Source organism: Leucopleurus acutus, assembly GCF_964270905.1.
Source record: "Leucopleurus acutus genome assembly, chromosome: 11".
Classification (NCBI taxonomy): Eukaryota; Metazoa; Chordata; class Mammalia; order Artiodactyla; family Delphinidae; genus Leucopleurus; species Leucopleurus acutus.
The window spans coordinates 92,485,316-92,770,205 of NC_139152.1; the positions used below are offsets into that span (position 1 = coordinate 92,485,316).

Genomic DNA, 284,890 nt, shown 5'->3' on the forward strand with positions numbered 1-284,890 from the left:
GCCTCCCTCCCGCTCCACTCAGGCAGCCTGTGCAGGCTCCCGGGGCTCAGGAGGGAGGATCTCACTTTTGAGGGGCTCTGAGGACCGCCTTTCCCAGGAGCGTGGAGAGCAGGGATCTGGGCTGGGGCCGGGGGAGGAGGGGAGGAGAAGCCCAAGTTCACTGAGCACCTCCTGGGTGTTGGCACTGCATCAGGGCCTGGGGGCGGGGTGAGCATCAATGGCTACAGTCCCTTTCCAGGAAGACAGAAGGACCCATAAGGGCAAGGAACTGGGGGGCGGGGTGGCACAAACCAAAGCTTGGGGGCAAAGAGCGGTCTCTGCAGAGCTGGGGCTTCCGGGCCATCCAGCAGGGGCGGGGGGAGAACTACCCGCATGGATTTGCGCTGCTCTTAATATATTTTTACATCCGCTGGATGACCCTTAGGAGAGGCGGTGTGGTGGTTAGAAAACGTCCAGGGGTCAGAGTCAGAGGTCTGGCTTCCGATTCAATTTCCACCTTGCTGCCTGCATGACCTTGGACATGTCCCATGACCTCTCCCAGCCTGTTTCTTCATGTATGAAGTAGGTGCAAAAGACCTGCTCACTGCAGTGTTACAGAGTAGATGGGGGGATTAAAGGAGGGGTTATTGGAGAGAGCTCAGAGCCCTGACCCTTGAACCTCGGCCCCGTAGCCACCTCTTCTTTGCCTCCTGGGTACCCTCTGTCCAACTGTGGTGACGGGGCGTGAAATCCCTGCAAAATGTCAAGTGTATATTTAGTGTCTTTTATAGGCTCTGCTCTGCACCTGCCCCCCTTCCTGATCTCCTAGTTTCATAGAGATCGTTTTTAAAAATTTATTTTATTGAAGTACAGTGATTTACAATGTTGTGTTAATTTCTGCTGTACAGCAAAGTGACTGTTTTATATATGTAGATATTCATACATATATTCTTTTTCGTACTCTTTTCCATTATGGTTTATCACAGGATAGTGAACACAGTTCTCTGTGCTGTACAGTAGGACCTTGTTCTTTATCCGTTCTCTGTATCACAGTTTGTATCTGCTAATCCCAACCTCCCCTTCCATCCCTCCCCACCCACCTCCCCCTCCCCTTGACAACCACAAGTCTGTTCTCATAGAGATCTTTTGTAGAGGAGTGGTCCCAGCACAAGCAGCACCAGAACCACCTGGGAACTTGTTAGGGCACTTGTTAGTTAGTTAGTTAGTTAGGCCCCTCCCCAGACTAACTAAAGCAGAAACTCTGGGGTGGGGACCCTAGGTTCTAAGGAGCCCTGCAGGGGTTTCCAATGTTCAGTCAATTTGAGAACCCTGGGATGGAGCATCTTCTCGAGGACCCCCACCTGCAAGGTAGATACGCTAATAGTATCCCCGTGGCACAGGTGAGGTTGTGAGGCTCAGGGAGGTGACTGGCTCACCCAAGGCCACGCAGGTAAGAGGTGGTAGAGCTCAGGTTGGAACCCGAGAAAAGTCAGTGCTCTTTCCACGTCGCCCTGCACCTCCAGCCCTGGACACTTCACAGGGCCCAGGGCACAGGTGCTTCCAGGGAAGTTCCACCCAGCCACTCCCAAAGCACAGCCCTGCCCAGGGACCTCTCCCTCTTCACCTGGCATGTGTCACTTGGTGCAGGGCCCTGCATTCGGCTCCAGTCTCAGGGTCTGATAACTAACTTACACTCAAGTAGAAATGGCTGATAATTCCTTCAGGGGTGCCTGCTGCTTTTTAGGGGCTGTTCATGGTAACCAGGAAGAAAGAGAGCTCATGGCAGGGTTCCAGGCTCCTTGTCAGGAACGCGTGTGTGTTTTTGTGGGAGGGCTGTGGACCTCCAAGCACAGGCAGAATGGTGTCAATGGTGTCGTGGAAACAGTACAGGCCCTGCCACAGCTGGGTCATCCCTGCCTAGGAGCCTGGGGCAAGCCACTTCATTTCCCTAAACCTTCATTTGCTTACCTGTAAACAGGCAGGATTCCTATCTGGTTCCCTTAGGAGGGTCCATGAGATAGGCTTTATCAGGTGGCCCTCCCCTCCCCGGATTGCCCTGGCAGGCTGCTGTGAGCAGAGCCCAATCAGGGCAGAGTCACCCCATGTTATAAAGTAGGCAGGTCCCTTTCTGGGACAGCACTTAGTGCCACCCATCTGTGCCACCTGCCAAAGGACTGCCCAGGGTCTGAGTGCCTGGCAATCCCTGCTTCTGGAAGCCTTTTGTGTTGCTGGTCTGAGCTCCAGGCGAGCCCTGGGCTGGGAGTCGGCCCTTAATGTCTGCAGGGAGAAGTCATCAGGGAAGGCTTCCTGGAGGAGGTGGTACCGCAAAAGAAAAGTACTCAGAAGTACCTCCCTGCAGACATACATATAGAATGACCTCCCCACCCCACCCCCACACTTCTTTCCTTGCTCTAGTAATCCCCCCCTTTCAGATCTGTCGGGAGGTTTTCATTGCTCCTAGCACAGTGCCTGGCACACCCAATAAATGGGGGTTGAATTCATTTGAATTCCAGTCAATCAGGAGAGGTAAGAGAAAGAGAGATGAAAGGGGTACCAGCGGCTTTCCAGAGATGGGGGCCACAGCTGGAAGGGGCTCTTTTCCAGGAAGGCCTGCAGATGGCAAACAGCTGGCCGAGGGTGTCTGTGACTCACCCCACTCCCACAGGCTGGTGGATGCTGCAGTCAGGCTGAGACAGGAGTCAAAGGCCTAAAGGAATTTTGATAAGGACAACACAAGCCCTGGAGTATTTCCAGAATGCAGGAGGTTAAGCGTGCGGGGAGCTGGGTCAGGACAAAGCTGGGTCAGGGCAAAACTGCCTGATTATGTTACTTATTTAATTTGTTTGCCTGGATAAAATATTCACGTGGTACAAAATTCAAAAGGTACAAAGAAGGCACCATGAAAAGTCTCCCACTCTCCCATTCCTGTCACCCAGGCCCGCTCCCCAGAGGCAGCCTGTGTTTCCAGTTGCTTCTACAGACATCCTTCCTCTCCTTTTCTCCACTTTTTTTTTTTTTTTTTTTTGCTGTACGCGGGCCTCTCACTGTTGTGGCCTCTCCCGTTGCAGAGCACAGGCTCCAGACGCGCAGGCTCAGCGGCCAGGGCTCACGGGCCCAGCCACTCTGCGGCATGTGGGATCTTCCCGGACCGGGGCCCGAACCCGTGTCCCCTGCATCGGCAGGCGGACTCCCAACCACTGCGCCACCAGGGAAGCCCCCATCTCCCCTTTTTAATACAGGATGCATGTTACCCCATACTGTCCTTTACTTTCCTTTTTCCCTTAACATGTCTTTGCAAGCATTTCATATTGGCCCATAAAGAACTATTTTAACCTGCTGAATCTAGCCCCCCTCGCGCTATTACAGGAACTCCTTATAATCAAGTCCTTGGGGGCTTCACGAATTGGGCACCTGAACTTGGTGGGCATCCATTCCCAGGCCTGATTCTGAACTGGACTCTGCACGTAGCAGGGTTGGGGCACAGCAAAGGGTTTCTATCTCCAGGCCTCAGTTACCAAGGTAAGAAATGAAAGGTTCTCAGAGTCGTCCAGTCTACCTCCCTTGTATGAGGCCCAGAGAGGGAAATGACTCACGCAAGATCACACAGCAAGTCAGGGCAGAGCTGGGGCTAGGCCCTGGGTCTCCCGTCTCCCTGCCAGTCTTTTTCTCACTCTTCTCAGTAGGATAATCATGGGGATAAACAGCAGCTATTCTAAGTCTGCGCTTCTGTGCACAGGAACAGACAGGAAGCCAGAAACAAAGGGCTTCAAGTTCTGTGAGGGGAGGAGGACCCACAGAATACCTGGGAGCTCCCTGCCTAGCGAATTTGGTGCTAGGCGTGACCCACCCAGAAGACCTGACTAATGGTAATAACAATAATAGTGGCAGCTACCACTGTCAGATGCTTATACTGTTGGGTGCTTACATGACGTGTCCCTTTTGAGCCTCACAAGGGCCCTGCAAGAAGAGTGTCATCAGGCCCATTTCCCCCTGCTGGACAGTGAGGCGCAGGAAAGGTAAATAATTTCATCATTTGTGAACATCCCCCAACCATGAACGGGCAGCGCTGGGATTTTAACCCAGGTGTGTTTCGCTCAAACTTTCCACTGGGATTATCAACACTTATCCATATATTCGTGCCATTTTTCAGATGAGAAAACTGAATGCTTGGCACAAACCCTCTGCCTGAGACTACTTTCGGTGTTCAAGGGCCCAAAGCAGGAAAAAACTTCCGGTCCCTGTGGCCCACAAGATGAAGGCCAAACCCTCACGGGTTCCTCCCTTGACCTTTGATGCTCATCGTGACCCTGCCTCAGCCCACCTGTCCCAGCTCATCTCCTGATGTTCTGGCGGCCACCCTAACAGGCCACCCCCTCTCCTTGCCTCCACAATTCCCTGCTGGGACACTTTGGGTCAAGTGGAAAAAGTCAGGTAGAAGAACTAGGTCCAAATATCCGTTCTGTTACCTGCTGTGTGACCTTGGGCAAGTCACTTCACCCCTCTGAGTCTCCCTTTCCTCAGCTGTAAAGTGAAGAAAGGTCTAAAGCCTACGTCTCAGCCTAGCGCCTGCCACACTATAGACTAATTAACGTGCGATATTTGAAGGAAGGAAGGAAGGAAGAGGGGTATTTATTGTGCCCCCAGCGTGACACTGAGGAAGACACAGTGGATAGTGTGGTGAACACGCTGCTTCGCTGGAGATTTTTCTCGAATGGGCTGCGGATGTGGTTAATGGCAGCAGATGGTGAAGTAACTGGGGCTTTGCAACCGTGGGCAGGATTCGCCCCCACCCCCACCCCCCACCCCCCACCCCCACAGCGGAGCCGATGACCCTGGGCCAGGAATGAGGGTGGGGAATTACCCTAATGTGACAGCAGAGGAAAGGAGACCTTCCCAATCCGCCCTCCCCCACCTCCCACCCCATTCACTCGGCTGCAAGTGGTGGGAGCCTGAACTCTCCTTTTACAGGCCACCCTGGCTCTCCCTTGCGTCCCTAGCACTTAGCAGTTGGAGGAGGCAAGGCCGGGGGCCCTCAGAGAAGGCGGTGAAAGGAGAGGCCGTCACAGGCCTCACGCCGCAGCGAGGCCCAGCCCAGCGGGCCCTTGGCAGTGCCCCAGCCTCAGGTGTGCCCCTCGGCAGGGAAGGCCTGTCTGGGCCTCTCTCCTGCCACTCTCTGTGGGATGAAGGGCAGAGCAAACGCGCCCCAGTCTCGCTGGTCCCGCCTGGACTCTCCACCTGCCAGCGCTTCTCAAACCAGCAGCACCTGATGTAAAAGGAGCGGGAGGGCGCGGGGAGGGCAGGAAGGAGGGGGCCGCGGCTCAAGGACTAACCAGAGGTCCCCTCGACAATCCCTTCGGGGCTCCATTGTTTTCTTCAGAAACCTTGGGAATTTTGCTTTCCACTCCCTAGTACCTCAGTGTTGGTTTTCCTAGAACCCGATTCCTTCCCCTCCTGCCACGAAGGGTGGGAATAAATCTGACTGCAGAGAGGGTACCATTCCTTTCTAGCCGTGGCATCCCTCACGCCCTGGCACAGCCCCTGTCCCCACAGACACCCTCCTCCCTCCATACAAGCCAGCCTTTCCTTCCTCTCTTCCCAGATCTTACCCCGCACCGCGTCACCAAAGTCCTCTGAACCCCGACCTCCACTGTGCATCACGGTCATTTGTTTCTCTGGCTGCCTCGGCCTCCACAGTGGCCTCCCTCGAGGGCGGGGCCGCAGACTGCCTCCCTTTGTGCCCCCCGCCCTCAGCACAGGCCTAGCGCTTAGGTGGACCATACGGGGGAGGGATGAGAGAATGAATGAATGAATGAACGGGAAGGGTGGCGGCCTCTCGGGGGCTGTGGTCGGCCTCCCAGAGGTGTTCCCATCCTAATCCGGGAAACCTGCAAATATGCTGCCTTATAAGGCAAAAGGAACCTTGCGGGTGTGTTTAAGTTAAAGATGCAGCGATGGGAACAAATTCCGCTGCGGACCACAGCTTCAGCCTGGGCCTGAACGTTCTGCAGGCCCTTCCTGATGGCCTGCCTTGCCGATTTCAGACCCGTCTGGACAGCTCCCACAGCTGCAGGACCCAGGTCCTTACCATCGGTCCATCCATCACTCAGTACTGTCCACTGAAAAAGAGCGCACCCTGAAGGTGAGAATTATGTTATATTCTGTGACCTTACTGAGACCACAGCCTGGGAGGCAGCCTCTCGGGTAGCTCTGAGGGACTATTGCAAAGAAGTAAAGGAGGAGCCAGGATATAGGAGTTTTTGCTGAAAACAAACGAACAACAAAAAACACATGTAGTCGAACATCAAAAGATTACTGCTAACCACAAAAAACCCAGACATCTCAAGTTAATGATAGTTCTTTTCTGTGTATGGGAAGATGCAAGCATCTGGAATAACTGGAATGATTCCTTTGATGTACATCTTCACTATCTAGGGCCAGTGGCCTGTTTTCCTCCATCCTGAATCCCCTCAGCGTGCACCTTTGGAAGTAGCTGCAGGGGCTGACGGCCTGATGGCAGGCAATCTTCATTGTTCGCTGAAGTGGCAGGTGACCTTTTTTTTTGTCCACAGCATATATGTAGCCTACTGGTTCTGTTTCTTTTGTTGAACCCTGAACGATGCATGGGGCAAGGGAAATTGGCCTCTGAGGTCTCCATCTGGGAGACCACTCAGAATGGGGTCCTGGTGGGCAGAGGGGAGCCCGCCTAGGAATAGTCTAGGACATCATGTGCCCCTCGGCTGGGGTCTACGTGGGGCCCGGGTCTCCATGGAGGCTGGTCCGCTGGCCTTGGCCGTGGGAGAGGTGGAGGTGGAGAACAGATCCCACAGGCAGCTGAGCAAACCCAGGAGTGGGGGATGGCAGGCAGCAGAGCTGGGGAATGGGGGAGGGGAGGGGGTAAGGCCTGGAGCCCCTGGATGTTGGGAGAGGTCTCTGGGGGAGAGAGAGTGCCTAGAGGTACTGGAAAAGCTGGACCAAATCCTGCCCATCTGACCAGCTGTGTGGCCGAGCTGGGCCCTGGGGACCCAGCAGAAGATGAGGGGCAGCCGCTGCCCTCGTGGGTCATACTGTTCCCTCCCCGGGTTGCCCAGTAAGTGCGGTGCCTGGCACACAATAAATAGTTACTGAACACATTGCCTGAGACGAGGCTGTGTCCATAGAGACCCTAAAATGAGGCATTTGACATGAAGTCCTGCGAATAGAGAAAAGGATGGAACAGGGAGCTGGGATGAGAAGGGCCCTGGACTGGGAGGTGGGGTGCCTAGAGGCCGAAGGAACAGCCCTCCCCACGCCCCGGTAGCCGGGAGCCAGAGCTGGAGCCACTGTGGGAGGGACAGTTCCCTTCCTGCCTGCTCTCCATCCATCCACCCTGTGGATCAATTTCCTTTTTAGGGACAGACCTCTCCTCCCCCACAGGGTAATCAGAGCCAGGATCTCTGCCACCCACACCCCAGACCTCGTTTTCCCCCGACCTCTCCTAGGCTGTGGTTGTAGCAAACAACTGGATCCTTCTAGAGCTGGGAGGCCTGGCCCCTTCCTTCTTAGTGGTGGTAAGAAATTCTCTGCATTCCCGAGTCAAGGGGCCAGAGGCCATTCTTGCTCAGCCCAGGGACAGAGCCTGAGATGCAAAATTAAGTCTGAACCCCGACACCCCTCCCAGGCTCTCCAGATCCTTTGGCTGCCAGCGCACAGCCCTAGAATGTTAGAGAGACAGCTCCTGTCTTCAGAGCTGCCCGGAGGAGGGCCCTGCCTGATTCCTGCGGGTCTCCCAGTGAGACCCCGCCCAGCCTGGCACTGAGGAGGTGCCCCAGATGAATTTATTGATGGGTAAACAAGAGCAGGGCAGGTGAGACCTGGGGTGTCTGTGAGGCGCTGCACCTGTGTCAATAGTGAGCTTGGGGAGTGTGCCCCGGGAGTCAGGAGCGGCTGCAGGCCAGCTGTGTGGACTTGCATTTCCTCCTCGTAAAACCCTACCACTGGACTATCGTCACATACCCATAGCTCAGATGAGAGGGATGAAGCCCAGAGAGGGTAAGTAACTTGTCCAAAGGCACACAGCAGGTAAGTGCAGGGGCCAGTCCCGGGACTTCAGAGTCCCCACTTTTAAGCACTAGGCACATTGCCTCAGGGGAGAGAGGAGAAGGAAAGGTCTGGAAGGGGAGCAAGACTGAACAAGCTCTACCTCCCAGGGCTGTGAGGCCTCTGGTTGGTGGGTCTGGGGTGGGGGCCCAAGGAGACAGGAGGCTGGAGAGGTCAGCAGGGGACTCAGAGTTTCCACACTCACATGTCCCATCTATTGGGTTTCCAGGTAGGGTGTCCTTTGGAGAAACAGTTTGCTGCTGATACATACGTTGAAAAAACGCAGAAAAAAGAAAAAGAAAAACCACAGGATCAGCCGACCTCTAAAGCCCTCCTAGCAGTAAGGTTTGACGATGACCCGCATCAGGCCTGGGGGCAGATGGAGGGCGACTTGCTCAGGTTGCTCCCGAAGTGGTGGGGGCAGGTGTGTGGGCAGCAGACGCGCCGGGCCGGGGGTCAAGACGTCCCTGTCCTGATGCAGACCCTGAGGCTCACCTGCAGCCTCAGATAACGCGACCCCTGCGCACCTGGAGTGTTGCTGGGTCTATAGGACAGTGACCGTCTATGGGGCGCTTGCTAGTACATCACCTCAGTGACTCACCCCCGAGCTTCACAGGAGCCCTTTGCAGATGGCTCCTGGGAAAATGATGAGGACGAGCTCTTACATCTGGACCACTCTTTACAACTTGCAAAATGCTCTCGTGTACCTAATCCCCCCCGAGCCTCACACAAGCCCAGAAGACGCAGGCTTTATTATCCCGTTTAAAGACGAAGAAACTTGGGCTTCCCTGGTGGCGCAGTGGTTGAGAGTCTGCCTGCCGATGCAGGGGACACGGGTTCGTGCCCCGGTCTGGGAAGATCCCACATGCCGCGGAGCGGCTGGGCCCATGAGCCATGGCCGCTGAGCCTGCGCGTCCGGAGCCTGTGCTCCACAACGGGAGAGGCCACAACAGTGAGAGGCCCACGTACCGCAAAAAAAAAAGACGAAGAAACCACTGCTAAAGAAGACCGTAGCAGCAATTAGAGAGTCAGAAAGGAAGCAGAGGTTGGAGCCGTGTGATTTGAAGATGGCGGGTGGGGCTATCAGCCAAGGAGTGTGTACAGCTTCTGGAAGCCAGAAAAGGCAAGGAAACAGATTCTTACCTGGAGAGAAAGAATACAACCCTGCTGACACCTTGATATTAGCCCCATAAGAGTCATTTTGGACTTCTGACCTCCAGAATTAATTGTCAGTTAATACATTTGTCTTATTTTAAGCCGCTAAGCGTGTGGTACTTTCTTACGGGAGTTGTAGACAATTCATCCAAAACCCAGGGATGCTCAGAAGGCTGCAGTGGTAGGTACGGGACTCAGATGCAGTCCTTCTGTCCGCAGGAACTGTGCTCAGACTCCCAACCGCAACGTTGACTCAACAGCCGACCAGAGTCAGGAGTTGAAGGCACCAATGCCATTGTCCTTAAGGAGAAGAAATGACCCTGGTGGTGAGCCTAGGGGAATTCTGCTGTTTTTTTTTTGTTGTTGTTGTTTGTTTGTTTTTTTGCTGTACGCAGGCCTCTCACTGTTGTGGCCTCTCCCGTTGCGGACCACAGGCTCCGGACGCGCAGCCTCAGCGGCCATGGTTCACAGGTCCAGCCGCTCCGTGGCACGTGGGATCTTCCCAGACCGGGGCACGAACCCGTGTCCCCTGCATCGGAAGGCGGACTCTCAACCACTGCGCCACCAGGGAAGCCCCAATTCTGCTGTTTTTAAATGTCAGAAATGTTATGGGAAAGAGGAATGTTTTTGGCTGGGCACAGCAAAGAGTTTCCATATTTTGAACCAACCCTAATTGATGAGCACTGGCTGCCTGGAGCTCTGTGCTGAGCAGGATCTTGAGGCCAAGCCCAGGCTCCCAGGGAAATTGCTCTGTGGTTGACTAGCAATGTCTGCCTTGGCCTTGCCATGGCTGAGCAGCAGCGTATGCTGATCTGGATTGGATGAGTTCCCTGGAGCTGGCCCTGAGTTTGATTCATCTTTTTATGCCCAGGGCCCAGCAGTGTGCCTGAAACAGAGCAAGCACTCAATAAATATTTGAGGGAAGGAGGGAAAGAGGTCAGAAAGGAGAGAGAAAGTAGGGAAAGAAATTGATGTTCAGGGAGGCCAGGTCTAGGGCCAATAGGTAGAATTCCTGGCTGGAAAGCTGCTGATTTGCCTCCCCGGCATCTCTTACGTTCTTGTTCTGATCACAGCAATCCTTTCCTTTGGAGATCCACCCCTCCCCCTCATTCCATTTGGTTATGGCAGGACTGCCAATCACAAGGTCCTGGGGCAGGCCTGTGACTAAACCCGGCAACCCAACTTTAGTTCCCAGAATCTGAACCTTGATGAGAGGCACTCGGGAGAGAGACTGGAGAGGTGGTCCCCAAACTCAGCCACGGAAGAGGAAGTGGTAGAGTCCACTTCTGTGGGACTCCTGAGATGGAGCTCAGACACTCCTAACCTTAAAGTCATCTCTTTCAGAACCAACAGCCAAAGGTACAGAAACCACTGGGAAAAGAAGCGTCCTGGGGAGGTTCAGGCATCTGACCCTCCCTGCATTCCAGCAGCCAGGCTGGTTGTGTTCCAGTAAACACTGCCACCCCCATTGTTTTCTGCTCAGTTATTCAGAGTTCCTTTCTGTGGCTTGAAACCGAAGAACCCCAATCAATATTATACAGTCTCTCTAGAAGGAGGAGCCGGCCCGTAATCAGAACTGTTCAACTTTGGAGAAGCTCTGTAGTTGGGTGGGACTTGAGAAAAGAGGGTATAGCGGACTGAATGTTTGTGACTCCTCAAATTCCTATGTTGAAGCCCTAACGGGATTGGAGGTGGGAACTTTGGGAGGGACACCCCCATGATGAGATTAGTGCCCTTCAAAGAAGAGGGAGAGAGCTAACCTTCTCTCTCTCCACTTTGCGAGGATACAATGAGAAGACAGCTGTCTGTGAACCAGGAAGAGGGCCTTCACCGAGAACCTGCCCATGCTGCCACCCTGATCTTGGCTGTCCAGTCTCCAGATCTGCGAGGAATAAATGTCTGCTGTTTAAGCCCCCCAGCCTGTGGTGTACTGGTATCACGGGTGGCGCTGACTATGACACAGGGACTGCGGGTCCATTTGGTGGGAATGTCATTGCATCAGTTGGGAAATGGGAGGGAGGGTCGAGAGCCCCTTAGGCAGTGAGCCATGGGTTAGATTCCCTCCCTTCGGGCTGTGGCCTTTAGGCAAGTCCCTTCCCTCTCTGAGCCTCCGTGTCTGTGAAATGAGGCGATGAACACATTTATCTCACAGGGTCTCTGTGAGGATAACTGGGAGATGCACTCAGCACAGTTGAGGCTTCTCCCTTCTCCAGGGTGTACACCACGTGTAGTCACACCAGATGAATATCCCTTCTTCCCTGCAGCACAATTAGCGCCTGCCTGCCGTACGCCAGCACAGCACTAAGAGTGTGACCTGTATCCCTTCATTTACTCTTCACAGTGGTAACGACTAGCCTCAGTCCACAGATGAGGGCTCTGAGCACAGGGAGGTTAAATCTGCTTTCCTCGAGGCCACCCAGCAGGCCAGCAGGGGGCTGGGCTCGAACCCGGGTACTTTTCATTGAAAGCCCCAGATCTTATCCAGGACTCGCCCTGCCTCTCCTGGGGAGAGGCTCCAATGCCTCCCCGCTGTAAGGTCCCCCGATTGCAGACACAGGGTCTCAAACCCACAGAAGGGTCTCAAAGCCCCAAGAAGCTGTGAGTCCCATTGGAGACAAGACACCTACATGGAAAAGGTAAGTGAACTGAGAAGGCAAAGCCTGTGACAAGGGCCAGGAAGACTCAGGGAGAGCCCCTCTGCCTGGATTTCAGGCCATATCCAGTGTCTCCAGAAAAAAAGGACTAGAAGCCACCACCCTAATCCTGAGGTCCACAGGGAAGCAGCAAGCTCCTGGGTAAAACAGGTTCCCACAGGCTTTATCCTCCCCTGTGACTCCTCCAGGTGGCTCAGGCTCGAGTGTGGTGGGGGAGAGGAGGGAGAGGGGTCTCCTCTTATCTTGGGGTGAGGGAGGGCTCACACACACACACACACACACACACACACACACACACACACACACAAGAGGAAAGGGCAGGGCAGCTCAGGTTCAGAGCTGATGGGTTACAGGACTCACCTGGTCCCGCCCCCTCGTTCCGCAGCCCAGAGGGTGCAGTGTCTCCAGCAGGGTCCACAGAAAGAAGGTGGCCGAGTGCAGCCAGGACACACGTCGCCCGGGTTGGGGTTCTGGCGAGCACACAACCCAACTTCTCCCAGACAGGACATTTCTCCAAGCCCTTTCCCCCTTTCCACCAAGATGTAACAATGAAAAGAAAGAGCACTGGATTAAGAGCCAGGGACCTGAATCTCCAGACTCACTCTGAGACTAACTCCCACATAATCTTGGGTGAGTTCTCTCCCCTCTCTGGGCCTCCATTTCCACATCGATCAGACCAGGGAGTTGGGCTCCATTTCCAAGGTCCCCTCTAGCTCCAATGTTCTGAGAGCCAAGGATGATGGTCACCTCCAGCCCATCTTTCCCCCATCTCTCCAGAGGCCTCAGAGATCCTCTGAGATGGAAGAGGAACTTTTTTTTAAATTGAAGTATAGCTGATGTACAATATTATATGTTATAGGTATACAGTATAGTGATTCACAATGTTTAAAGGTTATACTCCATTTATAATTATTTTAAAATATTAGCTATATTCCCTGTGTTGTACAATATATCCTTTGTAGCTTATTTTATACCTAACAGTTTGTATCTCTTAATCCCCCACCCCATCTCGCCCCTCCCCGCTTCCCTCTCCCCGCTGGTAACCACTAGTTTGTTCTCTGTATCTGTGAGTCTGCTTCTTTTCTGTTATATTCACTAGTTTGTTGTATTTTTTTAGATTTCACATATGAGTGATATCAGACAGTATTGGTCTTTCCCTGTCTGACTTATTTCACTTAGCATAAGGCTCTCCAAGTCCATCCATGTTGCTGCAAATGGAAAGATTTTATTTCTTTGTACAGCTGAGTAGTATTCCATTGCATGTATGTACCACACCTTCTTTATCCGTTCATCTGTTGATGGACGCTTAGGTTGCTTCCATGTCTTAGCAATTGTAAATAAAGTTGCTATGAACATATTGGGGTGCAGATATCTTTTTGAATTCGTGTTTTTGGTTTTTTTGGATATATACCCAGGAATAGAATTGCTTGGTCATATGGTAGTTCCATTTCTGGTTTTCTAAGAAACCTCCACACGGTTTTCCACAGTGGCTCACCAATTTACATTCCCACCGACAGTGTACGAGGGCACGTGGAAGAGCAATTTGGACAGAGGCTTGGACGGGTGGAGGGACTGTGGCCCCTACAGTCACCTTCTACTAAGCCAAAGTGCTAGCCTGTGTGTGGTTGGCACAGGCAAGAGCACAGGGGAGAGCTGGCCCCTGGGGATGGCACAGAGGTCAAAGCCCAGATGTGGCCTCAACGACCCACTTCTCCTTATCCTACCCCAGCATTCCAGGACCCATGGCATTCAAAGCCTGGCAAGGGAATTGGGTGCCAAGTAGAGACTTCTCAGAGCAAAGGTGGGGGGGGCTGGGGGGCTGGGGAGGGGGAAAGCAGGGGGAAATGTCCCGAGGCTGCTCTGCTCTTGTTTGGATCTCAGACCCACCTGGGAGCTCCGTCTGGGAGCACCCTGCCGCCATGGGGTCCTGGTGATGGGGGATGGGCACACGGATACGGAGGAGGCTGGTGGAACTGCCCCACCCTCTTAGGCTGCTTTACTAGTTAAAGGATCTGTGAAGCGAAGGGCCACCTCTCAGGATCCTAAAAGTTAAAATTCTTCATGAATCAGGAGCCTCACAGCATAGACCCTTAGGTTTGAGGCTGGAGAAGAACTCTTGGGTCAGTGTTTTTCAAACTGCACGTTGTGACGCACTGGTGGATCTTGAAATTAATTTAGTGAGTCACACTTAGATTTTTTTTTTTTTAAATTTATTTGGCTGTGTTGGGTCCTAGTTGCGGCACGCGGGATCTTCGTTGCAGCATGAGGGATCTTTCGCTGCCATACGCGGGCTTCTCTAATTGCAGTGCATGGGCTTCTCGGCATGCGGGCTTCTCTCTAGTTGTGGTGTGCAGGCTCCAGAGCACGTGGGCTCGGTAGTTGGGGTGCGTGGGCTTAGTTGCTCCGCGGCATGTGGGATCTTCCCCGACCAGAGATCGAACCCGTGTCCCCTGCATTGGAAGGCAGATTCTTAACCAATGGACCACCAGGGAAGTCCCTGCACTCGGAATTTAATAATAATAATGATCACACCGATAACAAAATAGAAGAGAAAATATCAGAGTAAGAGTAAATTGTCTCATGAGATTCTTGTTTCAATTTTGGGTGTCATGCCAGGTTGTGATGTAATGTACATCTTACTCCTGGTCACAGTCAAGAAACCTTGAAAAGCCACTGCCTTAGGTTCCATGTCTAACCCTTTGCTCACCAGCAGGAGAAAGTGAGCTGGCATGCAGGGCCCTTCCCATCTGGCCCCAACCTACCTGCCTCAGCTCCTGGCTCACCCAGGAGAGCTTATGTTCTGGACACACCCCACTGGGGACCCCACCCCGGCAGCTGCATTCATTCAAACGTCTTTGCCTCCTTCAAATTCCCCTTTCTCTCAGCCTGACGCCCAATCCTGGCTTCACCCAAGGAGGCCCTGTTCACAGTTCACATGACACTCCACCGGGCAGGATAACCCCTTCATTGTTGGCAGCCCCATGATTTGCCCCAGCACAGCACTCAACCTCTGTAAATCAACTGGTCCATATTGGGGAGGGGGAGCGGAGCCAGGCGGGGTGGGGGGTGGGAGAGCTTAGCACACTCTGATTTAATGAATGAATGAAATGTTTCCTTTAGAATAAGTGAGGGTATATTGACTGAAGGTTGAATTGCTCTGGGTCTGGGGGTCCTGGTGCAAAGGTTTACTGCTTTTAATAGTCATCCAACAATTGCTGTGTACCTACTAAGCGCCATGTACCGTACAAGCTACTGGGGACACTAGACCAACCGGAGTAAGGCGACTTTCCTTGAGGAATTCATGGTCCAATGTGAGAGACAGGCATGTCAATCACCATCCCAGTGTGATAACAGCCCCAGTAAAGACACATGCAAAGGGACCCCATGGAGCTGATGACTATGTACCAGCATCTGACAGGATGACAAGAGCCACCAGGGAAAGGACTAAAGCAGGTCAGGGTGGGATGGGGGTCTTCCAGGCAAAAGGCAAAAACTCTCCTGCTACTTTGTAGATTCTTTATAGCACCTGACATTTTAAAATTATTTTTTAAACACTGATTTATTGAACTCCTCCACTATACATTACGCTCCGGGAGGGGGCTTGGCCGCTGCCTTGCTGTGCCACTCACCACTGCTGAGCACCGTTTCTGGTGCTGCATCCTAGCAAATTAAATAGTTGCTGAATGAACATTCAGGAAACTGCAAATGGCTCAGTTTGACCTGAGAGGAAGTGGTAGGAAAAGGGGCTGAGGGGTCTGTGGGCCCCAGACCACGGGAAGGCTGCCCTGCTAAGGGCTGGGTCTTTTTCCTGCAGGCACAAGGGAGCCCCGTGGAGGGGTTTATAACGGAGACAGGTAGTAAGATTCAGGGTTTAGAAAATTCCTCTAGGGACTTCCATGGTGGTCCAGTGGTTAAGACTCCGTGCTCCCAATGCAGGGGCCCCTGGCCGGGACCTAGATCCCACAGGCATGCCGCAACTAAGAGCCCTCATGCCACAACTAAAAAAGAGCCCGCAGGCTGCAACTAAGACCCGGCACTGCCAAATAAATAAATAAATACTAAAAAAAAAAAAAAAGAAAGAAAGAAAGAAAAGGAAGAAAAAAGAAAATTCCTCTGGCCCCAGTGTGTGGAATGCGTTCCTGGGACCCAGGTGGGCAGGCAAAGAGCAAATGGAGAAATAATCCAGGCGGGGTGACTTGAGTCTAGAGGCAGCCGAGTGGGGCGCTCTGGCGCGGAGGAATTTGCATGCTGCAGGCGGTGCGCAGCCAAGGCCAAGGCCAATCTGGGCTCCCTGGGGGGATCAGCGGCTCACGCCTCCCCTCTACCCGCTGCACATGGGCAGGAGAAGGCCTCCTCCACTCCGCCAGGCTCAGCGCAGCGGCAGGCGGTCCAGGTCCAACCTCAGGCAGTTAGCACGCTCAGTTTTGCCTCTGCACTCTTTATACTTTCATCTGATTTTTCTCTTTTAAAAAGTCAGTTCACGTTTTAACACATGCATGTAATTTTTTAAATTAATTAATTTTTTTTTTTTTTTTTTTTTTGCCTGCGTTGTGTCTTCGTTGCTGCACGCGGGCTTTCTCTAGCTGCGGCGAGCGGAGCGGGAGCTACTCTTCCTTGTGGTGCGCGGGCTTCTCATTGCGGTGGCTTCTCTTACTGCGGAGCACCGGCTCTAGGCCCGCGGGCTTCAGTATGTTGTGGCCCGCGGGCTCTAGAGCGCAGGCTCAGTAGTTGTGGCACACGGGCTTAGTTGCTCCGCGGCATATGGGATCTTCCCGGACCAGGGCTCGAACCCCTGTCCCCTACAATGGCAGGCGGATTCTTAACCACTGTGCCACCAGGGAAGACCACATGCATGGATTTTTAAAGTGAACATTAGATGAATGTATGAAGGATTATTGTACTATTATTTTCTATGCCCCTGTATGTGTGAACATTTTCATACTAAAAACATTAAGCAAATATGTCACCACCATGTATATATGGAAAGCCAAATGTCATAAATAGTTATTCTAAACTCTCAATGGAAACTCTTAAATCATCATCACACACACACATACATACACAAGTCATGTGTTTAAATTTACCTATCTCTTGCCCAAGGCTCCCAGTCTGAGACCTGTCTTTCCTTTGCTAAAAAGAGATTGCTAAAGTGTTAGAGAAATCTGGCAAAACCCTCCTTGACGCTAACCAGGATTTACTGCAACGTGAAAAAGAAGCACCTCGTTGTTTTTAAAAACTGCACCCATACTCCCTAACTCTGGCAAACAAGTCCAAGGACTAAGGCTGAACTCAGAATCAGACACCGGGGTTCGGGTTACCTGCGACCCTCGGGGACGCGAAGCCAGTAAGCAATGTAGCTATATTCGAACCCAAGTCATGTGGTTCTTGAGTGTTGGCTCTTACTGAGCCATTCCATGCGAATTGGCGGAGGCCACTGACTTTTTAAAAGTTGAGTTCCATGCCAGGCACTCAACAGGCGCCCGGTGTGCTGGGCCGTCCTTGAAAGGGGGCTGATTTCCTCCCACCCCACGCGGGCTTTCAGGTAGTCCAGCACTACCCTCTTCCCCAACTTTCTGCCTCAACCACTCCTGCCCGCTCGCTCCGCGGGTCCAAGACTCCGGCGAGTGGGACGGAGCCGGTGCAGGTGCTCGGGACCCGGGCCTGGGCCGGGTGTGGCCGGGGTTTGTGCGCGCCCCAAAGGGAGCCGGCGCCCCAGGGCAGCCGCCCCCGGCGGCAAGGCGAGGCGAGGAGGGGCGACGCTTCCCGGCAGGAAGGCGCTGAGGGGCGCGGCCTTGGAAGGTTGCCCCCGGCGGTCGGGCTGCAACGAGAGGCCGGCAGACGAACGCAGGTGACGACAGCTCCTGCAACTGGGCGCTCGACCCGTGCTCACCTTATATGGGCAGGCGCGGCGCGGCGCGGGCGGGGCCGGGACGGCGCGGGCGGGGCGGGGCGTCCTACCCTGCGGGCCCCGCCCCTAAGTCAAAAGAACCTCTGCGGGAAACTTTCCTCCAAGGGTGGGCCCATGCGGTGATGCCCCCTGGTGCCCAGAGTCCCTTTCAGGACTCCCCCCGCGCCCGTCTCCAGGCTGAGACCCGCGCCGGCCCCGTCTCACACGGGCTGAACTTGACTGACTCCCTTTGTGATTGTGGGCGGGCTTCTTCACCTCAACGCGGTCGCAGGTCCTTACTGGGGAACCTGGGGGGCGACGGGGGTAGCTTTAGTGACCGCATCTTGGAGCGCTCACTCACCGGGTCTTTGAGTCAAACGGTGCGCCTTCCCGGCCGGGTCTGTCCCAAGTGGATACCTTTCCTAACTCGCACTAAGGAAGTCTCTGTAACCCCGGGCTCAGCCTAGGGCCTGGCTAAACATTAGCCATTGATTCATCGGAAGTGTTTGGTTGATTGAGCCCTTCCTGGTGGGACAAGACTCCAAACCTAAGAGGAAGTGTCCAGCATCAGTCAGCCCACTGGTTCCCTGACCTCCTGTCTTCTCCCTCCACCTGCTCCTCACTGCCCAGATCATTTTACCGCCCTAATCTGTCCAATTGCTCTTTACAGCCCTTCACAGACGCCCAGGCGCCCACAGGCTGTGTTGAAAGGGGAGCAAAATATACCACCCCAAAATACGGTATATGAAACATGAGAGAAGCTCTGAAAACTGTAACTGTAAGTTACCTTTCTGGAAGAAAAATTTACATTTATAAGGGAAATCTCTATTTGTAAGGGTGTCTCCCTCTCTGTACCAGGGAGAGTAGGATGGCTCTTAATCTCTAGAAACTCTTATCCAAGGAGAAGGTAAGGACTTAAATCTGCATAACAACCTTACCCGCCTTTACTGTGCTTTTCATGGTCACCTCCCATAACTGACTCTCAGCCCCAACATTTTTTTTTTAATTTAATGAGTTTACATCAAAAAATTAGGTGGTCATTTTACATTTAAGGAATAAAAATTAAAAAAAAAAAAACCAATACAGAGAGTAAGGGGATTTTAACCAAGTTTACGTTTCTTTTTGCTATTTTTCAACAATTCATCTCATCATATTGCAATGTGCAAATGCATTTGCAGCACCCATTACAATCATGAAACTAAATTTAAGGAAGTACATTGTTACTAATGGCCCTCAGAGGAAACTGATTTACCTTCTATTAAAAACTCTACAGTGTATAAGCATTACACGATAATGCTACTTAACCACCATTTTTCGCAAGAACCATCACCAAAGTTTTCTGGAAATGAGCCCACAAAGAATTAAATATTTAAAAGGTGAAATGTTCCTTATTCTAACTCTAGCAAGATCTTTCTTTTTCATTGTTAAGAAACACTTGAAGAGTTTTAAAGCAAAAGCTGTTAAGAGTAGAGTCCAGATAGCTAAAACTGTAATCCTGAGTTCAAACTTACACATACGTCTTTTGTAAATAGTTCTCAATAAAATATTCTCTCTCCCCAGCCCCTTGCCTCTAATCTTGAATCTTTTCTTACAAAACTTTGGTCAAGAGTAGAAATATAACCCGGCAGATGTATATGCCATACAAGAATAGTAAAGCCCAACAAATGAGTTTGAGTTTTAGAAATAGAAAGCAATTAAAATGTACTCAAAGTTACATTAAGAAAAGCTTTCACTGGGTAATATAGAAACAGTCACAGAGGTTACGAAAATACTGATATCAAAGTGCAAATGATTACAATGTTAAAATAGACAAAAACTACTATACCAGAGCCTCTTTTAAAATGAAAAATAAAGAACACAACACACACACGAGTAAGGACTCTTTTCCTGTTCTACTCAAGAATCTGAGTCTGGGGCCTCCCTGGTGGCGCAGTAGTTGAGAGTCTGCCTGCCGATGCAGGGGACGTGGGTTCGTGTCCCGGTCTGGGAGGATCCCACATGCCGCGGAGCGGCTGAGCCCGTGAGCCGTGGCCACTGAGCCTGCGCGTCCGGAGCCTGTGCTCCGCAACGGGAGAGGCCACAACGGTGAGAGGGCCGCGTACCGCAAAAAAAAAAAAAAAAAAAAAAAAAGAATCTGAGTCTTTATATTCATAGGGTTGGTTATGTTGACATCTAGTAGAGTTTCTTATGACATCTGACAGAGTCTCATTCCAATTTCAGATGGCGGCTCTTCTCTAAGGAACCTCTTGGTTTCGGTCACATCTTGGTCACTGTACAATTTCAAAGTAGTGCAGTACCGCCATGATGTGCTGAGGCGTGAAGACATATCCCATGTATAGTGCCATCCCCACGTGGAATCCAGCATGGAATTGAACACAGTCCGCTCCCAGGGCTCCAGCATGTACAGTGCCATGACCGGCAGCTACCGGTAGTAGAACCAGGACATCTGCTTCCAGGCCCGCACCAGCGCCATCCCTGCCACGCACCTCCCGTGTTGCAGCCAGTCGTCAGTCTGTCCGGCCAGAAGAGTTACTCAGTTTCCTGGGAATCTCCCATGTATACAGAAGGTATACATGTTACTAAGCTTTTGTTCATTTTTCTCCTGTTAATCTGTCTTATGTCAATGCATTTCCCTGGAGGCATCATTGCTGTTCCGTGCTTCCCTCCAAGAAAACCCTTCCTTTGCACACACTCAGACATATGCTTATCCTTCAAAAAGGTACCTCTTAATGTCCTCCCCCAACTTCTCTACTGATTACTTAATCTTTCTGAGCTTCAACTTCTTCATCTGCAAAATGAGGATAAATTAATGCTCACCTCGCTATGTTATTGTGAGGGTCCAATGAGTTAATGTCCGTACCACGCTCAAGACAGTGTGTTGAACAAATTCATCTGACTATGTCCACCCACGCTCGTGCTCCGAGTTCCATGAGAGCTGGGCTCTTCTCTCTCCGCCGTGCATATCCTGCGCCTGGCACAGGTGCCGACGTTTTGTTCTCGGGGGTGAATGAGTGAATTTCAGGTGGTGGGGGGAGGGGTGGAGGTGGTCCCTCACCGGAATGGCCACCACTCACATTGAAAAAGTAGACCACGCATCTGCTGGGATGTAGCATCTTCTGACTTTCCCTCCACAGCCTCCCCAGGGAGCTTCAGGGCACCCCGGGAGGGATGTAGGATGGCTGTTGATCCCCTTGTGTCCAGGTGAACCTCTGAGGCATGCGGAGGTGAAATTACACAGTGAGAGAGAGAGTCAAGACTCGTCCCCTTTTAGCACTCAAAGTCCTGTGTCCCGGGGACCCCCTTAAGTCTCAGGCAAACCAGGATGGCTGGTCATTCCAGATCAAGTTCCAAACCCTAGTCTGTGAGGAGCTCCACCTCCGCCCTCCTCTGGGCCTGTGTCATTGTCTCCAGGATTTTTAGTGAGTTTCCTGAAGAGGAGACAATGCCTTCCAGTCCAGAGGGCCTGGGCCGCTAAAAAAATCAGGCTCCCTCTTACTCTTTCTTACTCTCTCCAAAATTCAAAATCACAGCACAACTGGGGTGGGGGGGAAGAGAAGGGCGCAGACTTGGGGCTAGGAGTTCAGCTCACTTTGACAGCCTCATGGCCACTCCCGTGACTGGAGAAGGAGGTTCCTCAGGGCTCTCAGGCTGGCGGGGGAGAGGGACGTGTGGACCTGTGGCATCAGCCTGGTGGCTGGCCAGCTGGAGAAGGGTCTCTGAAGGGCAACCTCCTGACCTGGCCCCTCCCCAGCTGGCCTCTGGCTCCCACGCCATCTTCCTCCCCTCCCCTCGCTGGGCCTGGTTTCCTCTATTAAGCAGGGGAAGGGAGCTGGTCTCTGAGGGCCTTCCCGCCCTGAAGTTAGACTTGGGGCCAGCAGAGTGCTGGGAAATGCAGCCCCCAGAGAGGAGCCAGAAGAGGTCAAGCCCTCTTGAGCAAGTGGCGGCACGGCCCGGGCCTCACATGTGCAAAGAGACTCATCTTCCCAGGCTGCCCCAGCCCGAGCAGACCCAGCTCCCGCCCCGCCGGCCTCATCCTCCTGGGCCACTGTCCAGGGCAGCTGCTTCTCCGCTGGTTCCCCAGAGGCCCCGGGGCCAGCGCCGGGACACAGAGGGCCAGGGCTGGCTCAACACAGCCTGCCCTCCTTCCCCTTGCTGAGGAGGAGACGCCCACTCTTGTGGCCTGAGACGCGCATCCCTGACGTTGGCCTGGCTATGGCTGGGTGGTCAGGGCCAAAGGCTGAGCGAACACCAGGCCCTCTGGGCAGCTGGTCCCCCGCCTGTAGCCACCGTGAAGCCCCCCTACCCCCCGGGCCACGTGGTACTCAGCAGGGCCAGCAAATGCGGACATGGAAGGCAAGGCCTTTTGGAGGGGACTTGGCAGGGAGAAGGCACCCCCAGGGGGACTCTTTCCTGCTACCTTCCTGTAGAAGTACTCTCCCCATCAACCTCCCTGCCAACCTCAGTCAAGAACAACCTCAAAACTGGCAGTGGGGGGCTTCCCTGGTGGCGCAGTGGTTGAGGGTCCGCCTGCCAATGCAGGGGACATGGCTTCGAGCCCTGGTCCGGGAAGATCCCACATGCTGTGGAGCAACTCAGCCCGTGCGCCACAGCTACGGAGCCTGCGCTCTAGAGCCCGCAAGCCACAACTACTGAGCCCGTGAGCCACAACTACTGAGCCCACGTGCCACAACTACTGAAGCCTGTGTGCCTAGAGCCCGTGCTCCCAACAAGAGAAGCCACCGCAATAAGAAATCTGCGCACCGCAACAAAGACCCAACGCAGCCAAAAATAAATTAATTAATTAAAAAAAAAAAAAAACCTGGCAGTGGGAACCCAGAGCCAGCTCTGGATTCTCTCCTCTTGCTGGTTGACCCCAGGCAAGGCCCGCATCCTCTCTGGCTCCCTCTCCCTCTCCTGGTCCAGCCTCAGTAGATTCCTTCCCTTATTTCAACATCACAGGGTCCCTGTGAGATGGGAACGATTAATCCAGGAAATAACATGAGAGGAACAAATACATCTGTTTCATGGGGAGGGAGTACTCGGTGGCCCAAGGGCACAGAGGTGCCCAAAGTCACATGGGAAGTGGCAGAGGTGCTGGAGCCCAGCCAGGCCTCCTAGGTGAGGAGAGAGGGTCCTTTGTAATAGAGTCTGGGTGGTGGGATGAGGGCCAGACCAGCCACAGGGCCTGGCATGGAGCAGCTCCCTAGTAGGTGACACGCTTCATCCATTGCTTCATTCATTCATCTTGGGAGAGTCCTCTTCTGTGCCTGGCCCCATGGGAAGGGTGTGGGCAGGGGAGGCAGCCCGAAGAGCTGAACCAGGAGGGGCTTAGGGCTGTGATCTTTGCAGCTGCGTTTTCTCAAAGCCTAGTCCACAATCCTCTGCATCTAAATCACTAGGGCTTTAAAAATGCACATTCCTAGGTCCTACCCCAGACCCATGACCATCACCAGATCCTTATAAAAATGGTTGCTTTGGGGACTTCCCTGGCAGTCCAATGGTTAAGACTCCACACTCCCATTGCAGGGGGCACGGGTTTGATCCCTGGCCAAGGAACTAAGATCCCACACACTGCACAGCCTGACCAAAAAAAGAAAAAGGTTGCTTTGGACTTGGGGCATCTCAGAAATGTCAGAATTTGGGACATGGAAATTTTTCTTTTTAATAAACTTATTTATTTATTATTTTTGGCTGTGCTGGGTCTTTGTTGCTGCACGCGGGCTTTCTCTAGTTGCGGCGAGCAGGGGCTACTCTGTTGTGGTTCGAGGGCTTCTCACTGCAGTGGCTTCTCTTGTTGTGGAGCACGGGCTCTAGGCGCACGGGCTTCAGTAGTTGTGGCTCGCAGGCTCAGTAGTTGTGGCTTGCGGGCTCTAGAGCGCAGGCTCAGTAGTTGTGGGCATGGGCTTAGTTGCTCCATGGCCTGTGGCATCTTCCCAAACCAGGGATTGAACCCGTGTCCCCTACAATGGCAGGCGGATTCCTAACCAATGCGCCACCAGGGAAGTTCCAGGGCTTGGAACTTTCTAAGGCAAAGGTGGCAGAGACTAAAAGGTGGCTGGAGGTGGGTCAGGTCTGATGACATTCTTGCTGCTCGGCCTCTCCTCTCCCAAAGTAAACCAGCAGGTGAGAGGTGCCGGTGGAGGGCTCCAGCCCAGGTTTCAGGCCTGGGGACACGCCTTCCGAGCTCCCAGCCACCATAAAATGCTCCCTTTGACCTGGGAGTCCCACATCTATAAAATTTAAAGGAAGAAATGAGCTCTGTGTCCAAACATGTTCATTCTGGCCTTATTTATAATGGATAAAAAAATTAACTGAAAACTCCCTAAATATTGGACCATGGGGGAAAGGTTAAGGGTGTGACCCTCGCTGAGTGACGTCCCCTGGCTGGGGATACACTAAAGGGTGGTCATGGGAATGCAGAGAGCCGCAGCTGTGGGGTGGTGGGAAGGCTGTACAGGAGGAGAGCAAGGGACACGAGAGTCAGATTGTCTGGTTTACATCCTGGTTCTGCCCCTTCCCAGCTGTGTGACCTAAGGCTGTAACTAAAGCCCTCTGTGCTTCAGTTTCCTCATCCATAAACTAGAGCTCATAATAGGACCTACCTCCTAGGATTATGTGAGCACTGAAGGAGTTAATACACAGAGTGTTTGCGACAGTGTCTAGAACCCCTCGGTGTTAGTCACTACTGTTAAACTATGTAAAACAGGCTGTTATGGGCTGAGTTGTGTCTCCCCAAATTCATCTGTTGAGGCCCTAACTCCCAGGACCTTAGGATGTGACTTTCTCTAGCACAGAAAAAAAAAAAAAGAATGTGACTGTAGTTGGAGATGCAGCCTTTATAGAGGTAATTAAGTTAAAATGACCTGATCCAATATGACTGGTAGCCTTATAAGAAAAGAAAATTGGGATACACAAACAGACATGAGGGATGCACACACAGAAGAAAGACCTTGGGAGGACAGAGTGAGAAGGCAGCCGTCTGCAAGCCAAGGAGAGAGGCCCCAGGAAACAACCCTGCTGACACCTTGATCTTGGACTTCTCACCTCCAGAACTGTGAGAAATAAGTTTATGTTGTTTAATCTACCCAGTCTGTGGTACTTTGTTAGGCAGCCCTAGCACACTAATGCACATGCCTAGAAAATTTTAACATGATACTTACCACATAACAGCTCTATGTTCTAACATTACATTTATTATCGCATGTCAGTCTCTCAACCATGAGGAGGTTATGTACTATCCCCCCATTTCAGAGATGAAGAAAACTGAGGCTTGGCTAGTGAGGGGGAGGGCTAGGATTGGAACCAGGTCTATGTGACTCCAAGACCCCATTCAAAGCCTGGCTCCATCCCCCTTGGTGGGGCCCCACTCAGCCCCTTCCATCCCCAGCTTTCCTCCTTGGACAGATAGATCATGTACTTTCCCACCTCTGTGCCTTTGCACATGCTGTTCCCTCTGCCTGGAATGCTCTTCCTACTGCTTGCCTCTCGGGCTAACTCCTATTCAATTCTCCTAAACAATACCATTTATTTATTTATTCATTTACTTAGGCTGCTCCAGGTCTTAGTTGCCGCATGTGGGATCTTCATTGCGGCATGCGGGATCTGTAGTTGTGGCATGTGGGACCTTTAGTTGTGGCATGCAGACTCTTAGTTGTTGCATGTGGAATCTTAGTTGTGGCATGCATGCGGGCTCTAGTTCCCTGACCAGGGATCGAACCCAGGCCCGCTGCATTGGAAACACAGAGTCTGACCCACTGGACCACCAGGGAAGTCCCAACAAAACCTTTCTTGAACCTCACTTCCTCTCAATGCTTTACCTGACAGCCCTGCAGATTTGCTCCTTTTCAGGGCTTCCAATCATTCTGTGCTTTATCTTCGAGAAGGTAAATGTTACTTGTTTCTACTGTGGCGTTTATACTTTACATTGTATCCATGTGCTTGCTGTAAGCTTCTTGTGGGGGGGTGGCTACATTGTATCCATGTGCTTGCTGTAAGCTTCTTGAGGGCGGGGGCTACATTGTATCCATGTGCTTGCTGTAAGCTTCTTGGGGGTGGTGGTGGCTACATTGTATCCATGTGCTTGCTGTAAGCTTCTTGAGGGCGGGGGCTGTGTCCTCCTCTGCTTTGACTTCTAACTCCTAGCACCAGGCAGCCCAGAGAGGCATCCACACACACTGGCTGGCTGAGGTTAGGGGGTGGAGCTGCCATGCTGGGACTGGAGAGGATATTCCAGCCTTAGCAGTAGGTCCTAAGCAAAGCAATCTTCCGCCTCCTGCCCGGGGACTGGGTGGGGGAGGTAGATGAAAGAGACGCCCAAAGTCCCCACTCTTGGCATGAGAACAGGGGTCCTATGACCCCCCCTGGGGGTAGCACAGTGGCAAAGGGAGAGGTAGAGGGGTTGGGTCGGGCCACCGCACCCTCCTTTCCCAGGGTGTGTCCTGGGCACATCACACCACCTCTCTGGGCCTCAGTTTCCTCATATGTGAAATGGTAACAAGAGTTGCTACCTCAGGTGGGTGCTGGGGGCTTAGATGTGGGTGGCACACCTGGCAGGGTGGGACACAAAGGAACCGATGCCGGATTGCCTGCTTGCCGGATACTGAGACACGCAGCGGACCACAGACGGACAGCTACTTGCCTGTGGGCAGCCGGGATGCCGGCTAAAGGTGGGGAACCAGCTCAGTCAGAAATCAGCAACTGTGTAACAGTGGCACCCTTGCTCACAAAAGGTGCTCCCATCCGTGGCTGTGTGGGGACAGCTGGCTCAGAGGCTGAGCGAGAGGGCAGTCAGACGTGGCCGGGAGGCATGGAGAACAGGGGACCAGACTCAGGGTGAATTCCAGTGGGCATTCTCCAAGGGTGAGGTCACCACCTAGCTCCCCAGGCTGCCAGAGCCACAGGCACCACTGAGCCGAGCTCTAGAGCAGGAGGGGGTGGAGGTGGGGTCAGAGCCAGGACACAGAGCCAAATAAATACAAGACCCACAGCCTGGCACCGCGACCGGCCCCTCCCATTGTGAGGTGCTGGCGTTCTTATCTCGGGAAATCTGGTGTTTCCTGTTTAAGATGTAGCTTAGAGTTGGGGGAAGCTGAGGGGAGGGGAAAAGCAAAGCAAAGGACATTTCTCAAGAGCCTGCTGGGTATGGCAGCAGGTCTAATCCTCAGGATGACCTCATTCCGTGGTGAATGTTATTAGCCCCACTTTGCAGATGGTGCAAGCGGGGCTCAAAATGGTGGAAAACTTTGCCCCAAAGACAAAATGGTACAGCTAATGGGCAAGAACACAGAGACTTCGGAATCAAACACATCTGAGCTCAGGTCTGAGCTCTGACGCCTGTTCATGCCGAGTTACTTAAGCCCTCTTGGCCTCAGTTTCCTCATCTGTAAAATGGTGGTAATGATAGCCCCTACCTCCTTGGGTGGCTGTGAGGGCTCGGTGAGATGGCACAGGTGACACACACTCAGCGAGCGCCAGCCACCATCATCCCCATTTTGCTGATGTGACAACTGAGCCTCAGAATGGTGATGCCCACCACTGGTGGGTGGCAAGTTCAGGGTCTGAACCCAGATATGATGCTTCCGGCCCTACTTACACCACTGTGGACTGACTGATGGTGGCCCCCAGCTTCCAAAAGGCTGTCAGGAGGTGGCTGAAGAGGGGAGGCTCCCAGATTTCCGGCAGAGACATGGAAGCCAGCCTGGGGACTGGGGTTCAGGGTCACGCCTGCAGCCGGTGTTCCAGGCAGCGGAGAGGAACTGCGGCAGCATGCCTGGAAGCCCGGCTTGTCCACAGCATCCTGCCCTCCGCCGACATTGTTCTCTGGACCCTCTCAGCCCAGGGGCTGAACATTAGGGGTTTCCGGCAGCCTGGCCAAACTACCTTCACTTTCCGGAGAAGCCTTCGCCAGACAGCTGGGGTAGGGGCTGAGCTGGCCCCGAGCCCCGAGCCCCAGGCAGGGCGTGCTGGGAAGGGCACTGGCGCGGCCCCAATAACATGCCCTTGACCTCAGGTCCTGACCCTGGAGACTGCCCTTCTCAGAGACACGGCTGCCCTCCTCGCTCCCGCTCCTGGAGCCCAGGGAAGAAAAGGCCGTGACTCGTCTTCATTTCAGGGTTGGCTGAAGTCAGGGCACTCGGCTTCAGGTCCTCGTCACAAACATTCTGCAACCTGGGCAAGCCTCCGCCTCCCTGTGCCCTTCTGAGAGCCTAGAAGTTACCCCAGGCCCCCTCGCGCTCTGACATTCGTTTAGGGTGACCTACTGCCCTTTGCTCTGTTGTCTTAGAGCGTGAGCTTCTTGGGGCTGTGGTCAGTTTCCCTCCCATGTTCATCGGCGTAGAGGGAACCCACAGTAGTGACCACCGTTCTTCCATCCAAATGTTTCTAAGACCTGCTAAGGCTCCTTGGTAGTGAGCATTCCCATCCGGAACAGGGTCTCGGCCATTCCGCTGATGTCACTCAGCGCTGTTTCCTCATCTGTGTAATGGGGAGAACTGCCTGGCAGGGGAGCTGTAGGGGTCACAGGAGAGAACATAAACTCTACAAACTGAAGCTTCCACCTCTGGCCACCCCCCCCCCCGCCTCCGGATCAACTGGATAGACTTGGTATTACGAGAATAAGTGTACAGAAGCCACACCCCAGGACTTCTCGGGGCTGAGGGGGAGCCCGTGGCTGTGCCCCCTTTCCTGGGCTTTGCACGTATCTGTGCTTCAGAGGGGAGGGGGGTGTCCCCTTGACCCCAGCAGAGCTGCCAGGCCCCACAGCTGCACTGCCAACCCCTCTTCCACAGGCCCAGGAGCCCGAGGCACCCAGAGGGCAACGGTGGGGCCGACGATGCAGAGGCAGCGGTGTCCTGGTGAGATCAGCGCCGTGGAATTAGTCAGACGGGATCACCCTGAGGATTCTGCACTCACAGCCAGTGACTCATGCCGCGTCCAGCCTCACAGGCGGAGAAGCCAGCTGAGGCGGCACCATCGCACCTCGCCCCGCAGCACACCTTTTAAGGAGAGGGCGCTCCGGGCAGCTCAGAGGCCTTTGCCAGCCCTTCTCCACACCTGCCCGGGGCGGGTACAGGGGCCAGACCCCCACCCGGGTTCAAATCCGGCATTGGCACGTTTCAGACGTGACCTTGGGCAAGTCAAGTTCCTGGAACCGGTGGCTTCACTTGTAACGTGGAAATAATTCTTGCCTCGCAAGAGAAGAGAGGAACTAAAGGAGGCAGCGTGTATGCAAAGCGCTTGGCAGTGGGCAGCTGTGAAGGAGCGGCAGAGGACAGCGGGAACGGCCGGGCTCGGGAGTCGGGCGGCCCGGCTCTGAATTCTCGTCCCAACCCTTACCCGCTGGGCGTCTCTGAGTTACCCAACTCTGCATCAGTGCCTTTTCTATAACATGAGCTGAAGTTGCCTGCCTTGCCAGCCTGCAGTGAGATTAGGATCACACGCTACCTTCCGTAAGGCGGCGGGGGAGGTGCAGGCGCAGGGCCAGCCCAGGTGCCTGTGGACTTCCTGTCTTGGACAACATCCCCACCCTCCCTGAGTGTGTGTCGTGCGTGAACGGGAGCGATGATCAGTGCTTGCCTTGTGGGGCTGCCTGGGGGGGGGAGGGGGCACGGTGCTTAGAACAGGGCCTGGCACCCAGGAAGTACCCTCTACGTACTGGCTGTTCTTATTCATCTTACACACGGCTCTTGGCCTTTCTCCACGAATGCCAGCTGCTGGTTTCCTTCCCTTCCTCATGCCTGTGACAGAGCCCAGGCCTGCGGCCTTCCAGAAGCCACAGGCCCTGCTTCTGAGCCAACTCCGCCCTCTGGCGCCAGTCACAGCAGCCTTCCCAAGGCAGTCCTGGGGCCGCCCCCTCAAAGACCCTGCGGTAACACAGGCAGTTCCAATAGGGACACCAAGGACACTGAGAAGAGTGCACACAGCACCCCAGGGCCAAAGGGAAGGGTGCCGGGATACCCCTGCCGCCTGGCACCCAGTGAGCGGGCATCTGAGCTGGGCAAGTGAGCCAAAGGGCAGCTTGGCCACATGAGGAAGAAGAGGGGTGGGCTTTCCCAGCTGGTAAGCCTGGTGTGCCTGACACCCTCCTCCACGGGCCAAGGCGGGGCTGGGAACAAGAAGGGGCAGACAGCCTGGCCCTGAGGCCTCGGAGTTCCTGTGCGCACACACACAGGAAGGACAGCCCACCTCCCAATGGGCTGGGGTGGGGAGAGGGGCAGGCCAGGCTTCTGCAGGAGTGTGGGCCTGTCAGCAGAAGAGGCCCCCTGAGGATCAGTTATAAGAGCTCAGGCTGCAGAGGCAACCACCTCTGGGTAGAAACCTGGGCTCTGTACCCTGACAGCCTCTGTGTCCTCATCTGCATAATGGGGACAACAGACACCCCTCTGCCTTACTTGTATGTAAAGGCGTCTTCAGAACAGTTGCCACCACTGAAACCGGTATTAGTCACAGGAGGAGCTGGTCGAGGGCAAGAGGGTTGTGGGAGTCAGAGGAGAAAACAGGGGCAGAGCCTGGGAAGGGGCCACGGTGCTCCCAGGGCCCAGACAGAATGGAAGCCGTCGACAGTGCAAACCCTAGTTTTATTGGTCCAGTTCTTTCCGTGAAGTCTCCTGCTCGGTGAACCGAAGGGCCAGATGATGGTAAAGGAGGGTAGTGTCTCGAGCCTTTCAGAGGCAAGGGTTTGCAGGATGCCCCCAGCCCAACACATGTCCGCTGCCCCGGCGCCTGGGAGGAAAGAGGGAGGTGGCTCTTTGGGGGCTGGGGGTGGGGGGTGGACACGGTAAGCTAGTGCAGGGCCCAGGGTCTGTTCTTCACAGTGGGAGGTAGACGGGACCACATAAAGTTCTTTATTACAGACCTACAAAAAAATGAAGGAATTATGTATATTACTCTCACTTGTTTGGGTTTCTTTTTTCCTTCTTCTTCTTTTTACAAAACAGCAGCAGGAAAGAAAAATGCAGGAGGCAGATGAGCCAGGCACCAGGGTTCAGATCAGAAGGGAGCAGGGAGACCAAGCCGTTACTGCAGGCTGGCCCCGGGACTCTGTCCCTGCAACCTGGAAGCGTGGCGACCAGCCCTAGAGGGAGCAGACAGAGAATGGGTGGGGAGACGTCTGTCCCAGCTCGGCGGCGGCACTGCTCCTTGGGCAGCCACCCTGGCGGTCAGCTGGGTTGGGAGCACTTGAGGCTCCTGTGTTTGGAGGCCTGGTCTCCAAAGCACGGGCCCACGGGGGCCAGACAGAGGGAGGAGGCGGGAAGGGCCAGCACAGAAGGGCTGTGAGTGCTATCGGGGTCCCCACGGGAACACGGGGCCCAGGCGGGAGGGGCAGTCAGCACGCTTCCCTGCTTGTCAGCCAATCAGCTTCTTCAGGAAGGCCTCCAGCTGGTCCTCATCCTTGATGCCCACGAACTTGTCCACCACGTCCCCATTCTTGATGGCCAGCACGGTGGGCACAGCTGACACCTAGGTGGAGGGGACAAAGGAGGCCAAGTCACTCAGAGGTGAGCTCCTCTTGACCGTTATTCCCAAGCTGTGGGGAGAGGGCTGGTGGTTCAGGCAGGGCAGTGACTGCCCAAAGCCACGGGTGGGCCCCCTTCCCTTTGTGCAGGGGTACGGCAGGGCCTGCAGGTCCGCTCCTGGAGAAACTTTTCCACTGTGGGCTCCCAGCAGTACCCTTCCTCCCCCAACTGTGTGCCTGACTCACTGTCCCAGTGGTTTGGCTGGAATGACAGGAGAGATTAAAATAACCCGTGCAGCTGCAGGCCAGAGCTGTGGGCAGGGAGGAGCTGAGGGGCTAAGAGAACCGCCCCGAGGGGCGGCCTGGCACACGGGGATCAGGAGAATCGGAATCCTGGCCTTGCCACTCATTAGCTGGGCACCTTGGCCGGGTCACGCCAACTTCAGAGCCTTGGCGCCCTCTTCTGTGAAATGGGGATGAGTTTCTATGGTGCAGGTCTAGGACAGGGATTAAAGATTTGGATATAAAGCTGAGTAGTCAGGAACTCACGCTCTGGGGCCGGCTGAGCCAATCTCAGGCGGTTCTGGGTGAGCCATTTCATCACTCTAAGTGTCCGTGTTCTCATCAGCAGATGGAGATACTACTGGGGCTTATATTAGCGGGCACAGGGGCTGAGCGGGCTAATCTCTGCAAAGTCTCAGCACAGCGCCCTGCACTTGGCACGGTGCCCGGCACACAGTGGGCACTCAACAAATGAAGGCCACAGAGGGCACATCACAAAAGGAAAACCCAGGGCCCCGCGCAACCTCGTTCAGCTCCACGCCACGATGGTTAACAGGCTCCAGAAATTCAATGACTCACACTGGGCAGTGTGGGAGGAGGGGCTCAGCCTTGTGAACCTAAATTTATTTTTTAGGGGGGTTGGACATTCTTGGCCTGTGAAGCATTTTCTCAAGCTCCCCCAGGGGACCTGTACAGATCACGTGGTATGTAAATGAGGCCCAAGACCTGCTCTGGCATCGCGCATTCTGCTGCCTGGGCTCCCCACCTGGCATTGATGGCATTTGAAAAAACTATATAAACAGAACAAAATAAACACAGACTTTTCTAACACACAAGTTAACTACAAAGTAACTTGTAGTTACTTTGTAACTACAAAGTAGTTACATTTACAGTTACATTTGTAGCGATTTCTACAAACATACCAGTTCTTCACGTGTCCTGAGTGCTGTCCTGCCCATGAGTCACCCTGGGAAGCCAGGCCTAAGATTTGGAACGTTCTGACTGTGCATATGTCAGTTACAAAACAGAAGCGCAGGCCTGACCCGCCCAGTCTCAGTATGTGGCAGGCTGTGCACCTCTCTTCTAACGGGCTTTGGGGACAAACACAACAGGTAAGATGACAAGAGTCCCTGTCCCTGTTAGTGCCTTCAGGTGCCCTCAAGGCTGCCCTGGGGCTGCTGTTGGTGGCAGCTGACATGCTTCCCAGAGGCAATGTGCAGGCAGACCCACCTGGTGGTGGGCTGACCACCACACGTGCCCCTGCTCATGGCGCCACCACTGGCTCCATCCTTTGCGCCCCTGGCACGTGTGATAGCACAAAGTGCAAGGCTTAGCACATGACTGCCCCGTCTGCAGGCCCAGAAGGGGTCCTTCCAGGATGCAGTCCCTGGAGGCGCCCCCGGGCCCGCACATGCAGTCTCCTGCGCCCTCTACTGGTCTGTGGAGGCAGCGGCCTCACATCCGGCAGCTCTGAACTGAGGCCCAAGGCTCAGGCACGAACTGCTCCACTTCGCCCATGCTGGATCCCATGCTGTCCTGTGCTTCTTTAACTGAGGTAAAACTGTATCTCAGTGTCTGAGCAGTGGTCTAATTGTTTTTACCGTCCCCCCTCTGAGCAGGACGCTGTGCTCACTGAGGTGGCTTGGAGTAGACTCAGTTCTTCTCCAGAATTCTAGATGATTCCCTTTACAATCGCATTTGTGTAAACTCACACGTGTGCTTACACACGCACAGACCATGCTGTAGTTGGGTGTACAGCAGACACACTGCAACTGTATTTTCATGACAACCAAAATCTAGTCATTACTGATCAAGGGAGTTCTTTGAGGTTTGAGCCTAGATATACAGACAGACAGAGAGACAGAGAGACAGACAGACAGACAGACACACACACACACACACACACACACACAGAGTCATGGGCCTGTGAGAAGCTGGATTTTCTAGGACACTTCAGGGATACCTGGGCTGTGACTGGACTTCCCTCACCCCCAAGGAGGAGGATGTGGCTTTGCTGACCCTGAGTCTGGTTCACAAATCTGAAGGGCTAGTGCCTGTAAAGACTGCCTTAAATGGAAGTGCACAGGTCCCTGGCACATTCTTCTGGAAAGGCAATGTAAGTGTAAGGGGATCGCGGTGGGGCGAGAATTCAGCTCCCCTCTCAATTCTGGTGCCACTGAGGGAACCAAGAGGCCGGAGGAGGGATGAAAAGATGCGCTAAGATGCGCTGAGCTCCTGCTCGTGAAGCCACCTGGAGGCTTCCATGCTTGGCTGAAGGCCCCGGGAACTCAGGAGGCGTAGGGGTGTGCGTGTGTGTCCTCCCACCAACCTGCAGCCCCCCAGCCCACACTGCCACTGAGCTTGGTGTCCCTGCCTGGCCTTCTCCCGTCTCACCCCAATTTCCTCCATTTGTGAAATGCAAAGGACCTCCCGAGGGACAGGCGGACGGGCACAGTGCTAGTTGTCACAGGAGACTGGTGACCTCCTCCTCGGCCAATTGCAGAACACAAAGGAAAAGGTCACTGTCACCCCGGCAGCCACATACAGGTGCTTTTTACGTGTCAGGGACAACCCGGACCATTTGTGTGTGCTGGCTCATCAACTCCTGCCTCAACGTGGGCTCATTTTACAGATGAGAAGACTGAGGCTCAAAGGCTGAGTGACTAAGTGATAGGGCTGGAATTTGAAACAAGATCTGTGTGACGGTGCTGTCGTGACATCAAACTACATTATACCTCGGCCCAAGAGCAAGGGATTGGAGATAAAAACATTGAGTCCCAGCAGGGCAGGGAGGGATGTGTGGGGAAGCATTAAAAGGATCTCATGCTTCAAATGAGAAAGGCCAAATGCTTTGTAGAAGCTTTTGGATATAGGAGGGTTCTTGGAAAAACTATTACTGAAAGAATCGAATCCAACTATGTAACATCCTGGAGAAGGCAAAACTACGGATAGTAAGATCAGTGGCTGCCAGGAGTTCAGGCGGAGAGGCGGGGAGAGGTCAAGCAGAGAGGATTTTAGGATGGTGAAACTCTTCTGTGTGAGACGGTAACGGTGGATACGTGTCATTATCCACTTGTCCAAACCCACTCGCTGACGGCACCTCCCCTAGAAGGCCAGCCCAGAGCTTCAGGGCTTTTGCTCCTCGATGTTGGGTCCTGGACTCCCAGCAGTGGCGTCACCTGGAAGCTTGTTAGAAATGCAGAATTTTGGACCCTTCTCGGACCCACTGTATCATAATCTGCTTTTTAACAATATCCCAGGTCATACTCATGTTTGAAAGTGCTGATTTAGAAAACTTTCAAAATAAGGGAATATGGTAATGACGGAAGTACTGTGCATTCCAGCTATGCGTTATTTCAATAATACTGAAATACTATTCAATGAACTGTCTATGAGGATATGTAGACCATTAAAAATTCAAATAAAAAATTCAAATGAGGTACCCCAAATATTGACAGTGGTTTGTTTCTATGCTAAGATTATTGCTACTTGGTTGTTTTTATAATGTTGTTTAAAGGGCATTCTCTGTAAGATGAGAACTAAAAGGATGAAACTCCAAGTGTGAGGCGAGCAGCAGAAGCCCCAGAAGCAAGCATGAAGGTCCGCAGCCTGATCCGCTCTCTCCTCAGGGTCTGAACGACTGGGGGGCACCCAGCAGAGGACCTGAGGCGACGGGGAGCAGAGAGCTCTTCACTCCGCCAAGCCAAGCGGTGCAGAGTGGGAGGGACCCCAAGGCCCCGGGCCACTTTCCCTTCCCTCTCCTTTGGGAGATGGTGAAATGCTAGGGTGGACAGTTGACTGAAGCATAGAGTGTGGAGGGAGGGGAAGAGGAACCTGTGTGAGGAGGAAGACTCACCCTGAGGGTGTGTGCTGGGCTTGGGGGTGGCAGGAGAGCTTGGGAAGAATTATACTCCCTGAATAACTTAAAGCAGTCTCTCCAAGTCCACCCGCCATTCGGAAAAGGCCTTCAGGCTTCGGAGGAAGCTGTCCCAGGAGGCACTATGGATCTCTTAGCTGAAACTTCTTCCTCAGACTCTCTTCAAAACAACAGGTGTGAAGGAAGGAAGGAAGGAAGGAAAGGGGTCGGGGAGGGGTCAGGAAGAATCCCCACTGGAGCTTCCTAAACCCTGCAATGACATCAGCCCAGGACCTGGCAAAACCAGGAGGCCAGGTCCAGGGGACGTGGGCCCAGCAGCCTTGAGGAATTTCTACATGACGCCGTACTATGTGGACAGTGGACGGAGGGAGAAGACCCTGCAAGAGGACCTCTCCCCCACCACACACTTCCCAGGCGTAACCACAGGGCTTCAGGGCCCGGCCGTACATCACCTGGAATGCAGGCTCCCTGGAATGCAGGTGGGGTGGTCTTGGGGATTCTCACCACCCGTGTGGCCACAGCTGGAGGAACTGGGTTCTTCTTTTTTGTATCCTTACAGCTACTCCAGTTGCTGAGACACGGTGCTCAGGATGTGTTGGCCTAAGTTCCACTGCCTGACGCTGAAGCTCAGGAGGGAGGGAGCCTGGAGCCTGCCCATCACCCTGGGGTGCCCAGAAGCTCCAGCCCTAAGCTCACACCGGAAGACCACACCCTCACTCCCACAGCTGCCGTGGGTCTCTGGGGGAGGGAGGGGCAAGCAGTGAAAGCTAGGGGCCCCTAAATGGTCAGACAAGTACCCCCTTGACTGGGCAATCAGTGGGAGAGCTTTTGAAAACAAAAACAAAAAAAGTACAATTCACTGCTTCCCTCGAGCCCTTGTAAGCGGCCCCCCGGTCACCCAGTGCCATGGATAGTCTCACTTTGGTGATATCCCCCCAACCACCTGCAGCCGTCATCTGTGGCTCTGCCTGCCCAGCATCTTTTTCCTTTGCCTCTGGTCAGCGCAGCCGGCTTTTCCTTTGAGTGACCGCCCCCAGCCCCAGCTCCGTGGGCAGCCACCCTATTCTCACCCCCGCCCCCATCCCTTTCCTGCCACAGGGACTGGCTGGAGGATGGGCATCTCTACTTTGCCTGGTCTAGAGAGAGTCGAACCTGGACTTCCAAACTCTGAGAAAGAGAGATGCCACCTCTTTCCGTCACTTATTACCAGGGAGGGATGTAGTTCACTCTGGCCAGATCTAGATGTTTCAAGAGAACCAGAAATCAGGACGTTCCCGTAAAATCTTCTGAGTTTTAAATAACAGCATCTGATTCAGCATTAAAAAAAAAAACAAACAAAAACACTTTGAGGGCCAGACCAATCAAGCTAGTGAGCCAGATGTGGCCCACAGGCCACCAGGGGCGACCCTGGCTCCGGAATAATGCCATCCAGGCCCCTTCCAACTGGGCGGCAGTCGGCCTTCCCAGCTGGCTGTCCTCTCACCGCTTGCTCGGCCCTTCACCGTGGCCATCCAGCCACAAGGGACCGCTCCCCTTTCTCCAACTACAAAGTGGCCTCCGAGGCCCAGAGGACGCTCCGCATCCCACGCATCTCCTGCCCCTCTTCCTCTGGCAAGCCCTGCTCCAGGCACACAGGCCCTGATGTTCTGTGCGCAAACGTGTGTGACCCTGACCTCAGGGCTTTTGCAAAGGATGTCTGCTCCGCTGGATCGCTCTTCGAAGAGCAGCACGGTTCGGTCCTTACTCCCTCCAGGTCTTCGCTCAGCTGTCAGCTTCTCAGCGAGGCCTTCCCGAGCCCGCCCTTTAAAAAAGGAAACCCTCCCCAGCCCTGTGCCCAGCACTCCCACCCCCCCTCCTGATTTCTTTTTCTCCACGGCACTTATTATCTAAAGCAGGGATCAGCGAACGGTGGCCCACGAGCCAAACCTGCTGCCCGCTGCCTGTTTTCGTGAATGAAGTTTTACCCGCACGCGGCCATGCCCATTTGTTTAGATGCTTTCTACGGCTGCTCTCGTGCTACAAGACAGGTGAGTATTGCAACAGAGACCAATGCCCGGCAAAGCCTCAAACATGTACACCTCGTCCTTCAGAGAACAAGCTTGTGGATGCCCAACCTAAAATACTAGCATGCAGGCTCCACAAAGGCAGGGATTCTGTCAGCTCTGTTCACTGCCACATCCTCACCACCAAGTAACAGCCCTGGCCTCGAAGGGACTCTGAACACATGTCTGCTGAAGGAACGCACGAACCAGTCAGGCACAGAACAGCTCATGTCTCTGTGTCTGCTGTGCTCTTGGCCCTGCCTTCTTCTCCGTGCATCCTTCACGGCTCTGCTCAGAGGGTCCCTCTACCGTGACACATTCCCCATCCCCTTTACTCCCCCACCCCAACCCCGGGGACAAGGAGCTCATCTTAGTTGCGCCAGAATCATGTACACCTGGCACACCGTAGGGCTCACAGATGGATGGATGAATCCATGAATGAGGGAGGGCATCAACTTCCCAAGATTCCGAGAAAAACCTGGTGTTTGTGGTCACACATCCCACTGCCTAAAGGCGGTGAAGAGAGACAGGAGGCTCAGAGGACCAAGGGAGTCACATCTGAAGTGCTCTGAACCCCTGAGAGCTCTAGAAAGAATCAAGACACCCCCTTACTGGCTTCCTGGTGGCCCCCAAGACGTCTCCAGCTATCCTGTGGCCGCAAGCACCCCCACACCAGTTGCCCTGTGGCCGTCCCCTGCCGAAACATACCTCATACTCTATGGCGAGGTCTGTGTGGTCGTCGATATCCACCTTGGCCATCACCACCTTTCCATGCTGCTTGGCCACCATCTTCTCTAACCTTGGCCCCAGGATCTTGCAGGGACCACACCACCTCGGAAGGGGAAGGAGAAGCATCTCGTCACAAAAGCGCTCGCCAGTCAGTCTACGGTTTCCCAGGACCTTCCCTTGACCCACATCTTTCCGAGGGACTGTCTGGCCTCATCACCTCTGCTTACAGTGTTTGGATATTAACCTGTAATGCTGACATGCCAGGTAACTCCAGGAGACTCTGCAATTGGGAAATTTTTACAGGTCCTGGATTCCTAAAACACGGGCCTCATCCTAAGACTCTTAGAAAGGTTATTTCACGTATTTCACTATATCTAAAAGAAATACACTGTCATATAGATGAACACGGGATTTGAAGTTAAAAGGTTTAGGTTCAAAGACAGGCTCCTGCCAACCAGCTGACTGTTCTGAAGCTTCAGTTTCCTCATTTGAAAGCGAGACTCTGGATCTAGAAGCTATGATGAGAAATCAATTAAGACAATGTGGATAAACATGCTTTGTAAGCTGCAGAGTTACTTCAAACACCTCACGGACTCGGAACTAAGGGAACTGAAACTGGTAGCTAGGGAGTATCTACGACTGCCAGCCACTGTGCCAGGACCTTCTCAGCTTCTACTACACAGAACCCGCAACCCTGCAAAGGAAAAGAAAACATCTTCCTAAGAAACTGAGGCCCAAACAAGTTACGAGACTTGTGCAAGGTCTGGGACTGCATCCAAGGTTGTGTTCCAAGTGTCTTCTTTTAGCCCCAGGTTACCCTGTGATCCCCCAGGCCCTCTGTCAACTGCCGTCACTGCACTAACACAGGTGTTCCCCTCTAGATGGTAAGCCTAGACTGTCATCTCTAAGTACGTGCCACTAAGGACAGTGCCTGGCACTGAATGAACAAACTCACCCCCTGCCTCCTTTATGGGGAAGAAGATAAGGCATCACCCTACTTTTCATCCATTTTAGAAGCCTTCTCCGGTATGCTCATCAGACCAGGAGGGCAGGACAGCTCTGCCTTTCACGAACCCCCGACTGGTGACTCCTATTTCATTCTCAGCCTTTAAACCCTTTGCATTCAGAGATTTTAATGAACTCACAACACCTAAAAACCCAGTCTGCAAGACCTTATCTCCTATCAAAGTGAAGAGAGGGAGGCAGAAGGACACCACATGGCCCGCCCAAGGCAACACAGTGAGTCAGAGAAAGAATGGGAAAGAAAGCAAAAGAATCTGTCAGTGGTTTGGTTTGCGCAAAAGGCCTTCCAACTTCTAACTCTGGCTTCTTTCAGGATGCCCCATTCTGAGGGGTTTGTCCAGTAGTTTTGGAGTCAGGCGTCTAGCCAGGCCTCAAAGGTCCGGAAATGAAGGCCAGGCCAACAATCGGAAGGCCACAGACATTTAAATATCCCTAAAACAAACTCACACAGCACTGGAAAGAAACTCCTGCCCATCCCCTGCATGCCTGGGCACCACTGCGGTGGCACTGATAACTTTTTGCCAGCCCTTCCCAGGTTAGGTGGCAAGATGTTAAAATAAAATCAACTCTCTAACGGGCCAGGAACTGGGATACACCACAAGTCAGATGATGCTGGAGTCATATTTTTCCTGCTTTGGTCCAAGCTGAAGATGACCGGGGCCATTCGGGCAGTGAGATACACAACGTAAGTGTTTCGCAGCACCGATCACAGTGAGTTCTGAAGATTGTTTACTAGTTTGTCTCCTGCCAAACTATACTTAATCTTTGAGAGAAGGGATTGGGTCTCATCAATCTTTGGAATGAGTCTACGTATGAGAAGAATCAAATGTAGCACTGAGACATAGCAGGCTCTCAATAAACAAATACCTGAACGAGTGATACCCCAGTCCTCTGCCAACTCCCAGGACTCACTGTGCATGGAAATCCACAACCACTGGCGTCTCACTGTTGACAACTCGGTCTTGAAAGTCTGGTCCATCCTGGATGTTAAAGGTCGTGGTACAGACTCTGGTGGTGTGTATTGACCGGGCTTGGCTGGGTGTTACTGTCAGGTTACTGGGACTGCGCTGTGGGGTCTGCAGGGCCCTGGACGCACGGGGTGCCCACCGACTCTGAGAGGGCTCCGTGCAGATGACGGAGGCCAGGAACCTCCTCAGGAGAAGCCGCTGAGCCATCTGTGAGGGCAAGAGGCAGGAAGAGTAGGGGCAGTCAATACACCATTAAAAGAGATGTATACGGGAAACTCCGAGGCTCAGGTAAATCGTGACATGTCCAAAATAACCCAATTATTAAATGAGAATCAACGCTGGAACCCATGGCGGTCTGAGAAGTCCTTACTCTATCGATTACTTTTTTTCAAAGTGTTTTAATGGGAAATTTAGGACAAAGGGGGTGGCTGTCAAAGGATCAGGAAAGAGGAACCGCAACAATTCAAGGAGGAACGAAGAGGCACGGGGTAGGAGGGGGGAACTAAAAAAGGAGGAACGTGTGTGTGGAAGGAACTGGACGCCACCAGGGACCCCGGCTCCCCGGATAGCAAGTTCCCCCAGCCCAAGGTCTCTGTCCGCTCGGCCGCCGGCCCGCACAGGAGCGCGCCAGCAGAGTGCCTCAGCCGCCTTGACACCACCTCGCGCCACCCCCACGGGCCTCCTACCTCCCTGCAGCGAGAGCGGAGGCATGCACAGCGCGGCCCTCCCCACCGGTCAAGGGCACTCCTGTTGTCACTTCCTCAGGGGAGGGCCTTAAGCGTCACTTCCGGGCACAGGCTACCTAGAGCAAGCCTTTCTGCAACGTGACGGGAGGCGGGGGCCAAGCCTCAGTTAGGAATCGGAAGAGAAGGGCTGTTGGAGGGAGAGACCGGAAGAGGGGCGGGCCCTTAGGGAAGGGACCGGCGAGAGGGGCGGGTCCTCAGGAGGAGGGACCGGAAGAGGCCGGCGGGCCCCAGAGGAGGGTCCGGAAGAGGAGGTGAAGGAGGAGGGAGCGACAGGGAGGTACTAGTTGGAGAAGAAGGGCGGGAGGGAGGGCTGGTTCTGGAGTTTGCAAACTCTTGTTGCGGTATATGCCAGCCAGCATCGCACCCCTTTGTCTCATTGTCTCAGTGCGGCTTCGGAGCAACAAGAGGACGCTTTGTGGCCCTTGTCTGTCACTTGCGACTGTGTAACCTCGTGGTTTCGGGCAAGTCACCATGCTGCTGGGGGCTTCTGTTTCCCAATACGTGACATAAATGGCTGGGCTTGTCCCCCACCCAGGCTCCTCAAGCTTGTCTCTTTGGAGTGCTGGGGAACTGGGCCCGGACAAGTTGCCAGATGGTGGTAGTACTTGGAGGGCCTGCCTTTGAGGCCCCACAGAAAGTGTGGTGACCTGTGAACCTGCTTGGGCCTGGGCCTTGCTTTCACACCCATTGTCACTGCCATGGACAACAGGGGTCCAGGCACCTGTGTGTCCCAGGCTGGTGTCACAGTCACCCCTTGTCTCCCCTGCACCCTGTACCTTACCTTACAACCATTCCTGACCTGTTCTATGAATACATCAATGCCTTTTCCTTCCTCCTTGCCTTTGCTTAATTTGAAATGCTTTTTACTCTGTCCACTTGGTAGAGCACTTACTCATCACCTCTTCTTTGAGCAGCGTTAATTGCCTCCTTCTCTCCGGTGCTTTGTTCATGGTTCTTAGTAACACAGTGCATAGTGTCTGTCTCTTCCACGAGACCATGTGCTTCCTGTGAGTAGAGATTTGTAGCTTTGACACATCTCCATATGCCCAGCACCAACCTGATACAGTGCCTGGCTCACAGAGGATGTTCCATAGATGCTAATTAAACCAAGTATCTTTTGATATCCCAGGGAGCAGTTTATAGTCTGAGAGGTTACAGGACTTGTCCAGGGTCATGAGGCAGGTAAATTGGCAGAGCCCTATCTCACACCTCCACTCCAGCCAGTGGGAATCACAGAACCATAGTTCACCTAAATGTCTCTCCCATCCCTGCGCTTTGCACTTGCTACTCCCTACAACTGGAAGGCTTTTCCCTCTACTGTCCATCTGAGAAAATGCTACCAGGTACCAGATGAGGCATCGTCTCTGGAGACACAAACCTGATCCTCCTCGAGCAGGGGTAGATTCCGTCCACTGAGCTTCCACAGCCCCTGTGTGTCTATCAGTCACCAGACTCAGTACCCTGGACTGTTACAGTTTCTTTATTCCTCACTCACTATAAGCACCTGGGGGTCTGTGTCTCTCCATTGCTTACTTGGGAGGCAGCTATGCTCACCACTCTATCACCAGTGCGTCAATGCTTACTTTGGGGCTTGGAGCGTCGTAATAGGTGCTCAGTGATTATTTGTTCCGTGAACAAAGAGCAGGCACCCAAATCACATCTTTGACTCCAAATCCTACTTCCCCCACCACATTGCATGGGCCCATTGTGCCCTTCCAAAATCATTGCCATGTTTTTCTCCAGCTCATCTTGGCCACATTGTGCTGTTATTTGTCCTCTGTCCAACTGGCAGGTTCACTGCCTCACTCCCCAGGCAGGCAGGGCCACAGCCACAGCTGTGCAGGGACCTTCCTCTGGAATGGGGCGATGGACTCCTTGGAACAGGTTCACATCCCCTGCTCAGCCTTCCACTAAATAGAGTTCCTCATCCATCACAGACAGGAGACCAGGGGAGGGCGTGGGCAGGCATGGTCTCCTCCACCTTGTCTGACCTCTTCCTTTTGCCAATGCCCCGGCCTAGGACTGGAGCCAACAGTGGTGATCCACAGTGGGACACCGGTGCCCTTGCCTCTCCTGAGGTCAGTGTCCTTTGGTGCAGCTGTTCCTGCTAATGCCAGATGCCATGTGGCAGGGGCACTCCCACCCTGCCTCCTTCCATTTCGGTTTTCCTGTGTCTCCAGTGCTTTCTCTTTCAGAGCCTCCGATTAACCCTGTTTAGCATTTTCACAGCATTTTCTGGAAGGCCGATTTCCCTGATTAATTCACATTCCAAATTCCAGAGGAGGACCAGTCCTGTTTATCCATAGTCCATAGTCACTTCACCTCTGCTGACCTCAGGCTTCTCAGCTGAGAAATGGGAAGAATGACGCCTTCCTCATAGAGGGCTGTGAGGTTGCAGGAAGGACGGAGCACAGGGCCTGCCATGTTGTTAGTGCCTGGTGAGAGTGAAGGCATATCCTTCCCACCTGCAGGGCGAGAACCTGCGAGAAGGCTGCACTCACAGTAGACCGCAGAGGGTCTCCTCAGCTCTATGGTGGCTCATCTGCCCAGCCAGAGCTGACCTGGCCTGGCTCCGGCTCAGTTACAAGGCAGGCTCAGGGCACAGGTGCGAGGGGAGGGAAGGAAGCCAGGACTGGCAGCCTGAGCTAGGGTAAAGCTTCTGCTACCTCTTACTTACTTATTTATTGCAGTGTTTTTCAGCCTGCGTGACGTGAGCCACCAGTGGGTTTGAGAAATCAATTTACTGAGTTATGATCAGCTTTTAAAAAAATAATCAGAATTGTCAGAGTATGTTGCATGTTATAAGTATTATTTTGTGAAATATTTGTTAGTGTTATGTATATATATATAGCTGTGTGTCCTAGGTTGTGATAAAGAATGTATTTCTTACTGTGGATCATGGTCAAAGGGTTTGAAAGCTACTGATCTACTGAAGAGTTACCAGACATCTGACACTGTTCCAAACACCCGATGTATTAACTCATTTAATCCTACAACGCTGTGAGGTTGTTACTGTTACAGCCCCCATCTTATGGATAGAGAAACTGAGACACATAGAGGATAAGTAGCTTGTCCAGGGTCACCCAGATAGTAGGAGGTGGAAGCTTAAAGTTGTACTTTAGATCCCCAGCAAGGATCTGATTTGACCCTAGGCTGCTGCCGTTTTCCCACCAACCTCTAGGGCCAGCCAGCCAATCTAGGCCACCAGAGGGCAATGTGGGGCTCAAACCCTTGCAGTTGGTGGCAGGGCAGGCAGCAGCGATTTTCAGCTGTGGCTGTAAGCGGAGGTGCCCACATGGTGGCAGTGTGGTCTCACAGCCTCCTCCAGGGCAAGCCAGGCCACTAGCTGGGCACAGTCCTGGGATCCCAGCTCCCTCAAGTCTGCAGGGGACAGGGCTGTGGGATGGGTACATTTCAGTGACCATGTGTCTGAGGATTTCACGGCTGGAGGAAGGCACCTTCAAAAAACCCAGAGGGGGGCTTCCCTGGTGGCGCAGTGGTTAAGAATCCACCTGCCAATGCCCGGGACATGGCTTCGAGCCCTGGTCTGGGAAGAACCCACATGCTGCGGAGCAACTAAGCCCGTGTGCCACAACTACTGAGCCTGCGCTGTAGAGCCCGTGAGCCACAACTACTGAGCCCACGTGCCACAACTACTGAGCCCGTGCGCCTAGAGCCCGTGCTCTGCAACAAGAGAAGCCACTGCAGTGAGAAGCCCGCACACCACAACGAGGGTAGCCCCCAGCCCCCGCTCTCCGCAACTAGAGAAAGACCGTGTGCAGCAACGAAGACCCAACGCAGCCAAAAATAGGTAAATTCATTTAAAATTTTATTTTAAAAAATGTAATTGAGAGTAAATATAAACATGAAAAATTAAAAAACAACAACAACACAGAATTCCCTGGTGGTCCAGTGGTTAAGACTCTGTGCTTTCACTGCCGAGGGCCCGGGTTTGATCCCTGGTCAGGAAACTAAGATCCCACTAAGCCATGTGGGGCGGCCATTAAAAAACAAAAGAGGGAGAGAGATGGTGGGCCACGTGTAAGCTGCCAGTGAGTTTCTCTTCAAGAGGTAATGCTCCTAGAGCAGGGGGCCTGTTAGGGACGGGGCCGCACAGCAGGAGGTGAGCGGCGGGCAAGGAGCGAAGCTTCACCTGCCGCTCCCCATCTCCCCCTTCTCCCCACCCCCACCCCCACCCCCATCCGTGGAAAAACTGTCCTCCACGAAACCGGTCCCTGGTGCCAAAAAGGTTGGAGAGCGCTGTCCCGGAGTATCTTTGTTTTCAGTTCCCATCTTGATAGCAATTGCTGCTTTTTGTGGTTTGTTTTGAAACACTGTTGCAGGACAATTGGAACCATGATTTACGTTGTGCAATTCAAGAAGCTGGTTTCCTGTGTTTCATGTTCCGCCGTGTTTCCAGCAATTGCACAATGTGTTCGCCGTGTTGCCAGCAATTGCACAATGTCCCCTCACCCCTTTCTGAACATAAAGACTTGGCACTGGAACAGTGACGTGACCCTCGACTCCTAGATTGGCGCTGCTCCCTCCTGGGACGGTAGATCCGAGTGTCATGGCTGTGATGTAGGGGGGCATATGCTGTCATCTCCCTGGCCGCCGCCAGTGCCCTCAGTAGACACATGCGGGCCGGGGCACCAGGGCACCGGGGCTCATTCCGGGTCCCGCCCCCTGTTGGGGTGAGGCTCCTCACGTGTTCCCACCTGGTTGGGTCCTGGTGGCTCAGATTCTGCTGGGCAAAGTCTCGCAGCTGCGAGAGGCTGGCGGAGGTACCCACAGAAGGACCTTTCCTCTTGGCCAAATGCCTTTGCCTCCCTCACCCTTCGGAGCTCTCCTGCTCCCATCCTTGAATAGGGGCAGATATGGGGTAGAAAAATGAGCCCTGGTCCAGAACTGGAACTATATACTTCCTCACTAGCTCTGCCCCTAACCCACTGAGTGCCCTTGAGCACATCTGTCCACCCTTCTTGCATTGTTCCTTAGCTGTATGAGGCTCCACCAGTGCTTACTCTGCAGAAGGATTAAGAACTTTCGTAATAATGAAATCACGGCCAGCACATCTGTGGTCCTGAACACATGCCTCCCGAATGTTCTAGCACTTTTCACATTTCAACTCATCGTATCCTCACAGTAAGCAAAATACTGTCATTAGTCACATTTTACAGCAAAATACTGTTACACTTGCATTTTACATTTTACCTGAGAGAAACTGAGGTCATGAAAGGATAAATAACTTACCCTAGATCATGAATCAAGCAGGTGGCAGGGCCGAGACTCACCCAGGCAGACTGGCCCCAGGAGGTGTATGTATGCTTAACAACTTAGCTCTACTATGTCTTTCATATTATCTTTAAATAAAAATTAATGTGTAAATACTCTTTGAAAAGGTTACCCTTTAATGTAAATATTTGGTCTTTTTTTTTTTTTTTTTTGGCCACACCACGCAGCCTGCGGGATCTTAGTTCTCTGACCAGGGATCAAACCTGGACGCCAGGCAGTCCAGGCAGAGAATGCCGAGTCCTAACCACTGGACCGCCAGGGAATTCCCTGTAAATATTTGGTCTTATTATAGGCTTCACCTGGTGGTGCAAATCTCAGACTTGTGCTGGGAAGACATGTCTCAGGTGTGTTGGCATTAGATTGGTGGAGCCCAGATTGGTGAACACATGGGCTTTGGAGTCAGATGGACCTGGATCGGAATCTTGGCTCTGCCACTCACATGCAGTATTGATGTAACCCATCTAAGGCTTGGTTTTCTCATCTGTAAAATGGGGCTTGCAGTATGTACCTCAGATGTCGTTTATAAATGTGCAAATCAAGTTTTAGAAAAGTGACTTACCAAGGGCACATGGCTAGTTAGAGGCAAGGGCAGGCCCATCTCAGATCATTTGACCACAGTCCTAAGTTTTTCCCACTGACCTACAAGGATGTGGTGGGGCTAGGTCTGATGTTAAGTGTATTTGTCTTTAGTTTGTGAAAGTGTCACTGCCAAAAGTTACAGTGAAGTCCAGTGAATAAAAGTGACTTAGTTTCCTGAGCCTTTGCTTCTTTATGTATTATTGGACTTATAATAATACTTACCAATATCCTAGGGTTATTGTGAAGAATTAAATGGGGTAGTGCAAGTAAAGAGCTCATAGTAAGCGCTCTTAGATTTCAATCTTGAAATTTATTGAGGCTTGCTTTATGGCCCACCCTGTGGTGTGTCTGTGAATGTACCATGGGCACTTGAAAAGAATATCTATTCTATAGTTGCTCTGTGGCATGTTCTCTAAATGTCAGTGAGGTCAAGGTGGTTGACAGATGTTGTTTAGATTCTCTGTGTCTTTATTGATTTTTCAGTCTAGCTATCCTATCAGTTGTTGAGAGAGGGTTGTTAAAATCAAGTATGATTGTGAATTTATTTCTCCCTTTAAGTCTGTCTGCTTTTAACTTTCCTTTTAAGTCTGTCAATTTTTGCTTCATCTATTTTGAAGCTTTGTTATTAGGCGCCTACACCTTCATGATTGTTTATCTTCCTAATGTATTGACCGTGTTTTCATCTTGAAATGTCTCTCTTTAACTCTGGCAATACTCTTTTGTCTTGAAGTTTACTTTATCTGCTATTTATAGAACCATTCCAACCTTCTTGTGATTGCTGTTTGTCTGATATATCTTTTTCAATCTTTTTACTGTCAGCCTACCTGTGATTATATATATAAGTGCATCTCTTATAGACAGCATATAGTTGGGTCTGGCGTTTTTACACAGCTTGACAATCTCCACCTTTTAAATGGAATGTTTAGTTTGCTTACAATTAACATAATTATTGATATGTTTTGATTTAGGTCAACTATTAGTTTTCAAGTATTTGCGTTTTCTGTTTGTTCTGTGTGTCTTTTGTTCTTCTGGTCTTCCTTTCCACAGTTTGCGTTGATTGAATATGTATTTTTAGAATTCCATTTTAATTTATCCATTGGTGTTTTTTAGCTATACCTCTTTGCATTACATTTAGCAGCTACTCTAGGGATTATAGTGTACATCCTTAATTTTCCATAGTTAATACTGTACACATAAAATAATGTAAGAACCTTGCAACTAGATTGGCCCATTTACCATCCTTTCCTGTCTTTTATGCTGTTTTCTCATATGTGCTACATCTACAGGCTAAGAACCCTATAATATAATATTGATGTTTCTGCTTTAAACTGTCATATATATATTTTAAAGAAATTATGATGAAAATACAATCTTTAATATTTACCCATATATTTGCCCTTTCCGGTGCTCTTCAGTTCTTGAAGAGACCCAGGTTTTCATCTGATATCATTTCCTTTCAGCCTGAATAACTTATTTTAGCCTTTGTTATAGTTTATATATGCTGGAAATCAGTTCTCTGCATTTTAGTTGATCTAAAAATGTCTTTATTTGCTTTAATTCTTGAAGAATAATTAATTAGATATGGCATTATGAGTGATGGGGTTTTTTTTTTCCATTTGTGTTAGCAATTTAAAGGCCTCCTTTCACTGTCTTCTGGTTTCCATTGTTTCCAATGAGATGTATGCAGTTATCAGTTTTGTCGTTACATGTGTGCAAAGTGTTGTTTTTCTCTAAGTTACTTTCAAGATTTTTTTCTTCCCTATCTTTGGTTTTCAGATTTTATATGATGTGCTAGGGTGTGATTCTCTTTGTATTTATCTTGCTTGGGGATCACTGAGACTCTGGACTCTAAATTTATGTCTTTGACCACATTTGGGAAAATTCAAAAATTTTTTTCCTGTTCCATTACTCTTATCTCTTCTTTTGAAACTCCAATTACACATATATTAGAGCTCTTCATATTGTCTCATAGATCACTTAGGCTCTTTGATTTTCCAATTCTTTTATTCTGTGTTCTTCAGATTGAATGCTTTCTACTGAGCTCTCTTGAAATTCATTGATACCTTCCTGTGTCATCTCCAATATGCTGTTAAACCCACCTAGTGAACTTCTTTTCCCATTTAGTGAACTTTTAATTTCAGATATTGCACTTTTTCAGTTCTAGAATTTCCATTTGGTTCTTTTTAATAGTTTCTATTTCTCTATTGAGATTTTCTATTCATTTATTCATTATGTGTATATCCTCCTTTATGCCCTTTTGTATATTTATAATAGCTGCTTTAAAATTTGGTCCCTGGGTGGTAGTTTGCCTGCCTCTGCCTTAAAAGGTTGGAGAATACCATCCCTTTCCCTCTAGCTGGAATGTAGATGTGTTGGCTGGAACTGGAGTAACTATTTTGGATCACAGAGTTGAAAATGGCACAGGAATAAGGAAGAAGTTTGAGTCCCTGACCCTGTGGAGCCGCATACCCGCCCCAGACCGCTCGTGCCCAGACTGGTCCATGGGAGAGGACTAAACATATCTCGTATAAGTCACTAGTATTTTGGGCATTGTCACAGCAGCCATATTAATAGCTTAACTGTCTTATTTCACAGAACCTACAAGACCATCAAATACAAGTTGCACTGTTATTTTACGTGTCACTAAGAAATAAAAACACTGCTGTGCCAATTACTGAGCTCTTGTTTCTCAGCCCCAGGTCCACTCTTCTATATTCCGCTTTACGATAACAGGGCTAGAAATCTGTGAACTGCACTTGGCCTCTGCCTGCTGGCTAGGTTCTGCCAATAAGGGTCATTCGAGGGAGACCAGTAGGCAGGAGGAAGGAGAAGGGCCTTGCTCCTTCCTATTTGCTTCCTATTTGTTCTTATGACTGTCCAGAAGCAAGGGCTCCTCACCCGGGCAGCAGCTGTTGATTCCACCCTCCAGAACCAGATTCATCATAGCCCTCAAGAGGTACCAGCACCAGCAAAGCAATGCCTCCTCTGCAAAGTCTGGGTCCCAGCCACTCTCAACGTTCCGCACCATCCTAGGGGTGCTGCTGGATTTTGCATTTATTATCTGAGTTATCTCAGCATCCCCTGTGCCTTTTAAGTCCTCCAATACCTGTATAACAAATTCTTTACGTTAAATTTCCTCGTTTGAAATATGTTGTGTGGCTTCTGTTTTTCTGATGGAACTTAGGATAACAAAAACTGTCAGTGATTACACTATGACACAATTTTTTTATCACAATTTTTATTTTATGCTTATTGAAAGAGCTTTTTAAATTTATTTAGTAAAATTTAATAGCTATGCCTTGTGCATATATAAACAAGACAATACAAGTGAATTCATCTATGTGTTCATCTTCCAGGTTGGTGAATGCGTGGAAATGCTGGGAGATTGGGGTGCTCAGAGAGAGCATGGAAGCTCCACACCCTCCCCACATACCTTGTCCTTTGTTTCTCTCCATCTGGCTGTTCATCTGTATCCTTTATCACATCCTTTAAAAACCGGTAAATGGGGCTTCCCTGGTGGCACAGTGGTTGAGAGAGTCTGCCTGCTAATGTAGGGGACACAGGTTCGAGCCCTGGTCTGGGAGGATCCCACATGCCGTGGAGCAACTGGGACCGTGAGCCACAGCTACTGAGCCTGCGCGTCTGGAGCCTGTGCTCCACAACAAGAGAGGCCGCGATAGTGGGAGGCCCACGCACCGCGATGAAGAGTGGCCCCCGCTTGCCACAACTAGAGGGGGCCCTCGCGCAGAAACGAAGACCCAACACACAGCAAAAATAAATTAAAAAACAAACGAACAAAAAAAAACCTGGTAAGTGTAAGTAACAGTTTTCCTGAGATCTGTGAGCCACTCTAGCAAATTAATCAAATCTGAGGAGAAGTCCTGGGGACTCTGATTGACAGCCAATTGGTCAGAAGCACAGGTGACAGCCTGGCCTTGTGCTTGGCCTCTAAAGTGGGGCGGGAGCAGTCTTGCGGGACTGGGCCCTCAACCCGTGGGATCTGACGCCGTCTCCAGGCAGACAGTGTCAGAATTGCGTTAAATTGTAGGACGCCACCTGGGGTCGTGGAGGATTGCTTGGTGGGGTGAAGGGTTCGGTGTGAGTAGTAAAGAAGACACACAGGAGGAAAAGAAATTGGCTTTTTTTTTTTTGTTCTTAATACAGACACCTTTATCACTCTTCTCTCCTAGGAAATTCCCAGGGTTTTGGGTACTCTGTGCTAGAAATGGGGATGAAGACCAATATATATATATTTTTATTATAAATCACAACCTCACAGGTGGGAATAGAGGGGAGTGGACCAGGATATGATCCCTCAACACTTCTCCTTTCTATGTCCTGAGGACTTATTGCTTGTCTAATGTCTATCTTCTCTACTGGACTGGAAGCTCCAGGAGGAAAGAGATTCTGATTCTCTTATTCTCCATTTTAGCCTCCAGATGCCCAGCATAGACGCTTTACTGTTACTGTTCTGTACACAGAAACTGGTGTGACATCACTTCCACCATGTTCTTTTGCTCAAAGCAGTCCCAGAGGCCACGCTAATTCAAGGGGAGGTGACACAGACCTCACTTTTTTCTTTTTTTTTTTGGCCGCATCGCATGTCTTGTGGGGTCTTACTTCCCCGACCAGGGATTGAACTGGGGTGCAGCAGTGAAAGCGCCAAGCTCTAACCAATGGACCGCCAGTCCCCCGGACCTCATATCTTGATAGGAGTTTTGTAGAATTTTTGGTCATCTTTATTCTACCACAGTGTCTCACAGCAGAGGCTGCTGGGCACCTCTTCTCCTGATAGACTGACTTATTTAAAACTTAAACATGGCTGGTGTTAAGGGGCTCATCTCATGCATTTTTGTAGTTGCTTTATTTCTAAACTACAGTGGTGGATTATAACACACTGAATATTTTGATACTGCATTGCCATTTTTTTTTTTTTTTCTGTTGGTGGGACTCTTTGCATCCAATTAATTTACATGATTTGGAATGCCTTGAGAGACTGGTCTGAGATGGAATATCTCAAAAAGAATGAAAAAGCAGGTGACAGACTTTTGAAAGATTTTGTAGTTGGCCTCTAAGCTTGAGGCTTTCTCCAGAAGGGCGTGCAAATCCGTCTTATTCATGCAGAATTGAGAGAGGAGTGAGACAGTCTGTTGGTCCTTTCTTCCCTGCTTAAATACATCTGTTGCATGCTATTTTTTATTTCAGGGTTGATGGATCGGTTTTATGATGTCCTTGGATTAAATACTTGGGCGAAAGCACCTGATATATTTGTCCATCAGCTTCACTTTGTAGCAGATTTACGTTCCGTCTGGGGTGCCGGATTGACTTCAATGCTTTTTTAAAGCCTACAGCCTAACAAAAATCTTTCCCCAGTCAGCATTTTTACTGTATTTAAAAATATAAGTGTTTGCAGTGAAATGATGCAGGCTCTGGTTTCTTTTCTAGGGAAGAATCTAACTTGGCTTTTGGGGATGATGTTGTAATTGGTCAGAGAACTGAGGATCCTGATTGAGGGTGAAGCCTCATCAGGGCTGGTACTGTAGACTCCAGAGCTTCCCTCTTCTCATCTTGAGTCATCCCACCCTACCTGTATCACAAGACATCTGGTTTGGTGGAGTGGATTAATACTCTTTTTGAGTGTACCTTTTGTGGAATCAGCATCTCAACGCTTCTCTGCCTTCCTGTGGGAACCACACACTTTCTTAGGTTTGGCAATTGCTTGGTCTCTTAATTTCTTGTAACCCAGTGTTCACATGAAGGAAATTCATAGGGATGGTGGTGAGGAGATGGTTGCTTTAATGGTTTAATATTTAGAGGATGGCTCAAAGGAGGTGGATTTTCAAAACACCACACCACTGACTTGCTGTGTCATCGTTTTCAGCCTCAGGTTCCTCATCTGTAAAATGGGGAGAGTAATATCTAGTACCTCTTAGGGTTGTGGTGATAATTAATGTAGGCAAGATATTTCATGCATGTATTAGTTATCTATTGCTGTGTAACAAATAACCCCCCAAATTTAGCAGCTCGAAACAACAAATTTATCTCGAAGTTTCTGTGGATCATGAATCAGGGAGCTGCTTTGCTGGGTGGCTCTGGCTCAGGGTCTCTCATGAGGCTGTGTGTGAGGTGGTGACCAGAGCTGCAGTTATTCAAAGGCTGGACTGGAATACAATCTGCTTCCAGGCTCACTCCCGTGGCTGGTGGCAGGGCTTAGTTCCTTGCCATGTGGGCCTCTCCATACTGGATGTCCTTTCAAATTCAACATGACAGGTGGCCTCCCCCAGAGTGAGGGCCTCCAGAGAGAGAGAGAGGGAAAGCACAGACTCTTGATAGATGAATGCCACAGTCTTTTTTATACCTTAATCTTGAAAATGACATCCTGTCACTTCTGCCGTATTTTATTTGCTAGAAGTGAATCACTAAGTCCAATCCACACCTAACAGGAGGGGGATTAAGCTCCACCTCTTTGTGGGAGAAATATCCAAGAATTTGTGGACATATCTTTAAAACCACCACAGCACAGTTCTGGGCACGTAGTAGATACTCAGTCAATGATTAGATGTTACGATGAGCTTAGCAGACAAATTCACATCTTGGTGAGTTGATTTCCAGGCAGACTTTAGGGACACCCCACTTTTATCAAGCAAAAGGAATTTGGGGCTCATATTAACCCTGAGATGACATTCATTTTCTTGTCACTTGGGAGGGAAAACTCTTCCGGAGATCTCTGTTGTACTGGGTGTGTCAGTCCAAAGAGTTTAGGAGAGGAACACACACTACTTAAAAAATTCACTTCTCAGGATCAAGCACATTTTCTCCCCCGACACTCAATGCAGTGTCTCCCCAACTGGGGCCAACGGACGATGCCACGGGGACCACCTGGCAAGGGGGCAGAGCGTACCCTCTGGGAAGGGCTCCTAGGCCCTCTTGCCCCCAGTGACTTTACATTCCAAAAACAGATGATTTTGAAAAATAAAGGAATTTATTTCACCATAGAGCATAAACCCAAATTTAGGCAAAAGAGGAAAAAGGAAAAAAAAAAAAGACCTCTACAAACCTAATACTACCACATTTTATGATATTCTCTTTTCAGTTTCCGTTGTATATGATTTTCCATTTTTATATAGTTATAAGCAGTTGCAACTACAATTTTATATCCTGACTGTTTTCACTTAACTGTCACACATGTATTTGTATTATACAGTCCTTTACCACTTTTTAGAGTTCTTGAGGGCTGTATAATATTCACTGGCTGAATGTACCATAGTTTACTTAACTATTCTCCATTTTTCTCATTTATTTCAATCAGTTCTTAATATAATAGATATTTGCTTATTTATTATTTTTATGTGTGTTGTATTCTGCCATAATTATTTTACCTTTTAATTTTTACCATTTTCTTTAAAATAGACACATTAGTCATTAATTTGGTACAGGCTGGATGGTGTACCTAGAAATATTAAAACTTTTCTCCCGGGGAATTACTCTGTTGCTTCTAAACTTGGAAAGCCCTTTCTTTTTTTTTTTTATAACACCCCCTCTTCACCTCCAGTTTCTATATAGCTTTGAAAAATTCACCTGGAATTAATGTTGAAGTATAGTATGAAATAGGGGTCTAGAATGAGATTTATTTTCTTTCCCACAATTACTAACCCATTGGTCCAACATCACTTATTGCACGGTCCTGTACAATCTTTCCTACTGGTTTGTGATTCCCTTTTTTAAACTTTAAATATTTATTACATCATTCTTTTTTTAAAAATTAATTTATTTATGTATTTATTTTTGGCTGTGTTGGATCTTTGTTGCTGCGCGGGCTTTCTCTAGTTGCGGTGAGTGGGGGCTACTCTTTGTTGCAGTGCACGGGCTTCTCATTGCGGTGGCTTCTCTTGTTGCGGAGCACAAGCTCTAGGCACGCAGGCTTCGGTAGCTGTGGGACATGGGCTCAGTAGTCGTGGCTCCCAGGCTGTAGAGCACAGGCTCAGTAGTTGTGGTGCACAGGCTTAGTTGCTCCACGGCATGTGGGATCTTCCCGGACCAGGGCTCAAACCCGCGTCTCCTGCGCTGGCAGGCAATTCTTAACCACTGTGCCACCAGGGCAGTCCTGTGATTCCCTTTTAAAATCACCTCCATCTTACTTAGAATAGGTTCTACTTCTGGCCTATTGCTTCACTGATTTGTCTGTTTTGCATGAGTAGCTTTATAATATTGAAAAAGGAATGAATGAAGTCAAGCCTTGGCTAGAAGAAGAACTTGTTCTGGCTGGAAACAGCTAGATCTGCTAGAAGGCTGTCCTGACTTGACAAGAAAAGGAACTGAGGCAATGAAGTAGGAAATGTGAGTTCATACAACACAGTGGGGAGACAGCAGACACCAAAGATGGCATGTGTAAGGCCACCGCAGGGGGCCAGGATTTACGAAAGAGGCCGGGCGTGGGGCAGTTGCTAGAAGGGAAGCTCTAGACAGGACGGGACTCCAGCAAATGCAGCAACGGTCTTCACAGGAAAAGCAGTTCTTTGTTTGAAGCCAACTATTCATTTGCAGGAAGAATACCAGGGAATGTGTATCTCTCATCGGCTGGGCAAGAGCTGAGTCATGTCTTATTAAGCACAATAAGGCTGGTGATGTGTTGATGGAAGTAACAATCTGGCACATGACGGGGAAAGCAGCAGATGTCACGTGGTTAGGCGTCAGTAAACTATTTGTTACAGCACCTCGAAAGTTTATTGGAACCAGGGGGTCAGCCAGCCTTCAGTAACTGGGTAGGTGAGATGTGTGTAACAGGGTTTGATATTATGGGTATGATCCTAATTAAGAGATTTATTTTTTAAATTTTATTTATTTTAATTTTGGCTGTGTTGGGTGTTCGTTGCTGCACGCGGGCTTTCTCTGAGCCAACGAGCCACAAGTACTGAAGCCTGTGCGCCTGGAGCCCGTGCTCTGCAACAAGAGAAGCCACTGCAATGAGAAGCCCGCGCACCGCAACAAAAAGTAGCCCGCACTCGCCGCAACTAGAGAAATGCCCGCGCAGCAATGAAGACCCAACACACAGTCAAAAAAAAAAGGACCAGTAAGAAAGCAATCACCTGTGATCCTGGGCTTTGAAAAACCACCATGATTATTTTATGTACAACTGCTTTCCCATGGCTTACTCATCAGTGGGACTAAAATGTCTGATGGGAGAGTAAGAAGGGACAGATTGCTGGTGAGGAAGGACAATAAAAGAGCCAGAACAGCTCAGGGAACCAGAAACTAAATTCATCACTGTTATCTTACAACTGCATTTATAAATGGTTCCTTATACATGCTGAGCCGGGCTCCGTACGAACAGTGGCGTGAATCACCTCCGAAAGAATCCCCCACTGAAAGACAGCACGGTGACAATTTTACAAAACTTGATCGGGCAGGGCAGAGGCGAGGCGCTGTGCAGGATGCCAGAGGAAAGGGGAGTAGGATGAAAGAGAAGAGAACACAGAGGTGGAAGGCAAGTGAGGGAGGGCAGTCCTGGGGAGACAGCAGCTTGCGAGAGACCTGATTAGATAAGACAGCCCTGCAGGGAGCTGTCCTATCTCGGCCTGACAACAGCCCGAGGGCCTAGGACAACCCGGCTGCCTCACTGGGATTCTGAAAGCAGAGATGGGGGCGGGGAGAGGCAGTGTGGTGAAGCCGGACAGGCTTTAGGGCTACCCGGATGGGGACTCCTGGCTGGGACCCTTGTAGCAGCAAAAATAGAAATGAGAGTTTTCTTTTCTGATAAACAGAGAAAACAAGGGAACAATGAACAGGCTAGGGAAGCAACTTAAACAGGCCTGTAAGAGTTAAGCAATCTTGGTTATTTTTTAGCTGTTAGACTAAGAAACACTTGTAGCTAGACTTGTCCTTCGCAAAGCTAATTACTCCGTATGAATTACACTCCACGCCTGGCATTCTTGTCCCTCTACTCTCCCTTGTAACATTCTTCATTTCAGAAAGGTCACGGGCAGATAACCTCAGGGACACCAGACCCTGTTGCTGAGCCGCCTGATGCCAGCTTTGGCCGTAAATTTGCAGAAAAAAAGAAAGAAATGCAAAACCTTAATTACTTTGAGCCTTATCACCTACCTCAGACCACGAGTCCCAGCTCTACAACCTTGCCCTATTCCCCAGAGAAGGGGGGCACAGTTCTGGAGGCACTAGCCTGCTGTGTTTTCCCCTTTGCCTGGCAAAGAATTAAAGCGATCTTTCTTTTTCTTCCATAAACTCTGTCTCTGTATTTCTGTTCGGCACTGGTGCAGACAGCCAAGGTGTTTTTTTTTTGGCAACAAAATTTGGGGGCTCATCCAGGATATGCCCGCGGGCAGGCAGCCCCGCAGGGCCCCTTGGCTTGACTGGATGCTCGGGCATCTCTCTCCATGCCAGCCTGCCAGCCTCCTTCAGGAGAGCAGCCGGCTGGGGGTTTCTCTGAGGCCAGATCGCCAGGGACTCCCTGCTGCAGGGCCGTGTCCCACCTCACCCGATCCGCCGTCAAGGCTGCAGATCTCCAAAGCTGTGGTGGAGAACAGGGGAGACGTTGCCCTAGCAGCTGCTGAGGCTTTTTTTTTTTTTTTTTTTTTGCCTTAAGGACACCTCCTCTTCCCTTCCCCGCACCAGCCAGCCCGGACTTCTGCTCGGAGCAGACTTTGATCCTCTCGGAGGATCAGGAAGATTCTCGCAATTACATTTGTTACATCGCGACACACCCGCCAGCATTTTGGTAAGTGCCCCAGGGCACACAACTGAGGCCTTTTGACTCTGTCCATTTGGGGAACTTTGGTTCCAATTTGGGGAATTCTCGCTGTGAAGGGAAATTCTGTTTGTAAGGCACCGTTTTGGACAAACGTCACTTGGAAGTCACGTTTGGGGCATTTTGCCGTTTGGCTTTTGATTTCTGGGCATCTCTTTGCCATCCTTTTGGGGTGCCCCTTTGCTCTTTGTTTTACTTTGTGACTTCCCGCTGGCGAGGTTTTGGTTTGGTTTGTTTACTTTGGTTTGAGCGCACAGACATCTGTTACTAACTTTTTGAGAAGCGCCTCCTCTAAGGTTCCACACCCACCTGGGAACACTTGGAGAAAAATTTAAATGACTGGTCGACCTATAGCTATGATCCAATGGGGGAAAAAATATGGGTCTCTTATAATTAGATCTTTATTGCCACAGGATGGGGAAAATGGACCGAGGTTCCCTTATGTTCAGGACTTTTCCCCTTTATTATAATCCTGCTCTAGGTGGCTCCACAACCAAAAGCCTGAGGGATCAAAAAAAATCTCTCCTAACATTCTAAATGATCCCCTTCCAACTGCAACCAGCTCTCAGGAGGGAACGAAGCTTCCCCAACTCCTGCAAGTTCCCTCACTCCTCCAGAATCTTCTCATCAAACTAAGACCCCACCTCCCCAGAGAAACAAGCCCTGCTGGGACGTTTAATCAGCCAGTCTGCCCCTGTTATTAGGGCCAATTCGAGCACTATCTGGTCTATATTTTAGCTATGAAACCATGACCACAGAAAGAGAAAGATGATTTCTGACAGTTTGGCCACAATATTCTTTAGACTCCAGAGAAAATTGGTTAAAATAAACTTTTTTTGAAATTGCAAAACCAGTTCTTTTTGCATGTGCAATGAGAAAAAGCTAGCTTGTTGAAATATTTTTTTTTTCCAGAATACTGACCCTGAGAGAACACAAATATGCCTAGGAGAAAGCTTGAAGTGAATTCTTATCATGTCCTTGAGATACAAGCACAGCCCAGTTTGCCTGAGACTTCAGCTTTGGGTTAATTAGTAGAACTTCAAGCAAGGGGAAAGAAAGGGGCAGAGACATTTTAAGCCCCAAGTGGAAAACTATGAGATCTGTGTTTGTCTTGATACATGTGTATATCTCAGTATGTGTCTTTGTCTTTGGATAATACTGCTGACGTTAATTTGTAAATGAGCTCGATTTCATTGACTTAAAAGAAAAGTAAGTGCTTACAAATCAAACAATTCTAAATACAAGAGAAATTAAGCTAACCGAATTCTAGGTTCTCGTGAACTGGGAAATATTCAGTATTAAATTAATACCTGGTGTTAATGTTTCTTGATCCAATTAATATAGACATGTCTTTAGAGTCATCAAGTATAATAGTTTTATTGTGCCTAGGTTTAATATGAACTAAATAAGATCCTATTATATCTGTTGCAAATTTGTCAGCAATGAAAGTAACTTGATGTGAAGAAATTTTTAAGACAAGAAAACACAAATGAGGTAAGAGCTCTGGGTAAACTTTTTAGGAATAAGTATGTTTTAGGAATGTCAGCTTAAGAATAATCCTTCCAGATGCTCGACAACTTGAAAATTTAGAGTTGTGCTAAATTAAGTTAAACGATGGAAGTTTATTGAATAACTAGGCCATTTCCAAATAAAATAAGATACTAAAACATCCCAAGGAGAGATATTAAACTAATTAGGTTCATTGGGTATGTTAAATTACACGGGAAGTATTGTCAAATGAGTAATAAATCTTCTTAGGTTACATTGTACGGTAAATGTTACTAATATAGATACTCTAGAAATTATATGGGATTCCTAAAGTTCTGATATGTCCTGGTAAAATGTTATCAGTCATAAATCCAGTTATTATCTTAAGGTGTTGTATGTCACAGCAGTAGCCAAGTTACTTTGTCAAATTACATTACATTGTAATCAGATTTTAAATGTGTCTTCTTAAGTCTTTTATTATTATAGACAGTTATGGTTTTATTCTGATGCCTTTGCAAAAACACTTCCTCTTCAAGAAGATTTATAGAAAGGACTTTTAATAAATACAAGTTTCTGACTTGTACTGAACTGGGTAAGAAATTGAAGAATTCTAGAAAAAACCTGATGGCTTCATAAAAAGTTAACAAAAGAACAAAATGAACTGGTGAATATGGTTATAATTTTATGGTTTCTATCTGAAAAATTACTGGTTTGAATCTATGTTTTCCAGGTGTGAGGAAAACCTTCCCATCAAGCAAATTATGGCTTACAGTAATTTGGTAAATTATACTTTTGTAAGCAGAATTGAAACATTTATCTTTTCTCTCTGCCTGCTCCCTCCAGAGATTGGAAACTCTTAGGTTCCCAACAGCTTTATCAGATACATTAGGAAGGCTACATCACTAACACGTACAGAAATCTCAAGTTATTTTGGGGACCTTGAAAAGGAAGGAATTCACCTAGATCTGGTAAGCGAAATCTGTGACAAGCCCTTGGTGTGACTTTCCTGGTCCTGAGAGGTCTTTTAAAAGTTCAGTCTGAGACTCCTTATAAAAATTTCAGTGAGCAAAAAGACTGTATGATCGATTACAATTATATAAACCATCAGGCCATGTTAATTGAGAGTAGACTGAAATTTGATTCTCTCTCTCTGTTAAGAGAACAAAATTTTCTTGGAATGCTGCTTTAATAACAGACTATGTAAATTTCTTTGCCTTTAAGTGATTTGTATTTGCTTTTAAAATCTTTTGTTACTTTGGTAAAGTAAATAAGTATTATTTCACAATGATCTATGAAGATTTTGGCACATGTAGATAAAGTTCATCCTGCTTCTACAAAAATTAACCCCCCATTGTCAGACTTTCGCTATCCTGATGTCTTTGTAACATGGCGATGGTCTACTCCTAAGTCAGAGAATTTAAAATGAGTTAAAAATTGCTGTAAATCGGAGTCAGGGCTGTGGAAAATCCAGGACGGCTGCTTGGCTTTTTCCAGCTCCATGACAAACCTCATTTTTATGTGATGGGTTAAAGCCTTCCCTGGCTGCAGGGTTAATGCCCTCACAATGGAAACAAAAAAATTATGCTTCAATGAAGATTAAATTCTAGTTTTGTTAATTAAGGTCTGTGTTTACCAAGACTCACTTTCTGATAGTTCCTTGCTGTTATGTTATACTGCTAAGAAGTGTAATAGAATTGTTAAAGGACACTCTAAGTTTGTTTCTAAAGCTTATCTCAGTAATCTATCTTTGGATGAAGATCAGATGCCCCAGACCTATAACCAGGGGATTATGCATATTGGAAAAGACATAATTTTTTTTTTTTTTTTTTTGCGGTTCGCGGGCCTCTCACTGCTATGGCCTCTCCCGTTGCGGAGCACAGGCTCCGGACGCGCAGGCTCAGCGGCCATGGCTCACGGGCCCAGCCGCTCCGCGGCACGTGGGATCCTCCCGGACGGGGGCACGAACCCGCGTCCCCTGCATCGGCAGGCGGACTCTCAACCACTGCGCCACCAGGGAAGCCCTGGAAAAGACATAATTTAAAGGACTATCTCCAACCTGGATGGAAGGACCCTTATCAGGTAGTCTTAACTAGCTCATTCACAGTGTAACTAAAGGGAATTAACTCTTGGATTAATTTTCACTCACAAAGGGCCCCTGTACTGGACTGACCTTTAGAGAGGATGCCTGATCTCAAAATCACCTTAAAACAATGCTCAAACGAGGAAACTGTACTCACGCCAGGATGAAAACATGACAATCAGAGTAGACAGACCGGGGCTTCCCTGGTGGCGCAGTGGTTGAGAGTCCGCCTGCCGATGCAGGGGACGCGGGTTCGTGCCCCGGTCCGGGAGGATCCCACGTGCGTGCGGAGAGGCTGGGCCCGTGAGCCGTGGCCGCTGAGCCTGTGTGTCCAGAGCCTGTGCTCCGCAACGGGAGAGGCCGCAACAGTGAGAGGCCCGCGTACCGCAAAAAACAAAACAAAACAAAAAAACGATGATATATAGTTCCATATGAGATCAATGATTGAAATAGTGTAACTCTAGATATGGGAAGAAGCTACAAGAGGGAATATTGTCCTGGACCATAAGAGACTGTGAAGACATGTGGTCCAGAGACTTTGGGATGCTAGTAAAGGCCTAGTCCCGTGATAGCACATCGAGTGGCCTATCAGAAAAATCTTCGCCAGAACTGGGAATGAGCATTCCTAGCACCGTGGGATGAAATGGTCATGAAATGCTGCCCCAAAACCATGGTCAAATTTATTACCATGAAGGGGCCCTGCTGACTAGAAACTAGCACTTGCCACCTACCTCTACAAAGATTAAATCATGGCCACTGCAGCTGGTGACCTTCAACACCCCCTGAAAGCAGTTCAGGGTGGAGATCAGGAATGAGGCCCTCTGTGCTCTGGGAAAAACTGGCAGAGCGGGCCTTCAGATAGATATTTTCAGAAAAATTTTCATGAGCCCAAATTCTTGCATCTTCTCATACCTAGAAAAACACTAAAATTGTTAACGGTGACAACTGCTTTGGTTTATGTGTTAATACCACATCAAAGGTTAAAACCTAGTTGGATAAACCTAGACAACTGGCTACCTGGCTTAAGTGATCTGTATTTGTTTTTCATCTTTTTTGACTTTGGTTAAATGAGTAAGTACTGATTCACAGTGACCTGTGATCCTGTTGTGTTTTAAAACAGTTTTGATATTTTTAACAAACTTCCCCAATATTAAAATCCAACCAAAGCTCTTTTAGCCTACAGCTGACTCTGGGATGCTTTGAAGGAACATCCTGAGACATCTCAGAGATGAATGTTCAACTAATTAAGTTTATCGGGTATGTTTAATTACTTCAGAGACATTGTCAAGTGACTGGAGATGAACCTTAGCTTACAGTGTATGGATAAATGTCATTAATATAGATATTCCAAAATTTATATGGAATCCCTAACATCTGATATGCCCTGATATAATGTTATCAGTCATAATTCTAGTTATTATCCTAAAATGTTATGTCACAGAAATATCCAAGTTTCCTGCCCATTGCATTGTACTCAGATCTTTAACCATGCTATTTTAAGTTTTGTCCTGATGCTTTTACAAAATGAAGACTTTTTTTTTTTTTTTTTTTTTGCGTTACGCGGGCCTCTCACTGTTGTGGCCTCTCCCGTTGCGGAGCACAGGCTCCGGACGCGCAGGCTCAGCGGCCATGGCTCACGGGGCCCAGCCGCTCCGCGGCATGTGGGATCTTCCCGGACCGGGGCACGAACCTGTGTCCCCTGCATCGGCAGGCGGACTCTCAACCACTGCGCCACCAGGGAAGCCCCAAAATGAAGACTTTTTAAGAAGACTCATAAAAAACAAATACAAGTTTCTTTTTTTTTAAAAATTAATTTATTTTTGGCTGCATTGGGTCTTCGTTGCTGCACGTGGGTTTCTCTAGTTATGGCGAGCAGGGGCTACTCTTCGTTGCGGTACGCAGGCTTCTCATTGCAGTGGCTTCTCTTGTTGCAGAGCATGGGCTCTAGGTGCACAGGCTTCAGTAGTTGGTGGCACGTAGGCTCAGTAGTTGTGGCTCGCGGGCTCTAGAGCACAGGCTCAGTAGTTGTGGTGCATAGGCTTAGCTGCTCTGCAGCATGTGGGATCTTCCTGGACCAGGGTTCGAACCCATGTCCCCGGCATTGGCAGGCGTATTCTTAACCACTGCGCCACCAGGGAGGGAAGTCCCCAGATATAAGTTTCTGATTGCCTTTAGATAATACCACTGAACTCTGTAACAAATGACAAAACTCAAAACCTGATTACTTCATCCAGATCAACAGGAATCAATTACATGGGACTGAAGGAACTGATGAATATGATTTATAACTTTATGACTTTGGGAAATATACTAGCTTTAATCTTTGTTTTTCAAAAAAAAACCTTTTCTCTTATGCTATGATGCACAACAAGTTGATAAGGTATACCTTTGTAAACAAAGATGAAACATTTATCTTTTTCTCTCTACCTGTTCCTGCCAAAATTTGGCCTCTCCAGCTGGCCCTCCTGTGGACTTGATGGTTTATTGCAACTGGATTAGAACTAGTTATACTAATAATTGTTTTAATTTGTTCTTTGTTTCCAAATTGTTTGTACTTCGTGTCTCCCTGCTGCACTAAGACTTTGTCAATATTACTAGTTGCATTACTTATATCCTGTCTATTTTATAAGATTGTCGTCTCTTACAGTACCCAGTGTGTAACCAGGCCTCCAACAAAATTGATGATGGCTAAACATCTTGAGGAAACAGATCACATTTATGACTCTTACAGAATATCTGTAATACTGTGATTCTAGGTACGGGAAGGAGCAAAAAGGGAAAACATTTCCTGGATCATAGTAGACTAGTAAGACAGAGGATCCAGAGAATCTTTAGTTATCAACAGGGCCTAATCTGGAAACTAGCACCTGGAGTGACACATCAACAAAAATGTTCACCCGATCTGGGATGCGCCTCCCAGTGCCGTGGGACAAAATTTGGTCATGAAATGTCTCCCAAATATTGGTCAAATTTCCAACCAAGAGGAGGATCTGAGAAATGCAGTATTTCCCGCTACATCAGTAAACAAAGGATGCCACACTCATCAGTGATTGCAGCCACCACTGATGTGAGCTGGGGAGCCCTGAGGGAGCTCAGGAAGGAAAGAATACCTGCCTTTGAGCAGCCCTCAGACTGCAGCCACCACCCCCCCCCCCCCCACCCCGGTGAGCCCTGAGGAAACTCAGGATGTGAAAACATAGGATATTGGCCCCAGACAGCTGAGGTACATATCAAAGGAAAGATTTCAGTGAGCCCAGACTCTTGCATCTTCCCATACACAGAAAGGCACTAAGTTCCTAAACTTGGGATATCTGGTTTTCTTTAATTAACGATAATCTTTTGATGTTCAGACCACCTGCCCTTGGTTGCAAAACTTCTGTATAACCTGGCTCCCCGCTCACCTCGTCGGAGCAGTTCTTTCAGGGTTATTTGAGATGCTGCCTCCTGGGTTTGAAGTCTTAAGAATTCCCGCTGAATAAAACATAACTCTCAACTTTTAGGTTGTGAATATTTTTTAAGTCGACAACTGGAAGGAAAAGGAACCACTGGGCACTTGATGGGGACAGAAGTGAGGCCAGCCTGGTGCTCCGTGACAGCTCATTTGCAGACAAGTCCGGTGTGGAAGGCAGCTCCCTTCCATCTGGCAGAAGATGCTTTCTCTGGTCCCCACTTCCCAGGCACCTCTGAACCGAACAGGAAGGGAGACCACCGAGTGGCCGCCCTTCAGCCCTTCCGTGCCCTCCGTGTGGCTTTGGTGCGGTCACTGCGATGATCTGAGGTGTCTCTGGCAATCACGTCGGTGGGAGCACTGAACCCTGGGGAAAGGGCAGGGCCGACTGTGGGCCTGGGCGGGAGAAGCCTGGCCATCAGAGCTCCTCTTTGTTGCTGTCGAAGGGCGAGACCGGAGGCCCTGGAGCCAGAGGGTGCTGTCCTGGCCCGTGGTCACCAGGTTGCTGGCCGCTGTCCCCCCGGCCCACAGTGGCATAGTCCCACAGGAGCCCGCTCTCCACGCCGTGCTGGCGGAGGCTCTCAGTTCCCACCAGCCCCTGTGTTCTCAGGTACCCCTGCTGGCAAAAGGGTGGCAGCCTCTGGCGTGTTAGGGCGAATAGGAAACAGGACTCTGCACAAAAGCAAGAGGAGACCGGGCTGAGAGATGTGGGGAGAGGTGCAAGGGGAGGGGGTGCCAATGCCCCAGGGGCCTCACCCGGTTCCCTCCATCCCCTGAGCCTGGGAGCTGACTTTTCTGGGTATCTCACGTCTGACCTGGGTAGCCGTGGATCTCATCCCTCCCTGAGGTTCCAAGACTGGGAGGCTGCCTCAGCATTTTGGAAAAACAAGGCTCCAAAGGAAAGGAAAGCAAACCAAAGAGACGGCTCAGCTCCCAGAGGTGGGAGGCCCGCATGCTGCTGTGCGTGGCGCTAGCAGGGTGGGAGCTCAGCCACCCAGGAGCAGCCCCTCAGCCTTCTCTTCCAGGAGCCACCCCGGGGGGCTGGGAACTTGGTGGTCAGTTCCATTTTGAGCTCAGAGTTCCCCGCAAAGATTCATCCCCTCAACAATGTCTGAGCTGCAGATACTGTATGTAAAGCACGATTCTAAGCACTGTGGGGGACGTAAAGATAAAACTGCTAGACCCTCGTCTGCGCCACAGCAGAAAGTTGGTGTGTAGGTCAAATGTGATCAATGAAGAAAGAGCTGTGGATACGTGTTATTTAGAAATATTAAGAGACAACCAGAAGAGCTAGAAGTCATTCCTTCTGGGGAATGGGAACGGAAGTGGGTGAAAAAGCCTTTTAGCCAAGCACTTATATAACTTTGACTTAAAGAATAGAAAGGATGAAACAGAGGTGGGCTCAATCTTCTAAGGGATTTAGACAGGATGGGAAGATGGAGTGAGTGTCAGAAAACCAACCTGAGTCTCTTGCCTCAGTGAATGGGCACATTACCAAAGGACGCTGTGAGGTGCTACAGGAAAACTATTTCCTACCTTACCTCTGACCTGTAGTACAGAGGGCCCCTGCCAGAATGGTCCATGACCATCCTCTCTGAGCAGGGACGGCAGCAGATGTGGGAGAGGATGGAGAGGGGCAGTGAGGTGGCCTTTTGGCAAGCACCTCCTCCTATGACATACGTCACCCCTTCTGCAGGGGCCGGGGGTGGAGAAGCCCAGCAGATCTGGGTCCAGAACTAGCGGCTGCACATCCACTAACCGGGTGGAGGGAAAGCCCACCCTCTGCCAGCTGGCCCTTTGTGGGGAGGATTCCTTCAAGCTCAAGGCAGTGACACTCAGTGGCCTGTACTGTTGAGGCTATCTAGGGAGGAGGAGCCAGGAGGCTGCAGGGCCTGTGACGATGGGTCGGCAGGAGCCGTAACTCAGGGTAGGAATACACTCCCTAACAGGCACTGGCATCTCTGTGTACTCCTGAAACCTCGAGAAACAGACAGAGGTTTTGCAGCTGAGGTCTCCAGATCTATAGTGGGTAATTTCATGTGTAAGTGTATGGTCAGAGTTTATGTCTGCAGAATGCTAGTACTTCAAAGCTGCTTAGCTCTGCTCTATGAACTACCCCTGTTTGAGCATCTACATGCATTTAGATTATTAACTTGAAGTATTGTTTTAAGCCATGCCCCTTAATATATGCATTTTTATTTCAAGGTAGACTGAGGGATGAAAGAAGGACACTTGCTCTCTGACCCGTAGGCCGAGGACTGACCGTCTCTAACCTGGTGTGATATGAATAGTGTGTGAAATACAATCACTGTTCAACAGACATTTGCTGGACAGAAAAAAGGAGTGGGTATCCTGGTAATTCAGGGGGCTAAAAAAAAAAAGACAGAAATTTGGCTTGTTTTGGTCAGGTCTTCCTGGGGATCGTGAGACTTCTCTCCCCAAGTCCCTCTCACTTTGACTGTCAGAGCTATCTTCCATCCAGTTCACCAATTTTCCCTTCATCTCTGTCTAATGTGCTACTAACCTTGACATTGAGTTTCCAGTTGCAAGTTTATATTTTCATTTCCAGAAGTTCTAGTTGGACCTTTCTCAAATCTGCCCAGTCAATTCTGGTAGTCCTGCCCTTTCATTCTATTTTCAGTAATCTCTCTTTTATTTACTTACAGATTTTGGACATACATTACATCCTCTCTCTGACCATTCCATTTCCCACAGTCTTTGTAGGTTTCATCCTACAGAGTGTTGCTTCTGCTGACACTCCCTCATGGTAGTTTGTATCCTTATGCGTTAAGTGATTTCTGCTTGGGAGTTCATGTTCCTGGGAACTTTATCTGGGGGAATTCTTTGAGGCCTAGTTTTAAGGTATGTGTCCTCACAGAAGACTCACATTGACTTCTGTGATTTCTGCACCACAACGATAGTGTGAACTTTGGCCCCAAACTCACATGAGTGAGGCCTAGTGGATGGAAATTCTCAGGGGACATTTTCCCCCCACTCTACCCAGAGCCAAAAAGCGTGCGTCTCCTCTCTCTCTCCTGGGAGTGCTTTCTGCCTTCTCCTTTACCTACTGAGATCCCAGCTCTATTTAAAGGTCTCTGTACAGACATCCTACCCTGCTCCAGCCTCGTCTTCCCAGCTCCAAGTGCTGGTCAGTTACCCGGGCTCTAGGCCACTGACAACCAGCGGTGGGTTTGTGCTTCTCTTGGTGTTTAGCCTCTGGGGAGTTCCCTTATTTTCCTGCCGGTTTTTTAAAAAAGACATTTTATTCAGTGTTTACAGGTGTGCTGTACTGGGAGGGGGTTTCTGTGAACACCGAGTCCTCCCGTCGTAGGAGATGGAAGTCTTGGGTCTGGGTTTCTAGACGCACATCCTAAAGTTCCACAGGGCACGGATCTACCTGGTCGTCTTCACCCCCCAGCTCAGCCCCTCTGTCCTTCGGGAAACTTAAGTTACCTGCATAGAAGCTCCGGAGATCGGTGTCTAAGCAGTTCTCCAGGAAGCGCCTCAGGGGCAGAACGTGCCCCACCGGGGCCGTCCAGTCCGTCAGGAAATCTTCCACGATGTGGTGGACGGCCGCGGGCCGCGGCAGAGGCCAGCCTGCAGGGCGGAGCCTCACCTCCTGCTCTGTGGGGAGGAGAAAGGGCGCCATGTCAGAGCCGAGCGCGGGGCTTCCATCCCCAGGGCCGCATCCCAGGTGCCTGCCCCCCAGCCCCTCGCGCTCAGCCTTCCTGATGCACCTCTGCATGGGCCATGGTCAGCCTGTTCAGCTGTCCTTCCAAATGTCTGGAGGGTGGACGTGAGGGAGAGGGACTAGCCTAGACTCATCCCCTGCACTGTCAGCGGGCAGAACTAGGACCAGTCACTTGAACTTGGTTTGCTTCTAAGACTTACGTGAGCTGAGGTCTATTGTGGCTGCTTTGAAACTGGCCTTTCTGTGAGGAGACTCGGGGTCCTGCATCCAAGGGGTCTTCGGGCCCCTCTAGCCCAGTTTCCTACCTGGTGGGTGCCCTCCTGTGTGTCCCTGCCACAGGGCACCAAGCCACGGCCATCCCTGCATCGGGAGACTCTGGGAGGTGGCCCATCCCACCCTCGGCAGCCTTCACGATGCGCTGCTCCTTTAGAGTGAACGTCAACCTGCGCTCCTGTCATTTCTACCTGTTGACACTACCTCCGCCCTTTGGAACGACCTCTAGTTTTAGATCATCCTCTTCCAGGGGACATCCCTTCAAGTTTGGAAGCAAGAGTCGTGTTCCCCAGGTTGGTCATCATTCGGTAGCTACTCCGTGCTGGGCGCCATGCTGGCGTTGTGCTGTATCATCTCATTAACCCTCATCCTACAAGGAGGGTACCATGGCCACCCCCATTTCACATCCAAGCAAGCGGAGGCTCCGCGGGGTTAAGTAATGGTCCAAGGTCCCACAGCGAGGAAAGGACAGCCCTGGGAACACTGCCCGGCTCTCCCACTCCCCTCCTGTGCTAACCAGTTCCCCTTCCCTTTCCTGTTCCTTCTAAGAGTCAGTCCCCAGATCCCCGCTCCCCACTCCACGGTCAGCCTCCTTTGGAGACGGCAACAACAGTGTCCCTCTGACGACGTGGTGCCTGGAGGTGATCAGGCCGCTCCACACGTGGCCCACCCAGGTCGATGTGTGGGCCAGGATCTGGGAATAGCATTTATCGTTCTTGGACCATCTGCGCCATTTAGGCTCTAGGCAGAGCCCCTAGAGGCCCCCCTCCTGTCAGCTGAGGGTGCTGCGTGACAGCTTAATGGCGCTGGGGTCCGAGGAGTGCCCTCGCTCGGGGGAGAGCGGAGACCCAGCTCACCGGTGGGGAGGTGCCTATAGTAGTAGATGACAGGATGGAGGAAGTTAGACAGCCAGGCGTCTTCCGTGTGCCCCACAGAGCGGTCATAAAAGAAGACGTCCTTGTCGGGGCCAGAGAAATTCCGGCCGTACTCCATATTGATGACGAAGAGCCCGTGCCTTGCCCTTCTTCCCGTGATTGCCTCCAGCTGGGCCAGCGCCTGCATGGGGAACTCCTCCAGGTACTCAAAAGCAGTGGCATTCCTGGGGACAGGGGCAACACGGCGTGCGTAAGACCCTCAGTGCTGCGGCAGGGGTACCAGACGTGGGCGTGCGTGCGTGTGGTGTGTGCGTGCGCCTGCCTCTCCTGCCTAGAAGCGCCCGTCAAACCGCGTACAGACACTGATCAGGCCTGCGCGTCTCCCTTGAATATTACTGTTACAGCGGAGCCCTGACTTACACTGGGGAGAGAAGACAGAAGACGCTGAGTAACCTGAGTGGGTATCTAGGGAGAGGGTGAGCCAGGCTGAGAGACCAGTGATGGAGAAGCCCTCGGAGTGAGTGAACACCTTGGCATGTTCAAGGGACAGGAAGAAGGCTAGTGTGGCTGGAGTGGAGCGAGGGGGAGGGGAGGGGAAGTCGGCGGGGGCAGGTCAAGGAGGGCCATGTGTGCCACGATGGGAATGTCGGGTGTCATCTGGGCTGGGAAGGGAAGCTGCGGGCCTTGGGAAGATAGTGAACAGAACTGAATTCTAGTGATTCAAGTTTTAAAAGAATCACTCTGGATCTTCCCTGGTGGCGCAGTGGTTAAGAATCCGCCTGCCAATGCAGGGGACACGGGTTCGAGCCCTGGTCCAGGAAGACTCCACATGCCACGGAGCAACTAAGCCCATGAGCCACAGCTACCGAGCCTGTGCTCTAGAGCCCACGAGCCACAACTACTGAGCCTGCGTGCCACAAGTACTGAAGCCTGCAAGCCGAGAGCCCGTGCTCTGCAACAAAGAGTAGCCCCAACTCGCCGCAACTAGAAAAAGCCCGCACGCACCAGCAGCCAAAAAAAAAAAAAAAACAATCACTCCGGCCACCATGTTGAGAGCAGACCATGAGGTCAAAGGTGAGAGGCTGCTGTATTAGTGCAGGTGAGAGATGCTCATGGACCAGACCAAGGTGGCAGTGGGGGGCTAGTGAGAGGCAGATGCTAGACACAGTTTGAAGGTAGAGCTGATGGGACCTACGGATGCTGTGAATGGGTATGAAAGAGAGAGGAGTCAAGGGTGATGGGGGTTTTGCTCTGAGCACCACTGAGTTTCCTGCAGGTCCCTGAACTCGATGTGCTGCTGCACTCACTGGCTTTGGAGCAGACTGTTCCCTCTGAGGCGTCTCACCTGCCCCGTGTCCTTTCAGAACCAGCCCCACTGCTCACCGCCCCCAGCTCTTCTCCCTTCCCTGCTCTGCGTGGTTTCTTCCTCAGGGAGCGTCCTCTGTGATCCGCTGCTCATCACTTGATTGACAAGGAGCCGACATGGTCTGGCCCAAGGAGCTCTTAAATCCACGCAGGTGGTGATCTGTCATCACTGCAGTTCACTGCTCATCTGTTTGGTACCAGATGCTTTTCTACCAGTTACCTTTACTCCTTCCTACAGTCCTGCGAGGTAGGTATTATTAGCTCTATATTGCAGATGAGAGAAAGGCTCAGAGAGGCTAAGTAACTTGCCCCAGGTCACACTGGTGGAAAGTGGCAAAGCTGCAGTCACACTCACGTCTTGTCTGTCTGTCAGCAGAGCTTGTGGTGTTGATGTCACTGGTTTCCCCAGAATAGACTGATCCCCAGCCTCCCTGCCCACCCCACCAGCCGTCTTCATCTTAGGAAAGAACCACTGGGCTCTTCCACACATGCAACAGGCAGAGAAGAGCACGACGGCGTGGGAGGGGGAGGGGCAGTGGGAAGGCGAGGGCTGACTACTCACTCCTCCAACAGGACCACGTCGGCCAGCACGCTGAACATCTGGTAGAGCCCAGAAGCCTCGTTGACGCGCCGGATGATGGCACTGGCCAGCTGTGTGATGGGGTGCTTGGTGGATGGCCAGGTGACGCCGTGATGACGCTGCTCCAGCAGCCGGTGGACGGCACGCACTGAAATGGCCAGAGGGAGGAATGGCACGCTGCCCTTAAGATGTTATCTTTCACCTCCGGGGCTGGGGGGTGGTGGTGGGGAGGGACGCAGAGCCCCACCAGCTCTGCACTCAGGACACGCTTGTATTGCGCGGCTCCAAGAAGGTGCCTTTAGAGCAGGGTCCTCACGTGTGTTCTGAAAGGGGCTGGATGGGAAGTGTTTCTGGCTTTGCAGCCCAGACGGTCTCTCTCACTTGACTCAATTCTGCCTCTGGTGGGAAAGCAGTCATAGAGGACCGCGAAATGAACGGGCACGGCTGGATTTGGTCCCCAGGCCCGAGACTGCCCACTTCTGCTTTAGGCCATCTGCATATGGAAGTCCTGCCACTGTCACCTCACATGTGACGCGTCCAAACCAGACCCAGAGCCTTCCTCTGCAATCTCTCCCCACCCCACAGTCCCCACGTCTATGGGAGACTCCCAAATGGAAACCCTCTGACTGCTCTCTCTTGTTCACAGCCGAAACCCACATCTGTTACTGAGTTCTACTTTGAGATGCTCTGTATATTTCTGGAAGGATAGAAAAGCAACAGCTACCTCAAACAACAGGGGGCCATTTTCTGTGTACCTGGGGCTGCCCTTACACAGCAGTGACACTGGGGCACCACACACAGGTGCCTGCTCCTCGAAATGAACCAACACAACACTCAAATCCAGTACCAGCGAGGACACAGACAGACAGTTCACGTGATGGGAGACTGGGTCGACCAACGGTCACAGGAAAGGATGTTCAGCCTCACGAGACAGACAGACAGACATCTGGTTCTCTGGAGGAAACAAGGTTATGCTGCGTTTTGTGAAAGGATGAGGAATTACACAGCTCGGGATGGGTGGGAAGGGGCCTGACAAAAGAAGCATCAGTGCAAAGACATAAAACCTCGAGAAACTGGCACATTCTGTAAAGGAGGCGAGGGCCAGGCTGGGCAGGCGAGCTGGTGCCGGCTGCACGAAACTCTGGATACCATGCCGAGGACCTGGCTGGGGAGCCCCTGGAGGTTTTCCTGTTTAAAGAACAGTGTTCTGGTAGGTACCGGAGTGGCTGGGTGGGAAGCCAGAGGGACCAATGGCAGGAAGACCAGTCAGGAGAGACCAAGAGGTCCCAAGTCAGGCAAGTGAGGCTGGGATGGACTGGAGAGAGACAGGAGGGGGAGAGGCAGGGTTCCCAGCAGGCCCTACCTTCTGAGGTTACCATCTTTCATCTTGCTTTCCTCTGCCTTGCTGTTTTCTACTTGTCTCCCTTGGGGGCCTTTTCTTCAGCTGAATGATGAGCAAGGTCGGGCAGGATGTACTGTGTACAGCCACACTGCCCCTCCCTCTAGTGGGGTCCCCAGCTAGTAGGAGTGATCACAGCTCTTGGTGGCCTGTCCATCCAGGATTGTTTCCCATTTGCCTGAAGCTCAGTGGTCAGCTGGGAGCCTCAAAGTCAGACAGGTGTGGATTCAAATGCCACCTCTGCCATTCACTGGCTGGGTGACTTTGGGTAAGTGACTTAACTTCTCTGTGTACCAGTTTCCTTCTACGAAAAATGGAGTTGAAATAACAAGATGTCTCTTATGCGGCTGTTGGGAGAATTAAGAATGTGAACTGGGGAAAGATGAGAGGACAGAGGGAAGCAAGAGGGATGGGGCAGTACCTGTCAGGACAGCAGGTGCAGGAAGGGTGACATGCACGGGAACGTGAGGAGGGTTTCTTGCTGGGGACACAGCTAGAGAGACAGACTCCTCCCATTCTGTGTACGTGTGTGTGTTCCATTTGCAAATATTTTGGTAAACAGACAGCTAACATTCTCGGTTTCTTTCCCTGACAACGTGCAAAGGGTATAAAACATATCGCCCGGAAATCAACAGCAAAGCATGATTATCTTTCCCTGTCAAACCGGAAGGAGAGTGAAATGCAAAAAGTAGCATTAAGGCAAGTGAGGCATCACATTAAATATAGAAACATCAGGATGAAGGATCCTTATAGTTTTTTTTTTTTTTTTTTTTTTTTTTTTTTTGCGGTACGTGGGCCTCTCACTTTTGTGGCCTCTCCCGTTGCAGAGCACAGGCTCCAGACGCGCAGGCTCAGCAGCCATGGCTCACGGGCCCAGCCGCTCCGTGGCATATGGGATCTTCCCGGACCGGGGCACAAACCCGTGTCCCCTGCATCGGCAGGCGGACTCTCAACCACTGTGCCACCAGGGAAGCCCCCTTATGGTGTTTTTATGGTCAAATTAACTGGCCCATGTAACACTCGTCATGCAATAAAGCACCCATCCAACGGGCTACCCAGAGCGCAGAAAATTGGTGCCCTTAGTACTGAGAGTTTTGAAAAAGAGCTGATATAATCTAGTTGCAACTTTTATTGAAATTTGTTGGTACCCAGAGAGTCTATGTGTACGTAATACTTCACAGCTCCACGGTCTCCAGATATTACCTTATTTAGTCCTTACAACAGCTCTATGGGATGAAGAATTCACCTTGTTTACAACTCTGACATCTGGGAGGGCCAACAGAGGCTTAGGGAGGTTATGAAGCCGCACCCCTGAGACCATGCAGCTGCTTCCCCAGGTTAGCAGTCCTTGCCAATCATGGTGATGCGGGTAACACGCCACCCCCAGATGTACTTACTTTTACACCTTAACTGGTACTTCTCTAGATGTGTCCTCAGACCACGAAAACCCACTGCTGCCTGCCCCACAGGGAATTTATGACAATCAACTGCTGTTAAGGCTGCTTTAAGGGAATCAGGCGTCTCTTTACAGACCCTGGGGACAGCGGCCCTCTCTCCCGGGCTCACCTGTGTATCGGAATCCATGGATGAAGCCCCCAGCAGATTTCCGGTAATCCACGGAGTGGCTGGCAGTCCCCAGGACAAAGAGGCCCCGGCTCCCTTTGGACTCATAGCTGGCTTTCACCAGGGGGTACTTCTTGCTGAGCTCACCCCCTGCAGAGAGTCGGAGGGACCTGTGAGTGGAAAGGGCTGTGAATAAAAATCGCTGCTATGTATGAAACACTTTTTACAGGCTTGGCACTGAGCTAAGTGCTTACATTCCTGCTCAAATTTAAACCACACCGTGACCCTAGGAGGCAGGTATGATGATGTCCATTTAACAGACAGAGTAGCTGAGGTTCGCGTTAAAGATGTGGTGGGTCAGGGACAGAGCCAGGATTCAAGCCGCACTGGAGGCTGGGCTCTGGGTCCCTGTGTGACCTGATGGCACAGGAGGATCTGTTCAAGCCCTCTGGCGTCTCCTTGTCCACCTGGGCCTTGACCAGAGGGCTTTGCTGAGAGATCCAGCTCCTCCCCTCTGTTCGGACTCACTTGCTGAAAATGGAGAAGTCGAAGTTCCAGCCCAGGCAGCGGATGACCCGGTCGTAGGCCACGCGCAAGGCGAAGTTGTCGTTATCGTCCTGGGGGAGGGGGACGGCGTCGGCACTCCGGTTGCCTTCCTCCAGGAAGAACTTCAGGGTGACGTGGAATTTGCCCTCGAGGTCCTTCACAATGGCCAGATCCGTCAGGTCAGACTCGAGCAGCCCGTCCAGGGACTTCAGCTGGTAGGTGTCCAGCAGGCCATTGTTGATGGCCCTGGGGCCCAAGGGGAATGTCAGGAGAGAGAAAGAAGTCTGTGCCGGGTAAGGAAGCCTCAGGGGCCAGGGTGGTTAGTTGGGCGGGGGGCAGGGGCTGGCAGCACAGCACACACAGTACCTGCCCAGCATACCTGAGGTCGCCGACGTAGTGGGTGGCCCAGGAGAGCCGGACCCGGGAGCGGCTCAGCATGTGGATGAAGTTGGTGACACCCAAGATGTTCTCCGCCGTCTCAAAGGCCGAGTTCCCCCGGCCCAGGATCAGCACATTCTGACCCACGAAGTCCTTGGGATCCACGGACACGGACTCATAGCCATCCACGTATTCGGAGCCAGGGAAGTCCACCTGGTTGGGCACTGACAAGCCAGTGGCCACGAGGAGGACGCTGCAGGTGGGGGACAGAGGGAGGATGGCTTAGCCTCTTAGCTATGAGACCACGAAGTGAAAAATCCCTCTTTGGACCTGCTGCCTGGCTCGCCCGCCTCACCCAGACTGCTGGCTCCTAAAAGAAAGCAGGTTGTTCATTTATTCACCCACCTCCTGACCTGTCCCAGTGCATCTGAGACCTTACCCTGGCCTCTCACTGAGTGATCCAGTGGGTGCAGTTTCCTTTACACCTTCCTGGGATTATACCAAACGTGAGAATTAGTTCTACTTTCTGACTTTGGAGAGGGTGACGCCATGAGACATGGATTAATTCACTTAGTTTTGAACATGGCAGCCTCACCAAGTACCACCCTAGTCATGAAAATGAAAGACGTTCTGCTTCCCCCTTTCTTACTTGCGTGGCAGATGCAGAATCTGCTGAGTGGTGATTCTGTGCGAGGCCCTGTACTAAGTGCTTTCTGCCTCATCTTACTGCTCAAAGCAGCTCTGCATTGGTGTTATTCCGCCTGCTCTACAGGTGAGGAGATGCAGGCTCCACGTGGGCCCACGACCTCCATAGCTCCTTAGACGGCAGAGGCAGAATCTGACCACAGGTCAGCCTAATTCCAGAGTCCTGCTCTTTCCACTGGTGGGGATTACAATCCCGTGGTGGACAGGCTGGGAGCCGGACCCTGCCAGCCTGCAGAGGAATGGTTTGATCACAAGGTAGTTTAGAAAACAGGACCGGGTGGCCTGGAGAAGGGGCCTGGGCAGCCTCTGTGGCCCCTTGCTTTTTGGCCTGTCCATTTGCTCACATCTGAATCCCCTACACTGTAGCACTGCTGCCTAAGATGCGAGGGTCCAAATTGGCCCAACCCTTCTCTCCTTGGGCTGTAACAAGCAAGGAGCAAGGCTGAGCCTCTGGGAAAAGGCATGAGAAAATGAACCGTGATCGAGCACCTGCCTGGAGCCAGGTGCTAGGCTGACGGCCGGGAACGGAGAGGCAGTCGGGCACAGCGTTAAGAACACAGGCTTCGGAGTCAGGAAGATGTGAGCTCAAGTGGCAGCTGCACCCCTTATTAGCCGTGTGACACGGCACCGGTTACTTAACTTCTCTGAGCCTCAGTTCTTCATCCGTAAAATGGGCATCAGTGAACCTCCCTCAAAGGATCCTTGTGAGGATTAGACAAGCACGGTATATCATATAACTCTGAATTTGGGTTCTCTAGACTATGCTGAGCTTTCTCCCAAGTCAAAGCGAGTTAAAACTGAATCCTGGCAGCACTGCCTATTGGCCCTCCCTCTCATTCAGTTCAGAAATCCTACTGAGCCTGTCTAACACTTGCTGGACACTTGCCAGTATTTCTCAGAATGTATTTTGGGGAACACAAGTTCTAGGAGATGCTCTACAAAAAGAGTTTTGTGGGTGCATAAGCTCAGACAATGCTCAACACCCAATGCTGGAGTCCTTCAGTGAATGTGAAGATACTGAAGTCTGAAAAATCCTGGAGGAAAGAAATGGTCAGAATTTTCAAGTATCTTTGAGTACATACATTTCTAGGAAACACTTGGGAAATGATGGCTGAACTGAACCTCTTAGCACTGGATTTCAGTGGGAGCAAGGATGGGCAGAAATGCCTCTTTTCTCCCACATCTACGGGCCAACCAAGGGGTTTCCTTCTTCCAGGGAAGGCACTGGCTTCAGCAGGTGAGCCCTGGAGCCCGGTTCCTTACCTACACTGGTATGCCTGGCTCTTCTGGTCGGTCAGGATGAAGTAATGGCCATTCCAGGCCCGCTGATCCTTGTTCAGAGTGACGTGGGCAATGGTTGTGTTGTACAGCACGTGGAGCCCCAGCCGGTCTGCGAAGTCGCCCAGGTAGCGCACCATGTCGCCGGCATCGGGGAAGTAGGCGTTGGAGTAGTGTCTGAAGAGCAGCCGGGGGTCGTGGCTGAGCAGAGAGTTCCAGTCATGGCGGAGGTTGAACTCGGCGTTGGCCTTGCCTGTGTACCGCTTGTTGATGCTGATGAGCTTGCGGTGCCGCGGGTAGCGCGTGAAGAAGCTGCCCGGTCTCGGGGCGCGTTCGAACACGGCGTAGTCCCTGCCGGCCCGCTGCAGGAAGTAGGCCATCTGCAGCCCCGCGGGCCCGGCACCCAGGACACAGTAGTCCCGCTGCGCGGGCACGGAGGCCTGGGCGGGGCACGGGGAGAGAGCCGGGTGCAGGGCGACGGTCAGGAGAAGCCCTGGGAGGCCCCACAGCAGGGCCGCGGCGGAGAGACCCATCCTACGGCAGACCAGAGAGGTGAGGCCTCGGATCACGAAGGCCCCTTGACGCCCGCGGAGGTGAGCCAGGAACTGGGGGCCCAGAAAGGCAGGGGCTTGCCGGAGCGCTCACTGCGACTTGGGGTGCAGCCAGGACCAGAACCCAAGGACCTCTGAACTCATTTGCCCCGACTCCATCGTTTCAAGCTCGGATCTGGGCTCCCCCTAGGAGTCCCGAGCCCCTCCATCTCCCTCAGGACCTTAGTTCCCAAGGGCGCCAGACTCCTTATTGCCATGGTAATAAGAGGCTGGGTGTTTTCTCCAATTTCCCCTAATTCCAGGGATGCCCAACACCCCCCTAGGGCCTTCCAAGGCCAGACCCTCGAGGGTCACGTCTTTTTGGCCACGCCCCCGCGCTCCGGCCTCCAGCCTGAAGGAGGTGTGGTCTGCAGGCCCCCGTCCCACACCCGGGTCTCTTCGGCCACGTGACAGGGAAGCCCCAGCACACCTGCCCGCGGAGCAGCGCGAGGCCGCCCTCCTTCGCGCGCGCTGAATACGGGAGCCGCTCCCCACGCGTGCTTGGTGCCCACGCCCGCAGCTCCCGCCTCCCCGGCCCGCCAGTCCACCCCCCCGCACAGAGCTCGAACCTCCCAGCCGCTCCGTAGACAGCCCGCAGCCAAGTCAGCCCGCGCTCGGCCTGCCAGCGCCACCGCGGCGGCCCCGCCCATGGCAGGGGGCGGGGTCACGTGGCGGCGCGCGTCATGAGGGGCTGGGCTGTCGGGTTCTGGGCTCCGGGTCGCTCGCGAGAGCCGCGCACGTGCTGCTCCGCCGGCCGGCGCGTGCCGGCGCGTGGTGGCCCGACTGAAGATCAAATCTGGCAAGTGGCTTGGGGCTCTTTAAAGCTGTGTCTTTCCACGTGTAAGGGAGGCACGGGAGCAGACGACTTTTGGAGATAATCGCAGCTGTTCCACTCCATTACTGTAGCCAAAGACTAGTTGGGTACTCAGTACTCTGGGACCGGAAACCAGGTTGATGAAGCCAGGACGGAAAAACAAATTAACTGGTGTGTTCGCTACAAATTCAGTCTGTTGTTTACTAAGAAACAGGACTGACTGGATCTTCCACCAGAAGAGGAAGGCCAGGGATTGTTTCCAATATAATGTAAATAGCTGACTGGCCAAATGGAATTTAGGGGTGATTTGCTTAAGGTCACACAGTTAAGAAGTGGAGTGTGACATTAAAACCCCCCATTTATACTCCAAATTATGAGCTCTTCCAGAAAGCTCGAGGACTGTAACGAAGCGGTAGGGGAGGCCAGCATAGCTGTGATTTTGATGAAGGGGATGTGCAGTCAAGCACACATCTTGGTGGAAGGTTGCTGTTCACAAGGAATTAACAGCTTAGTTAATGGTTTTAGTTCTTCTCTAAGTATGGGAAAACGCAAGAAACTGGGTTCAGAAGACTTTCTCTTGAAAATACGTCTGAAGGCTGGTTCTGCCACTTTTAGAGCAAAAAGCACCTCCTCATCCTCAGTTCCTTCAGGGTATATTGTAGGTCAGCAACTGCAGTGGCTAATGACTTGATTCTTGTAGGACTGGGCGGTAGGTTACATTCTTTATTTGACAATTGCTTCCCTTTCAGTCTTAATTTCGACCAAGGTTTGGGAGGCATTCTGTGACTGATTTGTCACCTGGTGCTAGGAATGCTCATTCCCAGGCCAGGCAAAATTTACTGATAGGGCACTCCATGTGCTGCTGCTGGACCAGGCCCTGTTAACAGTAGCCAAAAGCCTCCGGACCACCTGTCTTACTAGTCTGTTATGGTTCAGGAAATGGTTCCCGCCTGTTGTTTCTTCCCATATCTAGAGTTAGACTATTACAATCATTGATCTTATAGAATTGTATGTTTGTAATTGTTTCAAGTCGCCTAGTCATCATTATTTTTATTGGAGGCTCTGTCACACATTTGGTAGTGCAAGAAACAATCTTACAAAATAGGCAGAATATGTGTAATATAGCTAGCAACATGAATACGGTCATAAGTAAGTATTTAAGCTAAGAACTTTCATTAGGTGCAGGCCGTTATCTCCCCAGGTCACCTGACCAGTCTGTTCTGCCCCCATCACTGCCTTTAAGGGAAACGGCATATTGGCGTTGTACATAAAGTTCACCAAAGATGTCTGCAAGTACAGGGCGAGTGGAGGGTCACCGTGACCCCTTACAGGATTGAGAAATGAATGTTTTCTTCCAAGGAGTTGCTGGCACCAGAAGAAAACTTGATCTTACGCGTGAGCAGGCATTTCTGCCGTAGGGGAGATGTGGTCAATGCATAATGTGGGTGCACAATCACACTAGAGGGGAGCAGGAGGGTGAAAGACAGAGAAAAGGTTTTATGTTGAAATTTTTCTCGTCTTGCCTTAAAATGTGAATTTTTATTTCATCATTGGTAATGTAAACAAAGTGGCCTACGACAGTTCAGTGTAAGGACACTGAAACACAAATCCACTGCTCATGCCCAGCAACGGTGGCCAAAGTGGAGGCAACATGGAGGATGACAGGATGACCCTGAACTGCCATTCAACTGGATGACCAGGGCTGGCTTTCCAGAGGTGGGATGTGGATCCTGCATGAGATTTACATGGGTAGAACACAGCGCAAGTACAGGAAACCTCAAGCGGGTGTTAAGGTAGTCCTGTGAGATGGGGCTGAGGGTTCTGGTGGGAAGGCAGCCGTGCCTAGTGTGGAAAAACCCTGTGATCTTCCAGCTTTGCATGGCTGGAGCTTCTTCTCATTCAAAGTCATCACTGGGACTTCTCTAGAAAAGTCTTCCTTGAGCTCTCAGACCTAAGTACCCCCTAAGGAATGCCATTTATCTATTTTTTTCCTAGCCTATATCAGCATCAGAGAAAAGCTCCATTAGAGCAGAAACGATCTTATTCACTATAGTGACCTCACAGCTTCCATCAGCATCTGACATACAAGAGGCCCTTAATAATCTGTTGAATAAACATTGAAACCAGACAGACCAAAAATGAAAGTTAGGGAGGTCTACTTAATAGTTGTGAAGCTTATGAGAATGGGTGTGGGCAATTAATTAAGTACTTAAAACAGCTGCTGGTTGGATTTTGTATTGGGAAATTAGGACTGATAAAATACGGCAGGGCCTTCAGACTAGGCTGAGCCTGGATTGTAGGCCGCAGGATGCGATTGAAAGTTTAGAGTCAGGACTATTTACAGCAGTCAACTTGGTGGCCCCAAGCAAGACCAGATGGAAGTAGGGGATAGATAAAAGACATGAGGCATGTGGAGGCTGATATAAGATGTTTTTAGAGAATGAGACTGAAATTAACTTCCACCTGCCCACTTGCTCCAGCCAATCCTGCTGGGTTGCATCATGGGTCTGCAGGAGGCAGCTTGGGGAGTACCAGCCCGAACTTGAAACCCCATGACACTTGTCACACTACTTTAAAGTGAATTTTGTAACGCTCCACCTACAATGAAAGGTCCCCAAGAAGCACATCTTATGCTCTATTTTCCTAGTAACTCTGACAACACAGTCCAGCAAGTTTTTGCTTGCTTTCTGAGGCTCAATTATTTTGACTGAAATTGTTAACTTTAGGACCGTTACCCAAAAGCTGAGCCAGTTTTCTCTTTCTCATCTGTATAATGGTATGACTTCCACCAGCATTACAGTTCTGTGTCAGGGTCTGATGAGATATTTATAGAACATGCAGTATAACACGTGGCACGGTGTATTACTTCATAGTGTTCTGTACATTGGACAGAACACTGTCCGCTTATAAAAAGTTTACAAGTACTAAACATCTGTAGCTCTGCTCTGATTTGTTCATGACACAGGTCTTTGAGGGTGCCAGCTTGAGATCCCGTCACCAGCCCAAGGCAAGCTTGAAAACAATTTACGAACCGTTACGATCGCCACAGCCTCCCGCACCTGCAGCCATCCCACCTCAACCTTCAAAGGCTGCCCTGCTTCATGCTTCACCAGTGATGTGTCTCTCTGAAGGCAGCAGCTGGGTCTGGCACGCAGCCAGCAGGCACTCGTGCTTGTGGAAATGGACTTCCTACGGGGACCTCACAATGGACAACGCTCCCCAGGAAAGGATAATTTCAAGGGGTTTCAAGAACAAAAAAATTCAGGGCATTCACCTCCTAACAGGAATGTAAAACTACTAATGCTCAAGAACAAAGGATGGAACCCAGATTATGAACTCCGGAGAGACTCTGCTGTATCTCACCCTCCCTCTCCCAAGGCTACTCGGAGAAGGGCTGTCAATCATAACATAGGCACGCGATGAAGGTAAGAGACTAGACAGACGTATACTTTACTCCAGCTGTCAAGCTGCAGAGAGCGACAATCAGACAAACATTCCACCAGGTATCCAAGGCCCTCCTAGGCTCGGCAGAATCACAGAGTCCAGCCCCACATCACTGTCTGGTTTAGGTTTCTTCCTCTGTAAGATACAAAAGCCACATCAAACTGGTGAATTGCTTATGATTTTCAACACCTTCACTCAGAAGCGAAACCTTTCAGATGCTCACATTTCCTTCAGGCACCTACTGGTGAAGCAGGTGAGAGAGAGCTTAAAGCCCATGTAACTCACCTGGAGCATCTTTCCTCCCTCAGACCACTGGCTAACATCAGGGGCTTCCGGTGCCTTCCTCTAGATGCTTCTTCCTTGCCCTAGCCTCTAAGACCACTCTCCTCCCTGACCCCGTCTTGTGATCTAAAGGCTCTGGAAGCAGCTCCTGGAGCCAGACTGACTGCTACTCCAAGTGACATCTCAGGGAATTCCCAGAGGTTTCCATCGAGGTTAAGACTGTGCGTACAGAGCTTGGGCCCCAGCCGGCACATGCTCATGCCAGACTTCGGAGGGAGGCTTGCTACAAACCTTCTTCTTCCTCCTCTTCCTCCTCCTCCTCCTCGTCGTCCTCATCCGAGCTGAAGGTGCCGTCGGGCAGGCTATAGACGCGGATGACCTGCTTGTTGGGGTCCTTGAGGATGAGGTACTTGCCCTCCTCCAGCTTCATGCAGATGTCGATGACGCAGCGCAGGATGCCCCAGGCGTTCTCCACGCTCAGGTTGATCTGGCTGGCAAACTCATTGGGCTTGAACTGCTGGGTGCCCAGGATGACGTGGCGTGAGGAGTCTTTCACGTGGTACCGGGACACGTAACTATTGAGGGGAAGAGGAGTATTATGGGGGGGGCAGGCGGGCACAGAGACACAGCGACGCCTGGGGTCGAGTATCAGTTAAATGGTGACACCTGGCCTGATGCTTGTCCCAAGAAAAAGGAGAAAAGGCCAGCCCTCGTCTCCCAACCTGCAGACCCCCCCTTCCAAAGATGAGCTCCTGGACAGGAATCTCACCCAAGCTTGAGGTACTCGGATCCGGCCAGCAAAGCACAGCAGGTCCAGCGGGCCAACTTGTAGCTGTTGTTCTTCAGCTCGGTGGCAATGACGGCCCCTCGCTGAGAATCCAGCTTCTGACGCCAGTCAACGCCATTACAGTGCTGCAGGAGGGGAGCCCCGGTTACAGGGGCCAAGGCGGGCTCCCACTGCCCACAGCCTGCTGCCACTTCTGGCAGAGAAGCAACTCCTTAGTGGGCCTGAGTGGGGAGGGGCGAGCCCACAGGTAAAGCAGAGGTCAGGCTTATCTTTTAAGAGACAGGGCCTCGGTCCCTCCCTTGCGCAGCAGATGCTCAACAGAGCGCAACTCCTCCCTTCACAAGAGCTCATCCAGACCAGGACACGCACATACACAAGTTAAAACAACAAGCGCCACACAAGTGGTGAGGGCACGTGTTTATCACATGCTGGGCGGAGAGGAAGGGTTTTGCATGGTAGCCTCGCAGCTCCCCCATGGAGGATATTGGCAGAAGCTGGAGGTGGAGTGGTCTGCGAGGGATGCGGGGAGAGACAGGCCGGTTTAGCCCCGGTGGGCGTGGAGGCCCGCAGAGAGCGAGGTCAGGGTCTGGTGCTGTGCACACACACAGAGACAGACAAAAAGCAGAGAGACCCCGGAGACCACCTTCTCCAACCACCTCTTCTGCAGATGTGGGAACCTGGCCTCAGAGTGAAGTGACGGCTGAAGGGCACACGGCAGAGACTCCTAAACTTTCTTGGTTCCTGGCAACCCTAGGCCAGAAGAAATACTAAAGATTTCCTTTTATTAAGTAGTTAGGTCCAAACCACTTAGGGGCAGTATTCTGACAGATGTCTCTGGGCTTTCTTCAAAAATTAAAACTATCCTGCAGCAACCTTGTGAGTTTGCTGTGGCATTTTAAGGGCCTTTCCTCAAATCTGTCTTCCTGAAGGAAGCAGTGTTTTGGACAATTAACTGGCAGAGATACTGAAGGGAAGGAGGAGTGAGTCAGGGAGGTCAGCTAACAATAGGCATCACGGAGAGGAGGGCCCTAAACTAGGGGGATGATGTCAGTGAGACCCAGAGCTGAGCAAGAAGACAGACTGCACCTGACAGCAGAATTCAGGAGTGCAAAGGAGGAGGTGTTTGAGGCTCTGAGCCGAAGACAGCAGGAGAGACAAAGCTGACGGACGGCCAAGCCAGAGGGAGCGACAAACAAGGACGTTGGAAGGACAAGGTATTTTAGAAAAAAGAAAAAAACCAACAATGGAATGGGAGTCAGAATAGATTTCGGGAATCATTTTTAGAGTTCAAGGATGAGGCTCGGGGTAGGCAGAATTCTAAGATGACCCCCGGTGACCCTGCTCTTGCAGAATCTGCTACCATGGAGTCTGGATGGAACGTGTGAGTATGATGAAATACCCGCGATCACGCTATCTCATGTCAAAAGGGATTCTGCAGATGGAGTTAAGGTCCCTTAAGACAGGAAGACTATCTGGGTGGGCCTCACCTAACCATGCGAGTCTCTTAAATCTGGGTGTAGAGGTCGGACACAGAGGAAGCCAGAGATTTCAAGCACGAAAAGAATCTTATGTTGCTGGTTTGAAGGTGGAGGGGACCACATGGAAAGAAATGTGGGTGGCCTCTAGGAGCTGAGCGGCCCCAGCTGACATCTGGCAAGAGAACGGGGGACCTCAATCTGACAACTGCAAGGAACTGAATTCTGCCAAATAAATGAGCTTGGAAGTGGATTTTCTTCCAGAAACTCTAGCTGAGAACTCAGTTCTGCTGAAACCTTAACTTTAGTTCTTGGATATTCTGAGCAGAGAACCAAGCCACACGATGCTAGACTTCTGACCTACCAAACTATGAGCTAATGGATGTCATTTTAAGCCTCCAAGTTTCCGTTACTTTGTTATGGAGCCAAAGAAGATGAATACATGCTATATAAAGAAGTGATTATGGCAAAATGACTTGCAAAGGGGACTGACCCTAAGAGAAGGCTCCACTGGGGGTCAAAAAGGAGGGGAACCAGCAAAGGAAACACGTGAAGGAAGTTGAGAAACGTGTAAGACTAGATTAAGGTACTAACACAGAGGGAACAGCCATACAAATACAACGACACCATATGCTACAGGGAGGGCATGGTGGAAAGTCTAAGAAAAGGCCACTGGCCCAGAGCTAAGTTCGCAGCAAACCTTCCGGTGTGCTCTCAGCAGGTGATGGAGGCTGAGGAGCATCTGGGGGTGAGACTCAGCAGCCTGGAATGCTAACCCCTTGGCTCTAATGAAAGCAGAGCACAACGGCCCCCAAACTCCATCTCACTGGACCCTCGTTCAACACAGGCCCGGCCTTCCTGTCCTTGCACCAAGAATCCTTTATTCTACATAGCAGCACCGAGGAGCTCTGCCACCCATTTCAAATTCAGGCACGTAGCCCAGGTACTTTCAGAAAGGATGACAACCCAATAATCATAGCGCACCAGCCTGAGAGAGAACAGAAAGAGAAAACGCGAAGGACACGTGATTCTTTCAAGATGCCCCCTGAAGAGCGAAATCTGGGCTTATCTGAGAATCTCTGACCTCAGGAAGTGAAGGAGTTGGAAACAGGGCGTCCGAAGGTTGAAGACCAGGTAGGGGCTGCAGTAAGCGAAAGAACAGGTCAAAAAGAAGAGCTGCGCGGCGTACAGGAAACCTGCCAGCCCGGCTCATAAGGAAAGATCAAAATCACGCTTGCAAAGAGCAGAAATCAACAGGAAGTGGGACTGGAACAGAGGGACAGAAAGCACTGGAAGAAGGTAATTACCTCAAACACATGATCTCTTTCTCAGTAAGTAGGGGAAAAACTCAGAAGACAAAAAAAATCTCGGTAGCTCTCTAAGTGAGGCGAGGGGCAGACAGACACAGGATGGTACTCACCCTGGAGTCCCACTCGTTGAGGGTCTTGATGTTGATGAACGACACCTCCCCGTTGGCGCCAGTCATGACGCCGTCGTGCTCACAGCGGACGATGAGGTCAATGTCGTCTCCGAGCTTCCACCTGCGGTAACTGCAAGGAAGGAGGAGCTCCTTCGGTCAGCTGAGACCCTGGATTTCAGATGCACCACCCACACAGGGCATGGGCACCAGGGAGGTGACATACCGGTAGGCCACAGAGGCAATCTCATTCTTATCCATGTCATCCTCCACAAACGGGTTTGGGTTGGGGAAGTTGTATCTTTCCTTCCCCTGCAAGGATGACAGAGGTGTCACGAGACGGCAGCAACTTGTCACCAAGGCAATCAGCCAGACCCTGCACCTCTGCTTTGTCACAGCCCTGACTAGGTCCCTAGCTCCTGAGGGGGCTCTGGGATCACCACGTGCTGTGCATCCCTTTACCCCTTCCGAGCGCAAGCAAGCAGCCCGTGGACCACAACAGACGTAACAGCTCGCGTTCAGCCCGCGCTTATGTTTGTCGCCCACGCGCTTTAGGTGTCTCATTTAAATAGCAATCTCGTCCCTCCTGTTGTTTTTCTCCATGGCACACACAGCCACTTGTCACAACATATGTGTACCCGGGGTTTACTGTCTTTCCTCCTCTGCTGTAACAAAGCTTCTGAAGGGTTGCAACTTTGGCTGGTTGCTGTATCCCCAGCTGGGAAACAGTGAGTGCACTTGTACACAGATATTTGAAGAAAAGGTCACAATGTAGCTAAGTGAAACAAGTATTATTGGTATTCTAATTTTACAGAGAAGAAACATGCCCAACACCACAAAGCTAAAAACAGGTGGATCTAGGGTTCAAAGTCAGGCTGTCTGATCTTAAAGCCCAAGCTCGGATCTCCTCTGTGACAGGCAGGGACCCCGTCTATCCTCACCAATCCCACAACCCTGGGGCTGGCGACCCGGCAGATGCTCAATCGACAGCAGCTGGAGTCGACAAGCTAGAACTGGACGCCCAGGTGCTCCCAGGGCCTCACCATCCTCAAGCACTGCTGGGAGAAGTTGTGGTTGATGTATGTTGCTTCCATGGCCAGGTTGCGGGGTGAGTTGAAGGAGTTGCCTTCGTCTTGCGGGGGCTCGTTGGCTGTCTCACTCACCGTCAGGAGGTCTGCAAGAGTGTGACACAGCCAACCACTCACGAAACAAAGTCACCGAAGAGGTGCATGGCCCTCTGGGGAGCAGTGGCGATCCAGACACACACCCTTCCTCCAAAGAACCGCCATCTGCTAACGTGGGTCCCCTGAGTGTGGGACACACCGGGGAGGAGCAGGGTGCGCTTCTGGATAACTTCAGACACTAACGTTAAATTCAGTCATGATCACGTGGAAGAAAGCCATACCTTTTCCTTCTTTTTGGATTCCTCAAGAGAATGTTTGATTTTATTAGTTTTTCAACAAAGAGAAGCAACATAATCACGTTTGGCTTCACTCTGCTATTTCTGAGTGGTTTTCATTCATTGTGTGTGTGCACATACACACATGTATGGTGTAAGATACATGCGTACGTATTTTTTCCTTCATAAATATGCTGAAGTAAAAAAGGCATCAATCTAAAGAAAAACATTAAGTATGTACTAAAGGTGGTATAGAGAGATGACAGAAGTCAGGAAAGTCCTATTCAAATGAGTAAAAACTAGAAGCATGGTATTTGAGCACCATGAGGCCTCCGAAGGCTGACGCCCCAAGAGGGACTGCGGTGACAGTCCCTTCCCCTGTCGCTGAGGAGGCTGAGTGGGATTCTGACATGGCTGTTGACGCCTGTGAGGAGAGAGATCCTCTTCTACCCATTCCCTAGACCAGGGAATGGCTCTGAACCAACAAGGACACTCAGCACGTCTGTGTTGTTCCCAAACAGGCTTCTTACCAAAGTCAGAGTTGTCCCTCTTGTCAAAGAAGAGCTTGGACCCGACTCTCTGGACGACGATGTCCCAGGAATACACGGAGCGGGTGCAGCTCATCAGGGTGGCCAGAATGGCATCGGTGGCAAACACGTTCCCCTGAGTTTTTGCCAGCTGCAGAGGACAGAAGAGAGATGAGGCTACTTCAGGGTTGAACTGGCCATTCACAGCAGGGGAAGGACTCCTCTGTAAGGCGCGTTCACACCCACACCCTTGTCTGAGCAAGGCCGCAGCAAGCCAGCCAGCAAACTTGTGTCCTGGGGTCCAAGGAACTGCAGCTCCCTGAGCACCTGCTGTATCCCAGGAGAGCACTGCCCGATGCTGCCCTCCTCACCCCAGCGGCCCGTGGTAAGTACATTTACCCCGATTTACAGGTAAGAAAGCTAAGGCCTCAGAGAGGTGAAGCCAGGAAGCGCGGCAGAGCTGGGACCCGGGCCCAGCTTCACCTAACATCAACACTTATGGTCTGGCCAGCAAAGTGCTCTTATTTTCATCTAATCCTAAGTCGATTCAGAAGAGTCTTATCTACAGGGGCTTCCGAGGCCCAACCGATTCACATGCATCCCCGCATCTCTGTCCTGAGGCCTCAACGCTCCCCGTGGGCGGGCAGGTGCGGGGCAGGGGGCGCCCACCTTCCGGATGACGGGGTCGTCCGTGGTGGTGACAGTGTGGAAGATGCGCTTGATGCTCCGCAGCGGCTTCTCGCTCCTCGTGGTGATGCGGTCGAAGGCTTTGTCATAGTACTCCAGGGCCCCGCAGCACTCGCTGAGGGGAGAGCGGGCAACACGCGCTAAGTGAAGGGGAAGAAGACCACCTACTTCTTTTCTGTTAAGCCACGGATCCAAAGTCTAGAGTATGACAGACGAAAACATTCTCTGACTCAGCTCAGGGCCTGCTCCGGGCCCTGCCCCCTCAGCTCCTGATGTGGCTGCACAGAACAGTGAGGACACAACTGATTCTGCTCTGCCTCCCCATTTTAAAGACAGGGAGGCTGAGGCCAAGACAGGGAGAGCGGCAGTTACAGAGCCCGCGGCAGGCACGCTAACTCAGTCTGGTGCCCCAGGTCCCCACTAAGTTATTTCCATCTACTGGCCCTTTGAGGTAAGGAGCTCTTTGAAATGTAAGCAAAAGCTTCATGACTCTTGAAGAACTGCTATCTTTCTCTTTCTGCCCTCAGAGCTATAGAACTTAATTTTTCCTTTTGCTCAGGATTTCAGGAAGTGGAAAGAAATCTGGAGTTTAACAGCAAATTTCTTTCTGCCAACAAGAGTTCTGTAACTTAATTCTTCTTTTTATAAATTTATTTATTTATGGCCGTGTTGGGTCTTTGTTTCTGTGCAAAGGCTTTCTCTAGTTGCGGTGCGCGGGCCTCTCACTATCGCGGCCTCTCCCGCTGCGGAGCACAGGCTCCAGATGCGCAGGCTCAGTAGTTGTGGCTCACGGGCCCAGTTGCTCCGCGGCAAGTGGGACCTTCCCAGACCAGGGTTCGAACCCGTGCCCCCTGCACTGGCAGGCAGATTCTCAACCACTGCGCCACCAGGGAAGCCCACTTAATTCTTCTTTTGCTCACAATGCCAGGAAGTTCAAAGGGAGCTGAAGTTTTTTTTCTTTTTGGCCGTGCCGTACAGCCTGTGGGATTCTAGTCCCCCGACTAGGGATTGAACCCGTGCCCTTGGCAGTCAAAGTGCGGAGTCCTAACCACTGGACCGCCAGGGAATTCCCGAGGAGATGAAGTTTTAATATCAGTAAACTTCTTTCTGCTTTCCCCCTCTTGGCATTGCTTTTTAAAACCTGTTTGTCAATCTTATGCAACATCTTTGGAAATACTAGGGCTTAGGCCAACAGTCATCACCAGCTGGTGCACACACACAAGAGTGTGGTGGACAGTAGTAAAAGACATCACCTACATGTCCTGGGGCTCTGACACTTCCAAGTAGCGCATCTTCATTAACTGAGGAAAGTCCATCTCCTCCTTCACCTCCCAGTCACTGCGGACTTCCACCGAGGAGTCTCGGGGCTTCTGTTGGGGGAAACCATTGGAGGGGAAAAATGACAGCCAGTGCAAAACGTAAGCAAAAGACAGGTTAACAGTACAAAGGCTTTTACTCAATAAATATATCCAGAACATTTACTACGTGCTGGCTGTTTTCCAGCAGCGTCCCTGACTCCTAGGAGCTTACAATCTAGAAGAGGACCGAAGGGACAAGAGCTCAGAAACAAAAGGGAATTCTACTCCTCAGTAACGATGCCACCCTGGGAACATCAGCTCTTCTATATTCCTACATTTTATACAGGAGCTGTAACAGCTCCTTTATATTTCTCTCAGGGTATCAGCTATTTATTCTTGCTGTTACAGCAAGCACCATGTCCAGCAAAATGTAACTTCCACAGTTGTACCTTCACGCTTGCTTACATGTCTTCTACTCTCACCACGCCCACACAAACACTTGTACAGGAATGCCCACAGGGGCATCATTCCTAATATGCCCCAGAGTAAAACCGCCCCAGTGCCCATCAGTGGTGAACGGATAAACAAAATGTGGTCTATCCATCTGACGGAACGTGGCGATAAAAAGGAATGAAGTGCTGACATGTGCTACATCATGGATTAGCCTTGAAAACATGATGCTTGGTGAAAGGAGCCAGTCACAAAAGGTCATTCCGCTGTGATTCATTCATATGAAATGTCTGGGGCAGGCAAATCTGGAGACAGAAAATAGATAAGGGGCAGCCTAGGGCTGGAGAGGAGAGGGGCTGACTGGCACAGGGTACCGGGCTTCTTTTCAGAGTGATGAAAACCTTCTGACGTGGACTGTAATAACGGTTGTAGCACTCTGTCAATACACTACAAATCACCGAAATGCACACTTTAAATGGGTGACGTGCATAGTGTGTGCACTATACCTCACTAAAGCTGTTATAAAACCAAACAAACAAATAAACAAAATCAAATTCCTGGACAGAATTCTGATATGGATACACTACCTGTGATTTTTGGTCCCATTTCTGCCTCACTCCAAATTGTTTCTGGAATTTTTTCTGCAGTCGTATGCGTTCTCTGGAAAGACAGGAAAACTGTGCTTTCAGTGCAGATTTTTAAGGAAAACAGGGGCTTAAAAAAAAGAACAGACCAACAGGGCGCACACTAGACATGCTAGAGAGGCATACTGCCCCCACTGCTGACCAGTATTATGCGTATATTTTACTCCATCTATCCACCTGTCCACTGGCAGCCCCAGCTTGGGCAGGGCTACTATCCCACACAGCTCCAGGGACTCACAGGCCCCAGCGTGAATGGGGCTCCCCGGAGTTGTGCCACAGCAGACCCAAGCCTAGGTAAGCTCCAAAGTTGCCTCCTATCTGCCTTTGCTTCCCTTCAGTAGTCACATCCTCTGCAAGTTTCCTGCCCATGCTCTCTGCTGTTAACAGCTCTTCGAGAATGACCCCAGGGCTGAGACAGTGGCTTAACTGGCCCTGGGAAGACTTTCCGGTTTTCCTGCAATGGTGGGGAAGACGACTATTCTGCTCTGGCCTCCTGCCGTCAGAGTGCAGTCGGTCCTGGAAGAATATCTTGTTCTGGCAGGATGGGCACCTCACCTCTCCTTCTGCTTGGCGCTCTTAGGCAAGGTCTGCAGGTTGAACTGCAACATGTTCCGTCGATCCTTGTCTCTGCGGAGGTTCCGCTGGGAAGCAGGAAAAAACATCCATGTTAAAATCTTGGAGATCTGGCTTACAACTGCCAGTGCCTAATGGGAGGCCATTAGAGTTAGTTTAGGATGCAAACCCAAATCGCACATTTTACTCTGCTTTTATAGAATCAACATCCGGGGGGTTACAAGTATGCACAGGCATACCTCAGAGATATTCTGGGTTTGGTTCCAGACCTCCACAATAAAGTATCACAATAAAGCGGGTCACACAAATCTTTTGCTTTACCAGTGCATGTAAAAGTTATGCTATACGTATAGTTTACACTACACTGCAGACTATTAGTGTGCGATACCACTATTTCTAAAAAAAACAATGTATACACCTTAATTAAAAAAACACTTTATTGCTAACAAACGTTAACCACCATCTGAGCCTTCAGTGAGTAGTAACATTAGCCATCACGGATCACAGATCACCATAACAAATGTAATAGTAACGAAAAAGTTTGAAATATCGTGAGAATTACTAAATGTGACACAGAGACATGAAGTGAGCCAAACAAATGCTGTTGGGAAAAAAGGCGCCAAAAGACTTGCTCGATTCAGGGTTGCCACAAACCTTCCATTTGTTAAAAAAAAAAAAAAATCTGCGAAGCACAATAAAATGACGTATGTTTGTACTTGGAATTAGATTTATATCCACATGCAGTTTTTACTGAAGTAGGTTTACTGGCTCTTATTAGAGTTGTTGAGTTTGTCTCTTTATGTAAGAAGATGCAGCCCAACTGGATGATCTACTTAATAAATCCTGGACATAGTAATGAAGTGAGGCAACAGACAGATCACCTTGTTAATCCAGCGCTAACATCCATCCTTAGCACAGATGTCCTTGCTACTGGTCAACAGAAAGCTAAACTATTTAAATGCATCCCTGGACTTAGTACCCATTTATTTTAGCACAACTGTCACTGAATAGCTACTTGGAATTCACTAGAAGACCCACAATAACATGCTCTCCTCTCAGCAGCACTGCACGGTAGCATTTTTAGCAGCACGTGACAGCCCCAAGACGGTCAGATTGCTGGCTCTTGGCCTACCTGTGCAAATCGCATCCGATTCCGCTGGTAGGCGGTCTTCTGTGTGCGTGCGGTATCCACCAGCTGGAAACTAGTTTCATCCTCCTCATGGAAGTAAGCGTACTGACTCCCACCTCCAAACTGAGAGGAGTACTTATCTGGAGGCAAAGGTGACAGCGTGTAACAACACTGCCTACGGATTTTACAAATACATGGTGGTCTAAAGGCCTGCTATTTAAAGTGTGGTCCCAGGACCTGCCCCATCGGCTGGGATCATCTTAGATGTACAGACTCACAGCCTCACCCCAGACCCACGGAATCAGAATCAGCATTTTAATAAGATCCCCAGCTGATTCATACGCACATTCAAGTTTGAAAAGCTCTGGTCCAAAGAACTTTCTAAGTCAAGACAGAGTCTGAGGAACTTAAGTCAAGCGCATTTCACTCTCTGCCTTAGTCTGTGAGAATATGAGTTAAAATCTACTCTCAGGAGAGGCAAGTATGCGGTCTAAGTATCGTCACTGTCATCATCAGGTGCCCAAGGCAGACGTAGCTAATGGGCTACGACTGACTTTCTTGCTGACCTCAGACGCAGATAATCTTAACTCGGTATTCCAGGGAGCCACTTCCAGCTCTCTCAACTGGCACAGAGGGAAGAAACCAATTTACTGTACCAGGATCTTAAAACCCGGAGTTTTAAAACTGGGATCCATTGACTGGCCTCGTAGGTTCAATAAATTGCAGTGAAATGAAAAATGGGAACATGTTCACCAGATTTGTAAAAGGGGCCGTGGCTCCCCAAAAGTGTGGGGGGGAACCCACTATAATAGGCCGAACCTCTTTAATGAACAGTCTAAGTTGAGGATATTTCCAAAAAAATGTGGATTGTTTCCACAGTCCAGAATATGCCCTGAAATACTATGAATTATTATCAGCCTTTTGTTCCCATCCTAGAATGCTTTCAGGTGGAGGTTACTAGAAAAACTAACAATCCCCCAAGGCCCTGATCCCGGCAGTCAGGCGGAGAACACTTACTTGTGTACCTCTTATCTTGGTACGTGGCCCCCGTCCAGTCTGCAACCTAGTGAGAGCAACAAGGGAAGACATGGAGCACGGGTCAGCCAGGTGGGTTTCTGTTCACTCAGAAACCCCCCAAAGTGAGGACACGGTGTGTCAGGACTGGCTCAGGATGGCTTTTTAAGAGCCCATCTCTCCTATGACCACTGGAAGTATCCAGATGGATACTATATATACTATATAACGGATACTTATAACCCCGATGCTTTTGAGAGAATAAAATTGAAACGAACTTGGAGGAGCAGCCACAGGATAAAAGATTCAGACCCCTGCTGGCAGGAACGCACCTTTCCTAGCCGATCTCCTTTGCTGAATGGCTGGTAGGGCATATCCCGAAACTGCTCGGGAACCGCACAGGGACCCCAGCCTGAGGGGTTGTCCTGGATCACGGGTGTCATGAACTTTGCCATCTTCTAAAACCTTAAAAATACAAATAATATAAGCAGCTCCATGAAGAAAAGCCTCAAACTAAAAAAAAAGCCTTGCATTTGAGTTAAGCTAAGACATGAATGACAAAATTAAAAATGCAAAACAGAACCCTCAACTGGTGAGCTACTCCCCATTCAATGTCTTCTTGTAAATAATGTTGTGAATACTTAAAACTCAGAAGACTGCTAACAAAATTGAGGTATCGTATTTCATTGATTTTTTTCTTCACTGTACCACCTCTGAAATGAGTCTGCACCTTCTGCTTGATGGGGTGTCATATCGTAATTGGCAGTTTTTCTTTCTTGGTGTTACATGAAATAATTGTGCTTCTTAAAATGAGTGGTACCTCACACATTTGACGAAACGTAGTAACTTTTTTTCAAGTGTAATAAGTATGTTGTAGTTCTCATTCTCACCTTCACCAGGCATACGATATTTAATCCCTAAGCCTCAGTCTCTTCATCTGTCAAATACATAAGATCCTTGTTTTATTTCTATCAGAGAATCATTGTGAAAGCCGTATGTATTAATTAACGTATTTGGAAATGATTCCATTGTAAAACGCTGCACAATTACTCCTGAGTCTTGCAAAAATACATTTACACACAGTGCTGAGAAGAAAACAAGGGTCCGTGAATATATCCTGAAATGTAACTTTCCTTTGCTGTTCTTCTGATTTTCTGTCAATGAAAATCCTTATGCAGAGCAAGTAGACACAGGGTCAGGTAAAAGGCCCGCCAGAAGGCTGAGGAAGCCACCAGAAACCTTAGTTCATAAAAGTGGCCATACAGCCAATGTTCATAAACATTATGAGTACCAGGCATGTTCTTAGTGCTTACCACACATAAATTCATTAACTCCTCCCAACAATCCCAAGGTAGGGCCAGTATTAGCCCCACTTTCCAGATAAAAAAACTGAGGCACAGAGAAATCAAGAAATTGCCCGAAGTCACAACACTAATGGACGAAAAATTTGAACCCAGGCAAACTGGCTCCAGACAGATGTTCACCTGACAGGTCCTATCAAAAACGTACACATTTATCATCCACTGTAATCCCCTGCAAATGCTCAGAAGCTGAGTTCCCAGGGGAAAATTCATTACACAAACACTTCTGGAGTCTGGACAGCAATCAGAGTGCAGGGTACTAAATTTAGAAAACTCTCTTAATTGTTCAACAATAGGGAGATTAAGGCTTCCTACAGAGGGGACACTTGGGTGACAGCAACAGGGAATGACCTGGGAGCTCCATCCTGCAGCTTGAACTTAAGTTACACTACAGGAAGCGGACTGAGGGAAGCAGTGGTGGTCTCGAAACAATTCACATTAAATATTTATCAGGCTCCTACACGTGTCAGATGCAACACCACTAACCCTCCCACTCCGCCCCCATTTTAGAGATAAAAATGTGCAGTTCAGCCAGATCAAGCAGTTGACTTGCCCATCATTTCAAAACAGATTTGGTTTCCAGGGTCGTCTGCCCTAAGTCCAACACTCTTCCTATTATTTTATAAGCTGGGCAGCGGCCTGAAAAGATCTGGGGTTTCAGCCCCTACTGACAACACAGTAAGATATCTCCAAACACACTTAAAAAAATCGACTTGTTTTATCAGAGCTGGAGGCAAACGGGCTCAAGGCTTGACATGCATTTCTCTGGGGGGGGGGGCGGGAGGAAGTCACCTGGTTTCAACGCAGGTGAAATAAGAGTGAGCACAATGGAACCAACAGGAGAAACTAAACCTTTCAGTTAAAACGGAGTAACAGCTGTACTGGCTACAGGGGCAGGATGAGGAGGCACCAACAGGGCAGTCAGAAGGGGCCTTCCGGCTGGCAGGCCACGGTACTGGGTATGTTACGGCAGCCACTGCAGGCCGTTCCCCATCAATTCCTGGGGGGTAGAGTTTCAGATCAGAGATCAATCAACTCCATCCTGGCCTCCCATTTCACAGAAAAGGGAAGGAAACACTTGGACCGTGAACTCCTCAGAGAGGGCCGAACACCGCTCAGCTTGGAACCCCCAATACCTCTCTCATAGCAGCTCAGGGAGCCGTGGGCCGCTTTAAAAAGACCCTAAGACCCAGCTGGGTTAAGTGACATGATCACATTCGCCCAGCCCGTGGCCGCTAAACGAAGTCTAGGGCCAGAGACCTCAGCCACAAGGCTCTGCCCCGCAGTGGGTCGGACCTGGGACCCCGAAGGCAGAGTCCTGCCCCGCCCAGCGGAGGGACAGCGGAGGCAGGTGGGGGCGTACGAAGGTTTCTTCCGGTAGGCCCCCAAAGGCCAGGAGCCGCCCAACTCGGCTCCGGAGGTCCGCGAAACGCTACGAAACACACTGCTCACCTGCAACGGCCTTAGACGGGCCGGATGGCGACAGATTGTCCAGGCCGGAGACCGCACCACCGCCTGTGGACCGAAGATCTGGGAAAACAGGAAAAACGCGCGCGCAGCGGCCGGCGCCGTAAACACAACCGGCGCTGTCGTAAACTGCTCCCCAGCTTCCTTCCGGTTCGGCGGCAGAATGCACGAGTCGTAAAGCAAAGGCAACCCGGAAGTTCGTCACTGTTCTTTTCGAGCTGTTCCGATTAGCCTGCAAGACACCGGAGGGTGTTTACAGTTACGTCATGGGACACCCGGCGACGCTCCGAGAGGGTTTTCAATTTTCTTGAAACGAGGCGGCTCTGCAGTCGAAGCTGGAGGCCGAGAGTGGCTAACGGCCCCCCTGTGTCCCACAATGCCTTGCGGGCCGCTTCGGCACCTCTGTATCCCACAGTGCCCCGCGGCTCCTGCCTTCTTTAAGCGATCGTGTTGTTCGATTCTCACTGCTAGGGGAAGGTCGAGTGTCTCAGGCGTATATCGTCGCGACGCGCTGTTCTTCGGAAACTGAGACCAGGAGGTGCAAAGTGACCTGCGTAGATCAGACTACTAGTGTAGTGGGTGGTTGCCAGGGTTCAAACCATACCTCCACAGTTCTCAAACTTTATTATTTGACAGATTTCTGGAGCGCTAATTTGAAAAATGCAGATTCCGGGTCTCCTTTCCATAGATTGTTATACCAGCATGTCTTAGCTGGAGCCCAGAATCTGCATTTTAATGAGCAGCTGTGATTCTGAAGTGGCGACCAGGAAGCACTTTCCTACGATGGCAACTGTGCTGTCCTTTTCGAAACCCGGCCTACGGAGTTTGTCCTGGAGTCTTACTGGGGAATTTCAAAACATCGAAAGAGAATCTGAGCGCGCGATTTTTGTTCAAACCTCAGATTCTTTTCTACCTGGCTTCTTAGGTTTCCTTATCAGCCTCCCAGCGTGTCTCCTTTATTGGGAAATATATTTGCTGTTAGATCAGATATCTGTTCTTGGCTCTGCCACTTTCTAGCTGTGTAGCCTTCACCTCCCTGGACCTCAGTTTCCTTATCTGTAAATTGGAGAAGATAAAAAGGGGGTGCCGTGAGGGTAAAGATAAATGTATGTGAAAATACTCAGGAATCCCACTTACCAGTTGGGCAAACTTAGGTTATTCGATCTCTCTGAAACCTTATTCATTTGTAAAATGAAAATGTTAACAGCAGCATCTGTTTCCATAAGTACTCTCCTAATCTGCTCATCTTCCAGTTTTCCTACTTTTTGTTCATGCTATCCAGTGAATGGTGCTCATTGCAAAACCTTGTAGTCATTATTGGTAGCTCATTTTCCCTTTTCCACCACATTCAATCCTTCAGTAACTCCTCTTTATTCTTCTTTCAAAAGACGTCTTGAGGGCTTCCCTGGTGGCGCAGTGGTTGAGAGTCCGCTTGCCAATGCAGGGAACACGGGTTCGTGCCTCAGTCCAGGAAGATCCTACATGCTGCGGAGCGGCTAGGCCCGTGAGCCATGGCCACTGGGCCTGTGCGTCCGGAGCCTGTGCTCCGCAACGGGAGAGGCCACAACAGGGAGAGGCCCGCGTACCGTAAAAACAACAACAACAACAAGACGTCTTGAGGAAATTCCCTGGTTGTCCAGTGGTTAGGACTCTGTGCTTTTATTTCACTACAGGGGGCAAGGGTTTGATCCCTGGTCGGGGAACTAAGATCCCACAAGCCTCAAGGCGTGCCCCCTCCCCCCCAAAAAAACCCATCGTGAATGCCACCACTTTTCCCCCACCATCTTCAGCCTCATGCTTGGACTCCCAGTGTCCACTCTTGTCCTTCTAGGGTTCCTTCTCTGCATGATGATCAAAGTAATCTATTCACAACATTCTAGCAGCTTCCCATTACGTACTGGAGTAAAATACAAATGTCTTCCTGTGGACTGTCTGGTCTTGGCTACCTATCCTCTTTTTATCCTGCCATTTTATACTCACTCTCCGCGAGCTATCCTGCTTTTTTTTGGGCCGCACTGCATGGCTTGCAGGATAGTTCTCTGAACAGGGATCAAGTTTGGGCCCCGGAAGTGAAAGTGCTGTGTCCTAACCGCTGGACCACCAGGGAGTTCCCAATCATGCTTTTCTTTTTATGCCACAGGGCTGTGGTGAGAATTAAATGAGTTAATGTAAGTTCTTGGAATGGTACCAGGCACATGGTGAGCAAGAGTGAATGAGGACAGGGCAAGGCTACTCAGAGGGGTGGTTGGTTGAGGACACAGGCTAATGAAGATCTAGGGGAGATGTATTCCAGGCACCAGGGAACAGCAGGTGACAAGGTCTCAAGGCAGGAAGGAGCCTGGGTATGACCCAGAAAGAGGAAGTGGACACGTAGAAATGTGCAGGCCACGGAGCAGAGTATGGGATTTTATCCTCAGGATAAAGGTAAGCTACTGAAGGATTTGAAGTGGGGAGGGAGGGAGGTCATGCCCTAATGTAAAGGAGGGTCATCCTGTGGAGACTGGGTAGGCAGAAAGAGGCAGCAGAGGCGTCCATTGAGAAAGGAATGGAGGAAAGATCTTCCACCCAAGCCCAGGGGCCCATAATTGAGAATGAGACAGACACTCCGAATCCTTCTCCATCTGGGGTGGGCAGAGACGTCACAGCCAAAATGGAAAAGACGATGAAACTTTGACACAAGAGAGAGACTGCAGCAGATGGCCTGTGGGCCCACAGCAAAAACAAAAAACAAAAAACAAAAAAAACACCAAAAAACAAAAGACATGATCCGAGCAATTCAGCAAAAGTACATCTCCCCCTATATTTTAGCACATATTACAACTTACTATTGATATTGAGTACATTGTCGTTAATTGAGTCCCTATTTATGTGCCCAGGGTAATGTGCTAAATTCATTTTCTCATTTAATTCTCACAAAACCCCATCCATTCATTCATCAATTCCCCAAATATGTGTCACCAGGCACTGTTCTAGGTGAGACAGCAAAGCCTCTACCTCACAGAGCTGACACTCTAGAAGCAGAGATGGAGCCTAAACAAGGAAACAAAAATATTTCAGAGCACGAGGAGAACTATGAAGAAATGAAGCAGAGTCGGAGGGCGAGGAGGGGTGGAGAGAGAAGCAGCTGTTTTAGGAGTGGTTGAAGATCTCATTGAGGAGATAACTCTTGAGCAGACACAGGGATGATGGGACCCGGCCAGCCGTGAGTAAATCTGGGTTCATGTATGTTTCTTCTATCACATGGAGCACCCCGAGGGGGTGGCGGTAGGGCCTGTGTTCTCAGTTGCTAGAACAGTGTCTGACATAGAGCAGGTGACCAGTAAGCATTTGTTGACTAAATCAATGAATAAAGGGATCAAAATTGGTGTGAGATCATTTATTCAGCTTGCATTATAAGAGCCACCACTTTTGCAGCAGGACCCTGTGTATATAATGATCAATAGTGAGAGTCTTGCCTTCAAAGAGCTTCTGTTCTAGCCGAGGGAGTGACTGCAAAAGCATTTTCTAAACTAAAAAGGGGAGACCGATAGGTGCCCGCCAGGCCCTCCATATTCATACCCTTATGTTGTGTCTAGAAGCAAGAGGCACCATTATTGCTGTTTTCTGATCAGCCCTTTGTGCTGTTCTGTTCTGTCCTGTCCCTTCCAGATAAAACAAATGCATTTTCTAATAGGAACCTCCAATGTTTTAAAAAGGGAACTAGCATTTATTGAGTGCGTACTATATGCCAGGTGCTGTGCTAGTGCTTTACATAAATCGTCATCTCTTCAATTCTTTCTGAGAGTTCTCTGAGACATTCATGCAGGAGGGAGAAACAGGCTCAGCGCGGTTGGGTACTTGGCCCAGTGAGTAAGTGGCTGCACCAGGATATGAGAGCAGTTTTGTGCCCTTAAAAGCTCCCATCCCGGGCTTCCCTGGTGGCGCAGTGGTTGAGAGCCCGCCTGCCGATGCAGGGGACGTGGGTTCGTGCCCCGGTCCGGGAAGATCCCACGTGCCACGGAGCGGCTGGGCCCGTGAGCCATGGCCGCTGAGCCTGTGTGTCCGGAGCCTGTGCTCTGCAACGGGAGAGGTCACAACAGTGAGAGGCCCCTGTACTGCAAAAAAAAAAAAAAAAAAAAAAAGCTCCCATCCACGGTGGTGGAGAAAGGCTTTCCTGAGGTTTGGGTTTTCTTTTTCTCGCCACTCTTCTGTCTCTTGCCTCTGCTCTCTGATTTACTCAAACCCTTCTTATCCTGGATATCGGTGGAAGCTCCAGAATTTCCCCATAGGAAGGGCATAGTGAGAGCAATCTGGTGGAAAGGGGGAGCCCCGGGCTTGTCTTGAAGCTGTGTTTGCATAGCGGATGTCCTGCTTTCACTGGGGTTGTATGTTTATTTGGGGAAGGTGCTCTGGAGGTTGTGAGGGGGCTGAGCCTGCTCCCTAAGCCATCTCCTGGCAGAACTGCTGAGCATCCAGACAGGACAGAACTGGGAGAAGGGGAAGGGATGAGAGAACAGCACCGATTTCTCGAAGGCTTTCTATGTGTGTGGCATGTCATGTATTTTGATATTCTAGACTGTGAGGCGGAAGGTTGTTGCCAGCATCTGTAGTATGCTCTGAGAACTTGGCCAAATTCAGGGTGACCATATAATTTACCATCCAAATTGGGGCACTTTTCGGGAGAGAAGGGGTCAGTATCAATAATTATGCCAGACAAAAGGTGTAAATGGGGACTGTTCCTCACAAATTGCGAGGTATGGTCACCCTAGGCAGAAAGGAAATAAAATTGGCCTCTGTTCTGGTCATCTGTTGCTGTGTCACATCTCTCCAGAACTTGGTGGTTTACAACAATCTGTTTATTCTCTCTCTTGGTTTCTGTGGGTCAGGAATGTGGGAAGGGCTTGGCTGGGTGGTTCTGGCCTGGGGTCTCTCAGCCCATGGTAGTTAGATGTGGGGGGAGCTGGAGTAGCTGGGGGCTGGCCAGACCATTCTCTCTTTCTCTCTCTTCATTTCATCTCAGGGTCTCTCTATGTGGTGAGTCCACATGGAGAGTTTGGGCTTCCTCACCACGTGGTGGTCTCAGGACAGTCAGGCTACTTATATGGGGGCTGAAGACTTCCCGAGGAAGTGTTCTGACTAGTGATCTGGGAGCTACATGGCCTGCTACGATCTGGCCTCAGAGGTAACACAGCATCAATTCCACCCCTTCCCTGGGTTACCAGCGAGTCACAAGCCTGCCCATAGTCAAGGCACAAGGTTCTAGAAGAGAACATGGAGTGGGAGATGCTATCGTGGCCTTGGTGGGAGCAGAAAATCTGCCGCGGATGTAAACTGGCCTTTTGTAAGAGTCACCAGTTGGTTGTCTGCAAACGTGTGGCTGCAGAGTTGGGGGCACATCAAATGCCAGCGTTTCTGAGCGAGTCTGGCTGGAAGGAGTCCTGGAATGGTTTATCAAGGGAACCTGATCACAGGGATGGAGGAGGGACTGGAGATGCAGAAGGGGGAGGGTCCTGGAGCCAGAGCTGGCCCTGTCGAGGGGGCTGGAGTGTCACCCCCATTTCCTGGGCAAGAAGGTCCCCTCGAGCTCCCTCTGCTGATGAATGCTTCTTCAGAATAACACTGCCACTTGTTCTGACTCCCTCCTATCACGACCGTGAATCCTCACAGAGCTTTTACTGAAGGGGGGTATGTGCTGGGCAGGCCAACAAAGGCGCCGGGTCCTGCTGGCGGCTGTATTTCTTGTGCTCTCTATTAATAGATGGATCATCTGTTTATGCGTCAGCCTTGCAAGCCCCTGCCTTGTGTGCAGACTTACCCCAAACTGCAATGGACTCACCAAGGCCTCCTCTGGGGACCTGTCAGTGTGGCCACCCCCTTCCAGTGCAGCAACCTTGTGTGCCTTCTAGGAACCAACACAGGGATTACCACCCCATTTCATAGATTTGAAAACAGAGGGGCAGTCAAGAGGAAGGTCTTGCTCAAGGTCAGCCAGCTGCTAAAGGTGCAATTGGAATGGAAACCCAGGTGTGCCTGAAACCAAAGCTGGCACTCACATACAATTCCAAGGTCCGAGAAAGCTCTGAAAACCAAAAGCTTTCTCATGAGGTTGGGGCAAGCATTTGATAACAAACCCGATGTGAATTGGACGTGAGGTTATTTATAGTCTTTCTTTTATCCCACTTAGCATGAATATGTATACATTTTGCTGTATAGGAATATTGAAGAGTTTACACTGTGTATGAAAGGGTTTATGGAGCACTGCCCCAGAGATTGCTGGGCATGTTGTGTAATATACAGTAGGCCCACCATAAAACCTTTCTGAAATCCAAAGAATTCTGTTAGCAAACACATTGAGCCCCAAGTGTTTCAGATAAGGAATCGTGGACTTGTACCAAACTTTTCTGTCTCAGCAATGCAAAGGGCACTACCTCCATTTTACAGTCGAGAAAGACTGACTATGGGGGAAGTGGTGCCCAGGCCAACTCTGTGGAACCGCAGCATTTTATCATCCTGTAGGAGGGTGCGCCGGGAGGAAGGGAAGCCTTTGAATCACCAGCCCACTCCAGCCTCCTAAGAGCCTTGTTGCCCCAGCAAAATTTTAAAAATAGAAAACCTGGAAGGATTAAAGCATCCCAAAGGATGCTTTAAGTCCCATGGAAGAAAGGGAGGCTTGCTGTAGGTTCCGATGTTTGGCATTCAAATTTATTTTTTATCTCAGCTGGATGTACACTCACCCATCACAGGATCAGTTCTCAGAATAGAGAGGTACCTGTTGAATCATCCACCCCACTTCCTGTCTGGTGCGGGCATCTCTCCAAATGCTGAGCCATCCACTTCTCTGCTGTGGCCTGAGATATATCAGGATTTGCAGCCCTGGTGACAGGAGACAAAATAGACTCCCATTTCCTTCGGAACCATTTAGCTAGTTAGAGAGTGCTTGACTGTCTCAATGGGATGAGCGAGAACCAGGCTTCTCCCGGCCTCTCCTCTCTGCCCTATACATTTTCCTTTGTTAGAAGCTGGGGTTTGTTGCTCTGGGGTAAACGGTAAACACTGACTTTGGCTTGATCTAGCTGTATAGTCTTGGACTAGTACATACCCCTCTCTGAACCTCAGGTCCACTTTCTGCAGTGCGTGCATTGTTCTCTGTTTCTGCCACATGCCCTGGCTCCCACTGTCCTTAAGACTGGAAACCATACCTGGCAGCTTCCCAGAGAGGTTTATCGGGGCTAAGTGACTGCAGGTGATATTTAAGGGGGGGGGGGCATCTCATGGGGCAGTATGGTATCACAGCAATGCAAGCAGAAATTTGTGGAGACGGACTGCCTGAATTTGCATCCTAGGTTATCACTAGCCACGTGACCTTGGGCAAGTTGTGGGACTGAGCCTCGGCATCCTCATCTGTAAAATGGACAGAATCATAGTAGGTAGGTAATGGGAATTAAGTCAGATAATATGTAAAGTGCTTAAACAGTGTTTGGTGTGCAGTCAACCCTTAATCCATGCCAGCTGGATTGGCATGGTCACCAGAAACCTGTAGGGTTTTGACTGGGGCAAGATATTGCAGCATTTCAAAAACAATCTCTTGTCACTTGTAGGGAACCAGTTCCTGGGCTGCTCACTCAGAGTTCAGAGAGAGAGACCCAGTTGTGCTCTCAAGTAGCCCAGAGTCTAGTGGGAAAGTAGGTGTGACTAATCCAGGGGCTGCAATACCTATGAAGTGCCTAATGAAATAGATTTTGAACTACCTTTAAAAAGCAGATTTCACAGAAAAATCCAGAATTTTGGCTTCTCTTAAGATTGAACAACACTGGGTTGGCTTTTCTGCCTGAGGATAAGAAGCTGGCACTGCATACGGGCTGCCCACAGACCAGGGGCTCTCTACCACAGTCCCCACTATTCCTTATTGCATCGTGTTTGACCCACTTCATGTTCATGAATGTGTGCTGCCTGGCCCCCTGGGAATTTGCAGATAAATTACAATGCAACGCTGTGAGTGCTGTGGGAACAGGATGAGGGATAATAATTCAGCCTTGGGCAGTCAGGAAGAGCTCCTCAAGGGAGGCGAAGTCACAGCTGCTGCTCTCTAAAACCTGCAGAAGCCGCTGAACACCCTCATCTTTATGGCTCAAGGACACTAATAGAGGACACAAAGGCAGAGCTGGCAGGGATCTCTGACATAACCAAAGCTAAGTGGCCTGGCTGAGGACGGCACGGCTAGGGCTAGAACCAGGACTGTCAACCAGAAATAGCTGGGGGCCTTGGGTGTCAGGAGAATTTCTACTCTGGAATCTTTTTTTTTTTTTTTTTTTACATTTGTTTATAGTAGGCCCTGAACTGATACAGTAGTTAATAGAAAAATTTAAACAATTGTGTGTTTCCAGGTTGTTTCTGTTCTTTGGTTCTTATGAAAAATGCTACTATGAACATTCACGTACAGGCTTTTGTGTGGACATACGGTTTCTTAGTTATATACCTAGGAATGGAATTGCTGGGTCGTATGGTAACTCTATGTTTAAGTTTTTGAGAAACTGCCGACGTTTTCCAAAGTGGCTGCATTATTTAAAAAATCTCACTACCAGTGTAGAAGTTTCCCCCTTCTCTCGTGCCTTGCCAGCGTTTTGATATTGTCCATTATGTGCTCTGGAGTCTTGAACTTGAGGCCTGTCTCTGCCACTTACCTGCAGCATGACCTTGGATGAGTTGTTTTACCTCCTGAAACCTCGTTTTCTTCATCTGTAAGAAGCTCTAAGGATTCTGACCTCAGAGGAGCATCCTGAGGGCCAAATAATGAGAAAATGGATAGGGGGACACTCATAAACTCAAGAGGGCTCTCGACACGTGAGGGTCATTGTAATTGTTGCAAATTAGCCACCTTCCCCTGACAGATTTGTCACCATCTCTTCGACAGAGACCTTGAAGGGGACCTGCCCCCCATCTGCCTTTGCCAGTGCCTTGTGGGAGCAGGCATGGCCTTTTTCCCGGTGTGGACCCAGGAAGGGGATGTTTTGGGATTCTCTTACCTTGGCTGTGAGCAGGACTCTGGGTGCAGAGCCCAAGGGCTCCCCTCCTCCAAGGTCAAAAGAGGTGCTGAGCTAGAGATGGGAAGGAAGCAGAATTTCCTGGGAAAAAGAGGAGAAATATAAATAATTCCTTAATTTTCTTCAAGACCCCTACCCCTGCATCTCAGGGGCTACCTTGAAACCCCTTGTCAGTGGCTGAAACTATTGAGGTAGTATAGCGTTGTGGTTGACTATCTCGATTTGGGGGTCACCTTGTCCTGAGGTCAAATCTTGGCTTTCCTCCTTACTAGTTGAGTGTGTGTTTTGGCAAATTTGTAAACATGTCTAAACCTCAGTGTTCTCACCTGCAAAATGGGATTCTTTTTATTTATTTTTATTGAAGTATAGTTGATTTATAATGTGTTAATTTCTAGTGTACAGCAAAGTGATTCAGTTATACATATATATACATTCTTTTTAAAATATCCTTTTCCATTATGGTTTATCATAGGATATTGAATATAGTTCCCTGTGCTATACAGTAGGACCTTGTTGTTTATCCATTCTCTGTATAAAAGCTTACATCTGCTAACCCCAGCCTCCCACTCCAGCCCTCCCCCAACCCCCTCCACCTTAGCAACCACCAGTCTGTTCTCTCTGTCTGTGAGTCTGTTTCTGTTTCGTAGATAGATTCATTTGTGTCATATTTTAGATTCCACATATAAGTGATATCATATGGTATTTGTCTTTCTCTTCCTGACGTACTTCACTTAGTATGATAATCTCTCGTTGCATCCCAAAATGGGATTTGTCAAAGTACCTATCTTATAGAGTTTTGTGGAATTAAATGAGATTATACCATAAAGGGTTAAGCACAGTGAGAAGTTCAATAAGTGCCAATATTATTGGAAATAATAATAACTATCATGTTTGTACATGATTTTACCATTTATGAACTAGTTGTGCTTTTCTTATCCCATTTGATCTTCGCAAGAACTCTTTGAGGTGGCCAGTGTAGGGATTATGACCTCACTGCACAGATGAGAAAACTGGAGCCCAGAGAGGGCAGCAGTCTGCTCAAGGTCACACAGCTTATGAGTGACAGAGCCAAGTTCAAGTCTTCTCAGATGAAGGAATGACAGTGTTGTTCACAGCGCCAGGCCAGTCCACCTGCAAAGGTGGCCGGGCTGCTCCTTGGGCACACCAATTTTCCCAATGAATGACCTCTTCATAGAGAAATAATCCAGTGTTGCTTCAGACCCTCGTTGCCCCTGTTTATACTCTGAGCCTGTACCACTTCTGAGAGTGAAGAAATTTCTCCTTGTTCTGTGTTGTCAGACTGATTTTTCCTTGCATTTGTCCTAAAACGACCTCCATGGGTTCCCAGCCATCCCTACCCAGCCTGATCCCTGTTGACCACCGGGAGGTCCATGTGTTCTGAGTTCTGGCCACGCGATGACGCTGCTCCCCAAGACATGAAGAGTCCTAACCAGCGCTTGGACTGCATTTCAATGCCTTGACTATCAATTAAACACCTACTATGTGCAAATCACTGTGGCTGCTGAGGAGAGGGCTTCAGTTATTTATTAATGTCATCATAAGCTATATAAATAACAACGACAGTAATAATAACATTGGTACAGATTTTCATAGTTCATTGAGCAATTCTCATACGTTCCTTTTGCCAAATAATCCTGATATTTTAGGTGAGATAGGTCTCCTCACCCCCACTTGGGGAGGAGACTGAGGCACAGAGAGGTGACAGGCCTTGCATAAAGGCACAGAGTGACACATGGCAGGCACTCGATGAATCATAGGTGGTGGATTGAATGGGGTGGACCCGGCAACCATCTTTTCCATGCCATTATTTGTCTGGGCGGGCAGGGACTGTCTTATCTGCCTTTCGGCCCCAATCCTAGGACGGTGCCTGGTCGAGGGCTTCAGAAGAACTCTGCAGCAGGGAGAGGGGAAGCAGGGGGCTCCCTGCAGGTTGCTCAGTCTCCCTGAAGCCGCAGTGCTGAACAGTCAGCCAACTGCAGCTCCCAGGCCAGGCCTGGAAGGCTCTCTGGGTGCACTCAGGCTGAGAGATGCAGCCTCTGGCTTGGAGCTGGTGGAAGACACTGCAAAGAGAGGTCACTGCTTTCACCACAAGGCATGGGCAGGGCATGAATGATTCACCATAATTTGACCCCTGACGGCTGCCAGGTGGCCGAGGGGACAGGAATTGCTCATTCGTTCATTCACTCATTTATTCATTCAACAAACATTTCCTAAGACCCTGCTAAACACTAGGGATACAGAAAATGTATCCATACATTTGAAGTGAAAAACACAGCCCCTGTCCTCTTGGAGCTTTCAGAGCAGCAGGGGAGACAGAGGGTAAATAGTGAACAACACAGATTGATAGGTGTTGCTCAGAGGTCTGTTCTAAGTGCCATGGGGGTGACTGAGTCCACCAGGGGCAGGAGGACAGGCTACACAGAGGAGGGAACTTTTGCAAGATCCTGAAGGATGAGATGAGTTTGCAGATTACCAGGCAAAGGGAGTGCAAAGGTGGAGGGAAGGAAAGAGTCAGGGGTGATGGCAAGTGCACGGAAACAAGCACTGTCAAAGGCCATTGGGCATTTGAGGATGGGTAAGAGGTGCAGCCGAAAGACGGGGGGCAGCCAGAGAGGGGCCATGAAAGCCATCCTCAGACAGTGAAATGTGTCTCGTCAACGTCAGGGAGTGTTTCAAGAGTTTTAATCATCATGCCAGGAGCTGTGCTAAACGCTGGGATCCAAAGTGGAACATTGTGGTTCTCACCGTCTCCCTGGTCGGGGAACTAAGATCCCACAAGCTGCGCTGTGCAGCCAGAAAAAAAAGGAGCTCAGCGTTTCATGGAGAAGGTGGACAAAGAGAAAGCCATCACTCATGTTTCCCGAGCCCTGACTGTTTGCCATGCATGGCGCTAAGTGCTTCCTGAGCACTGGTTTATCACCTACCTTGCAAGATAGGTACTGTGATCACCCCCATTTTACAGATGAGTAAACTGAGGCTTGGAGTACTTAAGTACAGTTGTCCAAGGTCAGAGAACTAGTCATGGTGGAGTCAAGGCTTGTCATTTTGGCCTTTGAATGGTCACCTTTACTAAAGTTAATTCATTCATGTTATATAGATTTTTTTATGTATATGGTTCCAAATTCAAAAGATGCCGAGTGAAGTTGCTTTCGCTTACATCCCTGCTTCCGGCTCTCCCTCCCCAGACGTGACCACTCTTACTAGTTTCTGGTGTTTCCTTCTAGAGATGTTCTATCCAGACTCAAGCACAAAAGGTAAGAAAAGACAAGTGCATGTGAGTCACAAGCGTGGGCTTTGGGAACAGCCTGCAGGGGGCTGAATCCTGACTTTCTTGTCTGAGCTTTAAGAGTGTTATCATTATTTGAGCAGGGGGACAGGAGGGCTTGGAGGGTGGGCAGGGGGTGGCAGGGTGTGTGTGTGTGACGGTGCCGGGCTGGACTTGGGGGGACGGTGTGGTGATGGGATGGAGATGAGGGAGGGAGGACCGTGGGACCTGGAGAGAGACGGAATGGGGGCCCAGCAGGGAACAGAGGCTGCAGAGGGGTTGTCATGCCAGGCAGGTGTCTGGCAGGGCTGGAGGTACGCTAAAGGGACAGAGATGGCCCCTGGGGCCGGGACAGTCCATGTCTGAGGCCTCATGTGAACTCCTGGAACAGTTCCAGCTCATCAGGCCACGCACCAGAGCTGAGATGCTGGCAGTGGACTGACAGGGAGGCCGTGGGCTCTGGAGCCTGGAGGTCTGGCCCAAGTGGCCCACGGGGGAATCTGGGCAAATCCTTTCCCTCCCCAGGAGTCAGTGCCAGTGAGCGCTTCACAGAAGTTTATCTCTCCTGCTGTTTTTCACTATGGAGGGAAAGGTGGGCTCGGGGATGGGGAGTAGAAGAGTTTGGGAGAGGCTCAGCCTGGGATAGGCTGTGGGCTCAGGATCCTGTTCTGGAAGTTTCCAGGCTGCATCTGAATGAGTGTCCACAGTGCCTAGAGCTCTCCTAGGCAGGGTAGGAAGCCTCCCTACAGATAGAATATTACATGTTATGCTAATGTGTATTAATATGTTAATAACGTGTAATGCACGTGGATTTTATTTTGTTTGATCATCACCTCTCCTCTTCTGGAGCCCCATCTAGTTGGATACTGAGCGTTGTGACCCAGCCCTCAGGAGTCTCTGGTAACTCGCTGGCTTTCTGGAAGAACAAGATGTTCCCGACTCATCTCGTGCTTTCCCTTCCCCAGTCCTGGAATCAGCCTTTTCTCCAAGGAGCCCTGGTTCCCTCCCGTGAGGAGTACTCTTTGGGGGCTACGGCCCCGGGGGGAGAGATGGAGGGAAGTGGCAAGTTCTGGGGGGAAGAGCCTCTGATCTGGGCAGCCCCTTAGCTCTGAACAAGTCCCTCCCGCTCCCCCTGGGGTGGGGGATTAGAAGACCAGTTAAGTCCTTTCCCAGACGCGACTGAGGCCGAGAACAAGACGTGGGAAATATTCACACTGTGTGCCTTTGGGCGGCAGTGGCACTGTGGAAGCCCACGGACCTAGATTCAAGCCCTAGCTCTGCTGCCATGTGTCTGAGTGACTCTGCATGCATTACTTAACCTCTCTGAGCCTTGGGGTCCTCGTCTGTGACATGGGGATAATAGCACCTCCCTCGCAGGACATCCAGGGGGATTACACGGGGCGACACGTGTAGATGTCTGACTTATCTCGCCTAGAGCACGTGCTCAGTGAATGCAGATTCCCTTCCTCAATCACGTGACTTCAGCAGCCCAGGAAATGAGGACAGGATTACTGGACGGTCTGGGAGAGGGGAAGAGGGGAGGCTAGGGAAGAGGAGGAGATGGGAAATAGAAGTCCATGGACAAATAAAGAGGAGGGAGGGTTAGCTCAGAATAGGGAAGATGATTCATTGTCAAATCTGTCCAACAAAGAAGGCTCTCATTGCTTGGGGGAGGTGGAGAGCCTCCTGTCACCAGAGGTGTGCAAATAGAGGCCGAGCGACCGTGCGCCATAGAGATATTTCTGTGAGGACTCCTGCATTGGCCAGGAGGTTGATTCATCCACTCAGCAAACTTCTGGAGAGGGCTGTCCTTGTCCGGCCCTATAATGGGACAGGGGATGCCAAGGTGAATGGGACATCACCCCTGGCCCAAGGAGTGCCCAGTCCAGGGAATGAGCTGGACTTGAGGGTCCCTCCTACTCTGCAGTTCAGTCCTTTAAAGCATCCATGCCTTGGAGGGAGCTGGCTGAGGATTTTCAATACGTGCCTTTTGGTATTGATCCACTGGAGCTGAAGCTGGCCGGGGAGTGGCAGGAGAACGCCGCAGTGTTATTAGTGCGGAGGACACACTGTAATCTGTCAGTGTCACCCTGGTCGCAGCTGGCTGGGGAGCCATCCTGCTGTTAACTCCTCCTTTCCCAGCAGCCACTGAGCACACAACCTGCACAGCACCCTCGTCAGTGCCTCCATCTGTCCCTGTAGGAGGCGGAATGTGGGTGTTTACTCTTTTTCTAGTTTCTCTGGCATGAGCCCTCTGCCCCAGTCACAATGATTTATTCCGTGTTTTCCAAACATACCTGGGACATTCCTACCTCTGTACCTTCAGTTACCGGCTTTCCCTACCAGCTATGGTCACTGAATTTACTTTCCATCCATCCATCCATCCATCATTTTAATATCTAAAAACATCTATCCATTTTTCCACTTCTCAAACCAGCTCTCCATCATCCAACAATCCATTCAATCATCCATCTTTCCACCTATCCATGAATCTATCCATCCATCCAGCCAGCTATCCACCCACCACCCACCCTCCATCCATTCAACCTTGCAATTTAGTTCAGTCCAGTTCAGTTCAACTCAGCTCAGTTCAATTCGGCTCACCTTTATTCAGTTCATAAGATTCCTAGGTCTTGCCGTGTGCCAAGCAAGTGAAAAGTGAGTCATGTCTCTGCTGTCAAGGAGCCCAGGGCAGAGACCTCCTCATCCGTCATGGCCAGCTTTGTGTCTCACTTCTGTTAACACTTTGCCAGTCCCCTAAGCAGAAGCAATTGACTCTAAAGGGCTGTTCTGTGGAAGAAAGTTTAGTCTGGTTTTCACAAACTCCACAGGACAGAGCTAGGGCAAGGAGAGAGGCAAAGTGTGGGAAGGAGGTGAGAGTGAGGTGAGCCAGTGGGGCAGGGATTTTGGCTCCGTGGAGGGAGGAGCTTCCATTCAGTGGTGAACAATCTAGCAGACAGAGTGGTTGTGTACTGGGGGATGGAGGTAAAGAGAAGGGGGCGAGGAGATCACTATTGGAGAAGTATGTTCATGTAGGGGTGAAGACATGAGCTCTGGAGTCGACGGACTGCTGGGCTTACTGTCTAGACTCTACCGTATTGTTGCTGTGTGTCCTAGGGCACATATCTTAATCTCTCTGAGCTTCAATGTCCTCATTTATAAAATGGAGATAATAATAGGATCTAGCTTATCATGTGGCTGTTATGGTTATCATGGAAAATGCTTAAATTAAAGCCTGGCACAAAGGGAAAGCTCAACAGATTCTAGCTATGATTATTATCACTCTTTGTTGAGTACCAGCTACATCAGGGCACTGTGCTAGGAGCTTTCACATTCAGTGCCTCCTCAGAGCATCCCAGCCACTAATCCTACATAGAAATCATTGAACCCATTTTTCAGATGAGGAAATGAAGGTTCAGGGAGGCTGTTTATTTTTAATTTTTTTAATTTTAATTTTTTTATTTTTTGGTTGTGCTGCTCGGCATGGGGGATCTTAGTTCCCCGACCAGGGATCGAACGTGCATCCCCTGCGTTGGAAGTGCGGAGTCTTAACCACTGGACAGCCAGGGAAGTCCAAGGCTGTTTCTTGTTCACGTCACACAGCTGGTTAAGGATGGAGCTGGGCTTCAAATACAGGCTTTTCTAGCTCTACTTACGCTCTCCTGCCGGCCCTTTTCTGCTGCCTTTCAAGGGGTGCGTGCTCTCAGATGCCAGGATTCAAAGACTTTCATCTCAGTTTCTGTTTGGGGCACTCTTTTGGCCTTCCGTACTTTTAGCCTTGATTGTTAATTATTGTTTCATGTGTGTTTTCTCTCTTTTCCAGAGAGTGTGAGATCAAGAAAAAATTTTTCTTTTCTATAGCAACTGAAGTGTTGACTTTGACCATGAAAGCTACGGAATTTATGATGTTTCTCTTTTTGCCTTGCTTGCCAGGAAGCTTGTACTTTTGTCACATTGCTTCCTTCTCCTTTCCATGGTTTGGGTTTCTACTTTTAACATCCTTTTTCTTTATGTGTCTTTTGCTGTAAGCTCTTTCACCCTTGGGACGAGCTTTTCATAAATAGACATTAATTGAATGGAAGAGGGCAGATTACAAATCACAAGTAAATAACTCAAACAAAACGATGAACTTCAGGAAAGGGATGTGTTTTACTTATATCTGTCCCTCCCACTGTGTCTAGCCATGGCTCTGGCTTGGTGAATTTTGCATGGAAACCTCAGTGGTGATTTTTCATGTCATTTCTGGGTCAGGGGCTGTCTTTGTACTTGGAATAAAATTCAAAGGCCTGCCCCATGAGGACCAACCCCTGCCCACTAATTGCACCTCCTCCTGTGTCACTTGTCCCTTGCTCACCTAGGATAAAGATTGGATCATCTTTTAGATCTACTCACAGGCTAAGTTCTTTCCTGCTTTAAGAAACGAGTATTTGCACATGCTGTTCCCTCTGCCTGGAACCTCCCGCTCTCTTCCAACCCGTTTTCCTGGTCCTCCCTCTTTACCCTTCAAATTTCAGCTGAAAGCCAGTGTCTCAGAGAGATTTGTGATTATATAATTATTTGATTCTTAACTTGCTAATTTTTCCTCTTCCCTGCTTGAACATGAGTTGCAGGAGGCTGGGACCGTGTCTTTCTTTTTTTTTTTTTGCGGTACGCGGGCCTCTCACCGCCGCGGCCTCTCCCATTGCGGAGCACAGGCTCCGGACGCGCAGGCTCAGCGGCCATGGCTCACGGGCCCAGCCGCTCCGCGGCATGTGGGATCCTCCCGGACCGGGCGGACTCCCAACCACTGTGCCACCAGGGAAGCCGTGTTCTAATGCTTTTTATTCATTAACTTCCTAACATAAGTTAACCTTAACATAATTTAACGTTATGTGTTAGGTGCTATTATTGTTTCCCTTTTGCAGATGAGGAAACTGAGGCATAGATACCTTGCCCAAGGTTGTGCTGCTAGTAAGTGGCTAGAGCCTGGTTTGAGCCTGGGCAATGTGACTCCAGAGCCCACCCTCTTAACCCCCAGAACTTTCCGCCTCTCTGAGCCTCAGTTTCCACATCTTTGAAGGGGGTGACAATACTTGCTTGCTAACCTATAATAGTATGTGGTTTGGTAGTGCCTAGCACATTGTAGGCTCCCCCAAATTCCAGTTTGCTGTGGCAAGACAGATAACCAGGGGTCTGGCCAGGGAGGGCATTAAAGCCTTTACTGTGAGGGCACTGGGGAGCCACTGAAGGTTTTCGAGTGAGGGAGTGACATAAAGAAGCAGTGGTTTAGCTCAAGTCCTACCCTTTCCCTCCCCTGGCTTCCTCCCTCCTCTCCCCCAGGAATCACCCTCTGACAGCTAACTACATCCTGCCTGGCGTTGCTGTCTGAATTTCACATCCTTATGTCTTATCACCCCCATGAGATCTTAAACTGTTTAAGGGCCATGACAGGTCATCCCAGACTTCCTGACTTGAATTGGATGGGAAGGGCTACTCCCCTCCCTCTCATGACAGACATTCTTGCTCCTGTTGGGCTCATCTCAGAGGGCTGCCTCAGAGAGCACATCTGTGGGCCTCTTTCCTTCTCCTCTTTGAGTAGTAGAGGCGGAGAGAGGTGCCTGGGGGTGATCTTACCATTTGCTTCTTATTCCCTTGGGATCCTTTGCATAACAGTGTGGGTGAGGTGAGACAGACGGGTAACTCAGTGGGAGAGGATGGAGGGACAGAAAGCAAGGGAGACTTGGGGAAGGAGAGCCAGAGCAAGAGAGAGAGGGAGGCTGAAAGAGAGAGGAGGAGGAAGGCTGGGCTTATTGCTTCAGGGCTGGGTACTCCTGGTGACAAAAATGGGCCATCTCACCTAGTGTGGCGTTCCTTTGTTCTGACTGATGTTTTGAGCACGTATAGACACACGAACATACACACATGCTACATGTGTCCACATAGATGCGAGTGCTTACCTGTGTCTGTAAATGCACAGACGGGTCTACAGGTGCATGTAGATTAAGTACGTAGAGAAATACGTGCGGCGGGCAGCACGTCATGCTGAAGCACCGCCTGCTCTCTGTGCCCACCCATGTTAGTTCACCCTTCTCGCCACGCCTTTGTGCAGCGTATCACATTTCTCAGCAAGCCTCTGTTTCCCTGTCCATGGTCCTGTCTCTACTGAGTGCTTCCTGCAGGAAAGTCTGTGTCCTTGTCACGTCTGTACACTTGGGACCAAGATCAAGACCTGGTGGAGGGGACGTGGTCAAGAAAATTTGACAGACTGAATGGATATGTTTGTGTGAGTGGATCTAATTCCATAAGTGCGTGTTCGTGCACACTTGCACACACAGGCATGCATGCACATAAGAATATGTACATGCACACATGCTCACAGGCACACCCACTTTAGGGGCTATGCATGTGCCTCAGAGGTGTGCATGAGTGAACATATATGCACACACCATAGCTACAGCCTTATGCAGTGATATGTTGGTGTTCGACAATCAGCTCTCTATTAAAAAAGAATTGCCTGATTTGTAGCATTTGCCCATTTCTGTGGTGTAAACACTCCCATCACAGCCAATTTCAGGGTGCCAGTGTGTTGTCACTGAACTCAGAGTGGAGAAGAGATGCATGTGGTGGGCTCGTGTGAGCCTGTAAGAGGCAGCCCTTGCACACGCTGGATTTCTGTCTGTGATAGAGTGGCGGAGAGGGCAGGCAGGGCCAAGTTCCTCTGGCCTGGCCTGGGGGAAGCTGCAAGCTGGCCCACAGACAGTTCTTTCCAGAGCCTGTGCACCAGGGGAGCGGGGCAGTCGTTGGCTACCAGCCAGCTTTCTCAGCATCGGCTTGGAAGCCGGTCCAAACTGATGCTCCTTGTTAGGCAGGTCTAGACACTCAGCAAAACAGCAGCCTTCTCTCACCCCCGGCAGACACGCTCAGAGCGTTTGGAGTTTGGTGAGGTCAGCACTCCTGCGAGGAGCTTGGAGCATGAACGGAGGAGGGGGAAGGAAAGCTTCAAACCTTCATCAGACGGGGTGGCTGGGGATGCTGGAGGTCAGGTTCTGGGACCAGCAGCCTGCTTGAAGCCAATTCATTTTGCAAGTCTGGTTTGCAAGTTGCTTGACTTTTCTGAGCTCTAAATAGTACCTTTTCCCCATGAAGGGATAGGTCTTCCGAGCTCTACATCCCCTTATCTGACCCTCCGGGAGTAGAAGCCCTTGGATTGTACCCTGAGATCTATATTCAAAAGGCAGAGAGAGGATAAGCTGCCCCCAGACATGGACGAGAGGGGCCCTGGGCTTTAGGGGACCTTGCTCTGGCCCTCCTCCCACCATGCCCCTACCTGTGGGGGGAAGAGTCCACAGGCCAACGCGATGTGCTCACCCTGAGCCCACACCTCTCTTGTAGCCCTTTCTCTCTGGCGCCTGCTTTTCAGAATTTCTGCCCAAAGTCTCCTGAGCCAGCTTCCAGGGCTGGCCACCATCTGTCTTGAGGTTGGACTGGCCTGAACAGTGGCTGAGGAGTCGCTGTTTCAGGCGGCTGTAGCTGGAACTTGGATGTGCAGGCTGGGATGGGCATCCCCTTTGCAGGAGAGGCCCCACATGTGCTGGGTGGAGCTGGAGATGGGAAGGGAAGGGGGCTGGGCGGTAGGCTCCAAGCCAGGGTGGGCTTGCCCTGTGCCACTTTTGGGAACAGAATTCAGAGGGGGGTGAGAATTCTAAATTCAAACCTCGTATTTTAGGTCATAAGGAGATAGATTTGTCAGGATAGAACATATTTTAAAGTCAGTTAGTTTGATTTGTAGCTGTTAAATATTTAGATTGATGGTATGGGGGGCCCCATTTGACTCTTGCCCTTGGACCAGCAAATTAAAAAAAAAAAAAAATTATTTATTTATTTATTTATGGCCTCTCCATGTGGCATGCGGGATCCTAGTTCCATGACCAGGGATCGAACCCACACCTCCTGCATTGGAAGCATAGAGTCTTAATCACTGCACTGCCAGGGAAGTCCTGGGACCAGCAAATGTTAGGGGTGAGCTTGGAGGAAGAGATGCTTGAGATTGATGGGAAGCTTGGCAGTGTGGCCCAAAGGCTGAATTGAGCAGGGAGTTGTGAATGTTGGCCAGTTCTAGAGGGGAGTCTTCTGGGGGCTCCGGGGTGTAGGGCTGGCCTTCTCTTAGGTCTGTGTCACTCAGGTCCGCTCTGTGTGCCATCTCTTCTACAGCCTTCCTTCAAATAACTGACCCTGGCAGTTTGCCCAGAACAGGGCCGGATATTGGTGGGTTCGTCCTTTAGCTGCCTTCAAATGGGGCCTTTCTCTCATGTCAAGGGTCAGATCCTCCTGAGAGGGTAGCCGCCTTTAAAGGCTGAATGTTTGTGTCCCCCCAAAATACATATATTGAAACCCTAACCCACAATGTGATGGTATTTGGAGGCAGGGCTCTGGGGAGGTAATTAGGTTTCAGATGAGGTCATGAGGGTGGGGCTTCCACGGTGGGATTAGTGTCTTTATAATAAAAGAAGAAAGACCAGAGCTCGCTCTCTGCCGTGTGAGGAGAACACAGTGAGAAAGTGGCCGTCTGCAAGCAGGAAGATTGTTTTCACCGGGAATGGAATCTGCCGACACCTTGATCTTAGACTTTCCAGTCTAAGAAAGTCTAAGAAATAAATGAGAAGTAAGTGTCTGTTGTTTAAACCACCCAGTCTGTGGTACTTTGTTACAGCAGCTTGAGCAGACTAAGACACATTTCATCTTGCCTTTCACATTAGGAGAGTCCCAAGGCCCCCTGCTAGACCCTCCCCATTTGTCTCCCAATCCACAGTCCCCCCCAAGGAGCACCTCTGTACGGGGGCCCTCTAAGTACAGCGGCAGGGTCATGTCCATTACAGGCTGCACACTTTCACGGGGAAAACTGAAACCCTGGAGTGTCACCGGAATGTTGATGGGGGCTGATTTATTCTAAAACTGAAAACTCAAGGATGTCATGCTCATGGCTTTCAAATATCGGAGGGACTGCTGTGCTAAGAAGGGAAGGGATTCATTCATTGTTGCTGGAGTCAAAGGAAGAGGTGGATTGAAATTCATTGTGGGGAGGAGACTTTTACCAATGAGCACTACCCTGCACGGGCTGGGGCTGCCTAAGGAGGAAGTGAGCCCCTGTCACTGGAGGTGTGCAAATATCAGTAAGGGATATTTAAGAGGAAACTCATGACCTGGAGACTAGGGTTATTCTACTGCCTGGCTTCTAAGCCTCCCATCCCTCAACTGAAATCTGAGAATGTGAGTTCTCAGATTTCGGCTTTAGGATGGTTCTAAATGAGATGTCAGAAGTTGGGAAAGCAATGAAAGAAATCCACCAAAGTGAGGACCAAGCTATAAAAAAAATCTTTATTTCATGTACCAGGATTTTTTTCTTTTTTTTTTTCTTTTTTTAGTTTTCAGCTTTTTAAAATTTTTTTCTGTTAACAGTTTGAAAAAAAAAAGGACCCACCAACAAAATAAAATGGAGGTTGGTTTCTTGGACTGGTTTGAGCTGGACATGAGCAATCGTCCACCCTGGAAAACGGCGCCTTTGCAGTCCTGAACACAGCTCCTTCCCTCCAGGCCCCCTAGCCCTTTCACCCCACACCTGGTTGGCCTTCTTCAAGGGTACCCAGGCCCCGGGTCTCATGGCCTGGGAAGCAGCGCTGATTGCCATCCCAGACACTCTGCCGGAACTCAGAGAACTGGGACCAATTTTCCTCTTTGGACCATGCCTGTGCGTTTGCTGTTTTCCTTCTTTCTCCCTTTTCTCTAGTCCTTGATCCTTTCAGGTTTGGGATCTGATGGGGGCAGTGGGCAAGGTTGAAGTGGGGAGGGAGAGATTGTGATTTCTGCCCAGACTGAGAAATACTGGGTGGCCACCACACCTGGCATTGGCCGCCATGGCTCTGTCCTGGGGCTCCCGGGGCCCCCGTGCACTTCTGGGCTGGCAGACAGATGTTCTGTCTTGTGGCTCAGGCTGGATTTAGGGTCCCAGCTGCTACTGACCTGAGAAAAGAGCTTTCCTTTCCCAGACAAGAGATGGAAAGGGCAGCTGAGAGTGGGCAAGCCCCCAAAACTTTTCCAGCCACTCCCCCCGACTCCCCAGACCTCAACCTAAGAAGCTTCAGGACAGGCCAGTGTTAAGAAAGAGACCAACCAAGCCGTGCTGATGGGGAGGGCAGGGGCCCCACCTTTGGCAGAGTGACCGGCAGGCTGGGCTGAAACCTGAGCTTGGGAAAGTGATTGGCTTTCTTTCATTCTGAAGTGGCCTTGCTGCTCTGGGAAGAAAGGGGAGCAACATGGGATGCCCCCAAACTTGAGTCCGTGGTCTAAGTTTAACTTTGGGGGTTGGTCCTCATGCTGGGACCAAACTTTGTGAATCTCTGCTCTCCATCCCTCCGCCTTCACCCCTCCCAGCAAACCTTGGAGGACCCTCCTTTTCCCTGACCTCTAAAGACAGTGGGGGAAGCCTGGTGGCTCATCTTCTCCCAAGGAAGTCCCCTCTGCTCCCTGTGACCGGGTTATGGCATTCAAGGAAGGGGACACAAAGTCAAGAGTGGCTTTGGGGACTTCTGGTACCTTTCCCTCTCTGAATGGCAGAAGACGTTTGCTCACATGTGTGTATTTTTGCTTTGACACTGGATGCGGGGGTAGAGGGTTGGGAGCACAGTGAGGAGGCATATGGTGTGTATATGTGTGAGTGTGTGGTGTGTGTGTGTGTGTGTGTGTGTGGTGTGTTTGTGTGGTGTGTGTGTGTGGTGTGTGTGGTGTGTGTGTGTGTGTGTGTGTGTGTGTGGTGTGTGTGTGGTATGTGTGTGTGGTGTGTGTGTGTGGTGTGTTTGTGGTGTGTGTGTGTGTGGTGTGCGTGGTGTGTGTGTGTGTGGTGTGTGTGGTGTGTGTGTGTGTGGTGTGTGTGGTATGTGTGTGTGGTGTGCGTGGTGTGTGTGTTGTGTGTGTTGTGTGTTTGTAGTGTGTGTGGTGTGTGTGTGTGGTGTGTGTGGTATGTGTGTGTGGTGTGCGTGGTGTGTGTGTGTGTGTTGTGTGTTTGTAGTGTGTGTGGTGTGTGTGGTGTGTGTGTGTGTTTGTAGTGTGCGTGGTGTGTGTGTGGTGTGTGTGTGTGGTGTGTGTGCGTGGTGTGTGTGTGGTGTGTGTGTGGTGTGTTTGTAGTGTGTGTTTGTGGTGTGTGTGTGTGTTGTGTGTGTTGTGTGTGTTGTGTTTGTAGTGTGTGGTGTGTGTGGTGTGTGTGGTGTGTGTGTGTGTGTGGTGTGTGTGTGGTGTGTGTGTGTGGTGTGTGTGGTGTGTGTGGTGTGTGTGTGTGTGGTGTGTGTGTGGTGTGTGTGGTGTGTGTGTGTGTGTGGTGTGTGTGTGTGGTGTGTGTGGTGTGTGTGTGTGTGGTGTGTGTGGTGTGTGTGTGTGGTGTGTGTGGTGTGTGTGGTGTGTGTGGTGTGTTTGTAGTGTGTGTGTGTGGTGTGTGTGTTGTGTGTGTTGTGTGTGGTGTGTTTGTAGTGTGTGGTGTGTGTGTGTGTGGTGTGTTTGCAGTGTGTGTGTGTGTGGTGTGTGTGGTGTGTGTGGTGTGTGTGGTGTGTGTGTGTGGTGTGTTTGTAGTGTGTGGTGTGTGTGGTGTGTGTGTGTGTTGTGTGTGTGGTGTGTGTGTGGTGTGTTTGTAGTGTGTGTTTGTGGTGTGTGTGTGTGTGTGTGTGGTGTGTGTTTGTGGTGTGTGTGGTGTGTGTGGTGTGTGTGGTGTGTGTGGTGTGTGTGGTGTGTTTGTAGTGTGTGTGTGTGTGGTGTGTGTGGTGTGTGTGTGTGTGGGTGTGTGTGTGTGTGTCTGAGTGGCTGACTGATGTTTTGGGAATGTTCTCAATGTCTGGGGGCTGGATGGCAGCCATTTTGGTCATCCCTTGGCATCTTCCTCTGGGCAGGTGGCAGATCTTAAGAGTCATCGACACCAAGAAGAAGAATGGGCCTTTGGAGTTTCATCTGGGTCAATCCACATGCTTACACGGGGGGAAACTGAGGCCCAGGGAAGCCACACAGCCAGGGATTCCAGAATCCAGAGCTGGATTCTAGACTGGTGCCCTTTCCTTGCATGCGAGCGGTGTGTGTGTGTTTGTGTGCGCGCGCGTGCGCACATGTGCATGTGTGACCGTGGTGTGGTGGGAGTGCGCACGTAAGCATAAAGGCCAATATAGAGCTTTGTTGTCAATGGCTTTGGGGGGCATGAGTCAGTCTTCTCTGAATCCTGCCTCTGGTTGGGGAAGGGGATGGAAGGATATGGACTGAGTGTGTGTCCCCATGAGTGATTCCAGCGCTGGGCTTCGAGGACTGTGCATGCGTGTGTGTGTGTGTGCGTGTGTGTGTGTGAGAGAGTGGGGTGTGCGATCTCACTTGTGTAGACCGATTCTCTCTCTTTCACTTTAGTAGCACTTTCCTGGAGTAAGGAGGAGATCTTTTCTATCAGCCCCATGCAGCTAGCTCCCTGGGGCCTTTCTCCTCTCCCTCCTGCTTGAAGCCCAGCTCTCATCTCTCACAGCAGCTTGTTTGTTTCTTAAAATGGATTTGTATATTTGTTTTCTGTTTTCTCTTTACAAGTTCCCTGCTAAATTTTAAGTCCCCCACCCCACCCCATTTTTTTTGTTTGTTTTCACAGTTTAAAGCTGGAAAAGAATTAAAAGAAAAATACTATCTGATTTTCTTGCAAGTAAATCCACTTATTATATATTTACATTTATTTATAGTCTGTGGTTTTTTTATTAAAAAAAATCACCACTTGTTTTTCCTTTTTCTTTTGTAAAAAGAAACCTTTTTGCAGTGTCATTGTTGGACCCGCTGGGCCCTGAGGGGGCTTCAGTGAGTCCAAGGACCCCCAAAGGGTCTGTGAACCCCCCTCCCAAGGGGCTGGGGGCTTATGAGTCTGGGGGTCCACCATCGCCCCAGGGTCATCGCATGGCCCTGAGGTGAGGGGTGAGGAGGGAGAGATGCTTTATATCCCCCGGGGGGTGGGCATCTCCTGCCCCCAAGACAGGAGCTTGGGGCAGTGACCCCAAGAGGCTCACCCTGAGGATTCCGGGGTTTTCCAGGCATCTCTGCAAGCCACCAGCAGCCATCTCCTCTCCTTCCCTTCCCTCAAGGCCTAGGAAGTCATCACAGTGGGTTAAGGACCATTAAGGACTGGGAACCCTGGGGCCGGAGAAGCCCCAGGTGCACCCCCCTCCAGGCACCTTTCGGACAGGAGGGACCAGGGACTCTTGGGTCACCTGGAGGCTTACAATTGCCCCATCAATGCTGGGTGGAGCCGGCTTGCAAGCCACCTAGCGTTCCTAGGGCACCCATGCAGAAGCTCCAGGGACCTGGCAGTGACCGGGAGGCTCACCTGGCCCCGGGGCCCCTGAGTCTCCACCCCCCCACTCACCCAGGGAGGCAGAGCCAGCTTGGGGTTAAAGGGAACAGAAAAGTAACTCTTCCGCATGAAAAAAAAAGTAACATAAACCCCTGATAAATGCAAAGAACATTTCCCTTCCTTTCTGTTCCTTCTCCTTTTTTTTGCTTTAATATTATCTTGGTTCCCTTGTATGTTTTCATTTAAATTGGTTTTTATTAAACGTTAAAATAATGGTACATGGGAAATCATGCATTTTCTTTTAGATTTATTTTCTATTTTTAATTTTTATCCTCTCTTGCTTTTTTAAAGTTTGTTTTTCCTTCCCTCGTTTATAGTTTTGCACATTTTCTATTGTTTTGCTTCTTTGTTCCTCTTATATGTTGTTCTTTTTTTTTTTTTAAATTTACTTATGTTTTTCTCTTTTTTTGTTGTTTTTGCTTTTGGAAGGTTTGTCCCCCGTGGATGGTTTCGCTTCCTCCCCCTCACCCCCCCACCCCATGGCCCACCCCGCAGGCCGCGCCCCGCCTCCCGGCTCTGTCCGGGACCCTGGCGGCGGCGGCGGCGACGGCGACGGCGACGGCGGCGGCGGCGGCGGCGGCGGCGGCGCAGGCGAGGCCCGCGGGAGCTTCATACGGGGGTGGTCCGGCGGTTGGCTGCGTTGGAGTGGAGAGAGTCTTTGTTCTCCTTCTGGATACAGTTGTGAACTTGGAGGAAGCTGTTATCCCTGTCGGAGTTGTAGGTGGCGGTGGGCGTGGTGGCGGCCTTCAGGGGGTCCCTGCTGAGGGTGTACATGGAGATCTCCGTGGACGGCAGGGTGTTGAAGCCCTTGATGCCCGCGGGGGAGGCGTCCCTGGAGTGAGAGGGCTCGCTGGAGCGGGAGCTGGAGCGGCTGCGGCGCTGGTAGCGGTAGCGGTAACTGGGGATGCGGGTGATGGCGGAGGCCTGGAGGTAGTCCGTGGCGCGGGCCGTGGCCCGCAGCTGTTTGTGCCGGTCGATAAACATGTGCACGGCCAGCACCCCGACCATCTCGGCGATGATGAAGGACAGGGCTCCGAAATAGAAGGACCAGCCGTACGAGTAGCTATTCTTTTTGGAGTCGCTCTTGGAAGGGTCTCCGGCATTGGCAGATATGTACACTATGATGCCAATGATGTTACTCAGACCTGCGGGCAGAGGGTGGGCGCGGGCGGAGAGGGAAGCAGAGGGAAGGATCGTTAGTTTCCAAGGAGGATGCCAGGCCCCGGGCAGGATGAGGGGACGGGGAATTGCTGGAGGGTCTTTTCCTGGTCCAGCGTTTTCATGGAGAACGGATGGGCCGTTCTAGAAGGGTGTTGCAAGCAAGCATCACCTTACTATCCTATTATTCCATTTGGAGAGAGCTGCAAAGGGAAGAGCTAATGGAAACAGAGCTATGGGAAGAAGGGAAAGAAGCAAGGGGCATCCTACAATGTATTGAGTAGTAATAATAATAGTAATAATAATAATATAGTTTATTGAGCATTTACTACCTGCCTTCACTGCTGAGTGCTTTTCAAGGGGTTTGCAGATGAGAAAACAGATTGCAGAGAGGTTAAGTAACTTGCTCAAGGCTGCACAGGGATTTGAAGCTGGTGTAGCAGGGGGTTAAGACTGGCTCCTAGAGCCAGACTGCCTGGATGCAAAGCCTCTGGCAAAGGAACCGGGGTCTGAGTTTCCATATCTGTACTGACGAACCTAGTTGCAGGGCAGGAATAAAGAGGTAGACATAGAGAATGGACTTGAGGACACGGGTTGGGAGGGCGAAGCTGGGGCGAGGTGAGAGTAGCATCGACATATATACACCACCAAATGGAAAATAGTTGGCTGGTGGGAAGCAGCAGCACAGCACAGGGAGATCGGCTCGGTGCTTTGCGATGACCTAGAGGGGTGGGAGAGGGAGGATGGGAGGGAGGCTCAAGAGGGAGGGGATATGGGGACATGTGTGCATATGACTGATTCGCTTTGTTGTGCAATAGAAATTAATGCAGTACTGTGAAGCAATTATACTCCAATGAAGATCTATTAAAAAATAATAGGACTTACTCCTGTCGGGTCACGGGGAGGATTAATACATGTGAATACATGTGAGTTGATGCATGTGAGTTAATAGACATGAAAGCTGTTAAGTCTGCACGTGGTAGGTGCTGCTTAAACGTTAGTCGTTCTTATTAAATGGCTCATACTACAGCCCATGTTCTTTTTCTGGCATCTGAAGCCAATGTGACTTGTCACATAACTGGGTTGAGAAATGTGGTTTTGGGTGCCTGCCTGCTCCCACCTGGGTAGGACAGTGAGGGGAGAGGGCAAGTGAGGATAGGCCTAGTGTCCTGAGAGGATCCTGGGATTGGGGCCTTTTTCCAGGAGGTGGGAGAAAGATGCATCGTTGGGCTAAAGGACAGAGTCTGGGGATGGTCCTGGAGGACTCAGTGGCAGGGCTCGGGCATTGCATTGGGGCGGGAGCCCCAGCACAACCTGTCTTCCTTGCGACTCAGCCTGTTGCAAGGCCCGGAAATTCCTCTCTGCTCTCCCCTCCTCTCTCTGCCAGGTCCTCCCAGCCACTGGGCACCCAACCTCAACCTTCTCCCCACCGGTGGGCCTGGACTCTGGCCCACCTGGCTCAGCAGCTGTTACCTGCAGACACAAAGAAGATGCCGGCACTCAGGATGATGTTGTGTCGAGTCTTGTAGAACTCGCTGGCTGCGATGCAGAGTCCACCCATGAAGAGCAGAATCACACTCAGGATGGGGAAGATGCTCGAGGCCCTCACAGCCCCTGGAGAACACGGAGGGTGGGGGAGAGAGAATGGCAAGGCTATGACACAGGGGTTGGGGGGGAGGACACAGGAGGGAGGAGAGAGAGCAGTCCACAGGAGCCGGCTGGGGGGTGGGTTATGGACACAGGATCAGAGTGGAGGTTGTTTCGCAGTCCTAGAGAGGGAGGGAGAGGGAGCAATACGCTGTCTAGCTCACAGTCCTTCAGGGATGCTCCACTTCCTCAAGGATCAAACCCCAGCACTTCATGAGCCCCACAGGGCCCCGTGGGACTTGGTCTCTGCCCATCCCCACATTCCCTCTCATCCAGCCATGGCAAACTTCCCATGACTCATTAATGCACGTTTCTTACTTTTGACATACTGAGCTTTCTTCCTAGAATGTCTTTCCTGCTCTTTTTCACTCAGCAAACTTCTATTCATCCATCAAAACCCAGCTCAAAAGTACCCCCCCCCCCCACAAAGCATTTCCTGACTTCCTTAGGCAAAGTTATTAGCTCTCTCCTCTGCACGTTGGGGCACTTGGGGCACATGGAAAGGCAGTGTGTTTTAGTGGTTGGATGCTGGCTTTAGTGTTTATTAGCTGGATAAGTTTGGGTAAGTCATCTCACCTTTGTGCCTTAATTTCCTCACCTGTAAAATAGGGATGGTGATAGTGCCTGCCTCCTAAGATTGCTGTGAGGATTAAATGAGTTAATTTTGATAAGGTACTTAGATAAGTCTCTGAAGGCACATAGTAAACATTTGATAAATGATGGTTATTATAGTAAATATTTGCTTATATATATATGTGTCCACCATAGGTCGTGGGTTCCCATGAGAGCCAGGATGTAGCTGCTTTTTCAGTTCTCTCTCTTCATTCGTTCTGTCCCCACCACCTAGTTCAAAGCCAAAGACACAGTAAGCCTCTGATACAAGCTCGCCTTGTGAATAAACATGGAGAGGTGGTCCAGGAAGAGGAAGAAACTGACACATTGCAAAGAAAAAAGAAAAGAAAAGGCAAATTAAAAAACCCTTCAGGATAAGTTAAGGAGGAAGGGCTAACAGGCAGGAGAAGAAAATATTTTAATGAATATTTTACTCCTGCGTGTGGGAGGATGAGAGTGCAGAGGGGCACAGACGGCTGAGGGCAAAGGGAAGGCGGCAGGGGGTGTATAGTGGGGGGACAGTGTTTGAAAGGTGACCCAGAGGGCTGGAGTCCTCTACAAAGTGTGTCTGGAAAGTAAAATATTTTTTTCTATCCAGATTCAAATAGGCAGAGAGTGATCTCAGGGCTCCTGACTCCCTGTCCTAGGAGCTATGGACAGGCAGGAGACAGAGGTGTCTGGAGGCTAGTGTAAGGAAAGGGATGCTTTCTTGACATGTTTGGGTGGCTTGAATGGTAACCTAGGAAGTTGAGTCCTTTTAGACAGAGGGCCCTTTGGCTCGGCCCAGAGGTTGGCTGAGGGTCTATGTTTTGGAGGGGAAGTGCCCCCCCCCAGTGCCCCACCCCTGTTCCTTTTGGTGGCAGTGTGGCCACGAAGGATATGTGAAGAAGAGAATTTTTCTATATAGCACTTGAAGAATTTTTCTAAGAGTTTCAGGCAGTTTGCTGTGACGTGTGATGTAAAACCCTTCTCTCCCCTCTGGATCTTCTTCAGTAAGGCTACCCTGCAAGTGATGCTCCTGGATGAGTGGATTGCTTTGGGGGGCCTTGCAGAAGGGTGGAGTTCTGTATCCGGCAGGGGGGACCTGAGCTGCCCATATAGAAGCAGTGGCGAGAGGGTGGAGGACAGCTGTGTTACTCGGCAATCTAGTACCCCTCTCCCACTGCAGGCAAGGACGGTGCTGCCTCCTTCCCAGACCCGAGTGGATGTTCTCTTCCTGCAAGTCATTTCTGAGATGACAAGCTGTATCCCCAACCTGATCCCCCAGCCCACGCACCCCCGCACAGACACGCATGCCCAGACGTGCACACTCATAGCTACCTGGATGTCATAAGCACGCGGAGACGGTAAGAATGTATTGAAGACCCAGAGCACAAGAGATAGTATTGGTGAAGCACCCACACCATGTTGGGTCTGATGTGCACGTTATAATTTAATCCTTGTAACACCCCTGCAGGGTGTATTTTTTGCCACAATTTACAGATGAGAAAACCGAGTTTCAGAGAGGTGAAGTAACTTGCTCAAAGCCACCCAGCTAGTAAGTCAGGATTCAAGCCCAGATCAGCCCAACTCTTGGACTACCCTGGACTCTCCCTCTGGGGCTTTCAAAGAGCCTGGGAAGCATGCAGGGTCCAGAAATTGGGGTTCTGGTCTCAGCTCTGCCACTCACTTGTTGTGTGGCTGAGATAAGTACCTTGCCCTCTCTGTTCCCCATGTGTAGAATGGGTGTGGACCGTTAGCCCATTTCTAATGCTTTTGCCCTCTCCACGTGGATACGATTTCTGACTGAACCGGAAAGGGGGACGACAGCATAAAGAAAGAAAGAGAGACTGGTGTGACTTCCAAGGGGCAGTGGTGGCCGCTCAGATGAGCGAGGCAGATGAAGTTCTCTGACCTTCTCCCTCCAAGAAAGCAGGTTCTTCCTGCCCACAGTATGCTGCATTTGGCAGACTGGGACTGCGTCCTCAGAGCTCACGCCTCACAGCAGCCCTGGGCCTGACGTTTCCAGTTCAGTCTGGTCTGCTGTGGGAGCCTGGATGTCCCAACTGAGCCTTCCTGCTGGCAGAGAAAGGGAGCGCCAGCTGTGGAGGGAGGTGAGAAACTCTGTGTGTGTGTGTGTGTGTGTGTGTGTGTGTGTGTGTGTGTGTGTGTGTGCGTGTGTGTGTGTGTGTGTGTGTGTGTGTGTGTGATAAAGAGCGGGGAGGCTGGAGGGAGAGGTCTGTTGTATTTCAGCCAGCAGAGAGCAATGTGGAGAAAACAGGACCACTTCACAAGGTAGCAAAGCAGCTTATGATATGGCGACAAGCAGGCAACACAAACAGAAGCCTCTTCACTCCAACAGAGCCAACCCAGACACTAGCCTCCCTTGGAAGAGGCCTCTTTGCCCAGAAAAAAGGTGACAGGGGAAGCCGGTAAACAGCGCCAAGCCTAGGAAGGCCGAAGTCCGCAGGACCCAGATTCAGGCTGGCAGGAAGCTGGTTTGGAGCAGGCAGGGACCCCTCCACTGAAACAATCTCTCGAAAGAGGTCTTTCTGGCTGGGCAATGTCACAGACAGAATGGGGATTCTGGAGTTAAGTCACACCTAACTTGAGATCCTGGCTTTGTCACTTACTGACTGTGTGACCTTGGTCAAGAAATTAACACAACGTTGGAAATCAACTATACTTCAATAAAATTGAAAAAAGAAGAATCTGCATTTTAACAAGATCCTGGTAACAAGACTTGTATGTGTCTGAAAGTTTGAGATGCACTATTGTAAGGATTAAATTGGATAATTTCTGTATTGTTTCTGATGCTAGGCGGGCAGTAAACGGTAGCAAGTTTTGTTATTTCTAATGTCCTTTCCCCTTCATGCCAGACACAACTTCGCCATGAATTGTCCTGACTTCCCGCTAAGGCTGGGGTGGTCTTACTGCTAAAAATCTATCGTGAGGGGCAGAAAATATCTCATTTATTCAATGCACAAATATTTATCGATCCCCTATGAGCAAGTGTATGGAACCACGTAACACCTACTGACATTTCTGGGGCTTCCTATGTGCCAGGCCCTGTGCTAAGTGCCTCCCATGGATGAACCCGCTTAAACCTCCTACCAGCCCCATGAGCCATGGGCCTTGGCTCAAAGGAGGTTACAAATACCCAAAGCAGGCACTGGTAAACTTTTTCCGTAAAGGGACACATCGTCAATGTTTCTGGCTTTGCCGGCCGTATGGTCTCTGTTGCAATTCCTCAACTCTGCCCTTGTAGCCTGAGAACAGCCATGGGCAATATGTGAACAAATGAGTGTGGATGTGTTCCAATAAAGCTTTATTTATAGAAGCAGTTGGTAGGCCAGAGTTGGCCCAACCGTTGCAATTTGGCCACCCCAGGCCGAAAGCATAATACACTGTCCTGGGGAAAAGCTGTGCGGTTCAGAGTGGGGAGAAGCTTTGCTCTTGACTGAGTGGCCGTCACCATGCCTTGTTCCAGGCTGGGCACAGGAGGCATAGGGGTGCAAAACCAGGCCTGGCCCATATGCCTTTATAGGCCTTACATTCTCATGAAGGAGATACAGCACAGATGAACACGTAATTACCAACCAGGATGAAGTGCTGAGGAAGAAAGGGACCCATTTGGCACTGTGCAGGCCAGTGACAGGCTAATGTCGATGGCCGATGTTGCCTGAGGCATCAGAGTGTGGCGGGACTGTGTACATATAGGAACCCATTGCGTTCATTTACAACTCCACGCAGTAAGTGCTGTAATTACCCCCATCACACACAGGCTAAAGCTGAGGCCCAGAGAGGTTAAGCCTTCGCTCAAGGTCACCCAGCAAGGAAATGGAGGAGCTGGGTTTGTGAACCCAGGGATTCTGACTCTAGGCTCTGTGTGCCTAACCACTGCACCCCCGGCTCTCAGAGCATCCTCTGAACTCACATGGGCAACAGGGAGGGTTTCCCCGAGAGGGTGATGTTGGTGCTGAGATGGATGGATAAGAGAAGCTAACTGGGCAGAATAGAGGCAGGGTGTTCTAGGGAGGATGTGGCATGAGCAAGGGCTGGGGGAAACATGGCTCGTCTGGGGACTTGAAAGGACTGATCACAAAGAGTTAGTGCGGGGCCTTGGGGAGCTCTAAGGAAGATGAGGCAGGCTGGGGCCGGGCCACACAGGAACTCACGGGTTGTCTTTAAAGGATCCGCCTGCCAATGCAGGAGACACGGGTTTGAGCCCTGGTCCGGGAAGCAACTAAGCCTGTGCCCCACAACTACTGACCCTGCACTCTAGAGCCCGCGAGCCACAACTACTGAGCCCACGTGCCACAACTACTGAAGCCCGCATGCCTAGAGCCCGTGCTCCGCAACAAGAGAAGCCACCGCAGTGAGAAGCCCACGCACTGCAACGAAGAGTAGCCCCCGCTCGCTGCAACTAGAGAAAATCCCACACACAGCAACGAAGACCCAGTGCAGCTATACATGAATAAATAAATAAATACATACATACATTTATAAAGGCCTTAAAGCCGACAGGGCTGTCATGATCTGATGCGCATTTTAATAAGCAAATGAATATGTCAATCCCAATCTCTCAATTTATCCACCTTCCTTACCCCCTGGAAACCATAAGTTTGTTCTCTACATCTGTAACTCTATTTCTGTTTTGTAGATAAGTTCATCTGTACCCTTTTTTTAGATTCCACATATAAGCGATATCATATGAAGTTTGTCTTTCTCTGACTTACTTCACTCAGTATTAGAATAGATAACTAATAAGGACCTACTGTATAGAACAGGGAACTCTACTCGATACTCTGTAATGGCCTATCTGGGAAAAGGATCTGAAAAAGAGTGGATATATGTATATATATAACAGATTCACTTTGCTGTACATCTGACACTAACGCAACATTGTAAATCAACTCTACTCCAATAAAAATTAAAAAAAACAAAGCAAATGAATTAAGAAGTGGTCCAGGGTAGCCACAGGGCACCAGGAGGAGGTTATTGCTGCTGACCAGGCGATGGTGGTACTTGGACCAGGTGGGTACAAAGGGTGTGGGCAGAGGTGGCTGGGTTTGAGGGACGTTTAGGAGTGATGAGTGGATATGGGTGGAGAAGAGGGTGGCGTTGAGGATAACTTCTGGGTCTCAGGTCTGCTGGCTGGCTGGATACAGCCACTTATGCAACTGGGAGACGATCAAGCCTAAGGGGTGAGGGCAGGGAAATCAAGGTGTGGTTTGGGGCATGCGGAGTCTGAGGTGTTTGGGGGACGCACACGTGGAGTGTGGAGGGACAGTCGAATGCGTAAGATTGGGAAGTGGAGGTGCACTCTGGGCTGAAGCCATAATCAGGGGCGTCACAGACACAGACGTGAGCTTGAGCTGGGAAGGGTACAAGGGTTCACCGTGAGGCTTGGGGAGCCCCAGTGTTTAGTGGTGACACAAGTCATCCCACCCACTGCTCACACAGTACAGCCAAATTCTGTAGACAAATCATCTCGTGATCCAGTGCCCTGTGGGCCTGGCCCCTATGGTGTCCTGCTGTGGTGGGCACAGCTGGAGGACAGGCAGACAGCTGCACGCGGGGGCCCCGCTTCCTCACTCAGTCTGGCGGGGGTGGAGAGAGGTGGGCAGCCCTCTTCCTGGGGCCCACTCTTTGCCTGGCCCGTCCTGGGGCCTGAGTGTGGGCTTTCCCTTCTTTGGATCTCAGGTCTGGCTCAGATGAGGTTGGACCAGATGACGCCTAAGGTTGCATTCATCCCTCGTGGTCCTGTGCCCCCCAGACCTCTGCTTAGGAACCACTCAGCCAGGCTGGCCAGGTGCTGGTCATGCCTTTGATCAAAATAGTTGCCATGATCAGGTATACAGAAGGCAGGCTCCTTATTTTCTGGGCACAGTTAACTTTATGCCTGTTATTCCATTTGGAATTTGATCCATTCTAATGGGATAGAATCGCAGATGTGCTGGGGTTGGGAGGAGCTTCTGGGCTCTGGGGCATCTCTCGCCCTCTCCTCCTGAATGCTGTGAAAAGGGATAGACTGCCGTAAATGCATGCAAGAGTGAGTGTGAGAAAGTGTGAGTGTGAGAGTGATGGGAGAGAGAGGAGGAGAGGAGGGGAAAGGCAGGGGGAGGGGGAGAGGGAGGGAGGCAGAGCCGTCCAGAGTGGTGGTTAGGAGCGTGGGCTCCTGATGTGGACCGCTTACGGTCCCATGCTGGTCCCCCCACTGGCTGTGTGGCCTCTGTGCCTCTCCTTTCTCATCTGTATAATGGGGACACCAACAATACCCACCTCCTAGGGGTGTTGTGAGATGAATGAAGGTGACGTATCAAGTGTCAGGCCAGGCACACACACAGTCAAGTGTCCCATGAACGTTTGTGATATCTATTGACATAGGAAAGGGATTTTGGAGTCCAGCAAGCTTCCTCTGGGAGCACCACCTGTGCAGGTGCCGGATGCTTTCCCACTTCCTGTGGTCTCTGGGGTGGGTGATCCGCTGCATGAGCTCAGGAGACACGGCCTGAGCGCATCTCACTTGCTGCATTGCCCGCCACCCCCCTGAGCCTCAGTGCTCTCCTCTGCTGCAGGGCAACGGCCAGCACACCCGGCTCCCAGGGCAGCAATGAGGGGTGTTGAGTCAATGCATTTGAGGCTATTAGAACAGTGCCTGGTACCCACTAGCAACAGGAGAAGTTAGTTCTCACACAGCAGAGCGTATTATTGCTGCTTCTCATGGGCCTGGGGTTACCTCCACTGAGGTTTACTAAAGTGCAGGTTGCGGAGTCAGCGTGGTGGTAGCTGCATCCAGCACTTAAATAAATGGACCAGGACAGAAGAGAAACTGTCTCTGCGGGCGGAGGGTGCGAAGGGGAGGCGCCGTTCGAGAAGCGTTTGCTCTGGTTGCATGGATGTGAGTCAGTACGATTTATAGCTTAGATGTTCCCTGACTGCAGGATGTGGTCACACCCACTGTGGTGATCTCTGGAAGGAATGTCCCTCACGACAGTTTTGCTGGAAGGGGCTTCAGGTCCGGGGCAGAGGACAGGAGCACGCAGCCTGGAAAACCATCACGGAGGCAGATGGCATCCCAGAAAGTGTGCTGGGCTGGGGTAAGTCACTTTCCCTCTCTGGATCTTGGTTTTTTCCTCATCTGTAAAATGGGAGGATGGGGCTGGGTGGCCCTCGGGGCGTGTCTATCTCCAGTATTTCCGGAGCTGCAAGGATGTCTCCCTGAACTTCTAAACTCTAGTGGGAAGGAGGGGGTGGTGGACTTCCCTCAGTGCTCCCCTGGGGCAGCTGGGGAGCCCTAACAAAGCACCTCCCTAACCCTTGTCTCAGTGTGTCCTCAGAGCCCCCTGGGGGACTGGTATTCATCGAGGCTCAGAGCAGTTGAGTAACTGATCCAAGACCACAGAGCAGAGCTCACCTTGGATTCAGGACCTTTCACTCCAAGTCCCAAGCTCAGACCTTGACTCCTGGTATCCCTCTCACCTCCCACCTAGGAACCCGCTGTGTGCCTGGTGGTACTGGCAGAGGGGAGTGGAGAAGGGGGAACAGGGAGGAGGGGGGTTCTCTGAGGCTGGGAAGGGTGGCTTTGGCTCAGCTTGAGACCCTCCATCCGCCTCAGTCCTCATTCTGGGGAGAGGGTGAACGTTCCAGGTGGCTCTAGCGAGGGTGGTCCCTCACTCATTCACTCAGCAAACATCTCCCGGGCCTGCCTGGGGGCAGGCCCTGTGCTGGCCGGGGTGGGAGCAGACTCCCTATTTGCAGCTACTCCCTGCAGTGTCCTCAAGCTGTTCACCACCCAGTGGGAAAGAAGAGTCTGTAACAGAAGTCGTAACACGCAGGCTGGAAAACAGAGCGGTCACCTCCCTGCAACCGAGACTTCTCGACATTCCCAGCCTCAGAGAAGGGTAGCACTGCCCACTGTCTCCCAGGCAGGATGCCTAGATGTCATCTTTTTTTTTTTTTTTTGGTACACGGGCCTCTCACTGTTGTGGCCTCCCCCGTTGCGGAGCACAGGCTCCGGACGTGCAGGCTCAGCGGCCATGGCTCACGGCCCCAGCCGCTCCGTGGCACGTGGGATCCTCCCAGACTGGGGCACGAACCCGTGTCCCCTGCATCGGTAGGCGGACTCTCAACCACTGCGCCACCAGGGAAGCCCCCCTAGATGTCATCTTGTGTCCTCTTTCTCTCACCTCCCCCCACGCAGGGGGAAGTAACACCTGCCGGCCTCACAACCCGCCCCCTTCTCATCTACCTCCCCGACTTCCACCCTGGTCTGAGCACCTGTGTTTCGAGCCTGGATTCTGGCCGTCACCTCCTACTGGTCTCTCTGTTTCTGCTGGGACCCCATAGTCAGTTCTACAGCAGAAGCAGAGCGGTGCTGTTAGCATGGATGTCAGTCCTCGCCTCTCTGCTCAGAACCTTTTCGTGCTCCAGTCTCAGAGTAAAGCCGACACCCACAAGTCCTGGCCTGGCTTCCCACCCACTGCTCACACCCTCTGCCTCGCTGCATGCCAGCCTCAGACACTTTGTACTGGCTGTTCTCTCTGCCTGGAACCCTCTTCTCAGGGCATCTGCAGGACCAGACACGCTCCCTCACTGCCTTCAGGTCTCTGTTCAAACGTTACCTCCCCAGTGGACCTCTCTGACCACTGTACTGAAAACTCTGGCACTCCCTCTCTCCTTAATCTTTATCCTTCCTACTTTTCACTGTGTAACATACCGACAATAATGGCTAACGCCTCCTGAATGCTTACTGTGCTCTGGGCTGGAGGGAAGAGCTGTCTTATACTGACTCACTCAAGCCTCATTACAACCCTGCGAACATACGGATGAACATCCCATCGGGAGGAGTCTGAGTACCGGGGGAGTTAATTGAGAAGTGGCTGAGCTGGATTTGAACCCAGGCAGTGTGTGCTAAAGCCCGCCGTCACATTCTCCTGTCTCCTACTGGTGGTAAAGTTCTGTAAATTTACCCCCAAATAATCCGCAAGGTCCTACCTGCCTTGACCGCTTTCCACCTCCCTTACAAATGGCCCCTCTGTCTCCCTTACAGGTGTCCGTTCCTGACCCACGGCTGCCCCCAGGGAACTCTCCTCCTGCCTGTTCTTGATCTCAGGGGGTCAGTGACTCTGGGAAGATGTCAGCTCCCAGTTCAAGCGTAATCAGGTGAGATGTCTCCTGAGGGGGAGGAATAGGCCCTGTCCAGAGCCCTCCCTCCCTTCCCCCTTCTGTCCACTTCTGGCTCTGGAAAAAGAGTAGTTGGCATGGCAAGGCCCTGATACTGCAGCTCTGGTGTGTGTGTGTGTGTGTGTGTGTGTGTGTGTGTGTGTGTACATGAACGTGCGACCTATGGGGGCCAACCCCTCCCCTCCCCCTGGGCAGAGTGTGTCAGGGACAGTAGCCGTTGCTGGGAGAGCTTGACCCCACCCTGCAGTTAGGGGCCACACTACAGTGGATTTTGAGGTCTTGCACACAGTAGGTGCTTAAGACATGATTGTGGAAGGAAACTGAATTCTTCTGAATCTTCTTCCCCACTCCAGATCACATTGGGACAGCTGGGAAATACCACACACACACACACACACACACACACACACACCACGAAGAGACCCATGCGCACACAAGTAGACACATGCAACCACACAGGCGCTTACATTTAGATTGATAGCCACTCACACGCATGGACGTGCAGGCATCAAAACACACGGAACACAGTACAGACTCATGCCCTTGTGCACAAGACACAGACACACCAACACACCCTGAGCGTCATAGGAAGTCACACCCTGGTCACCACTGCCTCTGCGCTTCACCAGCTTGAGGTAAGGAGCTTTGGTAAGGAGGGAGGGGGCTAGGGAGGAACCCCACACCGCAGACCCAGCCGCAGGCCCCGCTGGCCCTGCCTGGGAAAAACAGGCTGGTCACCTTTCCTTTGTGGGTAAGGTAGCAATAGGTGGGCAAGGCTTGTATCGGCCACATCTTCTTGGGGCCAGAGGTCCAGTGGCCCAGAGTGATGATTGGAACTGGCTACAGCTGTTCCTCCCTGGACACTGCAGCTCAGGAGAAGCTGTGGACCTCCTCAAATACTCATGGAGACTGGGGAGTAAGAGCACGCATGTGTTCATTCAGTCTTTCATTTGTCCCATCAGATGTTAATTCGGCGCCTTCCTTCTGCCCCATCCTCCAAGAGGCACTGGACTTGCCTGAAGCTTGGCCTGCTGGCTTGAGAGCAAGTGAGCCCCACTTTCTCTGCCAGCCCAGGAGATAAGCTCTGCGCTCCTGGCCAGCCACGCCCTCCTAGCATTCTCCCTCCTCCCTCTCTGCTCCAGATCCCGCATCCAGCTGGTGGATCATGGAGGGCAGGGGTTAACCAGGCCCCCTCGCTGGCCACCCCACCTCATCTTCTTCCCCGGGGCCTCCTCCTCTGCCTCTAAGCCTTGGAGTCTGAGGCTCAGTTCCTGCACCTCTTCTCTGTCTGCACCACTCCCTTGGGGCCTTCATCAAGTCTCATGGCTCGAAATATCATCCCCATGCTGACAGCTCTTAGACTCCTGTCTCGGGCCAGGACGCCTCCCCGTGGGCCTCTGTAACTTAATGTGGCCGGTCCTGAGCTTCCATCCTTCCCCACCCCAACCTGCCCCCTCCACGGACACACACCTTGGAGGCATCCTTGATTCCTTCCTGTCCCTGGAAATCCACATACCGCCTTTCAGAAAATCCTATATGCATACCCTTGGGAATACTTTCAGGCTCTGACCCCTTCCCACCTCCTTCACTGCCACCACCTTGGTTCAACCTGCTGTCGTCTCTTGTCTGGATGATTGTAACAGGTTCCTTGCTTTTTGCTTCTTTCCTTCACCAGAATGTAACCCTCACAAAGGCTCTGACTTTCTTTGTTTTGTTCACCTTTGGGTCCCCATACCATCAACAGTGTCCTGTACATGGTGAGTGGTAGTGAATGTCTCCTGAGTGAACGAATGAAAGAATGAATGCTTCTAGAATCCAAGTCTCTGCATTGGTGCCACCTTCCTTAGGGAACCCTTCTGGAATGATCGCCTCCAGTCTGGGTTGGGGCCAGGCTCCCTCAGCACCCCACACTGCCTTCTATCCCTGCCTGAGGCGTCTATGTTAGGTTCATGAGTCTGTCCAGTCTTCGTGGCAGGTGTGCTGTAGGTTTAACAGATCAGAACCGGAAGCTGACTCAGGCCCCGCCCACCCGGGTGCAGCTCCACCCACCTCCCTGGGCCAAAGGCACGCCCATCTCCAGGAGAAGCTCCGCCCACCTCATTGGGCCAGGGATCCTCCTAGAAGAACGACCTCTGTCTTCTAGCTTCTCTAGCCAATCAGGTTAGAGCTTAATGGAGGATGATGGGAACTCACATCTTCCGGCTTTAAAAAGTCACTTTTGTTGTCTAGCTCCAGACTGGCATGTTACAGATCAAGTCAGCAAACTCCGCCAGATGAGGCCAGCTGCCTGTTTTTGTAAATGAAGTGAAGTCTCAATGGCGCAAGCACAGCCGCGCTCGTGTGCTCCTGTGTTTGCTTTTGTGCTGCAAGGTCAGCTATGAGTAGTTGGGACAGAGACTGTATGGCCCACAAAGCCTGGAATATTTACTATCTGTCCCTTTACAGAAAAAGTTTGCCAATCTCTGTTACAGATGCTCAAAAAATATGGTTGGATTAAGTCAATTCAAGTCAGACCCTCGGAAACCTGCGCTGCTAATGTACGTTCAAGTCTTCTGTCCAGAGACACCAAAATGAACCAAACACTCTAAGCAATTCTCTCTTTAAAATTAGGGAAATGGAGGTATAGACTAGGTAGGAATAGCCACTGAAGAATCCTGTATCTTTCTTTTGTTTAACAAATAGCATTTATTGAGAACCTACTATATTCCAAGAGCTGTTCTAGACAGAGCAAAGAATGAGACAAGGGTCCTGTCCCAACAAGCACTTGGCATCTGGATGGTAAAGCATCACACCCTCACTGTGTTCAGCCAGTGCAGCTTGGGTGCGGGCTCTGCTGTGCCCCTCCTTCCACCTCTGCCCTCGGGTGTGTCTCTGCCGGCCCCTGCATCCCAAGTCCAGCTCTTCTCAGAGGGTCCTCCCGCCAGGCTGTGCTCTACCTGCAGCCACGGACTGTGTCTTACTCATTCCTCTGGACCGCCACAGCGCTGAGTACGGCCTCTGACATACAGAAGTGCTCAATCTGCCTTAATGCCACCACCAGGCTCCTTTGAGAGCCCCAGACCTGGTAATGGGGATGACGACCAAATGACCCTTTAGGAATTCCATCTAAGAGCAGCATCTATGCAGGAATTCATAAAGGGAAAGGATGAGCTTTGTAAGATATTTCCCCCCTTTAAAAAGAAAGCTATAAATGACGTGATGTTTCTTTCCCTTCTCTTCCCAGCCGCCTGGCTGGCTTCGTGTTCCATGGGCTTGCAGTGAAACCCAGATTTCAGGCTGATCTGAGAGTTGGGTCTGATGTGAGGGGTAATTATTGAAAGCGACAGGGGTGATCCATATAATAAAATGCCCCCTACATTTTTCATAAAAGTGATCCAAGGGTAATACTAACCGATGCTGTGGGGGGATGGGAGGGAGGCTTTGACCCGGGAAGGGCACCTGGGAGCAGAAGGGGACGGGCAATGCTCCTGGGAGGAGAGTAAACTCCCTCAGGAAGTGCTGCCTGAGAGCCTGGAGCAGAGCTTTCAACCACGTCTGCTCGGGGCGGCTTTGCTGTACCAGGTATCAAGGACCCTTAGCCCTTCTCCTGGAAATCCTTTTCTCCCAGAACATTTTGCCTTGTTAGTTTTTGCTGATTCTTGAGAGATTTCCTTTGGGTCTCAAAATACTTTCTCTTGATAATATGTCTCAGGTGGATTTAAGATCACAGCTATTACATCAGGATTTAACTTTGACTTGACTTGTGGGGAAAGAAAAAAAATCTCATTGTTTCAGTAGAGGTTCCAGTCTGGCACCGCCTGATAAGTTTCTTCATTGGGTTATTCAAGAAATAGCTACTGAGTGCTTTTTACATGCTGGGCCCTGGGCTGGGAATACAATCATGAACGAGATAGGTAGAGTCTATCAGAGTCCTAGTGGAGTTGGCAGCACTGCGAGGGAGCTGGTTGCTCAAATAGACAAGGACCCCACAGCGTGATAAAGGTGCTAGGCTCTGGGAACCCCTTCAAGGGCATGGAGGACTTCTTGGAGGAGGTGATGTTTCAGCTGAAACCTGGAAGATGAGTAGGAACTTTCCGACAAAGAGGGGAGAGAAGGGCGTTGCAGGCAGAGGGAAACGGCATGCATGAAGGTTTGGCCACTGGGCAGGAGGGGAGGAGGGAGGCTTAGCTTTTTCCTGCCCTCTGTGGTGACAGGGACCTCTAGATAGTCCTGGCCTTTGACTCTCGAAGGATGGAAGGGCAGGACCCACCACGAGGAAGGAGATAAAAAAAATTGCATGCACTCACGGAGGAAATATTCTGCTGTGTCAGCTTCGTAATCTGCATCCTCTGGGAAGTGATCAATTTGCTTGCAGAGACCTTTGAAGTTCCCTGGAAAACAAGGGAAGAAAGAGCTTGTAAGACATCCTAGGCTCCGGGGATTCAGAGCCCACCGGCCTCTTCCAGACTTCTCGCTCTTCTGAAACTGGCTCAGCCCTCTCCCTCATCCCCGGAGGAAGGTATCGCTTTGTCTGTTTGGACATCTGTCTGGTGAATCAAAACACACACACCCGCAGTGCTGTGGAGAGGATCTAAGGCTTAAGACTTCAAAACCCAGCCTTCCATCTCTGCATCGAGGCTTCTGAGGATTAGCTGAGGCGTGGCGGGCAGTGGAGGTTTGAATCTGTGCTGGGGACTGCCACGGAGGAAGCTGGTGAATGTCAATACACCTGCCTCTGCGCCCCAGCCCGGCTGGGAGTCACCTCGCATCTTACACGCGAGAAAGCAGATCGCTTTCCAAAGAAGGCCGACCCCAGACGGGGCTGGAGAACATTCCCACAGACCTTTAGATGAGATTGCAAAGCATTTTCTCACTGGCAGTTACATAGAATTCACTATATGAAGCCCCTGAAAGTTCTGAAATACCCCTAGGGTTGAGCCCCCCAAGGGGGCTGGGCCCTCTACCAGGCTCTTGGACTAGGACCCAACCTGTGAGAGGGGTATTAGCATCCTCATTTCACAGATGAAGAAACTGAAGCTCAGGGAGGCTAAACGACTGAATAAGTACCCATGGCCAGGAAATGATGGAATAAGGGCTCAAACAAAGACCTTTCGGTTCTAAACATTTCCTTGGTGATTGCTGAGAAAGTGAGAGCTGGCTCAGATGAAAACCCCTAGCCCAGTGTCCAGCGGGCCCCCAGCAGTGATCCCTAAATGAATGAGTGAACTATTGAATGCGATCTTCATAAAAACTCATGTGGAGACTAGAATTACAAGCACGGCTGCTTCATGACACCAGAGACTTTGTCTGTTTTATTTGCGTTGTATCCCCAACACCAGCATAGACACTTAAATTTCTCTGAATGACTGAACCCTCGAACCTGTGCAGGGAGATATGGCAACCGCGGGTGAGAGGCAGGCTTTGCGGCTGGACTGCCCTGGCCTTGGGTCTGACTCAGCTTCACGGAGACGCCACACCTCAGTTTTCTCAGAGGAAAGTGGAGATCAGAGCAATTCTTCCTTCACAATTGTCATGGGGATTACACGAGTTGACATGTCTAAAGCGCTCAGGGCGGTACCTGGCACGGTAGTAAATGTGCTGGGGGTATTGATGTGAGAGAGGTATGAACCTTGACTATATTTAGCCCCTGACATTCAGCATTTTCCTGTGATGGTAGCTAATGTAACCTAATTAATACAGTCCGCAATACGTGTTAGCAATTTCTTTTCTTATTACAAGATATTGAATATAGTTCCATGTGCTATACAGACCTTGTTGTCCATCCATTCTATATATAATTGCATCTGCTAATTCCATCCCTCCCCCATACACCCTCCCCCTTGGCAACCACAAATCTGTTCTCTATGTCTGTGAGTCTGTTTCTACTTTGTGGATAAGTTCATTTATGTGATATTTTAGATTCCACATATAAGTGATATCATATGGTATTTGGCTTTCTTTTTGACTTCCTTCTCTCGGTCCATCCATGTTGCTGCAAATGGCATTATTTCATCCTTTTTTATGGCTGAGTAGTATTCCATTGTATAAAGAAGTTTTATTATTATTATTTTCAATTTTATTTATTTATTTATTTTTGGCTGTGTTGGGTCTTCGTTGCTGCGTGCAGGCTTCCTCTAGTTGCGGCGAGCGGGGGCTACTCTTCGTTGCGGTGCGTGGGCTTCTCATTGTGGTGGCTTCTCTTGTTGCGGAGCATGGGCTCTAGGTGTGCGGGCTTCAGTAGCTGTGGCTCACGGGCTCAGTAGTTGTGGCTCACGGGCTTAGTTGCTCCGCGCCATGTGGGATCTTCCTGGACCAGGGCTCGAACCCATGTTCCCTGCATTGGCAGGCGGATTCTTAACCACTGCGCCTCCAGGGAAGTTCCTCTCCGGAGTGCCCGAAAGCCACAAACCTCTCATTTTCAGGAACGACTTCCAGCCCGCTGGCGCGGATCTTAACGCTCCCGCCCTCACCCGAAGGAGCAGTTTCTTTTCTTATAGGATCCTGAGCCTTTGTAGCCCATGGAGTAGGTTTTATCATGTACTATAGAAATTATTTAGGAATTTTAAGGCATTAGTACACAGACCTGTGTATACCACATATAGCTGTATACATAGGCTACAGGTGTGCTTATATAACTAAGTACTTTAGGTATTTCTTGCAGTTATCGTGTTATGTAGGTAATTCTATACTACATATTACAGAGAAGATGGTTGATCCTTACTCTCCAACCCCCCCTTAACTGTCTCTGTACCAAATTCGCTTCCTTTCCCAACTTTTGCAAGAAAAACAATTCCCCAGAGCATAACGGAACTTCGGGTAGCTTCACTGCAGCTTTTTAGGATCTGAAGAGCGCAGCGTTTCACTCCAGATGCTCCCATCAGGGCAGGCGTCTTCTAAGTGTGGTGGGCGGTCTCTTCTCTTGCTCAGCACCCTCCCCACCCCATACCTTGCTGTCTCCCCCTCCTCTGTTGTCCTGACCACGTCCCACGCTGCTCTCGGCATCTTGCTGCATTAACCGGAGGCCTCCCGCGCCCCCTACTAGCTCATCCTCCATCCAGCCACACACTCTCCTCTCCTGAGAAGAGTCTTTGTACCCGCTGCTAAGAGGATAACACAGCCTCCCCATTGTTAAAAGTACAAATCGGTGTATTTACAAAGCACTTTGCAGAGCGCTTTCATTTTCTCTCAATTCAGTCTGACAAATATTTCGTCAGTGCCAACGTGGTGCCAGGCGTCTTTACGAGGAATCTGTACGGGAGGGGAGGTGTGGAGAACGGTACTGACGTGCCCCGAGGCTCCTAAAAAATTGGGGGCAGTGTTCAACCCCCAACCAAGGGATCACAGGTGGAGCCCCCACGTCTGTCTTCTAAGGGCCCCACCCTTCAGGCTGGGGGACCACACCTGCACCTTCTCCCCACGCAGCCTGGCTGTCCCGCTGCCCCAGCCCGTGCCTCCGTCAGCCTTGGACCGTTGGGTCCCAGCATGATGCCTAGCGCAGAAGCACTCCAGAGATGCTTGTTGAGAGGCTGTGTCAAATAATCAGCAGCCAGACCTCTCCGGTGAGGTCCGGACCTGGGAATCCAGCTGCTTGTTTGATGTCTCCTGGTGGATGTTTTAAAAGCACCGTACACTCAGCAGGTCCAGACTGGAACTCATGATCTATCCCTCAAGCCTGGTCTTCTGGAGGCACCAGCTAGGTCAGCCAATGCCTCTTCATCGCTCCCTTGTGAAAACTGAGCCTCGCCATCATCGCCGACATCTCCTCCTATTCCCTGCAGGCTCCATTCATCACGACGTCCTGTCTGTATTTGCTCTCAGTATCTCTCAAACCCATCGATTCCTTTCCAACAATAGTGACACCCACTGCCAGGTGGGTGCTTGCTTCCCTGGATGACTGTGGTAGCCTCCCCACTGGTCATTTTGAACCCACTGTTATCCGTCTCTACAGAGTAATTATAGTGAACCTTTGAAAATGCAAATCTGTTCAAGCCACATCCAGTTTGAAACACTCAACAGCTTCTCGATGCTCTTAGGGAAAGCTCAACATCTTTAACAGGGTCTGACCTGGACTTCTGTCTGGTCTCACCTCCCTCTTGGTGCATGTGTCATCTCTGCTGTTCTTCCTGCCATGCTTGTTCCTGCCACAGGGCCTTTGCACACGCTGGTCTACCTTCCTGTGCCCCCATCATATCCTTTGCTGTCCCTCTCTCAACCTTCTTTGGCCCTCCTGCACTGTGCTAGTGGGGTGTCTGCCACTATGCTGACTGCTCTGTGTTGGGGGGAGGTGCTAAGGCATGAATGATGCTGGTGGGAATATTCTGGTAGAGAGGGAAGAATTGATAACCCAGGGAGGGGATGGGGCAATGCAGGAGCAATGTGAGAGGGGATGAGGTCTGGGACACAAGTGCAAGGTTGGCCTTATATGGACGATGGTGTGTCCACCGCACCGGGAGGGAAGGGGCATCTGTGGGTACAGATGCATGGGGATGAGTAGGCATGGTGGGAGCTTGTGACACTTCTCTTCTGGTTGCTTTTCTTGATGAAATGGGAAGCATGCTCATCAACTGAGGATGGTGAAGGGGAGGAAGGGTTGGAGATTTGAGGGAAGTGGAGAGTGAAATTTTTCTCCATGAGAGTGGGAGAGGGAATGGGCCAGGCTTGAGACATGAAGTATGGGTGTTGGTGGCTTGAAGGTCCCTCTTGAGATTCTGTGGTTTTCTCTGAACACATTTAGTAAGTGGCTGCAGTCTAGCTGGAGAGTTGCCTTTAACCAGGATGAGAGTCAGTGAGATGAACGCAAGAAGGTGAGGGGAGAAAGGCAGTGATTCTGAAGATGGATCAGACCCTAAGCTGGTAAAGGGGACAGTGAAAAGGTGGTGGTTTCAAGGTACTGGAAACGTAAGGTGAGGGTCAAGGGATGGTGGCGGGAGTGAGCTGGAAGGGTGGAGCATGGGAGTCAGCCAGCAGATGCAAAAGACTGAGATTGTGGAAGGGGCGTGGTTATTGGTAACGTCAGGGTCAATGATAAGACCATGAACCGGGTGGCTCAAGTCGGGTGGAGGTAGGGATGCCATTCAAAGTATTTAGCAAAGCTCATACAAATTAATACAGAAGACAAAACGAAATAACTTTTGTACATAAAACAAAACTAAATGTTTGCTTTTATTTCCTACATACATCAATTACATATTATAAAACTGCTTACCAAGTTAAATGTTGACATGCAAATGATTCATCAATTATTCTAATAAACCCCAAATCAGTGGTTGGTTTTTAGAAATTATTGGTGTGATCTTTTGATGATGAGGCTCTTACAAGCTAAATGATGGCCTTGTCTGGACCGAGATTTGACACGGGGAACCACACCAGATGCTTCTGGCCCTTCTCTGTTAGAGGAAGAGTCATCCTGTCTCTGTGATATAGAATTTTCTCCTAACCTGCCTGATGCAGTTCAGTTGGGGACTTCTCTGAGAAAATAGCCCTCTGTCCTGGAAAGTGGCAGAGCTGGGAGTGGTAGAGTGGGCGTGGTGGTGGAGGTGAGAAGGACGGAAACCTCAAGAGGCAGTGCTCTTGTGGGCAGTGGGGTGAGCACAGCCCGGTCCTGCCACTCAGGATCCTTTGAAGGTTCTGTTCTTCTTGGGTCCTTGCATACCCCCTGCAGAGCCAGGTGTACCGGGGCCTGTAGAGGCACAGAGCTCACCCTCCATCCATCCTTGGGGAGTGGGGAGAGGCCATGGGCCTCAGTCCCAGCCCCTTCCTTCTCTGCCTGTCACAACCCTGCTCAGCCCTCTTCCCCATACTTGGTGGGGCTGATTGATGCTGTGGGGTTTCAGTATTAAACAAGCAACGATGCAGGACTTGTAAGGGCTGGCTGAGCGAGGGGGAGAGGCCAGGTACTGCGAGGACTCTCTGCCTGCTTGTGAAATCTCCCAGAGGACCACAGAAGTAGCACTAGGGAATGAGGTAGCAGCAAGTGGTAAACGTCTCAAAGAATGGGTGGGGGGAATGCCCGGGAGGCAAAGAATAGAGGCGAGGGGGAGTCAGGGTAGAGAAGGCTGGGATGAGTTTCAGGGAGAAAGGATTTTAGGAGAGAGGCCGGGAGATGGAAACAGCAGGGAGGGTCCCACCACCCTCAGGCCCAGGGCTGTGGGTGATAAAACACCCCCGTGTGGGGGATGGCAGGGGGTGGTGTCCTCAGGGGAGGACAGGTTTCCATCAGAGCAAGAAGAGAAGAGACTGAGAACATGGGGGATTTTGCCGACATCAGGACAAAATTCCAGAAATCCCAGAGCAAGGATTTGTGGGGCTGGGGGAGTTGGAGATTGGGTTAGAACTCTGAGGGATGAGTGGTTGGTAGTGAGGAAAGACCCAGATAACCTGGAACTCAGGCTATGGCAGGATTGGTCCCCATGGTCTCTAGGTTGACGGTGATGATGAGGCTGTGAGTGTCAGCTGGAAGCATAAGGGGTCTCCAGGAGCACTTGGGGCTCTGTGGCCCAGGACTCAGTCTGACTAAGGTGGTGCTACCAGTAGCACCCCATCACTTTTGGTGGAATTTAAGTTTGGTAGAACATCTGTGTCGGCAGACATTACTACCGACAGCGAAGAGGGGTGTCATCTTGTTTTCCTGATGCCAGCCTAGAGTTCTGCTGTATTTCTTTCTGGTTGGTGGTCATCAAGCCCAGGAGTTGACACATCTTCAGGCATAGATGGATCCAGGTGCTCAAAAATCTGGTGTCTCTCACCATCTCTGATCATCCTTCCTCTCTCCCAGGGTAGAGACTAAGGGCTGACCAAGTGCTTGGGCCTGGTGTGGCGGAGGGAAATCTGACCTGATTCTTGCTCTCCAGGGGCACGCAGTCTTGGGGGAAAGACAGAGAGCACAGAATTTACTAGAATGTAATGTCTCACGTCATTAGAGGGATGTATAAGGCCTTATGGGAGCATAGTTTTTCAGTTTTTTGTGTAGCACCAACTTTATGCCATGCTTGTGCGATCTGCTGAGGACACAGGAAAAAAATATACTTTCTCCCACAGAGCATGCCATCTATGGGAGACAGAGAACAGAGGCTGTGGGGTAGCAGGATGTGTGTTGTGGCAAAGCAGGGCGTGTCTGGGAGCACACAGAGGGCTGCAGATCCAGGTGTGTGAGTGTGCAGGTGTTGACGCAGGCCTCCTGACTTGGAAGGTGGAGGAGTTAGCCAGGTGAAGCAGGTAGGTAGGGATGTGTGTGTGTGTGTGTGTGTGTGGGTGTGGGTGTGGGTGTGGGTGTGTGTGTTGGGGCATGTGAGGAAGCGGTGGAGGATGAGAAGGGATTCTAGGAAGAAGAGCCGACAAGAGCAAAGTCAGGGACCTGCTGGGCACACAGGAGGGAGCAGAGTGTCTCAGGGGTCAGGCAGGTCCTCCAGGGCAGAGTTGTGGGTAACAGGGAAGCCTGGAAGCAGTGGTGTGCTGGAGCCGGCTTACATCAGGGGAGCTGATTGTTAGTGTCTCTTCCTAACTCACATGAGTAGCTTGAAATCAGCCATGGTGGTAGTGTTTGCACCACGGGAATCGGCAAGCACTACAAACCAAGGTCCCATTTCCCTGCCCGGAGAGCCAGCTGTTAAACATTTACCAGGACACGCTTGCATGAAGGGCAATCCCGTATGAGGGCTTGGCTGGTGCAAAGGCGTGACATCTTCGTGGGATTGGAGATTTACAGAAAGATTGGTCCCATTGGGAGGGCTGGATGGGTCAGTGTGAGGGCAGGAGATAGCTGTGGAGGGGCAGGGGCCAAGTCCCGCAGGGGCTTGTGGTCCAGGCTGAACTGAGGAGGGGGCATCTCAGCGTCCACTCCCCCTACAAGCATTGGCTTTGAGCTTTTGGAGGATGAAGAGGTGGGGGGACTCTCCCACCATGAACTATATAAAGGATTATTCTAATCACCGCGAAATCTCTACTGAACCTCCACCTCAGAAGGGCCAGCGATGCCACGTCAACCCCAGAGCCCAGGGACTTCAGGCCAAGCTGAGGTGGGAAGGCCACGGGCTGTGCCTGAGGCAGCTACAACTCTGCCTCCAGGAATTTCCCACTTCAGATTGAAAATTTCAGCTTGCAGGTATTAAGTAGTTTAAAAGGAGGTTTCATCCGCTTTGTAAAAAGCACATTAATATCTCACGGCACCCACTGCTGTCTCATTTATTTGAGATGCAATAAGCTCTCATAAACCTGGTCATTAAGGGTTGAACAGACACTGTTTTATTTTCCACGTATTCATGAGAGTCTGAAAGAGCAGCTCGGAGCCGGGAGGGTGCGCGGAGGGGGCCGGCTGACGCACGGGGAGGAGATCGGCTAAGCGATATTTTAAGTGAAGCAAAGGAAGGGCTTGGTGGGAGCTGCTTGTGCTGCGTTTTAGACCTTTTCTGCTCCTGGCTGTTTGCTTTGCTGGCGGGGCCCTCCCTGACCGCAGGGATTAAGGACACCTTGGGGCAGGTGGGCGAGGCCTGGCTCGTCCCTCTCTGGGAACCCCAGGCCCCAAACAGCGCTGGCACGGGCTGCTGCTGGAAGGTGTGAAACGACAGCCTTTGTGGCTGTCCATAAGTTCACTCGTTCCCCGTTCATTCATTCACTTAACTGTTTTGAATGCCTGCTATGTGCTAGGTCCCGTGCAGGCACCGGGCCGGGTTACGTGGGGTAAGAAGGATGTCCTGCCTGCCTGCCTTCCTCGATTCTGCCCTATCTTGTGTCCTGAGCTCTCACCTCCCAGAAGCCCTGGGCACAGCCCTGAGCACTTGCCCACACAACCTCTGGGAGTATATCCTGTCCTGATTCTTGTCAGCTCCTTCTTCAGTCCTTTCAGTGTGATGTGGGGGAGAGATTGGACCCCAGACTCAGAGAGTTCCAGCTTCTAAGCCTGGCTCTGCTCGCTATTAGCTGTGTGGCCTTGAGCAAGCCATGTGACCTCCCTGTGCCTGTTTCCTTAGCTGTCAAAGGGGGATATTAATCTCTGCCCCGTGGGGAGATTCTGAGGACTCAAGGAGATAACAGAAGTGAAGGCCCCTTGTGCAGTTCCTAACCCAGAGCAGGCACTCAACAAATGTAATCCTTCTTTCTCTTTCTTCTTCAAATGATGCCTCTTTCAGGAAGCCTTTCTTGATTGCCCTTAGTTGGAAAAACTCTTTCCCTCCTCTATGCCTCTGTGAAGTGCTTCTAGATTTTAATGGGCATAGGAGTCACTGGGGGATCATGTTAAACCAGATTCTGACTCAGTGGGTCTGGCATGGGGACTGAGACTTTGCATTTCTCACAAGTTCCCAGGTGAGACTGACGCTGCACGGTCCCTGGTGGACCACACTTCCGGTTGGTTTTCGAATACTTTGTATCTGCTTTGATCATATTTTGTGTTCTGGTATCATTGTTTAGGAACAAATGGCTGCAAATCTGTAAGTTTCTCAAGGACAGAATTTCTTCTAGAGAGTTTCCTGAACATACCATATTTCCCTTGATTCCAAGATGCTCACATGCACATTTCAGTGAAATTGGGTTATGTCTTATAATTGATGGGTTCATTTACTGCTGTGTGTGTCTTTTCTCCTGAAAAATCATTATTACTTTGATGGTGTGTCTCATAATTAATGATAATGGCTACACAACAAGTGTTTATTGAACAAATGGACAAATAAACAAACAAATCTGTGTGTATTTGTGTGTGTGTGTGTCTGTGCGGGCAGAGAGTGTCCTATACATTTCCATTCTCCTGAACAGATGAACATTATGACACTATTAGAATTCCTGGGGCACCAGGATCTTTTGTACCTCTCTTATTAAAAACTTATTTGACAATATCAAAATATGTGTATAACCCAAACCCCAGCAATTTCTCTTAGAAATTTGCCTTGGGAAACCCTTGCATGTATGCATGAGAAGATGTGTACGAGAATGTTCCTAACAGCATTACTTGAAACAACAAAACACTGGGAACAACTCACATTTCTATTGTCAGAGGAATGATAATATCTTGGAGTACATTAATATAATGGGATATTACATGGCAATGAAAGAGAGTAGATTACAGCTACACATGTCAACACGGTTGAGTTCTACACACATAATACTGAACAGAATAGAACAGAAATAGACTCACAGGCATAAAACATGAACTTATGGTTACCAAAGGGGAAAGGGGGGAGGGATAAGTTAGGAATTTGGGATTAAAATATACATGTTACTATACATAAAATAGATTACCAGGGACTTCCCTGGTGGCACAGTGGTTAAGAATCCGCCTGCCAATGCAGGGGACATGGGTTTGAGCCCTGGTCCGGGAAGATCCCACTTGCCGTGGAGCAACTAAGCCCGTGCGCCACAACAACTGAGCCCGTGTGCCACAACTACTGAAGCCTGTGAACCTAGAGCCTGTGCTCCGCAACAAGAGAATCCACTGCAATGAGAAGCCCGTGCACCACAACGAAGAGTAGCCCCCGCTCGCTGCAACTAGAGAAAGCCCGCGCGCAGCAACGAAGACCCAACACAGCCAAAAATAAATAAATAAATAAATCTATAAAAAAAATTTTTTTAAATGGATTACCAACAAGGATCTACTGTATAGCACTGGGAATTATATGCAATGTCTTGTAATAACCTATAATAGAAAAGAATGTAAAAAAAGAATATATATATATACATATATATATATATATATAAAACTGAATCACTTTGCTGTACACCTGAAATGAACATAACATTGTAAGTCAACTGTATTTCAGTAAAAATAAAAACAAAATACTGAACGTAAAAATCAAGCCACAGAAAAATACATATGATATGATTCCATTTTCACATAGTTAAACGTGTACAACTGGACGATAGATTGTTTAGAAATACATGTTTGTGGTGAAACTGTAAAGTCAAGCAAGCAGTGTTAAACTCGGAATTCAAGAGGGCATTGCTCCGAGATGGGGGAGAGTGGTTGTGGTGGCAGAGAGGGGACAGGTCAGCTTCAGCGTACCGGGAGGCGCCATTTCTTAGCCTGGTGGTCAGTGCACAGGCCCTCATTTTATTGTTATTCTCTATGCTTCGCTATGGCAGAGGCTGCTGGCTGTTTCCTAATGTCTTGTTCTTGCCGTCTTCCCACATTTTGCCGGGACAGACGGCTTCCCAGAATATAGACTTTAGTTCCCAGCCTCTCTTGCAGCTGGCGGTGGCCATGTGACCAAGCTCTGATCAATGGGGTGGAAGTGGAAGTGGAGGGAGAAACTTCTGAGAAATGTCCTTCGGGGGATGGCATGTGCCCTTCTCGATGACCCTTTCCTCTAGGCACGTGGAGTAGGGAGCTCCAGTTGCCATGTTGGACCATGACACAACCTTGAGGATGGAGAGCTGCATGATGGAAGAATCAAATACAGACATCTGGACCATGCCGCCATGGAGTGTCTTATCTCCTGAACATTGTATCTCCAGAGTCAGGTGATGGGAGAGAAATAAACTATCTTTTTAATTTTAGTTAAAAGAAACAACCCTTGTTGCCAAACCTAATCATAATCAATGTAATCATACGTATTAAAATAGTCTTCTGTATGTATTTAATATTAGATACATTTTAAAGAACCCTCAGTGCCTGCATAGAGCAGGTGCTCACTACGTATCTACAGGACAATTGAGCAAAAGAATGAATTAAAAATTATCTCAATGTTCCTCACAACCCCTTTGTTCAGGATAAACTTTGCCCTGGTTCAGTGCTGGCTGTGCCTGTAAATAAGGGAAGAGGTGGGCAGGGGCGCTGCTGAGAATGAGTGTGCAAGGGAGAAAGTCAACTTAGACAAGGGAGCCAGGAGGGAGGCGCAAGACAGTGGGTTTGACCTCAGACAGGAAGAGGGAGTGGATCCCGGTGAAGATAAGTGAACGAGGATCGTTGGTGCTTAGAGGTTGTGGACGAGGCCCCAGAGATTTGGTCAGGGCCTTACACTGGGGGCTCTGGGTGTCACAGGCAGGGGTGCCCTCGTTGGCTGGTGGATCAATATAAGCCTGACGAAGACTGAGAACTTGGAAGGATCTGGGTTCTGAACTTCAAGGCCCCTTCATCACAGCCTTGCAGCTCTGTCCCCGCTACCCCATACTGCTGACACTGGAGCAGGTTCCCGGGGACAGGAAAACCTCAGACCCACAATCACCACAATGTGATTGAAAGCCTGTTCCCGATGAGGTTAAGGACACTCCACGGAGGTAACAAGTCAACCTAAAATGTACTCTATAAAATAGGCCTGTAGGTTTGGGTGTTGTCATAAGCCGTGAGGAAACCTCTCCCAAATACAATTCTATTAGTTCACCTCCTGCTGCTAGAGAGATAGCGAAGGTCAGTGGTTAACCTCAGAGTCTGGAGGCGGGCAACCTGGGTTCATATCCCAGTTATGCCACTGAACCTCTCTGAACCTCAGTCTTTTCATCTGTAAAATGGGCAGACAGTAGACCTATCTCATAGGGCTGTGAGCATTGCGTGACACACTGAACTGAGAGGGTTTAGCACAGTGCCTGGCACCAGGAGGTACTCAATAAAGTAGCACCAGTCAGGTGCTACTGCCTGGGCCCCGTGCTGGGGGTACAGAGGGGTTACACACAGTCTCTGCTCTCAAGAAGCTCACAGACTAGTGATTACATTGCGATGTCAAGATTGCTCCCAGGTGGAGGCAGGCCCAGGGAGTACGGGAGCCCGACAGGCATAGATCCTCTGGAACAGGACTGGTCAAAGGACTCTGTCAACCCCCGAGCCCCAGGAGTAGGCGGATAATGAATAAATACTGCCATGTGCCAACAGCTCTAATTCATCTTGAGAGGCTGGTGGCATAGTGGAAAGGTGGCTGGGCCACATAGTGAGAGAGCTGGTGCTTGAGCCGTCTTTCTGCCACGTCTTAGCCGTGTGATCTTGGGCAAATCATTCACTTTGGGATTTATTCAATATTTCAGCTGGTCCTCAAACTTCTCCTGAGTGCCCACTAGCTATGGTGGTTGAGCTGGGCGCCGTGGTAGAGAGGGGATCGGTACAGCAGGAGTAGCCATCCCCAAGAATGGTGTCCAGGAGACACTGAGACAAAGAATCAACTTATCTGACCCAGAGTGAAAACAACAGCAAGGGCGGGGATGATCACGGTTTTGGTCCCTTGGAGAAGCTGCCACGAGCTAGGTGCTGGGCTAAGCACTTTACACTTAATCCTAAAAAACCCCTTTTATTATTGTCTCCACTTTAAAGGTGTGGAAATAGAGGCACAGAGAGGTGAAGACACGCACTGAAGGATTCACAGTGTGAGCGAAGGAGCTGGGATTTGACCCCAGGCAGTGGGGTTCTAGTGACCACTAGGTGATATTGTTACAGCAGAGCACGGGAAGGTGGAGGGTGGGCGGGAGGGTGCCTGGCTCCGTCTGGGTGGTGGTGGGCTGTCAGGAAGGCTTCCTGGAAGAAGCTCCATCTCAGATGAGCCACGAAGGATAAGTAGAAATTGGCAGAGGAGCGGGAGGGTGGGGAGGTGCTGGGAGGAAGAGCAAGGGTTAACCAAAAAGGGAAGATGGGATCCTGCAGCCGAGAGCTTTGGTCTGTCTGAAGGACAGATGGTTGGGCTGGATATAAGCCTGTGTGTGTGTGTGTGTGTGTGTGTGTGTGTGTGTGTGTGTAACCAGTCCAGAGAGATAGTAGCTGTGGTCAGATTATTTGGGACCTAATAAGCCACGCAAAGTATGGACTTAGCAGCAGTGGGGAGCCGCCTGCTCTTAAGCAGGTGGTTAACGTGACCAGACTTGTGCTTTAGGATGATGGGCCTGGCGGCCGCATGGGGAGTGGACTGGAGGGACAAGCCTGGAAACCGTGAGCCCAGTCCAAGCCACCAGCATCTCTCACCTGGACCAGTGCGATGGAAGTGGTCCAGGTGAGAGATGGAGGTGGCTCAGGCAGGGTCAGGACAGTGGCGATAGAGAGATGTGGGTGGATATGAAGTCAGTTGAGATTTATTTATCTGTAAAATGGGGAAATGGGCCAGTCCTACTTTCCTGAGGGTGTAATTGAAGAGATGAAATGAGGTGAAGTTGAGAGCTAATAAACCCACTTGGTAAATTGCAAAACTCTGCAGAGGTGCAGGCTGATTAGCACAGTTACCCTTCAGTGAATGTGATGGGGCCAAACAACTCTCCCTCCATATATATACCTCCTAGTCCCTGGACAAACTGCTGCTCTAAAACTCACTAGTTGTGCCACCTTGGGTAAGTCACTTCCCCTCCTCTCAACTTCTATCTTCTCCTTTGTAAAAGTGTTTGTTGTAAAAATGAGTAAGATAAGGTGCAGAGTACTTGACACTATGCCTGCCACATAGAAAGCGTTAGGAAGTAAAAATCTTTCCAGAGCTAGCGTCTCTTCCACTACTCTGTGTACGAAGATCACAGGGCCTGGCTGCCAGGATGCGTCCCACAGGCACTGTCATCTGAGGGACCCTCCTTCCTGCCAGCATCTTGTGAAGGTCTTCAACATGTTGCCCAGATGTCTCCATGGAATGAGAAAATGCCAATGGCCTTTCCCGCTTTGCATATTCTGCCTTGAGTTTTTGACCACCAATTCCCCCAACCCTCTTTGATTCATTTTCATCTGCTCAGGTGTCTTCAATTTCATGGCAGCGATCCAGGCCAAAGTGGTCAAATGCCATGGACACCACTGGCCCACGCGGATGGAAATGTTTCATGAGATGAGGATCCACAGGCCTGGGGATGCCCATCTAACCACACTCTTGTTTCCAAACCAAACATGCTCAGAAATCTTCAAGTCTCCCATTACCTGAAGCACAAAGAGCAGACATCACGGCAGAGCCAGATTCTCAGCCGTGTCCAGTTGGACCCAAAGCTTGCCACCTGATCTGCTCTGACTCTTGTCTCCCAGCTATGCTGGACTCAGGAGAGCGTTTGCCTTTCCCCTTTCCTCACCATTGCAAACACTTTCCTTCCCTGCTGAATCAAGCTCTCTCCTCTTCTCCATCTGAAACAATGCCCATTTCACTCCAGAGGGTAGGAATGTACATGCAGGACCGGGACTAGGGTCAGGTGCCTGGGGTCCAATTTAAGGAGGCACTCATCCTCAGGGTCGTGCAGGTGCAGTGAGCACCTCCTTCAATTCTGCAGCTTGTCCTAGCCTGGCCCAATGAAAGGAAGAAGTCAGATTAGTACCTGGGTGGGTGTTGTGGTTTTCAGAACTCCCACGGTAGTGAGCTCCCTGTCACTGGAGGGGTTCAAGCAGAAGGTGGTCAGCTGCCTCTTAGGGATGCTGAAGAGGTCATTTCTATACTAGCTGGGAGGTGGAGTAGGTGCTTCTGAGGTCTTCCATCCTCTGGAAGCTAGGATTTACGGAGCCCTCCCTAATCCCACAGCTCAGAGCTGCCTCTCCTTTCTTTCAACTGTGTTTTTACCTCCAGGATCACTCATCTGGCAATTAACCACAGGCTGCCTCATGACGGCTCTTGTATTGCCGTCTTGTCATTTCAAATTTCACAAGTGTACGTGTCATTTTCCTAATAGCGTTCCACATGCATTGAGGAAAAGGATTGAACTGCACACTTTCTGTTCTCTCTCTCAGTGGGTGAGGGAGCCTCTCTAATGTTTATTAAAAATCTTCTCTGTGCCGATACTTTACACCTCACTTGATTCAATTATCACATCAACCCCTTGGGTAGGTTCTGTTAATGCCCATTCCACAGATGAGAAACTGGAGGCTCATAGAGCTTGATTAATATCAGCTACTCTTTTTAATAGAAACTCGGGACTGATGCTATCCGGCTGCCTGGGTATGCAGCCTCCAGCAAATTGCTTAAGTGATTTTGGCCTCGGTTTCCTCACTATAAAATGGGATAATACGGACTTCCCTGGTGGTTTGGTGGTTAAGACTCTGTGCTTCCAATGCAGGGGGCACGGGTTCGGAGAACTAAGTTATCCCTGGTCGGAGAACAGAGATCCCACATGCCGCAGGAGTAAAAAAAAAAAAAAACAAAACCGATAACAACATCACCAATTTCACAGGTTCTTGTGAGGGTTGAATAAGTTAACATGCATGTCAAACTCTTAGAACAGTGCATGTCATGAGCCTTCAGTACATATTACCTGTTATTAGTTTCTATTGTCATTGTTATCAAAAGAGTCGTGAGCCTTGTCATATCTAGAAAAAACAATGATCAGAATGCGAGTTTTAGTATTTCCCGGAGTTTAAATAAATCTGGACCAGTCATCCAGGTGGGAAGACAGGACCATTCACTGTCAGAGCTTGTGATTTTCTCAGAATTGTCCCTCTCTCCGGGAGAGAGAATCCTGCCCAGAAGCCATTTGTAGAAATGGAAACGTGAGTATCTCATGAGTCTAATTGGCAGGAATCCATCCCCCGGAACTTGATTACCGCTGGGGAAATTGCCAAAAGAGTTTTCAAGCCTACGAAGCTGGGACTTCCCTGGTGGTCCAGTGGCTAAGACTCCGAGCTCCCAATGCGGGGCGGTGGGGGGGCCTGGGTTCAATCCCTGGTCAAGGGAGCTAAACCCCACACGCCACAACTAAAGATCCCACGTGCCGCAATTAAGACCTGGCACAGCCAAATAAATAAATACTTAAAAAAAAACCCTGAACAACTATTTCTAGAATTAAAAAACTAAAACTAAAACAAAACAAAAACTACAAAGCTGCGGGCAAGACTCGGTCTTCAGTTATTGATTCATTGATTGATCAAAAACATGTTGGCAGACTTCCCTGTGCTAGGCACTCTGCTAGCGGAGCACATAGGGATGAAAAAAGCAGAATCTTCTCTCTGAAGCCTTCGTAGTCTGGGGGAGGGGTGGACCCAGTGAGCCTCAGCCCCACAAAGCCAGCCTGTACTCAGAGAGGTGCAAACAGGACAGCCAGGCTGCCCGCCTTCTGCCTTTTCACCACAGTCTGCAAGAGGAAAGGGGTTCTTGAGGGATGAGGAAAATTACTGAGAGAAGTTGCAGCTGACCCAGACAGCTCAGCTGGGACGAGGATCAGGCGGCAGGCGGGGCTGGGTGAACCAGTTGCCGGGTGTGTGTGGAAGAGATGGAGGGAGGCTCTTGAAGGGGGTGGACCGCCAGAGCCTCTGCCACCCGCTGAAGAAGGGTGGGCTCTGGGAAGATCCGCCCCGCCAGTGCCTCCGACTGCAGTCGGCTGCTAAGAGCGGCACTTTGGTTGCTATTGGAAATGCAAATGCCATTTGCATTTCTGTCACTTAAAACAATGTGGTGTTGTGACACTCTGGAATTTGAAGATAAATGTTTAATAAAAGGATTCAGTTTGATAGAATGTCAGAACTTAATTAGATCAACAAAGCACGGAGGGTTTTTCAGGCCCTTCAATTAGGACCTATTTCGGGGTCTGGTCTGATGACTCTCCAGCGCCACTGAGGTACTGCACGGGCTGGCGTGGCACTTCCGAGTCTGAGGTCTGCCATTCGCAGATTCTAGTTCAAGGGCACCGCTTTCTGCAGCTGTAGTAGAGGGAAAGCAGGGGTCCAGCCCACTCTGTGTGGAGACCTACATTTGCTAGGGTTGGGGCTGCAGCAGTCACCGTAGAATGACGCAAATGAACCCTAACCTATGTGAGGTTCAGGACCATGACCCCAGGTCAGGTGAGGACTCCTTGGACTGAGGAACTGTCTTCAAGCCCACTTGGCCCTGACCCCAGGGGCAGAGAAGGTCCAGGCTGCTGGACACTGGTAAACAATCCTGTTTTCGATCCTAGCCAGGGCTGACGTTTTGCAGATATGTACTGATACAACTATACTGGTTGTCATATGTGGGTTAGTGACGAGAATGCTGTCCAAACACCCCCAAATCCCCCTTCTCTCCACTTGCCTGGCCACACTGGCCCCCCTTTAGGATCTCCTGGACTGTTCCCCCAACCAGCTACTAAAGCGTTGGAGACCAATGCAGGTGTCTCCAAGGTGCTGCTCCAGCACCGTGGCCAGCCCCCGTTCTGCCTGGTCAGGGTCTAGGTCTCAGCAGTCATGCAAAATGCTAGCGCCCCAGTTCCAGCCTTAAAAGTGACAGCAGTCTGGGTGGCAAGAGGTCATAGACCTAGTGATAGGAGCTTCGGAGTCAGACCCCACTGAATTCAAGAGCTTCAGCACCGCTGCCTATGAGCTGTGTTAGTTCTCTGAGCCTTCTCTGTGAAGGGGGTTAATAACACCTACGTCAAAACATTGCTGCAAAAATCAAAGAACATAAATAATGTAGGTGGTTCCTGGGTGTAATGGTTAGCACTTCAGATTCATACTCCAGAAATCCAAGTTCAAGTATCAGTGGGATGTTTTTAAAGGGTGTAGAATGTATGGTTTAAGAGTATAATGTCTGGAGCAGACTGTCTAGGTTCAAATCTCAGCTCTGCCATTTACTAGCCACAATCTTGGGCAAGAAATGTCACCTCTTAGTGAGTTTCCTTATCTGGCAAATGAGATCGTAAATATCTATTGTTGGAAGGGTAAATGAGCTAATGGGCTTAGGAGAGCATTTGGTCAGAGTAGGAATTCAGTAAATGTTACTATATTTATATTCTGTAAATGTCTGGCATAGAATAAATGCTTAATACATGGTAACAACTACAACCACTTTTGAGGATGGTCCTTACCAGTATTCTTCACCGCCTGCATCAATGTTTTGCACTGCTTTTGGTCCCCCAAACCTCATAACTTCTTAGAAGAGAGAAGACCATCCCATGGTGACGCTTCTTCCCTCATCCCTCCCAACTGGCCAGCATCTGCCAGGTTATTTGGCTCGTAACATAATGAACACAAGCATACAGGTCCAAAGAATGCCCTCCCCCGGGTCTCCTCAATCCTGTTCCCCTCAAAGTAGCACGTCCATCACCCTCCAGGCTACGATGCTACTTAGCAGGCAACCAATACATTTAAAATCAATGAATAACGAGGGAATTCGGATCAAGGAAGTCTTTCATCCTAAACTTGGGAGAGGATGTTTTTAACCAGTGGTTTACCAGCTGCAGACATTTCATCAGTGAGACATGCCCTTTCCCATGAATATTGTGATTTCCAAAGTGTGTTTTGCTGTTGCCAGCCCAAGAGATGCTAGTAAGAGATACATCATGATGGGGTTCCTTTAAGTTGGGGCAATGCTGGGTTAAATGAGGTTAAATACATTTCCTTACTGTAGGGCTTTTCTGAGGCTTTACTCTGCTAATTGCATTCTCAAAATCACCTTTGGGAACATAGTGCACAACTCTTCCAAAAATTCATTTCAGTAGATGTGTGTGTGTGTGTGTGTGTGTGTGTGTGTGTGTGTGTGTGTGTGTGTGTTTCATATCATGGGGCAGGTTCTTTAGATTGTCCTTTGGGAGACATTGCACTAAATGAATCTTGGATTTTACACCTGTGCCTTCATGCAGAGCAGAGGGTAATGAAAAAGTATAGAGTACAGAGGTTTCCAACACCTTTTTTTCCTTGAGTGCTAGCACGGGAGGTGTTTTTACACATGTCCTTACAACATCTGCCCGCTTCCGCTCTGCCCTGTTGGCACCATTTGACCCAGCTGAGCACTCCTCCCTCCGGAGGCACCCTCTTCCCGTCATGCCTGGGACCACACGGTTGCCTAGTTTTCTCCCTGCTCATTTCAGACTCCTGTGCAGCTCCTCTTCCTCTGATTATCTTGTTCATTTGGTGTCCTTGGGGCTCTCCCCTTGACCTTCTTCTCTTTTCATTTTATGTAAGTTCCTCCCAGAATCTCATCTCATGGTTTCAATTTTCGTCTACATACTGATCACCCACGAGTCTCTATGTCCAACCCAAACCTGTCTTTTTGCCTTTGACTTTATGGTGCGCTGGCTTCCCCTCACACACGTCTCACAGATATCTGCACCTCAGCCTGAACTTACTGCCCACTGTCTACATAGACCCTCTTCCCAGAGACTCTTTCTGAATAAACCATACCTTCATCCAGCCGGTTTCCCAAGCTGCAAATCTCGGAGTCATCCTTGATTTCTACCTCTCCATCCTCACTCTTGTCTAATTGCCAATTCTTTAACACGTCTTGAATCATTCATGCCTCAGTGCAGACTACTATCCACTTTCTGTGCATTATTACAATACCCTCCACCACCCAACTGGCTTCCTTGCTCTCCTCTTACCCACTTCCAATCTACCCTCCACCCTGCAGCCACTGTGATTTGCAAAAGGTGAAATCTGGGCTGCCTCTTCTCTGCTTAAAGACCTTCAGTGGCTCCCCACTGCTACAGGATAGGGCTCTTTGGCAAGGCCTCCAGGACTCAGCACAATTTGACTGCCTCTCCAATCTCTAGCCTCACCCCTCTCCAGAAGCCACGCCCCAGCCACCCTGAGCTGCCTCGACTCCCATGAGCCACTCCACGTGCCTGCTCCTACCTCGAACATTCCCACATCCTTTCTGCATGTATTTCCTTTCCCTCTTCCCTACAACTCCCTCCTCTCTGCCCCCCTGCCCCCATGCCTCCTACTGGTGCTTCAGTTCTCAGTTTACTCATCAGTTCCTCTAGCTACCTTGAAGTCTGCTCCTGCCTCCACATCACCCCAAAGAATGGGCAGACCCCTCTTCTTCTTCCCACAGCCCCCCATGCTCTCCCATTTGGTAACACTTCCCACACCACCTTGAGATGGCCTGTTTCCTTGCCACTTAGAGAGCTGCTGGGTGTACCATCATGTCTTTAGGCAAAAGGCAGCCTGCCCACCTCCTCGTGTCTCCAGATGTGCCCACGCAACATCTCAGCCCTTGCCAGGGAGCAGCAGGTAGTGGGGACTAGCTAGTGGGCATGCCACAATCACTTTTCCTGTGTTAGTGTAGCTAGCGAAAGGCTTGTGGAGGGAAGAGATTGCAACTTTTGACTTAAATGAGGTTTGGGGATTTTCTGCGGTTTGCAACAAACCATTTGCCCGTTACCAGCCGTGGTGTGGAACTGACAGCACTGCGACTTGCTGCACAGGGGGGAGGGGCTCTGGAGCCTGGAGGCAGAACTGACTTCTCCTCTCCCAGCTTCTCTTGTGCCTTCCCTCACCCCCCGAGCAATGCCAGACTGGCAGCAAGGGTCTTTGTCACCAGGCACCATGACTTGGTTTACTTCCTGGTTCCCTCACAAGAGGATGCCCACCGGTAGAGCAGGGACTGTAGAGGTTTTATTCACAATGTATTCCCAGTGCCCAGCGAGGGCCTTGGCTTATAGCAGGTGCTCTGCAGAATGAATGAATTTAAGGAATGTGTTCGCAGCCGCTACAGCATATAAGGCTCCATCGGGTTGCGTAGGAGGAAAAGTGCACGCACGAGGTTTGTAGTGATTGGCTGGAGTCTCGTACACAGAAGACCCGTGAGCAAACTGCACGAGCTGCTGCCCAGTGTACACATTTTGTATATCTCATAGGTACCAGGCTTGGTTTAGTCTGCGATGACTGCTACACTTAGCTGCCACCCTCCCCCATTCACTCTGCTCTAGCCACATAAGATTCCTAGTTTGTCTTGAAACACACCAGGCAGGCTTCCCCCTCGAGACCTTTGCACTTGGGACTCCCACCTACCCTCTTGTCCAGCATCTACGTGGCTGCCTCTCTCACTTCATTCAGGTCTCTGAACAAACATCGTCCGACGACCATCCTATGTCCCCTTAGCAGGATTTCTTTTTGCTTCTTATTTAACCACTAGCTGATGTCTCATCACATTTTAATTTGTCTCTCTTGTTAGAATAGAAGGTCCACAAGGGCAAGGCTTTGATTGGTTCCCTGCTGCAGCCCCAGTGTTTAAATCAGTGCCTGCCACATAGAAGGTGCTTGACAAATACTGACCGGTTACTTGAATCAATCTCTGGCCTGCTTTGATTTAGCCTTCTTCTTTCTAAAGAAATAACGTCACAGTGGGTATCAGGTAAAAAAAAAACAAGACCTTAACTGGCAAACTGCACTGAAAGGTAAGAAAGTGTGTTTATGTTCACCCCCCCATTTATTCCTCACAACTATTTAGGAGGTAGGGGGAATCTTCAGTTCCTATTTTTCTAACCCAGGGCTCAGAAAAATAAAGTCATTTGCCCCGAAGATTCCAAACCTGATATCCCTTGAATGACAATGTCCTCGAATTACTTAACCTCTCGTTGTCTCGGTTTCCTTATCTGTGATACTGGGATAAGGAAAGTAAATGCCTCATGGAGTTGCTGTGAAGGAGTTAATTTGGTTCAGTGCTTAGGGAAGTGTCTGGCACATTCCAAGAACTCTTTAAGTGTTAGTTATTATTATTGAGCCATTTTAACACTGAATTTTAATTGAAATTCCCCCTTATTAAAATTCTATCCTTGAGTTTCGGATGTATTTTTCACGCAGTTGTATTGTAGGTAAGATTTCTATTCAACAGTTGTCTTTTACTTTTGAGCTCTGTCCTCGTGAGGCTGCACCCTATTGAGCAGGGCTTTAAGGTGCATTGGATTTTATTGTTTCCAGGTGTTCTTGTTGCTCTGTCTTCCCAATGAGAATGTAAGTCCCTGAAGAATATAGAGTATGGCTAATAGAGACCTGGATGAAGTTTACAGTTTTCCCTTTCTCATTTAGATATGCAGTTTGCTAGGAACTGATTTTTTTTCTATGTGGCGCGAGGTAGGGGTTGAGATACGTTTGGTCCCCCATTTGAGTATCCAATTGGCACAGTCCTGCTTATTTGGCTCATAAGGTACTCCCTGCCTGGACTGGCATCTCCTTTCTCATGATCTAGTTGAGTCCTCCACATTCTTCAAGGCACAACTGAAATCCCTCCTCCTTCATGAAGTCTTTCCTGATCAATCCATTATTCACTTATTCGATCATGGTTTATTTTCTACTCTGTGTTGGGCATTGTGCTAGGCATTGGGGATGCAAGGCACTGGGGCAGAGAGAATGAATCAGGGACCATCCCTGTGCTCACGACATACACAGGGGAGGGGCACAGAGATATCCACTGAGTGATGGTACATGTGGGGGGTATAGGGAAAGAGAAGTTCTGAGAATCCTAGAGATGTGTAACTAGGACATGACCCAGTCTGGGTGTTCAATGAAGTCCTCCTTGAGGAGTCTGTGTTGACGTGGAGACCTGAAGGATGACCAGGAACTAGCTGGGTAGAGAGCAGGGAAAGGGGACACTGATATTTCCCCATCATCAAGTCTGTTAGAGCACTGGTGTATTTATCACTCTTCAGGCTTCATGTCTCATCTACCTACCAGGATGGATGTTCCTTGGGGACTAGCAGCAGAAACTATTTTTTAAAAAATTATTACGGGGCTTCCCTGGTGGAGCAGTGGCTGAGAGCCCGCCTGCCGATGCAGGGGACACGAGTTCGTGCCCCGGTCCAGGAAGATCCCACATGCCGCGGAGCGGCTGGGCCCATGAGCCATGGCCGCTGAGCCTGCACGTCCAGAGCCTGTGCTCCGCAACGGGAGAGGCCACAACAGTGAGAGGCCCGCGTACCACAAAAAAAAAAAAAAAAAAAAAATTATGGAGCCTAGCATAGCGCTGAAAGCAAAGTAGGTAAGTTAGCTGGTGATGGGTAGGATTATTATATCAATCTAGTCATGTTGAAAAGGTTGTAATCTGGAAGTTGCTCAGAGATTGGACCCGAGGGAGGGGAAGTTCATGGGCTTTTGGAAGTGGACACACCTGGTGTGAACCTTGGCTTTGTCACTTACTTAACCCATTTGAGTCTCAATTTCCTCATCTCCTCCCCCCCCCCAGCAAAAAAAAGATGTATAATCATATCTACCTCATAGGCTTATTATGAAGATAAAAGGAGGAAATCTATGTGAAATCCCCATCCCTGGCACCTAGAAGGTATTCAATAAAAAATCAGTCTCTTGCCCCTCTTCAGTTCAAAAGGCAACATGGTGTGGTGGGATGGAGATGGGCTTGGGAATCAGACAAGGATTGAACTCTGTGTTCATCACCTCTCTGAGCCTGTTTGTTCACCTATAGAATGGATTAATAGCTTCTGCTTTTGAGGATTTCTGAGAAGATTCATCAGGATAATCTATGTTGAACACCTATCCCATTCTAGGGTCTGGTAACTCTGTTAGTCATCAATCTAAAACTTAGAAGCCTGACATGTTTTAGCTGTTTGCCAAGAGTATAAACATGAAGACCTTGTAGTGTCTGTCTGGCCATAGTAGCTGATGAATTAACCTGTGTTGAACGACTGTCTCTGATTTTATGTGGCTACACTCCGTCCTAGGCAGAGGCAGAGGGCAGAAGTGGGGGGGTGGGTGGTGAATTCTGAGTTGTGTGCTGGTGACACCTGGTGATTTCTGGATGGGTCCCAGGACTCGGGTCTGGGACTCTGCCAATCTCTCCTCTGTGACTTTGCTCCCTTGGGTCTTGGAAGCACTGACCTCCTCTTTCTTCCTCCTCTTTCTTCCCAAAGAGGAGCCCGCTGCCATATGGCCATGACTTCATTTGGGCTGGAACCTGGGTGGAACCCAGAGGAAAGCAGCCAAGTGTGCCTGCAGGGACCCCTCTGAGGCAGCTGCTCCTCTGAAACATCCCAGGCTGCAGAGGCTGCCCCGACTTGCTGCCAGGTCTGCTCTCTGGCCTCACACGAGTGACTGGCTTTCCCCTTCCTGGGGAGGCAGGTGGCAGCTATGTGCTCTTGGTCCCCCTCCACCTCTCTGTCATCCTGATGGCCACGGAGGCTTGCCTGCTCCTTCCTGCTCCTGGCAAACCAGAAGGAATGAAATGGGCGTAATGAAGCAAGAGGTGTCGCTGTCAGTGTATGCGGCTACTCTCCTAGGACACTCCTCCAGTTTTGAAAGGAGTCAAACAACAGAATGGCATGCAGATGGAGATAAAACTTAGAGAAAAGGGCAGGAAATTCACTTTTAGTGAGTGCCTACTACATGCCTGGTACTTTCCATAAAAGATCTTTTAAAATTCTCACAGCCAACCACTCAGATGAGGAAACTGAGAACCAGAAAGGTTGATGAGGGATTGCCCAAGCTCACACAGCAGCCGTGGGCCAGAGCCAGGATTTAAACTCAGTTCTGTCCACCTCCCAATTCTATGCTCATCCCACTGCATCAGGATTTCTCAAACTTGAGTATCGTAGGGGTGTATTAAGTGAATATAATTCTTATGGTTCTGTAAGATGACAGATTAAAACAAATTCTGATGTTTATAATGTAAAAACAAATTTCTTATGCTCACAGCATACAAGCTTAGATGTCTTATACAATTTTAAACCATAAACAAAATTACCAAGGAAATACAGAGGTGCTGTACTAATTGAATTCAAATGAACAACACTGATTTAATGTGATGAATGATGTCATTTTGCTGGAGTCTCTTTTGAGTTCATTATGCCTCGGCCAGTACGTGCCAAGTGATTACTCTGTTTATCTACCAATGTTTTCACTGTGAATTAACTCAAGACCCTAACATGTAAATATCACCACCAACTAAAAAAGAATATATATATATATATATATCTGAATCACTTTGCTGTACATCTGAAACTAAGACAACATTGTAAATCAACTATACTTTAAAAAAAGAAAGACCACCATCATGTCACCTCAGTCCATAGGAGCCTGTCATCCACGTTGCTTCTGTTCTTTTCTCCTTAGTCTGTGACAATTAAGGAAGTAAATTTCCTGCCCAGTGATACTATTTTTGTGATGTAAAATTAAATTTACCAAATAATTTAAGAGGTGAAAGCGATACTCTACGAGTCTGACTTGCCATCGCCACAGACCACAGCAAGAGAGAAGTTCAGTCTTTGTAACGTAAAAGATTTCAACCTGACAGCCGATTGTTGTCGCTTGAAAGTTGGACATACCTGCCACTCTAGTGGCAGCTGGACGTGTTTATCAACCTGTTAAAAGTTAAATGCTGTCGCTTGGGGTGGTTGCTTTGTGTGAACACAAAGGCAAGCTCCAGCGCTGAAATGGAGTTCAAAGGGCCTCTTAAGAACCGTATAAACCAGTTATGCATAAGTGGATTTTAAAAGATTATCATCAGCTAGAAAATGCATACGAGTGTGGGCATACACACTCACAGAGCCTGGACCGTGAGTCTAGGAAGGACTTCACTCTGGGAAATCCTCCCCTGCCCCCTGTGACTGCGCTCAGATTAGACTGGCAAAGACAAGTGATGGGACATTCACCTTTCAGCAGAAATCTTCCCAGTCTGTTTGCAGACAGCAAGTGGCTCAGAGAAGCATTCCCTTACTGGCAGGAGAACTTAAGGCAGGTGGTCCTCTTGGAGGCAACTGATTCTTCTCAACCAAGTGATAGCACAATTCTCACTGCAGAGTGAGGCTTATAGTATGGAAAGGAATGTGTTCACAAGGATGCACTTGGAGGAAAAGGATTCTAAAATTTTTTCTCTTTTCCTTCAACTAAACAATTGCTACCTACAAAATCTCCTCAGGTTCCTTCTGCCAGTTCATTTGTTCTATGATGTCGTGAAGTGTTTGAGAGTATAGACTTATGAGTGAGATGTCCCGGATTTGAATGCCAACAACGCTGTTTACTGGCTGTGTTACCTTGGGCAAGTTACTTAACCTCTCTGTGCCTATTTTTTGCTCATCTGTAAAATGCTGCTGATAGTAATGTGTGGCCACCTACCAGGTTTGTTATGGAGCTCACATGAGGCATGCATATTAAATACTCAGTGTGTGGTTTTGTATCATTGAGTTCACGAGCCAGTGCAAGATCACATCTGCATTATTCACCACCTTGTATCTGGCCAGAGACCAGTAAGAGCTCCAAAAAGAAGGAATACAGTATTTACTATTCAAGTCCTTATCCTTCAAGATGGCTAAGTTGTGTTGCACCTCCTCTGGGAAGCCTTCCCCACTTCCAGAAGCTTGGAGCGAGAGCTGTCTTCACCAAGCCCACTCCTGGCTGCTGGATTTGCCACCCAGTCCAAGTTTGTTTATTCTGGTCACATATTTCATCTTTAAGAATCTTTCACCTTATGAGATGGGAGCGTTTTGAGGGCAAGGATGATTTTGTTTTTGGCTTCAGCCTAATGACTAATAATGATATGGCATAGGTATTGAAATCATTCTTGAAATTGAAAAAGAAGTCATAAGAACAGAATGAATTCCATCCCTAGTGCCCATATGTGCTTTTTACTAAAAAAAATCAAAGGTTGAGTAGAGTTTGTGCACGTGCGTGCATGTGTGCACACCACCCCGCCCCCCCAGGAGCTTTCCCTTTTTGCTCCACACACCCACAGGTGCTGGGACATATGCCTGTCCCCCTCCTTTCCCCACAGTACAGCTGCATTTGTCTCCTGGGACAGTGTCTTATTCATCCTGGCATCACAGAATCGAAAAGGTACTGGCAAATAATAGATGCTCAGTAAATATTTCTTTTTTTAAAAATAATTAAATTAATTAATTTATTTAATTAATTTTTTGGGCTACGTTGGCTCTTCGTTGCTGTGCGCGGGCTTTCCTCTAGTTTCGGCGAGCAGGGGCTACGCTTCGTTGCGGCGTGCAGGCTTCTCATTGCGGTGGCTTCTCTTGTTGTGGAGCATGGGCTCTAGGCGCAGGCTCAGTAGCTGTGGCACACGGGCTCTAGAGCGCAGGCTCAGTATTTGTGGCGCACGGGCTTAGTTGCTCCGCGGCATGTGGGATCTTCCCGGACCAGGGATCGAACCCGTGTCCCCTGCATTGGCAGGTGGATTCTTAACCACTGTGCCATCAGGGGAGTCCCAGTAAATATTTATTGAATGGAGCTGAATTAAAAAGACAACTGGTGCTCCAGCCATTTAGACAAACTTGCAGGTTTGCAAGACAAGCCTCAGTGTTTTCCATCTTGTTAAATATGCATGTTGGTTCATGTATTTGCCAACGACAACAGCACTTAAACAGTGGGTGACATTTACTGAGGACTTGATATCTGCTGCTCTCTCTACTCAATGCTTTATACCTATGATCTCATTTAACCCTCCAAACATGATTATAAAGCAGGCGCTACTATCACCCGCTGTTTAGAAACCGGGAAACAGACATAGGTGAAGTGACTTGCCCAAGGTTGCCTAGCTAGTCAGTGGAGGTGAGGGATTCAGACCTGGCCAGTTGGCTCAGACTCTGTTTCCCAAGTCCCCACTATGCACTGGGCACAGTCTAGGTGTGGTACAAATCACTTCATCAGTAGCTCTCAATTGTCAGTGTGCCCCAGAATGTCCTGGAGGGCTTGTCAAAATACAGGCTGTTGGACCCCAGTCCAAGAGTTTCTGATTGAGTGAGTTTGGGGTGAAGCCAGAAAATCTGCCTTTCTAACAAGCTCCCAGGTGCTGGCAGTCTGGGGATGCACTCTGAGAGCCATTGGTCTAAATCTTTCTCCCTCACTCTTAGAATAGGAAAAGCGATACTAGCAATGTATGTAGACACAAGCTATCGATGGGCTGGACCGGGACCAAAAATTGTCCAGTGAGAACAGAAATTCAGCTCTGGAACTCAAGTGGGAAGAATGAACAATTTTTAGCCCCTTCTTATATGCCAGCCCCGCTCTGACACTAAACTACTTCAAAGGCAAGACATCTTCCTTATTCAGTCTTCAGAATTCGGAGAAGTAACAGAGGCATAACTTTAGAGAAGATTTTGAAGTGTTAACAGTATAGAACATTTGACATTCATATGCTGGGGCCAGACCAGCTCAGTAAAAAGTCACAGCTGTGCCCCTTCCTGGTCATGACATCTTGGGCACGGGATGTAATTGCCTTGTGCCCAGTTTCCTTGTCTGAGAAATGGGGTGACAGGAGGACCTACCTTATAAATGTTCACTGTGAGGGTCAAGTGAGTTAGAACAGCAGTGCCTAGCCCGAAGTTTGTCAATGACTTCGTTCATGGTCAGTTAGCACAGAAAGACTGAAAGAGTGAAGTTCAAGCCACAGAAAGGGAACTGGACTGAGAGTCTGGGGAACTACTTAAAAACCCATGGTAATAATACTGATGATAATGATGATAATAATAATAATAATAGATACTTGTATTGCTCATTGAGACATTTGTGGGCCAGTCATGTGCAAAATGCTTTACTGCAAAATTTCACTGTGTCCTCTCAGTAATCCCAGTTATTACCTCTGCTCTCAGGAGGGAGAGTCTGAGTCCCTACCTGGCCTCATTAATACTCTGTGTGACCTTGGGTGGGTCGCCTGACCTCTCTGGGCCTCCAAGGTGTGGTTGGCCTCAATGTTCTCTAAGGGCTGTGCTGCTCCTACCTGGTGGCTCCTCATATCCCGTATCATTAAGACACATCCGTTCTTAAAGCCTTGGGATCCCCAGAGCCGAGAGCTCCTCTCCCTCGAGCTTCAGGTGTCAAAGGACCAAGCGCCCTGGAACTCGTGATTTGGAATTCTAGACACCTCACGAATCATTCCCAAACCATGCAGGACTTTTTTTTTTTTTTTTTTTCTGTACGTGGGCCTCTCACTGCTGTGGCCTCTCCCGTTGCGGAGCACAGGCTCCGGACGCGCAGGCTCAGCGGCCATGGCTCACGGGCCCAGCCGCTCCGCGGCATGTGGGATCTTCCCGGACCGGGGCACGAACCCGTGTCCCCTGCATCGGCAGGCGGACTCTCCACCACTGCGCCACCAGGGAAGCCCCCATGCAGGACTTTTGACTTCTGGGCCTCTGTGTGGGAGGTGGCAGGATGGCCTGAGGTGAAGCTGTGAACCAGCCAGCGGTTTCAGGCACCTTCTCTTGCCCACCCGGTGGTGGAAGTCATGGCCCTTCTTTATGTGGCGCTGACTGCCTGCCAGATGCCACACGACATCCCCCTGGGCTCCCTGAGCCTGTGTAGCGAGTCTATGATGGAGGGACATAGGAAGTGTCCCTTTTACAGATGAGAAAACAGGTCTGGAGAGGTCAGGCTGCTCACCCAAAGCCACCTGGCTCGAGGGTCAGAGCCAGGATTTGAACCCCAGCTTGTCTGTGTCCCAAGCCCATATTAGTGACCACCACCCTAAACTGTCTCTCCGTGTTTATTTCTTCCACTTTCCCCTGATTCCTAGTTGTCCCTTCACTCTGCTGGCCTCTCTCCAAACCTGCTCTTAGTGTCCCAGGGAAGATCTGATAAGCACCTTCAAGGCACTAAGAAGCAGTGAAGACATCCAACCGCCAGACTCTGATTTGGTAGCTCTGGGGTGATGTGTCCTCTTGATTATGATTATGAGCCACAAGGTCAGATGATCCTTGGGGTCCCTTCTGGATCTAACATTCTTTGAGGCTAGGGTCCTAAAATGTGTTAACAGGGGAATCTCGGCAGCTCCCTTAGGCTTTGCCCAATCCCAGGTGTGGGACTGTAGCCCAGTTCAAAAATTAAACTCAAATCTATTCTTTATACAGAGGAAGAGCACCGGATATGGAGTATGAAAACTCCCTCTTGCTCCCCCAGTAACTCTCTGTGTATGACCTTGGGCAAGTCCCTTCCCCTCCCTGGGACTCATTTTAAACGAGGGTTGGATGAGATGATCCTTCTTGGTTCTACGATTTGGAGATCACATTCTGCCTTCCAAATGTTTGTGTACCTGCCCACCCCCTTGCTGGAAGGCAGGGTCCTTCCAGAAGGGCACCAGTACCCCTCCTTTGCCTTGGTCAGTGTTTCCAGGGTCCAGACAGCACTTCTCATAAATTCTGTGTTCAGTCAGTACCGTAGAATGAATGAATGATGCCTCAAATGTATCTAGTAGGCTGTACCATTCTGCACATGGTAACGTATTACATCCAGATAATCACCCACGATAGCGGCTAACCTGGGTTCTTAAAAAGGAACTGTATTCTGTTTTGTCTGACTTGATAAAACAGCTCAGCTTTGGAGACATTGTGTTTATCTTTAACTACAGTTTAAAAAAATAATTTCTAGTAAAACCTTCTGAAAGTAATTTGACAATCTGGGGTTTTCTACCTCTAGTCATTTTTCTTGGAGGAAAACAAACAATGAAAACAAGTGCTACGCAGTTACAGGCGATGCTGCTTGGGAATTTAAAGGTACAGAGAGGAAAAACTGAGCAGAGTGAGCTGGCCGTCTTAAAACCTGGTTATACATTTTCATGGACAACTTTAAAATTAGTGTCACTTGCAGACCAACTAAGAGCTCCAAATTCTAATGCTATTTCTCATCCTGACTTGTTTTAGCCTCTGAATGAGTCATTTAAATGCTCAGCCCCAGTTTGCTCTTCTGGCAAAGGCTGACAGCACCGACCTACTTTCTTCTTATGCGCTGTTTCTTTCTCTCCCCATCCCCACTTTTTTGTCTTTTAAAGGTTCATCGAATCCATATCACTCTTCCCCATTTTCCCCTCTTCTTCCTTCCTCTTTCTCCTCCTTTACCCTGCCTCTTCTTTCTTATTTTTCGATTGGATGAAATGTGGGATTAGAAAAGAGAAACTGTCAGGGTTTTGTCGGTCTGTTCCCTTTCTTTATCAATGAAGGCAGTATTTAAGGAAGAGCTTTGTGGATTTCCCTGCAAAGGCAAGCTGAGAACCTCAGGCAACCGGGAGAGAGCATTCTTCAGAGTCGAGTGATAGTTTGGTTCTCATCTACTCAATGTTTGGCTTTTAAAACCAGATTCCCAGCCCTTTGTGAGAGTTCCAGCTCCAATGTTAAAATGTATCCCTTTATCCAAGCAGAAAAGTCCTGGCTGATTAAGGAGATCTTGGGCTTGGCCTTGGCCTGAGGAAGGATGGACAAGTTCAGAGTAAAACTAAGGCCCCAGAGATGGTCAGCGAGCCTATGAGGAAAGCATTTATTTGGTGCAAGCTTTTTCAGAGATTTTTGAAATTGAAGTATAGTTGATTTACTGTGTTGTGTTAATTTCTGCCGTACAGCAGAGTGATTCAGTTATACATATTCATACATTCTTTTTTGTATTCTTTTCCATTATGGTTTTTCCCAGGATATCGAATAGAGTTCCCCGTGTTATACAGTAGGACCTTATTTATCCATCCTATATATACTAGTTTGCCTCTGCTAACCCCAAACTCCCACTCCATCCCTCCCTACACCTCCTCCCTCTTGACAACTGCAAGTCTGTTCTCTATGTCTGAGTCTGTTTCTGTTTCATAGGTAAGCTCATTTGTGTCATATTTTAGATTTCACATATAAGTGACAACATATGACATTTGTCTTTCCCTGTCTGACTTACTTCACTTAGTATGATAAAGAGATTATATCATTTAATTGTGGTGTAATCCTGCAAACTAGATATCATCCTCACTTTACAGATGAGGAAACTGATGTTCAGAGAGGTTAAGTGACTTGGTCAGGGCCATACAGACAGGAAGTGGCACAGCCCTTCTGACATGAAAAGCTTATTTCCATCAAAGTTTGTCTCCTTTCTGCTGAGCAATGCTGGCTCCTGGCATCAGACTCCAGATGAGTGGATTGGAGCCAGACAGGACAAGACTGAGGGATCAGGTGAAAGCCCCCTACTCCCATTCCTGCCCGCCCAGGATCCTGGATGGGCAGGGGAGAGGGAGGAGGGAAGAGGGATAAGTAGGGCTTGAGGTTGTGCACCTGGAAAATGGGAGATGGGAATGGGGCTCCTGGCTGTGCTTGTGTGTGTGTGTGTGTGTGTGTGTGTGTGTGTTTGTGTAGAGAGAGAGAATGAGGATGAGAGAACCAGGGTAAATATATAATTAGGTGTTGTCTATTTCCAAAATGAAAATAGCATTATGGTTTATTTCTGATTTTAAAAGCAAGGCATGCTTGTGGTAACAAATTTAGTCTGTACAGAAAGGAATAAAAAAGAAAGTGAAAACAGCCTATTATCCCCAAATCTGGAGGTAACTGTGACCCACGGCTGGACTTTGAGTTCTACATTCCCAGGTTTAGCTACCTTAAACTCACCTTGGTCTTGCCTATTGGTGAGTTGCCAGGGAGGCCTCCAGAAAACAGTTACCATGAATAACTCTGATTTTCAACTTTTAAACTCACTTGTCACTTTGGGATAACCAGGTTGTTGTCACCTGATCACTTCTTTGGGTTTATTTTATCTAAGAAGAATTGTAAAGCTAACAAAAGAAAATTAGCCCATTAAAAGTCATGTTTTCAAAGATTAAGGAGATGGGAAAAGTTTTGATATGATATTAAAAAAAGGGAGAACATAGGATTATGTATCCGTTGTGATCTGAGTCCTGCTTAAGATACGTATCTACAGTAGAGAACAAACTAGTGGTTACCAGTGGGGAGAGGGAAGTGGGGAGGGGCAAGATAGGGGTAGGAATTAAGAGGTACAAACTACTATGTATAAAATAAATGAGCTACAAGGATGTATTGTACAACGCAGGGAATACAGCCAACATGTGATAATAACTATAATGGAATATAACCTTCAAAAATTGTGAAGTACTATGTTGTACACCTGAAACTTATATAATATTGTACATCCATTATACCTTAATAAAAGGAGATATCTCATTCACAGAAAAAAAGACATAGAAATTCAGTATTTTTCCTGAAATGTTATCAATGTTTATTTCTGGGTGAATTATTTTAATTGTCTTCTTTATATTTTTCTGTATTTACTAAAGTTTTGTAATGAACATGTTTTGCTTCGACAAAGAATAATACATGTTATTTTAAAAAAAGATAGACGTTTGGGACCGAGATATTCTCGAAATACACAGTGACTTGTATGTGCGGAGACAAAATGAAGCTGAGTGTTAAGCAATTTCCCATTGACCTTAATCAACGTTCTAGTCTGGATGGATATTGGGGGCTGGGGTGGAGGAACTGGCAGAGAGAATATTTGAGTTTGCGAAATATTTCTTTCCTGCAAATGCCTCAACTCTGCACCACCTCTTATGAGTGGAAACACCAGTTAAAATGAGCAAGAAAAAGTTTCTCTCGTGATTTCCCTGGCGGTCCAGTGATTAAAACTCTGCACTTCCACTGCAGGGGGCACAGGTTCGATCCCTGGTCCGGGAACTTAGATCCCGCATGCCAGGCAGAGCAGCCAAAAAATTTTAAAAGTAAAGGAAAAAAATTTTTTTTAAGTTTCTCTCTGTAGATACCCCAGTTTCCCATTGGAAATGGATGGTTTTGCCCATGGACATCTGCCGGAAATCAAACAGAAGAGACAGGTAGGAGAAAATGGCCTGTAATTTTGGCCATTTTCTGGATGTGTGTCATATAGTACATTCCCTCAGCTTGGTATATGTTTCTGGTAAGAAACTGTCAAGAACTCCCTTGAAAGCTCCCTCTGTTTGGGTCCACTGGCAGGGAGATTGGGAGCCCCAGTCCCTCCCGGGTGGAGCTAATATTCCTCTCCATCCTCCCACTGCTCTGTCCTTTCCAAATGAGTGGTAAAGACGACAATAAAAACCAAGGATCCTTAAGTCTCAGGAGAGAGTGGAGAGGTGAAAGAAGGTCTGTTTTATGGTACATGTTCAATAAAAAACGATTTACAGTTAAGTCATTTTCTCTTCTTTCTAGGTGTTAAATTGAGAGGATCCAGTAAACTAAACCCCAGAGAGAGCTTGGTCTAAATAAAAAATTCCGACAGCTGTCAAAACAAATAGCAGCCAATCAGAAATACAATGTCGAGGGAGGCTTCAGTTCCCAAATAGTTCAGAGAAGTGTTAGCCTGTTACAGCAAGAGTATAGACTTAAAGGGACATCGGGAGGAAATTTAGGATGCCTCCCAAATCTCAAACTTGGAGGCTGATTGAGAGAAATGAGTAATACGGGTCTAATTTTATCTCTTAAGGAATAATCAAAGCCCTAACTACCAGTGAAGAATACATTCTTTCACTCATTTACTAGATAGTCACTGAGTGCCGTCTCTGTGACGGCTGTGAACTGGGTTATGGAGATGCAGAGTGGAAGGACCCATCCCCAAGGAGCCTGGAGCACTGGGGGAGGAGCCGTAGCTATAATTCAGGGTGTTATATACAGTGATAGGGGCAAATGTTGCCTATTATTGTGGGAGATGGAAGAGAGGCAACTCTGTGTATGGATGTGTGTGTGTGCACACGTGCGTGTGTGTGCGCATGTGCCTGCACGCAAGCTGATGATTGGCAGCGCTGAGACTGAAGGATGTGAAGGAGTTAGGCAGGTAAAGGGGGCCGGGTGATAAGCATATAAGCCAGACAGGTAGAATAACCGTGTGTTCATTCATTCATTCAACACGTATATTGAGCTCTTACTGTGTTCCAGGCACTGTCCCAAGAACTAAGTGAACAAGAGAGATGACGTCTCTGCCTTCAGAGAGCTTATATTCTAGGGGAACAGGCAATGAACAAGTAAGCGAACAAATCGACCAAGAAGAGGCTTTCAAATAGTGATGGGTTGTGACGAATATAAGAAAGTATAAGGTGACCTTAGGGCACAGTGGGCATGTAGGGGGCCAGAGAAGTCATCTCAGAGAGATGACCTTCCATGTCGTGGAAGGTCACCTTCCAAGGATCCTGTTGGCCCCGTGAGAGGGTCAGATGCAACACTGAGTCAGCAATGCAAAGACCTGGGGGAGAACACTCCAGGTGGAGAACACAGCAAGTGTAAGGGCTTTTGGGTAGGAATAAGCTTGGTGTCGTCAAGGATCAGAAGATAGGGCTGTGAGTGAGGGGGACGGTGGAAGGAGGTGATGTGGTCAAAGAGGTGAGCAGGGGTCAGACCATGGAATGCCTGTGGGCCCTGATGAGGAAGTTAAGAATCGTTTGTAAGGGGTGGGAGTGGGTAGGTAGAACAGTTGCTCAGCTACTGTGATAGAACCAGTGAGAAGTCATGGCGGCCTGGGCCAGGGTGGTAGCTGTGGACATGGACAGAAGATGACAGTTCGGGATTCTGTTCAGGAGGTAGAATCAACATTATCCATGGAAGGATCAGATGGGGTGGGAGAGGGAAACAGAGGAATCGAGGATAACGCCTAGGGTTTTGCCTAAGCAGCAAGCAGATGGTGGCCATTTATAGGGGGGGCAGGAGAAACCTTGTTTTGTCTTGTTTGGGTTTTGATGGGGGTGGATAGCAAACATTTTAGGATCTACAGGTGGTTCAGTATGGCATAAGTTTATAGAAAGGGGAAAATGATAGCTGGAGGGGCAGGGCATGGTCGAGAAGGATCCTGTTGGCCCCGTGAGAGCGTCAGATGCAACGCTGAAACCTCAGGTGTCAATGAAGGCCTTTACAAAGTAGGGCAACATTGTCTTTTGAAAGATGAGCTTCCAGTGTAGATGTTTGTTTGGAAGGATGTGGCAGAAGCAGAGAGACCAGTTAAGATGCTGTTGTAACAACCCAGGTAGAGTTGATAGCCTGAAGTAAGATGGACTGGATAGAAATGGGCAGATTCTTGAGCTATGTAGTGGGTGGAAGATGCAGGACGTAGTGACTCATTACATGTGTGAGATGAGGGAGAGGGTGAAGTCCTATTTTCTAGGTTTCTAAGTTCACAGATGGTGTCTCCATTCACTGCAATGCAGAGTAGAGCATGGGGAAGGTTGAGGAGGAGGAGAGTGCAGTTATGGACTCCAGTGTAATCGAAACAATGATCTGCTCCCTTAGTATCAGCCCTTCCTCCTTCCTCACTGAATGCTGACTTTGTTCACAACTGCCTCCCTCCCCTTCCTCCGTACAGTCATATCCTTCAGGGGAAGCTGACCACACCCTCAGCTCCAGGGATGGTTCTTGTGTTTAGGTAGGTAACCCACCACTGGCCAATGATTAACATGAGAGCAGTCATGTGACTGACTTGGACCACTGAGATAGGAGGAGAGGTTTTCTGGGTGCTTCTGGGAAAGCAACTTCCTTGCTTTTACCCTGAAAGCACCTGAAAGTGACTCTCTTTGGTCCTCTGGGTGTTGTCCTTTGAGGATGTGTAGCCCTAAATCACGGTAGCTGTCTCACTATCACCCTGAGGATATTGAGAGAAACAGGCAAATGGGTTGGAGCAACCCAGTTATGTGAGCAGCCCATTTCCATATTGTGAAACCAGTTTGAGTTGTATTTTCTCTTACTTGCGGCTCAGAGCATCTAAACTGATACAAGGGGCAGTGGGACATCCAGGTGGAGATTTCCAGCAGGCACATGGGCTTTCTGTCTAGACCTGGAGATCAGGCTGTGGTCTGAGACAGGCAAAGAACTCTAACGCTCACACTGTTCTGAGAGTTGGTATTAATAGGACGGTTTTCCTACCCAAATAAGACTGTTTTATTCTTTTTTTTAAAACAAGGAAGGAGGTGGAGTAATGAAAGGAAGAATGTACTTGAAGAACACATTCCATGGTGTGGTAGTGTACAGAGGTGCATTATGGAACCTCTTTTATTAAAAAGCCAAAAGAGATGCTAATCATTAAAATGATTCAGACATTGTTCAGAGAGAAGCTGAATGACCTATTTTCTGAGATTTTTAAAAAGTGGGCATTCATGTTGCGGTGGTTGTCCCAGACGACCTCCAAGGGATTTGGCTAAGCCCGGAGGACAAAGACGGGAGCTGTGGGGTCTGGCACACATGAAGGTCAAGTCCAGCTTTCACACTTTGGAGCTGCATTGTCTCCCCGAGTCTCATTAGTAAAATGGAGAACAAAAAAAGTGGTCCTGTGAATGAAATTGGGAAACTCATAAAAATCCTGTACTGTGCCCAGAAAATGGTACGGGTAAGAAAGGAAGGGAAGAAGGGAGGGAAAGAGAGAGAGAGAGAGAGAGAGAGAGAGAGAGAGCTTCTTTCTTCTCCTATTCTCTCTTCGTCTCTCCCCCATCAAACCTTCATCTCCAGCAACCTCTGCTTGTCGGATCTGATGGTTATTCTCTGTCCTCCCTTACTTGACCAATCAGTGGCGTTTGATCTGGTTGACTACTCTCTCCTTGAATTTCTTCACTGCCTTCGGGCACTCCCTTGCTTGGCTGTCTTCCTACCTCACTGGCTACTCCTTCTCGGGATCTTTGCTGCTTCTTCCCCTCTTCGCTGAACCATGGAGTGCCTCAAGTCTCCTTATCCCAGTTCAAGTAGAAAGCCCAACATCGTTATCATGGGCTATAAGCCTTTACCCAATCTTTTCCCCTCCCCAATCTTATCTGGCACCTCTCCTACCACTCTCCCAGGTCACCTGGTCTCCTGACGGTTCCTGGAAAATGCCAAGTACACTCTCCCTTCAAGCCTCTTCACTTACTATCCCCTCTACCTAGAGTCTCACAACCCTACTTCTTTCAGGTCTTTGTTCAAACGTCATTGTTTCAGAGAAACTGTCCCTAGCCACACCGTATAACCCCAGAACACCCACACCTTATCAGTTTTCATCCTCTCTCCTTAATCTATCTCCATAGCACTCAGCATCATTCAGTGCATCATATATTTATTTGTGCATTTACACCAGTAGAACAGGGATCTTGTTTTATCCACAGTTCTATCTCCAGTTTCTACAACTGTGTTTAGCACAAAGTGAGCTCTCAATAGATATTTATTGAATGAATGCATTCATTGAGGGTTACAGTTACTGTTATTACTAATGTCATTATTTTTCCCAACTTTAAGATTCTATGGTGTGAAGCAAGAGGGAGAGCCGGTGACTTCCCAAGATCCCTTTCAGTTTCCCTAGCCCAGGATCTGTAGCCCAGTGGATGCTCTGTAATTTGCTTACATGGGAAAAGATCCACACAGAATTACTGAGGCTACGGAGCCTCAGATCACCACGCTCCTGGATGTCCTAGACTTCCCGAAAAGCCATCCTGAGTGATATGGTTAGACGGCCATTTAGGCACGTCTGTTTTGGAGACATTTTGACCTATGGTGAATGTCAAATGAAACAAAAACATTCTGACACTTTAAGAGCTTTAATTTACTCACGATAAGAGCCATGGCATCTGAATATGTCAAGTTTATAAGGCAAAGCCTTCGGAACGGGAATATATTCCTATCTAATGTGAGGGCATGTCAGCGAGTTGACTGACTGCTGAAGGAGGACACCAGTAACACATTTGGAAGTAACAGAAGTTGAATCTGCAAAATACCCCTGAAAATTGGGTTTAGGGTGAATCTGTCACTCTCACTGCCATTTGAAGTTGGGTTTTATGTGAAATCAAACAATTGCCAAGGTGAGTCAAATAGACGCATCTTAGAGGCCCTGGAAGGACAGCACCCCAATTGTTGCTGTCAATCAGTAGGACATGGTAGAGAAAGCATGAACTTTGGAGTTATACAGACTGGGGTTTGAAACCTAGCTGTCTTGTGTATAGACTTAGTATCATCAGGTAAGTTACTTTAGCATCTCTGGACTTTGGTTTCTATCCTCACATGGCAGAGACTGCTATGATCACCCAAATCTGTTTTGCCTGTCGTCTAGCACGCGGCCTGACTGCAATTCTCAGCCCTCCTTGTAGTTAGGCACGATCCCATGGCTGAGCTCTGGCCAGTAGGATGTGACGAATGTGATGTGTGTCACTTCCAAGCCTAGACCATAAGAACCTCTCCTGGGCCATCTGCCATGCTCCTTCCCCTTCTGGTTTGAGGCAGAGGAACCTGGTGACTTCAGAAGCCGTGTGCTGAAAATGGTGGAACCACAGGTGGAAAGGCATATGTCTCTGAATCAGTGCTTGGAGGAGAGCTGTCTGTTTTGGACTTTCAGAGTGAAAAACAAATGCAAGTAAGAAATAGACTTCCATGTATTAAGCCACTGGGATTTGAGTGTTTAGTTGTTATATCAGATACAATTACCCTAATACCTTTGTAAAATGGGGATAAAGATTTTTTTGGGGGGGTTGATATATATTTTGTTTAAAGCTCCCAGAATGTCTTGGTATGTAGCAGGGGTTTAATAGCTATTGGTTCTTACCATCCTCTTGCCTAGTTAATCTACGATAGTCATCACACATCGACCCCGTGAGGGTTTTGCTAGACCCCAAGGAGATATAAGGAGTGTAAATTATAGTCCCAGATCTCTAGTTCCAGATACCTACGATGGGGAAGACAATTACCCTTCATGTGTATCTGTATCCTAAAATATGGAGCCTCTGAAGGACAAGAATGGAGGGAGTGTCTCTAGTATTAATCATTAGAATTCAGAGAAAGAAGGTCCCTTTGGTTGGGCTAGTTAGGGAAGACAATACATCATCAATATCAGAAGAGAGCAGTTACATAGGTTGCCACAAATAGTGAGCAATCAGAAAAGAATTTCTGTTTCATTTTGAACACATGATATATTCATTCTTTTAGCAGTTATCCATCGTTAACCATGTTAGCAAGGAAGGCTATTTAGAAAATTGACCTAGAATATGGAGAAAGCTATAAATTAGGACAAGGATGCTCATTACTAGGACACTTATAATGTCAAATGATCAGAAACAACCCAAATGTTCAATACGGGGAGAATGCTTAAGTAAATCAGGGCACACTCTTTAGATGTAACCTGTCCCTAGGACATCTCATCAGAGTCCACAGTTTAAATTACCACCTGCACAGAATGACCGCTGCATTATGACTTTGGCCCTGATTTCTCCAAACTCCAGTCCAATGTCTCTAGCTGCCTACAGGCTGTATTTATTTGGACGTCTCAAAGTCATCTCATACTCAGTGTTCCCAGACCTGAGCTTATGATTCACACCCCTTCCCCACCCCTCCAACTTGCCCCTCTTCCAGCGTCTCCTGCCTCACCATCTCTGGTAGTGGGAGTCAGGATTCTGGGAATCATCCTTGATCTTTCTCTCTCTCGTCTCCTATCTAATCTATTCGGTCCTAAATATCCTTTAAATCCATATTCTTCTCTTCATCTCTGCTGTTACCTCCTTGGTCAAAGCTGCCATCTCCTTTCACCTGGACTGTGGCTTAGCTTCCCATCGGCAAACTAGGTTCCTTTTCAGTCTGTTCAAGGTCACATCTGATCATGTCACTTCTGCTGCTCCTCACCCCCACCTCCCCAAACTCCACAATGACTTCCCACTGCTTTTAGAATAAAGACCAATGTTCTTCATACGGCCCACTGATAACCTCATTGTCTGAGCCTTGCCTGTCTCTCCACCCTTTCTACTCTTCTCTACCTCCTTCTCCACAATCTAGCCACAGGATATGGGACAGCTGTTCTCTCTGCTCAGAATTCACTTTCCAAACCCACTCCTCTGCCTCCAAATGCACCCTTGCCAGGTTCATATCTACATATCTTCCAGATCTCATAGACTCAATGACTTCAAAAATGCTGTCCATGGTCCTGCATCTAGGTCAGGTTCCTTTGGGACCTGCTTCGTAGCTTATACGGGCAAAAGAAAAGGTGGCTCAGGGAGTTCTGGGTGGTAAGGAGCTAGAAATTAAAAAAAAACACTCATCATTGATAATACAGAGTGGATATTCAACCTTTATACAACTCAGTGTCAAGCCGTAGAGCATAATTCTGATATTGAATTTGAATCAGGGCTGGTCATTTATGCCAAAAATATTTATGACGTGCCAGATCCTCTGCTATTTCCCCTACTCTGTGGAACTTACCACTTACTTAACACATTTCAAACACCCGGTATTGGGAAAGCAAATTTGTATTCAGGGAACTCCTGCGAATGTGTTTTATTTCCTTGAGTAAGATATTTAATTTTCTGGGTCTCCGTTGCAATAACGATCCTTGCTGACTGCCCTGTGGTGGCTGGGGCTGGCATTCATGCTGCTGAAATCCTTGGGCATTGACTCAGGCCTTGAATATGATGCAGAGGAGAAATGGGGTTTTGAATCTGAGCAGTTGAAAGCATGGCTTTCCCAAGACCCTTCCTTGATCCCCACAAAGGACTTGTGTTATTAAACCAGAGAGCCGAGCAGGTCCTGGCTGGCAAGGACCCAGGGATTAATGTCCAGGGCGCTAACATCATAATTGGGTCACCACTGAAGGTGTCGACATCTGCTGTGTGAGGCTCTGATGCCAGAGCCCCTGTTGCACACCCCCTGGCTGGCCAGGACCTCCATCTTGCGAGGCAGCCTGGGTGGCCTTAAGGCTGCACTTAGCACATGCTCAATAGCTACTGTCAGGTGTTGAAAAGCTCTCATTAGGGCCAAGAAATTGACTTGTGTCCTGGGCTTCTCAGGAAAACAATGAGGACCCACGGGAGAGGCTTAGTGCCTGAAGGTGCCCAGGAACTGGTAATTGAGTTACCGCGAAGGCAATGAGAGACTGTGGTCAGGGACAAGTATTAGTGGCAGGAGGTTGGCAGGCTGATGCAAGGCCACCCTGCATTTTCTCTTTGGCATGGAGTATACAGGGATTAATTCTTTCTTTAAAAAGATTTACTGGGGCAGTAGAGCCTAATAATCGAGGAGGGCAGTTGGGAAGTCAGACTACCAGTATCTGGAGGTGGCAAAGGGAGGCTTGTTTGTTGGGGGAGGGTCACCACATTCTGCACTGTCACGTGTCTCATTTAATGACAGCATTCTCCGGATGCTCGTTCTCTTATCCTCATTTTCTTTCTTTCTATTTTTAATTGAAGTGTAGTTGATTTACAATGTTGTGTTAGTGTCTGGTGTACAACAAAGTGATTCAGTTTTATATATATATATAAAAATCTAGGGACTTCCTTGGTGGTCTAGTGGTAAAGAATCCGCCTTACAATGCAGGGGACATGGGTTCGATCCCTTGTCAGGGACCTAAGATCCCACATGCCGCGGGGCAACTAAGCCTGCGCGCCACAAATACTGAGCTCGCGCTCCTCAAATAGAGAGCCCACGTGCCACAAACTACATGAGCCCACGCGCCCTGGAGCCTGTGCGCCAAAACTAGAGAAGAGAAAACCCGCACGCCACAACTAGAGAGAAGCCCGCGTGCCTCAACGAAAGATCCCACATGCCTCAACAAAGATCCCGTGTGCCACAACTAAGACCCAAGGCAGCCAAAAATAAAAAAATAGTAAATAAATCTTTAAAAAATCAAAAAGAGTTAAGAAATCTATTCTTTTTCATTATTTGTTATTACAGGATACTGAGTATAGTTCTCTGTGCTATGCAGTAGGTCTTGTTGGTTATCTATTTTATATATAGTAGTGTGTATATGTTAATCCCAAACTCCTAATTTATCCCTTCCCCCTTCCCCTTTGGTAACCATAAGCTTATTTTCTATGTCTGTGAATCTGTTTCTGTTTTGCAAATAAATTCATTTGTATCTTTTTTTTTACATTCCACATATAAGTGATATCATATGATATGTGTCTTTCTCCGTCTGACTTACTTCACTTAGTATGATAATCTCTAGGTCCATCCATGTTGCTGCAAATGGCATTATTTCATTCCTTTTTATGGCTGAGTAGTATTCCAGTATATATATACCACATCTTTTTTATCCATTCATCTGTCGATGGATATTTAGGTTGTTTCCATTCTTGGCTATTGTCACTAGTGCTTCTATGAACACTGGGGTGCATGTAACTTTTTGAATTAGAGTTTTCTCCGGAATATCCTCATTTTCCAGTTGGGGAAACTGAGGGTCCAAGAGGTTCAATGCCCTGCCTACAACCACATAACCATAAAAGATAGATGGTGGATTAGAATCTCGTCTGTTTCCTAAGTCCACACTGCCTTTAGTACACCGTGGGTCCCTTACTACGTCGTGGAAGTGACCAAGTTGTGTAAATATTGTCTTGTGTGCTCAATATCCTGCTTCCAAAGGAGATCTCCAATCCATCCATTTCTCTTCACTACGCCTGGCCCCAGTGGTTCCTATCTGCATGACTAAAATAGCCTTTTTTTTTTTTCTCTGCGGTACGCGGGCCTCTCACCGCTGCGGCCTCTCCCGTCGCGGAGCACAGGCTCCGGACGCGCAGGCTCAGCGGCCATGGCTCACGAGCGCAGCCGCTCCGCGGCATGTGGGATCTTCCCGGACCAGGGCACGAACCCGTGCCCCTGCATCGGCAGGCGGACTCTCAACCACTGCGCCACCAGGGAAGCCCCTAAAATAGCCTTTTAACCAGTCTCTCTTCTTTCTTCTCTGGTTTCCACGCCCACATAGCAGGATCAGATTTGAAAATGTCACGTCTTTGCTTCACACCCCTGAAAGGGTTCCCATCGCTTTTGGTGGAATCCAAGATATTTAATGAGGCCGACAAGGCCCTGCCTGTGTCTCTTTCTCTGTCTCCTTCCATCTCCTCTACTCTTGGCTCTATCCACACTGGTCTTCCTGTACTTTCTGGAAGGCTTTAATCTCTTAGTCCTGCCTTAGGACCTTCAAATATGTCCTGGATGACTTTTACTCAACCTTAAGTATTTCTTACTCAGCGAATGTCCCTGTCTAACCACAGCCCTGTCTTTAGTATCCTGTACTCTCCCTTTATCAATCTGCAAGTATTTTTTCCTTTGTGACATCATTGGCTGTTAGCTTGTCTTTGGTCTTTCTCCCCCTTTACTTTATGAGCAGCTCAACATTAGGGACCTGGATGGTTCTGTTCCCCACAATCTCATCAGCCCAGTATGTAGTAGATTTCCAATAAGCACTTTTCAAATTTGTTGAATGAATAAATGGTTCTCAAAAACTGTTGTCATTGTCTCTGACAATGTAAGTACATATGAGCATATTTTAGAAGCCAGTTCAGTGGAACTCCGTTTTCATCCATTTATTCATCTGTGCGTCATCTCCATCAGTATTTACTTAGTACCAACTGGGCGCTGAGGATACAAAAGGGAATGAGAAAAAGTGTCATCCCTCCAGTAACTCAGTTGGGGGTGGACTAGGGTAGATGTGGAAACATGGGAGGGCAAAGGCCTGAGTCAAGTTGCTCCAGGTTTGCATCACTGGTACTTCAGCTCGTTGACTGTGTGACCTTGGGCAAGTGACGGCACATCTCTGAGCTCTGAGTGTCTCGTTGTACAATGGAGATAACCACATGCATCTCGCAGGGCTGTTTTGACGCTAAATTGAATGCGACAAAGCATGTAAAAGCAAAGCTCAATAAAGAGAAAGTGTTGTTGTTATTATTGTTTGTCTTTATTACTTGGATGTGGCATAAAGAGGAGTTCGGTCAGTTCTACCTAAGGAGGGTGATTACGGAGGCTCTGATGAATGAGTAAATGCTCTTGAGGGAAGGTAGATAAAGAAGGAAATGTTTTTGGAGTGAGAGCAAAAAAGGTAATTCTGGGGGAGTCTGGGATTGTGGTATTTTGAGAATCAGCATTCCCCCGTTTCTCCCTCTCCCTCTCTCCTTCCCAGAATAGTTCAGTTTGTCTTTTGGGAATCCCTCCCCCCCATCCATTCCTCCTCCCTGACGCTCAACCCTGTTCCCATCTTTGTCCTCCCTGTATTAGCCTGTACCTCTAGTTACCCCTTTCCTCTTAAAACTGGGAAGAAAGAAGGGTTGGAAACATGTCTGTCATCCATCAAATAAAATTGGGAGTCGGCAGCTGTGGTTTTATTAACGACTACTCAATCCTTCTCTCCCAACATCTGGAAGATTTGTGCCCCGGGATGGACAAGCCAGTGATCCAAGAGGAGAGATTTGTCAACAACTTGGAGATGGATGGGGGCCTCAAGGCCTCCTCATCCAGCTTTCACCCTGGACAGGAAGCCCCTGGCAGCACTCTTGAGGAGGGGCATTCAACCCCTGCCTGGACACTTTCCAATGACCCCCGAGCTCATGTCAATGGACGTCAGCTCAAATGTGTATCAGTAGCGTGAATTTTAGTCTCCGAGTCCCAAATTCAGTACAAAAGTACTGAAAAGTAAACACCTCTTCAAGGAAGAAATAGTCTGATGTTCAAGAGCGGGGGCACCGGGAACCAGACTGCCAGGGTCCACATCCGCACTCTATCACCTTGGATCAGTTAACATAGCTGTGTCTCCATTTCCTCATCTGTAAAATGGGAATGAAGAGAGTTCCTCTACGGCAGCTGCTGTGAGAAATAGATGCGGTAACAAGCGAGAAGCGCATAGAACGCTGCTGAGCCCATAGTAATAGCCTGGTAAGTGTTGAGGATTATTATTGACTCTTGGAGGAGCCCTTTAAAGCAAGGGCTAGAGTGAGATTACAAGGGCCCAGAAAAATCCTCAGCTTCCCCAAATCCTGTTACTTCCTGCTCTATATTGAATAAAGTTTATTCACCAAAGGAGAACTGCCTTTCATCGCCTGGTAACAGAGAAGCTTGTGGCAGACTAAAGGGAGTCAGACCTCTGCAGCTGGGCAGCCTGTAGGACTTGGTCTGGCTAGTGACCAACTGGCCATGAGTAATTGCCTACTTTTTCTGTACCTCAGTCTCCTTACCTGCAGGTTGGGGACCATCCTCCCCACATCAGAGGGTAAGGTCTGACTGATAAGCATCACCTCCCGGCTTCACTCCTGTCCAGGCTGCCTTCATTTCTTGCTTTAGTTACTGCAACTTTATCTGAATTGGCCTCTGTTTCCACACTTGTTCCCACACAAGCTATGTTTCACCCAGCAACCAGAGTGAGCTTCTGAAAACCCGAGACAAGGAATGTCGCTCCTTTCCTTAGACCCTCCAGTGGCCTCCAATGTCCTTCAGTGTGAAATCCTCATCCTAGCCTACAAGCACCTCCATGTCCGGCCTCCACTTCTTTTCCGTCCCACTTCCCTCCATTTTTCCCTTATTTACTCTGCTCTCTTCCATTTGCCTCCATTTGGAAATGCTGAGCATCTCAGGGTCTTTGGACTTGCCATTCCCTCAACCTGGAAGGTGCTTGGCCCCGGTATCACATGGCTCATTCACTCATCTCCTTTGAGCGCTCTGCTCAAGTGTCACCTCCTCTGAGAGGCCTTCCAGAGCCACCCTGTCTCGTAGAGCATTCCCTTTCTGTCAGAATCCTCTACGCTTCTTTATTTTTCTGCATAACACTTATCATCCCCTGACAAATGTTTATGTATTTGTTATTTTATTACTTCTTTCTTCCCATTAGGGTGTAGAGCCCATGAGGGGAGGGTCTGACTTTTCTACCTCTGCTGGATCTCCAGTACCCAACCGCATGTCTGGCTCGGTGTAAATAGTAAGTATTTTCTGAATGAACAATTGCATAATATGCAACCAGAGTTAACATTGTGAAAATGTGCCTGGTCCATGGTAGGTATTTGATAAACGAGAGTTTTTAATCCCCTCGTTATCAAACTAGAAAGAACATTAAAAAAACAAATACCCGTGGGAGGAGCAGCACATTGATTTAAATTCACATGGGATTCCTGTAAAAGGGAGGTCTGAGTTGGGAGGGCAAAGGAAGGCAAGCCAGGGGCTCCACGAACTTCACTCGCTAAGCAGTTTTGCCTCTGGCCAGCTCTGTTTATGTCTGTGTGTACAATGATTCTCCAGGCAATTGAATTGCATTACCCTTTTCATTCTAATAATATGAACAGAATTCAGATGTGGTATTTGATGATGTCTTTTCTATTGAACGACTTCAGGACTGCCTAGCACATTGCAGCAAATTACTGTCAACTTGAGGGCCGCCGTGCCTCTACCAAAGTGCCAATATTTCTGTGAAAAATCCTGGTCATTTACAGTTTATGTTTCAAAAATGAATTTTTATTTCATTGGCTTAATCTTTAGAGTTATCAGAAATGTGTGTTTATTCCCAGGGCGACTTCAAATGCAAGATTCTTGTAATAAGACCAGAACTGGAAGATTTCCTGAAGGGGGAGAAAGAAAAGCATTCCCTGCCTGGTTGGAATTGCTGTGTGTATAATACCTGCTGAGAGAGAGAAGAGGGTAGACTGGATTCCTTCCAAAACTCAGAAGGGAAGCTGATTCCAACTTGGAAGTGTGTTAATATCTTAAGACCAAGGCTGACAGACAAAGGGGAGGAAGTGGAGGAGAGAGGGGAATGTGTGAGCATCTTTTCCAATTCTTACTGTTCAAACCAAATGCCTGGAAATTTGCTGCATCCAGCAATTCCCTGGCCTGGCACATAGTAAGCACTCAGGAAACATCAATTGAATTGGAATTGAATTTAGCTTGTGAGGGTTTGGAGGCTGTGTTAACTGCTGTGATGTGGATGGGAATTTGACCATGTCTCTCCCCTCTCAGGCCCCCTGTGCATTCATGTTGCCTAATACTCTGTCCCAAATAACAACAGTGTTGAAGACTTTGGCTGTGTCACAAGGAAGGATCCAGCGCTTCCCGGGGGAATCTCCTCGTCACAGATAAGGCATATCTCGGCCCACACACTGGGTCTCTTGAGCCAGAAGGGCAAGTTTTTGCTGTGACTGATTTTACTACTGTTGTTTCTATTGCATTGGTTAAATCCTGTTAGCTTTTTAGGGAAGGGGCCTGCATCAGCTGAGATCTCAGTATTAGTTACCTTGATAAAGAGGAATTTCCATAACAAGCCTCCTACTCTGCTTCCTCATTTTATGTCCCTAAACAACAGGGGAAAGATAGACCGTACTGTGGATAGCATCTTCACCGAAATGTCCCCTGCAGCTTATGTGCTTGGCAAGGGCTCTTGGAGTCATGGATAATTAGTGAAGTTGTATCAGCCAGCTAACCCAGCACCACTGCAAAGCTATTGGGTTAGTGATTGTAGAAATCCAAGTAAAAAGATTACCCTAAGCATCAGTTATAGGCAGATGTGATTGCCTTGTACTGTCCTAGTCTTTTGCAAGTATAGCAACAAACAAAGCAGGCAAAACCCGTTGCTCACTTGGGGCTTATAGTCTAATGATCTACATCTATCCATCCATCTTACGCAGTGACCTGAAATGACACCGACAGTAAAATCGCAACAAGAATCAGGATCAAAGAATAGGTCAGTCAGAGGGGAAGGTCAGCAAAAGAGGAGAAGAAAAGAAATGCCAATGGGCAGTCCATAGGGTCCTAGAAAGTTGCCAGTGTCAAGTGGGGACTTTGGCCCAAAGCTCCCTGATACCAGGGCAGAGTGAGAAAGTATGTCAGTGACATGAATCTCATTGTTCAGAAAGAGACATCACTACTTTCCCTATTTCTTCACGTAATAAAATCTGTTATCTAATCATGTTACTTTATGTAAACCTTAGAACAAGCTTGTGGCTCAGTGACCATTATTAGCCCCATTTTACAGATGTAAAAACTGGGACTTGAAAAAGTTAAGGATGTTGCCCAAAGTCACAACGGGAAAGCGGCAGGGCTGAAGTAAATTTCTGGGCAGTTTAAATTCAGAGCCTGTGCTCTTAACCATATACTTCACTGCCTTTCCTGCAGGGTAATCTGAAAAAGTACATCAATGGTCCTTGAGCAAAAGCCTATTTGCCGGGGGAGATAGTCTCCTGCCAGGGATCTGGGAGGAAAAAAGGAAAAAAAAAAAAAAAAAAAAGAGAGAGAGAGAGAGAGAAGCAAATCCATATGCAGTGGGAAAATTGGATGTTACGTATGAAATTCATCAGCTTTTAGGCCCAAGACACCCCAACAGTCCATGAATGGGAAAACCAGAGCTGTCAGGTCCCAGGCTCGAAATGACCGGGGCTAAACTGGCCTGACAATCCTGTACCTATTTTCTGTTGTCTTAAAGGGATGATCTTAGTAAGAAAAAGGAGTAAAAAAAATCCCCGGTAGCTTGGCACCTGCCTATACTCAGGCTCACCCTGTTATCATGGAACCTCAATAGGCCTCCAAGAGCTGCTGTATTGGAGGGGAAACACTCGGAAGGCGCTCTCCAGGGTGCTGAAGCAAGCTGAGCTTATTTTCTCAGATTGGGTTCTTGCCTCTGAATCACTACTACTGGTAACCATATGACTGGGGGAAAAAACCAACCAACCAAACAAAAAACCTCCTTGAAAAAAGATACAACCTGCATGACCAGGTTGAGAAAATGTGCCCGTTTTCAAGAGTTCAAGTTTATTTCAGGTGATGTCAACCCTGAGAGGTAGCGTAAAGGATTCTGGAACCAGACTATGTTGGCTCTGTTATTCACTGGCTGAGTGACTTTGGGTCATATGTCTCAGTTTCCTCATCTGTAAAATGGTAACAACAATAACTATCTCCCAAAGAGCTGCTGTGAGGATCAAATGAGTTATAAGTTACTAAGCACTTAGAAGAGTGCCTGGCCAAAAAAAAAAAAAAAGTTCTGTATATGTGTTTGTTAAGAAAGTCTGTTACATTCCTTAAGGCAAAATTGCTTGGTAATGGGGTCATCTCTGCGATGATAAACCTGGCAGAGCTACTTCATGCCAAGAGGTAAATCTAGCCTTAGGGGATGCAGTGACGGCAGATGACATAGAAAACAGTATCTTGCTCTCATGCCTCTTATCACATTTACACAAGACAAAAATCATGCTCCAATTTTATGTTGCATCTTGGAATTCTGACTCCAATAATTTTCTAAAATGTTGAATTCTGTTTGCTATACAGTTTTTAAACAACAGCTGTTCACCCACCCCAGAGATGACAGCGAGTCCGTGTTGGGCATTGTTTAACGCGTACCCACATCTCTTGGCTCCCTCATGGGGATGTTAGGGGGTCTAATTAATTTCTGTTTGCAAAACACTGAGAAATCCTCTAGTGAAAGTTGCTATAGAAATTCAAGTTGCTGTGTTATCATTACAGGTACTTGTAATTGTTTTCAACGTTTACTTATTGGGTAGGGAGAGAGGGAGAATGTATTTTTTCCTTGATAGCAGTGGATACTGTTCTGTCGACTGGCATTTATGGATGTTAACTCACTTTATGGAAACATTGTATCTCTAGAGTTACAGGAATCTCATAATGGGAAATGTACATAAAGAATTTCTTCTTTCCCTTTTGCACCCTCCCCCTCATTCAACTCCTATTTCCACAGTAAAACAAATGTGAAAAGAAACATTATAAGAAGCAACCACGTGTAACCAAACCTAAGAAGCCCAAATACATGTTTGGACATAAAATTTCCTGTATAGAGTCAGTGTTTTCTGAATACAACACCCTTCCCATTAATTTATGCTAAAGTTGGAGCAACGTTAAGTTGAAATAGAAATATAAAGCAGAAACAAAGGAATTAAGGATAGACATAAACACCGATTAAAATTATGTATTGGGCTTCTTATCCTAAAAATAATAAAAAATCTTGGCTTGGGCTTGATTTTATTAAAAAAAAAGTGCGAAATGACTAATAGGAAGCTCACATCTCAGAAAGATCTTTCCATGGTGATACGTGCATTTCTTTTTTCTTTATTATCTATTTCCCTCTGTTTTATAGGGAAATACTTATTTTATGAGTATGGTTGGCCACTGTTAGATGAAACGTATCCATTTACTTTAAGGTATCTGTTTCCTAACTCAAGTTTGAGATAATGACAGCAATCCTGGCGTACTGCAAAAAGAAAATTCACTGGAAGTAAAATTTAGCACTACACAGGGGAAGAACATAAGACTTTGTCTGGGAGCTGTTCAAGTGGTGATGAAATCCGAATCAGATAGGAATGCTATCATTGCTGCTATTAGCAGCTCCTCAGCCAAGTTTATCCACAGTCTCACAAAAATTGATTTGCAATCAGCTATATTTGCTTTGTAAACTCCCATAAAATCTAAGAAGCCTATTTTAGTCCGTAAAATGGAGCAAATAATTACCTCTTTTCTATGAATAAAATGTAAAACCCATATCTAGAGTAATGGCCGTTTTCTTATTCCTCAACAGTTTGAGCTCCAGTCACACCCCACACCTCCTAGATTTCCCAGTGTTATGACTTTTTATTCCGCTTGGGATTCTCATCAGCTTTCCCTACTTTTTCCTTCCCCCTGCCGCACCCTTCCCAGCTCCAGACCTTCGTGATCTTTCCTCTGGGCTTCCATAATCTTTTATATCTTATGAGATTTCTCACAATCATAGTAAACAAAAGAAAAAATGAATAGATGAGCTGGGTGTTACTTCATGAGGTAGGGGGGGTCTTCATTTTATATTTTCTTATAGCCTTTGGTATGGTGGTCTGATTGCGGGGGGCAGGCAATGATGCTGTTTATTCAAACCATCCAGTCACTATCGGCTCACAATAGCTCCAGAAAGCTTTTGTTCCTAGTGGATTAGCCTTATTGCAAATGATCAATAAGTCAAATGATTCTGGCATATCTTTTTTTTTTTTTTTTTTTTTGCGGTACGCGGGCCTCTCACTGTTGTGGCCTCTCCCGTTGCGGAGCACAGGCTCCGGACGCACAGGCTCAGCGGCCATGGCTCACGGGCCCAGCCGCTCCGCGGCACGTGGGATCTTCCCGGACTGGGACACGAACCCGCGTCCCCTGCATCGACAGGCGGACTTTCAACCACTGCGCCACCAGGGAAGCCCCGATTCTGGCATATCTTCATTTTAAATTCCCATGGATGCTGTCACTTACCTAACTGCATTCAGTCTTATTGATTTACCTCTCAAATCGTTCCACTTTTCTCCCTCTCTACTCACCATCCTAGTCCAGGCCACCATCATCCCTCACCTGCACAGCTGCAGTGGGCTCGTCACAGGTCTGCCCTCATTCATTCTTGCTCCTTCTTATCTCTTCATCTGCACTGTACCCAGAGGGATCATTTAAAATGCAAAGCTTATCACATCAATCCTCAGTTTCTTAAGACCTTTCAGTGGTTCCCATTGCTCTAAGGATAAAAATAAACATCTGCCTTGGTTTTGCCTTCTACAAGTCTTGCTTTACTTTTTGCTTTAGCCCCACTGCCTTCCTTTTTGGTCTTTGTCTCAGTTTGCTCTCCTGCCTCAGGACCTTTGCAGATGCTGTTACTTCTGCCTAAAACTTTCTTTTCTTCCTCACCTTTCACCTAATTACCATGTCATCCCTGAAAGCTATCTAAATCTCTGGTTACACACTCTCCTAACTCCCAGTACATTTCCTTCATAACACTTAGCACAGTTTGTAGGTGTGTGTGTGTGTGTGTGTGTGTGTGTGTGTGTGTATGTCTAAGCTTCATGAGATTAAGAACCGGCTCAGTTGTTCGCTCCTCACTCTATCCCCAGAGCTCAGGCTCCCCTGGAACAAAGTTGGGTTTTACAAAATTTTGTTGAATGAATGAATGAATAACTCTGGGTTAAATTTAAGATCTTTATCTAATAAAGCAAAATCCAGAGGAGAAATCTATATGCTCTAAAAGTCTATTTTCCAATTGCCGGGAAGGTGTACATCACCCAGGTAACACCATCACCCAGCTCTACTATCAGCAAGTCCTTGGTATCAACCTGAGAAATGATGCAATTCTTTTCCTAGCCCTTTATAAAACGATTCCAAGTCATGGCAAGCGTCCAAGAGGCCCATAATGAAATGAAAATAAAAAATTTGAAAAGACCATATGATTTCCAAATCAAGCAACAGAAAAATATAGTACCATATATTAGAACAATGATGATTTTTTTTTATTGGTGAAATAGATAACAAAGGATCCATTGATATAGAGTGTCCTCGTGACCCATAGCTCTGGGTAACATGAAATAAACGACTCTCCTTCACTAGGCTCCTGCTGGCATTTCTAGCTTGTCTTGCCATCCACTGTTCATATCTTATATTCTAGTACAGCCTTGTTCAGAGTGCCCCAAACAAGTCCACACTGGAAACACGTGGTTCCCTCGGCCTCAAACCGTCTGGCCTTTTCCCTCCTCCCTCTTCACGCTTCCATCTCCAGGATCCCCTGGGTGAACATCCTTTTATCATTTCCTTGCCCAAGTAACACCTTATCCAACATTTCCGCATCCAACTGAAGTTTTAATTTCCCCTTTTCCATCTCAGTAAATGGCCCCATCTACCCCGACATTTGCTCAAGACGGACCTCTGGGATTCACCTTTACTTCCTTCTCCTCTCTCCAAGAGCAGTCATATCCCATTCATCAGTGAACCTTGTCCCAAATCTGTTCCTTTTCTCCAATTCTATTGTCCTAATAGTAATCACCATCCTCTCTGCAGAGATTTCCCAATGAGCCTTCTTGCCTCCACCTCATCTCAGTGGTCAGCATAACCTTCTGAAAGTAAATTAGATGGTACTTAAAACTCTTCTATGGTTTCCGATTTCACCAAGAAAAATATTCAGGCTCCCCTCTGTGACCTCCCAAGCCCTATGTGAGTTGGTTCTTGTCATATTTTACTGCTGTCCCCATCTCAGGGCCTTCCCAACTCAACATCCTCACTTCAGGGTTCTCAAACTTGACATGTCTTCAACTGAGCTTCTGATCCCCTCCAGCCCCACATCTGTTCCTCTCCCAGCTTTCTGCCTCTCAGGAAACGGCAGCTCCATCCCTCCGGTTGCTCAGGCCAGAAAACTTGGAGTCACCTCTACTCCTCTCTCTAATTCACACCCTGTTTCCAATGAACCAGTAAGTCTTGTCAACTTCGCTTTCAGAATGTGCCCCAAATCTGGCCACTTCTCACAGCTTCTCCTGGGACCACCCCGGTGCAAGCCACCTCCAACTCTTGCCTGGATGATGGGGATAGCCTCCCAGCTTGTCTTTCTGTTTCTCTACTTGTCCTCTGTCCCACTGGCATCATTTCCCTTCCTTAAATTCTCAACTCAGAGTCTGGAGTCATGATGTCAAAACACAGGTCAGCTTAGGCCATGCTTCCACTCCAAACCCTCCAATGGCTCTTGGGCGAGTGACGTGTGGCAGGATGCCCTGCTGAGCAATTAATTTAGGTTGAATCTTCATTGCGTAGTTGGTTTTCACACTCCATCCCAAGGAGGCAGAAACACCTCAGGGGTACGGCAATGGCATTAGGCTGTAGGGCCAAGATGCAATGTTGCCCCCATGCTGGAAGGCCTGGGTTGAGATGCAGAGATGCCTTGTTTGGCAAGCAGAGAGTTGGCCCACATGGTCTTTCCTTCCTTCCAAAAAATTTGGACGGGTTGCTAGCGTTGAGAAGCTGAGAGGTTTAGCATAAAAATTTGAATATTTGGCTTCTTCTGAAAAATCCAGCAACTTTGGGCCTGCAGTACGTCAGCTGACTGGAGCTGACTTGGGGCTGCTTTGGCTGGGGCCTGTGTGTCGCAGCTGCCCGCAGTCCCCACCTGGAATGCTTCCTCCATTAGGCTCCCCACCTGGCTTTTCTGAGTCCTGGAGGTGGTAGCATCCAGCCTTGGCTTATGGAGACCACAGAGCTGCATTATCTAAAATGAGAATGGCTCCAAGGGCTGTGAGAGGTCATGGAGACACAACCTGGAGAGGCCAGAGGTATTCGTAGACTCTAAAGGCTCTGGGCTTTGTGGGGGACCCTGGCACTGAACTTCCAGCTTGGGCCAGTCCCCTGTATCCAAGCTTGTGGAAGCAATGGAGCTGCCCACCTTCAGGACCAGGAGGACCCAGACAAGGAGATGACCTGAAGACTACAGGCCATTTCTTAGAGGTTCTTGATGGTATAAGACCTCAAGGATTCTTACCTGATGACAGGGAAAGAAAAGAGGCCTTTCAAAAATGTGACAGATGTCAGAATTTTTTTTTTTTTTGGTTGCTCCAAGAAAAGTGTGTTTGCATGTGTTGAGAGTCGCATTTAATTGTTTTAGAACAAATATAGTAATGCAGCTTTTTTACATGCAAAAGCTGTGGGCCAAACTCATACCTGCCTCATATGAGTGTTGGTTCCTGTATTCTCAGAAGAGAGTTAACCTTTCTCTTTCAGGAGCGTTTTTCATTTCTTCTTCCATCTATTCGTACTAAGAAGTGAATTTGCATTTGCATTACTCTGCATGTTCCCATTTCTTCTTGTGATTTTTAAAAAATATTATTTTATTTTTTTAATTTTCTTTTTGGCTGCGTTGGGTCTTCATTGCTGCGTGTGGGCTTTCTCTAGTTGTGGCGAGCAGGAGCTACTCTTTGCTGCGGTGCGCAGGCTTCTCATCGCAGTGGCTTCTCTTGTTGCGGGCCACGGGCTCTAGGCACGAGGGCTTCAATAGTTGTGGCACTTGGGCTCAGTAGTTGCGGCTCACGGGCTCTAGAGAGTAGCACGGGCTTAGTTGCTCCGCGGCATGTGGGATCTTCCTACACCAGGGCTTGAACCCGTGTGCCCTGCATTGGCAGGCGGATTCTTAACCACTGAGCCACTGGGGAAGTCCCTCTTCTTGTGATTTTAAAACCCATACTTAGAAGAAGTCTGCATTAGGACACTGCTAATTGTTACGTGTATTTGGAGAGACTGGAAAAAGCCAAGCCCTTCAAAAATCAAAAGTCAAAAACCAGATGTAACAGTCCATTAAGAAGTGCTGTCTTAACTTTAGCATTATAAAAATTGTTCTAGTTTAATTCAGACCTGTTGTAGCGTCAGAGTGATCTTCATTTAGAAGAATTTCAGAAGGACCTCTTAGAACTTCAGATGCTTGAGTTTCTTCTCCATGTTGGGCAGTCTGGTTATCAAGGGAAGATCTCAACCTCCTTACACAAATGTGATGGGACATATTCCTCCTCTTCCCCATCCCAACTTAGTTTTTGCTAAACCGGGGTCTGAGTCTTTGTGATGCAGAATGAGAAAAAGTGTTGAGAGAATCAGAGAGGCAGACAGAAAGGGGACAGGATTAGCGAGGAAGCCCAAGGTCATCCCAACTAAAGGTGATTGGGAGAGCAGAGAATAGAAGGCTGGGTCTGGGTCTGGAAGATTTTGGCATTTGGTGTAGGAGGCTCTAGAAGTGAGAAATGCTTCTGTGAGTCATGAACTGGATCCTCTTTTTAAAAAAATATTTATTTATTTTGGCTGCGCTGGGTCCTAGCTGCAGCATGTGGGTTTCTTAGTTGCAGCATGCGAACTCTTTAGTTGCAGCATGCATGCGGGATTTAGTTCCCTGACCAGGGATCGAACCCCGGCCCCCTGCATTGGGAGCGCAGAGTCTTAGCCACTGCTCCACCAGGGAAGTCCCTGAACTGGATCCTCTTTAATGTTCTTTAGGGATTATGAGTAGAGGTTGGATTGACATTCTTTTTCAATTACTCTTTGGCTGGTTTCTTGATAGCAACTCTTTGCAGAGCTGAGCCACTTGGAGCTTCATTATTTGTTAGGGTTACACAAGTTTAAGTTAGTGGGTTTATGGCAATATAGTGTCTGTAAGGAGAATATCAACTCTTCTACCTGAGGTCTTAGTTAAGTGACAAAAGTCTGGATCAAGTGAAGCGTTCCTCTCTTCCTCTGCAGTTAGCTAGTTTCTTGACACCCCCACACCAGTTTGTTTTTGGTTCTATTCTAGTGTTCAATTCCTCTTCTCCTGTATGGCAACTTATCAATTTACATGTTTGTTTCCCTTCCTTGGCCATAAGCCTCTGGAAAACAGACACTAACTATGTTTTATTGCTCTTTATGGATTCAGCCCATAGCTAAGACCACAGTTGCTGACACATACTAGGCACTCAGTAAATGTTTGTTGAACAAATGAATAAGGCTCCCAATGGATGTGATTGACTTAAGCCTCTCAAATCTTAAGCCTCTCAAATCTCTTTAACTAGGTTCATATCAAGGGCTACTGAAAATATTCAGGCAGCAAAGGATGGAGTTGTCTGATGAATAGACCCTAATTGATTACTTCTGGGAGTTGATTTAAATTAGGAAATGTGTTCCCAGGAAACAGTGTCGGGCCCTTTAATTTTGTTTCTTATAAATGATTCAGGGGAGGGAGAGACCTTCAAGAGAGCAGAGCAGTAATATGTGGAGATCATCTTCCTCCCCACAAATACATCTACATGTGGAACAACTCCTACAGAACACCTACTGAACGCTGGCAGAAGACCTCAGACTTCCTAAAAGGCAAGAAAGTCCCCATGTACCTGGCCGTGGGCTGACAGGGGCTGGGTGCTCTGGCCGGGTGTCAGGCTTGTGCCTCTGAGGTGGGAGAGCCGAGCTCAGGACACTGGTGCACCAGAGACCTCCAGGCTCCACGTAATATCAAATGGCAAAAGATCTCCCAGAGATCTCCAACTCAATGCTAAGACCCAGCTCAACTCAACGACCAGCAAGCTCCAGTGCTGGACACCCTATGCCAAACAACTAGCAAGACAGGGACACAACACCACCTATTAGCAGGGAGGCTGCCTAAAATCATAAAAAATTCACAGACACCCCAAAACACACCACTGGATGTGGTCCTGCCCACCAGAAAGACAAGATCCGGCCTCATCCACAAGAACACAGGCACCAGGCCCCTCCACCAGGAAGCCCACACAACCCACTGAACCAACCTTAGCCACTGGGGACAGACACTGAAAACAATGGGAACTATGAACCTGCAGCCTGCAAAAAGTAGACCCCAAACACAGTAAGATAAGCAAAATGAGAAGACAGAAAAACACACAGCAGATGAAGGAGCAAGATAAAAACCCACCAGACCTAACAAATGAAGAGGAAATAGGCAGTCTACCTGAAAAAGAATTCAGAATAATGATAGTAAAGGTGATCCAAAGTCTTGGAAATAGAAATGTGAGAGTTAACAAATTGTTGAACCTGCAGCCTGAGAAAAGGAGAACCCAAATGCAGTAAGTTAAGCAAAATGAGAAGACAGAAAAACACACAGAAGTTGAAGGAGCAAGGTAAAAACCCACCAGATGAAACAAATGAAGAGGAAACAGGCAGTCTACCTGAAAAAGAATTCAGAGTAATGATAGTAAAGGTGATCCAAAATCTTGGAAAGAGAATGGAGAAAATACAACAAATGTTTAACAAGGACCTAGAAGAACTAAAGAGCAAACAAACCATGATGAACAACACAATAAATGAAATTAAAATTCTCTAGAAGGAATCAATAGCAGAATAACTGAGGCAGAAGAACAGATAAGTGACCTGGAAGATAAAATAATGGAAATAACTACCACAGGGCAGAATAAAGAAAGAAGAATGAAAAGAATTGAGGACAATCTTAGGACAACATTAAATGCACCAACATTCGAATTATAGGGGTCCCAGAAGAAGAAGAGAAAAAGAAAGGGACTGAGAAAATATTTGAAGAGATTACAGTTGAAAACTTCCCTAATATGGGAAAGGAAATAGTCAATCAAGTCCAGGAAGTGCAGAGAGTCCCATACAGGATAAATCCAAGGAGAAACATGCCAAGGCACATATTAATCAAACTATCAAAAATTAAATACAAAGAAAAAATATTAAAAGCAGCAAGGGAAAAGCAACAAATAACATACAAGGAAATCCCCATAAGGTTAACAGCTGATCTTTCAGCAGAAACTCTGCAAGCCAGAAGGGAGTGGCAGGACATATTTAAAGTGAAGAAAGGGAAAAACCTACAACCAAGATTACTCTACCCAGCAAGGATCTCATTCAGATTCGATGGAGAAATTAAAACCTTTACAGACAAGCAAAAGCTAAGAGAATTCAGCACCACCAAACCAGCTTTACAACAAATGTTAAATGAAGTTCTCTAGGCAGGAAACACAGGAGAAGGAAAAGACCTACAATAACAAGCCCAAAACAATTAAGAAAATGGTAATAGGAATATACATATCGATAATTACCTTAAATGTAAATGGATTAAATGTTCCAACCAAAAGACATAGACTGGCTGAATGGATACAAAAACAGGACTCATATATATGCTGTCTACAGGAGACCCACTTCAGACCTAGGGACACATACAGACTGAAAGTGAGGGGATAGAAAAAGATATTCCATGCAAATGGAAATCAAAAGAAAGCTGGAGTAACAATTCTCATATCAGACAAAATAGACTTTAAATGAAGACTATTACAAGAGACAAAGAGGACACTACATAATGATCAAGGGATCAATCCAAGAAGAAGATATAACAATTGTAAATATTTATGCACCCAACCTAGGAGCACTTCGATACATAAGGCAAATGCTAACAGACATAAAGGGGAAATCGACAATAACACAATCGTACCAGGGAACTTTAACACCCCATTTTCACCAATGGACAGATCATCCAAAATGAAAATAAATAAGGAAACACAAGCTTTAAATGACACATTAAACAAGATGGACTGAATTGATATTACAGGACATTCCATCCAAAAACAACAGAATACACTTTCTTCTCAAGTGCTCATGGAGCATTCTCCAGGATAGATCATATCTTGGGTCACAAATCAAGCCTTGGTAAATTTAAGAAAACTGAAATCATATCAAGTATCTTTTTCAACAACAAAGCTATGAGACTAGATATCTATTACAGGAAAAAATCTATAAAAAATACAAACACATGGAGGCTAAACAATACACTACTTAATAACCAAGAGATCACTGAAGAAATCAAATAGGAAATTAAAAAATACCTAGAAACAAATGACAATGAAATAACGATGACCCAAAACCTATGGGATGCAGCAAAAGCAGTTCTAAGAGGAAAGTTTATAGCAATACAATCCTACCTCTAGAAACATCTCAAATAAACAGCCTAAACTTACACCCAAAGCAATTAGAGAAAGAAGAACAAAAACCCCTCAAAGTTAGCAGAAGGAAAGAAATCATAAAGATCAGATCAGAAATAAATGAAAAAGAAATGAGAGCAAAGATCAATAAGACTAAAAGCTGGTTCTTTGAGAAGATAACAAAATTGATAAACCATTAGCCAGACTCATCCATAAAAAAAGGGAGAAAACTCAAATCAATAGAATTAGGAAGGAAAAAGGAGAAGTAACAAGTGATGCTGCAGAAATACAAAGGATCATGAGAGATTACTACAAGCAACTATATGCCAATAAAATGGACAACCTGGAAGAAATGGACAAATGCTTAGAAAAGCACAACCTTCTGAGACTGAACTAGGAAGAAATAGAAAATATAAACAGGCCAATCACAAACACTGAAGTTGAAACTGTGATTAAAAATCTTCTAACAAACAAAAGCCCAGGACCAGATGGCTTCACAGGCAAATTCTATCAAACACTTAGAGAAGCGCTAATAGCTATCCTTGTCCAACGTTTCCAAAATACAGTAGAGGGAGGAACACTCCCAAACTCATTCTATGAGGCCACCATCACCCTGATACCAAAACCAGACAAAGATGTCACAAAGAAAGAAAACTACAGGCCAATGTCACTGATGAACATAGATGCAAAACTCCTCAACAAAATACTAGCAAGCAGAATCCAACAACACATTAAAAGGATCATACACCATGATCAAGTGGGGTTTAACTCAGGATGGAAAGATTCTTCAATATATGCAAATCAATCAATGTGATACACCATATTAACAAATTGAAGGAGCAAAACCATATGATCATCTCCATAGACGCAGAAAAGTCTTTCAACAAAATTCAACACACATTTATGATAAAAACCCTCAACAAAGTAGGCAAAGAGGGAACTTACCTCAACATAATAAAGGCCATATATGACAAACCCACAGCCAACATTGTTCTCAATGGTGAAAAACTGAAAGCATTTCCACTAAGATCAGGAAGAAGACAAGGTTGTCCACTCTCACCACTATTATCCAACATAGTTTTGGAATTTTTAGCCACAGCAATCAGAGAAGAAAAAGAAATAAATGGAATCCAAATTGGAAAAGAAGACGTAAAGCTGTGACTGTTTGCTGATGACATGATACTATACATAGAGAATCCTAAAGATGCTACCAAAAAACTACTAGAGCTAATCAATGAATTTGGTAAAGTAGCAGGATACAAAATTAATGCGCAGAAATGTCTTGCATTCCTATACGCTAATGATGAAAAATCTGAAAGAGAAACACTCTCATTTACCATTGTAACAAAAAGAATAAAATACCTAGGAATAAACCTACCAAAGGAGACAAAAGACCTGTATGCAGAAAGCTATAAGACACTGATGAAAGAAATTAAAGAAGATACAAACAGGTGGAGAGATATACCATGTTCTTGGATTGGAAGAATCAACATTGTGAAAATGACTATACTACCCAAAGCAATCTACAGATTCAATGCAATCCCTATCAAACTACCAATGGCATTTTTCACAGAACTAGAACAAAAAATTTCACAATTTGTATGGAAACACAAAAGACCCCAAATAGCCAAAGCAATCTTGAGGAAGAAAAACAGAGCAGGAGGAATCAGACTCCCTGACTTCAGACTATAATACAAAGCTACAGTAATCAAGACAGTATGGTACTGGCACAAAAACAGAAATATAGATCAATGGAACAGTATAGAAAGCCCAGAGACAAACCCACGCACATATGGTCACCTTATTTTGATAAAGGAGGCAAGAATATACAGTGGAGAAAAGACAGCCTCTTCAGTAAGTGGTGCTGGGAAAACTGGACAGCTACATGTAAAAGAATGAAATTAGAACACTCCCTAAGATGATACACAAAAATAAACTCAAAATGGATTAAAGACCTAAATGTAAGGCCAGACACTGTAAAACTCTTAGAGGAAAACATAGGCAGAACACTCTATGACATAAATCACAGCAAGATCCTTTTTGACCCACCTCCTAGAGAAATGGAAATAAAAACAAAAATAAACAAATGGGACCTAATGAAACTTAGAAGCTTTTGCACAGCAAAGGAAACCATAAACAAGACCAAAGACAACCCTCAGAATGGGAGAAAATGTTTGCAAATGAAGTAACTGACAAAGGATTAATCTCCAAAATTTACAAGCAGCTCATGCAGCTCAATATCAAAAAAACAAACAACCCAATCCAAAAATGGGCAGAAGACCTAAATAGACATTTCTCCAAAGAAGATATACAGATTGCCAACAAACACATGAAAGGATGCTCAACATCACTAATCATTAGAGAAATGCAAATCAAAACTACAATGAGGTATCACCTCACACCAGTGAGAATAGCCATCATCAAAATCTACCAACAATAAATGCTGGAGAGGGTGTGGAGAAAAGGGAACCCTTTTGCACTGTCGGTGGGAATGTAAATTGATACAGCCACTATGGAGAACAGTATGCAGGTTCCTTAAAGAACTAAAAATAGAACTACCATATGACCCAGCAATCCCACTACTGGGCATATACCCTGAGAAAACCATAATTCAAAAAGAGTCATGTAACACAATGTTCATTGCAGTTCTGTTTACAATAGCTAGGACATGGAAGCAACCTAAGTGTCCATCGACAGATGAATGGGTAAAGAAGATGTGGCATATATACAATGGAATATTACTCTATCATAAAAAGAAACAAAATTGAGTTATTTGTAGTGAGGTGGATGGACCTAGAGTCTGTCATACAGAGTGAAGTAAGTCAGAAAGAGAAAAACAAATACCGTATGCTAACACATATATATGGAATCTAAAAAAAAAAGGTTCAGAAGAACTTAGGGGCAGGACAGGAATAAAGACGCAGACATAGAGAATGGACTTGAGGGCACGGGCAGGGGGAAGGGTAAGCTGGGACGAAGTGAGAGAGTGGCATGGACATATATACACTACCAAATGTAAAATAGATAGCTGGTGGGAAGCAGCCACATAGCATAGGGAGATCAGCTCGGTGCTTTGTGACCACCTGGAGGGATGGGATAGGGAGGGTGGGGGAAGACGCAAGAGGGAGGAGATATGGGAACATACGTATATGTATACGTATAGCTGATTCACTTTGTTCTAAAGCAGAAACTAACACACCATTGTAAAGCAATTATACTACAATAAAGATGTTTAAAAAAAAATGATTCAGGGAAAGTAGAGACTATGCATTCGTGAGTTTGCCAGTGATACTAAGTTGGTCCCAAACTTAGACTCATCCTTGACTCCTGTCTTCCTCTCCTAACCCACATTCGGTCCCTAACAAATCCTGTGGGCCTTACCTTCAACACGTAGCCAGAATCCAACCACTTCTCATCACCTCCTCCCAACCCTCCTAACCGAGGCCACATCCTTGCTCAGCCGGACTATTGTAAAGGCCTCCTAAGTGGCCTCCCGATCTGCACTCTGGCCCCTGGGGTCTGTTCCCCACCCACCAACCAGATCATGACCCTCCTCCACTCAAAGCCCTCCAATGGCTTCCAACATGCTCAGAAGAAAAGCCAAAGAAAGTCTTTTCAGTCTCGCCCCTGCTGCCTCCCCGACCTCCCCAGCTCCAGGGACACTGGCCTCCTTGCACTTTTCAGATACGCTGAGCACATGCTTTATTCTCCTGCTACTCGAGGCCCAGACATCACTGTGGCTCTTTCCCTCCCTTCCTTCCCTGGCCTACAAAGTGCAGGTCGTGCGCCCACCCTCCCTGGCCCCCTTCCCGGTAGAATTCTTCCCCATAGCACTTACTTCCATCTGACCTACATTTGGCTTTTTGATTTGTTTATTGACTGTCTATCTTCAGTAGAACGAGGGCCCTTCATGAGAGTAAGGACTTTCGTTTGCTCTGTCCACTCTTGCGTCCCAGCACCTGGCATGGCGCCTGGCACATAAGAGTGCCCGACTGTGTCTGTGAAAGAAACGCCAAGAGCTCTCACCAGCAATGGGTGGTCGCTTCCGTGTGGCATGTGCCTTGGTTTCTGAGGTTTGCCACGATCATGCAGAGATGATTGTGTATATGTGTGAAATGCCTGTGGCTTAATTATTGTGGATGAATGTTTAATTCTTGCCTTTGTGCTTTCTTCAGGAGAGATCAAGTGGCTCTGGGCATGCAAGGAGAGCTGAGCAAAAGGGAACTCAGGTGTCCACATCTTTAGTTCAATAGGAGACGGAAACCAGTGAAGGTTATGCTTTGTGGTTAGACTTGGGGGTATACAGAACCCAGCCTCAGAGGAAAAGAGCCACCATCCCTGGAAGACACATGTGGCTCACATGTCAAGGACAGAGAAGCCTGGCCTGGGCTCAGGAAGCCTCTGCCTGGGAGGAGAAGGGGTGTGAAAGCTGCTCTAGAAGTCAGGCTGTGCGACCCTTCAGCTGGAATTGCCTTTACTTGGACGAATGTTCCCTGGATTGAGTAGTTTATCTTTAGAAGATTCTGTTTCCTAAATCAGATGGGGCTGGACCCTGGATTTACACTCTGCCTATAATTTTTTTTTACCTGTACAAAGTTTTCATTTTTATAAATCTTAAAACACTTATTTTGCTGGACATAGTCAGATTGGCCTGTGAATGGGCAGTGCTATCATGAGGAAGGATGTCCTGAGGTTTGTGCATTTCCTCTGCCATGACCCGGGGACTGGAAGCTTCTGATTGCAGAATGCCAAGCAGCACAGAGGGCTCTGGGGCCCTAGTGAACCAAGCAGGCGGTAACATCCTGGTGTGGTTCTGGCGCCTGGGGGCTCAAAGCAGTTCTCGAATCCTTGTTCACTTCCAACTGCTGTGAGTGCAGAGGCCCTAGAGAGCTTTACTGAGACAGTGGGCCAGCAGGGACTTTGCGTTTCGGGAGATGAGCCTATAGACTTGGTATTTCTAGAGGGCCGTCCAGCACATTCCTCTGGATTGTCAGATATAAGCGTATTACCCTGGAGAATTACAGCATGTACTGGTTTACAGTAGGGCTGCCAGCGTGGTCCATGGGAATCCTTAAGTTGTTTGAACAAATACAGGGGCAACATTTATGGACAAAGATCTCACATTGCCACAAGAGTAAAGAAAAACTGGCCAGTGAACCCAAGTGCAGGCAGGGATAAAGGGAGAACAGTCTAACCTTGATTGGGAGAAAGATGGGCTGTGAATTTCAAACCAGGACAAGAATCAAGATCAGGGCAGATGCTTCCCTTGACGTTAAGGGAACGTGGTGCTGCCTCACCAAAAAGGGCAAGGGAGTGACAGGTACCAGTGGACAGACTGATGGAGGCTGTTAAGGGATCTGGGGGAGGGAAGACGAGCAGATAGTAGCACTCACTACAGACTAAGCATTTCACAAATGAGAGCACCTTAAAAATCCTGAAATGCTCATTATTATTCCCATTTCACAGATGAGGACAATGAAGCTCAGAAACTAGTTTACTGACGGTATCATGGCTTCTAAATGTTAGTCTGGGATTCGCACCTAAGCCTGTCTTTCTCTTCCATCTCTTCTTTAATTCCTTCCTTCCTCTGATACATTCATATCCAATGCCCTCTGGGTGCCAGGCCCTGCTCAGATACTGGGTAGCTAGCGGTGGCCCAGGCAGGAATGTTTCTGCCCTCATGGAGCTTCCAATCCATGGAGGAGATGTCGACAGTGAACAAAGTAACAACCCAGTGAGAGAATCACAGATTGTGACAGTGCTGTGAAGGGATAACAGGGTGCAGTGATGGGAGGGAAGGGCATTTTATGTCATAGGAGCCAAGAGAACACCTGGGAGGCGGCAGAGGAGCGAGCAGAGGGGAGAGAGGGTGTGAAGGTGTTTCTCCATAGCGCATGCACTCCTCATGCTAGCAGGTGGCTTCACAAGAGGGAGTCCAGTCAGAAGAGGAAATACCACTTTATACAGTGGGTAGGAAACCTGTGGCCTCTGGAAATGTAAGGGACGGTGCGGGGGGAAAACACCGACTGTTTTCCTGTAAGTGTAGACACAGCGCCGCTGAGAGCTTCCTAGCGCATTATTAAGGCCACAGAAACAGGGGCTCCAACCTTTGGAGGGAGAGGTCCTGGATGGTAACCTGTCTTCCCACAGCACAAGCTCTGACCCCAAATCGGAGACGAGGCTGGGGTGGAACCACGAGGGGGTGGGTAGAGGCTGGGGGGCCACGTGTGGCTGAGAGCCCACCTACCATGGAGATCCCGATGGCATTTCTCAGGGACAAGAAAAGGAGAGGGGGAGGGAGGTTACGCCGGCCAAAGCTTCTCTGCCCTGAACATCGTGTTACTTGTTTCACGTGCCTCACTTCCTAGAGGGTTCTCTGTCTCTCTCTTACACATGGGGAATCTGAGGCTCAGAGAGGTTAAAGTAACTTGCCCGAGCTCACTCAGCTACTAAGGGTGTGCATGTCTTCCTGACTCCAAACCCATGTTCTTCCCTGTGAACCAGGCTGGGGGGCAGCGGATCAGCTGGGCTGGGGAGGGACAGGACCAGAGGAGTAGGACCTGGGGGTCATTCTGTGGGGGGGCAGGGGGTGGTGGTGAGGGGACAACTCTGGTGTGCTGGGGTGGGCTTTGATTTTGGGATCAGAGAGACTTGTGTTCAAATTACCCCTATGCCATTTGCTAGAATCTAGCAGCTAAAGGGAGCACCTTGAAGAGCCCAACTCCCCCGCTGCCCCTCCCCCAGCCTGCCACCCCCCCACCCCCCACCTCCCCAGGAGGCCCTTACAGCTTCTCTTGCCTCTGGTGGCCTGAGTAAGCAGTCCCCCAGCAAAGCCTGACTCATTCACCTTGGCTCCCTGCCACTGGAGTTGCAGGGAGGACAGTGGCCCAGTGGCCCCGTGCCTCCCCAGCCTGGTCTTACTGCCCAGCCTCCTCTGGGGGACAGACCAGGACAATCCCATCACGACTCTGATCCTGGTACCTGCAGAAGCCTCAGCCTCCCAGGTCGCCTCTCATCGCCAGCACACACCTGTACCGCTTTATTCTATGTGGTTGTATGTGAACGTGTCACCCTCATTAGGCTGTGAGCTCTTGCAGGGCAGAGATGCGCCTGAGTCATCTCCTGTCCCCAGTGCCCACAACAGGACCTGGCACAATGTAGGGGCTGCTCAGCAAATATTTGTTGAATTCCCTTCTGAATCGAACAGGAAACCGCCCCCACCCTTGTCTGGGGATGATCCCGGTGGAGACAGAGTCCCGTGATCGCCGAGTCTGTGAGCTGCGCTCACTACAATGGATGCAGCAGCCCTGCATGCAAAGCGCGCATAGGCATCTGCTACATTTCAGCATTGTTTTCCTTCTGATGCTTTCGATTGCTGGTTTTATTCCAGCCCATTCTCACTTTCTGTCTTGGAAAATCACAAGGAAACTCCACACTGCTCCTGGAATTCTTGCCAACGTGATTCATGCAGAATCAAGCACATGACCCCTAGTTCCTGCACAAACAAAGACTTTGCCACTTCCAGCTCGGTGGCCTCTTTCCCTCTGCCAACCTGGGCCTCCGGCCTTGCCCAGAAGAGAGGGGGCAGCGTGTGTGCCTGGATGGCCCACTTCTCACCCACATGGTGCCCCATGGTGGGTGCACCCAGGGTCGGGAGCTGTGGGCTGTGAAATAAACATGGATGTGAGTTGCCCAGTGGGAATAATCCTGTCAGTCACCACATCCCAATCCCTACTCATGCCCCCTCACCCGTGGTTTTCTAAATCAGGCCTCCTTCTAGTTTCTGATTTGCTGTGTGACTTGGGGTAAATAACCTACTCTCTCTGTGCCTCTGTTTCTCCATCTGGAAAATGGAGGTGTCATAACACGGGATGGTTATGAGGATTAAATGAGATACGGTTAACATGATGGTAGGATGGTGCCAAAAAGTTACTTTACTTGACCAAAAGGAAAGCATGGAAATGGATTGTAATGTACATTTATAATGTAATGTGATTGCAAATGACTGTAAATATAAAATAAAATGTCAATTCAAAAAATGTATAACATTAATTTTTTTCTGAATATAACATTAATGCATGTTTATTGAGAAAATTGGGAAATACAGGAAGTATAAAGAAATAAAATATGTCAACCTTTAACCCAGGGATAACCACTCTTAATACTTGTTTTATATCTGATAGTCTTTAAAATGTATCCATATATATAGCTTATGTACTTTGCAACAATACTATAGATGCTGTATTGTAAACTTTTTTCCCATTTATATAGATCCCGTTTTCCATATCTTTAAATGTTAACAACATGATTTTAAAAGAAGACTATTCCATTTTTTTCATTTTTAAATAAAGCCGTAATGAATGTCCTCATACTCCCCCCGCTGCCCCCGCAAAAAAAAGAGATCAAGTGACATCTCTGCACAGTGCTTGGTAGACAGTGCATGTTCAGGAGCTGTTGGCTGTGATGCTGAGGTCCTGGACCAGCCTTAACAAGTGTTCTCTGAGCTCAGTGCTTCGCAGGGCACTATGTTCCTCGGCCAGAAGCCCCATGGCCGTGAAATCAATCATCCTCGTGCTCAGACCCTCCCAGGTACACAGTTTGAGAGCAAATTGGATGAAGTCTCCAGTGTCGAGGAATGGCATGAGGGGCTGGGCTGACATGTGGACTGGCCTAGGTGTGGCTCTCTCCTGTCCTTCCATGTAGGTAGCGAGGAAACTTTAAATGCTGGGTTCCTGAGAACATATTTCATTTGGCAACATATTGCCTACTCAACTGGATATTATACGATGAAGAGGAAAGATGTTGCCTTGGCACTGCACCTCTGCCACCTCTGAGCTGAGTTAGTTGGGACAGGGGACTCAACGTCTCTTGTGCCTACGTCCTCGTCTGTGAATCTAGTTGATAATTGCACCTACACTCAGGGAGTCGGGAGGGTTTGGTGTGGTCTTGTGTGTCAGAGGCTTAGCATGGAGCCTGGGGTGTGGAATTTAAAACCGAGTTCTGTTCCTAAGAGCAGCCCCTTAACCAGTGATGCTGTCATCCCGAGGCCCTGGAGTTCTCCCGCGTGAAGGGCTGTGGCATCCCCGGTGGAAGGCAGAGCTGTTTCGGAACTAGCTCCACTTTATGCCACCAAATGAAAGGGACACCAAAATTGATGGTCCCCTAGGTTGGGAGGACCTGGTCCAGAACTTATTGGAGGATGAAACTTCTGGGACTGGATTCAAAGTGGCCTGATAGGCTTGGGACTTGGACTGACTGAATTTGAACAGTGTTTCTGCCCTCACTCCCTGTGGGGCCTCAGACAAGACCCTTAACTTTTCCGAGCCTCAGTTTCTTTGTCTGGAAAATGGGCATAACAATATCCCTCTTGCAGATGTCTTTGTGAGATGCCACGTAGAGACGTAGGGATTCAAACAATAGTTACTGAATGAATGCTGAACACTCACGATGTGTTTCTGGAATAATCATAATTATTTTAAAAAGCAGATCTCAATTAAGTATCCCCTGTTCCTAGCCTCCTCGCTGCTTTAAGACAAGTTATTAGGAGGGTAAGCCCTGGAAGGGCAGATGCTTGGGAGGAAGTGCTTGGGAAATACGGAGTTGAGAATTAGGTGCATTTCTCCCTCATGGGTGAAATCTTAGACGGTTCTGCTGTCTGTGGATCCAGTCTACTGTGAGGCCCCCGAGTCCAACAATCTTTGGCTTATGCCAAGGGATACGTAGAGGAAAGAGCGATCCCTACTCTCCCCAAAGTCAGAGAAATCAGAGTTATGATGACTGCTGCATTTCATAAGCAAGAAATGAAATGACAAAGCGGTATGAAAGTTACAGCGCTCAGAATACCCATCTTCTCCAGACATCCTGAGTTTTTCCTTTTTAGAGCAAAACCCTGCAATATTAATAAATGACAGAGAGAAGCCTAGAAAAATGACTCTTTCGCTTTGACATGGTGAAGATCACAGGGACAAGAGGGACCTTTAATCTTTATTAATGTATCGCGAGGGGGCCTCTCCCGCAAGCCGTGGGAAGCAGACATCCAAAGAGTTTGCATCGCTTGCAGTCCTCCGCATCCCCGGGTGCCTTAGATGACTGTCTGATACTGTTCAGAGTCTAGCAGGGCCACGTCACGGGGACCCGCTGTGTCCTGGCCAAGAACAAGGCAGCTCTAACCCAGCTCCCATCTGTGGGGGGGCTGGAAGACAAGAGAAATTCAGGACACGGGCTTCAGTCACATGGGCCCGCTTCTAACCAAGGGCACAGATGTCCCGAAGAGGCTTAGAAGGAACCAGGCTGTTCATTGCAGGGACAAGCACAAATCATGCCTAGGAGGGGTCACACCTGAGTTCAGTAAGGAGCGCACCCAATCACCAGCACCCTCATCTCCACCCACAGCTCTGCTCTGCACTGCCTGGCTAAATGCTTCTGCCCACGCCTCCTTCCCTGTGGCTGGCCATGGCAGGAGGGTGGCCAAAAAAATCTGTAACTTGGTATCATGCAGACCTCATTCCACTGACTTAGTGAGTCAGGAATTGCAAGATAGTTTCAAGAAAGCACAAGAGAACTGAAAAGTTTTACAGTAATGACTCAGGAGCCAAGAATGTTGCAGGGTCAGGCACGCGCGCACACACACACACACACACACACACACACACACACACACACACACACACACACACTGAGAAATGGAGAGGCATATTTTGACATTCATTTGTTCAAAAATACTTATTGATCATCCACTCGGTGATAAGCACTGTTTTGGACACTGGGGATCCAGCAGTGCACAGGACCGCTAAGGTTCTTGTTGCCCTAGAACTTAAACTCATTTCAGTGTTCTCGTGGGAGAGTTTCTCCAGGAGCCAGGATGTCACAGAGTTAATCTCACTAAAGCCACGTTATCACGCAATGGGTGTGGACACCACCTGAATCTCCACTTTCTGGACAAGGGATCTAAGCTCAGGGAGGTCAGCTTGTCCGAGTTTGTGGACCTGGAATCTGATTCTAGATTCTGGACCCCTTCTCTTTCTACTCATTGCTCAAAGCCGACTAAGAAAACTGAGCTGAGAGGGACTGTGCCATCTGGGAGGAAGAATGCGGCTGAAGTGTGCTCAAATAAGGCATCTCCTAATTCGATTATGTTTGCTAGACTGCAATGTAATAAAACGGAGTTCTCTCATAAGCTTCATCTCCTAATGTGTACAGAACAAGAAAGCAAAATTAAGATTGGAATTTCCAGGGAGAAAGCATGTGTTTTAGGCCGAAATGTAAAGAGAATAGACCCAGAAGAAATCGATGCCTGATTATACAACTCAGCACAGATGAGGGGGTGCCAGGTGCCCTGAGAGGCTGGCAGGCCACGGAAGACCAGGCTGGTGCCTGGAGGGAGATGCCAAGGATGGGAGGTCCCACTGGAAGGATATCAGGATGGAGCAGAGAGGCTGATGGGAAGAGAATTGTTAAAAGGCAGGAGAGTTTGTGGAGGCACGCGATAGTGAAGATCTGGGTGACCCGCTGGATTTATTTCAAACACCTGCTCGACCCTCTCTAAGTCTCCTGCTTGTTCTCCCAGTGTCCACCTTCACAGGCAGCAGAGTGATTTTTCTGTCAACAGTAGATCCTGGTGCTGAGCATGTGAACCCTGGAGCCAGGCTGCTTAGTTCTGAAGCCCACTGTGTCCCTTCTGATGCTGTGTGACCCTGGGCAGATTACTTGCCCATTCTGGGCACCCATTTCCTCATCTCTAAGTGAGGGTTGAAGTAGTGCTAGACTCATGGTTGTCATGAAAATGGAATGAAACAAGGTGCACGAAGTACTTAGAATAGTGTCCGGCATGTAGTAGGTGCTCAATTAAAGTGAGGTGCGGTCTTTGTTTTAAATCTACATATAGTACAACCTTTCTAAAAACCATGGGTTGCCCTCAGAGGAAACCCTGGCATCTGAGGCTTTTTGAGATCTGGCCTCTGCTGGCCCATCTAGTTTTCTGTATCACAGCTCCCTCTGTCCATCCCTGCCTTCCCACTGGACTCAGTGACCAGCAGCTCCTGCCAGCACCTTGCTCTTTCCCCCTCTGGGCCTTGCTGGTACTTCTTCCTCTGCAGGGACCACACCCCCGCTCCACCCCCCGCCCCCCCCCCCCCCCCCACTGCCCATATGCAACACGAGTCAGCTTTAAGACTCAGCTCCCACCTTGGAGAGAACTTTCTGACCCTTTCGTCCACCCTGGAATTCACTGCTCCCACCCTTGTGCCTGTACTGAGCCCTTCCAAGGTTCTGGCCCAGTCCCCTCATGATTTCATTGTTCTGAGCTGTTCACATGACCGCCTCCACCACTCCACAGTTAGGGCCCAGGCTCGGCCGAATCTGAACTCCCTGTTCTGCTCAGTTCTTAACACTGTGCCTTAGTCAGCAGCTGCAGAATATGAATTTGGCTGTTAAAAAAGGAGAAAGTGCAGGCCAGAAGGGCCTCCGTGACCCTGTTATTATTATAAAGTAAGTACATGCCTAGTGATGGGGAAATGTTAAGTCCACGCAGAACCTTGAAAGCTGCTCAGATTATTTCCCTGGTTAAAACCCCTTGAGACGAAGAGCCGGGGGAGGGAGGGCTGCCTTTGTGGGCACATCGCCTCCGGAACTGGGAGGAATAAAGCGAAGGTTGGTGTTTCTCCTTCGAGAAATTAGGTCACTGGGTGTTGTTAAGTGTGCCTTACAGAGCTATGTTAATCAGTTCTCTCCTGGCCTAAATATTTGGTAATTATCTTGGTTTTTTGCTTTGCCGGACTTGGCTTCCTAAAACAGTTCATCCACACCATTACTTCTCAAGACCTTCAAGGATGATGGTAACCACGCCACCAGACAGCAAGCGCACCAACTCCAGCCTGGTGCTGGGCGCCGTTCTAAGTGGCCCACGGACTCCTCAGATCCCTGCACAGTCTAGGAGGCAGGTGATACTATTATCACCAGGTTACAGGCAGGGGACGGAGGCTCACTGGTCCCGGGCCTTTGCACCTCTGCGTGGCTCTCAGAGCCCCTCTCCCTCCCCATTCTTGTTTCCCAGGCCCTCCCCTCACTCCTCATGCTGGTCATGCAGGGCATGTGGCTTCCCAGGTATGAGCCCAAGCTCCAGGGTGATGGTGATCTGGGGTCCCTGCCTCCCTACGCTCTCGCCCGCCTGCCCCAGGAAGCCCGACTGTCTCCAGTCTGTACCCCGCCACGCATCCTTCAAGGCATGGCTTTTGTCTAGACTCCGCCAGAAAGTACTTTCTATACTCCTGTTGCACTTGGGTTCCAAACCACCCGCTTTAACGTTTGGTGGTCCAGGGGTGGTGTGCATGCTTGTGCGTGCCTGAGTGGGCATGTATGTGCAAGTGTGTGCATGCCTGTGGGATCGCTTTCTCTCCACGTTGAGATTATAAACTATATGGATGTAGGGATCGAGTCTGCCTCTCAGCTTCAATTGAACACTGATCTAACTGTAAGATTCTCCTTATAGATTTCATTCATTAAAAAAATCAACAGCAAACATTTATTAAACACCTGCTGTATACTAGACACCACAACCTGCACTGGGGTGCTGGACTAGACTGTGATTGACTGTTGATGAGTGATGTGAAAAGGGAATTAAGGAAAATCCAATAGATTAGTGCCTGTGCAATTTTTGAAACCCAAAGGTCCACAATCTCAAATTTGACCTAACACACCAAATGATGCTGTCAGTTACAAATAAAATTAAATATGAAATAGACATATAGATTATATAGCTTAGCATCTTCTGACTAGTTGCCTTGTCTGGAGGGATCTATTTTTAAGTATGTATCTTTATAACAGGACAATCTTGCTGGGCTGTGATGAAAGAATAATTATCATAATAGCTATATAACTGAGCTTTTAAAATAGGCTTTACTTACACTGTGTTTAATGTCCAGAACACGCTCCCAGGGCAGGCCTCCTCATACCCATTACTCTGAAGGAAAAACAGGGGCTCAGCAAGTTTACATCATTTGCCCAAGGGGCAGGGTAGCCGAATTTGCAGGCTAGGTCCAAAATCTATATTCTCTCTACTTCTGAGTTCTAAAATTATAGACATAGAGAGAGAGTTTGACCTTGCAGTAATACATTTTCTGTAAGGCCAGAAATAAATAAGTGAAAATTAATCCGACAATCTCCAAGCAGGCTGCAAAATACCACTCTGTTCCCCTTGGATTCAACCCCCATAATTGTTCCACTCATTGACGGCTGATTGGTTTAAATAATTTGTAGCCTTTCGTGAGACCTGTTGTTTGGAGTTGGCATTTGCTTGATGAGGGCTCTGACTGATGGGAAATTACAGGCTGACATGTTCCAGAAAGAGGCGCAAACTGTCACCTCCCCCAGCATCTTAAGGCAAATCTCTGTTAGGATCTCACGCTTTTGTGAAGCGATTTTTGGATATTCTGAACATATGTGTATCCTCAGCCTTCCTGTGACCCAAGGGAGAGGGTTGACCATGTTTCCTGGGACCCCTGGAGACATCTGTGCTCTAAGTTACAGATCTGGCTGGAGCTGCTTGTTCCAAGGGTCTACATGGAACCCCTGCCTTCTCGTCCTTTAGTTCAGAACTTCCGTCACCTTTCGAGGCTCACTACGACTCAGACCTTCTGCAGTTAAGGAGGGGGACTCCAGTTTCTCCCAGCCACTTGTCAGGGATAGAAATTTCCCCTATGGGCAAAGTGGCCAGGCTTTTTGAAGAGAAGAGAAAAGAGGTATTTTCCTGGAGATAAGAGGTTAGGGATGGGGGGAGGGGCTAGGAGGGGTAAGACAGTGGTAACTTCAACTTTTAGAAAAGAATGAGGAGGGGCACTAAGCAATGTTGGGAAGAAAGAAACAGACCTAGTTCTCAGAAAGGGAAAAGACATTTCCTCGGACCTAAGGTAAGAGAGAGAAGGTGAACACAGGCCTCGAAGCTACACCTGTTGGGAAAGCGTGGAAGGGAAGCCAGCAAGGGGCAGGAGGTGGGGCTACCTTCTGAATAGGGTGGGAGGAGGCTGAGAAACCGCAAGTAATGAGGGTTCTTCCACAGGCTGGCTTCAGCCAGGCTTGGTGGGGATAGCAGCCACTCGAATTAGCTGGGTCTTAAGATGTCCGATTCCCCAGCTTGTTCGGGTGACCTTGAACCTGGGAGCAATTTCAGTTCCCTTTCAGTTCTCAGTTCACACGATCAGTCCTCCTTCCCCAGCCTCCCAGCAAACCCTCTGCTTCCCGCATCATCACTGCCAACGTACATCATTGGGTTCCCTACAGCAGGGCCCCACCCCAGACCCACTGAACCTGAATCTGCATTTGAACTGGACCCCAGGTGATTCACGCACATTGAAGTCTGAGAGGCAAACCTGAGGACCCTAAGCTTGGTGCGTGGGCTCAAGCAGCGTCTACCTTGCTGACTGTTCTGATTCTGAAGCGCAAGGCTGGACACTTAATGGGACCTTAATAGATACACACTGAAGGAGTGACCTCATGAATCTCTGTAGAAGCAAAGGCGATGGGGGCGGGGAAGGTGGTCCAGGGGAAGGAAAGAAGGCGATCAATCAATTTGAGTACGCTGCAGGGATTAGGAGAAGAGAGAGAAGGCTGGTGGCCGGATTCTCTGAACTCTAATAATGTCAGAACCAGTGGTAAAACTTTTATGTGCGTGGTAGCCTGCCTATGAGAAAGACATCTTGCAGGACGCACATACTGATCTCCTTTACAAACTCTTAAATGCTGTGAAAACGCATCTCCATGGAGAGGTCATTCCAGTGGAAAGAACAGTCCAGAGCAGGATAGGTAGATGGAGAGGCAGGAGTGGGGAGAGAAGTTTGGGCCCCAAGTCCAGGAAGAGGGAAGATTAGAGCTGGTCACCTTTCTGCTGCACTGTTGCTGAAAGACTGGAGAAAGGTGAGTGCAGGTAGGGGAAGAAGTGCATGGACTCCATCCAGGGCTGCCAGCCTCCGTAGCAAGACCATGCATGAGCAGTGCACCTTACAATTTATGGAGCTGTCACTTATATCCTCTCTGCTTTTCATTTCCAGGAGGTGAAAACACTCAGGCAAGTGGGACAAGTGGCAGCATCTGGAGACACATCCAGAGGGTGGACACGCTTGTGAGTAAGGGGGACAGGGTGATCTGGTAATGGGGTCCCATGTGAATCTTTGCAGATTGCATTTGATGGCTGGTGGGTCATGGGGCTTGGGGCAGCTGCTGGCTGTCCCTCCTTCATGATCAAGTAGGAAACAGGCCTGGTGGTACCCGTGGCTTGGCTGACTCTGCCCTGGTGATAGAAGAGATAGAAGAGATTGGTCCCCACACTGTGGCTGATGGCTGCGGGCTAATGTTGGTCCTGGCTGACGGTGCCACGTGGTAGGCTCAGGCCAGGCTGTGTTCCTGGCTCTGCCACCTCTGAGCAGGGGGAAGGGTGACTGTGGGAAAGCTACTTCACCTCCTCCAGCACCTGCTTCCTCAGGAGAAATCTGCAATACACTCACTCATTCTCATTTAATTCTTAAATCACGCCTGTGATGGGGACACTAGCGCAGGCCACCTGAAGAGCTGGATTGAACGCAGGAGGTTTGAGTCCTTAGACCATGCTCTGACCCGCTGTGCCGTGCTGCAGGGGAGGGGGGTCATAGAGGCTCCCAGTGGGCGCTCTGGATCCAGACTTGAATCCCAGCTCTCTGCTAATTGGCTGTGTGGCCTTGAGCAGGTTACTTCATCTTCCTGAGCCTCAGTTTCCTTATCTGTAGAACAAGTTTAATTATAATAACTGTCTTAAAAAGTCATTCTGAGAAATAAAATGAGGTCCCACAAATAAGTCCTTTAGAACTGTATCTGGAATATAGTATGTGCTCAATAAATTCTCACTCTTATTATTCATAGGCTTGGTGGGAGGATGGAATAAATGTATGAGGTGGGTGATCAAAAATTAATAGTCCTTTCCCCTGTCCTTCTTCTCTGAACCAACAGGTAAGCTCTGATCCGATGCTAAATCCAGGCAGGAGTGAATTTCATCCTATGACACACACTCCATTTTTTTATGTTGACTTTTTTCAAAGAGCTGGGAGTACTTCCAAGATGGTGAGTCTCATTGTGTGGATAATGGTTGTAGGAATTACGTCTCATCAAACAACCATGGGACTTTTGGGCTACCTTAAAGTTCTGACGTCACCCTGCCAGTGGAAGGCACGGCTGTCACAGCAGTGCCAGGGTTCTGAGGTGCCCAGCTTATGTCTCCTGTACCGCTGTGCCTCTCTCTTGCCTTCCACCTATTTCCGTGTTATTATAGCAGCCTCTTCCTCCTTTTCTCTCTCCGTAGGGAGATATTTGAGAAAGACAGAGAAGGAAGAAAAGAAAAGCTGGTTGTAACAGTCTGTTCCTACCACTAACAACAGTGACTGTCAACAATTATAACAGGGCGATAGGGGCAGTCACTATTTTTACGGAAGTGTGCCACTGGCAAGATCAAGCTGAATCTTTGCAACCACCCTAGGAGGTTGGCGTGGCCACACCTCTAATTTTAGAAGGCACAGAGAGGTGAAGTAGATTTGTGTCCACAGGGCTGGGCAGTGGTGGATGCTTGCGAGTCATACCTGGCCTGTGGGACATCAAGGCCACTGGGTGGTTCCAACCTTCTATCCCACGTTACCTCTTGGGAAGGCTTGACAGAATATTTGCTGCCCCATGTGCATTTTCACAGACACAGTTGTTCTTGCCTTCCTTGGAGCTGCACTTTGACCTTTAATTATGACTGTCTCGGAAGTCCCTCCAAACCCAAATCTTGTTTGGCAGCAGTAGATCCTTCTCTGGTTGGGACCATGACCCTCTCTGTAGAAGGGTATTTGCCATCTGTAACTAATGCACACGGCTGCCATTTATGTGTCCCTACTGTGTGCCACAGGGTCTCATGAAACTGCAACAGCGCTCATTTTGCAAACGAGGAATGTGAGGCTCAGAGGGGCTAAACCACTGGCCTAAGGTCATCATCTGGCTCCTATTTTAAGTCATTCGATTCTCAGACCCACCCAGGTCTTAGAGTATTGTGTCAACACCCGCTTCCTCGTGGGGCTCCGGTGGGGCTTGACGTGAGGGGCTCCCTGGAAAGGGGCTTTGGAAGCTGTGACTTACTCCTGAAACGTTAGGTGTTATCCACTCCCTCTGTCATGCAGAGGAGGAAATGGGTGATTGGAGAGGTGAAGAGACTTAATCAAGGTCATTGTGCTCAGAAGTGGAAGACATACCCGCCTCTAGCCCAGATTCTCTGCCTTCACATCCAGTGCCACTTCTTCTACCCCATTGCTGGGAACATCTGCTGGGCCAGCCTTGGTGAGTACCCTGGAAAAATGGCAGGAACCTCATTTCCCTCAGCTGCCTGTTGCAAGACTTGTTTCTCTTTCTGCTTCTTTTAATATGAAGTGTGTGCGTGTGTGCACAAAGGCATGTATATGTGTATTTAAAAAATCTTTTGTCAGCACCAAATTCATTTGAAATTGCGGCAGGAATAATACTTCAGTGTCCTCTTTACCCTCTCTGGTAAATCTAACAATATCAGACAGCCTCCGCTTCAGAGCAAAAATAATAATGAATGACTTAAAATAACTCTGCTGAAGAAACTGAAGGTCTGATTTGAATTGCAGAGGGAATGACTCCCTTTTAGTTCTTCTTTCTCTTCGTTTCCTGGCAAAGGCTTTCAGAATCTGCAAGATCCTTCTACATCCAAAGATTCCAAGAGTCAAGAAAAACCAGAGTCAAATCATTTGATCTAAAAATGTATTTGTTAGGTATCTATACTGGTAATTCCCAAACACCACCAATGTCACCTTAAGAATAGGAAGCGCTGATGTTGTAGTCTCTCCTTGAAGCATTCTCTGGTCCATGGGGAACGATATGGTCTCCTCACCACTGTACTGCCTACACATGCATCTCCCTCTGGGATGGGTCAGTGTGGTCCAGAAGCCTATTACAAGCTTATCCCATTAATCACCGCGATCCGTATCAATAGAAGGGAATTCTCAGAAGAAGCCGAGATGCAGCTTTAACCAAGGTGGCCCTAAGCAGATTCATTATAACTCCTTACGTAGGTCTCCAGAGGACATGGCAAGTCATGGGTGTACTGTGTGCTTCAGCAGAACCTCTTCTTAACCCACATGGGCATAAATGAAGCTGAAACTACCAGAGAAATATACACTGGTGTATGCTGGCCCTGTGGCTCTGTTCAATCGTCATAAACTTCTGTGGATTTAATCAATTTTCTCTGTAGAGTGTCACAGCAGACAGAGCTGTGAATTGCACATTCTGTTTTGGCTTTGAGAATGGTTCTGTTCAACCAAGTAGCCAATGGGAGCACAGTTAATTAATAAAAGTCCATTCCTTTTAAGTACAATTTTGAGTATTGCTGTGGTTTGATGGCCTCATAATACCAGAGATTTGAACAAAGCCAGTTTGAAGGCCGCTCAGATGAACGTATTACTCAGCTTTTATTTACAAAATATATTTTGAGGCTCCACGTCATGTGGTGATCATGAAATGATGCCAGTCGTTGGGAAAAAGAGAGAATTGGTGTTGACTTTGTTGATGAGCAGAAACCCAAAGGGAGGGCAGTTGCTCACCGGGCTTACGTCCCGGGTAAAATGAGGCCACATCAACTTATGGAACCGTTACTTCCCCAAATGCCAATCTGGGCTGGCTAGCAAAGTGCTGAAGAATGAGTTACACCCTGTCTTGGAGGAGACGTAGGACACCCAATTTGGGATAGGAGTAGGAAAGCCTTACTTTGTCTAACGTTACATGAAGGAAGACTGCAGGTCAATGGAATTGAGAGGCAATGACCATAACGCAGAGAAGTTCAAGTTTTAACCCCTATGTGGGTCCAAGCTGCTTCCTCACTTCCCTCCCCCTCCGATCTCAGAGAATCAGCCCACTCTCTATATCACCTTCTACTACCTCCTCTCCACACACATTCACACTTGACCCAGTTCCCCCTTCTATCCAAAGACTCGACCCAATTCTCGAGCCTTCTCCCCCACAGTTCTGACCCAATTCTCTCATCATTTCCACAAAGACGTGACCCAATTTGCCTCTATCCTTCCCCATGCACATGCGATAACATTCCCCCTACACCTCCCCACACTACAGATCTGACCTAATTTCCACCTCCATGTTAGTCATTCACACCTGTTCCCCACCCTCCACCCCAAACGGACCGGAGCCAGAACCGTTACATTCTCCTCCTGCACACGGGCCACCAGCTCCTTCTCTAAAAATACTGAAGACACAGCTTCAACTTCTGCACAGCAACATTTTCTCCCCTCAGGTATACGTGCAGGGATGTGATGTGACCTGATTCTCCCACTCCTCACACCCTACGCAGGTCACCCATCTCCTCGCACCCCCTCTTCCCAAGGACACTGTGTCTGTGTCATTGCCAGAATGTTCAGCCCTCTGACAGAGTCAACATTCCCCATGAAAGTCTGCAGCACAGCCCAGAGCAGGCAATCACTGTGGCACCTGGCATGGCCAGAGGAAACTGCACAGCTGCCTGTGCCTTTATCTGATATTCAGTTATTAGGTTATTTTTAAAGAAATTATTTTGTCGACAGCATATCTGTCAGCATTTTCAATTTTCTTTTTTAAAAAACTATGATGTGTGACTAGTTCCGGTGAAGTGGAGTGGACCGACAGTCAAGGGCTAAAAGCCTTTGTAGGAAAATGTGGAAAAGAACAAATAAATGCATCAACTACCAAGCACCCCTCTCGCTATGTGATTAGGGCTCCTTAAGAGGTTATAGGAGTTGGCTCTCCACGGACTCCTCATTCTCTGCTGCTACCTAATTAAAAAGTAAGTATGTTTCAATTATCACAAATGATTTTTATTTATCCACTGGAACCAGACCACAATCATTTATGCATTTTGTAAAAGCTACAAAACAGCTCTCAGGTGACAAGGGCATTATGTACTATTAATTTTGGGCACTAATTTGGATGAATAACCTTGGGGCAGGAGCAATTGGTTGAGGGAAGACTGGAGAGGGCTTTTGTGGCATTGCCCTAGTTTCCACAACTGTCCGTTCATCCTTGTCTAACTGTCCACTTATGTTTGATGGGGAAAGAGCCCACTGCACTCCTTTTTCTCTGAACTCGGTTGAGTTGGGATGACACTCGGGGTGGAACTAGGATTAGAAATAGTTGTTATTTTGAAAAATCTAGCATCTTGTTGTGAACAGAGTTTTTCTTCTAAAATGAAGTAATGCAAGTGGAAAGGCTTCAAATACTGTGAAGAATGTTCCAAATTAGTCATTGTTATGATGTCAATCCCCATCACCATCACAGTTATCACCACCTTCATTACCGCCATCTTTATCATTACCTCTTCATCACTGTCACCATCATCACCACCAACTTCATCACCACCAGCTTCATCACAATTATAATCACCTTTGTCATCACCACCAATACCACCACCACCGCCACCATCACCACCACCATCTTCACCACAACCTTCATTGTCACCACCATGATCACCACCACTGTAACTGAACAACTCCGATCCTCGTCTTTACCTCTTAAATTCTTTTCTCCTGTCAAACTCGTTATTGATAAGTTTATCCTTTATAAAGAATAAGAACGAAAAATCATTTCCTATTTTCTATTATTTTATTTTAAGAATTTTTATCTGTTTTATTCATGAGTAAGTTAGAAGCTCAAGACCTGCCTCTATCTCTCTATGTATCTATCTATCTATCATCTATCTAATCATTTTCTTTCTATATTTGGTTGTATTTCTGTGATTATTCCTTTTTTCTTTTTCTTCATTCCTCCATCATCACTTGCAGTTGGTTTAGATCTCAGAGCCTAAAGTAATTGACACAGCACCTGAAAATATAGAAAATGCTTCCCAGCGCCCTAGTAGAGATACCAGACTGTTCATGTTTAGAAACAGCATGGTGAAGAGCAACTAAATTACGTTACCTTTTTGTGGGAAAAAGAGTACAACTCTTTATTCAGAGAAGAGGTTTCTAAAATGGAAGAAGGCAGTAAATCCAAATCTTTGATCAGCCCCTGGTACTTTGGTGTGCACATTGGTGACATCCCGTGAATGCTTGTTGAATTGAATTTGAGTGTCAGCTTTTGGACAGGAAGGGAATTAAATCCATGGTCCCTTGGGCCACTTTATTCTCAGTCATAATCCTTTATTTTCAGGTCATATCCCTAATCTCTCCCACTTCTTCCTTTTGTCTTTTACCAAAATTCATGACCCAGATGCTAAAGTAAAATTAACCATTAATGTTTGGAATCCATTGGGTGGACTAGGGTTTAAATTCCAAGTCCACCAATGATTAGCCTGAAAAAAATCATTTAACTTCAAAAGAAGTTCTTAGTTTTCTCGTCTGTGCAATGGTAGTCACTGCCATACAGGAAATGTTGTGGAAGTGGAATGCAATCAGGTCTATACGGTAGCTCCCAGTGTGTTCAGTGCATGGTAGGTGTGTGCTCGGTACCTGTACATTTCATGTGGAATATTGCTTCCTCTTCTCTCTGTGGTGTCCATTTCTGGTACAGCCAAAGGATGACTGGGTTGCATGCTCTTGGGGATCAGCTCTCCCTCTACCATCAGCTTATCTTTACAATGCTCAGCCATTAGGCAAATCTGATAATTGGATGAGGGAAGTGTGACATAGGCAGACCAGGAGGCAGAATTCCCATGTGAATCTGGTGTCCCTTTACTCACTGCAGGAGCCATAGGAGGCAGCCCATCTCCACAGGTTTGCACAGCCTGCTGATACTTAAAGATGGAAGCCCCATGCCGGAGTGGAGGGCAAAGAGGGAGTTGTGAACCTGACTCGTACCTCTGCACCTGTTAGCTTTGTGACTTTGGGCAAGGTATTAATCTCTCAGCTCCTTAGTTTCCTCATCAGCTACATGGGGATCCTAAAGCAGATTCTGCATGTTGCTCTGAGGATAAAATAAAAACATTTGGCGCCCACGGTGGTGCTCAATAGATGCTGTTTTTTCTCCTTTTCCTTCCCTCTCTATCCCCTTTCTTTTTGAAGATTTCCTTTTCTATGTATTTCCCTTTCCTCCCAGGTTTCATGATACAGATTTTGAGAAATGCTGGGTGCTCATGAGTGGCTTGCGTGGAACCTGCAGTCGTTAGGAGAATGGCCACTAAAAAAATCCATTAAGCGATACACGTTTGATTGCGTAAATAAGCACAACACAATTATTGGGGTTCATTATTAAACCGTGATATCAAATGAAACCAAAGTAATGATAATTGCATTGAAAGTCGGTGGACAGATACACCCTCTAATTTGTTTGAAAATACTACCCAACTTATTATTGACGCTCGATCATTCAATTATTAAAAAGAAGACCTCCAAACTGACAATGCTACTAATGGCAATACGAAGGGCTCTCACTTTGTTTTAATTGAAGGGAAGCAATGGAAGTGTTTTCCCTCATTTGAAAAAAAATCTTCCTTTTTTCTCAGACCATCTGTCTGGCTGTTAAAATCCCATCAGCATCATTGCGAGAACGCTTACTTCCCCCATGCCTGCCATCCCAAAGGGGGTTCTCGGAAACAACGAGTTCATGATACCTCAGGGTCCTCCAAAGGAAGGTGTGCTGCTCCCGACTCTTCCTTTGAGGCTTCCTGCCTTTCTTTCCTGGCCTCTCCATTCACAGCTGCACAGACCCTGTGATTCATTTCCAACCCCTCACGTTAATACACAGAAATTAGTTTATTTCTCAATAATGTGTTGATTCATTCAACTGTTTAAGGAATAACTGTCTCTTCTCAGCGGTTTAGGCTCTAACGAGACGGTGCTGGGTCTTCACGATGAACAGCCTTGAGGTGAAGATCAACACTGTAAGTTCAGAGCATGCTTTATAGCTGAGGGGCCCGAAGCCCACGAAACGAGGTGACTAAGTCAGGAACAAAGGTAGGGAAAGTAATACCTGTGTTCCTCTGCTCGGACCCAACACCGGGATTCCTAACCCTTGAGACTCTTGGGCTTGTGTGTCACCTTATTTCAAACCGTTCTTGTATTTCCCCCAATCCTTTCTGCCATTACTGTCATGGGAGATAGTCATTACCATTATTAAAAGGCTGACTTTTCACCTCCCCTCTGCACCCCCCCGCCCCCGCCGGGGCACATTCATTGCTGAGAAATCTCATAGTACCTCTTCACACTACAGGCAAATCCTTCTATGTCTGAAAGACTCTAGCACAGAGAAAGAAATCCCTTCCCCTTTTGTAGATGCAGTGGAAAGAGCTGATAGCTCTCACTCTGGTGGTCTTGGGAAGGGGCATCTCCTGAAGACCCTGCAGGAAGACAAAGGGAAAACCCTCCAACTCAAGCCAGCATGTCAACAAGGGAGTCGCTTTCACTACCTCTTTCCTTGGGCTGTAGTCCACACCATTGTCCTTTCTAGATGGAAGAATCTGTCAAATTATAATCAAGAGCTGAGAGTTCCTGGTGCCGCAGAACGGCTCTTGGAGTCCAAGCAATTTCTATGGATTGGGCTCTGACCGTCTCTTCACTTTCCATCCCACTGCCCCTTTATCATCTAAAGAAAAAAGCTGATGAGTGATGGGGATGGAGGGACACCAGTCTCTGCATCTCTTTCAAACCCAGTGGTTGGTTTATTAGTCACGATGGTGTTTTTGCAAAGTAAATGATGGGTTTTTGTAGTATCTGAGATGAATTTAGTTGGTAGAGGGATGAATGTTTAAACAAATTTAAGCTGAGTATTATTAATGAGTGTCAAAAATTTAACCAGTGCATTAAACCAGTGATTCCTTAGATATTATTGCTTAGCATGAGGCTAAAATGGGATCAATTTAAAGATATGTGTTTGATTAATAACAATATAGGTGGTCCCTGGATATGGCAAAAATAATGTAGGTGGTATCCCAAATACTGGAGGATGGGAAACCTTGATTAAAACAACACCCGCCAGCTTTTGAGTCCCTATTCTGTGTTCAAATCCTTTTTACAGATTTTTTTTGGCGGTACGTGGGCCTCACTGTTGTGGCCTCTCCCGTTGCGGAGCACAGGCTCCGGACGCGCAGGCTCAGCGGCCATGGCTCACGGGCCCAGCCGCTCCGCGGCATGTGGGATCTTCCCGGACCGGGACACGAACCCGTGTCCCCTGCAACGGCAGGCGGACTCTCAACCAGGGCGCCACCAGGGAAGCCCCTATACAGATTATTTTAATTTTTATAACACATTGCTTGATAAGCAATATTATTCCTGTTGCAGGCAAGAAACGGCGGTTCAGTGAGATTAACCACCCTGCCTGAGGTTGTAGAGCTAGTCGGTCTTCAAACCCAAGCCCGTCTGATGTCCAAAAGGGGCTCCTTCTCCTGGATCCTGCTGCCCAATCAATCCAGAAGAAACTAGGGCAGGCAGTGGTTGGGTTCTAGGGAAAATCTATGGTCCTAGGCTGCCCCGGTGTGTGGTCCTGTCATCTGGCCTGTAATTTTAGCCTGAGTCCTGGCCACAGGCTCTGCGGTTTCCTCGCTCAGGCCACAAGCATTTACTCCCCTGCCGGGTAGTTCTCTTTGATCTCCAGGTCCTCATTGAGTTCTCCTTCAGCAGTGTTTCTGGGGCTGGAAGGCGTGTCTGTTCCTGCCTGGGGGGCGGGGCAGGAGGCAGGCCCCTCCCTGATTTCTGCTGCCGGTCCTCTTCCCTCCCACCAACTGTCATGGACTCTCTGGCCCTCGAGTTCCATCTGCTCCGAGAAGGGGCAGCCCCCGTGCTCAGGCAGCCTCTGCCCATCCCTTCTATGCTCTCGTGCACCGCGCTAACCTCATTATGCTGAGCATCTGCCTCCCGTCTTCCTTCCCATCCCTGTCTCCTTCTCTCTTCGATGTGGGCTGGGGCTGAGTTCCTTTCCCTCTGCAGCCCGCTTTCCCTCACACCAGCCACCCCACCAATTCTGCTTCTGGCCACATCCCTGTAACCCTGGCGCCGGGTACCGTGGCCACGGAGGCCCATTGGGAAGCCTGAAAGGCACAGTGCTCTCAAGCTGGAGGGGAAGCCCTTTGAAACAGAACTTCCGGGCCAGGGTCTCCGGTTCGCCTGTGAACTCGGCGGGGAGGGATTCGCTCGCTATTCCAGAACTGAGGCCGGGAGAGCCGGGGAGCTGCTGCTTCCACGGCCAGCCAAGACTCAAACCAATTTCTTTCTCCCTCCCTTCCTCCATCTGTCCTTCTTTCCTTTTTTTTTTCCTTCTTTCCCTGAAAAATTTTGCTGAGAGCCCACCACATGCCAGACACTGCCTCAGCTGCTTCATTTTGACGCATCGACCAATCCCCCGTTTCTTAACCAAGTGCCTGCCACGTGCCGGACACCATGCCGGGCAAGGGGCACAGAGGCGACCCCGACACCTCCTGTCTCAAGACCCTTACTGCCCCGTTGGAAGGACAAAGATTTGGGAACAAAGTACAAGACAGTGCCCAGATCTTGTGCGTCTGAACCGGCCGGAGTGAAGAATGCCCGACAGTGGAGCTCCTCTGGCGTTTGCAGCCCGTGGGAAAAAGTTGAGAGTTGCCACGTGGCTTCTGGCTTTGATCAGTCCCCATATTCCTCCTATCGCTGTGTCAAAACGAAAACTGTGAAACGCCAAGACAGTAGAAATGGTTTCTTGTCACAATCCACCCCACATATAAAGCAGGCGTCTCCCTGTCATAGAGAAAACCCCAAAGAGGAGAAAACCGTCCATTTCTCAGTGCTACCTGAGGCTTCTCGTTTGCCAAATCCTACTGCCCTTTCATGTGACTTTGCGGGACAGATAGAGAAGCCCAGAGCTTATCCGAGGGTACGAGCAGGGATGTAAGCTGGGAGGAAGGAGGATAAAGAGACCCAGGCGTGCAGTCGGCCGGGCCTCCTAAAGGTGGGATCTCATCTGCCCTAAAGCATCACCAGCCGAGTGTGTGGTCCAGAGGGGACCGTCTGGTGCAGTGGAATGGCAAACTCTCTTCAGTTCCACCAGCATCCTACTATGTGCCAGGCACTGTGCTAGGTGCTTGAGGCTAAATGTTGGACTGGGACCGGGGTGCGTGGGTCCTAGTCCCAGCATTCTTGCTAGCTGGCTCCATGCCACCAGGTCCCTTCCTTCTCTGGACCTCAAGCTCTTGGGTCATAAGGTGAGGGTCTGGACTAGGTGAGCTCCCTGGATACACTGCTACTTGCCTTCCTTCTTTCCTTTCCTTGTAGCAACAGAAGCCCTAATTTTTCACCATGCGTGTGGCCACTTGGGAATAAGATTATATTTTCCAGACTTCCCTATAGTTAATGTGTGGTCACATGACAAACTTCTGGCCAATGAGACCAAAGCAAAAATACTGTGTGGTGTCTTCCAGGAAACCTCCTTCAGAGCCATGTAACAGGTGCCTTTTGCCTTTGTTTCTTTGTGCCATCCTCCACCTTGATGCCTGGAATGTGAAGGCAGTGGCGGGAGCTCTGGCAGTCACACTGGAGATGTGAGGTTAAAGGCCCTACTCTACAGATGGTGGGGCAGGGAGCTGGTAGGAGCCTGCATTTGCTAACCAGTTTGTGGAGCCTCAAGACCAGCCTTGTATTTCATGTCTCCAGATTGGTTTCCTTGAGAAAGGATAAACTTTTTGGCTTATTAAGCCACTGTTAATTTTCTTTTTCTGTTGCTTGTTGTCAAATCTAATCCTTCCTGATACAAGCTCTAAAATCCCTTCCAGGGGAACCATTCTGAGCTTGTGATATTAGGGGAATTCTTTAAGCACTCACTCCCTGTGCTAGGCAGAATAATAACCTGCCAAAGACGTCTACAGCCCCATTCCTGTAACCTGCGAATATGTTTCACATGTTATGGCAAAGGCCAATTAAAGTTGCAGATGGAATTAAGGTTGCTAATCAGCTGACCTTAAGATAGAGAGATTATCCTTGATTATCCAGGCATGGGCAATGTCGTCACAAACATCGTTAGAAATGGAGGAGGGAGGCAGAAGAATTAGCATTACAGAGTTGCACCATGAGAAGGACTCTGTCTGATGCTGCTGGCTTTGAAGAGGCAGGAAGGGGCCACTGGCCAAAGAATGTGGACAGTCTCTAGAAGCTGGAAAAGGCATGGAAACAGATTTTCCCTTAGAGTCTCCAGAAGGAACACAGTCCTGCTGACACCTTGATTTCAGCCCACTGAGACCAACTTCAGACTTCAGACCTACAAAATGGTAAGACAATAAGTCTGTGTCGTTTTAAGCCATTAAATTGATGGTCATTTGTTACAGCAGCAATGGGAAATGAACACATTGCCTCTGGTTTCTTACTGGCAAAGTGAGAATCATATAACACCTATGTTATAGAGTGCTGTGTGGTTTAAGGAAGGTGACAACTGAGTGGTCCATAGGACAGGGCCCAACACACAGGAGACCCTCAAACAACGTTAGCTCTCAGGGAAAATCATCCCCTTCCCTCACACCTCTATACAATCGCCTTTAGCCGTTAATGACAATAGTAGCTGAAACATATTGATATGAAGTGCTCAGGACTGAACCGATGGCTTTACCAAATTCAGGCACTCTGAATTTATTCAGTGCCTGGGAGGAAAGTTGTCATCACCATTTTAGAGGTGAGAAAGCAGGCCCAGTCTGCCAGTGGCAGAGGTAGGATTTAGACCCATGTTCACCAGAGCCCACTGGCCATGCTGCAAAAGCTTGCTTCTCAAAGTGTGGTATCAGCCTCACCTGGGAGCTAGAAACACAGGCTCAGCCCCCACCCGGACCCCACATCAGCATCTGCAGTTCAACAAGATCCCCAGGTTGTTAGGGTACACATCCAAGTTTGAGAAGTTCTGTTCTAGACCCAGTGGTGCTCTGTCCTCTCCTTGACCTTATTCTTTGGGAGGCAGCCTCCAGTGGTATCATTTCCTTCATCTGTGTTTTGCCTTTCCCCTCTGTTCTACTTGGCAAACTCCTCTTCATCCTCCAAAACCCACTGCAGAGGGCAGTTCCATAGGACTCCTTCCGGACCTCCCCACGTAGAGTTGTTTTTTGTCTGGCCCTTACACAGGCCTTCACAGTGCCCGAGCTCACTGGTAATAGTCTCGGTACATGCCTATCTCTTCTTCTAGGCCTTGATCTCCTTTGGAGCAATGGTATGTCTTCTGTCATCCAAATAACATCAAAACTGACTAAGCACCCTACTAGGGGCCAGGTCTGATCTCAGTCCTGGGGCTATCGTAGTAAATAGAACAGAAAAGATCCTGGTTTCTCAGAGCTTATATTCTGGTTGGGAAAGAAATAATAAACACGGTAGACAAATTAGGAGAACACGAAATGAAGAAAAGAGAGACTGGGAAGAGGATGGTTGCTGTCAGCTGGGGGGATCAGAGCAGACCACCCCCCGTAGGAGCTGACTTGTTTCTGTGCCCCCACAAATTAGCATAGAGCCTGACATATCAAACATTCAAAAACTGTCAGATTGGATCAGATCTGACCATTCTCCCAGATCAAACTGCATGTCTTTAAGTTCATGTCCTTTCCGAGCAATTGCTAGGCAATTTTTTTCCTACCAAGAAACTCCTGAAATTCCCCTCTTCTCTATGAAGTCCTCCGAGGTAAAAATCTAAAGCAGAGACTCCCCCATTCTCCAGCGCATCCCCTGCCTCTCTCTCTTCATCCAGCACCGACGACGCGGACCATCTCCCTGGCGTCTGCCATTTAGTTATTGAATAAAGCACACCACGTGGTCAGCACGACAGGGTGCATTTCCCCGAACTGGGGTCAAGGTCAGAAAATGTCAGCTTCTAAAAGAGAAGCTCTGAAGGTAGCATAAAATGGGTGAGAGTCTCTCTTTTTAAAAGCAACAACTTACCCTAGAGCTGCCGAGTAAAAAGCAGTAGATTAGCTTGCCTTCCACCTGAGTCTTATCAGCGAGCACTGCTTGGGAATGTTGGATGTCTATGCATTTATTTCCAGATGCATGACTTTATTCACTCTGTTAGCTGCTACACTCTGCCTGGGCTGGTGGTGTTTTGCTTACGTTTTCAGCCCTTGGAAGACAAAGACTCCACCTGTAATTTGTCATTGGCAGAGAGGAGCGTTTGCAAACTCGGATGCCTTCGGAGGCCAGAGGAAGGCCAAAGCAGCCCGGCAGCCTCGGGAGCAGTGGGGACTTTGGGGAACTGCAGAGAACCTGCCATACCTGCCATACAGGATGTCCCTGTCCCATACCTGAAGGGACATCGGCTGCCCTGCTCCGATGTTGCCAAGCAGGAGGGGGGCTCAGGGTTAAAAAATCTGATTTTTTCCCCCAAAGGAAGCCAAACACAGGGCTTTTTTTAATAGGAAAGTTCTCGATTTGTAGAATATTTTGAGTTGCCAAACAGTGACAGCTCACAGGTCACTGTTTGCAACTGTTGGTATAATCAATAATAAACACGCCAGTGATAAGAGCATCTGGCATTTAGAGAGTGTTTACTACGTACCAGCATCTTGTTAAGCACTTTGCATGGGGCATCTTACTAAACTTTCCCAATCAACCCATGCGTGAGATGCAATTTTCCCCACTTAGACACGAGAAAACCAGCTTAGAGAGGTGACATTCCTTGTCCAAGGTCACAAAACGGGTAAGTGATAAGGTTGGGATTTGAACCCAGGCTGTCAGATGCCAGAGCTGACACGAACTACAGGCCTGGCTAGAACATAACGCATTCTTTCATTATGATGATGCTGGGGAGAATCTGAGATTCAATATGATCATAATCTCAAATGTAAAGCTTTTTTTCTTTATTCATTCATTCAACACTGACTGAGCAGCTACTACTTGCCAGGCCCTGGAAACACAGGTGTGGAATCACTCTACCCAAGGTTAAAGGTACCATTTTCTTCCTGCAAATTTCTCCTGTTTCCCCTGTCTCAGTGAAGGTCACTCACTGTCACGCCTTGCTCAACACAAGTGACCGTCCTAGATCCTGTCGATCCTCTGATTCTGTTCCCTTGCTCGACGGCCCCCCTGTCCCGTGCCCTGGGTCAGCTGCTTCCTCAGTTGCTGGGCTGGGCAACTGTCTCCTCCCTGGACTCCCTTCTCTGTCCTCCCCTTCTTCCCATTTCTACTTCACATGGCTTCCTGAGCCATCCTCCTAAAATGCAAATCTGATCATATCATTTCCTTCTCAAAATTCTCCTCTTTAGACTCTTTACACGTGAACCATCCCTTCATGACGTGGTCTTTGTCTAACCTCATCCCTCAGGACTAACACCTTCCCCAGCCTCCCTTCCTGCACCTGATCCTCCAGCAATACTAGAAACTTGTATGGTCCCCCAAACATCCCATGCCCTCTCACACGTCTTCCTGGAAGTATCTCTCCACCCCTAGGTGTGCTTGCATGGGTCCTCCAATCCCCCACTGGGGCATAAGTTCCTTGAGGGCAGGGGCTGTGTCTTTTCGCCTTTGTAAACCCAGAGTCTAGGATGGTAACTGGCACGTGGCAGTGACTGAGTACATTTTGTTGAAGAAATGGACAGGGGGACTCATGGTCTGGAGGTGGAGACAGAAATGGAAGCAGGCAACAAAAAAGATGGAAGATGCTGCGTCAGAGACATGCAGAGATGCTGTGGAAGGAAAGAGGGAGGGAACGTGAGCCAGGTGGGAGCAGGGTAGGAGGGAGCAGAGCTGTTGGGGGAAGTGACAATTCAACTGAGTCCTGAAGACAAGTGGAATGTGGCTGGAAATGGCCCTCTAGGCAGAGGGCTGGGGAGAGGGAATATACGTATGTATTCACCTCCTCCCCCTCCACAAACTACAGAGAGGGATGTCTATACATTTTGAGGCATCCTTTTGTATTCAGAGCTGTGGGAAAACCTGGTAGCCCCTCCACTTTTCCCTACTCTTCTCTGGGTAAGGAGCATATCCTAACTGAAGCTTCAAAGTTTTAAAAACTTCATCAAACGTGGAGCACAAACAGCAATTTCTGCTTAGGTTTGCCTTCAAATTCTCAAAGAAATTTATTTATAGATTTTGGGGCCAGGGGAAAATTGTAAATATAATTCATATAATAGAAGGCTGTGCACAGGTTTTTGGGTTGGACAGGCTTGGGTTAGAACTCCAGCTCTGCTACTTGCTGTGTGACCTTGGGCAAGTCACTTAACTTCTCTGAGCCTCTTATGATGGAGATAGTGGATATCATAGCATATACCTTTAGAATTGTAAAGATTAAATGAGAGTTAACCCCTGGAAAGCATCTAAACAGTGCTCAGCACAAAGGAAGCACTCAATGAATGATTAGTTATTATTATCTTATTATTAGTGTTAAAATGATGGCAGAATAGTCATTTTTAGGGTTGCTTTCTTTGCAAAATATGTTGGAGGAGAATTGGGGAGGAGAGTTCTCAACCATAGGGAAAATTCAAGAAGGATAAAGAATAAGACTTGTGCAGACAGAGATCCAGGTTGAGGGGAAAAGGTGGCAGAAATGAATGAATGATCCTTTATGCAGAGAAAGTGAGAAAAGACAGCTTGGGGCAAAACTGGGATAAAGAAAGGTCTAGGGATGGATACAAGTATATGTATGGTTGAGTTGCTTTGCTGTACACTTGAAACTATCACAACATTGTTAATCGGCTATACTCCAATATAAAATAAAAAGTTAAAAAAAAAGCAAAGCAAGGTCTAGGGATCAGCAAGCACTGGTCACCAGTGAATTTTGTCCGATGACAAGGCCAGAGAGAGGCTGGCACTGGGGCATGTAAATTGCACGGTGGATGGTGTAGCAAAGCAAGGTACCAATTCCCCACTCAATGAAGCTACGGCAACCGTGCACCTAGGATCCCATACCTAATCTGTGGCCTGCTTGTTAGCAGCTGGAAGACTACCCAAGGTTGAGGAAGTTCAGGGAAGAATGAATAAATATAGTGTCAACAAGGAGAAAGGGGAGGCGGCTCCTCAGAGGCCGACTCAGGACTGCCAAGTCAGTACCTCTGAGCCAGGCGATCACGTATGAGGGTTTGGATTGAGAGAAAAGGTACCAGCTGCCCAGGGGGGAACAGGCTCACGGGGGCTTATTAGCATCCCAGGTTGCGGGGTGCAAGGGAAACCCTTGCCTGTTCTCAAGGATCTTTCAGATGCGGTTCCAGCCAAACCTTGGAGGGATGACTGGTCAAGAGGAGGGAGTTTTTAAGAGCCCACCTCCCTCCCCTGATGGGAGCTCCTTGAGGCCAGGCAGCGTTGCCTTACTCATTCGCTCCACATTTAGCTCCTAAGCACGCTCTTTGTGCCAAGGCCGACAGGCCCCTGCCCTCACGTGGCTCACAGTCTCCTAGGGGCACACAGACCATAAGCAAATAAATGCTCAAAAGAAAAAAAAGTCAATGTTAAGATGTTAAAAAAGGAAATAAAATCGAGTAACTTGACAGGGAGCTCCTTTAGATGGGGCAGCCAGGAAGGCTCCTCGAGACGGTGGTACTGAGCAGAGACTTCGTCACCCCAGCGCCCAGCCCATTGTGTGTGGCCAATAAAGGCTTGTTCTGCTGGGGAGGGAGCGCCTTGAAGCACCTCTACTGTATATCGCTTACAGTCTTCTTCCTTCCCCCTCTTACTCTCTGTTCACTCCAACTGACTTAGGGCGAGTCACCTGGTCACTGCCACAGTCTCCTGTGCTCGCCTCTTCCCAGTTAAATCACACCAGCTCCGGCGACCCCAGCTCCCATCCGTCAGAGTCCGAACAGCCAGTGATCTCACTAACGGACAAAGCCAGGTGCGCCCCTCCCTTGCTTCCCACCTCTCTGGACCCTCCTTTTCTCCCACGCCGAAACACAAACTGCTCTGTGAGAGCCATTTCTGTCCCTTTGGGATCCCATCTCCACTGCCTCCCACACTCCCCCTCCCTGCCTTCTACCTTCCAGCCTCACTGGACCATCGGCATGACTGCTAGGGCATCTGTGTTTCCGCACATGCCGTTCCTTCTGTCTGAAGTGCGCTTCATCTCCCCAGCTTGCTCACCCCTACGCATCCTCAGAACCCCGTCTTCCCTGGCATCCCCTCCTCCCCAGTCTCTCTGCTCCCAGAATTCCCCGGGCTTATGCTTCCCACTGTGTCATCAGCATCGTCTGTTCACTGGTTTGTCTTCTACTAGATTAGAAGTTCCTTGAGGGCAGATGGAGACTTTGCCTCTGTCCTAGACTCTCACACGGCACCTGGCAAGGACTCGGAAAGCTGTGGAACAAAGATCAACTATCACCCTTTTCTTTGTCAAGAAAGGTTCTCGTAAGACCACACACTTCCCCCACATTGTTTCCTGAGTCACGGGACAGGCACTAAGGGCAAGTGGGAGAAATCCCTCGGGCTCTCTCAACACCCTGCCTGCATTTCTCTCTGCCAGCAAGATAGTTTTCCATCTCCCTTTGATTCCAAGGCAGAAATTTTAAGTTTTAAGGTTTCTGAAATTAGAGTATGTTTTACAACTGATATGTACGTGAAATTTGTTTTCCCCTGTCCCGAAAGCTGTTTAAGTAGATAGTTCATTTTTATAATCAATGGCATCAGAACTGAGGGAAGATGGAACTGGGAGATTACAGCCCTTTATGTACCCAGGAGAAAGGACCGGGATGTGAGGCCATAGAGTTCAGCGACGATCCCACAACGCTGACATGCATTTCTTGGCATTGGGGAGCACGGTTCACATCCCTCTACTCTCATTCCTATTTTCAAAAAGTCTGGCGGATTTAACTGAGCCTCATTGCCATTCCAGCTCAAATCCTCAAAGATCGTAACTGATCGTAAGAGATGCCAGGAATCTCTCTGAGTTTGGGGGAGGGTGATAAGGCGAGTGGCAGCAGGCTATGTCAAATGTCTTGCATGAGACAGAGTCATTCTGTGAGATGCCTGTTCTTTGGGATTCCCTGCTTGGACTCACCTGGAGGGTCCTGAGGGAGGGTGGGTCTTGTTCACTTCTGCCTCCCAATGTCTACTGCAAGATTGGAACCTACCATCAACACCTCCACTAAGCATAGTTTGAATTTTGTTGATTGGAGTTGAATCAATCTATTTTTTCCCTTCTCTGTGCTGTCATGAGTTTTGAGGCCAAAGAGACCACCGCACTCAGATGTGGGTGGAATCAGGAAGAGCATGACAAAGAGAAGGGAAGGGTGCTCTAACCCCCACAACAACCTTAGGGGCAGGCATCATCAGCTCCATTAGATAGATGGTGTGAAGGAGGCACAGAGATAGAATTAACTAGCTCAAGGTCACACAGCTTATAAGCAAGAAGCTAGAAGTCAAGGAGCAAAATTCTTTAACAAGACTAGCAAGGCCCTGCACCCTTGGGTGCTAACTATTTCTGCATCCCCCTCCCCACACCATCCAGCATCCTCCCCTCCCCATCCCCCCTCCCTCTGGGTCCTCCAGCCACCCTGGCCTCCTCCCAGGACTTGCTCCTTCTCTCCCTCACTGATCTTTGCACTTGCTGCCCTCCAACCTGGAAAGTTTCTTCTTCACCCAGTTAACTTCTCTGCATCCTTCTTATAGCCATTCACATCTCACCTCCTCAGGGAAGGCTCCTCTGATTAGAACGATCTTAATATCATAAACTCACAGTCTCGTGTGGCTCTCCTTGAGAGGACTTAGCATAGTTGTAACTTACTTCACAACTGTGTTAAGTGAGAGTCTTTAAAGTAAGGTCTGTCTCTTCCAGAAGGCTCTGAGGCCAGTGACCCTGAAGGGAGTTGCTGCCCACCATGACCCCAACACTTGGCCCAGCACCTGGCACGTTGCAGGGGCTCATCAAAGATTTAACAAATAAAATAAACGAGTGAAGGAGTTGCTTGATCTGTAGCTGTAAACTAACCTGGAAACTTAAAGTGCATATTTCATCTGAATATGGTTTTTTGGCCAAAATACTTATAGTCAAGGCTAAAAGGAACCATTGCATTTTTGAGCCATTTAAAAATCTCCTGCATGATCAGTCTGGGTACATATCTCCTCCTCCCCCACTGACCTGAAAGCAAACACTCATGGGAAACTCTCCCCGAGGATCTTTGTGACAGACGCTGTGGATGATGTAGAGAGAGGAAAGCATGGCCAGTATCTATTTAGAGGATGTTCACCCCCCAGCACTTTCTTCTCAGGCATTTATTTTCTCTCCAAACACTTTCTTTCTTATTATTTTTGTTATTGTCCCTTGTGTGTTGAAACACTCTCTCTCCTTCCCTTCTCTCTTCTCTCTGTGTTGAGTCCATTTTTATTTTTTGGAATGTCAGAAAAAAAAAGAAAAGAAAGAAAGATGCTTCTGCCACCATTGCTCACGGTTTGTAATTTAAGGAACAATCCTTTGACGATATGAAGGGATCGTTATTTCTCAATGCCCACCCTGTAGTGGGCAGTGGTGGTTTTTTTCATTTGCCAACAAAGGTGGGTTGACCCTTGCACCATCATAATTGCTGCGGCTACAGCAATGGGCAGAAAAGAGATCCCTGCCTTCCTGGGGCTGACAGTCTAGTGGTGCAGACACACAACAAATGGCATGAGTAAATTTCATAGCGTGCTGGAAGGTGGGATGTACTCTATAAAAAAATATAAATAAATAAAACAGAGCCAGGAGGATCTATGAGGGGTACAGAGTAGGGGTTGTTGACTGTAATTTCAAACCAGGTGATCAGGAAAGAAGGTGGCACTCATTGGTTTAATCCCAACGAATCACCCTGTGAGAAGGCTGTTAGACATCCTTTTTGTGGAAAGGGAAACTGAGGCTTGGAGAGGTTAGATGACTTGCCCCAAATCGCACAGCTCGTAAAGCTGCAGTGCTTGAAGGGAACCCGGGTCTGTGTGGCTGCAAAACTCTTTCAACGGCACCACATACAACAAAGCTGCATCTGAAAACTTCTGCGACTTCAGGGGACATAAATTTGTTATTCTTTGAAAACTGCTTGCCAGCGTAAAACTCACGGAGAGTGTACATCGAGGACACTTCCAAAATGAAAGGGCAAACACGAAGAGGCGTGTGGTGGGTCCAGCCTGAAGTTCAGTATTTGTTCCCTTGGGCTCGTGGGAGTGAGAGGATTCAGGCAGAGTCACCCGGCAAGGTGCAGGCAGCTGGAGGGAGGGCATGTGGGGGAGTCAGGTGGGTCAGAACTCAGGTGTCCTGACATGCTTGGGTTGGGCGCTCAGAGCGGACACTCGGTGGGATGCAGACAGAATAGAATCCAGTGCTGGCAGTGAATCTGAACACAAGACCACAGAATGCCAAGGTTCATGCATAGAGCCCTCTGGAGGTTTGCAGGGTGGAAACAAGAGGCCTGGATTCAAGTTCTCCCTCTGCCACCCTCTGCCCATGTGGCCTTGGTGTGAGGTGTCACACCTGGCACCTGTAAAGGGAGGGGCAGGAGGCTATGTGAATGGGCTGCAATTTGCAGGGCTGGTTCCTCAATAAAGGAATCAGGTTTGTCTTACAAGGTGAGAAGGGCTAGGAAAGTGGGGCCTGGCTCCATGGAAAACTGCTGATCAGAACCTACGACCTTAGGCAAAGTTCTCGAGGTCCTGGGAACTGGGTGGGGAAGTCTGGTAAAGAATTCTGGGGAAGGTTTTGGGGAAGCTACGTAGGGATGGTCCATGATGCCTGCTCTCTGCCCAAAGTGTCTGTTCTAGTGAGTATTAGGATCAAACTAGATTTTGGCATCCTTTAAAAGCTGAAGAGGGAAGAAAAGCAGTGGGTTAATGTTTTTCTTCCCCATAGAGACTGAGTGTACTGATAATTTTTCTTTAGCTAATTAGGAGCTGTGCAACCCAATGACTGACTCTTTTTGAATTTTCTCATTTTACAACAATGAAGTCATGACTCATTCTTTTAAAAAAGAAATTCCATAACCTATATGGGAAAAGAATCTGAAAAAGAATGGATCTATGTGTATGTATAACTGAATCAATTTGCTGTACACCTGAAACTAACGCAATATGGTAAATCAACTACACTCCAATATAAAATAAAAAATTAAATTAAAAAAATAAAAAAGAAATTCTGGGAAGAACAAACCAATCATCCTGATTTCCTTACCCCCTTCCCCCCCCCTCTCTCTCTCTCCCACCCCCTCTCTCTCTCAATTACTTGCTTGCTGCATGACCTTATGGTCTTTGAATTAATTTCAATAATTTAAGAATTTCTGAATCAATCCATTGATAGATATTTTTTCTGGACCTACTGTGTGCAAAGGACCTAAAGAGAATCAAATTATCTTGGGAATTATGGAGCGATAGGTACACAGTATGAAGGCCCATTAGTAACTTCTAAACTCAGCTCTTCCACACGTAAAGACAAGAGTGTCCGGGAAAGGCAGTTCGCATTTCTAAAATAAAAGATATATACTTTCCTTCTGCAGAACAAGAGAGCCATGGCTGAACCCCGCGTGGGGCACTGGGCACCTTGCAGGCCAAGCAAAAGCTATGCAATTATGAACTTGGAAAAGATAGTTCAGGAAAACCCAGACACCTCTTACTCAAAGAGAACAGGGATGGAGAATGGATGGCAGAGCCCCTGTGAGTAAGCAAGTTGTGGAGGAGAAGAGAGGAAAAGCCAGGAAGAAGAGGAGCCCAGAAATTCAGCAGAGGGATTTGAACAATCTGGACAGAGAGAAAGATTTTTGCTCTCCCTCACAGCAAGGAAAAGGGCGAGAGAGGGAGAGAGAAGGGAGGGTGCATTTCTGCCTTGGACCACGTTGTACTGCGGCTGGCTCCTCCCCTGCAGGGCTGGGAATCCTCTGGGGGAGACATGGAGCCCAGACAGAGGGGAGGAAGGTGCAGGAGAGAATAAACACAAAGAGTGAATTTCTTGCTGCCCCTGGAGACGATGATTCCTTTTGGTGACAACAGAGGTTAATACACGGAACAGCAGGTCACCGCGTGGCCCAGAGACAGCACGCTTGGAACAAGCTGTTTTAATGTCCTGTTGTAGATTTCACTGAATTCTTCTCTGAAAGGGCCAATTCATCTCTCCATTCGGAGCCTTAAAGCAGCTTTCCTGAAAAGTTCAAGAACTTTTCCTATCACTTTCCTTCTACATGGATCCACGGGCAGACCGTCCCCCAAGCCCTCAAATCCCACTAAGGACACTAGTCTGCTGGGGGTTTCAAGTTCACACCCAGAGACACCACTACTCTTTACTCTGCAGAGGGAGAAAATAAAGGCTGTGGTTTCTTCTTGATTCCTCTCCCCTTCCCACTGTGTCTACCCCTAACAAGTGGTCCTGTTCTCTTCTCATTCCTCAACAGAGGAATGCATTTCACAAACAGCCATAGAGGCAAAGAAAGGTTTTCTGATTCTTATTTTCATCAAGAAGTGAACAGCAACAAAAAAGTCATCTCAGGAGATAAAAAGCCCTAACGCAAACCGGAGAGCCAAAGAGATCGGAAGCAGACAGGGTTGTTTTTCATGTGGAGTCATTAGCAGCATGTTGGAGAGAAGATTGGAAATCTGTTCGCAACTTTTTGGATACGGGCAGGAAACACAATAAAGGGGTGATGGGAAATCTTTTCTGAAAGTCCAGTTTCTCACAAAAAACACAGGTTGGGGGAACCCGGCAACTTGATTTCCATAAAGGCCAACCCTATTTTGAATGCTCTATAAAGCAAGTACACGAACGCCCCACAAGAACCATCTGTGTCAACCTGCAGAAATAAGTGCATTTATAATCTTTGGAAATCAGTGCAGTCTTTGAAAATATGTGGCTTTAAATCCTTCAAACCACTTCCTAAGTGGCCAAGGCCCAACTTCCTAAGGGGGAGACTGAGGCCTTCAAAACTCCATATGGACAGAGGCTTTGGAAATTAAAGGCCGGGTTGAACTGGGGCCCTGAGTACCCACCCTTCCTGCCTGGACCTTGGCTACAAGTGGAAAAGGCACAAGAATCCTAAAGCAGCCCGGCCCAGCCTTCCCCACCATCCCCCCACCCGCGACTGCTGGGAGGCCCCAGTCCTGGGGAGAAGAGCCAAACCCACAATCCTTGGGAAGTGTTGCAATACTAACCCTTTTAGGGATGATTCAGGGAGGGAGGTGTGGGTACGGCTTGGAGAGAAAGCTGAAGGGGGCGGGCAGCACATTTGGGGATGTGGACACCAAACAGATGGAATTTTAATGAAAATACTTAAGCCTTTTAATGCATAAGTGATCCAAAGCCACTGCCTAGTCCTCTTCCCTTCAGGGAATTAGAAAATGTTTAAAAGATCATGGTATTAAGAATTTGCACATAAAACCCTGATAAAGTATATTTATACCAACTCACCAATTGCTGGGAATATTTCTCCTAAAATCATGTCCTGTCTTTCGTCTCATCTCTTGTCTGCATATCTTCATCCATCTAACTAAAGTCCAAGGAAGGTAAATTGCTACTATGATCATTTCCCTAAAGCAACCCTCATTCACTTTGCTCTCCTTCTCTTTTGGAATAAAAGCATGCCATAAATGTTTAATTAACTGGAAGTCTTTCCACTGTTAGTGACTAGCTGCATGAAAGCCTCTTCATTTTTTTAAAGGAGGGGTGTGTTTAAAACAGTGCCTATTAATTTCCCGATATTGATTCTTCAGCTGGGGAAGAGCATATAGCATTCAGCATAGAGCTCCGTTGCAGACCATGTTCAAGGCAGTGGTTTGGATTGAGAAAGGGCACCAAATGCAGTATGCGTCAAATAGACCATCGCTCAATGAAGTCACTTAGCTATTCAAAACATGTTCAGCCGTCACTCAACCACTTGCACCAAGCTTGTTGGGGGGGGGGGTGGGCATGGAATTGGTGCTCTTTCCCAGACATAAATATTTCCCAAAGAGCAGCTTTTGCTCAGTTTGGGTTAGACTCTGGGGCCACATCATTTCTCCCTCTCCCTGTCTGTTTCCTTCTCTTCTCCACCATCTCCTGGCTTCAACTCCCTGCATCACCATCCCATGTTGAGCTTAACAAACAATCCTGCGGTCCCCGCTTCCCGACGCTGCCTCAAACGGCCTCCGTATTGGTTCATAGCAGAAGCAAAGCACATAAGCTTTTCTTTCCACCCAGAAACATGTATCTCTCTGTGCATGTCTTCCTATGGGTGGCTGTAGCTTGTACACACAGACATAGGTAGCCGCTCAAATGCAGCCCCTTATATTAAAGTCTGTTGCTAAATGCAGGTTGTATGACCTGCAGGAGTTTTTCCCCCCTGTGTTTATTAATGTGTCTCAAAGCACATGCTTTCACCCGTACCCTGATCTTCCAGCCTTTCCACCGTGGGGACCGCTTTGCCCACAGCACATGCACAGGCACACGTGTCCCAATGACCCTGCAAGATCAAGACAAACAGCTGACACTCCTGACCCACTGCTCCCTACTGTTCCCCCTCAACCTCCCCATGCCCTCCTCTCCCTCCCAGCCTCCCTGCACAATGTCTGATTCCCAAGCTGGCTGCAATGCTGATTCTACACGCTTCTGGATAATAGACATGTCACTCTGTGTGGAAGTGAATTGGTTCTCAGCCTAACCTGCAAGTGAATTGCTGTTTATTAGAACTTGGGTCTGTTTCCTGTGAGAGACGTTACGTGTTTTTAGACTTTGTAAACGTTAAAACACACATACACACACAGCCAGTCGCCTCGAACGATATGTGTGGCTCATAGACATTACGAAATGCTCTTGAACTCAGCTTGCGATCCTGGAATAATTAGGATTTACCAAATAAGGGTTCTTAGAAAAAACAGATTTTTTTTTTAAAAAAAGGAGATTTGCAGATGATGAGGTGTCTGGGACTTTTGGGGAGTAAGGGGAGGAGGACGGGAAAGGAAAAGCATTTTGGAATTCTTCATTACGAAAAGAGGAGCGGTGTTGAGAGAGGCAGTTATTCTCTACCCCCTCATAGAGGGCCATACTACATCAAAAGGCAAATCCTAATGATTCCAAAGCAGGTGGAGCACATTTGACTTTTAAAGACAATCTCTTGTTGTTTTCATCATATCATAGATTATTTCAATGAAGAGGTTTGAAGGAAGGGGGGTGGTGGAGGCTTGAGGGTTGAGTATGGCTTTTGCTTATTGATTTTCTTTCCTCTGAAACTAACCCAACCAACCTTGATCTGTGGTGGAAGGAGTGAAGTAAGAAAATGGTGGAATGTAAAGGGAACTTATTTGGAGGCGGGTGGGGAGGGGGAGTGAGAAGAGGAGGGGGGGTGGAGAGGGGGAGGAGATGGGAAATCAAATACCTTCTAGGCAGCAGGTTCTCCATAATCCAGAATGGGTCATAACTTCCTCGTTCTTTTTGCTGGTTTCATTCTCACTGACACTTTTGGTCTTGCAAACCCCTCTGGAGTAGAGCCAATAGTCGGTTCCCACAGCTATGGTCATCAGACTGAAGGCAGCGAAAGCACCAACGGTGGTTAAAAGCATTTGAACACCTCGATCAAACAGCCCCATAATTCTTCATTATATAAACACCCAACCGACTTCTGGTTCTCGGGAGAGTGTGTGTGAGGGTGCGAGTACTAAAGCAAAAAAATAAAAATAATTCCACTACGAATATAATGGATATATGTGTTAATAGAGGATATGGAGAGATATTAAAAAAGGGAGGTAAGAAAGCTCACGGAAAAGAGTGTAAATTATAAAGATCACACGGGAAGAGAGGCTTGCCTTTTGAGATCAGAAACTGTTCCAGTTGCAGTGATTAAAAAAAAAAAAAAAGGAAAAAATAAAAAGACACCCCCCACCCCCCCAAGTGAGATGCCTTAATCTCTTTTCCTAAAATTCTGGTCTCCAGTTTCCATATGTGATAGCTAATTTGGAGAGGGCTTCCACAGTGAACCAGGGATCAGCCGCATTCTCAACACAATCTCTCATGGTCGGGACCTAGACAGTTAGAGATTGTAAAAGCCGAGATGCAACCTTCCGTCTTCGCTCTCGGCTCTGCGGCCTGCGCCATGAAAATCCTTTGCTTCGCCAGTTCTCTTCCTTGGGGGGGTCTCGGGCGTTTTCGTTTCAGACCAGACTTCCCAGTATTCTGTAAGCCCTTGATTTCAGCTGAACAGGTGCGGGGGTCTCGCCTTCCATGGTTGTGCCCCGGCAGCGGCAGCTGCAGCAGCAGGGCGGGCAGGCGCGGCGGCGGCGGCGGCGGCAGGACGAGCAGCGGCGGCGGTTATTGTTGTTGGTGGCGGTGGTAGTGTTGGCGAAGTGGGGGAGGGAGGGGGTTTCTCCCAGAGAATCGAGGCGGGTTTCCCTCCCCCTATCTGCAAAGCTCCTGGAAACAAGGGAGCCGGCGTCTTGCTGCAGGATGGGCCGTCCGCCTGCCCCCTCCCACCCCACTCCCTGCCGGCTCGGCCCCCGGCGGAGGCGCTCCCACCTACTGCATTACCGGGTGGTGCTGAACTGGACAGCTCCCTGCGCCGCCCGCTTCGCGCGCTCCCCGGCTCCCCCGGCGGCCCGCCAGGAGGGGGGCGCGGGCCAGAGTCCTCCCTTCCCTCGGGGGCAGCAAGGCCAGGGCAGAGCGGGGGCTGCCTTTCCTCTTTTTACCCCTCTCCCAGATCCTGAAATGAGCGCTCTCCTGGGCTCCCGGAGCTTAGAGGAAGGCGTAGCTAGAGATAGCTCCGCTCCCTCTCCCTTTCCCTCTCCCTCTCTCTCTCTCACACTCTCTCCCCTTCCCTTCCCCCTCGCTGTTTCTTCCAGCTCAGCCTCCTTCTCATTCCATCTCTACGTGCCCAGAGCTTCAAATACAACCCTCCCATCACAATCAGACGGGCACAAAACTTGGACCAGCCGTTTCTTTGCCTGGAAGCCCTGAAAATATAACCTGGATGGGTAATTACAAACACGGTCTCTATGTGTTTTTTAAATCATCTTTTGCACTTTGCTGTTTGGGGGATCTGTTTTATTTTGTTGGCACGTTAGCTGTTCTCCTTTTGGTCGTTTCTGTCTCGTCTCTGTCTCTTTCTAGCTGACAGGGTGTGTATGTGTGTCTCTGTAGTTTTCCGTGAAATCCCAAATCTTGCTCCTACAAGCAGACATTTTGGAAAGATTATTCATGGAAAAGGGTGCAAAAGGGTGACTGGCGGCTGGGGCTTGGGCGATGAGTTTCACCTCAAGGATAAACATGTTTGAGGGGAAGTGAGTGAAATGTGAGTCCTTCTAAGTTTCCCATGTCATTTGTGAACTGGATGGGAAGAGATAAAAATCTCCCTGCTGTGAATAAGGAAACACATCATAACTCTCCGCTTTTCCTCAGCAGAATGGTTGTCTTGTGTTAATTACAGTGTCACCTCTTGTTTCTATATGTGCAACTTTTCCTTAATGTGACCCCTGGAGAAAGAACCCCATCAGATTCCTCCTGCTACTGATTATATTTCTCTCTGATCAGTTTCCTAGTTAGGTGAGGGAGAGCACATGAGGCATGGTGTAGGTGCACTGTTTTTAATTTTGGGTGGGGGGAGGAGCCTAGAGAGAGGTGTAAGTCTGATGGGTCAGTTGGGGGTTAGAGATGTTTCAATTTCATAGCTCAGCTATTCAATACTTTCTTCTTTCTTCTTCCATTTTTGTCTGGAGATAATTTGCTTGACAATTTCTTAGTGATCTGGTGATTATCAAAGAGTATATAAAAGGTGACTGAATTCAAAACAGACTTTCTTTGGTATTGCCTAACGTCTTTCCCTTAGCTCAGAGTTGGTCTGAAGGTATGGCCAATACATTTTTTTTTTTTTTTTGGTGTAGAAAAACTACCTGTTTCTCCATCCTCCTTGAAACTTCCTTCTCTCGCTCCCTTTTCCCTTCTCACAAAGGAAGAACTCTTGAGAGGGGTAATCGCTGTGCTCCTGGCACCTTGGAGAGGGTCCTGGTGTCCGGAGAATGCAACCAAGATTACAGCAACCTCTGCTAAGGTACATTTAGGGTATATATAGCAAGAGCTACTTTTGCGGACTGAGGATTTCTCCTGTTTGGTTTCTTGTCCTTTGAGGATGGGGATGGAAATTGGGATGGGAGAGGAACTGATATGCTGATCTCACTCAGCAGGGAGCCTAGCAAGTTCAGCCAGGGGTTCAGATGAGTGATTTTCTTGGCTCTCTTCCTTGAGAAAAAAGTGAGGGGCAAGCAGGAAGCCTTCTTAAACGGGACTTTTGGGGAGAGTCGAGAGAGGTTTGGGCGCAGCCACATGAGCCCGAGAAGCTTGCTCTCACTTACTCCTGTCACCTTGGTTGCCTTTGACCTGTCCAAGAAGTCCCTTCAGACTGGAGATAGAACCCTCCTTCTTAGCCCCCCATCCCTTTCAGACCAAGCCCTGACTCTTTTGCTCTAACAGAATCAGTAACAGAGGCTCAAAAGCTTCTGTTTGACTGCAGAAGCAGCTAACATCTTAGCCACTGACAGTGGCGGCAGCTTCAGCAGCATTTGATTAATCTTCTAGCCAGATAATCATTGAGTAAAGGAAAGTGGGTGCGGGGGCACGTAAGAGCTTTAGGTCGACGGTGTGGAGAGAACAGACACTTCTGGAGACAGAACAGGCCTGGGGACACAGCTTGCCTCTGTGCTGCTTGGTAACTGCAGGATTCAAACAAGTCGGCTTCCTAGAGCCTCAGTTTCACCACATGTAAAATGAGCGCATAGTACTGCCTCCCCCTTTCTGAAGTTGTTCCCAGTTTCTCCCTGCTTTTCACAGCTGCCACCCTGCTCAGATTCTACCATCCCTTTTGTAGCACTTTATTTTGTGCCTGTGTCAGCTCTCTCTGACCTGTGAGCCTTTTGAGGTCAATAGCTGTATCTTGTTCACCATTGTACCTTTGGGAGCTAGTGCAGGGCTTGATACATAACAGATACTTGATAAATAAAGGCTGAGTGATTCTAGTGAGTTTTAGATGGTGTACCTGGCACGTAGTAGGCACTCAGTAAATGTGCTTACCTCTCATTTCTCCCCCCCCCCCCGCCATTTACATCCAGATTGGTTTCCAGCCTCTTCTTCCATCTAACTCGTGTACCACTCCCCTTCCCCCTCCCCAACCTAGCTCTACCCCTGCGGTCCCTTCTGCAGACCAGGCAAGGCTACCTGGGAAGACCTGGCTCGGTGCAAACCACATTAGATGCTTTGGAGCCACCAGGCACACACACTTAGCAGCTGCTGAATGGGTGCTCTTAGGGGAGCAGCTTTGGGAGTCTGCAGTTGGCGACTTGGTAAAGGCTTAGAGGAAATTAGCTGAAATGCCACAGGCCTATTTTGAGCTCCTTCTTTGATGGAGTGGAAATAACATGGGATTTGGGCACAGCAGACCTGGCCTTGGAGCACAAGACTGCCGTTTCCTCATTGTATGACCTTGGGCAGTCACTTAACCTCTCCGGAAATCTCTCTTCATCTGTCAGGAGGGCCACTGGCAGAAGCCTTACAGTGTGGCTGTCAGTGTTATGTGTAAATAACCATGACAACAGCTAACATGCCAGGCACTGATCTAGGCTGAGTCCCACAACAATCCTATGAGGGAGGAACCGTTTTACAGATAAGGAACCTGAGTCACATAATGGTTTAAATATCTAGCCTAAGGTTGTGAGTGACAGTGAGTGAGTGGCAGAGCTCTAGCCCAGAAGCCCAGCAAACAGCCCTAGGTCTTAACCTCTGTGCCTTGACCCAAGATAGAAGCTTTCTGAATAAGGATATTACACCAATGCTATTTGCTTCTCATCCACAGATTTGGCAAGGATTTAAGGGAGTAACTTCTAGGTTCCACATATTTTCACACAGATTTTTTTTTTAACATCTTTATTGGAGTATAATTGCTTTACAATGGTGTGTTAGTTTCTGCTTTATAACAAAGTGAATCAGTTACACATATACATATGTTCCCATATCTCTTCCCTTTTGCATCTCCCTCCCTCCCACCCTCCCTATCCCACCCCTCTAGGTGGTCACAAAACACTGAGCTGATCTCCCTGTGCTATGTGGCTGCTTCCTACTAGCTATCTATTTTACGTTTGGTAGTGTATATATGTCCATGCCATTCTCTCACTTTGTCCCAGCTTACCCTTCCCCCTCCCCATATCCTCAAGTCCATTCTCTAGTAGGTCTGTGTCTTTATTCCCGTCTTGCCCCTAGGTTCTTCATGACAATTTTTTTTTTTAGATTCCATATATATGTGTTAGCATATGATATTTGTTTTTCTCTTTCTGACTTACTTCACTCTGTATGACAGACTCTATGTCCATCCACTTCACTACAAATAATTCAATTTTGTTTCTTTTTATGGCTGAGTAATATTCCATTGTATATATGTGCCACATCTTTTTATCCATGCATCTGTTGATGGAGACTTAGGTTGCTTCCATGTCCTGGCTATTGTAAATAGAGCTGCAATGAACATTCTGGTACATGACTCTTTTTGAATTATGGTTTTCTCAGGGTATATGCCCAGTAGTGGGATTGCTGGGTCATATGGTAGTTCTATTTTTAGTTCTTTAAGGAACCTGCATACTGTTCTCCATAGTGGCTGTATCAATTTACATTCCCACCAACAGTACGAGAGGGGTTCCCTTTTCTCCACACCCTCTCCAGCATTTACTGTTGGTAGATTTTTTGATGATGGCCATTTTGACCAGTGTGAGATGATATCTCATTGTAGTTTTGATTTGCATTTCTCTAATGATTAATGATGTTGAGCATCCTTTCATGTGTTTGTTGGTGATCTGTATATCTTCTTTGGAGAAATGTCTATTTAGGTCTTCTGCCCATTTTTGGATTGGGTTGTTTCGTTTTTTGATATTGAGCTGCATGAGCTGCTTGTAAATTTTGAACATTAATCCTTTGTCAGTTGCTTCATTTGCAAATATTTTCTCCCATTCTGAGGGTTGTCTTTGGTCTTGTTTATGGTTTCCTTTGCTGTGCAAAAGCTTCTAAGTTTCATTAGGTCCCATTTGTTTATTTTTGTTTTTATTTCCATTTCTCTAGGAGGTGGGTCAAAAAGGATCTTGCTGTGATTTATGTCATAGAGTGTTCTGCCTATGTTTTCCTCTAAGAGTTTTACAGTGTCTGGCCTTACATTTAGGTCTTTAATCCATTTTGAGTTTATTTTTGTGTATCATCTTAGGGAGTGTTCTAATTTCATTCTTTTACATGTAGCTGTCCAATAAGTTTCACTTATTGAAGAGGCTGTCTTTTCTCCACTGTATATTCTTGCCTCCTTTATCAAAGATAAGGTGACCATATGTGTGTGGGTTTGTCTCTGGGCTTTCTATACTGTTCCATTGATCTATATTTCTGTTTTTGTGCCAGTACCATACTGGCTTGATTACTGTAGCTTTGTAGTATAGTCTGAAGTCTGGGAGCCTGATTCCTCCAGCTCCGTTTTTCTTTCTCAAGATTGCTTTGGCTATTCGGGGTCTTTTGTGTTTCCATACAAATTGTCACACAGGTTCTTCCACTTACCATTCCAACAACACTGCAAATGCATATTACTATCTTATCCTATAGGTGAGGAAACAGAGGGTCAGAGAGGTCATAAATCAAGTCCCAAGGTCATATATCAAGTTAGGTGGAACAGCAGAGAATTGAACATTTTGCATTGCATAATCAAGTTCTACTAGATCCAAGTTTCATAGTTTATTCATTTGTTCATCTAGTCGTTCAACAAATCAAGCACCTGCTATGTGTCAGGTACACATAGTAGATTTCCTGGGGATGTTGAGTAGGAAAAACATGGTCCCTTCCTCCAAGGATCTGAAGACAATTAGAAGGAGGAGACAGGTGAGGAAGAGCCACATTAAAGTAAGGAGAATGTTAGGTGAGGGATGCTGTGGGGCCATGGATCAGGGAGACTAAACTCAAGCTAGGGTGTGAGGGACAACCTCCTGGAGGACAGGACATTTAAACTGAGATTAACTCAGATTCAGCTAGGCTAAGATGGGGGTGGGAGGGTGGAGGGGAGCTGAGAAGAGGAAGGGCATTCCAGACTGAGGGAACAGCCTGTGCAAAGGTGCAGAAGTGTGCACTGGAGGGAAAAGAGGATTGGCCAGTTTTAGGGAAAAGATGCTAAGCAATTTAAAGATAATGAGGGGGGGACTTCCCTGGTAGTCCAGTGGTAAAGAATCCATCTTCCAGGGCAGGGGACACGGGTTCGATCCGTAGTCAGGGAACTAAGATCCCACATGCCACGGGGCAACTAAGCCCGCGTGCCACAACTACTGAGCTCGCACACCTCAATGAGAGAGCCAACGTGTCACAAACTACAGAGCCCATGCGCCACAACTAGAGAGAGAGAGAGAGAAACCAAAAACCAAAAACACGCGTCACAACTAGAGAGAAGCCCGAGGACCGCAATGAAGAGACTGCTCGCCACAACCAAATATCCCGCGTGCCACAACTAAGACCTGACGCAGCCAAAAAAATAAGGAAAATAAATAATAAATAGAAACAAATAAAAATAATGATGGGGAGTGTTTTAGGCTAAGAGCCTGGAGGCCATGGAAGGGAGGCTGAAGCATAAGAAGCCCCCCGGAGGAGGCTGGTGGGATAGGAAGTGTGAGAAGCAAACCTGGAGGCATGGAGACAGTAAGGCAGCTATGGCTGGGAGGCGAGCGAGAGACAATGGCGGGCTAGACCAGTATGTGGCAATGGGGACGGAAAGAAATTGAGGGATTTGGGGTATTGGGGAGAAAACGGATGAATATCGGTGTCCATGGCTGAGATACGTCGCTCTGAGGAAGAAGCAGGTTGCAGCATGAGTGGGCTGCGGGGAGCGGGGGAAACTGACAATTCTGCTTTGGCCACGTGCACAGTTTTGTTCCATGCTCCTGCCTCTTCACTCCCTGCTCCCGTTCTATGTCTTCTCAGCACGTGAATGAATGAATCGGGAATGGCAATCATTCATTCAATTACATTCTACGCTCGCTAGAATGAAGGCTCATGAAGGCAGGGATTTTGGTCTGCTGTGTTCTCGTGTTTCCAACACTTAGTGCCTAGCACAGAGCGGGCACCCTGTACAAACAAACTACTTTGTGGATATAAAAATCCAAAGGCAGGCCTGCTCAGTGCCAGGCGATGTGCTAAGGTGCTCGGGAGGCAGATGAGATGAAAATACCCAAGTCAGGGCGATCGTCAAGCAGACAGCTAATTCCAGGGCACTGCGGCCCAGGCCCGGGAAGACCTCGGGTGTCCGACATTCCCTTCTGTGCGCTCCTGCAGCTCCCCTTCTCCTCTCGTGGTACTTCTCTCTGGTTTGGAATTTCTGTTTAATGGCTGTCACACAGTGGGCCCATAGGACACAACTGAGGAATAAATGAACAAAATGAAGACATGTGCCGTGAAAGCCCAGGGCAGGGAGCATTTATTTCTGTTTTGGGGTGTCCCGGAAGGCTTTGGTGACAAGCTCACCCTCAAAGGCCAGGAGAAAAGCTCACAACTGGTCAAGGAAGAGAGGAGGGCGTTGCAAAAACAGGGGAACAGCACGTGCAAATGCAGAGACCTGAAGTAGGATGAGGAATCTCAAGGAGGCTGGAATGACTGATGGGGATGGACAGGGAGGCTGGGGCTGAATCCAGAGAAACTGCTGTGCGTGGGGTAACGAGCCAGCCATTGGCATCACCGTCCTTGCCTGGCAGGAGCAATGAAGTGGGAAGAGAACAGGCCGTGGAGTCAGATGGGCCTGGGTTTGAATCCCAGCTCTGCTGCTTACTCTCTGTGTGACCTTGGGCTGGGATTTATCCTCTCTGGGCTTCCTCATCTGTAAATGGGGTGATAGGTGTCTCGATTGTTCCCACCTGAAGTTAAATCCTTTGCACTTGCTGCTCCCTCTGTTGGATGCTGTCCGCCGTGAAGGCTGGACCCCTAGCACATCATTCAAGTCTTAGCTGAAATATCACCCCCAGAGAGACATTGCTGGTCACACAATTTAAAATGTCACTCTATATGACATTGACCTGTTTTGTTTTCATCACCGTGCTTGTTGCAACTTGACATTCTCATATTTATTATCTGAAGCCTGTCCCCAGCCGCCCACTTCCCCCCGGGATGTTGGAGCACATGTGTGATACTCGAATGATTCTCGTTCATTGCAGTATCCCCGATGCCTAGAAAGTGCTTGGAATATTGTAGGTGCTCAGTGAATGGTTTTTTTTTTTTTTTTTTCTGTACGAGGGCCTCTCACTGCTGCGGCCTCTCCCGTTGCGGAGCACAGGCTCCGGACGCGCAGGCTCAGCGGCCATGGCTCACGGGCCCAGCCGCCCCGCGGTATGTGGGATCCTCCTGGACCAGGGCACAAACCCATGTCCCCTGCATCGGCAGGCGGACTCTCAACCACTGCGCCACCAGGGAAGCCCAGTGAATGGTTTTTGAATGAACCAATAAGGTTAGGGTTGTGGGGATTAAACAAGATATAAGCATTTGGAAAGTAGTAGGAGCAGGTGTCTAAAAGCCCCTGGAGCTTGGCAGGTGGGGGCATGGCTGGGAAAGGTGAAGGTGCCCCAGGATGTTATCGGAGGACTGGGGGCAGACAAGAGATAAGGCAGTACCAGAGTCGGACCTGGGAGGCCAGCACTGGCCTGGTTTCCCCACGCTGCCCCTCCTGGGCCTGCTCTGCTCTCTTGTCCGCACATCCAGCCGCTGTGGATCGCCAGAAGCTTCCAGCCCGCCTTGCTGTTCAGCCCCACGCTGGGGCATCTGTTGCAGAGATGCCCTGATGGGGGTGTCAGGCTCTGGGATGGGGAGGAAAGGAGATGCTAGGAGATAGCAGGCAGGTTTTACTCCTTGCAGAGCTGAGAGCAGCCGAGGAAGCCTCAGGGAGCCCCTGGTGTCGGCTGCTGGAGGGGCTGGGAGGGTGGAGCACGGCTGCATGGTTAGTTCCCAGCCTGGTGAGAACCGGAAGCTGAAAATGCTTGCGTAGAGGTGCCCGTGACAAAGATTCCCACAGAGGGGTAGCTTCCCACTGGGACTTCTACCCCCAGTCTGAGCTCTGAATCCGTCTGATGCTTCTTCCCCACCACCTCCCACCTCTGGGGTTGGTGTGGGATTTCACCAGGAACTGAGGTACAGCAAAGAAAATGATGATAGAAAATGGATAATAAAGTAATAGAGTAAAATACAGCAGTCACATAAAGATGCAGAGGAGAAGCAAGAAACAGAATGTTAAAGGGCAGGGGGAAAAGGTGATTTCCAGTGACTTTTAGGGGAGAAGGAATCCAACGGGGGACGGAGAAAGTGAGAGGGAGGTAGTGCACTTGGGTGAGTGAGTTTGGGAGGGGACAGAGGACGGGTCTTGAATGTCCTACTCGACCAGGCTCACCCACCTCTTAGCCTCTCCTCTTCCATGCTCTCCCCTTCTTACCTCCATCTCCTGCAGTCAGACTCCTATTCTGGATCCCACGGCCCCCACGCCTACCCCAGTGCCTTTGCATAACACTTCCTCTGCCTGGGGTGCTCATCTTCTGGCAGCTGGTTCAATCCTTTATTTCCGCAGCAGTCTGCTCAACTGACCACCTGATATAAAAGCCCACCTGCCCCTCTTCCATCATCCTCATTCCTTACCTGTACCTGAACCCTTTGCAGCACCTCTCACCTCACATATGTATTTATTTTCTTATTTATAGTGTAAAGGTAGGGGCTTGGTTGTGTTGCATTATATTCCCTGCCTCTCACGTGGGGTCTGGCACATAGTAGGTGCTCACCAAATATGTGTGGACTGCACAGTAAAAATCCCTGGGTCAGTAGGGAGCAACTGGAAGCTCAAGCAGGCTAGAGGAGTAAGGAAATGGGGACCAGCTGATTGCGACATCCTGGGAGAGCTGGCCTGGAACTCTGCACGGGGTTGTCGACAGGATCTTCAGAAGAAGATGCTGGAGGTTTCTGAGAAGAATAGGGGGCGTTTCAGAGGTTTCTGGGCGATGTGGAACCTGGGGAGGTGACCCACAGGAAAGAAAAGGGAGGGCGCTCCTCTCCATGTGGATTTCAGGCAGATGGAGGCATTGCTGAGGCGGCAGGGTTGGGCCACAGGGGATCAGGTGCCAGTTCTGCTGCCTCCTAGCAGTGTGGCTTCGGGCAAGTGACCAAACATTCCCAGTTCTCAGCCGGCCTGTCTGGAAAATGGGGAAGCATGCTTGCCTCGAGATGCCGTTCTGATAATGAAATGAAATAAAAGGCGTTTGCAGTGCCTCCTCCATAGTAAGCCCTAAATAAATGTTAGCGACATGTTGAGCTCCTACTGAGTGTCCTGCACTTTGAATAAACTGCAAAATGAAAAAGATGTTGCTCAGAAGCAATCAGCAGAGTGGAGAGAGGCCTGCAAGTGGAGGGAGGGCAGGGAATGCCCTCCGGGTACTCAGGAAGGGCTTCCAGGAGGTGGTGAGAGCTGAGCTGGGTCTTAAAGGAGAAGCAGAAGACAAGGAGCAGAGAAGACCAGGAAGGGTTTTCTAGGCAGAGGGAACAGTAGATGCAAAGATAGGGGATGTGAACATTCACTCAGCAAAAGTTTGTTGAGCACCTATTAAGTGTCAAGGCACATCAGTGAACAAAACCAGTGCCACCAGGATCACACATGCACGGGAGGCAGACATCAAGTCATTGATTACACAATTGATTGTTTAATTGCAATCACAGTGCACTTCTGGGAGCTACAGGTGATTCTGTTTTGCCAACGTGCCTGGAGGAACTGGCAGAGATCAGGCTGGAAAGGGAGGTGGGGCAGGTCAGGGAGGACCTTGCACCAGGCACAGTAGCTACTGTGTGCCAAGCCCTGTGCGATGGATACAAAGATGAACAAAACCAAGTCTGCTATTGGCAGGAACCAAAGACTGAATGTGGAGTGATAGAGGGAGGGCCGTGGTGTGACAGGAGCACAGCATGGACAGGGAAGGCAGGGAAGACTTCCTGGAGGAAGTGACCTTTGCCTCTTCAATTGAATAGCAGTCCCAATGCTCACCATCCTGGCTTTCAGGATTCAGCCTTCCCTACCTTGCAGGCTTAAAGGGGCATTAGTCGTACCCGAGGGTGGCTCAATAGCAAAGTGTTCTGAGCCTGGCAGGGTTCCTTCTCTAGGCCTGGGATGCAAGTGAAGGAGCTGTTGGCATCATATGGAGGTATAGACCCAAAGACCAGAATGTGGGAAGAACCGACAGGCTGACCATGGGGCCAGGGGCTCTAGCAATCCTGGCTCCACACCTCCCTCCTAAGCTATGTGAGCTCGGGACAGGTTACTGACCTCTCCGTGCCTCCATTTACTCATCTGTAAAATGGGCGTCATGGTGGCTTCGTGGGGCTGTCGAAGTCACGAGGACTGAGTTGGGTGGAGGAGTCTCTCCTCTCCTAAGTTTTCATTACAAGTGATTTGTTAATATGTTCTGCTAAGTACACCCCCAATTCTATAAATGTGGCTGGCCCGGCTCCTTACGGAAGTGGTCAAAACAGATGAAGGGGCTCCGTGGTGGGTGGGGAGGGTAGCCAGGTTCTGAGCATCTGCAGGATGGGGCCCAGCACCGTGTCCTGCTTTGGCCAGGCCTGATGAGGGTGGGCGATGACCCTGTCTACTGACTCCTGATGGGTTCTGCAGGATACCAAGTTCCTCTTCTCCTAAAATAGATTCCTCTTCAACAACCCGTGGGTGCCTGAATACCCCCTCAGGGGCAGTTGGAGTCTCTTGCACTTTTGTGGGCTATCTATGATCCAAGCCTAGTAACTCACTGGGCACCAGCCGGTCAGCCCGCCCCGAGGGCCTTCTTGGAATTCAGTGTCTCCCAGGTGGATGTGGGGCTTCCGAAGGCCTGAGTGGAGCCCTGCCCCCAGACCCAGCCAGGTTTGGTACACTAACTGGGCTCCCTCAACCTCCTTCCTTGGGCCTCGCCCTCCTGTGACTCAAATGTTGTTTCGTGTCTTTCCTGATAAGCCCTGAGTTCTGAGAGGCTGGGTCCTTGTCTCTCATGTTCCTCGTCGTGTCCTTTGCATCTTGGCACAGAACAGGCCCTCGATACACATTCATTGATAAATGGGCCTGGGGTGAGCGGAACGAGAGGGAAGAGGAGAAAAAGTCATAATATTTGTTTTAATGACGGGACTCCTGCTGGCCACCCACTCCCCGTGGCATTTGCAGGTAACTTTCACATCGTCTGAACTCAGGTAATCCTCCCAGCCAGCCCTCGAGGGAAGTTCTCACATGGCTCTCATTTCACAGATGGAGAACCCAAGGCACAGAGAGGTTAAGCACTCTGCCCCAGGCTGCACAGCTCATAGGGGCCAAAGTCAGTTCCAGCCCTGAGGCTCTCATGCCCTAGAGTCCCATATTGGCCGATTGCCTATCATGTGCCAGGGCCCTTTCTCCTTTAATGCTGCAGAAACCTTGGGGAAACTGGGGCTCAGGGAGGTTAAACATGTCAAGCCAAACAGCCAGTAAACAGCAGGTTCACAGTTTGCACACAGCTCTGCCTGCCTGCACAGCCTCGGCCAGTAGGTAATCAGGACCCCGGAGTGGGGAGAGTCTCTGTGGGTCAGCTGCCCTCTCCCTTCTGCTTGAGACTCAGTGACAAATAGATATCTACTGAGCTCTTGTCTTTCTGTTCCCACAGGGGGCTTCGGGGCTCACACCTAGGCCCGCCCCCTCCACCAAGGGGATTATATTTAGCTGTGGAAGCCAAACTGAATGGTTAGTGGAAAGAATGTGGAGTCTGGAGTGAGAAGACTGGGTTAGAGTCCCAGAGACCCTGGGGAAGGTGCTTCGCCCCCGGAGCCTCAATTTCTTCATCTGGGAAATGGGAAAATTAATATTGATGCCCTCAGTAGAGTATGGGTTAATTTATATCGAGCACCCAGGACTGTGGGGTACATAGATACTCAGGAAAGGTGTGAGGTCGTAGCATCTCCCTGCTTAGAACCTGTACCGGAATCTACACGCGGTTTGTGAGACCTGGCCCTGGGTCCTCCAATCTCACCCATTGTTTCACCCTCTCCCACTCCTCTGTCCTGCTCTCCCCATCTCCACATACACACTGTTCCAGCCACACTCCTTTTCTTTCTCTGGACAAGCCATGCTGTCTTGTGCTATCCATTCTCCCCTGTTTTCCTCTGTGAGGCACCCTTTCTTCATTCTGCTTTATCCTTCAAATAACAACACTCATGGGATTCTCTCTGAGTCAGCTGCAATAGCTCTAATTCATTCTTTTAATGGCACCATAATATTTCATAGTGAATAATTACTGTTATTTCTTCATCCAGCCTTCTACTGACAGGCATTCACTTTATTTCTTGGTCCTACCCCTGCTTCCACTATAACAGTGCTGCAATAAACATCCTTGTACATACATCCTTTCCAACGGCATTTTTATTTCTATGGATTAGATCCCCAGGAGTGGGATTGCTCAGTTGAAGGGTATACGTATTTTTAAATTTCAGTCAGTGTTGCCAGTTGGCTTTCCAAAAATGCTGCAACGAGTCACATTTTCTCCAACAATTCATGAGTCTACTATTTCCCCACATCTACTCCAGCAATAGGTGTTAGTATTATTTCTAGTTTTTGCCAGTTTGATGGGGATAAAATTAAATCTCATAGTTACTTTAATTTCAAGTTCCTCTACAACTAGTGAGCTTGTGCACTTTCCTCGTATCCTTGGGCCATTTGGATTTGCACCATGTCCTGCCTAGTCTTATCCTTTGCTTGACTCCAATCCTCTTCATTCAATTGTTATTAATTTGTAAGAGCTCTTTGCATATGATAGATATTAACCTTTTCTTTGACATCTGTGTTGCAAATAATTTCATAATCAAATTTTTTGTTTTTATGTTGACTTTGTGAATGATGTCTGTTGCCATGAAAGTAATTTTGTGGAGTAAAATGTCTTTCTTTTTAAATATGATTTTCTTGTTTTTTTAATGCTCAAGACTGCTCTTGTCATCTTTGCATTTTCTTTCAAGGTATTTTTTTATTATTATTATTTGGCTGTTAACTCTTTAATCCACCTGGGGTTTATTTATGTATATAACGTAAAATCAGGTTTCAACTTTCTTATAAAAGCTAGCTGTTGTGTAAGTTTCATTAATTAAACCATTACTCCTTTTTCAACTGCACTGAAATGCCATCTCTGCCACATATTGGATTCTCATGGCTATGTTGATCTAGTTCTGATCTCGCTGTTCTGTTCCACTGATCTGTGTATTGCTTCCTTGCCAGCAGCATTTGGATTTGATTATAGAGGCCTTAATATGTTCTGATCTCTAATAAGCCAAGTTCTTCCCCAATATTCTTCTCTTCCATATGATCTGGTTATTGCTGTGCCTTCATTCTTCTACACAAACTTTGAAATTATTTTATTTGGTGGTGTCTTAGTCACCACTGGATCTCAGCAACTTACATGGAGTCAAACATTCAATTGGAGAAAGGAGGTATTTGTTGAATGTTGTTGCTGTTCTTTTCCTTTCCTAATGTGTCCTATCTCTCTTCCGCCAGGACTAGAAGAGGTATCGAATAGTGGTATTCAGACCAAGAGTAGTTAACATGAAAATGTGTACGGAATGGACAAGTATAACTAAATAGAGAAAGCTTCAGAGATATTGAGACACTGGAAGGTTGTCATATTTGAGACCCTTGAAGCAAAGAGGTAAGTCATTCCTGTATTCAACACCGATTTCTTGAACACCTATTGTATACTAGACCTTATTTTAGGTTTGGGGATATAGTGGTGGCCAAAGCCAAGACAAACTTGATTTTTAAGGTGTGACAATGGTATTATGTTCATTATTTTTCAGTGTGATCATGATATTGTGGTTATGCTTAAAGAGTCCCGGTCTTTTAGAGATAATACTGAAACATTTACAGTTAAAATTATATAAAGTCTAGAGTTTGTTTCTAAATAAGCTAGGGGTGGGAGAAAAGGATGGAAATATAGATGAAACAAGATTGGCTGTGAATTAATAATTATAGAAGCTCAGTGATGGTTTAATAAGGATTTATTATACTATTCTCTCTACTTTTATTTATATTTGAAATATTCCATAATAAAAAGTTTTAAAAGTGCATTCAGAACTTATTGTTTTAGGCATTGTCCTCATTGCCTTACATCTATTAATTCATCACATCCTCAAAATAGCCCTGTCTTAGATCAGCTTGAGCTGCTATAGCAAAATACCATGAACTGGGTGGCTTAAACAACAGACGTTTATTTCTCACAAATTCAGGAGGCTGGGAGGTTCAAGATCAAGGTGCCGGCAGATTTGGTTCCTGGTGAGAACCCTGTCTTGGAGACGGCCACCTTTTCACTGTGGCCTCACAATGCAGAGAGAGAGAGACAGGGTGGGAAGTGGGCTCTGATCTGGGGCGATAAAGATACACACACACACACACACACACACACACACACACACACACACACACACATCATTATCTCATACATCAGGAAGGGCTATGGAAGATATAAAATAGGATTGTAGGGGAGAGAAAGACCGTTAGTGGGTGAAGGTGGGACTGAGGATACAGGGGGTGGGGACCCCCTTCAGTGAAGGAGGGTGAAGATGGGGAGGCTGCGTGGAGATCTGGGCCAGGTGTTCAAGCAGAGGGACTGGCAAATGCAAAGACTCTGAGATCAAAATAGGTTGGTGGGGCTGGAGCCCACCCAATGAGGAAAGTGCCGTATAAGCAAAGTGGCGGACCAGGTCTTACTGCAGACGGTAGTAAAACGTTTACAGGTTCAAACAAAAGAACTAAGATATCTCAGTAAGACCAAAATGATCTATTGGATTTATTAGCTCAATGATCATTTAAATACATTTTCCCACATTTTGCCGTGCTAAGTTCATCTATAACAGGGGAATAATTTAATTCCAAAGGCAAATTAACTGCTCTTTGCCTTGTCCCAAAGTCACCCATTTTTGATATTTTTTTGCATAACTTGATTCAATTTATTCTGCTCTTGCCACATTTTCTCCAGCTCCTACACACTTTTTTGGATGGTTATAACATTATTATCTTATTATTAGTCGCTAACTGGGGAAAATTCACTTTTCCAATTGATCTATGCTGCTTATAAAATGCCAAATCAACTGGGAGCAGAGGAAGCAAGTGGTTAGTGACTTCTGACAGCCAGTGTAGACAGAAAACTGTGTGTTTTCTGGGGACCAGGGTGGACCAGGCATCGATGACCTCTGATAAGTTGAATTTACCCATGGTCCGAAGGTCCAAGTGTCAGAGGAGCGTCCACAATGCAGATTCTCAAAGGCGCAGGTGGTGCATCAAACTGCTTGCGTCAGACTCGTGTTGTGTGTGCTTAATATTTTGCATGGTCCCTCCTAGTTTGTATTTGTAGGTATCTGACAATGTCAGGTTCAATGGATTCTGTAGACAAAATGCACCCAAGCACAGTGTTTCCCTTGAACAAAGGCTGGCAATACAAGCACATTAGTAGTATAGCCTTCACCTACCACAAGAAAGGCGGAGAGGGAAATGGACAAGAGCTGCCTGCTGGGAGCTCTGAGGGAATTTTTTCCTGGTGTTGGAAGAAAGCACGTTGGAGGAACTTCAGGAGGGATGAGGGAGGCAGAAGGGAATGGAAAGGTGGATTTTATGAACTATCCCTGCAGGTGATGTGTCCCTTTATAGTGTTTGAGAAACATAATCAAGGCGCTTAAGCCCTCATGAGCTTTTGGTTGTTGGATTGATTCTTTGACTCTAACACCTCTTTGTGGCCTGGACCACATGGGTCACGGCTTTAACAAGGCTACAGGGCTCAAAGGAGAGTATGCTCGGGGAAGCTGCTCTGAAAAGATGGTAGATTGGCCAAAGATTTGGTGAAAGGTCGTGACAAACTATAAATTTGTCTTTTGGTTTTGGGTGTTAGGCAAAAAAGCCAGAAGGAATACACAGCTCTAGATGGAGAGTCAAGAGACCTACATATTTGTCTTTGCTTCACTAGATGGTTCCTTCCTTCATTTAATAGATAATTGAGCGAGTGGTGCTGTCTGCCAGGTCTGAGCTAGGTGCTAGACATATAAAGATAAATTGTTCATCTTTGTGGGTAATTTTAAGCTGCGGTGTTTTTGTTTTTTTGGCTGTGCCAATGCAGCATGTGGAGATCTTAGTTCCCCCACCAGGGATCAAACTGGTGTCCCCTGCCATGGAAGCACAGAGTCTTAACCACTAGACTGCCAGGGCGGATGGGAGCTTAACAGACAGAGATGAAAGGAAGCGGGTGTTAGGCAGAGACATAGAGGCTGAAAATGGCAAGGAGCCTTCCAAAACCAGAAAGCAGATTGATGACCTCAAATCTAAGATATGTCTGGTTGGGAAAAAAATGTGATCAATTTCCCTATTGTTGCCATTAAGGATGTCTCCATTTTAAATGATTATAAATAACACTGAGGTGAACATCTTAGTGCATAAATGGTTTCTGGGTTTTGTCTTAGGGTAGATTCCTAGAAGTGAAAATCACAGTGAATTTCAGTGGGAGAGAAACCTGGTAGGCTCTGCCCTGCGACTCTGGCCAAATCACTGGTCCTTCTGGGTTTCTGTTTCCCCATCTCTCAGAACATAGAGCCCAGGAGCAAAAATGGCTTTCTAGCTCTCTCATTCAGACTTCTAATGGCATCCCCATGCATGCCATGATGAAAACGGTCTGGAGGGGAGGAGGGAGGGGGTGGCAGAAAACCTCTCATCAGGCCCTGGACCTTAGCAGCAGGTGGCCACTGACTTCATCTGTGCTCATTCGTCCATCCACAAACATTTAAAAAAAAATTTTTTTTTTGGCCATGCTGCAAGGCATGTGGGAACTCCCGACCAGGGATCGAACCTACGTCCCCTGCAGTGGAAGCACGAGTCCTAACCACTGGACCACCAGGGAAGTCCTGCAACAAACATTTACATAAGCACTTACCACGTGCCGGGCATGCGCTCTGGGGCCATGTACTCACTCTGCTCGGTCTGTTCCCATATTTCGCTTCCTCATAGTGAATTCCATGGAACCGGATGTTAACCAGGGTGTCAAAATGAACATGACAGCAGGAGGGTTCTGTGGCAGATCAAGTTCAAGAACCTGCATTACAGGGCACTGGACAGGCTCCAAGGGCTGCAGGACTCTTTCCCCTGAAGATCTCCAAGAGAAGGATGTGGAATGTGGGTGTCATTGTCATGTGACCACAGGACTCTTTGTTGAAACATCTGGGGCTTCCTTAACGTCTCCCGAATACACATTTTCCTCTCCATCCTGCTGCCACCATCTGTTGTGGGCATCTCCCTGCCTTGCTGACTGCCATAGCCCCGTTCCTGGTCTGAAGCCCACCTCCAGGGGAAGCAGAGTCAGGATTCCGAAACTCATGTCCTTCGCTTGAGCCATACACTGTCCCCCCGTGCAGGAAACGTAGAGAAGCCACATTCTCTGGGCTGTTTCCCCCACACCAGCCAGAGCTTAAGGGGGCTTCCTTGGAGTAAGCAGGCCGATCTGAGTCTGGGATCACCGTGCCCTAAGTGGTGTGACCTTGGCAAAGTTGCATCGCTCACCAGGTCTCAGTTTGCCCATCTGTCAAATGGAGGGGACTGTGCCTTTTCCTTCAGAGTGGTGTTGTTGCAGGGATAGAATGAGAGAAAGCATAGATAGCCTTTAGCAGGGCAAATGGTAATCATAATCATCATTATCACCTCATTTAATAACAACTCTTACAACTGGGGATACAAGGGACCCCAAAGACACTCCCTGGCGTCTTTGATCTCAAAATTGGAATAGTTATGGCATCCCTCTCTCTCGCCCTCACAGGCCAGGTCCACACTTGGGGGCATTTTCTTGACATCATGAAAGGTACAGTGCAGTAGCTCCCTGGGGTTTGCAGAGCACTAATGGCTGGCACAGGTGTAGCATTTCACAGCGTACAAAGTCCTTTATTCTACACAGTGCATATCTCTCCCTCACACCCCTCTAGTTCTTTACAGTGTATACATCATGAAGTGTCTGCTGGGGTTTAGGGATGCTGACCCTCGACACAGATGAGTTCACGGAGGCTGAGCCAGTCACACGTGGGCCCTGCCTCTGGGGTGGCCCCGGGGGGAGTGGTCCGATTCTGACTCCACTCCAGTCCCCTGGGCTCTGCCTCCTTGCTCTCCCTCTGTGTCCTGCAGAAGATGGTGTCTTCCTGAATGAGGTTCGGGAATGCTGCTACCGTTCAATGAGCTAATGGTGAAATAGGAAACTCAAGGCTGGTAGCAGAGGGAAAAAAAAAAAAAAGACGAGCTTTGATTCATGGTCAGGAGGATCCGTGAATGGGGAAGGCTCATCCTGCAGTAATCAGAGGAAATGCGAGCGGCACATCCTTCCAGCAGAGTCCCTTCCAGAGAGATGAAGGTCATGCTAATGGAGACCTCAGTCAGCCTGTTAGCATCCGGAGCTGGACCAGGGAGGTGAGGAGTGCTCCTGGACTCAGGGCAGGCAGATCTGAGCTCAGATCCCAGTGATGCTGTTAGAGCAATACTGCTGACTTTCTTCATGAAGTGGGAGTATTTGTTATCACAGGGGTCTCCAGAGCAGGGTGTCTAAACAGCTGGTGGGAGCCAGGCACAAAATAGGGGATCGCAAAATAAAAACATCTGTAAGTTTCTCTTTCTTCCTTCCTTCCTTCCTTTCTTTCTTTTTCTTTCTTTCCTTCCTTCCTTCCTTCCTTCCTTCCTTCCTTCCTTCTTTCTTTCTTTCTTTCTTTCTTTCTTTCTTTCTTTCTTTCTTTCTTTCTTTCTTTCTTTCTTTCTTTCTTTCTTTCTTTCTTTCTTTCTTTCTTTCTCTCTCTCTTTCTCTCTTTCTCTCTTTCTCTCTTTCTCCCGTTCTCCCGTTCTCTCTTTCTTTTCTTTCTTTCTCTCTCTCTCTCTTTCTTTCTTTCATTGCATCGGGTCTTAGTTTTGGCTCCAGGGCTCCGTAGTTGTGGCTCACGGGCTCCATAGTTGCAGCTTGTGAACTCTTAGTTGCAGCATGCATGTGGCTTCTAGTTCCCTGACCAGGGATCGAACCTGTGCCCCCTGCATTGAAACTTGGTTATAAAATTTCTTTAGACCTTCAGACGGGTGAACTTTTCTGTAAACATACTTCGTGACATGAAAGCAACTAGGCTGCAGTGAGAAAGCCTCCCAGTCACCGATTTTTTGGTTTACACATCAGTTTCCCAAATTAAGGGAGGCTTCTTCTGTGTACTGGGAGGATGGCAAGAAAGTTTCCCAGCCTGAATGGGGCGATGATAGTAATTAATAAAGCGGCTTTGTGTGAGGAGCTTCAGTTTGTCAGGTCAACTGAAAAAGTTGTATTTTTTTTCAAATAACTGCTCCCACTCTGCTCTACTGAGCTTCATCTTTCTTGCTGGTTTCCATCAGGACATCTCAGGCCACTTCCATAACTTTCCAATATCTTTTTTATTAAAAAGAACAATTTCATTTTGGTGAGTAAGACTCAATCCTGTTCGTTTTAAATTGTCAATCTCATATGAAACTCGGTGCTCCCCCCGGGGTTGCATGTGTGTGCACGTGTGTGTGTGCATGACTGTGCATGTGTGTGTTCACATGCGTGTGCACATGTGCATGTGTGCATCGTCTGGAGTCAGGTCCAGGAGAAAGTTGCCTTGTCCTGTGATTGCATCTGGCGAGTGGGCTGTGCCCACCTGGGTGGCTCAGACCTACTGCTCCCTCTGCAGACAGCCCTGTGTCAGAGATGGTGAGTTTGCCACACACCCCCAACCATAGTTTTGCCTGTACTTCTGTCCTATACACAGTAGCTGTGCGGCTGGTACCCACGGGCAGGCTCTCTAGAGAGCAGGTGCTGGTTGGATGTATCTCAGCCTCAGACTCTCCCTCTTTTTCTCGGTTCTCCCTGGCAAGTAGGAGTCCGTCTCAGAGCTCTGACCCAGGGCCCTTGATCTTGGGAAGGGGCTAGCACATTGACTTAAATCCTTGCCACCTACCCTGATGTCCATTCCAGCCACTGGATGCCCACGAGTCTTTGCCACACCAAGCAGTGTGCACCCTCTGCTCTGCCCTGCCATCTCCTCTGTCCCTTTGTCTATACACTTGGGGGTTGTCAAACCTGGAGGCATGGGATGCGTTGCAGTTTCAATGGCTCAGAACAGTCAGAGCAAGAGATTTACTTACCTGGGGAGGGGGGCAGCTGAGGCCGTTTCAGGCACTCCTGGTCTTGTCGAGAGGCAGCGGTACCTGCACTCTTCACTCCATCCCCAGACTTCTCCCCTGCAGTTCTCACTGGGAAATGCTGTCTTATCAGCTTGGTGTCTCCTGCCCCTGGGGCTACGGGAAGTCTGAGGACTCCAAGAATCAGAACTTCTTTGAGATGGCCCTTTAGAATTTAGTCACAGTGTCCATTTGGAGCCCATTGGAGGGAGGCCACGTGGGACGCGTGGCATCTGTTACATGCCGTCCTGTTTACTGAGCACCCAGACCGCGCCAGGTACTGTCAGGTACTTGATAAACATTATCTGTTGGTGCTTCTCACGTCCCTCACAGTGGGTTCATTATCCCCATTTTACAGGTGAGGAGACCAAGGCTCAGACATGAAATGGCTTGCCCAAACTGGCAGGGCAGCGTGTGGCAGAAGCAATATTTGCACCCAGGTCCGCCTGTCTTCAACGCCCAGAAGTGGTAGGTACGGGTTATTTGGGGCCCCACAGAATCGATTCCCCATTCTCTGGTCACAACACCCTGGTTTCTTTGGGGGCACTTAGCTCTTCCCCATTGGGTACAGTCTTCGGGGCACTGTCAATTCAGCCGCCCCTGACCCCCCCTTAGATACACGACCCAAACTCAACTCTATGGGACCCTCTGTCCAGGCCTTGAGTCTAGAACAGAGAGATACAGAGACAAACATCCCCCAACGCCCCCCCCCCAAAAAAGCAACAGACAAATGATAAAGAGGAGCTGGCGCCCGTTCACCCCGGTCTGATGGGCTGTTAAGTAGCTCAGGCCTCGGATCATGGAACCTTTGCAGTTCCTGCCCTTCTCCAGACCCTACTTCACCTAACAGTTCAGCGAACTAGCCAACGTCTTTCCACTAAATCCCCTCCACTCGCATTTTTAAAAAACTTTTTATTTTATTTTTTTAACATCTTTATTGGAGTATAATTGCTTTACAATGATGTGTAAGTTTCTGCTTTATAACAAAGTGAATCAGTTATACATATACATAGGTTCCCATATCTCTTCCCTCTTGCGTCTCCCTCCCTCCCACCCTCCCTATCCCACCCCTCTAGGTGGTCACAAAGCACCGAGCTGATCTCCCTGTGCTATGCGGCTGCTTCCCACTAGCTATCTATTTTACGTTTGGTAGTGTGTATATGTCCACGCCACTCTCTCACTTTGTCACAGCTTACCCTTCCCCCTCCCCATATCCTCAAGTCCATGCTCTAGTAGGTCTGTGTCTTTATTCCTGTCTTACCCCTAGGTTCTTCATGACATTTTTTTTTCTTAGATTCCATATATATGTGTTAGCATACAGTATTTGTCTTTCTCTTTCTGACTTACTAAAAACTGTTTATTTTATATTGGAGTGTATTTGATGAACAATGTTGTGTTAGTTTCAGACGTACAGCAAAGTGATTCAGTTATACATATACGTGTATCTATTCTTTTTCAGATTCTTTTCCCATTTAGGTTGTTACAGAATACTGAGCAGAGTTCCTTGTGCTGTACAGTAGGTCCTTGTTGGTTACCCATTTTAAGTACAGCAGGACTCCTCATTTTATCTGCTGCAGTCAGCCACAGTTGGCTTCCATAATCCTGTCTGGTACCCTAAGCGTGGTGGTGTTGGGGGGTTTTGCTCTTTGCCTGATGGGACCCCTCTATTTTCTGTGTCTCAGTGCGTTCTGACTTATAAAGCACTCAGAACACGGGGCCTGGTGCAGGTTGGCACTCAGCGAATGACCGTTGCCATTATTATTACTGTTCTCCTCTTGGGCTCTGGTTCACATCCTGGATCCAAGCAGGGTGTGTGGCCACACCTGGCCCTCCCAGGCCTCGGGGCTGTTGGGGAGCCTCCCGAGGCCTGAACTGACAGATCTTGGTTCAGTTCCTACCAGGCAGATGCTTGTGTCACATCAGATGGCCACTCACCGCAGCTGGCACTAATGGACCATGTTATGGCGTGCCAGTGGGCTCAGGTGGTTGGTGGGTGGGCGTGTTGGTGGGAAGCCATCCCTGCTGCTGTGTTCCAGGGGCCTTAGGGTGGGGGCCGACCGTCTTGTCTCCCAGTTCTGCGGGCTCTCACAAATAGGCAGGCGGGGCCTCAGTCGAGAAGGGCCAGACTCACCATTCTCGTCACCAACATCATCATCAGCGTGGTTATAAGAGCGACACTCGTGATTGTTCTGTGCACCTACTACGTGCCTTTATGAGTGTAAGGACAGCCCTAGTCATAAAAGTAACAGCAACATATGTTGTCCCAGTTACTCTTCCCAGAACTCCTAAGAGGAGACGTACACCCATACTTTGGATGAGTAAGTTGAGGCTGAGGGATGTTTCTGGGGAGACGTGGAAGGTGCTTTGTTTCCACCCAGGGTCGCTCCTTCAACAGTGACTGTACCTGGCTTCTTCTGATTTCCTTCAAGGCAAACACAGAAGTATTTGATCCTTCCAGAGATGACAGTTTGATCTACATGAGAAATATACACACTCCTCCTATTAATACAGTTTTGATTCTGCTCCTTGTAAAAATTATCCTGACTCTGAGATACTAATGGGGACCTCACCTCCTCCCTGGACTACGTCTGGATCCTTTGGGGACAAACGGCGTTACCCTCACCAATGCCCTCTATCCATGGGTGATGCTACCTCCAGTTGGAGCCCCCTCCTGTACTCTGGACTCTTCCCTCCCACAGGCTTCTCCTTGCCACTGGGATATCTGGCAGACACCTCAAACTCCACACATCCTAACCCCGGGTCTCCTCCATCCCCAGCCCTGCCTCTCCTGCAGCTCCCTCCACCTGATTCCTGATGTCTCCAGTCTTCTTGTGCTCCATCCATAGGCCCTGGAGTCGTCGCTGGCTCCAATCTCTCTTAGACCCCGTATCGAGTCCATTAGGAAATCCTATATTCAGAATCGATCACTTCTCTCTGCTTTCACCCTGGTTGAACCACCATCCTCTCCTGCTTGGATCATCCTTTTAGCTTCCTAACTGATCTTTCCATCCTGGCTCTACCTCCATCTGTCCCCAACACAGTAGCTGGAATGATCCTTTGAAGACATAAGTCAGACTGTGTCATCTCTCTGCCTGAGCCTGGGTGGTGACTCCCCATTTCACTCTGGATAAAATCAAAGGTTTGAAGTGGCCTCCAGGGCCACTGACCTGGCCTCCTATCTCATAGTCCCCCCGCTGTCCTCTCTGCTCAGCCAGATGGGTCCCTTTGCTGTCCCCCAGCATACTAGGCACATTCCTGCCTTAAGGCCTTTGCACTGGCTGGTTTTACTTGCCCCAGATACACACATAGCTCACCCCTCACCTCTTTTGCATCTCTGCTGGACAACCCCTTCCTCCCTGGCCACACTAAGATCACATCACCCACATCCCACACCTCAAATCTCAATCCCACTCACCCTGTCCTACTTTTTCTTGGTTTCATTGCAAGTCTCACTTTCTGACATCTTACACAATTTACTTAAGGTGAGTTAAGATTGCCATTTATTGTCTGACTCCTGAGACCAGCATGTCAGCTCCTCAGGGGTGAAGTTCTTTGCCTGTTTTACTCACCCACAAGCTTCTGGAACACAGCTTGGCTCAGAGTAAACCCTCTATGATGAATCTCTATAGTTTTCCTCTGATCCTCAACTTTCTCCCTAAAACCAGGGACTGGAGAGCATAAGTTCATTCCACTGGACAAGATATTGTTAAAATCTCCAGGAAACAAAGTGATTCTGCAGGGAAGGTTGATGACCTGGCCCCTGCCCCCACTTCCAGGCTCATCTCATCTACTCTGGTTTTCACTTTTAGGTTCCTCCAAGGTCAAAGTCCTTGTAGGCTCCTGCTCTACCATACCTCAGGGCCTTTGCACATGCAGTGCCTCTTTCTGCCCCGTGAACTCCTGGGTGTCATTCAAAGTCCTGGTTAGGTGTTACCTCTTCCCTGAGGTCCTTTATTACCCTCCCACCCCCCTGAGTCCTGAGAGACTCCTCCCTCCCTCCAAATGACTTCTGTACCTCGAGTGCATTTCTCAGTGCGGGAGTCGCGGTGTCTCCTGAGGTCATGTCCGTTGCACCATCAGACCGTGTGCTCCTTGAGGGTGGAGGCTGGGCTCTGGTCCTGTGTCTCTGGCCCAGGGCCTGGCATGTGGCGGTGGCGTGGTCAGTGTTTGTTTACTGCGAACGATGGAGCAAATCTAGCACAAGCCAGGAGAGGACAAAACAGTTCTGAAGACCCTTTCAAGGTCACCAGCTGGCAGGGGACGAACAATGTCATATTATTTGATCATTTATTTATACTCTACTTTCAAGTAGGATTTGAGGCAGCCTGAGATGAAAGGCACAGATATGGCAAAAACAAAGCCTGCACCTCAAATGACACATCCCTTTCCTACAACTGCCTCTTCCTCGCTGGTGTGTAAACGTGCCCCAGTCTTAACAAGAGCACCCCCAAGCCCTCAGCAAGAGCATCGCCAAGCCCCCTGCCACTCTATCTCCCTCTGCGGCTACCACTTTCAAGCCAGGCTTTCAACGCTTGTTTCCGTCCAGACTCACTTCCTCATCCTTCCACTAGCTGCCCTCAGCCAGGACAGCAGCTACCTCTATGTCACCAGCTCCGCTGGACGGCTTTCAGACCTCCATCACTGGCGCTCTGGGTAGCACTGGGCCTTTCGATGTCTCTTCTATTCTAGAACCCCTTGCTTCTCTCGGCTTACGTGCTACCACCCTCTCGAGGTTTCCTTCTACCTCTCGCTTTCTCCATCCCAGCCTCCCTTGCAGATGGCTCATCCTCTGCGCACCCCGTAAACATCTGCGCTCCCCAGTACCCGCTCCCTGACCCCCTCTCTGCTCGCCTCCCCACTTTCCCTGAGCAGCTGTCTATTCCTTTGACTGCAGTTGCTAGTGAGATTCGCTGGGGGTAATTCTAGAAAGAGATAAACTCCCAAACCTCAGTGGCTTAGCGCAGAGAGCGTGTTTTACTTGCTTTACTTGCATAGAGTCCATTCAGCAGCGAGGGGGGGCGGGCTCTGCTGCCTCTGGTCATCCAGGGACACAGGCTCTTTTCACTTGGCTGTCACTGACCCTGGCTCTGTGTTCAGGCGGGGAGGGGGAGGTTGTGCCTCTGGGCAGGGGCGGGGGTGGGGAGAGAGGGAGGATGTCATGGGCGAGGTGTGTGAGGTAGAGCGCAGGGCGAGTCAGGAGGCTCTGAGCCCCTGGCCCAGCCTGTCCCCGTAGACTCTGTGGCGAGGCTCTGTAGCAGCATGGACTCTTCGCGTCCTGACGAGGAAGTCCGCTGTGGGCGAGGACAGGCTTCCCGTTCTCATATGCCGCTCACATTTCTTGGGCCTGGGAAAGACCTGGCAGTTGGCTGAACCCAGGAGTTGGGCGTGTGGTTAGGAGGAGATGTGATCTGGAACCAGCCATGGGTGGCTTGCTGCTGGGGACTGCGCAGGGACATCCTGGCCGGAGGGCAGCTGTAGGACTGGCTCCTCCTCTATAAATTCATGGCCAGAGCGTGGGGACTCACCCAGAGGACTGACTCAGCCTTCCCGCCGGTGCTCAGAGCCTGTGCTGGGCGTGTGGCATGGCTGGTTGTCAAATCCATCACCCAGGGTCAGTGGCATGACAGCGGGCATGTGTCAGCGGCTCTTGAAGCCAGGCAGGCTGGACCCTCCGTCCTCTTCAAAGGAAAGGAGATCTGACAATCTGACATTGATTGAGCACCTACTGTGTGCCAGACCTTCTCCTAAGTGCTTTATATCCATTATCATTGAATTCTCAAAAGAGCCCTGGAAGGAAGGGCAGGTCATCATCCCTATCTCACAGCTTAAACCAAGATTTAGGAAGACTTAGGAAGCTTAACATATGAAAAGAACAAGGAGGGTGCCCAAAAATTGCACATTGCAAAGGCCCAACAGCTGATTTTTGAACTCTCACTTGGCAGACGTTTAACTCTTTGATAGAAAGGGAAGGGGTGTGGATGGCATGGGAATACCTGGGCCTACAATCCAGAGTCCAGCGCTCACTAGATGAGTCATGTTGTACGAACCATTTTAACCTCTTGATGACTCAGTTTTCTCATCCATCAAATGGACACAATAATGCTGCTCTCCCAAGGGCAAGTGAAAGAGATTTACAAACTGTAAAAGTCTGAGTATTTTCTTTATTTAAGCTGCTGTCATGTCCTGCTTAGATGTTTCTTAGGGGTCTTCTCTTTTTTGCTCTCACTCCTTCCTCTGCAGCGTCTTCTCTGCACAGCAGCCAGAGGAATTTTTTTTTTTTTTTGAAACAGAAATCAGTTCATGTCAAGTCCTTGCTTAAAACCTTTAGCTAGGCTCACATACCTCCCCAGTACCCTGTGTGACGTGGCCCTTCCTGTCCCCCCAGGGCCCACCTCTTGTCACTGCCCCTGCCTTTAGCTCTCTCTCTCTTCAGCTCCCTGGCCATGTTTCGATTCTTTCACCATACTATGCTCTTTCCTGCCCCTGGGCCTTTGCCCATGCTCACCCCTCAACCTGGAACATACTTTTCTTATGCTCGTCACCTGGGCAACACAAGCTCCTCCTTCTGACTGCAACAGAAACTTTCTCAAGGATGATTCTTTCTGCCTTCTCTCTAAATTAGGTCCCCTGTCTTTTCTCTCTTGTGTCACTCTGTATGTTTCCTTCACCCTGTATAATCTGTCATAGTGTTTTTACTTGTATATGTGGTTTGTTTTTTCTGGAAGTCTCTCCACAGACTGCGTGAGGACAGGCATCTTGTCTGCTCTGCCCACCATCATATCCCTGTCCCCCTGCTCGGTGCCGGGCACACAATGGGCACTCGACAGTATCAGTTAAACAAATGAAGATGTTTCCTGCCGTTTCCCGAAGATGCCCGAAACTGCCCGTTCCAGTCCTGTGCTGGAAAGAGCTGAGGAGACGGAATCACGCAGTTGTCAACCAGGAGTAGCTCTAGAGCTCTTTTCAGATCTCTAATCTCATTTAGCTCAGCCCTCAGGACATTTAAACCTTGATTTCATCATCTATAAAATGAGAGTCGCTTGGGCTGCCTCTTTGGCTGGGAGGTTAGATGTGGCAAGGTGTGGAAGTACCCGGTACAGTGAAGTTATAAATAAAATATTGCTTCTTCCCCATTTTACAAACGTCCCTGATGGCTCTGGGGGTGATAGTTCTATTTTGCAGACGAGAATGCTGAGGACTAAAAGAGTTAGTTAGCCCAAGAACACAGCAGCAGAGCTGGGCACAAGGGCTCTCTGTGTTTCCTGTGAGATCAGGCTGGCTCCCTCGCCTGCCAGCCATCGGAGGAGGCCCTCCTTGCATCTTCCTGGAGACGGCGCTGCAGCCACCTCTGCAGAGCCGGCCCCAGATGACGAGGTTCTCCTCTCCCCGGGACCACTGGGACACTGCTCAGCAAGTGACCTATATTAATCTCAAGTGCTATTCGCCGTCTTGGTCCCCTCCCACCCAGCATGCGACCCCACCCTGCAGAAACACCTCGATCTATCCAAGGACGTTGTAAAAATAAAATGATCACAACCTGGCCCTCCGGGAACCTCGGCTTTACAGCGTGTCCTGCTCCGAGGCAGATGGCATTCACAACCCAGTTTGAGGAAGAGAAGAAAGAGGAGAAAATGCAGGGAGGAGCTGGGACAGGGAGAGAGTGAGACAGATGCTCACACATTTGAAAGGGCGAGGGCGGATGAGATGAGAGGGATGGGCGAGAAAGGGGCCAAAACAGGGGAGAGAAGACAAATTAGCAAAAGAGATTCAAGGGTGATAGCAGGGTTAGAGGGACTAAAATGTTGAAAAGAACAAAAGGAAAGTCCTAGAAAGAACAGTAAGTGGATGGAATAGAGGAGAGACAGAGTCCTGGAAGAAAGTTGTTGGAAGAGGAAGAATAGGATGAAGGGGACAAAGAAATGAAAAGTGGATGAAATAGACCACAAGATAGGATCGGCTGTTTGTTGGAAATAGAGAACATGAAACAGAACAAGAGTATACAAAACCTCAAGGCTAGAGAGTTGGGGAGGAAGGGCTGGTCAACAAGACAGGAAGCAAGTTCGAGCAGGTCCGGGGCAGTTGGGGTCTTTAGGCAGAGTGAGTAGACCAGCCTCTAAGATCTGGGCCATGCTGTGGACCAGCCTCTGAGAGCTGGGCAGGTCTGGCTCCTCCACGGGGTCTTTCCCAGACTCCATGCCTGCCCCATCCTGCCCGAAGTCATCAGTCCAGGGGGTCCTACTGCTGGTTGCCCAAGTGCAATCCGCCCTCTGAGCCCCAGGTCACAACTATGGGCTTGATTTCTCTCTTCTTCAACCTTCACACATTGGGTCTTGTGCAGCCAAGGGCTCTGTCTGGGAATTTATAGTCTCTCCTGGGTCCATGCTGGCGTTTGTCTCCAAATGTGCATAAAAAAATGCAGCTCACTCAGAGTTATGGTCCTTCTCTCTCCCTTTCCTTCATTTATTATTATTAAAAAATGTATTTGTTTAATTTATTTATTTGGCTATGCCAGGTCTTAGTTGCGGCACGTGGGATCTTCGTTGCTGCACGCGGGATTTTTAGTTGCGGCATGCGGGATCTTTTAGTTGCGGCATATGGGATCTAGTTCCCTGACCAGGGATTGAACCTGGGTCCCCTGCATTGGGAGTTCGGAGTCTTAACTCCGAACTGAAATGAAGTTTCTCCTTCATTTATTTAGTTGATGAGTATTAACTGAGCACCTAGTTTGTGCCAGGCCTCTTCCGTGAATGAGGCCCACAAAATCCCTGCCCTGTGGCACTTCTAGTTCCTTCTTTCTCCCTCTTCCTTCCTCCCATCTTTGCCTCTTCCCTTCTGTTTTGCCCTGATTCTTTTTTTTTTTAAATAAATTTATTTATTTATTTTTGGCTGCATTGGGTCTTCGTTGCTGCTCATGGGTTTTCTCCAGTTGCGGTGATCGGGGGCTACTCTTCGTTGCGGTGTGCGGGCTTCTCATTGCAGTGGCTTCTCTTGTTGCGGAGTGTGGGCTCTAGGCGTGTGGGCTTCAGTAGTTGTAGCACAGGGCTCAGTAGTTGTGGCTCATGGGCTCTAGAGCGCAGGCTCAGCAGTTGTGGTGCACAGGCTCAGTTGCTCCGTGGCATGTGGGATCTTCCCTGACGAGGGCTCGAACCCATGTCCCCTGCATTGGCAGGCGGATTCTTAACCACTGTGCCACCAGGGAAGCCCTGCCCTGATTCTTATATTCACCCCCAGTTGCATCAGTTATTTTTGCTGCATTAAAAACCACCCCAAATCTAGTGGGGGGATGTGTGTCAAACAAAAACAATCATTAATTATTATTATTATCTGTCATGGTTCTGGGGGTGACTGGGCTTGGCTTTGTAGTTCCCGCCTGGGGTCTCATGGGGTCACAGTCAAATGGTGGCTGGGTTGCGGCCGGAGTCCTCCCATAGGCCTCCTCTCTCGTATGGCTGGGGGCTGGGACCTCACCTGGAGCTGGCAGCCAGCATGCCTGTACTTGGCCTCTCCACGTGGCTTGGGCCTCCTCACAGCATGGTGACTGGGTTCTAAGAAGTTGTTTTGCCTTTAATAACCTAGCTTCAGAAGTCACATAGTGTCACTCATGTTGTACTCTATTGGCAATAGTGTTATAGTCTAAGGCAGTCACACAAGTCCGTCCAGGTTTAGTGGGAGGGGACACAGACCCCCACCTCTTGGTAGGGGAATTGGCTGATCACCTGTAGGAAGATCATGTGGGAGGATCTTTGGAAAATACAATGTGCCGTCATGTACCCTCTGGCCAGAATGATTCATAACAACTCACGTTCCTCGCTGTTATGTTGAGCTGTGTCACCCCACCTGGAAAATTCATATGTTGAAATCCTAACACCCAGTACATCAGAATGTAACTATTTGGAGATGGGGTCTCTAAAGATATGATTATGTTGAAATGAGGTCATTAGGGTGGGCCTTAATCCAATACGACTTGACCGGTGTCCTTATAAGAACAGGAAATTTGGACACAGACCCATACAGAAGGAAGACAATGTGAAGACATACAGTGACAAGACGGTTATCCATAAGCCAAGGAGAGAGGCCAGGAACAGATCCTTCCCTCGTGGCCCTCGGAAGATCTTGATCTTGGACTTCTAGCCTCCAGAACTGTGAGGAAGTAAATTTCTGTTGTTTAAGCCCCTCAGTCTGTGACTTTGTTATGGCAGCCCTATAGCAAACTGATACGTACCTCCACAGGCAAAAGATATTTATTCTCCTCTCCCAAGACCTTGTCATCTAAATCAGGTGCAGGTAGGGACATGTCTCCTTAGGCGGAATTCCTTGGGTACAAATCCTTGAGCACCACTCCTCTCAATAGGAAGATCTGTGAGCTAAAGAAACAAGTTCTCTGCCCTCTGCCCCACAGCCAGCAAACAAAGGTGACACAGGTGATAGGACAACCATCATAGACACTCCCACTAAAAGAAGGGTTGCAGGAGGCACACAGCAGTCACTGGACCATAGCAATTCTGAAATCCATCTGGGAACATGTTGCCAATGATTCTTGTGGTTCTTGACGCTGCCCTCTAGGTTCTTGCTTCTTTTCTCTGAGACATTCTTGTTATTTCCTTAAGAAATGACCAGGGTCTGCAGCTGAGTAATTTTCTTAGCCTGCCTCCTACCCATAGAGATTTGAGGGTCTAAAGAGCTCTCTTTTCATTTGGTGCTCTCTCTGTCCCACTCATTCATCGCCCAAACAATTCCTTTCAAAGTTTTGTGGGTTTCCTATGAAACAATTTGTAATTCATTCCATTTAACAAAAGGCACACCCACCAATTTCTTTTTTACTTTTGGCTCCTGGCAAGGCTGCCCTTGAGATTCTTCAAATTTTGATTATTTAACAGAAAGGGTCTACAGCATATGCTGTTAAGATCCTCAGAAGGACTTTGTGGGTTTGAGAGGGTCTATGAGGCACTCGAAATTTTTCTCAGGTCTTAAAAAAAGACTTCATAGTCACACCTTGGATTCATGTTTACACCGTTTTCCTGATAGTGGCTTTGATCTTTGCCTGGGTGTCATTTCTTCTCTTGAGAATCATTTGTCATGTGGATAGATTGGGAATGAGAAAAGTTTTGAAACCCAGAAAGTCCTGGCTCCTCTATATTGAACAGTCTGTTCTTTGGCTTCTCTTATTGACAGAGGCAGGATTTGCACCCAGGACTCTCTGTTCTAAAAGCCTGCACTCTTGTTGAGAAACTCTGTTGCCGCTTTGAACACTGGGGCACCCAGGGACTTCATTAAGTCCTAAAGGAAGGGTGGGGTCAAAGCAGGTGGGAGAAGGAAGGGCATGTGAGGCAGGGGTACCACATGAACAAAGACACAGAAATGGGGGAAATACACAGTGTGGAGGGAACAGCAAGGCTCCGAGTGTGGTTGCTTTCTATCCCTCTCCCCTTAGCTTTATCTCCAAACATCCAGTCCCTCCTTCTTAGTCCTTTGGGACCACTTTTCTTTCTTTCTTTCTTTTTTTTTTAAAGAGAAGTTCTTCTTATTTTATTTTATTTTATTTTGGCTGTGCTGCGTGGCTTGTGGGATCTTAGTTCCCTGACCAGGGATTTAACCCAGGCCTCAGCAGTGAAAGTGCAGAGTTCTAAGTACTGGACCGCCAGGGAATTCCCTTGGGACCACTTTTTTATGTCCCTTTTGTAGCACAAGCCCTATGATGTCCTCCACACTCCACTCTTCAATGAGTTGGCTCACAGGGGTCCCGCCTTCCCTAAGAATTCCCTTCCTCATCTTGCCAGCCTGGAGAGTGCCTTACTCCCGTGTCAAAGACAAAGATGAGTGCCACCTCCTCTGTGAAGCCTTCCATGTTCATTAGTATTTGCTGTGTGTTACAAATTCACCCCAACACCACAGTGGTTAACACACAAGAGTTTATTTTTCGCTCAGAGCACAGTTGAGTCAAAGTTGGCTGGGGTGAGGTAGGTGAGCTCTGTTCCACGCAGCTATGGGGGGGTTCAGTTCCTCTGTCCAGTGGCTCTATCATTCTCTAAGACAGGCTGGCAGACGAGGACCTGTTTTTGTAAATAAAGTTTTATTGGGACACAGTCACGTCCACTAGCTACATAGCTGCCATAGAGACTGGATGGCCCACAAAACTTAAAATGTTTGCCCTCTGGCCTTCACAGAAACATCTGCTGACCCTTGCTCTAGGGCTCTGTAGGCCTATGAAGGGAGTGTGGAAGATCTGGGGGGAGGTTTCTACGGGCCAGGCCTGGAAGTGCTGCACCTCACTTCCTCCCACATTCCACTGGTGACAGCTAGTCACATGACCCCACTGAGCTGCAAGGAAACTGGGAAATGTAGTCTTTCTGGTGCTCAGGAGGAAGATGATGCAGGGTTGGCTTGGCACACAGCCTTGTCCCTCCACACCTTTCCTACTCCGCTTTGCTCCATGCACGAATGCCCCCTACCCCCATGGGATGGGAAGATCCCGGAGGGCCGGGACAGTGCCTGTTTTCTTTAGCACCGCCTGCCCTGTGTTCAGCACAGAATAGGTGTTCTAGAGACAGTTACTGAAGAAAGGAATGAATCTGTCTTTCGTGCACGCTCCCAGAGCTCTTCGTAAATACCTCTGCTCTGGCACTGACATCATTGTGTTTTACTCATTCTGTGCCTGTTTCCCCACTCAGATTCCTCTCTCTACTCCACCAGTTTGTTTTGGGGCATCTCCTGTGCAGGAACCCTGTGCTAGGCCCTGGGGTGGTCTCTGTGAACAAAACAGACCCAGCCTGTGTCCTCAGGGAGCTTGCAGTCCAACAGAAGAGATCAGCAATGAGCAGAGAGTCAGAGAATCGCAAACAGTCGTGCAAATAAATTTAAAGTGATAACAATAATTAAATCCCCTGAAAGAAAGGGGCGGAGTAGGTGCTCTGAGCACATCTAAGGGAGAACCCGATCTAATCCAGTGGTCAGGGAGGGCTTCCCTGAGGAGGTGACATTTGGGCTGAGACCTGAAGCAAGGCAGATGTTAACCAAGTGGAGAGAGGATGAGCAGAGAAGAGTGTGCTAGGCACGGGGAAGAGCCTGGACAAAGGCCCTGAGGTCAGAGAGGGTTTTATGTCAGTCGTGACAACAACAATAATGACATTAATATTATTATAGCTCAGACTGAGTACCTACTATGTGCCAGACACGGTATTAAGCACTTTATAAGTATTATGTCAGTTAATCTGCACAATGCTATGAGAGAGATATTCCCAGTTGCAGAAGCCACGAATGCCCTGCCTGTATTCCTTCTGCCCACCCCAGGGGTCATCTAAGGACAGTTCTCACATTTGCTGGTAGCTTCTGTTGGCTGGAGGTACCAGAGAGTCTACACTCCCCAGGACTGCCCTCGCCAATAACTGATGGGAATTGGAGGATAAATATCCCGGCTTCCTCCCCATTAGTGGGCGATTCTGAGGCAGCTTGACACTGCCTCTCAGAAGCCCCAGGTGATTGGATGCCCCATGCCGCAGGGGTACCGCCATCAGTGTGCACCTCCTCAGATTTTCTCCCACCCTGTCTCACTCCCCCTCCCCACACTGTGCTTCTGAGGTCACCTCGAAAATAACTATTTGCTCCTGAACACTTGTCTCCAGGGCTGTTTTTGGAGTAACCAAAACTAAGACACTGTTAAGTACCCCATTTAATAGGTGAAGAAACTGAGGCACGGAAGAGTTGCAAACATAGAATTGAAAAAAGATCTTTGAAACTAAAACACCAACAGTGGTGTGTGTGTGTGTGTGTGTGTGTGTGTGTGTGTGTGTGTGTGTGTGTCTGAGATGGGACAAGATGGGACAAGGTGAGCTGGGTGTGCAGGCCAGGACAAGGATCTGGGTCATTAACTTAGGGACATGGGAGGCCTTTGAAGGGCTTTATGCAGATGGGGTGACGTGTTCTGATTGATGCCGGGACAGTGTCACCATGGTGACCAAGGCAAACCAGGATTAGAGGGGCTGGAGCAGATGAAAGGGGAGGGGTGGGGGCTCTGGCAGTCATTTGGGCGGCACTCATCGGTCTCTGGAGCTCTGGGGTTACCCTGAAGGCCAGGGAGTATCTGGACATCAGAGGGGCTCTGTTCTCTGCACCCAGCCTGCAGGGTTCGTCTCTCACAGGGGGGACACACACTTGGTGCCTCAGCTCCACCCCTCCCCAGGCCCCTGTCCCACACTCTTAGGTCACAGAGTCCCTCCTTGCCCTCCACCCCTGGCGCCTCTGTCAGGGAGGGTCTGGGCTGGAGCCTGGCGCCCCTACAGGCTGGCCAGTGCTGGCAGCTGCAGAGGAAAGGCCAACCGGGCCTCCTGACTGGGCAGGCCCCGGAGGCCAGCACATGGCCAGCCTGGTGCCGGCTCTTTCTGCCCCAGTGCCCTGCGTGGCCTGCGCCTGGCTGAGCAGATGGTCTTGGAAATGAGCGCTGGGGTCAGGAGGGTCTGCCGGTCCCATCTTGTCTGTCTCTGCCTCCTCTGGGCTCCGCTGCCCTTGCTGCTGTCCTGGAGAAGCCGACAAGCTCGGCTGCCCAGGGCTACCGCGCAGCACGGTGAGGTGTGATGAGACATGGCCCAGACGCCCAGCAGTCCCGGGTGTTCGAGACGTGGGTCCCAGAGGCTCTGGGGCAGCTGACGCAGGACTGGAGTGGGGGAGGGTGGCGGGAGGGTGGCAGGAGAGTGCGGGGGGAGGGGCGGGGTGCGGGCCACCCTACAGATGCCTCAGGGAGTGCATGACCCTCAGTGGGTGGCTTGTGGTGGCAGCAGGACCTCCCTTGGGGCGGTCGGGGAACTCAGGTTTGCCGAGGCCTTACTGTGTGGCCGGTCCTCAGTGAGTGTGACCTTGGTCCCTTACCCGCCCCTCTCCAACACTTCATACCCTCTACCTCTGCCCTTCCTGGGGGGCCTTTCCCCAGCTCCCAGAGCTCCCAGTGTTTATTATGTGGGTTTTCCTTGCAAGTTCTCCAGGACAGCTGCTTCCCTGCTGGCCTGTCCTCAAACATCCCTAGCCACGGTGTCCTTCCCGGGTACCTGCTCGCCTACTGGGGCTGCTTCTTGGTGACACAAAGAGCACAGGTTCTATGTGGGTTCCACTTTCTGGCTGAACTTGAGTCACTGGCTTTATCTCTCTGAACCTCAGTTTCCTCACCTGTACAAGGAGCCAAACCGCGCCCCCCTGGAAAGGTGGTTGTGAGGATTAAGAGAGGTGAAGGATGTGAGATGCTGGGCACAGAGGAGGGGCTGGCTGGGGGCTCCTCTGCCTTCCCCCCTGGCTGGCTGTGGGCCTGGGACAAGTCACTTCACCTCCCGGGGGCCTTGATTTCCTTGGCCCTCAAATGCGCATGCCCTGCCCTCTCACAGGGCGGGTGGGAGGGAAGAGAGGGCAACGTGGTGTGTGAGCTGCCTGGGGTGTGCGCTGGAGCAGCTGGAGCCTGTCTTATCTTCCCATCTATGCAATGGGAGCTTTGGGTCGATGAAAGTGCCTCCCCACCCCGCCCACTTAGAGTCTGGGGGTCTCGGAGCCTCCCCTCTCCACGTGGTTCTGTCTCTCACCTCTGAGGCTCAGCAGAGTCCTCCCTCAGGCCTGATTTTGCAGCCTGTGCATGGGCCTGGCGCTGAGTCAGTCCTGTGTGGAGCCCCAGGGCTGCCCATGCCATAAAGGAAAGAGTGGGTACAGCCACCTTAGCTCAAGGCCCATATCCGAGCATCTGTTCCATATCTGGTGTCTTCGATGCTCTTGCGGGTGAGAGTCCCCCCATGTGGAAACTCTGGGAGAGCGAGGGCCGAGAAGTAAGCTCTGTGAGATGTGCTAGGGGATTGGGGCCGCTGCTCCTCTCTGCCTCAGGACCTTTGAACATGCTGCTCCCTCTGGCTGACACACAATTTCCCTCTTTCGCGCCCAGCTCCTACCCCTTCATATCCCTTCATATTTCAATGGAGAGGCTTTCGCTGGACAACCTTCTCCCCAACCTAAAATACGCCTCCTTTGTGGTCTTGTTCAGAGGGCTCTGGTCTTTTCCTTTAAGCAGTTTTACAACTTGGTTATATACGTGTTTATAAACGTGCTATCGCCTCTCTCCCCCGCTAGACTGTATGGGGCAAGGAGAGGGGCCTAACGTCTCCTGTTCAGCCTTGAAGACCCTGCACCGAGAGCAAGGCCCAGCACATGGTTGGCGTTCAGAAGGCCAGGGCTGATTGAGATGCATCAGCTCTGTGCCCAGAGCGGTTGTTAAGCCCTTCTCGCCTGCCTGCTGGGCATGGAGAACCAACGAAGTTAGAACAGCGAATACTCTTAGGGATCATTAGTCCAACCTTGTCATCACATACGCCCCAGGGGCAAAGTCCAGTGCAGGGAAGAGGTGGACTTGAACCCAGGTCTCCTGGCGCCCCCCACCCTGGTCCGGTCTCTCTCCAGTCTTCTCCGGGCCATGGCCGGCCATTTCCCAGGGTTCACGCATAGGGGACCCAGGCCTCCCAGTCCCAGAGCTCCTTTGGATGAAGGGTCGGGGGACAGCAGACTCAACTTCTTCATCCTGGGATTACCCAGGGTGGGGACCACACAGCAATAATAATAGTAAAGCCTGAACAGGTACTGTTCCAACATGGGCTGAGCGTTCTGTAAGTACCGCCCTATTGCAAATCTTTAGCAACCATCCAAGGGAGGTGATGTTCCAGGGCCTGGAACAGTGAAGTGACTTGCCCAGGGTCACTCTGTGACAAAGTGCCTGAGTGGACACCTGAACCCAGAGCTGTCTGACTCCAGAGCCTAGAACGCCGTGTACAGGCGCACGGCTGCACGCTCTGCTTCTTGGAGTTGTCACCACCTCTGCTTGTTAGAAGAGGGAGCTGTTAGAACAGCTGAAGGAAGCCTGATGGGAGAGACCCAAGCTTCCCCAAGATGTGTCCTGAGATTCACAGTGAATTGCCGATATGTTGTTCGGGAAGCTGTTTCTTGATCTTTGCTTGAAAACATCCTCCGCTATCAGCAAGAATCCACCGTGACCTGGATCCTGCGTGCTCTTAATTTAAATACCGTCTTACAAAGGATACAGCACCCGAGGAAGTTCTGGACCATGAACTCACTGCAGTCCTTATGTTAGGATGCTCAGTGCTTACAGGTGGAATGGCTTTGTCACTGAAGCTTGGCTAATGGTGACCCTTGGACGAGTCCTTCTTTGAGCGCTTGTACGCGACATGGAAGAGCATAGTGCAAACGGGAGGGGGAGAGTCAAAGGCAAGCAAAGCATCATGACCTCCACCTACCGAGCAAAACTCCAACGTAAACCCAGGCTGCAAGAACCAGGACCAGCCTGGTCTCCGTATTTGCATGTAGAGCCAGGCCTCAAATGCATCTTAATTTTAGTTCCTCTTCTCAAATCTGAAATAGATTGTAGGTTTTAGGCTACAGCAAAAATGAAGGAGAAACAAGGTAAGTGCCTACTGCTTCCTTGCCCTCCACCCCGTGCCCTTAGCAAGGGTGAGAACAGAAAGTCCCCCCTGCCCAGCACACCCTTTGGGGATGGAGATCCTTGGCCCAAGATGAATTCTGTAACCTTCAGAACAGGGTCCCTGGATTGTGTGCATAATGGATGGAGGTCTTTCTTGGGATTTTCGGAAAACAGACAAGCTCCAAGCACAGCTGGGCTGCAGCTTCGCTTTTTATTTTTTCCGCCTTCAGCCGTGGCAGCCTGTTCCTGATTTCTCTGGAAAGGCAGCTCCTAATTAGAATGGATCGAAGAGTCTTTGCTATGGCTTTGTTCTCCGTCTCGATTGAATCGTTGCTTTAGGACTTAATCTGGTGCAGTCACCAGCGGGCTGGGACACTTGCCTCTCCGAGCTGCTCTCAGGCGCGGGAGGGCTGGTCCCTGGGGACCCCCCCTCCCCCACCGAGAGCTCCGAGGAGCTCTCTGCATCCTCTCCCTCCAGGCCTCTCTTCCTTTCCCCTTTTCCTCCCCACCTGCTTTCTCTCCTCTTAATTTCCTTTCGTTAACAACCCAAAGCCGTCCGGGGTGCCAGTCCCTGCTGGTGGGAGTGTAAATTGGTACAATTTCTCTGGAGGGCAATTTGTCAAATGCTATTAAAAGCCTTAAAAAAAAATGCATAGGCTTTGACCTGGAAAGTCCCCTTCTAGGAATCTGTCCTGTAGAAATAATTGGACAGGGGTCCGTGAATATGTGCGGAAAGATGTTGCCCTCCGTGCTTTTCATGAGTGGCAACTTGCAAAGCTGATATCCATCCACAGGGGGTCATTAAAAAGGATCATGTGATAAACCAACTGTAAAAGAACCTTTTGAAGCTAACTGGAGAAATTTGAATCCTGACTGCGCATTCGGTGCTCTTAAGGAATTACTGTTCATTTTGTCAGGTGTAATAATAACCTTGAGATAGGTTTAGAGGCACAACTGCAAGAGGGTTAGTATTAGGTTTAAACGGTTATAACGATAATAATAACGGAAGGGGGAAGAAGATGAAGCAAGGGGGGCAAAAGCTTACAAGTTCTGAATCTGGCTGGTGGGTAAAGGAGCATCTGTTACACTGTTCTCTTTATTTTTGTGTATGTTTAAAATTTTCATGATTTAAAAAGAAATAAAATGATCACATAAAACTGTATTTTTTGGTCTGAAATGATGTCCGCAAGATATTTTTAAGCGAAAGGAGAAACATTTCAAGCAGCATATATGGCAATATCACATTTCTGGTTAAAAAAAATATGTATGTATTTTTATATGCAGAGGAAAAAGGACGGAAGTACACACACTAGAATGTTAATGGTGGCTATTTCTGGATGGAAGGAGTTGAGTAATTTCCATTTTCTTCTTTATATTTTGTAATAGTTTCTGACTTTATTTTGGCAATAACCATACATTACTTTTATGCTCATAAAAAAGCCAGTAAAGAAATTTTGGAAATCACCTGGATTTTTTAATACACCATGCTTTGTAGAAGGAGGGTTTACACATCTCAATCTACACACGATAATATGTAAGGTTGATGCTGTCATCCCCATTTGATAACAGGGAAGCTGGTGCTGGCCATCAGAGAGGGTGAGTGCCTTGCCTAGAGACACACAGCAGCAATTCTAATTCCATTCTTCTGACGTGAAACCATTGCTTTTTCCACTAAACCCCAGATGCTTCTAGAGGACCAATAAGGAGTATCCGATGTGGTTCTTGCCTGCTCGGAACCGACACTGTCTTTGCTCTCCTGGTCGCTTGCCACCATGCTCCATTCTGGAGTCACCCCCTCTGTCCCTAGGACAGTTACGTAAAGGCTTCCGCAAAAATGCACTTTCTCCCCCGTCACATCACAGGGAAAACTCAGACACTGGCTGTTCGATACTTTCTCCTAATGAGTCTCCCCAGTCCTCTTGCCTTTTTAGATGGAAACGAGCTCTTCGTTGCTGTCTTCTTCATATTGATTAGCTCTGTTTACTGGCAGAGCAAGAGTGAGCGGGTATCGTATACATAAATATCATAAAATCCACCGAGGGCTGGCAAGCCCAAGGTCTTCATCCTGGCTCTATCACTAACAATTTGCAACCCAAAGAAGTCCCTCTCTCTGTGTTTTCTCTGTCTCTAAAGTAAATAAAGGATAACGTGTTTAAAAAAAAGAAATCAGTTGGTGTTCTGAGGAAAAGGGTGGGATGGGGGAGAAGACAATTCTAAATTGGGCGGAAAATACAAAGTTTTTGTTAATGCTGGAGATGGGTGAAGCCTTGTCTCCACATCTTCCCCGTCAGCTCTCAGCCAGAATACTGGGACGTCTCTGAACTGGTCTCCTTAATCTCCAAGCACCTCCTCTCCCACTGCCTCCACCGATTTCCCCCCCAGGCTGATCTTTCTAAAGCGGAGATCCAGGTGAGTCACCTCTGTTAAAACCCTTAAAGCTTCCCATTTCTTTCCGGAAAAAGTCCAACTTCTCTGGTCTATGTACCCAAACCTCCACGCTCTTGTTTTGCCTTCTCTGCAACCTCTCACCAGCTGGGTACCCCTCACTCCTCACCCAGTGCTTAACACACAGTTCCTCTAGGGGGACCCTGCTTCATGCCTCAGGGCCTTTGCACGTGTGGTTCCCTTTGTCTGGAATGCTTTTCCCTGGTTGACACTGGGTGTTTCCCTGCGAGGTCCCTGGAAACCCTTCTTACCTGTGAGACTTGAGCTCCTTGACGGCACAGCCTCAGCCATCCTGATATGCAGCAGGGCCCCTGCACGGAGATGGACCCAGGGATGGGATTGGCGGGTGCAAAACCAAAAGCTTCTCTCAGAATCAAAAACTCCTCCAAGAGATCTGGGTTAGCATGATTCTCAGCTCCCATCCTGGGCTCCACTGAATCTGCTCTGACTGCCATCCCAGTTCGGGACAGGAAACTTTTAATTTGCAGTATACCATTTTAAAATACACATTTTAGCACCAGAATGCATGTATTTTAGCTACAGCAGGTAGCTTCCTGCTCTCTGAGTCTCCTCGCAGAAGACCATCTAACCAAGGCAACTTTCCCAGTCATGGAAAACTAAGGGCTGGTGCTCGTGGCAAAAACAGTGTCAGGGTGAACCACTGGGCCCAGGACACCCCCCTGGGGCTGCCTCACATGCCATCCACACCTGAATGGGGAACTCTTCTGGGGTGGGACCCCAACAAAGAACTCAGCCTGTAAAGTGCCTGAGGGCCCATGTTGGAACTGGGGTCTATATTTCTAAGCGACCACTCCAAAACACGACGGGCCCCGCTGTGTTCCCACACTCCCACTCACCCAGGCTTCTCTGCCCTCTTGGTGGGTGAACCCAAGTGATGTCAGCAGGCAGCAAAAGGTACCGCAGAAGGGTCGGCTTCACAGAGCCAGGGAGTGAACAGAAAGAGGCCAGGCCCCGGCCTCAGATCATTCCTCACAGAAGGAAGGAAACCGTGGAGGACAGGGAATGTCCCAAAGACAGCAGGAGAAGCGCTCAGCTCCTGTGCTCGTCCACAGCAGTGGGGGACCCTGGCGCCTATGCTTTTGGGGTTCCACTGGGGTTTATTTTTTTGCGGTACGCGGGCCTCTCACTGCTGTGGCCTCTCCCGTTGCGGAGCACAGGCTCCGGACGCGCAGGCTCAGCGGCCATGGTTCACGGGCCCAGCCGCTCCGCGGCACGTGGGATCTTCACGCACCGGGGCACGAACCCGTGTCCCCTGCATCGGCAGGCGGACTCTCAACCACTGCGCCACCAGGGAAGCCCTCCACTGGGGTTTAGAAGTGAAGTGTTGGCTCATCTTTCTCTTCTATGGCTTGTAGGTGATTCTAGGGCAGGGACTGAGTCCCATCCATCTCCAGATCCCCCAGAAGTCCATGCACGCAGCTCAGACCCAGTGCCAGCCGCCAGGTAGAGAAAGTGGAAGGCGGGCTTTCCACTTCTGAGGGGCCTATGAAATCAACCACACCGAGAGGGGCCAGACATCCTGCCCTCTCAGATCTTGCTGAAATGTCCCCTTCTCGGGGGTATCCTTTCTAACCTCCCTATTTCATACTGCTACCCCCTCCCTGGCACACCCTCTGCGCGCCCTGCTCTGTTACCATCCATCAGACCCCTGGATTTCCCTAAGTGAACCTCTTTCCCACCCCATTAGAATGTAAGCGCCCTGAGGGTAGGGATTTTTGTTTTACTCTCCAAGTCCCCATTTCCCAGAACAGGGACCGACACTTTGCCCTCAGCGTCTCACCCTCTGTGTGGGTCCCCACGTTAGCCCCCTGGGGGCCATGAACGGCGGAGGTGGGAGCACCTGCTCCCCCTGCTGGTGGCGCAGGCTTCTGCAACCCCCACCCCCCACCCCCCACCCCACCCCCCCCCGCCCCGCCTGGAGGGAGCCAGGCACAAGGCTAGGGGATGCGTGCCAAGCTCCCCCAAGGACGCCCTCAACACCCTGTCCCTGCAGTTGGCACCAGGCTCCTGCAGCTCTG

General features: G+C 48.9%; 4 protein-coding genes and 1 pseudogene across 5 annotated transcripts; all 5 read right to left on the bottom strand.

Moving 5' to 3' along the window:
• Nucleotides 1–19,897: 19,897 nt before the first annotated feature.
• Nucleotides 19,898–20,224, bottom strand: LOC309968844 (serine palmitoyltransferase small subunit A-like; annotated as a pseudogene). Its single transcript has one exon. The product of its transcript is annotated as a serine palmitoyltransferase small subunit A-like (transcript).
• Nucleotides 20,225–30,324: 10,100 nt separating this feature from the next.
• TXN2 (thioredoxin 2) lies at nt 30,325–40,882 on the bottom strand. The gene is made up of 4 exons (XM_082849559.1): nt 40,812–40,882; nt 40,070–40,332; nt 38,114–38,237; nt 30,325–31,209 (listed from the first exon to the last, which is right to left on the bottom strand). The coding sequence occupies exons 2-4, from the start codon at nt 40,330–40,332 to the stop codon at nt 31,096–31,098; spliced, it is 501 nt and encodes a 166-aa protein (XP_082705685.1). The 5' UTR covers nt 40,812–40,882; the 3' UTR covers nt 30,325–31,095.
• Nucleotides 40,883–64,941: 24,059 nt separating this feature from the next.
• Nucleotides 64,942–78,373, bottom strand: FOXRED2 (FAD dependent oxidoreductase domain containing 2; the record flags this gene model as incomplete). The annotated part of the gene is made up of 9 exons (XM_082849815.1): nt 78,336–78,373; nt 77,162–77,710; nt 75,195–75,446; nt 74,798–75,061; nt 74,273–74,439; nt 71,290–71,455; nt 69,345–69,586; nt 67,977–68,147; nt 64,942–65,195 (listed from the first exon to the last, which is right to left on the bottom strand). The coding sequence occupies exons 2-9, from the start codon at nt 77,707–77,709 to the stop codon at nt 64,942–64,944; spliced, it is 2,064 nt and encodes a 687-aa protein (XP_082705941.1). The 5' UTR covers nt 77,710; nt 78,336–78,373.
• Nucleotides 78,374–82,014: 3,641 nt separating this feature from the next.
• Nucleotides 82,015–96,643, bottom strand: EIF3D (eukaryotic translation initiation factor 3 subunit D). The gene is made up of 15 exons (XM_082849560.1): nt 96,520–96,643; nt 94,039–94,171; nt 93,710–93,755; nt 92,696–92,832; nt 91,546–91,631; nt 90,934–91,006; nt 89,856–89,968; nt 88,581–88,713; nt 87,915–88,062; nt 87,029–87,159; nt 86,212–86,297; nt 85,989–86,118; nt 83,076–83,218; nt 82,598–82,881; nt 82,015–82,159 (listed from the first exon to the last, which is right to left on the bottom strand). Exons 2-15 carry the CDS (start codon nt 94,159–94,161, stop codon nt 82,146–82,148), a joined length of 1,647 nt encoding a protein of 548 aa, XP_082705686.1. The 5' UTR covers nt 94,162–94,171; nt 96,520–96,643; the 3' UTR covers nt 82,015–82,145.
• A 25,625-nt stretch (nt 96,644–122,268) lies between these two features.
• On the bottom strand, nt 122,269–241,766 carry CACNG2 (calcium voltage-gated channel auxiliary subunit gamma 2). Its single transcript, XM_082849450.1, has 4 exons — nt 241,088–241,766; nt 139,099–139,182; nt 124,859–124,999; nt 122,269–123,372 (listed from the first exon to the last, which is right to left on the bottom strand). Exons 1-4 carry the CDS (start codon nt 241,296–241,298, stop codon nt 122,837–122,839), a joined length of 972 nt encoding a protein of 323 aa, XP_082705576.1. The 5' UTR covers nt 241,299–241,766; the 3' UTR covers nt 122,269–122,836.
• Between the last annotated feature and the right edge of the window lie 43,124 nt (nt 241,767–284,890).

Excerpts from the sequence above, each read along its gene's own strand:
- TXN2 (XM_082849559.1), bottom strand. The coding sequence starts at position 40,332 with ATGGCTCAGCGGCTTCTCCTGAGGAGGTTCCTGGCCTCCGTCATCTGC. Across the intron at positions 38,238-40,069 it reads GTTGTGGATTTCCATGCACA|GTGGTGTGGTCCCTGCAAGA; the intron begins GTGAGTCCTGGG and ends TCCCCTTCCGAG. Across the intron at positions 31,210-38,113 it reads ACCTCGCCATAGAGTATGAG|GTGTCAGCTGTGCCCACCGT; the intron begins GTATGTTTCGGC and ends CCCTCCACCTAG.
- CACNG2 (XM_082849450.1), bottom strand. The coding sequence starts at position 241,298 with ATGGGGCTGTTTGATCGAGGTGTTCAAATGCTTTTAACCACCGTTGGT. Across the intron at positions 139,183-241,087 it reads GAGAACCTGCTGCCTAGAAG|GGAACTTCAAAGGTCTCTGC; the intron begins GTATTTGATTTC and ends CTTGTTTTCCAG. Across the intron at positions 123,373-124,858 it reads CATCTTCTTTGTGTCTGCAG|GTCTGAGTAACATCATTGGC; the intron begins GTAACAGCTGCT and ends CTCTGCCCGCAG.
- EIF3D (XM_082849560.1), bottom strand. The coding sequence starts at position 94,161 with ATGGCAAAGTTCATGACACCCGTGATCCAGGACAACCCCTCAGGCTGG. Across the intron at positions 89,969-90,933 it reads AATGGGACCAAAAATCACAG|AAGCCCCGAGACTCCTCGGT; the intron begins GTAGTGTATCCA and ends TTCCCCCAACAG. Across the intron at positions 82,882-83,075 it reads TCCGAGTACCTCAAGCTTGG|TTACGTGTCCCGGTACCACG; the intron begins GTGAGATTCCTG and ends TCCCCTCAATAG.